The following is a 239,376-nucleotide window of genomic DNA, read 5'->3' on the forward strand; positions in this document are numbered from 1 at the left end:
TGGTAAAACGTCAACAGCAGGAGTAGCGGCAGTGGCAATGGCAGTGGCAGTGGCAGCAGCCACGGCGACAACGATACGACAACTTCAGGACGAATGCTGGGGAAAAACTTCTGCCGCCCATCCCACACCCACAACAGCAGCAACAGCAGCAGCAGCAAAAAAGAACACAACGAGCCGAGAAAACTCAATTAAACTTTTGTAATTACAGCTAAAACGGAAGAAGATATTTATCCAGTATAATTGCATTGAAGGCAAATGAAAGAAAAGGAAAGGAAAGGCGGAAAAACAGAAAAACACACACACACACACACCCACACACTTGGAGACCATACACCATAGACAAAGTGTGGGGGGGAGAGAAAAAAGAAAGACCAGAAACCAAAGCGAAAGCGAAAGAAACCAGAGAAAATAAATAAATAAAGGATGCCAGGAGACAAGAGACAGGAGACAGGAGAGAACAGAACGAAACAGAACGGAAAAGAAAAGAACAGAACAGAACAGAACAGATAGATGACGGTAATAGGGGGACAAGACAGGAGACAGGACAAACACTTAGATCATTCCATACCTCCCCATTGCAGACAGAGAACAGAGAGGACACTGTGGAGTGTCCCTCCACGAATGAGGGAAATCCTCAATCAATTGTTATGACAATTGGAGTTCAACTAGTGTGAGAGGAAGAGCAAGGACAAGGAGTCTGTCACAGAATTAGACATGAATGGTTACAGTCCATCAGCATGCGGATGGATGCGGTGTGTCTCAAGGTTACTACGAGTATCACTCCTCCATGTCCTTTCTGCCTTTACTACGGGTTGCGACTAAGAGTTTCTGTCAATTTTTTATGAGTTTACACAAGAAGAGGAGCATCGCTCTTCATCCACTTTTATTAGTTCAGGCATTCATTTGCAGCACTTATTATTCATTTGTATTCTTAACACAAATGAGTGGACAGTCATCGCCTTTATTCATCCCGTCCACTGTCTCAGCTGCTTCAGTGTTGCCATCGCTCCTTGAGCTTGACGACTCCTCCAGTCATTGTCCTCCAATCGTTCAAAGTGTGCGCTCAATTAATTCCCAAGAGTATACAGATATAAGTTGCTTATGCTCTGAACAGCAGATTCATTTCCATTCCATTCCGTTTAATTGCATTCATTTATTGTCCCTGTCTAACTAAAGCAATTAATTAGCTATGAAGGCATATAAAATAAAGATCAATTACAGATTTTCAATCCTTAAAATACAAACTTGTCTTCTCAAGACCAGTGGTCGGCAAGGTCCCATCTGATGTGCATAGGAAAGTGCGTAGTCCGTAGCCTTTTAGGTATGAAAAGGTCCTTCCATTTAAAAGTTTGACATATTATGGTCGAATCAGGCTTGAAAAAAAAATTGAATTAACAAATGAACATTTCCGTGTCATCATTTTCTACGATCCAAGACAAGAATACGTCGATCAACTTAGTGCAAGTTATGGTGATGAAGGAGCAGGCATTGTCACTGCGACAGAGGCTGTAGTGGTTCCTTCGCTGCAGAACAAATTTCGAGAGGATGGTATTGCAATAGTTATTGTTATATGATATACCATGAGAAGAGGCATCTTTGGGCATTAAAGGGACCAAGGTACATTCATCAGTTGGCCGTTCTCGTGAGGTGTTTTGACATTTGACATTTTCTTCCAAAATATTTGTTTCAAAGGAGTCGAAAAAGTACTTTGAAGATTGGTTTCAGACGACACAAACCGTAAAAGAAGACTCGCGTGCCGTCCTCTGATCACATGAGGAAATCGTATAAATTTCAACAAAACCCTTAACAATCCATTAACAAATTGCTTTTCTCTAACAAAACAAAGTCACGAATGAGTGGAAATACTTGGTTTTTCAAGTAGTTGTGACTAGTTTCCCCAAGGAAATGTAAGCAAAATTAGCTAGAAAGATCCATTGCGGTATTAAAGCCTTCATTGTGCCAATACGAATCCAGGTACTCTCTCCAGCAATGACACGGTTTACTTTGTTTTTGACTTCATTCAACTTCTATTTTCTTTCGGTGTTGGCCGCTGCTCTGAATGCTATTCAGAGCCCCATGCCTGCAGTCGGTTTGTCTGCTGATGAAAACATTAATTTGATGCAAATCGCGTCAACTGAACACAATCGAAGTGCTAATTGCGCTTCTTTCAATGCACAATCCGACACCGAGAGACCCACGAGCCTCCACCCTCCACCCTCGACCCTAGACCCAGGAGTCCGGAGTCCGATTCGAGTCCTCAATGAACGCTAACAAACAGCAGGCAGCAGCCAATCACCTCCCTAGCATCCTGACTATTATGATTCTGCTTCTGCTGCCCTCAACTCCGGGTCCTACTCTTTCTACCGACGATGATGATGACGATGATGAGGTGGCCAGGTCAGGTAAATGCAGTGCTCGCCCAGTCCAGTCCACTCCAGTCCAGTCCAGTCCAGCTCCGAGCTCGGGTCGGGTCGGGTTCGCTTCATTATGTATGCGCGACACAGACAATGGGCCACTGATGGACGTGCTGCAGTTGCATCAGGAGAAGGAGCAGTTCTGGGAAGAGGAGCAGCAGCAGTAGCCATCCCAGGGCCACCGCAAACACAGACGTTCCATTTCTATACCATCCCATGCACGAACCAGTGCTGCTTTTGTGGCTATACCCTTGCGGAGGATACAGCAGATTTTCCCTGTGGCTTAAAGTCTCCCACCTAATGAATCTTGACCGATCTACGTACGAGTATTCCGGATCAACATCGGCCGCTGAAATGTTATTTTGCCATCACTTATAGATATAACAGACTTCACTTACCGATCGTGCATATATAAATCGAACAACTATGAACAGAGAATTGTATTATACAGAACCCTGAAAGGTTTCGGTACCTAATGAGCCCAAACGATTCCAGATTTGGGCTCTGCAAGGGTATCTAGGGAAGCGGCCTCACAACATAGATGTTTTCTCCTTGTTGCTGTTGCTGTTGTTGTTGTTGTGACATTGACTGAATAAAATGTTTTGCAAATCTGAAACGTTTGTCCATGGCTCTGGAATGTGTGTTCGCCAATCGGTCCTCCGATTCTCTGTCCAGGTACTGCCACGGCACTGTTCACCGTGCCTCCTGGTCAGTTCCGTTGGGGCAACACCTTGCATGTACATGCATGTAGAGCGGAGTCAAATTGCCGAGCATGCGGTGAAAGTTTATCTATTTACCTGCCTGACCAGCTTGTTAAGTTTCCTCTTCAGCCGATGCCTGCAACTCTTCCCGCTCCACGCTACCCTCCTTCCGCTCTTCCTGCCTTTGAGTACTGGTATTTTCTTGTGTGTGTGTGCGAGTACGAGTACGAGTATGTGAGGCTGTTGTCCCAGCCACAAGTGACAGGAAGCGTTCCTAAGAGTGGTCCGGTCCGGAGCAAGCCGCAAAGCGAACGGCCTGCCACTTGGTAACCACTACCCCCGCTCGCAACCTCTTGCTGCGGTTCCTGTTCATCCCATCCGCATGTCGCAGCACTCCGCACTCCGCACCCCGCACACTGACAGTGGAAATGAAAGCGCCTGCAGTTGTTCATCTTCAAAAAGACGCCGCATTATGCCACTACTCCCCACCACTCTCGGCCTCGTCTACGTCCAGATCCACATCCACGCTTCAGGTTCCAGGCGGCAAATGGAAAACGGCATCATCAAAGTGCCATTGGCAAAGTTATCTGACCGCTTGTAATTTAATGTGGGCGTTACTATAAAAACTCGAACATTTTGTGTTCTCTATCGCCCATTCCGAGGCCCATTCTAGGTACAGTCATGCCGCTGTAGCATGCCCCATTCCCTTTCGCATTTCGCATCTCCGTGCCTCTACACAGATTGGATTTGTAAACGCAATTTTCGCTTACACAACATTATTTTAATGTCATTTTTCCATACGTACATATTGTGGGGTTCTTTGGGCTGGACCCAAATTGCATGTGCCTTCGGCATAAACTCTGCAACGAGTGCATTGGATATAAAGTATGTTTTTTGGCAGAGAAATCGCTGATGAAATCTTCAAAGGCGGTCGCTGATATAATCTTAGAAAATGAATCAAATAATTAAAAGGTTAATAATTGAACATAGGCTGGGATCTACTCGTAGCCGATTGGTCTTTAGCGATACCTCAGAGCGAGTACGTGTGCCAGTGCCGCAGCGAGTGCTAGTGCCACAGCGAGTGCCAGTGCCAGTGGTCACCGAAGAGCAAGCTGCGATCAGAGCCACCCTAGGCAGAGCCCATCATTTATATGCAACTTTTTTATACGTTCTTATATTATATATTTAAGTGCACGCATTAAGCCCTACACTGATACGCAGTTATGTTGTGGACCGTACAGCGCAGTCATTACGAGTATTATGAATACGCGGCTCTATTCAATTTTATAAGCCCGTTGCATATAAAACAAAACAATGCCACAGAGGACGTAGTCCAGAACCTTTCGGCCTAAGTGCAACCGCATCGCCAGCGGCGGACATCGGCAGCGACTTTTATCCATTCGCACTTTAATGGGGCAAGGGAAATGTTTTCATAAAAGCGGCCCCAAGCCTCGGCGACGACCCCGCAATTTATGAGGCAGTCATGTCAGTTGCCTGCTCATTAAATCCCTGTTCACTTGCATGGGGCCATCAAAGTCGATTACCTAGAAAATGCTCTGCCTTCTGCCTGCCACAATGCCAATCGATTACGTTGCATTAGCCGTCGGAGTCGCACGGAGAGCCTGGAGTTCAGAGTGCAAAGTCCAGGGACCAGAGGCCAGAGCCTCCGTGGCACTCGGTTGATTGTCAAATTACATTATCATCCTGGAGGAGCGTCTGTGTTTTGACAGCTGTTTTTGGTTATTGACATTCGCTTCTTGACAAAACACCCACACAAACACTCACAAAGCACCCATATGTCGAGTACTTAGTTCCGACCCAGACCTAGACATCCATCCACATCCCTGCCAGCCTCTACACTGAGAGAAAGAACACTTCTAAGTAAGGCAGAACTTTCCTCCATCGCGATGAAGTATAGTATCGTATAGCAAAGTATAGTTTCTAACATCGAACACATCGAAAGTCTGCATTCGTTTTTCCATATATACATACGTAATATGTATGTAATATTATGTAGTTCCTGTTTTCGCTCAGTGCACTATGCAACTCTGTCTGCGGCGGAGTGTCTCGGAGTGACCTCCTACTCCTCCGTTCCATTCCATTCCTCCGCCTTATCAAACGGGATGTTTAGGGCCAGCCAAATGGGCTGCGTTTTTATGGCACCAGTGTCAGGCATCAAAGTTAATTTGAGGCAAGAACAGGAACAGGGCCAGGGCCAGGAACAGGGCCAGGTTCAGGGCTTCAAGGTTTCCAAAGAGAACGAGAACTCTTGCTCCCGACTATTAGTGAAGCTTACAAAGTTCTCCGGCTCCTGGCGGCCCTAAAAGAGGCAAAGTTCCTTTAGAGGCTTCTGGCCAGGCAACGGCCACCCTCTGGAAAAGTTCGCCATTTGCCTGGACAACAAAATCAACTGCAAACGAGTACGAGTATGGGTAGGAGTATGTGACTACAAGAGCCAGTGCCACTACCTATGAGTACCAGAAGTTCAATAATAAAAATCACTTTTATTGCTCAATATATTCTAATTACGATCATTTCCACGTAAACGCAACAAAACTTGACTAATTTCAGGTGATTCTCATGGCAGACGCAGAGGCAGAGGCAAAGGCAAAGGACCACAAGGACTCACCCTTCCGCTGTTGTTAATTCATGAAGTGCTCGACACTGTGCTGCTCTTCGCGTTCTGATAAAGTGTAATTATTCCATGAATATCGAAAAAGTGTTCGCCCTGCGGTCCAAGAAGGAGGCAGACTTACTTACGTCTGCGTGGATGGCGTCTGAGAGGAAGAGGAGGACTTTGGAGGAGGAACTTTGGTTGTGGTATGTGATTTTATGGTAATTTGAGTATAATGAAAACTAATAGCAATTGATTGTACGACGTGTACGAATGCCACACAGCACACAGCTGATGACGCTTCTGTCAGCCAGCCCCACCAGTCCACCAGTCCACCAGGCACCAGTCCACCCCCAAGCCATACTCAAAGCCAAACCCAACCCCAAACCCTGGACATTGTCCCTCCATCTGGAGACAAATGGAATTTGCAGCTGACTGAGTAAACAACGGGTCTGACACTTGATAATGGATATATATTGTACACACTCCATTCCCGAGAAACCCCCATGCGTATGGCAGTGCTCCCCCTCTGTTTACTGAATTCGAGAACCCTTTGAGACCGCTCTTCCGCAAAACGGCCTGGAAATTTCTGGCGATTGCTTGAGGGACAAGAGAATGCTGACTCATTAACATGCAACCGATCATCGCGGATCGGGCCCGCTTTGTGGATGATATTTGGTGATCGTATCTCGAGAGAACAACACGCGTCCCGGCTGTATAGCCGAGAGCCGAATACAAGTCCAAGTCCAGCCTGAGTTTTAATCCATTGCGACTGCAAATCATCCCACATTTTTGTGGCCACTTGGACATTCCTTTGTGTTTGTTTGTGCCTAATTAAAAAGTGTTTGTGTACTTTATGTGCGTCTATGGCATGCAATATATCCCAGTGTGCAAAATTCAATCAAAATTGCAGGACAATCTAGCGAAGTTGGCCGCGCTTCGCGAACTCGTGTTTGTTCAACACAAGTTGACATCCCCATTCTCCAGAGGTGGACAGCGCTCAAGGTTCGTCAGCGAAAGCAGCTGTTGGAAGAAAGCGTCAGTTGAGAAAAGTCATAGTTGGTCTACAGGTGCTACAGTCGCTGCAACTGCCAAGAAAAGTATTTAAAGTATTTATTTAAACTTAAGAATATCACTTATAAAATATATCCGTTTTTGGAATATATGTTGTAGGAGCCACAAAAAAAATGGCAGGAGCTAGAGCCGCTTCGCAGAAGAATTGCGAAAGACGAAAGAGGGTGCAATTCCTGCTGCCGGAACCCCGGAAGAAGCCCACCCTCGGGCAAATGATCTTCGATCGCGAAAAGGGAACCTTCCTGGGCCGTACTCCAAAAACATGGGCCCAGTTTATGGTATTCTACGTGATCTTCTATGCTTTTCTGGCAAGCTTGTTCTGGATTTGCATCCAGGTCCTGCTTGACGGCATCAGCATGACGGAGCCCAAGTTGCAGCTGGAGAGGTCCCTAATAGGAGCCAATCCGGGGCTGACAGTGCGCCCGCAGCTCATTCACGTCGAGGGCCCCATGGTCATTGCGATTGATTCCAAGAACCCAAGCAATAACGACAACTGGATCGAGCTCATTGATGATTTCCTCAACGCGTATGACAACACCACTGTGGACCGTAAGAATTGCGAGTTCGGTGATATCCACAGACCCAGTGATGTGTGCTTGGTGGATATGGAGTCGTTTGAGGGCTGCTCAAAGGCAAATAGCTATGGCTACAAGACGAACGAGCCCTGCGTATTCATCAAGCTCAACAGGATCTTCGGCTGGAAGCCCGAAACGTACGATATGCCGCTCGAGGAGATGCCAGAAGATTTGCAAGCCCACATCAACGAAACGATCTACGAGGAGCGTAAGCAAATCTGGCTAAGCTGCAAGGCAAGTCTGGTTGAGGCTCTGGATCAGGGCCACAATAAGGATAACTTCGATAACATCAGCTACTCTCACGGCCGTGGATTCCCCGCCTACTACTATCCCTATCTGAACCAGCCGGGCTACTTGAGTCCCCTCATCCCCGTTCAGTTCAAGTCCCTGCCCCAGGGTCAGGTGCTGGACGTCGAATGCCGCGCTTGGGCCAAAAACATCATATACAAAGCCGCTCCTGGCGATCGCATGGGTTCGGTGGCCTTCCAGATAATTGTGAACTAACTGAACCATGTATATTATTCATGATATGCCCAACAAATAATAACTTTTACGCTCAAATTCTGAAAAAACTTAGGTAAAAATTGTTACCAAGAGCGAGTCGTGGCAATCTGTAGTCTGTATCTTGAATCTTTGAAATGTTTAAAGCAAAAACATCCAAAACCAAACATTTTGATTGAAAATTATATGCTGAAAATTGTGTTCGGTACGTTTGGTAATACATTAATGGAATGCAAGGGTTAGAGCATCAATGTATCTTAATAATATCCTATAAATAAATATCTAGTGTTTTGCACAGCTAAATGTACGTCTTAAGGTATTTTAACACCTTCCCCAATAGGTTTATTGAGCGTTGCAATAGTTGCATGTATTGCTGCATGCACTAGTAGGTACATGCCCCTAGTTGTACGAGTAATATGTACCATCCATCAACATAATTTGTAGATGTCTGAACTTTCGTTTTCCTTTTGGCAAACCCAAAGACACAAAACTGTAATAATTTGGTCGATGCCAGGTGCAGGACTCCAGTGATTTTCAGTTGCTTTGTGGGTTTGAAATCTATGCAGCATGCAAGCGGCTAGGGACAGGGCCAGTGCAGGCCAGGCAGCACCTTGATGCGTTCCCATAACTCGCGTGGCATCCAGCCGGCATTTGTTACATGCCACACGAACCGCACATGCAAGGATGCACAAGGATACCGATACCATACCCCGAACATCCCTCAGAGTATCCCACTGCAGAATATCCCACTTATAAGCGGATTGCACGCGACTATCCATTATGCTGTGGGCCATTATGCCCTGGACACGAATTTAAGCTTAAAGATTGCTGCTGCGATGAGACACGTAGAGAGGTACAGAGAGAGAGAGAGAGAGAGAGAGAGTGAGAGAGAGAGTGAGAGAGAGCTCTTAAAGCAGGACTAGACTGGAATAAAAGTTGCAAACATTTTTGCTTGATTAACTTTTGAGATGAATATCAATATACAATATAGAATATCCGAACAACATAACAATACTCGTCCCCACACACAGAACGGTGAGCAGGGTGGCAGGGGGGCAGGGGGGCAGGGAGGACAGGGCAGAGATACTCACATAAGTGTGGCAATATGGCCAAGGCATTTTCATTATTGTCTGGCCAACTGATTTATGCCATTCAATTCGCTTTCAGCAGACAAACCGCCGGAAAATGAAACCCATGAATCAGTAGTGTGGCCAATTCGGAATACAAATGCCATCGAGCACCAGCTGTTGACCCTCTCACTTTGCTTCTGGGCCATCCTCAGGCCCAGCTCCAGACCCAGCTACAGCTACAGTTACAGGCTACCACCTCATCTTTGCCTCACCCCCAGCTCCGCCGGCAGCAAAGTTAAACGATAAACTTTTCCCAGTTTGGCCTTGACTCCAAACTCAATCATTGTGCGGTGTTTGACCAGGGGCAGGGCTAGGGCAAAGTCACACCCAAAGTCACTGGCAGTCAAACGAGACGACCAGAAATAAGTCCGAAGGGGTGTCGAAAGAGTGTCAGGGAGTCTAACCAGTGCTAACCAGACTTCAGGTTTTAGATGGTACAGAGTTGCATCTGAAGGAGTCAGAGAGGGCCTTCGAATTTTCGATAGAGTTGTATAACTATTTGAAAATATCCAGACGGAGCTGAAAGAAGTCTAAGAAATTGTTTCTTAATCAGCGTCTTGAAATATCCTTCGAGAGTCATCTGTATATCTTACAAACGGAGTGCATTATCCTGTGCATCTTAACATTTGAAGATTATTATATGGTTATACGGCAGGCTGCAGTCGATTCAACAAATCACAGCCCTCAGTCGGCCTACACTTTCCAAACAAACATTTGTGCAACAAGTGTACCCTATGAGCCGATGACGGGGCGCCACCACTCGATAAATCCACGACGGAGCTCTCGCTGCGATAGAGCCCCTAAAGCGAGGCTAATCGCCAAGCCAGTAAATCGAATCAGTCGCTTACAGAGCTTCGTGGCAAACTGGTGATACGAGTACTTGTCAAGATAAGATCAGCTTTTCAATGGGCAACAATTCTGCTAAATCTGACTACCTCCTGTTCGGAGCCGATCTGGAGAACGTGACTGCTGGCGTGGCCATCTTTCGCCCTCCGCTCTTCGAGCGCGAACGCGTCCCCGAATGGTTCGCAGACATGGAGCAGTACTTCCAGACCTTCCATGTCACCACCGACGCGGCCAAGTGCGACATGCTCATCGATCAGTTGGACTGGGAGTTGCTGGACGTGATCGGCACAGACTCGTCCTGCTCGACCGCAGCCGAGGGCCAGCGCTACCAGGCCATCAAGAGCACTGTCCTCAACTACTGCGGCAGCGATGGTCAGGAGAGTCAAGAGTGGCAGCAGCTGACCCTGCAGAGCAACTGAGTGCGATCTGGATCTGGAGCTGAACAATGTGCCCTCCTCTTGCATTCACAATACAAGCATCCATCTCCCCCATTTGTTTCGTTCGAAAACTAAAATTATAAATTTCATAAATAAACTTTGATGGGCTTTAAAAGCGTTGGCGTTAGGAGGGGGGAAAGCTTTTGTTTTTTCCGAAAGAGAATATGGGGCGAGTCGACTGCTGGACTCCCTACCCAGATTCTACCCTTCTGCTAGATCATTCTTAGAGCGTAACCAAACTCTTTGGGATCACTTTTATGATTAACAGACAATCGCCAGATACAAATATAATTCACAATTTTGTTGTTTCAAGATGGCTCCCTGAGGATGTAACAACTTATCGGAGTCCATCAGTTCAATACATATATTCATTCTAATGGGAGCTTCTATGATCACAGCATTGACTTCTCTCTCTCTCTCTCTATTTCTCTTTGTATCTGTTATTTCCCCAAATAAATAGCTGATCGATGCAATGGAGCTTTCGGCTTTGGCATTCTCTCCCCCTTCGTGTGTAAGTATTCAGCATGGGGCAAGAAAACAAAACAATATAGGCACAAATATCAAGAAAATAATATGGAATACAGTACATGATGGCAAGCCCTGCATATAAAGAAAAAACATACACACACCCATACATATAATCGAATGTGCGAGTATGTTCTATTTGGAAGAGCAGCATCCACATCCACATCAACAGATATGAAGGCGTCGAAAACAAAAAATAACAGAAACGAGAGCCAAGTGCGTTCCGCTCTCTCGCTGTCTCTCCAAAGATATCTCTGTGCACGGATACAGACACAGACACAAATGCAGGTGCAGATACAGGCACAGATACAGATACAGATACAAATACAGGAACGGGGCTGAGATGGAGCTTTGGTATATCACTTTCAGATACGGATGCTGTGTGATCCCGTGCGAACGCAGCGGGCAAACGGAGCGGAAGAATTCACGTTGGCTTCTATTCTGTTCTATCTGGCAGATACTCGGCTCGGCTGAAAAGATATTCACTTCAAATCCTTCTATATTTTCCGCTTGTTCGCATTGTTCCACGTTGTCTCTTTTCGTGTGTTTCTTATACATATATCTATATATATATCCCGTTGATTTCGTTGTCTGCCTTCTCGTTCGTGGTCGATCCGCACGAAAGTATATATACACATTTGTTGTCGCGACTTCGCGACTTCGTGTGTGGTGTCCGTGGGGCAGTACAATAGCATAACAAACCGAATGCTGCAACGTGGCGTATACGTATTGCACTCAAGTGAAAGTGCGTGTCATGAAAGTGTACACAAAAGTGTAAGAAGGCTTCTTCAAGTAAAAGTGTGAGCGATCCCCAAGAGTGGAGATGGTATATGAAATGAAAAGATGTCCCAGTACCTGTCCACCTGGCTGGGGGCTGACTTTTGCATGGACAATATGACGTCACTTCTGGCATATATATATATATGTACATACATATATCCAAAGATATATATACATATATATATATATATGTATGGACATCTATATAGTAAAATCCAGAGATAGAGAAAGAACGAAATAAAGATGAAAAAAAAGAAAAGGAAAAAGAAAGAGAAAGAGACCGCACAATCATACAGTCAATTTTCGCTGTGTTTTTCGGGGCATTAAAACAAAAGCATTTCACTACGAAATATTTATTATTGTGTGTACCAATGCGGAATGTGTTTATAGAAGAGACCCCCAGTCCAGTGGTCCAGTGGTCCAGTATCCAATATAATGGGCGCAGCACCCGAAATCCGAAAAATTCACCATCCAATTTCCCATTTTCTACCAATGCCCCCTCCACCTCCCCTCTCCTTCACCGCTCCTCCTCACTCGACCCTTCCTCCCCATCGACACAATTGTTTCTTATTTACCAATTCACCTTATATTACTGTGTTTTTCTCTGTGTGTGTGTGTGTGTGCTTGTTGTTGTTCGAATAGCGGGACACGTGCTAAAAGTCCGGGCTCTCCTTTGGCGCCTCAAATCAATCAGTGATCAATCGGTGAACTTGAAATCGGGGGATCAAAACGCTTCATGTAAACTACGTGTCATTTCTGATGGCACACTCGGCAAGTACCCATGAACCAGCAGCAGTGGAAGCAACGAAAAAGCTGAAAAATGGATCTTCGGATCGGTTGGAAATCAGTTGATTAAGAAAAAAGACCACGTGAGTTGAGATATTTGTATTCGCATTCAAATTCCAACACTCCATCACACCAGGCACTGATCACAGACAAAAAAAAAAAGAACCTGAAAAAGAGCATGATCAGCATTTGAATGAAGATTTTTCTGAAAAAATCTATGATCCGTTCTTAATTGATGGGTTCGATTTCTCATTGATAATTTATGCTTTCCTACTCTCAAACTGTTTACGCATTTATGGGGAAGACTTCTGATGAATGATCAATTCAAGGCTTTTATATCTTTTCTGAATAAGCTAAAGTCAAGAACATATGTATGCATGTTCCTACAACAATTTTATACAATTTTAAATGTCTAAATATAAATAATACAATCTGCACTCCAATAGGAAGGAGCCTTCATCGATACATAAGTTGGGATTAGTTGAAGTAGAGTTCGAGTTTGAAGGTCATCTAACAATATCAAATAATATCTAATGTCTAATCAAAACCGATAATCAAAATCGATAAAAAGAGCAAGAATAAACTTAATCTTCTGGTCGAAAAATGGCATAAGTTTTCAATGTGTATCAATCATCCGTTGTTCAGAACAAACTTAAGCTGCAATCAAACACAAAAGATCTGGTTACGGCTTTGGAACTTAAGAACTGAGGCATCGTCGAACCTCAACCCCAAGACAAGGCCGGGCTCGCGGGTTTTTTTGCTTTTGTTTTTTGTAGGGGTTGGCTGTTCTTTTGGCACATCGTGTTGGTGTTTGGATCATATCCGGCAATCAATTGGCACGCAATCTCGCACAATTTGCCACTTAATTTCTATTTTTAATAACATTAACAACAACAATCGGGCATGGAAGGAGAAGCAATGCGAAGAGGCGGACGGGGACGGGGACGGGCACGAGGACGGGCCTGGGGCTGGGGCTGAGGCTGGGATAAGGGGGTAGTCGAAGCATTCACAGCAAATTTTTAAATGAATCAAGAACTTATTTTTGGTGGCGCGTCAAAGGCAATACCAGCAAGAGCCAAATTCATATTTTTAAACGTTTGCCAGTGGATTCCCTGCACAGCATTCAGCAATCAGCATTTTGTGTGTATTTACGAGAAAATGTAAAAACACTCGAACCGATAATGATTCTGTTATTGGACTCTACAATAAACTTCCCAGAAAAACCCACAGAAATATCGAATCAAATCCAAACAAAGGAAAAACCCCAGGAAAAGGGAAAAACATCAGGAAATTGACATCTATCCGTTTTGAAGGAAAGATAAAATGAGAGACATGGTCGTATTCCATTAGCTGTCATTTAATTCCAAGTATGCAGATTTAAATTAACGTTAGGCAAAAAATATTAAACGGCAAGAGAGCAGAGTAGGAAGAAAAAAAAACTTAGGAAAAACTAAGATTTCATTCGGTACTTTTAGAACTTCTATGAAAATTCTATCCTATTGTCGAAAATTCCACAAAAAAGCCAATTTTTTGTGAGAAAGTCACAAAAGATTAAAGATTAAACATCCATCAATTATCTGAACGTTTTCCGGGAAAGGAAATTAACACCCGCTTAGAAAAAGTTTAAGCCTGTGGCATTAAAATGTATTTTAAACCATTAAGCTTCCAAACCCGCCTTCAAAGGTTTTTTTTCACTTGCATCAGTATGAGACTGGACTCAATCGAATTTCAAATTATGAATCAAATTTAAACAAAACTTTGAGCAAAACTCGAAACTAGAGACCTCTTCAAGAGAAATCCCTCGCATCACATTCGCATTCCGCAAGCAACAATGAACTTAAAAAAAAAAGAGTTAATAAACAAAAAAAATTCAAGCGGGAAGAAAAAACCCAGAGGGTAATTTGAGCGGGTAATCACACATTGTGTGATTTTTACAAAATGAGAAGATAACTTTGATAGAGTGGAAAAACCCCATTTTTATACCCGGCACTCGAAGCGCCTAGGGATATATTTGTGGTGGATTTGGATGTGTGTAACACCCAGAAGGAAGCCTTTCCGACACCATAAAGTATATATATTCCAAATCAGCATCAATAGCCGAGTCGATATAGCTATGTCTATCTGTCTGTCCGTCCGTCCTTCTTGATGAATGCCTGGATCTCAGAGACTATAAAAGCACCATAAAAGATCATTATTATCCCCCTTCCACGCGCTTACTCATTTTCTCTCTCTCACACACAAACGCTCTTCCTCGTGCAGTGTGGCTCTATGGCCGAGGGAAGCGCGACATAACTGTTGGTGTTAGCGTAGGTAGAGAGAGAGGGACAGATATAACGGAATACAAAACAGTAGCGAAAAAATGGAAAGAAATCAAATAGTTTAAACTCGAATCAAATAATTTAATAGGTGGAGAGAGGATAAATGGTGTCCAAGAATTAACATGCGAACAAAACTAGGGGTTGTGGTTCCTAAGCGTAGAGCTCCGCCTTTGCCACAGCTCACTAAATTCCCGCTGTTTTAAATAAAAGTTCATCAAATGATAATCAAAATGAGTACATAACCATTACAAATCAGGATTCAAAAAATAAATAAAAATAACCTAGATTACGCATTTATCGCTTGAGTGTCTCCCCCATCCTATTTCTTTTACGTGTGCAAACGTGACACAATTCTCTTGAGGTTGGAGATCCAGATTGAGAAGGCGGAGAAAACTCGGGGGAATTTGGACATGAGATACTTGTACAAACAAATACAAATCAAACTTCTTAAATAAATTAATTCACAATACAATAAATAAGTTGAACAAAATATTCCCGACCAATCTTGCACGATGGCAAGGAACAGAATCGTCCTAGAAGATGACAGCGTCAGTATGGGGAAATTGCTCCTCTAAAATAGTTTTGGACGTGACTGCGTTTACCCAACCGTCAATTAGCCAGACATCCCCAAACCATCATGCTGCCTCCTTGCCACACCGTTGGTTTTAAGCCCTAACTTTTATAGCGTACTCTGACTTTCCCGCGATCAGTCGTTATACTGTCCCAATCAGCCAGTGGATCCATTAAAACTATTAAAAACGTTTCTCTAGTCATTTACAGTGCAAGTTTTGTTTACTTTGGACCATTGGCGCCTTTTCTGAAGCTAGTATCGGTACCTACTGACTGTGCCAGCTCCCTGCTAATATTGTATGCCATTTTGAACTGATTTTCGATGCTCAAGCGTCTTATGGATCTTTGGGCTGGTCTTCCTCTTACTTTCTGGAGAGGGGAGCAGGTCTTCACAGAATTGTTCAAAGAACACTTACTAATTCCTAGTTTGGTGCTTTTAAGACTTTAAATACGCACGAGCAGTTTAAAGTTAGTTAAAAAGAGTGTCCACATTTCACTGTCCGCTGCTGTATGTACGAGTATATAAATAGTTAGTTATATTCGATTGCTCCGCTTGAGCGGTAGCCATGCCGGCCCCAAGGCATGATCCAGTGCGCCGAATTCAACAAAATTTGTGCAAAATTGTATATTCTTTTGATATTCGATGTTGTTTTCGTGTTTTTGTTTCAGATATCCATCAACAAGGCTTTAAACTGGCAAAGATGCCAGCACAGAAACAGCAACGGCAGCAACAAGAACAAGATATAAAATACAGCTGACTGAAAAGAGAAGGCGAGCTGTTTGTTTAATATAAATATAGGAAAAACGCCTTGTACTCGCCATAAACCCGAACGAACATATAAGAGAGCACAAACCACACCTCCACCTCCACCTTCACCTGTACCTGTACGCCACAAAAAATCGGGAGCATTTCGAATGTGGATGTGGATGGGTATTGGAAGACCACAAGATGATGTTCACACGCGCCCAGGTGCGCAAGCAGAAGACAACCAACACGAGCAGCCAGCGACCACGCAGCTCTGGGGGATCCTCGCGACATCAGGGACTCCAAAATCATGAGGTGAGAAAAGTCAAGGCTCGAGGGACAAGTGTCTGCCATAGCAATTTACTAATGAGCCTTATTTCACTCAAACTAACTCCATATCTCTTCCCTTGTCTCCTCCTCAGACCCGCTTTAAGCTGAGCTCGACCAGCAGCAGTGGAGCCGGCAGTGGGATGAGTGGCAGCAGTGCCACAGGTGGGGCACGACGCGATCGGGACAGGGACAGAGATCACTATGGCAAGCAGCATTCCTTCGAGCTACCACGCCAGCACTCCAAGGAGGAGGGCTATCACCGTGACAGGGATCGGGACAGCGGCACCAGTGGCTGTGGCAGTGCTGGAGCCGGTGGCTGTGCCGTTGCCGCCGGCGGGGTCACAGGTGGTGCAGTCTACGTGGACAGACGGACGCGACCAAGGAGCATCACCAATCGGCGGGGAGCCATCAAGCATCAGAAGTGAGCTTCATTACGATCCCATAGATGCCCTATAAACCAACTCATTATTTTATATCTTTACAGAACCCATGATATCAATGGCCATCGATTCGTGGCAAAATTCTTTCGTCAGCCCACCTTTTGTGCATTCTGCAATCTGTTCCTTTGGGGCTTTGGCAAGCAGGGATATCAGTGCATCAGTGAGTGCCAGTCCGGCATTGTCCTTCGGCATATTAAGTAACTTCTCTCGTATCCGCAGTCTGCCAGACGGTCGTCCACAAGAAGTGCCATGAGAAGCTGTTGGGCAAGTGCTCTGGTTCCGTCTTCACCTCAGCCAGCACTATTGTAGGTCCACCCATGCCACAAGAATCCGCAGGCCTAATCAGAGCTCTCCTTCCTTCCACCATCTAGCTGCTCCGCGAACGCTTCAAGATCGATATGCCGCATCGGTTCAAGCCGCACACATTCATGTCGCCGACATTTTGCGATCACTGCGGTTCACTGATGGGCGGCTTCTTCATCCAGGGTCTCAAGTGCGAGGGTGAGTCCATACGAATGCCAACCGAATCCCCTCCAGATTCTCTGATTCTATGTACAAATTGTATACATATGTCGAGCATCTTATTTTATATAAATATTTACATTTTACTCAATCCTTTTGCGATTTATTGGTTGCTCGAGCTTTTACCGGGTGGCGCCATCTGTGCGAGAAGTATTCTTGGGAGCTTTCGCGGACATTCCATCGGTTAGTGCTTAAAGCATTCGCTGACTTTCACTGAAACGTAACGGTCAGAAAAGAAAGCTTTCGAATTACTGGGATTCAGTGGGTCGATAATGGGAAATACCTAACTACATTTGAGAACAACAGCTATGTCCTGTAAAGCTAATACGCTTATCTACATTGAAAAATACTAGGTAGAAAATCATCAAATCGGAAATAATTATCTGAATCGCTATGAAGATTTTCCTCGAATATAAATACATTTATAATATACTAGCTGTATCCTGCTACGGCGCACATTGTGCTTGTACCGTTAAGAAAAGAGGAACCTTTCAAATAAGTTTCATTCGCAAAATTGTGGGTATAGAATACTTTTTGCTTTGCCGAAACGGAAACACACAATTTTTCGTTTCCGCTCCCGCCATCTTCATTGTGATTTTCTTCCGTTCTCGCCTCTGTTCTTCCTTAGTGATATTGGAAAGCCGTATCCTCGATCCTTCTCTATTGCTGAACCCAGCTTAGTCTGTTTCCCTTTTTGATTAATAAGAACGAAAGGATGCGAGGCGTGTTCAATTGAACAATACAAATCATTCTTCATGCCTTTCTTCTTGCGCGTCGAATAATATCTTTCCTTCTTCACCCCGTGTTGTGCTCGAAGATTTATTCTGCTCCTGTGTTTGAGAAGCATAACCATCCTGGGGCAGAATTTTTTGATATGTCAAAATTTCAGCTCAATCGTTGCAGGACTTTCTGAATTCAACATTAAGAAATATATAAAAACCGATCTAAGCTTAGAATGGTATATTTATGCTCTTGACCACGAAAGCTATGTTTAAACCTTCAGTAAAACAAGGACCCTAATCGTTTATTCCAAAACTATTTGCAATATCAATTTGATATTATACTATGCACCGCTTTTCCTCAGCGCGGAAATCTTTATACACTCGTAAAAAATGTATTGCTCCAGAATAAGACGAGTATACTTGTATAATGTGTACAGATGTACATGGTATTTTCACATTTCGTTTATGGACTACCTTCGTTGGCAATTAATTAATGCGGCCCACTTTACGAGTGTATTTATAAATTGAATAAATTGTACTCCCGGGCACAAAACACCTTAAATGTGTCAGCGAATGTCTTCCTGTTGTGACCAATTCGAGCTGAAAGCCAAACCAATTTCGACAATTTTGAGAAGGGATGCTACAAACAATCAGCCTTGTTTATCGAGCAAACGGAAGCCGTTTGTATTTGGAATTGCAAGAAGGCAAGAGAGAGAGAGCCAAGAATATATCTATGAAAACAATTATTTTAGTGTGTGGCACGACGAGTAATATACACACATATTTATGCATGTACATATGTATGTATGCACATACATATATCAACCGAAATTAGCGCAATGTATAAATACTCGCACAATGTACGGATACGAGTAATTGCAACTTTTTCGCCGCTTTTTGTAGAGACTTTCACTTGCTGTGCGTGATCGAGGCGGAAATGATCGTAACGCCCAAAACCCAATTAATCTGAGAACGCTTTATATAGCAGATGAACGGACAGATAGGCGGACTGCATTAGAAATCAATTTATTGCGACTTTGCCAACACAGAGGAAGCCCAAAAAAGAAACATGGCGAAGCGAGCAGCACAGAAATAACAGTGACAGGAGGAATGCAAGAGCGAGAAACTACTCGTACCACAAAAAGACCGACAACTGGGATGCCCTGTAATTAACCATTATGCTTATGGAATGGAGTCTCGACTGGTCCCCTGCTCTGCTGCACCGAATGCCAGTTGGGAATCCGGAGCCCATCTACTGCAGAGCGACGACTCTGAGGCCTGGAACCGTCCTAGGCAGTCTGGGATGCCCTGGCCGCAGGGCTCTTCAACAACCGCTATGGCATCTAGTGCATGCCCCAGTGGCATACCCTGGCAAGCGATGCAAACAAATGTTCTTCAGAGTTCTGGGCACGGCGAGTGCAGCGTCCGACATGACAGGAATGCAGGCGCAAAAATATCCCATAAAAATATCCCCAAGCCAGCTCGCTGCCTCTTCCCACTTTTGCGACTATAAATCGCAAAGATTAAGTGCTGGGACGGCAACGGCAGCGGCAACAGCAACAGCAACAAACAGACAGAGCACTCGTAGAATAAATACTTGCGGTGCATGTTGCAGTTCTATTTCTAGTGGCTTGGCGCTTTCCCACTGTCACCCATGATGTACCGTCTCCCCATGTCGGCACTCGCGTCGCCCCACGACTGTGAGTGTATTTTGCGGAACCAAAAAGCGTCACCATTAGCCTCAGCATTGGTCGAACATCGCCGCCATCCTACGTGCGGCATTTCTGGCATTTGTCATACTTCGTAATCGTCTGATGTAAGGGTAGATCTATGCAACAGGCAACAACCCCATAAAGTACAGATATCCTGGCCTCATGGCCTATCCATCCATCTACTGCCGATCTTTTCATAAATACTCGTATCTTATTCTTTACTATTATCAATTACTTAGCCTAAAATATGAAATGATTAATAAACAATGGATACGTAAATAATTGCTAAATGCTGATTTCTGCATAAAACTTTCAAAATGATCAAACATATGTATGTAGAGCAGATAACCATAATCATTAGGGGGTATCTCATAGTCGGCGTACTCATCGTTCGAAATCGTTCTTACTTGTTTTCCGTTTTGGTCTATTTTGCTCTTGTTGGGGGATGGACAAATTTAGCAAAACATCTTCACAGCAGGTGCCATAAACAAGTAGATTGATGATCGGTTGATGATGTACTTGGATCGCTTAACGCCCATCAAAAAGGATGGTACTACTCGCGCACTAGGGGCATAATTTCTTGCCGGCCGTGAAAGTAGCTGGACAAAGATCTATGGTGGATTTCGTACTTCCTATTGTGCCGGCAACGTCCGACAGCTCCAATCATCAGTCAACACATTTAGTGGGGAGGATCAACGCGTTGAATACATATTTACATATGTTTTAGCTAATTATTCACACGATTTCTGACAGCTTCTCCCCCTTGGGGGCTTACTGCTCTGTTCTCCCACACTAAGATCTCTTTGGCGTCTCCCGCATTGAGCTCTCTGCGGCTCTCCTTACTCTCGCTCTCTCTCTCTCTCTCTCTCTCGTCTAGGAGGCTCTGTGCTCTTTCGCTTTTACTTTCGCTGTGCAAAAACTGGGAACAAAAATTTCTATCAAAACAAAACTCAAAAATAATTTTGATGTTTTTCGAAATTCGAAAATGCTCGCCTTCGTGTATAATTTATGGCTGTGTGTTTGTGCCGTTGAGGGGCATATTTCGAAATTGGCAGGCACACGGTCACTGGTGGTGTGTGATGTGTGGTGTGTGGTGTGTGGTGTGCGGTGTGCGGTGTGTGTGTGCGGGGAGAGCAGCAGAGATATAGCTGCCGAAGAAGACGATGATCTGGGCCTGTGCCTCTGCCTATGCCTCAACACCCATATAGACACACCACACACCTCAGATGATGCTGCTTCTGATGCTGCCTCTGTCTGTCATCATCGGCGAAGTTAGCCTCCGACAGAGTCTCTCTCACACACATACAACAGACCGCAGAGACATGGACTTCGAAATGGGATTGGGGTGTGAGTGTGCCCGTTTGTGCTGTGCTGTGCTGTGCTTCTGTGCTGCTGTGTGTTCGAGTGTGACCGTTTCTCTAAGTGTGTGTGTGGTGTGTGTGTGCGAGATCAGGAATCGACTCCGGCGAGGCGCTTCAAGATATTTTGCGATGCTCTTCACATTTCAGTAGTTTCCGTTAATGCGTTCGGCTCGTCGAGGTGGTGGTTAGGTGGTCCTCATCTCATCTTTTTTTCTGGTTGGTTCTGTGGGGATACCCTCTGCGGATATCCCCCCCGCTCGATCTCGTACGATCAGTGTGGTCCCAGTGCAGTGCAGTTCGGTGCGGTACGATAAAGGGGACTGTACGGGGATCGGTACGGTACGGTGCGGTACATCTTCCATCTAATCCATTCCGAAAATCGTGAGAAAGTTCTTGGAAACAACGTGTCCGCCGCGAACAATGGCAATAAAAAATACGAAAAAAAAATAAAAGACAAAAGATTAGAACGGAACCAAATTGAAAGAAATTTATGCGTGGACAGAAATCGCAGGAAAATCGCAGGCAGACGATTCGTGAGCGCTTACGTCATGCCGAGAAATTTATCTACTACATCGGAATATATACACACATTTATCTATTTCTATATGGCACATGCGGGGCAAAGCCAATAATATACATTAGATCAGGAAGAACATCACGAACAGATATTGAAATCGCCATTCGAATGCGTTGATTATTGAAGAATCTATCGATGCTAATGCTAATTCGAATTCGATTGCGTGTTCAATTTCCCTTGACCTTCAGCTATTTTGTGGTCAAATAGTTGCAATATAATTGATCTTTTATGGGTTTCCATTCGAGCCATTTCTGATTTTGAGCAGCACTTGCTGCAGCAATTTTGAATGCCAAATTCATTTAATTCAAATTTTCAATATTTAAGTTTAAAATTTACTCAACTTAAAGCCACTACTTCGTGTATTGCTGGACCTTTCAGCACCTGTGCGAATTTCCTCGTACATTCGAGTGGATCCATCCAATCCATCCAATAGCAAAGCACTTGCTGAATCACCTGCTGAACAATTACCATTTACAAGTTCAACTAAATGGTTAAGAATTGTCTTTGTTTTAGAATCATTTGACCATTTCGTTTCGGCTTGATTCGCTGGTTGGCTGGCTGGCTGGCTGTCTGCTCAATCACTGGGAATTAAATCTTTGGGCCAATTACGCTATAATTAATGTGCTGCCCCGCGGCAGCACTGATGGTGCTCGGTATTGCCAAATGCTGGCACATTATGACAGCAGTTTTGAAATTTCTAAAAATTGTATAATTAAACGACAAGAGCATCGAAAAAGACAAACAGAGAGACGGAAAGACAGACAGCACCAGCACTAGGGAGAGCCGAAAGACAGAAATATATACATATATAATTTAAGCAAGCGTTAACCTGTGAAAGAATCAACTGAAGTGCCCACGAATTTATGGGAGAATCGTTCTATTTCTAGATACAAATATCGTACGTGTATGCTCGTAATATTGCCCAAGCAAGTGTAAAATTCGACTAAATTGTGGCCAAAATAGCAATCAAATTGAGTTATTGACATAGCCCCAAGACAAATTGAGTTCTTTTTGGCTGAAACATGAATTAACAAGATCAATGGGCAATCGAATCGAATCGAAGCGAAACGAATCGGTTTATTTTAATAGCTACTCGGAGAAATAGGCAAACATTAACCATACAGTTCCACATGGTTTCACAGCTGTGTGTGGCTCTGTGGCAGACATAGTATTTAGAAGACTCCCAGAACAGTCCAAGGGACTCCCAGAGTTCTGAAACGCAATTTGCCATTTAGGAATAGATATCTTCAGTGTGGAAAACAATATTGAAAGAACAATTCGCACCCGATAAAAACGAAATATTCAAACAGCAGAAAAAACCACAGCGGAAAAGCCACGAAAATAAACCAAACAAAAGAAATCGGAGATCGGAGATAGTTTTTGAAGTTTTTCCTGTGTGTTAGATTGGTCTTTTTTGTTTAAATTGTTGTTTCGTTGCCTGCCGCAAGATGCCTCTGTACTCGGACTCCACCAACTACTACTACAGCGGCGGCAGCAGCCAGCTGTACTCCCCGTACTACAGCTCTGGACTGGGGCTGAGCGGCGTCGGATCGGGAGCCGGATCCAGTTACACGTCCAACTACAATCGCTCGTATCCGGCCAGCTATATGGTGCCGCTGTCGCCGTCATCACCGCGATCCCCCAGCAGCTATACGGGCGGCAGCAGCAGCGCCAGCTCCCTGCACAGCCTGGGATCGCGCTACCAACCGAAGCTGACGACGATCACGGAGAGCTCGGGACTGGTGGGACGGCATGCCGGCCACAGCAGCTTAATGCCCCTCACCAGGATACAGTCGCCCAAGTACGTGTCGAGCCCGAGCCCCTCACACAGCTATAGCCACAGCTCCGCCAACAGCAGCAGCAGTCGCTATATACCGCCACGTCCGATCGCCATCAACACGGCGGACATCGATGTAAGTTCGGCCCGGTATCGGAGACCTCTGGCCCCGAGCCGCAGCACTGAGAGGGAGGAAAGGGACAGGGGGAAGGAACCATCCAAGGATAAGGAAAAAGAGAGGGCCGAGCAGGTCAAGGTGCAGGTGCAGGTGGATCTGGCACAGAAGGAGGTGACTCCACCAGCGGCAGTGGAGGGCCAGGAGTCCGTCCCAGACAATAGACAGCCGCGTCGATCCACTATCAGACGCAATCGGGCCGTGGTTCGGCTCTCCACCATCCGTAGAAAGAGCAAGGACCGCACAGAAGCCCCAGCCGAAAAGAGTCTCGCGGCCAAGGAGGAACAGAGGACGGCACTTGCACTGGAGCACCAGTTTCGGGACTTGCCGCCGGCCACCGAGCCGAGTCTGAGTTGGCGTCAGAAGCTGGCCGAAGACCTGGCCGCCTTTCCCGCAGTCAGCAACAAGAAGTCGCCCGGGGAGCTTCTACGGGAGCGGTTCTTCATCCACGACGACAAGGAGCTGGCGGATCAGCAGCCTCAGTCAAGGGCCAGACAGCTACGGGTCGAGGAGGTGGCCCAGCCACTGCCACAGAGTGGCCGGGAGAGCCTGGCTCTGGAGGTGAAGACAAACACAAAGTTGACACAAGAGAGTGACAAAGAAAAGGAGGAGAGCGAACAGGAGGAGATGGAGGAGATGCATGAGACAATCCGTCGGCTGAGCCTTGTCCAGTGCCCGACCTTCCATGATATCTGCGAGGACATCTCCTCGGACAAGATCGATGACGATCTGAATGCCGGAGAACTGCGACGGCGCGCCTCCATCATCCAGGAGCAAGAGCAGGAAATACTCAACAAGCTGCAGAAGTCCAGCTCCGGCAGCTTCCAGTTGATTAATCTGGAGCGGCGATCGAGCCACGACAGCACCACGGCCGACGAGTCCTCCAGCGGACATCGGCGAAGCTCCAAGCAGCGCAAGAAGAGCAAGAAGCAGCGCCACAAGATCACGGCTATTGTTGAGGTGCAGAATGCACCGACCACGGTCCAGCTGGAGCACATGCCCAGTGTCCTGGAGCTGAACGAGGACACCGGCACGTTGATGCCGCTGCAGTCAAGCAGCTCCTTTTCCACCTCCACCTCCGCATCCAGCTCCACGCCCAGTCCCAGTCCTAAGCCCAAGTTCACGGTCAACGTGGAGGTGGAGGAGCATACCCAGATACACAAGATATTCAAGCTGCCCAAGAAAAAGACAGTACCCAAGTCGGCAGAGACCCAGCCAGCGCTGGAGGAGGAAGGTGCGCTGCCCGAGGGCTTCATGAAATCCGCTCCCAAGCCGGCAAAAACATCGCCACTGAAGAAACCGAAGTCCGCACCACCACAGGTGCAGTCGCAGGAGCCGCACCAGCCACAGCAGCACGTGAGTGTTGCTCAGATCTTCACCTTCAATGAGGCGGCAATTCAGCAGGCACAGCCGCCGGATACCAAAATAGAAGGTGTGGCCACGCCCAAGCCCATCCGGAAGGCCATACAGAAGTCGGAGAGCGGTGATGATTTCTGGTCGCAGATCGGATCACGGGAGACGCTCTACATGACCAATCGGAAGAAGGCGATTACAGAGCGGCAGGAGAAGGTCCAGGAAGAGAGTGGCGAAGTGGAAGAGCAGCTACAGTCAAGGACTACACCAACGACACCTAAGCTCAAGTCCGAACTTCTTATTGAGCTCAAGACAACAGGAGAGAATACAGCTTCTACAACAGCTGCTAAGACGACTACACCAACTTCACCAAAGATTACAGCAGCAACACCACAAATAGGCGGAGTCAAAACCACTCTGGCAAGAGCAAAAAGCCCACCAAAAGTTGCCCCAGCAACTGATTCAACAGGAGGAGAAAGACGATCAAGTGCAGAAACTAAAAAGACTTCACCAAAGACAACAACAATTACTACAACAACAGATCTAATCAAATTAACACCAGCATTGACAAAAGATTCGCCAACAACGGTTCTACCCAAATTGACAATCGTTGCAAAGCCTAGAGACTCACCAGTGGCTACACCAACAGCTACACCAACAAAAGATTTACCAACGAAAAAATCCGCAAGTGCTTCAACAACGATAGATGCAACAAAATCAAAACTAACAACTACGCCAAAAGCAGATTTAGCAATACAGAAATCAATAATAGATTACCCAACGAAAGATTCACCAACAAAAAAATCCACAGCAGCTACAACAACCCCACCCATAGATTCACCAAAAATTACTGCAACACCAACGGAAGACAAAAAATCAACACCAAAAACCACGAAGGCTTCACCAACGATTTCACCCAAAAATTCAACTACAACGACAACATCAAAGGTGAAATTACCAAAAACTACAACAGAAAAGATATTATCAACAGCTGTGTCAACAACCAAGACGCCAACAACACCAGAATCGCCAACACCAGCACCAACAACAGCAACACCAACATCAGAACCAACAACAACGACAAAAGCAACAGGAAAACCAACATCGCCAAAGACAAAGGTGCTGGCATCTGGCAACGCTGCACAGACGGGCATCCCAGTTGTCATGACAACGACAAATGCTGTGGCAAAATCTGCAACAGCAACAACAACAGCACCAGCGACGGGAGGGCCAAAAATAAATAGCGGGCAATCGGCCAAGTCACCTGAACAACAACAGGCAACAACAGCCGTCGCCGCCGTCGGCAGCGTCGTCTCAGTGCCAGTGGCAGTGCCTGCCACGAAATTAAATAAAACAACGCACAAGGAACAGAATCTGCAGCAGCAGCCACTGCAACAACCAGCAGAAGGAGCTGCCGCAACAACAACATTGAGGCCAACGGAAATCAAACCGAAATTTGCGGAAACTGTTGAGCCAACGGGCAAGTCAAAGGTCCCATCACCGAAAGCGACAAAGCCAAAAAGTGCCGGTAAAACAAATAATGCGGTAAAAAAGAAGGCAGCCACACCAACTACTGCAGCTGCAGCTGCAACAGCCACTGCAACTGCAACTGCAGCAGCAGTAACATCCACAGCAGCAGCAGCAGCAGCAGCAGCAGCAACATCAACAGCTGAGAGCAATGTGACCCCAATCAATGCCGATCAATTTATAACGCTGGCCCCCACAAAGGCGGCCAAAACATCGCCAGGGAAGCAGCAGCAGCAGCAACAACCACAGGCGAAATTGGTGGCCACAAATGCGTCATCGCTGGCGGCAGTCGCTGCAACGACAACGCCAACGCCAACACCTACAACAATTGCTCCTGCTGCCACTGCCACTGCCGCTGCAGCAACAGCAACAGCGATAACAATAGAGCGATCTGTGGCCAGTGTTGATGTTGCAGCCGCAGTCGCTGGGATCGGGATCGAGATCGGCATCGGCATCGACACCAACATCGGCGATGACCGAAGCGGCGACGGCAACGGCAACGCCAACAGCTGCGGCGAAGGCGTCGGCAATAATTTATCAAAGTTTGCAACAGTATCGAATTTGGCACAGTGTCTGCGAGACGTTGATGCCGAGCTCGAGGACTATATACCATCGTCTGCGGAGAATAGCGACGACGACAGTTCGGACGATTACTCCAGCGCGGCCGGTTGTGCGAATCTGAGCGCCAGCATGAAGAAGAAGCAGCGCAAGGAGAAGAAGAAGCAGAAGGCGAAAGGGGCCGCTGCAGCGCCGCCCCGTTTCGATCCCCACAAGAAGGTCAAAATCGATACGACCAACAAGTGCTATGTGAAGGAGGAGGCGCCCCGGTACCCACTGGTGGCCACGCCACGGCCCCTGTGGAAGCGCGAAAAGATCGTCTACTCCGACGAGAACACAGACGACGAGAGCAGCGAGGAGGGCAGCGAGGCCACCGCCGGCTCCCTCGACGAGGACAGTGATGACGAGAGCGAGGAGTGCAGCTCCTCCAGCAGCAGCGCCAGCTCCGTGGAGTCCGAAGCGGCGGCAACCAGCAAGAGAAGAACGGACGAGGCCGATGGAACGACACCGGCTGCCGCTGCTGGGGGCAGCAGCAGTACAGTCACCTCAGCGGCGACTCTGAGCGTGGGTGCGGCATCCACTTCGACATCCAGCTCGCCATCGATCATACGGATGAGCACGTGCAGCAATGATTCCGGCTTCGAGGGCGGCACAGCACCCTCCAGTCCCAAGAAAATGCTAGGTAAGGATCCTTGGTATCCCAGCCCCCATTTGGGGCTCCCTGTACGATCCGACCAGATCCCAGACGGAAAACACTTCTTTCAGACCTCGCCCCCGCCCCTGATGGTCACTTGAGTGCGGCACGTGTCGCCTTCGGGTCAGGGCGTACAAGTATTGAAAATGCCAGAAATTTGCTTTCATTTTCAAAATACTCGCACTCTCACGCACACATCGGAAAACGTATAGACAAACGATATAGATATCGTAGACTCGTATGTAGATAGAGACCTCAGGCATGCGGACTATGCCGTAGAAGAAGAAATACAGCAAAAACATATAAACAAGCCATTATATATAGATCTGAATGCGGCATTTCAGCATTATGCGATCTCTAGAAACCATTGTCCGAATGCTCTGATCGGCGGAGTACTCTCGTGTAGTGGCAGATCGCAGAACTTCCAGGAAAATAAATGTCACATGCCTGGGTTTTGGTGTGTTCTAGATGGGAACAATGGAAAGCGTTCAGTGAACCCAAACCTGTAGGAGGAACAAAAAAAAAGCAACAAATTTCCTGTTTTCTTTTTTGGTAGAAGTTTTTCGGTAGTATTGGATCTGCTATGCAAATTTTGAATGAACAAGGGGATATTTATGTGTGTTCCCGTTTATTTTTTGGAAATTATGAATTAACCATTGTTCTCTTCTACATATTTTCTGATATTTTGAAAAAAATGTATATTATTTTATAATGTGTTTTGATTCGAAGAAAGCGCTGTTCAAGCAGTTTAATCTGTATTTTCTTGTGGTTTGTCTTTCGTGAGATGTTTTACGACTTTTTTGTAAATTTTGCAAAGAAAGTACCACGTCAATAATTTTTTTTTTTGATTCTCGTATTGCCAGTATTTTCTTCTCGTTTCGAGAAATTCTTCGTCATTCAATTTCATAGTAATTCTTATGTTATACAGAATCTACCAAGGGTTTCCATTTGTTTTTTAGTTTTTCCAATTATTGAGTATAGTTCAGATTTGTATTGCCCTGTTCTCAAGATTTATCTGTTATTTCTGATGATTCTACTGCATAAACGTTTGTTATTTTTCTCCAGGTTTTCTAGGGTTATCTAGTTTTTCAACCATTTAAATCCGCATTGTATCATCTCTTATTGTATCTTATTTGTAAGTGTTTTCCAAAGTTTGCATTTTCTGAGATTTAAATACGATTCGCATGGACTTTGATTGCATTCAGTATTACATCTGCATTCTTGCCGCATCGTTTGTGAATAGCTTCTCAGACTTCCTCATCGAGACGAAAATTTTACCAAATTAGCCATAAATTCGGTTAATCGGAGGCAATTTATCTACGATGGAAAGATATTTGATCTTATCCGAGTGGATAACCAATCAACTTCCTATATGTTTCGATTGATTCTCCCTTTATGTAAGTTTTTGCAGAGAAATTCTTTGCCTTTGATTACTGTTCGGTTCAGTTCTGTTCTGTTCCGTGCTTGCGTTGCTTCGTTTCCTTGATGTTTGTGCGAGAATTTGCCAGAGATCGGATGCCAGAAGATCCCAGAGAAAGGGAGGTAGAAAGAATCGACAAGTTGGCATTTTACTTTTAGCCGAAAAACAACAAATGAAAACAAATTGTTTAGGTCATCGTTGTGTCTGCCTCTGCCTCTGTCTCTGTCTCTACCTCTTGTCTGCGTCTGCCCCTTGTCTGTCTCTGCCTCTGCCTTTGCTGTTTAACGAATGAAAGCGCTCTCTAGAATGATACAAAATCATATGTATATGTGGATGTGATTATGTATATAGTACACAAATCTCTCCAATCTGCTGACTTAACTATGAGCCCAATACAGTTATGAGCTAGAAAGGCAATTTAATTGTAGATTATATAAATAGTTCGTTCGCACTGCGTATACGTGCTGACTACTGGATGCCGCTACAGATATCACGTATACGCAGGGTGTGCAATGAATCCCCTAATAAGTGTGAAAAAACAAACACGATTTCCCAATCCACCCACAATCTCCAACACTAGCAATGGGGAATGGGGAATGGGGAATAGGGCATTCGGCGGATATGCGTTGGATCTCCTAAATGAGGAGGAGTACTACGCACAAGAACATTTCTCGAGACAAGAAAGCGTGCAGCCAATAAATCGCATTGAGTAAACCTCTCCACCTGCTCCCCAAATCAACAATTTAATAACCATTTGTATGCAATTAATTCCCAACACTCTCTCCTCGGATCCAATTCTATACTATGCGATGCGATGCCATGGGATGCGTGGGCATATACTATATACTATATACAACCCGATCCAAATCCGAAACGCACGCGAACCAGAATGTGACGTGAATTGCCACAAGAAATGCGAACGGCTCACGGCCAATTTATGCGGCGTCAATCAGAAACTCATCGTCGAGGCGCTCACCTACGTGAAGCGAGGTAAACGACGGTAAAATCACCTCAGCAAAGCACAGAACCCTGAAGGACATTGAATAACCAAAAAATAATATTCATAAATTTGTGGTTAACCTTTTTTTTTGATTTTGCCCAAACAGAGTTCAGCTGTGGAAATGTGTGGAAGATCTTTTCATCCAATGGGGGAGCATCATTTAAAAATATAGCTTAGGATTTCCATAAATCTTTAAGATGAGATTTGGATTGACACTGAAGAAAAATTTGTATAGCTTAAGAGAAAAGACAAAAGTCAAAAGTGAATTAGGCAATTAGGCAATACGGAAGAAAAAAAATCTATGAAACCATTAGAACAGTTGAATAAAACCGAGAGTAGAGAGGTCAAAAGAGAAGGATAGATTATAAAGTATGAGGGAAGAATGAAAACAGAGCTAAGATAGGTACAGATTTAAACCCTACTGAATGAAATTATCTAGTTCACACATTCCCACCGAATCGGTGGGCAAAATCAATCAATGTTAACCTCAGAGCCATAAAATTAAAGATCAAAACCTTGAATTCTCGTCTCGAACTCTCGATAAATTAGGCGCCCGCGAAACCCGTGACTCGCCCAGCACGCCGCCCAGCCTGAATCCAGCCTATAAGATCGAGGCCAGTGATGAACACGATGGTATGGTGATCCTTTTAGTATATTAACTACCTCACAATCGATACAATAGATAGTAAGATAAGTTCCACTCAAGTGACCATCAGAGATGACCCCCAAGCACTACATAATCTCTAACTTCTGTACTAATTTGTATCTTCAAGTGATTTTAACTAACTTTTACTTTACTTTTACTTTGATGCTGTTCTACTCTTTGCTATATCCGCTATTATCGCACAGAAACATCATATACATATTCACAATTCCAAAAATCCGGACGTTTCACTGCGCCAGCAACAGTAATACCTAGATTTAAGAATTATTCGGTAGATGATTTCCACTTTCTCGCCGTTCTCGGCAAGGGAAGTTTCGGCAAGGTAAGCAACGCATTTTACAATATCTATATGTACGATCTTTATTCAAGACATTCATCTATTTTCCATTGATTGGGATAGGTTCTGCTGGCTGAGCTGCGTGAAACCACATACTACTATGCCATCAAGTGTCTGAAAAAGGACGTCGTTCTGGAGGATGACGATGTGGACTCGACGCTGATCGAACGCAAAGTCTTGGCCCTGGGCACCAAGCATCCGTATCTGTGCCATCTGTTTTGCACCTTTCAAACGGAGGTAAGTTGTCCTTGATCGGGCTCACTCGCTTCCGGCGCGTATTCGCCTTCGCTGTAAATATTTGTTTTAACGGAGGTCTGTGTTGGGTCGTGGTCAGGGAAACATTATAAATATTTGGAGCGATACACAGAAGCAATAAATGCTGTATCTGTTCCGTAATTATAAGCTATTAAAAAAACAGAAAACGGTTGTGGATCCAGAGAATCCCTTTTCTTGGTCGTCCGGTTTGCTCCTTTGAAAACTAGAACCCGATCGGGGTCACCAGTTTGAAATGATCCTTAGAATAAGCCGTGCGATATGGTTACACACCCAAGTTATTTGGTTTGTCGTTATTCTATTAGGCATCCGTGTGGGGATCATCTGTTGTACACCATTCGATCGGAGATGCGCCCCCGTCGGGGTCACCGTCACCCAGTGCGCTCATAGGTAAACACATAACCGATAAATAGATATACCAATTGATCGAGTGGTTGTGCCGGCTATAATTAGCCAGAGAAAAGGTAAAACGTTCTATAATTACTGCCTCTGGGTGTGACCATCGATTGGGGCACACGACGTCGGTCGGACATGACAGAGTCAGTCAGCTCACCATGTAGATCAGGGTGCCTGTCCGTCCCAGCTGTGCGTTCAATAAGTTTCTGTTTTTGCTCTGCACTGCTCTGCTCTGCATCTGCATTTGCTTCTGCTTCTGCATCTTTCGTCTTGCATCGGCGTCTCTTGCATTGACACCGATTAGAAGGTATTTTAATTATTTATGACTTTGAGGATACATTCTATTGGGGGCCAGTGCGCACAATCTCTCTTTATCTGTATCTCTCATCTCTAATCTATTGATAAAAGTAATCATCCGATCCGATCCCATGCTTTTCAGAGCCATTTGTTCTTCGTGATGGAGTATCTGAATGGCGGTGATCTCATGTTCCACATACAGGAGAGTGGACGCTTCTCCGAGGAGCGAGCACGATTCTATGGCGCTGAAATAATCTCTGGCCTCAAATTCCTGCACAAAAAGGGCATAATCTACAGGTTAGCATCACATATCGTATATTGATTATGGCATTGCCAATTATTTCTCGTTCAGGGATCTCAAATTGGATAACGTTCTGCTGGACTACGAGGGGCATGTACGTATTGCCGATTTCGGCATGTGTAAGCTGCAGATCTACTTGGACAAGACGGCCGACAGTTTTTGCGGCACACCCGATTATATGGCGCCCGAAATTATTAAGGTAAAATATCCCCCATTCCTTATAGTATTTTTTCGATACGATTATTTCATATTCGTATTTATTCCTAAAATTCTATTGGTGCTTGTTTTGCGTACAGGGTGAAAAGTACAATCAGAATGTGGATTGGTGGTCGTTCGGGGTGCTGCTCTATGAAATGCTGATCGGCCAATCGCCATTCAGTGGCTGCGACGAGGACGAGCTCTTCTGGTCCATATGCAACGAAATTCCATGGTTCCCCGTCTACATATCCGCCGAGGCCACGGGCATACTCAAAGGGGTAAAGTATATTTATCTTCTTCGAGGACTTTCCAATCTAATTTCGTTGGCTTTTTCGCAGTTGCTGGAGAAGGATTTCGCGAAAAGGATTGGTTCACAGTACAGTCCAGCTGGTGATATAGCCGATCATATATTCTTTAGGCCCATTGACTGGAATCTGCTCGAGAAGCGGCAAATCGAGCCTCCCTTCAAGCCCCAAGTGGTAAGTGATCCCCATGTCTGGCTGAATGGATCAGGAATGCACTCGTATTTTTGGTAATCTCCATTTTCGCGCAGAAACATCCCCTGGATACGCAATACTTCGATCGAGTGTTCACCAGGGAGCGGGTTCGGCTCACACCCATCGACAAGGAGATACTGGCCTCCATGGATCAGAAGCAGTTCCATGGCTTCACCTACACGAATCCCCACATCACATTGGACTAGATCTAAGCCTATCCTGAAACCAACTACACCTGCACCTACACCTAAATCTAAAGCTAAATCAATATCTTAACTAATTCTTTAGAGCAACAGTATTTGTATATGTAAATATTCATTATGAAACCATATTGAAACCATCCATTTCGCTGGGGAGGAGAGCCGAGCCACGAAGGTAGAGGGAACTCGAGGATCGAGGATAGTTTTGAAGAGGGTCTAATTTTTAGATTAGTTCGAATGTGAGAGTGCACAATACATGGCTCTCTCGAGTATAACTCTAGTCAATACACCTAGCCATACACCTATTTCTAAGTCTATAAATTCTACTATAATTGTACAGATATCCTTCTCTCTATCATATACATACAACACACACAAACACGTTCACAAATACACGCATACTATATACATACATACATATATATATGGACAAGTTTTTTTTTTGGCAACTTTTTTGTTCTTAATTTTAGTGATACGCCAAAAAGCTCTACGTCTATGAGAAATAAAAATACAAATAAAAATCAAATGAAAAGCAAAAACAAACAACCAACAATGCCTCAATCAAATTCGATTGTGATCTGTGGGCTACCGTTAGCGGTACAGTGCGTTTCGTAGACATCAGACAGTTTGAAGTCTCAATCTCACTTACTGTTTGGTAATAATTCATTCTCAAAGTGCGGGTAGAATATCCTTAAGCAGTGGGACATTGAATCAAAGAGTCGGAATCGATCCCTAATGAATTTATTATTACCGTGTATTACTTATCGAAGAGATTATCGATTACTGTGAGAATACCTATGGACAAACGAGTATCTTAGTAGTAAATAGCTTCACTGCCGCCTTACAGTCCCGAACCGCAACACCGCCCCACCGCATACATGCACCCAAAACCCCTAATACTACAAATGCGAAGCAGTGAGAGTGGACCCAGTGGAATGATTAGTCAACTGGCAGAACCTGGTTCCAGTGAAAATTTAACAGCTTCACTCCCGCTTTTCCACCGGCGCTAATTTGCATAGAGATTTTACTTTTTACCGGTACCGGCATACGCTGGGGCGGACATGACATCGGTCTTTGTTTCAATGCTAATGAGCCGCAGAGATGTGTGCGTGTGTTTGGGCTTTGTTTAGGCCACCATTCCAGGCCGCAGCGAGAGTGGATGGGTCGTTTTTTAATGGGCACTTTAATGGCCTGCGAACCAGTTTGATGGCAGGCAGAAGGCAGCGGCAGCAAAGAATTATTCTTGTTAACTCTGGCATAAATCAGTTATAAGCCAACACATACGAGTGCGACATTTTATTAATTCTTTCTGTCCATGTGCTGTGTTGCTCATAGAAATGCGAGTAATACTAGAGGAAATAATAGAGGAAAGAGTCTCTGTTGTGCTCTGCTCTGGCTGCTCCTCTGCTGGCCGTCAAACAACAAGCCCCCAAACAATAAACGCCATAGCTCGCGGGCCAGTTATGTTTTTATTTTCAATTCAAAGTGTTGGCCAAGCTCATGTACAGTGGGTCGAAAGTGGGCTATAACTTAACCAGAAATATGTACAACAGCATGGTGCAGAAAATCCTCCACTTATAACATATGAAAGCAGGTGAATTTGGTTTGGTTTAGCTGCGAATTTAGGGTAATCGAAGTGTTTCAATTTAAGCCGATTTTCATTTACTTGCATTTTCACTATTTTTTAAAAATATATCTCTTGAAAGATACTAAATATCTGGTACGATTATTAATATAATGTAAATACCTGGCCCCACAGTGCGGCTGTGGCAAACGGTATTTTCTCTAATTAATTCGTTTTTATGAGCGCAGTGCACAGTGCGCCAGCTCCACTCAATCCGACTCGACTCGGCTCAGGTCGGCCTGGCTGCCCCGTCAGTCGGCGTGTCGCTGGTCAGTTGGTGCAACACGGGCCTAGAACGAGCTCCACTGGCTCTCCACAATCCCTGCCCTGATCCCCGATTAAATATCAGTGTTTTTTGGTTTTTTATTGTGCTGTTGTACTGTTGTACTGTGACTTTTGTGAGTGAACAAAATAGTTGGCAATCTAATCAGGGATTGCAGAACATGATCCATAACAAACAGACAAGGAATCTTCTACTCGTAACTGAAAAACGTTGAAAAATGCTAAGTGTCAGCGCTTTGAGCCTCGTCAGTCTTTTGGGTCTGGTCAGGGGCTACGGCTATGGCCCACCGCAGCAGCCGCTGCTGAGGAACATCATCAAGGTGCGGGCCAGCGGCTTCATGCCCTTCGAATCAGATTTCCTGCTGCCTCTGGGTATCCTGCGGCAGCTGCAGGCAACCGATCGCGCCTCGCGCTTCATCGGCCATCGGCCCAAGAGCAAGCCACAACCCAAGCCCAAAAAGCCACAGCAGGTGCGCCTGGAACGGGCTCATCCTAGGGGTGGCAAGACCCAGCATCCCGGCACCCAGATGTACAATCTCATCGACGATGATGGCGAGCTGCTGCTCAATCTGAGAGTCCACAACGAACAGCAGCAGGTCAACCCAACAGCCCAGGGCAACCTCCCAGGGAGTCATCAAGCTATCATTCCGGGGCACCACCAGCTGGAGGAGCCATCGCCCTACGACTCGCCCTGGCTGCCATCCAAGTGGCGGCCAACGACAGCCAGTAGCCTGCTCCTTGGAGTCACCTCATCCTCGCCACGACCGCTGCCCCTGCACCAGTATCTGCGAGGCAGCGGCAGCAGTGGGAATCGGCTCGAGCAGGACACGGCCAAGCGACGACGATATGACTGGCCCCACAAGTGAGGACCGGCTGAAGCCCCAGCTGAACCGAGCCGAATGCTCACCCAAATTTATTTATTCCATTTATAGATATGCATAACACACTGAATCACCCAAAACACACACTCGTACGAGCTTACACACAGATACAATACACAACAACAATAAACTGTAAGATACAAAATATACACATATAACAGCGATAAACCAATCCATGAACGGGTCGTTGAGCTACCGCTAATTTGGCTTTGATTATGGTAATTTTGGTCGATTGATAGTGTTGAAAGTGAAACTGAAGCTGAAACGAATCGAAAGTGCCAAGGGTATGAAGGCAATCGAACGAATTCCACCGTGAATGAAGAACATTCACATTCAATTTGCGAATGGAGAACTATCTGAAGCCACTTGTTCCACATATTCCAGAAAATTACTAGTTAATACATACATATATCGTTTTCTTTAAGTACAGAATGTCGCTCTGCTTCCATTCCGAGTGTCTCTAGTGGCCGTTAATATGTGTGCTCGGTGTGAGGACTCCTCTGAATATATTTTACTTAAAATCTACATTTTATACACATTACATATGTTAGCAGATCTGTTGACAGAGACTGATTTGATTGATCAAACATTATGCAATTATGTTAAAGTTTTCACTTTCAAGAAAATCATATACTATCCAGGTAAAAAAAAACCCATCAACCGGTAAATCGATGAATACTGAAGCTCTTTCTTTCTCTTTCCCTAGCATAATGTGTATAAACCATTTACATAAAAACTAGCAAACCATTTGCAACAATATTGTGAACTATTTCTGTTGCTCCGCACGATGTCGTTTGGAGGAATGGATTGAAAGTTTTAATGGTTTTCAGAAACAGGTTTCAGGTAGTTGCATTTTTCCTGATCCGCAATACATACCATCTGACTCATGCTTGAGTTTGAGCACATGCCAATAGGGACATTCTTCATCCATATTAAAAATCAGCACTTTCGGATGAGAATATACATATATATATTTATGTATGTGAGCTTATGATTTATACAACTTGTACAATATATTTTATATGTCGTTTGGTATCGCTGCTCTCAAAAGAAACGATTTCATAAAAATCGGTCGAACCGTTTGAGAGATTTCATCTGGTTCCATTTTTCCTTCTTTTCTATTCTAACACCAACACCAGCCGTTACATCTCGCTTCCCTCCGCTAGGGGCGCACACTGCAGTATGAAGCGTGCGTGTGGGAGAGAGAAAGAGATGATTAAGCCGTGATTGGCCACTGAAATTTAATTTGTTCCTTCTGGCTATAATATTGACCCGATCTGATTCAGATTCAGCAGTCTGGTAGATATGGTCATTGTGTGTGACTCTGGGTTTCTTGTTTTCTCGTATCTTCAAAATTGTAGCTGCCACAGATTTTCGTTCTTTGTGGAGTTGAAGGGGGCGTTGCAAAAGTTTGAAACAAACCTGATTCAGTGGAATATCTTGAGTCTAATCCAGATTTCTAACCAAATTTGGTTGCTCTAGCTCTTATAGTCTCTTAGAACTTGGCGTCAACCAACACGGACAGCCGGACTGTCAGACATGGCTATATCGATTCGTCTATTAATGCTGATCAAGAATATATATACTTTATGGTGTCGGAAACGCTTCCTTCTGGCCGTTACACATATCCACTTCCACCAAAAAGCTAATATACACCCATGCTTATTGAGCATCGGGTATAAAAACAAGATCAAAAATAAATTATGGCTGACGGAAAAGATATGTACACATAATCCTTAAAGCAAATTCTTTATACAAATTGTATCATTAGATATGGCCATAAGGTCTAATAGAAACTGCATATATATGGAAGGAGACCATCGATGGTTGTCATGGTGTGGGCAAGAACTCTGCAAAGAAATAATAAATAAATATGAGCATTAGGTATCTTTTTGTTGATTTCCAAAAATTACCTATTTGCAAGACGCAACCACCTTCATCTGACAGGGTAAACACATGCTCTGGGTAATTCCGATATCGATAGGAACCTCGCGGGAGTGTAAAACTGCTATAAAGGTGCTTCAAGCGCTTCAATCGTTTGCCACTTTATCGTTGACTTAATTCCCAACCCGAACGGATGCCAAATTCTGAATCATTATAATTTACAGATGATTTATTTTCTCCTTGTGGGAACGATTTACAACTAAAGTGAGAGGTACAATGGATATTCGTAGAACAGTGTAAAAAAATAACAAATGGGAAGAAAAAAATGTCTAAAACTACTTAACAAGGGAGGTGGAGGGGGGATGGGGGACTTCGGGATTAGTTCGGGATCAGTTCGGGGGCTATGACACAGGCCGAATCACAGAGAGGGCGCGCGGGGGAGAGATTTATTTCCAGCCACCGGATGGGGGCAGGTAGCCCGGCTGGGGAGCCGACAACACAGGTGGCAGGTACTCGTTGCTCAGAGGAGCCGCACCGTGTCCGTGCGAGTGTCCCTCTTCGTGGATCACCTGGATGGTCTTGATCTCCTCCTGACCGCCAGCGAAGCCGCCGTGGGAGTGTCCGTGATCGTGGCTGTGACCGCCCTCTTCGTGGATAACCTTAATGGTCTTCACCTCCTCGTGTCCGTGTCCATGTCCTCCGAATCCGTGGTCGTGTCCGCCGGAATAGCCACCGCCGCCGCCCAGAGCAAGACCCTCCTCATGGATCACCTTCACAGTCTTGATCTCCTGGTGTCCGCCGGAGTAGCCGCCGCCATGACCGCCGGAATAACCGCCGCCATGTCCGCCGGAGAAACCGCCGAGACCACCAGCCTCCTGGTGGATGACCTTAACAGTCTTCACCTCCTGGTGTCCGCCGGAGTAACCACCGCCGTGTCCGCCGGAGAAACCGCCGCCATGTCCGTGGGCGCCGCCCTCCTGGTGGATAACCTTGATGGTCTTGACCTCCTCGTGTCCGTGTCCATGTCCGCCGTATCCGTGGTCGAGTCCGCCGGCATAACCGCCGCCGCCGCCCAGAGCAATACCCTCTTCGTGGATGACCTTGACGGTCTTGATCTCCTGGTGTCCGCCGGAGTAGCCGCCACCGTGTCCGCCAGAATAGCCACCGCCGTGACCGCCAGAGAAACCGCCGCCGTGTCCGCCGCTCTCCTGGTGGATGACCTTGATGGTCTTCACCTCCTGGTGTCCGCCGGAGTAGCCGCCGCCGGAGTAGCCGCCGCCGGAATAGCCGCCGCCGTGTCCGCCGCCCTCCTGGTGGATGACCTTGATGGTCTTCACCTCCTGATGGCCACCACCGCCACCACCTCCGCCAACGCCATAACTGTAGCCTCCACCACCGCCGCCGCCACCGCCGGAGCCGCCGCCGATGAAGCCAGCCGAGCTGGTGGCGACCAAAGCAGCCAGGAGACACACGAAGATCTGCGAGTAGGAGAGGAGAGGAGAAACATGCTGAGATCACTCCTTGGATGGTGAGAACAGACTAGGGGACTCACCTTCATTGCTGGAAGTTTCTTGCTTGGGGGGACGAAAACTGTGGAACTTCACGAAGCCGAAGAAAGCGTTGAGTTAACTGATGACCAACTGCCTGCAGTCGGTGGCTTTTATACAGATCTCCGCTCGATCGCTCTCTGACCGCAGAGATCCAAGGGCTGGCAGAGCAGATGGTTACGAGACGATCACCCGACGATGCTCCATCTCCATCTTTGTCTTCGTCTCCGGCTTTCGCCTGCAGCATTCGGTGGCTCGTCTTGCTTTCGTCATCGACATGGGCATCCCCCACACCTGCCCCGTTCTCTTCGGGCTCCTCTGGAGCATATGGAGCATACGGATTAGAAGAAGTTGCGACAACAAACCAGTAACCAGTGGGAAATGCAAATGAGTTCAACCCAAAAGGCAAGCGCATTTCCATAATTAGGCCAAAACCAACGACTCTGTTTATTGATCCGCCAGGCATGAACGAATCGGCGTCGGGGCTCTTACCGACCTAATGATGGCCCCCGGCCCTGGGCCCGGCCCCCGCCAGGTATTGCAGTCTCGGACCGCGAACGAGTAGGAAAGGTCAGTGCGGGTCAGGTCAGACTTTCTCAATCCCTAAATGACGACGAGGGCGTCTCATGGAAGGTAGAGAGTTGTGGAAGCGATTCAAATTTCATACCAAATGATCATGATCAGAAGAAGCCACCAAAGTTTTCCTTTAGAACATCCATCTGAATGGCCACGTGATCTCAAGCTCATCGAGAGGAATACTACTCCGAAATAAATCACTAAATCCTGGTGCTTTAATCTCTTCATAGGCAATCTATACAAATCCTTAAGACCGGACGCATACTTTTAGACATACATATAATCGAGATGAATTTCCCAAAACATACGACACCTCTGAACTTCTTCGATCTTTTCAGTTACAATACGAATATTTTTAACCTTTCTTCTCAACTTTCTTGCCCCAAAAAGATACAGAACGAGGGGGAACGTTGTGAGTTGCTGCGGACACCGCAACTCTACGGTTATACCCGATACTAAGTCAGTATGGCTCTCCTCCGGCAGACGCCGCTAATATTTAACGACACGACAAAGAGTGCGTGCGAGAGAGACAGAAAATCAGTCTGAGCGTGACGTCGGGCGCTGCGTAGCCACTGCAAATTGATTTGTTCCTTTTGGCTAAAAAAATGGTCTGATCTGATCCAGATTCAGCAATCTAATAGATATGGTCATTATCTATGATTCTGCGTTTTTAGTTTTCTCAAATCTGCAATATTGTGGATGCAACAGATTTTCGTCCTTTGTGGGGGCGGATGGAGGTGGGGCGAAATTCTGAGATATACGTTTTATAGTGACATCTTAAAGGAGTGTGTGCACCAAATTTGGTTACTATAGCCTTAATAGTCTCTGAGATTTGTGGTTGCCTCAGATTTTCGTCCTTTGCGGGGGCGGAAGGGGGTGTGGCGAAATTTGGACAGGAAACGGTCAAGGTCCGATATCACAGGAGTGTGGATACCAAATTTGGTTGCTCTGGCTTTTATAGGTTCTGAGATCCTTGAACTCATATTTTGCAATTGGCAAAACCGACCATGAAACCTGTGTGTTAGAGTGAGACAGAGCGAGAAAGAGTGAAATTGTTTTCGTGATTCTGGCTGTAATAATTATACGATCTGGTTCAGATTTTGCACTCTAGAAGATATAGTCATCTTCTACGACATATCACAGAAGTCTGGATCCAAAACATCGTTGCTCTAGCTCTTATAGTCTTTGAGCATTAGGCGCTGAAGGGGACGGACAGACGGACAGACAGACAGACGGACGGACGGACAGACAGACAGGGCTCAATCGACTCGGCTATTGATGCTGATCAAGAATATATATACTTTATAGGGTCGGAAACGATTCCTTCTGGACGTTACACACATCCACTTTTACCACAAATCTAATATACCCCAATACTCATTTTGAGTATCGGGTATAAAAAGTGACTCCAAACATACATCAAAAGCTGTACTTGAGATCTCTTAAAAAGCTTTAAATTATTGAGTATTATTATTTGGTTCAGTAGAATTCCACCAGAAAAACCATAAAAAATTACAAAAAATATTCAAAAGCATAATACCATGAAGCTTAGAATGATCTTCTGCCTCTTCTGAATATGCGTAAAGGATATCTCCGAACAGAAGACCAACTCTTAAAACGAAATCCATGGCATGCAAACTTTTGCCACTTATTTCATATCAAAATTTATTTTTTATTTACCCGAAACTGAAAGAAAAAATAAATCCAATAAAAAACTAAACCAATATCTATGCAAATATGTTTGCAATAATTTTGCTTTAAATTTCGCATTCAAGTCAGCGGCTCTTCTCTCCCCATCTCGGTTTTTTGGATCACTTTGCCTCCTAAATGCTTTTTGATTGGCCAACTGAGGGAGTTGTGTAAAACAAAGCGCAAAACAAACAGCAACAGAAATCGAAACAGAAACAGAAGAGAAAGATGGTACAGAAGATGAAAAAGCCGTAAAATGGTTTGCCCGAAAGGGCGAACCCAAACCCAAACATAAGTCCCAGTCCGACCGAAGCAAAAGCCAAATTGAATCATTTAAATAATATTACGATACCAAATTGGCTCTGCATTCGGGCTATTAATCACATCTGACAGGGACAGCCCCCAAACAGATGTTGAAAACGAAACAAATCGTAGAAGAAAGGCCCCGTTTCATTGGGTCGAAGCCTTAAATACCTCTAAATAAATAATAGAGTAGCTAAATGTTATCATATTTTCATGAACATTAAGGTGGTTTATCTACATACATGGCAACATTTTGGCAGTCTATTTGCATAGTTACATAGGAGTTTCGTTGTTCTTTTATGGGAGAGATCTTCGCCAACTACAGGGTATAGTTCCCTAATTTCCCGTATCTGCTTTGGTCAGTGGAACCATTGGGTATTATTAGCCAATTATTAGTTAAAGTTTTCTTAAGAGGTTTGCTCACCTTGAGGTTTGAAAAACGTTTGACTGATTCGATTACCAAACTTATATCTATAAAAAATGCAATATTTGTATGCCCTTTACTCAGTCTTTTTTGGTTCGTATTTTTATAATGCACTTCTGTATCGAATTTCGTAATATGGTTGGAAATTGAGTAATGTTTCGTGCCTTGGAAATATTTGAATACACTCTTCAATTTGTTTTTAAAACTATTTACAGAATTTACAGAAACTCCGTTATGCAGCAGAATGAAAATACATGCTAAACCTTCTTAAAGCTGATTGATTTTCTATATAAAATGCTATCTTTTCATTCCCCATTAGGTGCGTGAACAAATGTAGAAATTCCATGCAATTTTACTGGAATTATATCAGAATATATTGCTGAAAACTTTCTAAACTAAAACGTTTTCTAAAATATGCCATCAACTTTCACTAGTCCGCTCCCGATCCCCAGCTCCAAAGCGAAAGAGATGGCAGACAGGAGCTAGAAGGAGACAGAGAGCAGAGCGTACGCGTGCAATACGTGGATGAGGCCATGAGGTAAAGAAGCGAAATAAAGAGACAGAGAGAGTGTGTTTGTTTCTTGGTTCATTATGAATTATCTTTATCAATTCGCCTTTCGTGTGAGTGTGTGTCCTCCCGCGGGATTCGCTCCCGAATACATTCATCTCTAAGAATAAGTTTAAATCGATAGTAACCGAACAAAAAAAATGCAAAAAAATATAGTATGATTCAATAATGGATAAACCGGCAAACGATGCGATCTTTCTGATCTTTCAGTGTCATTTCGGTTCGGTTCGGTGATTGGTTGCGGATGATGTGGGTGTTGCGGTGGCTGTAGTGTTGTTCGAGTTGTCAGCACTTTACATATTATAATTATACAAACATAATAATATTAACAACATTAGAATAATGCAAGGGATCGGAAAATACAGGGTGTATGGGATATGGGGTATGGGATCTGAGATGCGAGATGTGTGTGAGATGGAGCATTATAATTAACTAAAATTTAAATTTTACTGTGTAAAAAGTAAACCTTGTTCTGTTTTCTGGTGACAATAAATAAAAACATAGTATATCAATCTCGATGGAAACAAACAAAATAATAGTAATAATGTGAATCGAGTTATGGAGAGAAGTCCACGTGCGTGGTGGGGTGTATGTGTGTGGTGTGGTGTGTGTTAGCCTAGAGTACATAATTATAGTTGAATTATAGTTAATGTCGGATGGGGAAGGGGGGCTGTTGTAGGCAGATGTTGTAGGCAGCTCGCGTGGGCCGTGGGCCTGCAGCAGCGACCTACAAGGCAGCGATCACGCGATCGCACAGCTGTTCCGACTGCTGCTCGTCGGCGTCTTGCAGCGGTTCTTGCTCTTCGAGCTCTGCGTCAGCGAATTGTAGCACTGCGACGTGGTCAAAGCGTATGACTTGAGCGTGGACTTCACCGAGGGCGGCAGGGGCAGCGAATCGATCGCGTACACGCTCGTCCTTCGCACAATCGTCCGGCAGCACAGCTCCTGCAGCGAGAGCACTGTAGGCAGGAAAAGAACATCATTAGATATAAGGCATTTCATGTGGATACAAGCTCCTCTGGGCGCCAGTGCGTTTTTCATCTATCAGACAGTTGCAAACGTATGTACCGAAGCATAATTCTACCCACAAATATATTCCACCTCCCCCACAATTCCTACATTACTTCAGTCTTATAGCTTGTGCCTTCGAGGGACAATTAATCCATTGGCATTAACTCAATACCAGTCACTATTCGGACACCGAATATAAGCAGTGCAATAAACAAGTATGCATTTTCCAATCGTTAGCATTTTTCGAAGGCTCTGGTGATATCATATTTGATCACACAATAACTAGAATCTGCATAACATCTTAGAGTTTTAATAGGCTTCGACTCGCTCTGCAGCGTACCACAAATTGAAGAGCACAATTCACTTCTTTATAAGGAACTTCAACACAAGGAAAACATCAAAGTTCTGGATTAAAAAAATTAATTAACAATTAAATTAATGAGAAGGCGAAATAGAACGGTGTTCTGTGCGAGCGGCCAGCTTTTTGCAGCGGGTAGGAGCACTTTCTATAGAGCCCCAACTGTCAGCAAGCTACCTATAGTCAGGGTGCAGATATTGTAACAATGAAATGGTGAAATAGGTTCCTAAATTCTCTAAAGGCTTTACTTATTATCATCGATCAACAATGGAATTGGCTAGTTCAGTTCATAGAATAAATAATTCAATGACGGCTCTTTTCTAACATTTTCCTTGCAGCGACTTTTGGGAACTTTAAATTACATATTGCACCATTTATTACTCGCTCTCCAAAAGCACATTATAGATATGATCACTTTTTCTGGGATAATATATCACACTGATTATTGGCACGTTCTGAGATGGCTGATACGCATGTCTGCCTTTCGCTTTTAGTTTAAAAGACGCACTGCGAGCAGAAGAACGGAGTATGAGACTCAAGTTTACCCTTATTGCTCCGCCAAATGTGCTCCATGCCGTTGCGATGGAGCGCCATGCGGGCCAGCTCGCAGAAGGATTCGCGTATGTTGAAGTCGCAAAGCGGCGATATCTCAAAGCAGGACATGTTGTTGCGACTGGCATAGGTCTCGGCCTGTTTGGCGGCCACCTGCCGCTTGAACGCCAGATGTAGGCGATTTCCCACCAAAACCTTGGGTATGCCCGGAGCGTGCTGCCGGATCGGAAGAGAAGAGGGAGAATTATACATAGTCTCGAGTATTATTCGCAATCCAAAGTATTACTCACCTCGTCGACCTCTTTTAGCCAACGATCGATGCCATCGAAGCTCCATTTGTTGGTTATATCGTATACTAGTATAATACCTTGAGCGCCGCGCGAATACGACCGAATGATTGTACAGAATCGGCCCTGGCCGGAGGTGTCCCACAGCTGGAGCTTCACCCGCTTACCCTCCAATAGTATTGTGGTTGTCTTGTATGCTACCGTTTGGAGGATGTGAGAGGTGCAATCTGTAGGATTCGAATTGAGGATATTTTTGTGATTTTGGTCTCCAAGTGCCTCCGGTCTAAGTCTCTCTCTCTCTATTTGTCCTCTGGTCCACTCACCATTTCCGCTGCAGAAGGGACTTTCGGGGAATGGATCCTCCAGGTTCGAGAGTATCTCGTGCTTCCCCACATCGCTGTCACCCACCAGAAGAACTTTCAACAGATAGTCGTAGTCTTTTGTCATGGTTCCCATGTGGCTGAAACAGAACAGAATGGAACAGTGATTAAAGTTGAGCGACACTATCATCGGAGGGAGCCCCGATTAATTTTGACACAATTTCTAGATTATATACACCTTATAGGGCCGGTCACCTCCTCTGCCTTGCAAAAGAAAATGTAATTAATTTCTACAAACTGTTGGTCAATCCTTCAAGTTCTAGCTATTTTTTCTGTAACCGGGCTAACCGGTGTAAGCCACAAAAGTTTCGAGTGCAAGGTGCCAAAGTCGAACCGGCAATAGGCTATGATTATTTCTATAGCTGGTATTCGTAGGGTATCTGGAACTCCAAGAGCTAGAGGCCCAGAAAACTCCATGGCATTCATGGATGCGCAACGAAAGATGGTTTTTAACATGTACAATTCGAAACACACGAACCTCAAATTTGGCATATTGGTAAACATACCTATTATCTATCTGTATAACAAAAATAATTTCAATCGGATAAATATTACAGCGGCAATGGGTCAAAATTCATCCGAAAAGCGTATATCCCATAGTCGACATATGGCCTGTAGCCCTCTCTCATTCCTTCACGCGGTGTTGCTGTTGCTTTTGTGTTTGCCGTTCAATGACTCATCCATCTCACTCGCTCACACACAGCTAGGCGGGGCACCCACGGCGGCACGAGCGAGATGGAAGACAAGTGCCGCAGTGCAAATGCAAATCGAAAAAAAGTACGTATGTAAGCTAATTTATTATTTTGCATTTTTCGACGACACGCGCACTTGCTGTTATGTCGCACAGCTTAGTATTAGAGATTTTCAAGGGGTTAAGCTGCTGCGGAGATTTTGGTGGGTTAACCTGCTTCTGCGCTGCGGCGGGGGCGCCGGAGGGGTTTGGGTGTGTTTTTGTTTTGCAACAGAACGAAACGCACACACATACTCACACGCGCAAGCACAAAAACACTAACCTTTATTAACCATTTTGTTATGAATTATTTAATTATTTATTTTCTTTGACCGCGCCTGTAGTTGCATTTTTGCATTTTGTTTTTAAATTCACAAAAAAAATTCGCTTTGCTCATGAGGGGGTGTCTGTCGCAGTGTGGGTGTCGCTGTGCGTGCGTGTTTGTGTGATGCATGCCTTATTTTGATTGTTTTTCCTGCTGCTATTTGTTCCTATACTACACCAAGCTGCCCCAAAGATTTGTGGCTTCGTTTCGGGGTTCAATTAAGGTTTGTGGAGCCCGGTTTTGCATATAATCAGCTTTTTACCATTTAGAATGCACGCAATTTCATTTTTGGAATTTTAAATAGAGATGAGAGCGATATGCTTCGCCCTGTGGCCCCGTGCAGTGGTATTTTTGCGAATGTACTTTGCCAGGCAGCATGTAATCAACGTATAACTTTCAAAGCCATTAATGCAAGCCCTGTTTCCGCTTAATCGTTCGCTTTTTGTAGAGTTAGTCACTTTAATTGCATATTAATATATGCTTAAAGAAAAATGGTCTAAGATTTCCACAAATTGAATTGAATTAATTTTGCTACATGGCAACCCGGTGAGTATTATCGCATCTCTAATGGTCGCACTACACTTCAATTGGGTACAGTGTGACCAGCACTAAAAATCTTACGGGGGAAATCAGGTAGTGAGAGCGAAATGTATATATGCGCCAGTGTGAAATTTGTATTCAAGTTGGTGCCAAAGCAACAGCAAAGAGACCATAAATTCATACTCTGAAATATTTTGTATTTATTGTTGTGCTTGTTTTTGATATTATACCGGTATTGAAGTGTAGTGGAATATGACCTGAAGGAATTTGACGATAAGCTTATCGATACCATCGTCCCATCTCTAGGAAAGTTTCAAGGTGAGTTACATAGAGAGGGAAACGTTTTCGGGTGCTGCCATGTATGTTGCTAACAAATCCAATTTAATAATCAAATGAATGTTAGTGCAAATTTGTATTACTATAGTATATATGTATCTTGTTCCAATACATGCGAAAAATGGTTGGACTTGTTGCGTTGCTCAACACCCACACTGCTGCCGTCATTTACCAACACTCCCCATCCGCAATCAGCAGAGCAGTGTCGCAGCAGAGCAGCAGAAATTCGAAGCGCAGCCAAATATACACACACGAAATTATTGTAACGGCAACAGAGCAGCAGCCACAAAGCCGCAAAACGAATTTATTAAATGCACATTTATTTATAAACTTGTTAGTGCCAAGAAACGTGTTAATGCAACAGCAGATATATAGCAGTGCAGTCGCGTCGTCCTCGTCCTCCACCTCTGCTGCCGTTGGCTCTGCTGCTGCGGTCACCGTTGCCGCTGTTTTTGTTGCCCTCCATCTCCCCGCTCGACGGTGGTGCTAATGTGTTAATATTCTTCTTGTTTTTTGTTGCGGAAATTGTACTCGTGTGCTGTGCGTGTGAGTGTTTGCATATCTGTGTGATATGTGAAAGAAGAAAAGGTGAAACAAAAAGGCAAAGAGCATTCGTATGCAGGAATTGTCGTCATCGGTCGCCGTTACCATCAGCCGTCAGTCGCTGTCGCTGCTGTCTGTGTTCTCTGTCTGCGTCTCTGTCTGTGGCCGCTGCGTCGTACTGCTGCGTCCGGTTTAGATTCAATCAAGCGTCAAGAAATAAAGCACTCAAAACTCAAAAGCGCTGCCAACATTCTACCAATCCCGCATTGTCCCCTCCCCGCCGTTCACTCGCCTACCATTGTGTGCCGTTATTCTGTGTCGGCCGTGCCGTGTATGTGCGTGCGTGAGAGAGGGTCACACGGAGAGGCGACTACTGCAACGATCGACGCGAAAGAAAGGGGGGACCCACACGCACGGTGCGCGGAAAGTGCAGGCAAAAAGGCCATAAGAGCACGTGAGTGCGTGTGAGAGCAGGATACGCAGAAATCAGTGCTGCTGCATGAGAGCGGGACACCCAGAGAGAGGCGGTGCATCGCTTACGATCGGCGGGAGCCAGAGAGAAACTGCAGGGCTTGCGTGCGTGAGGCAACGGGTGCATTCAACTCCTCACGCACATATGCTGGCCCTAGCCAGACCCAGACAGCCGCCGCCGCCACCGCCACCGACAGCCAATCCCAGTCCGCGTCCAGCGTCCGCGTCCGCGTCCACGGCTCTGACAACAGCTCGAAATGCCTCTTCAGCTCCTCTGCTGAATCCCCAACGGAAACCGAATCTCGTTGAAGACGCCTCTGCACCATCCGCAACCGCAATGCTCGCCTCGACGTCAAACGGTGCCGCTGTCTCTGCCGGCGCCACCACCGCCGCCGCCAGCGCAATGGATGCCTGCGACGAGCGAACGCTGCTGCTGAGCGGGTCACCAAAGGAGGATGTCGCTGCTCTTGCTCCTTCTCCGCCCACAACGCTGCCACTTGTCCATACGACAACCACGACGTCGACACATCCGTCCCAGCAGCGCCACCAGCAGCGGCAGAACATTAACAACAACAATACAAGAAACGAGGCCAGCGCGAGCAGCGGCAGCAGTTGCGGCGCTAGCGCCAACGCCAGCAGCAACAACAACAACGAGAACAGCACGATATCTGCGGACGGCGACGCTGACGGTGACGTCGAAGCCGGCGCTGGCGCTGGCGATGATCTGTCCAGCGATCTCAGCGATAGATTTCCACGCCCACCCGCCACCGGCAACCCCAAGAAAGCCGGAAAACTGAGCAAGTTGGGAACCAAAAGCGTCGGCTTGAAACGGTGGGTTACACTCTACCGTGACCCTGACAATGTTTCCCCCTCGCTCTGCTCCTCTACTCCAATCTTTCCCTCTCTATCTCTGTCACTTCAGCGTTTCCTTCGGCTCCTCCAAGGGATCCATGGTGGAGACATTGGTCTTTGAGACGCCCACGCCGCTGTCGGAGCACGTGGAGGCGACCTTTGGCTTTGAGGCGGCGACCTCCGCGACAGATGGCGTTGCTGTGGCCGCGGGTCAGCTGCAGCAGGCGTCGCAGTCGCACCTTCCGCTAGCCGGACACGGTGACTATGCAAAACTAAATATGGACGACAGCGGCATTGAGGTTCAAGAAGAGTAAGTATCTGTCGTGTGGATATATGTACATACATAATTGCATAGTTCTGTAAACATCTGTGGAGGGTATCTGTAAAAGTATCTCAGAATCAACAGGAAGCACATAGCCTCTGGGTAGCTGTCTTTGGAGATTCATTCCTTCGGCATGAATAGGATAAATAGGCAGTGTCTTCATGGGAATATATATTTTAAATCAGATATAAGATGTGGAGGCTGTGGCATCCACAATTTTTGGTAGAATTATGTATCTAACATTCGACTGAAACTCCAACCCAACCCAACCCCCTCCCTCTCTCTCTCTCTCTCTCTCTTCCAATTAGATCCGTTTCCACTTAATCTGAGTTGGAGTACCTACAGTAGACATTCGGCGAATGAATCCCGCTACTGCTGCCGCTCCCCCTTCCTATTGTGTCTCATTGCATGGTTTTATGTGCCCTGAATTAGGGCCTACTTTTACCTCATTAAAAAATCCGTCTAATGACTTTTGGCAGCTTTCACTTTTGTTTCGCTCGGTTTTTTATGTGTACCCCACATTCTCTTCTTTTTTCGGTTTTTCGGGCCAATCCATAACTAAGCTGCTGCGGCAGATGGCTGATCCCCTCCTTAGCGGCCCTTTTTCCCATGCAAAAGAGCTGCCTTTTCACCCAGAAAGCATGCAATGAACTCTGTGCCACTCCCCCCCCCCCCACGCTTCTCTAGCCGCTTCCTGGCTTAAAACACACGAAAAATATTTTTTAAATCGATAATTACGCTGGGGGCTGGCAGTTCCGTTTAAAGAGACATGCACAAGCCATGCACACATGCAAACGTTAGACGCTGTGTGTACCGTTATCCCATTTCCACTCTCTCTCTCTCTCTCTCTCTCTCTCTCTCGCTGTCTGTCTGTGTTCTTATCATTTCAATTGGAAGATGGTTTTAGGTTTGTTTGGTATCCATCGTCCTTTTGCATGCCCTCTTGCATGTCGGGTGCATTGCAGGCAGTGCTTGTGGTATAGTGATTCTGAACAGAGATTTGTTTCTTATAGCTTGCAACTTTTCACAAAACCCCGAGTTCCATTCAAGGTGGTACTCGTATTATTTCAAGTGCATTCATATTGATTATATTTCAAAATTGCAATGCATATTAAAGGTTTTCCCTTAAACCTTCCCTTCCCTATTGATTCTATTGGTACCCTTTTTCGTGGTGTTCCTTTCGCATCGTGTTCCACCTCCACCTCTGCCGAAGCAAACTCCAATTGAAGTTTTTAATGCGCCGGCGCTGCAGCCGACGTCGTCGCGACATCGTTATCAGTTGTCGTCTTGGGGACTTGGGGCTGCGACTTGCTACTGGGATACCGTTAAGCTGCTCTGCGTCATCGCTTTATTACATAATGACTTGCTGTCTCCGTCTACCTTTCACCCTCTCTCTCTTTCTCTCGCTGCGTGTGCGTGTGGGGAGTGTGTGTGTGTGTGTGTGCATTTTAAAGCAATATAAATGTGGGTCAAACTTCGTTTGGTGGTTGTTGACCCACATCTTTTTTGGCTGCATTTGTGTATCTGTCTTCGGGTCTATGGGCGCGGCAGCCGGCACCCACCCCCTCAGCAATTTATCGTTCTCTTGTGTGGTGTTTAAAACCTCTCATCGCGCCATTTGAGCGGGTCTATCGATTGCTATCTTCATTCATAAAAGCGATAACTCACGCACTTATCGAAAGTACAATAAGTGGGGTCTACTACACGGATTTTTATTTTTTTTGGAAAATGTAATTTCTTTTGGTATTTTGGTAACCATTTTCTTTTCAAAATATAAAGCTGTTTAGTCAAACAGTTAGTTTTTTTTCTGGAATCAAGTCCGAAATAATTGTCGGAATACCACTTGCGTTTCTTGACGAATCAACGCAAATATGACAATCATTTTCGCTGTCTTTTCTTCCACTTTTGGTGAGATTAGGCCACACATTGGTGACCTTTTTGTTGAACGGACAACGGATTCCAGCGTATTCTCTGCGCACCCCACATGCTTCCGAATGTGTGCTTGTGCTTTGTAGAGAGCTTTAATTCGCCGGTCGAGTCGTCGAGTCGTTGAGTAGAGCGTGATGTCATCCAGCTATGAAGCTTAGAGAGCGGTCACCTGCTGTAGAACTTTCTTTCTTACAGTTAGTTAGCCACAGAGGACAGAGGAAGGGAATTAAAGAACTACTATAGTCGATACCCATTCCCAATCCCCCAAATAGAATTGGAACATTCTTGGGAATGACTACTGGTTTTGTTGTTGATATTTGATCTAAAAAGCTGTCGAAAAAGCGCTCTTAATATCTTGGGATGTGTGGATAGCGCGGAGAAAGGGAATCGCTAAAACTATCTCTTCCTAGCTGAATGGATTGCCCAGCTTGCTTAAACTAAAATCTATGACTGCAACACTGCCTGAATCCGATATACCCCTGCACACCCTTCACCCTACGTCGTGGAACATCAAGTACTCGTAGAATGGGTTTGTGCTGTCGGTCTTCGTATTATCGATTATGTGGTGAGGTGTTGCCCAAGGAGGAGGGAGGCTGCATCAACAGCTGGCCTCGGACTCGTACTATTCCCCGCCTCGCCTCGCCTCCCCTGACATGATTCTGTTTTGGGTCTGTCTTTCAAGTGAGCGATAGAAATTCGATCGCCCCATTGTGCTTGTACATGTACATGGCACCTATACCACATCTCTGTCGCTGGGGCCTTGCATCTATCTATAACCATTGTGAAAGTACATCTCGAACTGTCCGTCAATTGATTTTCCGGTACCCACGGACGACCGAGCCGGGCACACTCTTGACATGCATAGAGCGCCCATCATCGTCATCATCATCATCATCTGCGAGTACATACATATGTATGAATGTGCTCCTCCTCTCCTCCCATCATCAGAGCTTCCCACAGCCGAAGCAGAAGCCAAAGCAGAAGTAACGGCAATAGCCACCACATCGCCCATTGTCACTCTGTTGTAATGCCTAACGGTAATTGTGCCTCTGGTCAGCAGTGCGTTGCTGTGCTACTGCACTCTGCCTGCCCGCCTGCCTGCCTGCCTGCTGTTCTGCTGCTTCTTGCATTGTTTTTGCCGCTGCCAGCAGCATTACAGTGGGATGAAGTAGAAGAAGATCGCACATAATCCACAAATGCTACAGGTGCCTCTCCGTTTGCAGATCCTGCGATCGTCGTGTAAAACTTAATCTCTTGGTAAAACCAAAACACATGTGATTTCATTTTCGCATAATGCTCTGTCCGCCATCGATCTTCGATGCGAGCCATTATCAGTGGTATTGTAGTCATATGTACGAGTACTTATCAAGCTTTTTAACACTCAAAAATAATCTCAAATCACTTTAATGCCCAAAAATATAGGAAATCATAAATCAAGGGGAGTGAGGGTTTTAGGCGGTGAGTAGTAAGTGCTATAAATAGATGGATTGGGTCATGTGCGCCGTCATATTTAAATTGGTAGCGCTCTTTTGTACCACTGTGCCCGCAGCCCTATTACCTATTTACGTGAGGAGCATCTCTCTCTCTCTCTCTGTTTGCGTGCACATGTATGAGTGGTTGAGCGATCTACATAGTTTCGTGAACAATAGAATGTGGCGGAGGGGCCTCCGGGAGCCATAGACGTTCACCTACGCGGGACCCCAACTTTCAGCATCAGTCAGTGCCAGCCGACCCCACTGTGCGCCAGTTAGCCGCGGGGCAGCCCTCTACTGCTGCTGCCAGTGGCAGCCCTGTTAATCAACTGACAGTCCCCCCCCCCTATATGCATGTCCTCTTCTCCCTTTTTATCTATTTCCATCTATCAGCCAGCTTCCCCCTTCCCGCCCCCTTCACCCGCACCATACCTTTATGCGGTTACGTGTTTATGTTTTTCCTTTTCAGATTTTTTTTTATTTTGTATTCTTTTTTTTTATTATTTTCGGTTTGCTGCTGCTGTGTATAACAGCATGAGAGACGAAGAAGTAGAGCGAGAGAGAGAGCTTACTTACGCTAGCAGCAAGAGAGACAGCTGTGCTTGCTCTCTTTAACTGACTCACACTCCTCTCGTCTCTCTTCCATTACTTTGAGTGCGCAAAAAAAGTGATGTCATGTTTGTTGGCTTAACGACGTTGCCAGATGTGGCGCACACAGGTTTTGTTTGCTTATTATACCCTTTCAGAGGCTATGATGGTTTCAAACAAATGTTTGGAACGCTTCTACGTCTTCCACGTGGGTTAGGTCATGGTTCCGCAGTGTAACTTTGCATAGAGTCATATCTTTCCTACACGAAGAATACAAGTGAATGCATACACAGTATACATGAAGCAATAATAACATATTAATCGACGTCTTTGCAAGGGTATTAAAAGCTTCGGCACCCGAATCTATCCTTTTCTCTCTTGACTGTGTTTTTGTTTGTACTGTATTACACGAAATGTGCGTTGTTGTTGCTTTTGTTTGCTATTGCGCATCGTAGCTTACAACAAAACGACGCAAATGATTTCTGGTTTTCGCTTTTCCGGATGGGCTGCCTTTGTGATTCTGCCGCTAACACCACAGCAGCTGCCAAAAAAAGAGATTGCCGGCTGCCGTTTCGTGTTTGTTTTTGTTTGTCCGAAAACCAGAACTTTTTGCGCGCCGTTTTCGCGCCGATCCGCTTCCAGGCCAGCCAGGGAAATGCACGAATATTTTGGAAATGGAATGTTTTTCTTTTCTTAAAATAGAACGCATTAAATACTCGTATGTACATGACAGGCGGCTGAATGCTGGCACATTTAAAGTATGAATCTTTTGTTTATTTTTTGGGTGCCATGAAATGTACGGAAATCGTAACGTCCAGCCAGGCGGAGCTGAGTAGAGTTTTTGTGTGTCAGAAATGCAATGAGGAAATCCAATATATATTTTTGTTTTTACAGGTGTAAATCCGAATTAATAAAAGATTACTACGCGCTACCTTAAATCCAGCAACCAGGTGGCAACGCTGCTTGAACTTCAAATGAAATCAGAGAGAGAGAGCTAAATGCTGCGCTCTGCCTCCCACGAAGGTATATTTATATAAGGTGTGGCATTTCTACGGAGCTGCTCCATTAAGATAGTTCCATGTATAGTTGGTCGTGCAGAGCGTGAAAGAGTGTGGCAAATCACTCCACCTTTTATAAATATGCCTTGTCACCGTGCATGTTCGCTCCAAGGGCTGTCAGCTGGCAGGGCAGGCGTTCTGAGAGCGATTACAGGATTATTTTTCAAAATAGTGCGCGACCACCGTCGCGTGATATAAAGAAAACGTATCAAAAAAAAAATGTACTCTACAGAGTGCGACTGCCATACCTCACTGTCCATATAGCATGTGATAGGTCGCACTCCAATTCTCTCTCAGCACTCTGCCGCCTCTCTCTGTTGGTGTGCTGCTCGTTCGCGCTCCTGCAAACATTCATGCGCTCACGCTCGCGTCTATGTGTGAGTTTTTTGTATCTTTTACTTTTTAGCAGCAAGCATCGCCAAACAGGCAGGCATTCCGCTTAGTCGCAGACCAGCACCAGCAGCAAAGCAAAGCAAAGCAGCAGCCAACAACAAAACTCGTGTGCGGGAATCGTCTTCCTCTACGAACTGTTTTTTTTTTACGCCGTCGCGAGAGGAACATCACACGTACGTAAAACGCGCGTAGAATCTTGTGTCGTCCCGTGCTCGTGCCCTTTCCTACCCAGTTGGAGGAGCAGCTTGGAGCATCCCCTCACCTGTCAAGTGCGTGGAAATTGGTTTATAACAAATGCAAGATTTGACAGTTGGTGACAGTGCAAAAGAGGGAAACGAAGAACGAAAACGATAGAGGGCTGCCTTGCTATTTCTGCTTGAAAACCAATCGTGCGTGCCAAAGAGGGACACACACACATACACTCTCAAAACAGTTTGATTAAGGGGGGAGTGGGAGTGGAAGAGTTTCAGAGAGTGTTCGTTGAGGTAGAGTGCGAAGAGAGTCTCTGTATTGGGGGAGTGTGAAGAGAGTGTCGGGCCTGAGGTAGCGAGAGAGTGGCACACACGCAAGTGCAAGTGGTTGGTGGAATGGGTGGTTGTGGTGGTGGTATAAGCAGTAGCAGTATGCCGCAGTGTTGATTAAGTCCAAAACCAAAGAAACAATATCGAAAAGACAAAAGTAATTTAAACAGCAACAAAAATTGTACGATTCGAAAGTAATTCGTGCACAAACAGACACACAAACAAACGGACACAGTCGTACGTAGCGGCAGTATTTGTGTAATTGTTGGTTCCCCCTCCACACGACAGTGGGTTGGATGCGCAAAGTGAGTTCATCGCAAAAAATAATACACACAGAGAGAGGGAGATGTAGAGAGCGGAAGAACTATGCCGAGAGAGCGAGAGAGAGACAGAGAGAGAGCGACACCGCCCCGCACCCTGGGTCCCACTGCTAAACGCAATTAAAATACTCTGCCCGTTTGTCCCACTGTGCTAGTGTGTATGTTAAAACAGCGCCTTGTTTGTACATAAATTAGCTTTAGCCGCTGCGCCGTTTTGTTATTTATATATTATACAATACACAGTGTGCGAATGGGTGTGTGTGGTGTATATATTTTGAAATTATAAAATGAAATGCCATTCCCCTGCAACCCCCAATCCCGCCCAACAACAACAGCAACAACAAAAACAAAATCAAAGGAATAGGAGCTCCGAAGCTGTTGATACCCATTGTTCCTATGTGTTTGCCATAACACACATCAAATGAGAGCGGTTTCAGAACCATAAAAGCTTTCCGAACAAAAACCAGATTTTTAAATTTCGCTTAGTTATGGAAATATGTATATCTGGGGCTCTTGTTTTGGATTTTATTTAACTAATGCAAAGATTTTAATCCATGAAGGGGATTTTGGACCGACACATTCTAAAACAGAAACGTAATTTGGGTTGATCCTTTTAAAATCCGGAGACCTGGAATATGCACAATATGCACACTCTATAGAGCCTCTCTGTTTTTATTGGAAACATCTGATCAGAATCATTATGCCCCCCTCATGCCAAGGGGTATTTATGACCACAAATCATCCTCGCATTGCAGTTTCTGAGGAGAGGAATTCTCCTCTCCTGCTGTTTATTTCATTTTTGATTTCGATTTTCAAGTGCAAAAAGTAAACCAAAAATTGTTGGAATATTTCTTGCTGTTGTTGGGACACGTTTGCGCGGGTGGGGCTTGAGAGAAGAGAGTCGTATAATTTGTTAAATTAATTTTCACTCTCTTATTTAAGCTTTGGCCCGCTGTGACGTCGTTCTTCCTCTCTCTCTCTCTCTCTCTCTCTCTCTCTCTGTGTGTGTGTGTGTGTGTTTGTATGCCCAAAACTAATTGAAAAGCCGCTGCGCTGCCGGCGTCGCTGCTGCTGCGGTAGGAGTGGTGGGTGGGAGGGAGGCGCGCGTTGGCGGTTCATTTTTGTATGCGCTCATCATTGCTGCTGACGCGCGCCGTCTCTGCCGACGATGCTGCCCGCTGCCACTGCTTCCCTTTTGCTGGTCTTCTTCTCCAGCTTCTTCTTTGCTCCCTCTCACTTCTTCTTAATGGCAACAAGTTTTTATTTCTCTTTTAATTTCCCATTTTTTTTAGTTGTTCAATTTGTTCGGAGCACTCGAAAATGGAGTTTACGAGTTAGCGTTAAATCCGCTTGCCCCCTAGCCCCCACCGCCCTCCCTCCAGCCAACGGCCTCCCTTTTACTTCGATTCAACAACCTTTGCTCTTCTCAAAAGCCAAATACAAAAGTTACTTCTTTAGTACCCTATACTCTTGGATTAAGCAAGCATATGTGATGAGAGGAGATTGAGATTCAGGCATTAGATGAAAAATCTACTAGCTATAGCTACCAATCGGCTCATTCAGTCGGATTGATGAGATATTGAGACCAATAATTGAGTAAATAAAATACAAAGCACATTCAAAAAATTCAAGAATGGTTTCCAAACAAATTCTACAATTGGAAGATAGTCCAAAGAGTCTGCAAAGAATTATATGAAAGACTGTGTATAGCCCAGTTATGCGTTAGTTTCCCAACATCTTAAGAATATATATGTATGAACTTTCCACCTTTCCTTGTTCCTTGTTCAAATACTAGTACTACCTGTGTACATATGTATGCATGTATATAGCCCGTACCTACTGCAATTAGTATTGCTTGCTTATGGCGACATGCGGCAGCGACCATCTGCCTGGGTATAGTACTGCTTAGCTTAAAGGGTATCCCGTACGTCCACTGCTTGTTCTTGTTGTTCATTTGGGAAAACTTGTTTCTGCTTGTAACTGCTTGCTGGTGCTGTTACTGCTTGCTGGTGCTGGTTTGTGTGTTCTGTTCTTGTTCTTGTTCCAGTTGTAGAAGATAGTCGTCGCGACGCGTCGCTGCTTTTGTTGTTCCTCTTCGCATTCGCATATCAATTTCGGCACATGACGCAATCGTTCACATGTTCAATGGGTTGTTCGAACAACAGCAGCAACAAGAGCAGCCAGAACATTGAGTTATGAAGTGTACACCGTCTTTGAAATGCAAACAGATAAAACAACTAGAGAGAAGGGGTTGGGACCAGCGACACCTAGCTGGTAGAGGGTGGAGCGGGAGCTTTTGTGCCTTATTTGAGTTTTGATTCGACTCCAACCTCCGCCTCCATCTCCACCTCCACTTCCACTTGCTTCTGTCTTCATGTGTCATCGTTGTGTCTCTTTCGATAACTTTTGACAGGTTTCTTCTTCCCATAGAATATACGAAATACCACTATCATGTGTGCTTGTGTGTGTAGGTTAGGGTCAAAGTTCTTGAACAATAAACAGCCGCCACGAATGATGTACATAAGTATGTATGCATGAGATGGCAAGTGAATGTTCATGAGGGTATATCGTATGTATGATAGGGAAATGGCAAGGGGGGAGAGAGTGTGCCACAGCACCTTTTAGATACTATGTATATTTATACACCATGGGATGGAATGCTCATATTTTCTTGCTCCATTTCCATCCATATTCCCCATGCGATGGCTCTTTCATCGCCCTCATCCTCATCATAATATACAATGGGAATTTATATCTACCATGGGATACATTTGTGTCCACTCAAGAAAGCCGTTTCCCTACCATATTATCCACACAATTCAATGAAGCTCTTTCTAGAGAAGTTCTCCATCACTCCATCCAATCCACCCGATTCCCATTTCCATTTAAACAGCATACAATTCGTTTAGCAATACAAAACTGGCATCCATCGAATGTACATATCGATCGAGTGTATAGAGTGTATGGAGTGTGAGGTCATTAGCCATCAAACAGAGCCAGTTATCAGTGTCTTTTATGGAAGCAGCTCTACATACAACAAAATGTTGCATAAACGATTGATCAATCGATCCGGAATGTCAGATGTTGTCATGATTGAAATAGGGTGATTCTAGGGGGAAATACGTGTGGTAATCCAATATTAGATCCATTGATCCTTAAGGACCATTGGGTATCATATGTAATCAGTTAGGATCTTGTAGTTCTACAAATCTCCAGATATTTGAATTAAAATTAAACAAAAGAAAGCACTTCTCCTCGAACGCTCTGAATAATCCATGCACTTGAACAAATATACGATGCTGGGATCGGGGATCGCGGATCGTGGATCGTGGATGAGGCCAAGCAGAACGTGATAGAGACATAAAACGGGTTTCCAGTCCATTTTCCAAGACATATGTGTGTACATACTTCACGTCCATGGGCTTCATGGGTGGTCAATAGCCCCCGGTCCATATCGGGAAAGTGTCCCCGCCCCCCGTATCTGACGGGCTGTTTGGCTGTGGGGCTTTATGGGACCCGGGGCGGAGGCTTTCAATCAATTGAAACTGAATCAGATTCCAAAATTTGCTGAAAAACCAATTGGCAAATGACTTGATTTAATTGACATTGAGGTTGAGGCGCCGTGACGCACTTGCTCGACTATTTTAAGGTCACAAGCGACGATGCGTGATCTCTCCCGTGACCGCTCTCGCCGAATATAGAACCGCGTACATACGTACATATATCGTATAATGTATTGAAAGTGTAATTAGATTTTGGTCTCTTTTGTTTGCAGATCGGAGCGTTCAATTGTGCGCGTTTCCATATACCAAAGCAGTCAGCCGCAGCAGATCTGTCCACCGGCGGAGTATATCCTGGGGCCCTATTCAGACGGCCTGGATCTAACGATCGGTAGCTATACAATCGACCCAACCACAATGAGCACGACAGCGGCGACGATGCAGCAGCACCAGCAGATTGGCCTTGGGGCGGCCTATGATCGTCAGCAGAGGTGCGTCGGCAGTCAGAATCTATCCTAATGATCTATTGACTTATAATTTCATGTGTGTTTGCAGCACTGATTCTGGCTGGGACAATCCCTTTCGTCCTGGCGGCGATCTGTCCAGAGAGGCTGATGAAATTGTCAACATGATTCGCGGTTAGTCCTGAGCTCTTTCTCTCCCTCTCCCTCTCTCTCTCTCTCTCTCTCTCTTTGACTGTGAATTACTAAAGTGCCCTTGTTTATGCAGGTGGCAAGCCCATCACACCCACGGAGGATCGTACAATAGGGAATGGCAGCGCACAGCATGCCGATGACAACTGTAATGGCGGCACAGCAGTCGGAGAGAGCGTGACCAGAACCAATGTAAGTCTCGATCGGAGTCGGAGTCTCATGGCAGACACTTTCTAATACTCTCTCCCTCTCTTTTGATAATACAGCTCTCGCAGAATCAAGCAACAGCACAAAATGGTACAAATTCCCACGCCAGCAAGTCGGCGGCAGTGGGCAATGCAACTGCTGGCGGCGGCGGCGGACGTCCCGAGGGCCAGAGCAACAGCAGCACCAACGGCGTCACCGCCTTGGGCCAGGTGTCGAAGCAGGTGGTGCCGGGACCAACGTCGGCTAGTCATGTCGTCATCGATGAGAAGAAGAACAAGAAGAAGGGCTGCTGTGTTGTCCAATAATCATGGACATCGCTGGCATACGCCATGGACCGATGGGCCCGTGAGGTGGGGGAATTCGTAGGGGGGGGATAAAAGGGATAGATCGTGTTTTTTTGGATGTTAATGTTTTTTTCGATTTGAGTCCGAACCCGAGCCCGGGAGCTGATGTTGATGTTGATATTTTTCATGCCGCATAAATCGCTTTGCTTTGCTTTGCGAATACCGAAACGAAACAAAAATAAAATCAAACAAAACCAAACTAAGAAAAATAAAAGCAAAAGAAAAGAAAAGGAAACAAAACTCAAAGCTCTCTGAACAGACCAGCAGCAAATGCAAGAACGAGAGCATCAGCCGCAACAGAAACAACAAAAGCAAAACGAGAGCAAGGACAAGGAGCACAAGCAGAGCAGCAACGCTGGAACGAGAACAAAAAGGACAACGCCAAAGCGAGAGGAACAGGAAAAGGAGCAGCAGCAAGAGCAAGAGCTAAAGCAATAAAACAACGAGAAGAAAATGGTAGCATCAGAGGCAATAGAATAACGAGTGGCAAATGGACCAGCAGTAGCATCAGAAGCAATAGCACTAGAATAACGAGAGTGGGAAGAAGCGAGAACAACGACCACGAAAACAGCTGCACTCAGAGGCTGCCTTTACCCGTTGGGGACACTGGCACTGACACTCGCTGTCGCTGTCGCCTCACCTCACCTCGCCTCGCCTCGCCTCAATCCATAAGTAACTGCTGTCCCAAAATCCTGTATGCAGTCGCTGAACGCAGTCCTTAAACCTTTAAGCAGTCGCTGTCCTTAGAAAACCTTAAGCAGTCACTGTCCCCGCCGGACCCCCGAGGGACAGTCGCTTCAATCTTCAATTTGAAACGGAGTTACCGTAAACACGAATTGTAAATCTAAAATATATATAATTATACAACTTATATTTATATATATATACTTGTTAGTCTGGAGCCCGATGCTAAATGTTGATTGTAGCAAAGTTGTACACAAAAGAGTGGAAATGGACCTACAATTCAACGGATTTATCTATATATACATTTTTTCCTTGATTTTTTTTTTTTTTTTTTTTTTATTCGACGACCTACATATATGTGTATGCATATATGTATATCTAAAGAAATATATCTGTATATGTATACATGTATACATGGAATTTTTTTATAATTGTAAAATCTAGTGCGGCTTTTTAAACAAGATGACATTTAAAGAGTAAAAACCGAAGAAGAATCGAAGAAGATGAGGAGAAAAATAATAACAAAAAAGAGAACGTTTTGCTTGCATGCATAATGGGTAAAACAGAACAAAAACAAAAAAAAAACCATAAGAAAACGAGAAAAAAAGGAAAAAAAATCTAACATAAAGAATAATGTATTTATTTTTATTTATATAATGACGATGACGCTGATGACGATGATGTTTAGGAGGAGAGTAAATTAAATGTTATACCTTAAAACAAATATACACACACACACATGCATACACTTATACACACACACACACACGAACACAGTTATATACGAAAGCATAAATACATACATGCAATATTTATATACAGAATGAAATGTATGCCGCATAAAGCAGACGACAAGTGGAGCCCCCAACAGATGACAAGAACAAACACGAGGTCCCAATACTATACAGTTATTTTTTAACATCATATACATACATATACTATATACATACATGCATATGCCATGCAAGTGCCCCACCACCCACACACCGCACAGTGGGGCCCCATAAGTACTCGGAGCCGTAGCTTGTGTGGCCCACTGTGGCGGGCCCAGTGCGAGAGAAGCCACAGCTGATCAAAGACGCAACTACAGTTAGAAGAGCGGTGCTGTCGTCAGGAGAGGGAGAGAGATAGAGAGAGAGGAAGAGAGCAGAGGTGAGAGGTGAGAGGTGTGCGGGAACGCCGACGAGGGAGAAAGGAAGCCAGGAAGAGAACCACCGTTGTTCAGCTTAGTTGTAAACACAAAAAGAAATACTCAGTCCCTCAATCAGATCCCTCTCCGATCCGAACACCCATGCTTTTGCATCTATGTACATCCTCCCAGCCCAGTCCAGCCCAGCCCAGCCCACCCCACCCAGTCCCCCTCCCACAAACACAGTATTTTATCAAAAGAAAGCAAAATAACAAGCAGGTAACTAAAGCAAAGCGAGGTACAAGCAAGTCTATACAGGAGCAGCAACCAAATAGTAAACGAAAGTAAAGAGAACACCGATACGGACCGCCACACAAACAAATGTACTCTCCCTTACATCCACACAACCAAACACACACACACACACACACGCATACACACATGTACAGCCTAAGCATCAATGTGTGCTGCATTTGATAAAAGTAAATGAAATTAATAAATCATACAATACCAATACTATATTGTACTATATGTATATGGAAATAGCAATATTGTTTCAACCCAAGAGTAAAAATTACAAATTACAAATTACAAATCTGAAATGCTATGAAAGCGAGCAGCTGAGGAGGGAGCCGAGCCGCCACAACAGCAATAAAATCAATATTTAATATTGTAAATTTCCGATTCCAAATGAAAGCAAAACGTAAATGAAAACCAACAAAAATGTTAAGTTATTGTATAAAAACAAATCCTAAATAAAAAATGAACGCAAATACATGAAAAACTATCCTCACTATCGCCATGAAACCAGCCGTCAGGAAACCGTCAGGATTGCTTTGCGGTGTTATTCTGATATTTTCTGGTAATTGATTCCAACGGACTAGGGAGATATTACCCAGATATTCCTAAATAGAATGCTGTATTGAATGAGAATCTTCAGTTATCCGAAGTTTGTAATATGTTGTTTTTTTGTTTTATCTGGATCTCGATGCAAATTGGGAATATGTATGGTTATATACGCAATAAGCAATGGTAATTTCGCCCGACTCCATATTAAAATGGCAGCCTGAAAGTTTGCTTGGAGGTCGAATTCTAGAAGGGACTATGTGCTGATTGCCAGTCACCTGTCAGTCCGGCAAAGCCCTCTTTTGAGCGCCACTACCCCTCAATGATGGATCCATATGGACACACAAGACTTGGACTGGGGTACCGCTTATCAAGTATTAAATAACTTTCCAATTGATTGTTCCTTCTCTGTTACATGTTAAGCCATCCCCACAAGAATGCTCCAATCATCCACTGGTTGTTTTCGCTAAAACAGGCGCGTTCTTATAGCCTGAAAAGCAGACCAGATCCCTCAACTCGCAAACCGACTGCTCTGAGTTGCTGGAGAGATCTATGTTATGAGTAACCCTTGGGTTTAGTCAAAATCAAACGGAACTTCATTCGTTACAAATTCAGATATATTTGTATACCAATTATTCAGATTATTCGGAATGGAAAGACTCGCCATCATTGGATTGGCCACTGTGGTTACTGTCCCATTGATCTACGCTTTGAAGAAACACCTCCAGTCGTCCGAGCTGGCTCAGGAGGAGGAGGAGGAGGAGGAGGATCTGGATCTGGAGAATGTGGAGATGCCTGAGTATGAGGCCATGGAGCTGGCCCGTTTCATTTCGATTGTGTGCGCTGCACTGGTCGTGAAACGGCTGTATTCTCGTGAAATCTTTTATAAAATCATGATTATTTTCCTCGAGCGTATGCAGCCTTTGCAGTAATGCAAACTTCAATTCCGAGATGCCATTGATTCAATCCACCAATCAAAATGCAAGTCCTGCTTTTCACTTGCATGTTTCGATATATTTTTAAGTTGAAGTGGAAACAGGATTAACAAAATATTATTTACACGTTGCATTTTATTGGGGGGGGGGGGCACCAAATACTATAGGGGCAGTATTTCGTTAATGAAGATGAAGTACTTCTTGGGGCTTGATATCGGAATGTGGTGGAAAATGCCCAAACATCGCATGGGACCTGGTGGTAACATATAATTGATGTGCAGCTTTGGCCTGAACCAAAAGTCTGTGGCTCCTTTGACAGACAATATATAGTCTCCCATGCCTACTGATTGTTCAGTAATTCAGGAGGAGCTCAAATTCGTCGTCAGATCTCGTGAGGATGATCGCTCTTCAGTACCATCCGATCAAGCGAGAGCAAAGAGCTTCGGCTGTCATCGGATTGCCAGGTTAATTGCCGGGTCGGACCAGGGTCTCTCTGGTCTACGTCTGTGTCTAACTCTGCTGCTACAGAGAGCACCAACTATAATATAAAAGGCGGGTAGTACACGTAGTACCTCAATGTGGGGAATACTCGTACTTCACTGGGCCAGGGGCATGCCACTTTATTGTAGTTTGATACATGCTTATGTCAAAGCACTGGAACTTCAAATAAAATAGTCCCATTTGATTTTTGGTATCAGATATAAACCTGTCAGTATTTTTCCATTGGGATAATTCTAAAATTTTGGAAATTTTAAAAATTAAAGCTAAAATCTAAGGACTGAAAACGCGTCGAGAGAGGGGAATACGAATTAAGTTCGGGAGTCGATTTATCAAGTGAAATCAACGGGATCCCCCAGGAAAAATGCCTAAGGCCCGCCGAGTTCTCGTGAGCGGGACTCAAGAGCCCCAGAGAGCCAGGCGCTCTACCCCAATGAGCCAAACGACAGAAGAGCCCGTTGTCGTTGCCCCAGGGACAGTGAATAAACAGGAGCTGGCGGTCTTTGAGGTGGAGATGATCATAGACCAGCGCAGACGAGGCGGTCGCACAGAGTTTCTTCTCAAGTGGAAGCACTACTCCGAGGAGTTCAATTCCTGGGAGCCACGGTCCCATTTGATGTGTCCCAAGCTGGTGAAAGAATACTTCAAGAAGCCGCGCCAGATTGCCCGGCGATTGATCTACTACTAGGCCAGCTACCTACCAAGATCCTAGAGTCCATAAGCGATGACCAGAGCTGAGACAAACTACCACATATGTACCTTATATTTCTACACGGTCAACTACAGATACCATCGCTCGCATGGCAGACTCTAGATTCGTACACTTTACACTGCCTGCAAATATGCTACGTTGTTTGGAAAAGTTGCACACAATAAACGAGACGCCAGCGGATCTAATGGGATGGGGTAGGAAAAACGTCGCCTGACAGTTGCCTGCACAAGTTGGAGCAGAATCCTACCCCCCTTAATGGGCAGAAAATGCTTTAAAATGTTCCTTTTCGTTATTAAGGTATTCCCCTTTCTGAAAATTTCAGCTCCCGCTTGGACAAAGGCAAGGAATGCCTCTGCCACATTTTGTGTGGGCGATACGAGGCGAGAGACACAAAGCGGGTCGATAGCTTCGCCACACGCTCCACTGATTGATGAATGCTTTTAGCCCATGCGATCGGTCCATAGTTGATTGCAATTGTTTAAGGCTAACAAATCGCTTGCTGCTTCCGCATTGGCCAAATAAAAAATGACAAAAATAAAAACAGAATTCGCGGCAGGAGCACCTTTCACCCCATCGCCTCCGATCGATTCAATTAGCCAAAGCAAATCTGTAGATCTCCCAATCGCTGCTCGTTAATTAATCTCATGACGCAACTGAATAATTCAACGCGTAAGAACGCCACGATGACGCAGATCCAGAATGTAGTTTCGAGTGTATGTATCATTTTGGGTGACGAAAGAGCTGCCATCTGCCATTGCCATGTGTTTGTAACACATCCTTGAACAATCGACGTATCCATCCACTGCTCCACTGCGTCTGCCCCTTATTTCTTAACCCTTATGGAATAACAATCTTGAAAGGAATGGAATTGAAGGCGAAATAAGGAGGCCTCATCATTTCGACGGGTTTCTTCTTTGTTTGATGTGTGTGGGCTTATGAACGTACGTAGGATCCGCACAGGATGTTTTCAGTTTAAGTTGTAGCACCAGTAGGCTAGTACTCTCATTTCTGTGAAAATAAACGAAAAACGAGAGGCCTTTGGGTTCATTTGTGACAAATTCAAAAATTCATTTGCGCATTCCTATTGCTCAGAATGGATATGTTTGAAATCGTATGTGCTGCAATTATCTACGTCCTGATGAAGACAATGCTTCCAGCTGTTGTCGTACAGGAGGAAGAAGAAGATGAGGATGTGGGTGTTCCTGTTCCTGTTCCTGTGCCTCTGCCTGTGCCTGTGCGTGTGAATGTGCCTTTGGGTGTGGAGAATGAGCTCGGGAATCGGGCCAATCGGCTGCAACCTGAAGACTGGGATTATATGTTTAGCTTTGTATACGTTGCACTGATCGTCCATAACGTGCTGTGCACTGAAAAGTTTTACGAAATCATTTTTTCTTGGCTCGGACCGGCAGAGTATCAGTATTTGCGTTTCTGAGTGAGTTCTGACTTTGATGCGCTTTTTAGTAGTAAATCATTGAGCCTTAAATGTTTGTTGCAGCTTTGGTTTCAACAGCCTGGCTCACCGAGATCTGAAAGATGCTGCAGTCCTGTGTTATAGCCCTGTTGAATTGAGAGATGCCATCTAGCTACCAATTAAACGCTCAGAGCTGGTTTCCTCCACCCTGTATCGATATCTATTACAGTGGCAGAGGAAAACAGAGTTACACAAAGAATATTATTTGCTCTGGTCTTTTTATTAGAAGGGGGTGTAAGGCTATGCCACGTACAGTATCGTATGACAGGACTTTGTGGGGCACGAAGTTCCCCCCCAAAAAAGTCTACTTCAACGCACTGGGAGAATGGGAAACCAGAATCTGACTTCTTCTTCTGGTTTGTGGCCTCTCTCGATATTGATTCGAGCTAATTTATGAACTTGACTCGAAAAGACATTTATAGCAATTTATCTGGATTTGGTTTATGGGTTTCTGCCATCTGATTCAGTTCTCATTCGCATTCGCATTCGCAATCGGCTTCGGATTGGGGGGGATTGGTATAAAAAGATTAATTGGCAATCGCGGAGCTGTCAATTTTTAAATTGTTGCGCCTAAGTAAGCGGAAATGTCTCTGATCTCAGCCAGCTTGGATCCAAATAGAACTCGGATTTAGATTCGGGCTTGAGTCCGATGATGACGATGATGATGATGATGCTACCTATGGCACCCACTCAGTAATGGAGAAGGGGAACTGGATTTTGGCCATCTATCTAATGAAAGTCAGCCATCGTTAATGGTCAAACGTGTTTTCTTCTCATTGGACATATGGCCTGACGTCTACAGTGCCGCATAGAAGTCTCATGACCGCTTTTGTGATTGACGATTGATTCGGTGCTTATTTTTGTTAAAATTATTCCAATTTGGCAAGCTATAGGCTCTTTAAGTTTTTCCCTTTTCGCTTTTGTTTCCACTGTATCAGAGCTTCTATCATCAACTGCTCGCCAATTTTATCCTGAAGCCTAGGGAGTTTTCGGAATTCTAAGCTAAATTCGAAGTCTAAAAAATTATTATTTGCCATCAGTGTCCCGCCTTTAAGTTCCCACTTTAAGTAGACTTTTGACCGATTTACATCCAAGTAACTCTGTGGTTTCTAGATGAGTGATATTGTTGCAGATCTGTAAATCTAGAAAATATTTCATGTCGCAAATTCCCCCTTGGGGGAACGAGTTCTTTGTTTTCATTGTGTGGTGCATACACTTTTTGCTTTGACTGTTTTGCCATCCGTTCTCCAGCCTCGACGTTTCCCCCAGAGCTAATTTGCGAGTGCGATTCTCGTGCAGGTGCAAATTATGATGGGATCGAAACAACACAATCGATACCCAGAAAGGCAGGCATTCGGTTTTCGGGAGCCGAGGCATTTGATACCCTTGCACACCGGACGAATGATGAGAGACACGAGTAGGATATTGTAAATATTACAAAATTAATCAAATTACAAAATGTTGATCTATGATACAATATGTGTGCATAAATATATGATACAGTTATCCATATACCATAATCACTCTGTGACACCATGACAGTCATAGCACCCTCTTCTGCAAGGGTATATTTACATACATACTTTTACTAAACAGATATTAGATTAGGAGAGGAGTAGAAAGACATGAAGCGGTAAAAACCCTATCCCAGCCATCGCCAGTTACCTCTTACCGTGTGCTAGATGGATACGAAGATGGAGATCAAATCAGTATATAAAAACAACACAATCAATCGACAAAAATAAAACCAGTCGGTCGGTTGTGATTCGCGACACACGTCCACGACTATACTAATACCTCGTACTCAGTCGGAATAGATGCATAAAGATATATGTAAGCTTATAATTTATCTAGCTTATGTACTTTATACGTAATTGTACGTAAACGCCGCTCACTCCGCCAGGGGGCGCACGCTCTTCGAGGAAGAGTGTGAGCGCAGGGAACTCTTCAAATGGAAATCGTTTACTTCATTCTAGCTATAATAAAGATCCGATCATATCCAGATTCGGATAGTGCTTCCTTCAGGCTGTTACACAAATCTGATGTAGCCTAATATGCTCTTCGAGTGCAGGGTATACAAAAACGCTGCGCATGCGCCGCACGCGTCGCTGGACCACACAAAGCACACGCACACTGTCACACTCTTTAATCAAAGAATTAGTATTGGCGCATGTCTGTCTAACTGTACCCCGCAGAGACGCGCACGCGCTGCCACTCTCTCACGCCTCAACCTCATCCTCTCCCGGCGTCACAGTGTGCCAGTGCGAGAGACTCAGAGCCAAGGCAGAGTGACGGCAGTGAGACAGCAGTGGAGTCGCGCAGTCTGCGCCGTATGTAAGCAGAAGTGGAGCAAGTGTCTTCGATTTGTCTTTTGACTATCTTCTCGCTCCGCGAGGCGTCTTCGCCGACTTCTTCGGCTTCAGAGTCAGCGTTAGCGTCAGTGACATTGCCATTGCTGGCAGCAGAAGCGTAACGGAATTATTTGAATGATTCCCAATCCGATTGATCGGATCAGATCATCAATGTTTCATTCATACATACCATGTTTCGTTGGATGGGTAAAGGTGTCTGGCATGGGCATGGGGGATGGCTCATCTCTCGTATTATTGGCAGTAATGGTTTGTATTTTATCTAATTTCCCACATAAATAGCTCCAGTTCCCATGTCCACCTATTTCGACCAACAGTAGTTCTACGGATAGTACAGCGAATGTACCACCTTAATCGATACCTGTTTCTGTTCTCACTAAAAGTTAAGCTAATTTTTCTATAGAGTTTTCAATAACTCCGATTGATAGAATCATTTGTAATTCTATTGTTATATCTAGTCCATGGATACGTGAAGGGAATGTTGCCTTCTCCATGTTGCTGACTGACACAGTTCTCAGTCGTTGGTTGCCCTTGGCGCGGCTTAAGCTGGACCCCAGCTGGACGAAATCTGTTGAATTTTTAATTGTACTCGTATGTATATTCCATTGGCTATTTTTAGCTTTTCTACACACAAAATGCTAACAAGACAGAAAAAACCCGCTTAGCGTTGACCGGACTGATCGTTGCGGAAAACTCAGATAAATTATTAAATAAACAACTCGTAAACTCGAAACTCGAATGGGAATACTATGAATACGAATACGAATACGAATACGAATACGCACACGTATACGAATAGGATCTATTAATTTGATGGATCAACAGAGTTCTATTGACTTTTCTCGGCTCGGATCGGGATGTAGCATCGAAATCGGTGATTTATAACCCCCATAAAACTTTTAATGGAATTAGTGAGCCAGAGTTAATTGAACGACAGCCTTAAATGGTGGCAGCGACAATCGGGCCTCGTTTTTATGCGTTTTCTTCCTCCCAAGCCAGAACTCGAATTCTGGTTCGGCGGGACTTCGATTTGGGTTCTGGACCAGCATAGTTTAATGGCCCACAGTACACCCAGAGAAACTTAGATTTAAATACATATATATGCCATTAAATAAAATGCTCCGAGAGTGAGAATATCACAATACGAATTTATATGTATGTATTTCGTATTTAAATGAAATATTGTCAGTGTTTCAAATGGTTTCATGTTTATGTAGATTCAATATTGGCTGCATTCCGTTTACTATGAAATTTTCCTTTCAGTTTATCAGCACAGTGCCAGTGTTTGTAACTGTAGAACAGATGTTGAGTGTTGAGTAAGCATCTGGTTACTTTACTAAAAATCGTAGTACTTCATGTCGAAGTAGGCTGGTATTTTAATGCACTAGGAAACCTTTGGTTTTAGTCATACTAATCATCGGAGCTGTTTCGTTACAAATTGAAATATAGTTGTTTAGCAATTACTCTACACAATTATTCAAAATGAAAAGATTTGTGATCATTGGACTGGCCACAGCGGTTACTGTCCCATTGATTTATGCCTTGAAGAAACGCGAACGTCGGACTGAAGTGGTGCAGGCAGAGCAGGAGGAGGACGAGGAGGTGGCCCACGAGTGCGAGCAGGAGCCCCAACTGGTGGAGGAGGATGAGGATGAGCCGCGGATGGTGGAGTATGATCTGGTGGACGAAGAGGGTCACCCGCAACCTCAACGTGAAATCGGCGTTGGGGAAATAATTGTGGTTTTGTGCACTGGATTTTTCCTGTCGAAAATATTTTCGCGTGGCGTGTTCTATAAAATCCTGATGTCGAGGCTCAATCTTGTGCAGTAATGCACTTTCCTTCACCTGTGCTTAATCCTGTATCTCGTATTCTGTTTCCTGCTTCTTTCTTCTGTTCCTCCCTGAGTGAGTACTGTCTTTGTTTCGCTTTTTGACATTCACATTCATTAATAAATGTTTCTTTTAGCACAAGTATCCCCAAATTCTCTTAGCTGCCCGATCAAATCTGGAACATCGATGTAGTCAAAGAAAATTTGCCTAAAACTCGCCTTGACAGATGCATAGCCCTGGTTCCCCCTTCCATGTTTCGAGGTATATCTAAGTGGGAGTGGAAAACAGGGTTACCGCACAAAAATATCTTTCTAAAGAAAGACAGAGAACCCTTGAAACGAGCAGCTTGAATTGGACGAGATTCAATCCACGGAGACTTTAACCAAATACATCTGAAACACTTAAGGCAAATATTCTTCATTTCATTACTGAAACGCAGTGTATGCATACAAAATGTCAATAGATACGATATTACGATCGGGAACTTAAGACTCCACTGAGCCCAAAATAAAAACTACAATAAAAACTGGTCGTAGTTACTATACTTGAAGAAATTCAGCAGAATCTACAAAGATCAATAAAAAGAGTCGTAGGGATGGATCATCAGACACGATGGACAAAGACAATCGAATAGGGGGACAACAGGAAACCAGGGAACCGGGGAACCGACTGACAGAGAGGCAGAAAACTTTACGTTTTCGGGGTAAAAGCAAAACGTGTTTAGCTTTCTATTTAAACTATGCAAATTTGCATTGATTATTTATTTGTTGGCCATAACACAACACACAAAAAAAATAGAAAAAATGGAAAAAATATAAAATAAAACTGAAAAAAACTGAATAAAAACCCCTAAAAAAAGATTGTAGAAAAGAGCCATAAAAAGGAGCGTTTGCTCGATAGGCAGTGGTGCTGAGCTGGTGCTGGTGCTGGTGCTGGTGCTGGTGGCTCGGGGAAATATGCATAACCGGTCAAAGACCACAGAGAACCTGATCGCAACTCGATTTAGTTGGAACGCCCGTCCGGATTGTCTTGTCGCTTGGCTGGGATGGGACTCGGATTCGGATTTGGATTCGGATTCGATTCTCGACGCGAAGAATGAATATTTGGCAGTTGCCGAACTGTAGCTGTGCGAGTATTTCCTTAAGTTGGCCATAAAATATGATTTAGCCACTTATTATTTATGGCTTGGAACTGCTGTCGACAAAAGACAGCAGCAGCCACCCTAGCAGGTAACCAGATCTCTAATTCACATTCAGATTCGGAGCCCCCGTTGGACTCAGGGGTGGGCTGGGAACGGCAGCGGGGCACCACATGCAGCCATAACAGATCGCTTTTATGATTATTCCATTCAAATTCAATCATCGCCCTGGACATGCTCCAATAACGACAACCCGCACTCGCCAAATCCAGAATCGCTCTGTCACCTCCGCCACCTACAAGAAATCAAGATGCTCCGATAAGACAGAACGCTTGGGAGGGGAATGGGGCTCGTGCATGTGTCCCCATGCAAATGAGTCTCGGACGGATCGGACAGCAATACGGACAGCGTCAGAGCTGAACCTGTGAACCAGCTCCAAAGTGTGAGCATGGGAGTATAGTGTTCCCAGCGATCGATATCATATCAGATATGATTTAGTTCTAGAATCAATGGGATACACACTAAAATGTCTGTCTAGGGAAAAATCCGCGGTTAGCATTCCAAAAATCTTGACCGATTTCTTGTCAACGGAAAACCAAGGCTTCGGACTTATCCGATGTACTGCTTGCAGGATAATTTCTAGGAATAATCTATGTTATTCATGGATATACATATGAGATCTTTATAAGGCGGCCTCTCGTCTGGCATATTTTGATGATCAGAAGAGCCATTGCGCAGTTTGACGCTCAATGATCGTCTCCGCAGATGATTCTTAGTCATGCTGTTCAAATTTAGGGCCTGATTTCAGTGTTTTCTTCATGCCACAGCCGCAGCCATAGCTCTCGAGCTAACATGATTTTAGCATAATGGATCCCGCAGTGCCTCCCAAGGGCAGTTTATCGAATCGTTTCCAGTCGATTCCGCAGAAGAAGGAGAAGGGAGTCTTAACTGAATCAAACAGAACAGAACCGCACAGAGCAGAACAGAACAGAACAGAACAGAATAGAGTGTTTTGGTTTCTTGGAAATCTCGTTTCTGTTTCCTTATAATTGCTAATTTATTTATTTATTTTATACCTACTTTTTTCTGCTCTTTCTTTATTTTTTTGGAAAAATACACACGAAAACAAGAAGGGAAGGGTCGGACCGAAGATTTGAATACTCTCTGCCAGAGACAGATCAAAATATTCAAGTATTATGGCTTATTCCTATGACAGCCAATGATATATGATATATGTAGATATATGCGATATTAATTTGAACGATAAATTAGTCTCCAAATTGTGGGAATACTTACATCATTATCGTTAAGTACTGACTAGCGAACTAAGGGTTAGGATTAACAAGGGTACAGATCAGGTACAGAAACATCAACCAATTGGCTGTCAAAGCCAAAATACTCTCAAATCGCAGGTGGGAACGAATCTGAAAATCGGCAAAATTTCAAACGGACTGCGAAACGAGGGAACTGGGGGCTGCGTAACAAGTTGTTCGATCTGTTAATTTGCCAAAGATATACTCGTAAAACAACGCACAAAAATCGATAACAATAAAAATTAGGGGACAAAAACAAGACCAAATGAAACACTTTCTTTTCGCTATGCAAATCTCAAAATGAAGTAAAAATTGATGATAATTTATCCGGCGTATGCAGCGACACAAAGGCTTTTACCGGCGACGGGACTTTTAGGCAACAGCCGCAGCTGTTGGCAGATGATACCGATTGAACACGACTTTAACGATGATGTTGATGAGTCAGGGGCCACTGCCACTCCCCTGGGCGGACAGTGAGAGAACTCGTTTTGGGGCTAAGTGAGACATCATGTCTAATCACTCCACTCCACTCCAATATTTGTTTTGGGGCGTGTATGCAAGCGTGTTGCATGCAAATCCGATATCAAAGACATACTACATATAGCATGAATACAGATATTTTCCAAGGCAAAAGCCATCATCAACGGACGGACGGACAGACACTGCTGACAAGCTGTTGAAATGGCCAAAACGTTTTCATTAGCCAAGCAGATCAGCGCGTTACCAGAAGAAGAATCTCGCCACGGCACAGAGCCGGAGATCTCTGCTTCTACTTCTGCTTCTGCTGGTGGGGTTGGGGCTTTTGTGCTTTGACGCTCTAAGGCTTTTGGGGGTTTCGTCGCTTGTAGACGAAAAATGAATGCCGTGCGGCATTCGTTTAAGTTATTAAGCATAAAACTTAAATTAGAGGCACCATTAGCGATTATCATTAGAGCTGCGTGTCCGGTCCGGTTTGATTCCAATCCCATCCATTCGATTTCTGTCTAGTTCCATTTCTGTTCCACTCTCCATCGCTGTCCGATCCGAAGCCATCAGATTTTGATGCCAAGGACTCACTCCCTCTGAAGAACCCAAATGTACCCCCCACAACAACGAATGGCTATGGTTTTAAGAGACTTGAAAATTGGACATCAATTGGTATGGTATTACGGCCTATTCATAATTATCAATGAAACAGGAATCCACATACATGTATTTATGGCCAATACTGCAAGTACAACAACTAATATTCAGATGATTTAAGAACTTGAATGAATCCCCAGACAAAGGCCAAAAAGCCTCTCCAATGAACGTAGCATACTGGAATGAATTTGACCCTGTGGGTCGGTTGCAATGATTAGCGGTAGCCAAGACTTAGGAATTGGCATACTCGTAGAGAGACTGTCGATCCGATATGAGAGCCGCCGGATTGTAGAAGAGAACCGAAGTGTTGATAAATATGATAAGCCCGAAACGGAACGGCTAATTAAGCGAAGGCTGAACGAGATTTGAGACCATTACCATATGAGAATAGTGTCTCTTGGACGCTGATCGTAATCACAGTCACCATCTGATGATGATGATCCTCACGATCATCATCACGATGATAGATAAAATATGCTAAGTGTACACAAATCGCCCATCTTCGATCTCCGATCTCTTGCTCAGAATTAGAATCAGCATTGGAACGCTTTGGTTCATTCAACAGAGTTATCCGAAGTTTGGATCCGCAGGAGGGGGTCCACGGTCCACGGTTTACTGTTTACGGTCCAGTGTCCGCTGAAACTGGTACCTGGGCTAATCGTTAATCGTGAATCAACGCATATTTTATCAGTCTCCGTGCAGGTTCCACTCCACTCCACTTCACTCTGCTCCACCCTAACCCCTATCTCCGTTAGTATGTATGTGTCTTATATTGACTCGTATTCCATGCTTTATAAAAAATTAACGTAGATTTAAATTTACGCATATGTATACTCGTATTCGTACGGATTCGGGCAGATAGACGGCGATACTCACGCCAAAAAAAGAGGCGAAAAAAAGCCATCATTAAACGTGTATGCTAATTCGATGATGGCGGTTTTCTAATTTTGTTGTCCGAAACCAGATTTCCATGCGGGGTCCGTCGGAACTGTCCACGGTGATCGAGGCACACAAAAACCGCCCAACAACAACGATGGCCGGCCCTAAACAGTTACATCTTCAGGTCCGATTCATAGATGGATGGATGGATGGGTGATTAGCCCCCCAACCCCCCTGCCCGCCTGCCAGCCTAATCCCTCCCTCCCCCCGTCTCACTGACAGATGACAAACGACAAACGCAGACATCATTCTACGAGTGGCAGAGACAGGGCGACGCGTCGGCATCTGCCAAGCAGAATTGATAGCATTGACAGAAACGGAAAACAAGCAGCACAAAAAGTAGTGAGAGCGACAAAGCATTGATAAGAGAAGCATAAGAAACAGCAAGCAGTTTAGGATAGAAATTTCCCATTAAACAGTAGAAAAAGAAGTACTTGCAGAATTAGCATAACAGCAAGCAGTACTGGCAGCACTAGAAGCAGTGCAAGCTGCAGGCAGAAGAATGAACCAGTTGATTAAAGAAGGTAATCAATTAAACATCGCTATCAACATCATGCCACAGCAGACGCGTCGCAGAACAGAATCACATGCAGCATGAAGACGGCGTAGAAAGAATCACAAGAAGCACAAGAACAAAGCTCTGGCCAGCATCAACAACACAAGCAAAACATTCAAAGCAGAGGTAATTCAAGCAGCAGAAAAGCAGCGCGAGGCAGCACATTGTCCGGTTCGTCTTCGCTTGCTGCTTGCTGCTTCTGCTTCGCCACTGCTTCTTTTTCGTTTTCTCGTTCTCCGGCAAACCGCGCGCCGCTCACACGAGTATAAAAGGAAACGAGACGGTGCCATCGGTTGTATTTATTTGCTAGAATCTGTGCGCACCGGAACAGCTTACCAGCTGAAAGTGGAATTTCTCTCAAAGCCAGATCCGTTCAGCCTCCGTTATCCTCGTTTTGAATTTTTTGTTCTCAACCCGCTCAAAGAAACATGAAGAGCTTTGTAAGTGACCGACAAAAAAACAAGAAAATAAACAGAATCAGAAACAGAGACAAAATTAATATAAATAAGAGATGCTAAATCGAGACATTTTTTTATGGTGCCGCATGTGAAAAAAGGATGCAGTGAAAGTGTAAACGCAAAAGATTTATTGCATTGTCCTTCCAAATGGAACTCCATGAAAAATTATATATGTAATTGAGGGAAGACTGTGGTAACAGTATGGAAGGCAACAAGGATGAAAGCTTCCATCTGAATGGAATCTGATAGGTTCCACAGCTTGCAGTGCCAAGCTTACTGGTGGAAAGAAGGCTTTCCATTGCTTTCCATTAAGAGATCGATCTATCAACTTTGAGGTGCTACTGCTCTGTCCCCGTTTCAGCGGTCAGAAGAGGCGAAATCATCGAATGACAAATCTTGAAGCGACTAAAAACAGACATATAACCATTACTGCCTCGTCCCAAAACTAAATCAAATAAATCAAATAAACGTATTAGCTGGCGCTCTAGCAACAACAAGGAACCCCAAGAAACGCGCGAGACAATGCGACGACTACGACGTCAAGGCAAATAAAACAAAGCGGCCACAGCGCGACTGATGCGCGACTCCAGCGCTGGCAAAGCCGCCAGCAAAACGCTGGCAAAGCGCACGCCACTTTGATTAATTGGCCGCTAATGCTAAATGCAAAAGACTTCGTCTGAAATTAAAACATTAACTGCAAAAAGCGCCCAGCTATTTTGTCAGTGATTTATGCCGTGCGACTTGGACATGTGTTTAGATATATCTGTGGATAAATGGAGGGACTTGTCCCGATCGATTTCCTTTGACTAATTTCCGTTCCGTTTTCTGCTCTTCATTTTTCAGTTGTTGTTGTTGGCCTGCTTTGCGGCGCTGGCGGTGGCCGATGTGAAGCATCTGACGGACCGGAATCTGGATCTGTTTAAGTACGATCCCAGCGATATCTACACCCTGCCGGAGGACATTGACGACGACAAGCCGGCGGTGCACTTCAGCGGCGATGTGATGAAGGCCAAGACCGAGAAGCTGCAGAACTACAATTCCGGCAAGAAGTTCAAGTTGGAGTGAGTACAACGGCATCATTCGCATCGGTCTATCGCTGCAGCTGTACTAAGTCCGCGATGCCCTTTCCCCATTCCCTATTCCCTCCGCAGACTGAAGACGCAGAACGGCATTGAGGTGAGCAGCGTGGGAAAACTGAAGGACGACAAGACCTTTGTGGTCAGTGGGTCGTACTCCTTCACCGGCGCCGATGGCAAGCGCTACAAGACCCGCTACACGGCCGACGAGTTCGGCTACCATCCCATCACCGAACTGGATCTGGACATTCCCGAGTAAGTTTTGCACAACATGCCGGAGTTCCGAAGGAGATATCCTTATCGTGTGATCTTTGTGTGTGTCTGCAGGCCCCAGCCCCTGGTCGCAGCTGGCCAGAGGCCCGCCGTGGATGCCAGCAGTCTGTTGGGCAACAAGAACCGCTTCCAGTTCCTCCAGCAGAGCCTCAACCCTGAGCAGGCCGGTCCCCTGCGCGGCAGCGGCCAGAGCGGCGACGACTACAGCTACACGCCCCAGAAGGATGGGGCCAACGGCCCGCTCTTCAGCTCCCCCAACCTCGGTGGCCAGCAGACACAGTCCAGCGACTACTACGGCAATGCTAATGGAGCCTTCGGCAATGGCAATGGCAATGGATTCGGCAATGGATTTGGCAACGGAAATGGATTTGGAAATGGAAACGGCAATGGATTCGGCAACGTGAATGAGTATGGAAACGGCTATGATTACCAGGCACCCAAAGTGCCGTTGGTGACGCCATCGCGCCAGTACCTGCCCGTAGCATAGGTATCCACCCGAATCCCCCTCCCCAGTCCCAGTCCCAGTCCCGCTCCCCTGCGCCCCCGCTTACAGCTGCAAGTATTTAGGTTTAAGTGCAACTCCAACAGGAACCACACATCCAACAACAACAACCAGAGTAAAAAGATAGTGAAATTTTGTTTTTGTTTGTATCATTTTTTAGTGTTATATACAATGCACAATATTGTATGATATTATACCTCTATATATATATATTGATATATAGTATAATATGTATATCTACACCACACACGCACACACACAAGCACACAACAACACACACACACGCACACACGCACACACAAGCACACAAAAAACACAAACACAAACACACCAACCCCGACAAAAGACAAGAAACGAATCTATGTATATACACTGAGTGATATTAGTAGTAAATAAAATGGCTAAACTAACTCCGGAGTGTGTTCTATTCTTCTGCAAGGAGTATTACCAGGGGACGGTTGGTCCCCTCCCCAAAGGTCTCACCTGAGATACCGCCTCAAGAAATTGAAAATCTCAAAATTGAGAGAGTCTACTGACAGGATTTGGGAAATAAGTCCCACCAAAGTGCTGCTTAACTTCCATTAAAAGTCCAAACATACAGGGAGAGGTCATCCACATATAGTAATAATAAGAATAATACACTAGTAGTGCCAGGAGAATGGTGGCTGCAAAAGGTGCTCTGGTGCAGGTGCCTTTGGAGATAAATCCATCCATATTTTGGGATCGAAAATATATCAGTTGTATCCTTAAGGAAAGCCCGGATACATAAGTCCAGGACATAAGTCCTTTCAAAGAGCTATAAAGTACGATAGGACTGGTATAGACCAGAATATAATGGCCCACATTCCATCTACGACTCCATCACAGATGAATTATTTATAATCTTATATTATATTTCTTAATGCTGCTACGAAGCGGCTAACTCAGTCTAGTTTTCGCATGGAAGGAAGCGGAAGAGTGCAGAGGTCCTATCAATACGAGGCTTGGTGGCCCAAGAGCGACCGAATGCGCTCCCTGGCCTGCACAAAGGCAGCTATCACCTCGTCCAGCGTGCTATTCCTGTCCGTCTCGCTTTCCTCGCTGCTGTTCGGGCCCATGTCCATCTTCAGCTGTACCAGCATCTCCGGCTGGCCCTGCTGTAGCTTGCGAATGCGGAAAACCAGTGAGCCAGTGTTCCGCATGGCCTTTGCGGTGTCCAGACTGAGGCGCGTGTGGAGACTGGATTCGGGCTTGGAACGGCCCCTGAAGTAGGCCACAAAGTCGAAGTTCTGGCGTCCGCCAATGAAGTATCGGTTGAGGGTGTCCAGCCAGCTGCCCAGCGGACGGGTGCACTGCAGTCGCAGGCCTTCGCCGGAAGACGGTGGAAGCGGGTCCATCAGGGAGCAGGCGAAGTGGGCATAGCCCTCGCAGCGTTCGCGCTGCCATCCGTCGATGCTGATTACCTCGAAGTAGACGTGGAGCAGGTGGACGGGATCGAACTGCTCCTCGCAGAGCAGCGTCAGCTGCCAGCAGTGCGCCAGGTGGGCACAACGGGAGTCGCCCGCGCCCAGGCATGTGGCTGTGGCGCCGCGCAAAGGGAAGGGATTGCTGCCGGTCGCCATCGTCTCCACCATGGTGTGGGGAGGCGGCTGGATGAAGTAACGCACATGGATGTTGGGGTGCTCGAAGTGCTGGGCCTCATGTATCTCCAGCAGCAGCGAGACGCGGCGCATCCGCTTGGGCGGCATCTCGAAGTGGCTTAGGATACGTAGCTCCGTGGTGAGGGACCGCTGTCCCTGGAAGTAGTCCAGTAAGTCCTGCGAGCTGGCATTCGGAGGCACAGGAAACTCCTCATCTGACCCCACGCTCGTCTCCTCACTCTGCTGGTGCTCTGAGCTCCCTCCACTGAGCAGGCCCTCCATCCGCATGTTCCACTCCTCGCTGCCCACCGCCTCCAGCGGCGTGACGCTCTGGAAGCCGTAGCAGTAGAGCTGGCGGCAGTCGTCGACTCTGTCGATCACCACCTCGTAGTCCATGTCGTCAGCGCTGCAGGTGAAGTCCGGATAGACATAGACCAGCCCCAGCGCAGGCGAGTACCGGATGGTCACCAGCAGAGTGTCCTCCTGCAGGTCGGCAAAGACGTACATTACCTGGAAGCCGTCGGCGTGGAACTGGCGCGCCTCCTGTGGCAGGTGCTCCTCGCCGTCCGCTTCGATCAGCGTGTGGATGAGGCAGGTGCGGGCCGCGAAGTTCGGATCCTCTATGACCGACACCTGGGACATGGACGCCGAGGAGCTGCCCCCGTTGGGGAACCACGTCATCGTGTCCGACCCACTGCGACAGCGCTTCGATTTGTGTATCCTGCGGTGCACGTGCACCAATTCCTCTTTTGCCAGCTCCTGCTGCTCCTCCTCCAACAGCAGATGGTTCTGCTGCAGCTCTATGATGTCCTGGGCCCAGCGGTGGTAGCGGCGCTGCAGCTGCGTAGTGTAGGTGTCCGCATCCTGGCTGTAGGTCTCTAGCTCTGCACGACTGAAGTACTTTTGCTGCCAGGCAATCTGCAGGTTTGCCGTGCACCCGTTGCACAGCTCCTTGTTGAGGGCGTAGAAGGCCCGGCTGGCGTCGCTGATTTCGTTCCACATGTTCAGCTCCTGGGGCTGAGCGGCCTGGCTCTCCGTCTCAGTGTCCGCCTCCGCCTCCGCCTCCGCCTCTGACGGACGATCCTGCTCCAGCTCCGTCTCCGTCTCTGGCTGGAGCGTGAGGGCTCCCCGGGGATTGACCAATGTGCTGTAACTACGTTGGGAGCTCGAGCTCCAGCGCGTCGAGCCTCTGCCCAGATTGTAGTAGTTGTAGTAGATCTGCTTGCCGAAGCCCTCGCTGAAAATGGGATCGTCGCACATCGGCACAAAAATAAAGCAGTCGTCATAGAAATTCCGTTCGGTTACTACGGTGCTGGCGCTGGGCGTGCTGTAGATTCCAGCTCCGGCGTAGTCCAGCTTCGGGACTGGCAGCCACTCGCTCAGGTGCCGCAGCTTGATATCCAGCCGCAAGTCGGTGATTTTCCCACTGAGGCGGTAGATGCCCGTACGCTTAGTGTCTCTGCATTTTTCCGTCATCTCTCTTTTTCTGTTTTCTGCAGAACTGGACAATTTTCGATATTTTTTTGTTTTGTGTTCGAATTTCGCCGGTCGTTATGACAATACGTCGTTCATGAACGAACTTATCAACAAAGAACTATTCACTACAGTGAACGAACTAAGTTCATTTTTATCGGAAATTGTATTTCCCAATTTATATATTCCGTTTCGTATTTGCAGCTACCTAGGCCCCTCAGCACTGAAATATAATTTTGTCCGATAAATTAATCCATTTTCCATTCCATTGTTGATGGAATATGGATCGAACAAATAAGGTCAAAATGTCCACAAAGCTGAGTTCATATCGCTACATGGCAACTGCACAGGTATGAAATGATCTACATGATTTCTACATCGCTATAATAATACCGATACTATTGAAGAAAGCTGTGTGTAAAGTGTGTAAGCTGGAGAGGGAACATAATCGAACGAACTCATTAAGAACATTAATTCTTTAAATTACTCAACAAAGAAAACAGAAAGGTAGAGCTTCGCCACATGCCATCCAGTAATGAATATTATCTATAATAAAATAATTTAAATTCATACATCGATACCGCCAGGTATCGATAACTGCCGAAACTCATACTTGGAACGCAAAACTCATATTTGTGTACAAGCCCTGTAAACATTCATGGTAAATTAAGTATCGGGGTGGATTTTAGCTCTAATGCGTGCTATTTTACTCGTTTTACTCGTGCTCCAAACTTGTTTTACCTTGCCGGCAACATGTTTTCTAGCCACATGTGGCCGAGCAACATCTGAAAGCGGGTGTATTTGAAAGCACGGGCCTTGCCTCCCCCATTTCCCACCATTTTCAAAAAAGCCGCGGACAAGAAAACAACAGAAAAATAGTGTCGAATTTTTTCTGAAATCGGAAAGTCCGCTGATATATCCCTGATATATATATTGTCGAAAAAATATATATATTAATATTTGCCCTTGCGTGCTGGTCGTGCTCTCTCTTCCCGCGTTGTTTTGTCTTCTGCTTTCTGGAGCTTTGCGCGCGCGCAACCACGGATCGTCCGAGAGAACATTTCCCATCGAACAACAGCAATCATTAAATTGTAATAAATAATATATAATAAACTTAATCTGCTGCCGCGACAGTGAAAGTGCACTCTGCGGCACACTCGCTTCTTTTTTTTTTTGTCAATTTTGTTTTTGTTGAGTGACTTATTCCGTACGATTGTAAAATCAACCGTTTATTTGCAGCTTGCAGCGTGACACCAACGAGACACTTAATCAACTTTGACCAAAATGCAGCAAAAGGTTGAAGAGGTTAGTACCAGTCCCTCGTACACCGTATATCGTACACCGTACAGTGATAAATGCTAAGGAAGAACAGAACCCTCGCTGGGGCCAGAACCAGTACCAGTACAGTGGTAGCTGCTTGGCACCCACCCGTACAGTGATAAGTGATAGGGGTGACCCTGTGAAAAGTGTGAACGAAAACAAATGTATCGCAAAAGCTCTCCTCGTGGACACATTTGATCGAAGATTCTCCTCCATGGGGCCTGTTTCTGTTCCTCCCGTGATCGGGGATTCTCGTTCTTTTTTTTTTTACTAGAAAGAGCCTTCTATTTGGGTCTGTTTTCCTGGTTTCATTATGATCGGGATGATCCTTCCGTTTGTGTCTCTCGATCCTGTTTTCATGGGCTTTCCTTCTGTACCTCCTCCTCCCCTGTGCATTGAACTCTGGCGCACGCCGCCCCCGCATGCTGCCGACGTCGACGCTGAGGCTGAAGCTGAAGCTGAGGCTGAGGCTGCGCTGCTGCTGTTCTTGTGCTTCTGCCGTGACGTTCCACTCACTGATTCTCCACTATTTCAACCCACAAAAACAACAAGAACAACAACAGCAGCGTAAAGAAAGGGAAGAGGAAGAGGAGAAACAATAGCAGCACCAAAGAGAGAGACAGAGAGAAACAACAACGTCCTCATTGTACATCAAACGATTTTGTTTGGTTTTCCATTTACATGTTTTTGTTGTTCCTTCTCATCATCTTCTTCTGCTGCTTCTTTCTTTCTTTCTTTCTTTCTTTTTTCTTTTTTTTTTTTTGTACTTTTATGTTATTTGCTCTCCTTCTCCCACTCTGCAGTCTTCAACCACCCCCTCTCCACCCACGCGTGTACCATTGTTGGTTTTGTTTTTGTCTGTTTCTCTGTTGTTTTGTTGATGTTGTTGTTGTTGTCCTCGCTATTTGCACAGTTGCCATTTTCAGTGCCGCCGCGTAGCCCCCATCCCCATCCCCATCCCCACCAAACCTACGTGGAGTGTGGAGTGTTTTTTTGGGAGCCAGCAGCCCCATGGTGATCTTTTTTGTACGGAGTGCAATCGCCCAGTCATGGCCGCAGCAGTGAAATTTTCTTTTCTTTTCTATTGTTTTGTTTGCACCCCCCACCCCCCACCTCCCGACTCCAATCTCCCTCCTGCCTTTAAGAAGATCTAGCAAGAAGATCTGCTAAGAAGATTGGAGAAGCTGCGGACGACGGCGTTACCTCCCATCAAGCCAAAAAGTGTGCCAGAAATGTCAAGTTCGATAAACAATCTGTTTCAAAACGATTAGGAAAGACGATTAGGGAGACAGAGAGAGAGAGAGAGAGATAGGGAACCGAACTATTAGATACCCTAATTGATAGAATTTAATTTAAAAGATCAACAATCCACTATTATCCAAAATTTGTTGGTTTTTCTGACCAACCGGAAAACATCAATTTCCCAATAATAGATCTCCCAAGGAAGGTGTGCGATATAGGATGATCTTGGACTGCCAGAATATGTGAGGATAGAACGACAGGGACTCAGATAGGGACTACTTATAGTCTGTGCAGACTGTGCATATGGTGGAAGGGATGATAGGGAAAATGCACGGCGTCCAAAACCTTGTCTTATCAGGTGACAAGTGACAGCAGAATAACACGACAAGCGACCAAAAGACAAACAGCCAGACAGCCAGACAGCCCGACAGCAGCATAAATATAACAGCTGTTTTTACAGCTTAATCAACAGCATGGCCGAAGTGAGATGAGATGAGAACAGCGAGGAAAAAGAAAACAATTAAAAAATGAATTTTCGGTTTTGTTTCAAGAGAAGAAACACGGAACCACCGACATCCAAAAGAGCCAGCCACACGACAGTCAACATTCAACATTCAATGCCAGTTCCCAGTTGCAAGTAAAAGTCGAAAAACCTGTAGAGAACACACTCAGTGGCAGAGGCAGAGTCAGAGGCAGACAGAGTAGAGTGGGGCAGAGATGACTGTCCGTGACCCAAATAAATGGAAACGAACGAAAAATGCCTCAAGAATTGCAATGGACAGCGGTTCCAAGATGACGACAGACGATGGACGACGAACAATGGAGTGGAGCGGAGCGGAGTGGAGTGGATTGAGGGGGCAGGGGGCAGGGGGCAAAGGGGCAGACATGGTCAAGTGATTGAGACCGGCTGATGATTGGCCATGGCAGAAGATTGAGCTTGAGGATCTCCCCGATGCGATTCAGGCCAAGCTGAAGATCACTCCATGATGGGATCTCGTGGGTCAGCCAGCCAAACGGATGGATAGGTTAGGCCTCAGTTCCGTAAAGAGTAAAGGCCAGGGAAAGGGCCAGGCCTTGGTCCTGCTCAACTTTTTCCTCCGATTCGTTTCGTATTTAGAAAAACCCCCAACTAAAAATAAAAATAAGAAAAAACGCCGAAACCGAGACCGAGATCGTAATCGAAACCGAAACCGGTTAGAATTTGACGCATCATTTTGTTGCAGTTGTTTTTTAGTCTATTAAAATTTTGCTTTTTTCTGCATTGCGGACACAGCGGACACCGCGGACACCGCGGACACGCCGGACATGCGACGGGAGACGTCCGACAACGGCATTTTGTCGGACTTGTAGTAAAATGTTCACGTTTTGCTATTGAAAGTAAAATGGCCGGGACGGGCAAACCGGTACACAGAAAATGCAAATAAAATACACAAAAACCGACACCCAAGCGTTGATCCTGGAAGCCTGAAAGCCTGAAAGCCGCTTTGTCAAATGCCTAATGAATGGCTTTATTTAATGCACTTTTCAGTCAAACAAATGTACATAAATCCCACACCAAAAACCCGAAAATAATGACCATAATTATGGAGGAAAGGGTACAGAGTCTGTCTGACAGACAGACTGACAGACAGACGGACAGACAGACAGCTACCTGATCTTGTTAGAGCCCCAAAGCCAAGAGATACTTATGATAGAAGATATTTTGTGAAGAGAGAGGGCTGGTTCTCTTCCTCCCCCACCCACCGTCTGACTGTAATTACATGCATCCAAAAACCAAAGGAAAGGCAAAGAAAAGATGAATAAAAACCGTAGGGAGTGCTTCAGAGCGACTGAGAGACGGACACACACGCAAAGTACGCCAAAAATGAGAAAAAATAATAAAAGAAACACCATTGAAGATACTCTTAAAACAAACAAAAAACAAAGCTCGAAACTTGTCGTTCGACGATCGCCGCGGGCCTCGCAGAAGGTGGGGGTCAATGTCTGAGGGTCGGTGACTCCTGACCTCTGGCAAGCGCTCGAAAGAAAATAATTAACACAGTTACTGGTTACTGGTTGGAGCCACCAAAACTCTCCCTCCCCACCCCACGGAAAGCCCACCAGAAACCGAAAAAGATGAGATCTTTTGGGCCGTGAAACTGAAACTGGAGCAAGAAAGAAAGAAAAACCCTGTAAGAAGCGCTCCGAATGGAGGTTGTTCCTGGAAGCAGATGTGTGTGTGGGTTTCGTATGGAAATCTAACGTAGGGAATCCATCATTCGAGCGATTCATTTGTCTGCTCCAAAGTGGAGCTCCATTCGAATAGTCAAGTCAATCATCTTTCGCCCTGCAGAAGCCTCACAGTGAACCCTAACTTCCAAGTGTGACCTTTGACTCGAAGAAAACCTAATGGGATGGGCAATAATCTGCAATGAATGGGTGAACCCACGGATGAACACGGATCGGGTGAATTTACTCCGTTTACTCCCCTTTCGGACTTCGAAGTGGGATTCTGGGAACCACTTGGACTGTGTTTTCTTGTGGCTTTCTGGGAATTGCATCTCCTCCGTGCGTTATCTACGAAAACTCTTTTCGAAACTCTTTCCCCGGAGTGCAGCCCACGAGTGCGTACATGTATATGGGCGCTATGAGCGTGAACAATGGCAAATAAAACAAATATTATGCATCATAAATTTCACCGTCAACCGTCAACGAATCAAACAACAAACCGGTCCGTCCAAAAGTCACTCGGTCGATTCTGACAATGAACCCGAAAGGCAAAGACCCAGAGATGGAGATCGAGATCGAGATGGAGATGGAAGATGGAGATTGGAGAGACACCAAGAGATTCCGAGGTGTAAAAGCGAAATGCTCACAGAAAAAACAAAAAAAAAAAAAAGAAAAAGATTACGAAATCGTTTAAGCTCCACAAATCTGAATAATGATAATAATAAGACGACCATAAAGCATTTGTTTCGATTAGAAATTCAAATTCGACTTCAACTTCGACTGAAGTTTCGGGGTTTCGGGGTTTCCTATGAAAAGTGAATGGGGGGAACGGGGCGAGAGGAGGAACCGTTAGGATTTTGTGTCTGTGGCAAGCGATTAAGTGCCCCACAACAATGCAATGTTTTCCTTTAGTTTTTTGTTGTCTTTCTTTTATGTATTTTTGGTATTTTTTTGTATTTCTTGTATTTTTTGTATTTGAAAGTTATCTGAACTATATTTTATGCTGTAATCCCCGGTGCCTGAGCCAAAAACAACCGATGGCGATATGCCGATGGCGATGCCGATGCATTCGCCCCGTTTCTTAATTAATTGATCGGACGGTGGACGGTGGACGATGGACTACGGACGATGGACGACGGACGATGGATGGTGCGCGCGTTTACCGTTGGCTGGCTGATATAATTGCCGGCCCGGTCGCAACTCGCATTTTATAACTCACTCGGAGAGCGAGAAATAAAGAAATCAATTTGCCATAACCCAAAAAGCATGTCAATCAAAGTGAAAGAAGACAAGTCAAATCGAATCGAATGAAGTCAGGTCGTGGTGTCGTCGCAGGTGTCGATTATCTCATAGATACGAACACACGATGGATATACATATGTATGTAGATATTGACCCGCAATTAGTTGATCGTTTGATTAGAGACTCCGATCGCTGATTGTCTTGGGAAATTGATTTTCTGTGTGTGGATCGGAAAGTCTACTCGGAGATGATAGATTAGATGCCAGTTTCCTCCTATTCTTTTCTCATGGATCTGATGGATCTTCGCTTTGAAAGTTGTTTTCTCAAATCAACTTCATCTTTCATCCGATGCCGATCCCCGATCCGCTATCCGCGATCCGCGATCTTCGATTGCCGATCCCCAAAGACATCGATGAAGAACGTGCAAGAGAAATAATGAGATTTTACATTTTCTTTTTCTAGAAAGTTTCCCTTCTTCTTCTTCTTTTCTCGTTTATTGTTTTTATTGCTTTTTTTGCTTTTTTGTCTGGATTCAAATTCATATTTCCTGCGCAACGTCGCGTCGGAAGAGGCAACTTTGGGGGCATACGAAGTTGCAAGTTCATCATGGGAGCTGTCATGCATGCCACATGAAGATTTTCCTGGGTTTTCCAGGTTTTTCAATTAACTTTTCGACTGTTGCATGTCGGAGAGATCCGCAACATGTGTGAAAATGGAAAATGGGTAACAAGATCGCAGGGATCGCAACTGAAAATCAGGGAATGGAATGCCATTACTGGCAGATAAAGATGACAGCTTTATAGCATGCCAAAATATTTCATTGGAAAGGCCCTCCGCCGCGAAGGCCACCCCCGACTCAAAAGGTGATGGAAAATACATTCACACATACTCGTACAGACATTTGTCGAAATGTCGAAACTTTCCCCCATTCGGAGGCGGAGGCCCCATAAAGTGGGGGATGGAGCCCTGCATGAAACCTTTATGTAGTTCCCTCACTTTCCAATACTTTTCCATTGTCTGGCCCCCATTTGGATATTGATACTCGTGCTTCAACTCGTTCACTGTAGGCCGTACCCGTACCCGTACCCGTAGCCGGGGTTCGGCGGGTGGCGGGTGGTGGGTGACCTACCGCAACATTTGGAGGCGTCTCCGTCGCGTTTCTGCAGCGTTTCCATATCAGTGGCACTCGCTGAGCGATTTGCATGGCAACCTTAACCCATTGGCACATATGAGCATACCCGCACGCACCTCCCCCCATCGCACACTCCGCTCCACACTCCACTGCACTCTCTCTTTCAATTAGCCATGGCCGTGGATCCAGCCAAATCGCAGTCCCAAACCCGAGCACGAGTCTACTCGGAGCGGAGTGTACGCGAGTATCAATTAGCCGGAGCAGAAGAAGAGCAGGAGAGGCAGATGTGGAGGTGCCTGCTTTCGATTGCATGTCGGATTCCACTGCTCCTCCATCGGAGTGGAGTGGAACCCCTGCGGATGCATTTTGTTCGCTCGACTTGCAAGCATTTTGTGCTACTTTACATTTTCCCCGCACACCCTGCCCACACCCTCCCTCCTCCCTTCTCCCTTCTCCCACCTCCCTCTTACTCGTTCAACAAACAAATAACTCATTGAGGCCTTTTTCGCACAGCTCTTTGAGGCATCATTTTCTATTGGGTTTTGGCCACCAGGGCTGCCCTGCCGCACTGCAATGAATGAAATTTGAATGAAAGTGACAGCCCCAGCCCCAGCCCCAGCCCCAGCCCCAGCCCCAGCCCCACAGACAGTCTCAAAGAGGTGCCTAGGCGGTGGCTGTCTCCAAGTGTCAATGGCAGACGATGGCACCGCACCAGCCAATGCCAACGGGCAATGGAAATGGAAATGCGGCAAAAGCGTGTCGCAATTTTCATCATAATCAGCGTCATCATCAAACACCGACTAGACAATAGGTCTGGGGCTGTACTTTCTCCGATTCCAATTGAATTTTGGGCCCAAAGTGCCACCCGAGCTCGCCCCGTATGTGGCAGTGGAAGAGGCAGTGACCGTGAGAGTTGCCTGCGAATTGCAGCAAAGCACAGCACAGCACAGCACAGCCGCCACTTCTATCTGCCGCCCATGTATATAGTAAGTCAAGGTTCTATTGGCTTATTGCGGCTTATTGAATGATAACAGAACGATAACAGAATGAACCGGCATTATCAGCACGAAATTCTAGCGATAAGGTTCTTCCCCGCACACCCACCCACCCCCATACCGTTATTGCAGTCTCGTATATGTCCCCTATGCCAAACCAAATCGGTGGGACATATAACTCTCTGGTAATTCATCATCCGAATGCCAAGGCGGGTTGGCTCATTACCATAATTCTAGGGCTGGGCTCTCCCGATAAAGTCCATTAGCTGAAGAATGCGGCTTTTTATTTGGAAGTTGGAAGTGCAATAAGCGTACCTATAGTCGGTGCCAATATAAAATACACTCCCAAATGGCAAATGAAACGAATGGAAATAAACAAATAAAGCACGGGTGTTATTAGTGGAAATCAGGGACTTTATCTAATCGGAACACTGCTCCATTAGCAGGCAATGTCTTTCCAAGTAACACTCACAAAAAACAGTACCAGACGACAGATTTATTGGGTTTTAATTATAGGAATGATACGAGTATCGCTCATCGTTCATCGTCCATTCCATTCCATCTATGATGATGATGTCTTCATCCTGTTACATCAGTAGGCAATATGTACCTCTGCTGACATCAGTAATGGCCTGGAAATGTTTTCGGCCTTGTTCTCAGACGATGACTCAATTTCTGTTAACTGAACTTGAATGTTGGCCTGCTGTGTGTGTGTGTGTGGGGGTTCCTATATACTTGTATATCGATAACGGAATGATATCAGATAGCGCCTATCAGGAGCGTATACTCGATACGTTACTGGGTATGGGTGAGTGTATGGGTATGCGTGTGAGTACGGGGCATATAAACACTTACGAAGACACCTGCTAGTGGCGCCAGGCACTTGTAACAGGGTGTACCACTCTCTGACTCCCTTAACTGCCTCCATGGGGTGTTGCTGCAAGGGCTGGCATTGATATGGGTGGTGTCATTCTGCTGCTGGTACAAATGAAGACACCAGCAGGGGAATGTCGGCCCAAAGTCGGCGCAAAGGAAACCAGAAACCAGAAACCAGATAAGATTCGTCGCTGCCTCGAAAGTAATTGAAAACTAACAAAAATGCCCCTTTGCTAATTATAAACGCCTGGAGCACAGGGTGACTCATTCCGACCATCGACCATCGATCGCATCGACCGCATCGATACTCCGTCGCCTTTCGATATATTCGGTACTTTTTCGAGAAGTATTTATTACTTGATTCCGATTTGCATTCCCAGTCTGTGTGGCATAACAGGTGTCGCTGTCTACGAGTATGTATGGCATAGTCATTTCGTAGTATTTCTCAGTGTGCGATGAAGCCATTTCTCAGAGCACTTCCGCTGCCGCCTGCATTGGTACTCGTATACTGTGAGTGTGACAATGCATTGGGTGTTTAACGGTCCCCGCATTACCACTAAGTAGCTCCATCATCTGTCTCACCAACATAGTAGCATAAATAAGCCACCAGAGACAGTTGGCCCCCATCCGTTAGCCCCCATCCGCCATCCGCCATTCGCCCGTTCGCCCGTTCCGAGTGGAGCACAGAAGAAGAAAAAAGAGTCACCATTTGGCTTGGACTCCACCGCCGTCCACTGTCTGTCCCTCTCTCTCTCTCTCTCTGCATTTGCATTGGAAATTTATCTCTGACATGATTTGGCAATTGTCTCCATCTCAGTTCTCAGTTCTCAGTTCTCGGGTCTTGGTTTTAGTTTTGATTTTAGTTTTAGGCGCTCTCCATCTTAAAGTCTCTTAATCTAGTGCGAATCGTCAGGAAACAGCCTCCATTTTGTTCCTAAAGCGTGGGAAAGCACTCATCACATTTGTGATGCTTGTTATACATAGGTCTCTCGACAGTTGTTATACTTTTGTGTCCGAGCGTACACCCCATCCTAAGTAAATTAGCGTAAGATATGGCTTTCGTTTCGTTTGCTTTTGTTTCGCGTTTCGCGTTTCGCGTTTCTTGTTTCTTGTGCAAATTGTGTGCAGGTGTTGGCTGTTTAGCAATTTAATTTCGAGCATAAATTTTGAACTGTCATACTAGTGTTATACAAGTCTTATGCTGTAATAAAACTGTTATATCTGCATTGAAGGAAGTCAATGCATTGAATATTAACAAATTAAAATAACTGTTATACATCTGTTATATTATTGTATCTGTATTGTAAGTCAATGCAGTGAAAGCTAAAAGTTACCACTGTTATACTAGTGTTAGACAAGTTTGATAATGTTAAAACTGCAGTAAAAGTCAATTCATTAAAAATTAAAAGTTCAAACTGTTATACAACTAGTGTTATACAAGTTGTATATTGCTATAATACTGTTACATCTGCACTGAAAGTCCATTCACTCAGAATTAAAAATCGCACTGTTATACAACTGTTATAAGACTGTTATATAACTGTTATACCTACATTGAAAATCAAGGTTTTTCCATTGCACATGAAATGCATTACAATTTGTATTTTGTATTTGTTCTAATCTACTTTTGCTAATCAAGTAAACCTTATACGACTGTTATACATGTGGTAGTATCTTGTCATTGATATGGGGATCCGCAAGACCCGCACTTCTTATCATTATCAGTTCTTCAGAGCTCTCTTTAGAAATGCATACTGTTATATGACCGTTTTCCACCGGCTTCCCCCTTCGGCCCCCAGCAACGAATGACTTTCCACTCGACGCGCGACCCATGCCATGCCATGCCATGCCATGCCATGCGGGTGAAAGGCAGCCCCGGCTCCAGCCCCAGCCCCAGCCACACGATGAATTTCCATGGCACTTGGTCTTAATAAGTATGCACAACCTTTCACAAAAAGAAGAAAAAAACAGCAACAACAGGTGCGAGCACGTTATACTCGTTAATGTGGGGGATATGGGGATGGGAGATGGTGCGGGGGGGAAACATAGAAATAGCCCAACGACGATAATGATAATGATAATTTTTACGATCCATGCCAACTGACGGACAGCGACGGACAGCAGCGGACAAAATATGACGCTTATAAAGTGCAGTTAGCATGTCTTAAAGACGTCTAAACAGTTTACCGTTGGCTGACTGACTGACTGTCTGTCAGTCTGTCTGTCCAACCGTCTGGCAGTAGCTAAGCGGCCGCTAAATGTCATAAATGCGGACAATGGACGACGCATCGTAGCACCTCATGGACATGGACGGTGACCACAGCAGACTGCAGAGCAGAAGAGCAGAAGAGCACGGGATCCATTTACGATGATGGACAGCGGAGCATTTCATTCACAAAAATCACAAAGAAATGAAAATTAAGAAAATACCGCTGTCCGGCTGACTGGCTGACTGGCCGCCTGGCCGCCTGGCTTTCGGGCCATTCATTCAAGATCAGCTTAGCGGTGGGAGAGTGGGTGGGAGTGAATGGCTAACGGTTAGGCTGCTCTCGCGGGAAATTACCAAAACCGTTGGCCAGGCCCGGGATCGTAGGCCAGGGCTATTGTCACGTTCCAGGCGTGCCACCACCTTGTTGGCACTCTCCGGAAAGCCGAAAGCCGAAAGCATTAACTTAATGCCAGCTTTGGGGTGTGTCTGGTCGGTCGGTGAAATGGTTTCACTTTTAATCAATCACAAGTCAGAGTCGTAGTCGAAGCTAATGCCAGGCCATGTCGCGAGGATCTAGACAAGCGCCGGTTACCCGATTGATCTGTGGACCAGAGAGACCAGAGAGACCAAAGAGTCAACACCGATGCCACCGATGAAGAGCGGGCAAAAATTCGAACAAAGCAACTCAATTAACTGTGGCCCGTGTACCGCCAGAGTGTATCTTTAGAAACAAGATCTGAATCGAGTGTGCTTGTCGGTGTCCCCGTACCCCGTACCCCGTGGCCCGAACCCCTGCCGCCGCAGCGTTTCGCAAATATTTGCCATTGTTTCGTTCGCTCGTTCGCTCGTTGTACATATTTCAATCAGCCAGCGACAGAAAACAGAAAATATGAAACAGAGTTTCAATTACAACAGCAAACAAGAGGCAGAGGCCCCCAAAAACATGGCAATTACCAACAAAGAGATACATAGATACTCGCTCAGAAGAAGAAGTATCTGTATCTGTATCTGCTCTATACTAGTCTATATACTTGTGGTTGTGTGTGTGTGTCTGTGTGTATCTGTATCTTTTACGTGCTTCGTGTAGCGTGGCTTTGGTGCGCCTCAAGTTCAAAACCCAGCGCTCTGCGGCGCACGCAACTCGAACTGCAGCTGCAGATACAGATACATGTGTATCCATCAGATGCAGCGTGCGCAGTGCACTCGTAGGTTGTTCTCTTCTGTGGCGCCTCGCGCAGTGCATGTCAATGCCCCAGCTGTCACTCAAAGTTGCCTCAGAGGTTGGGCTGGTCGCAGATGACATAATGTGTGGCCAAGCAACCGACTTTGACTTCCACAGCCACAGCCACAGCCCCTGCGACTGCGACTGCGACTGCGGCTCTTCGGCTCTGACTCCATGTATAATGCGGTGCACGTTTTGTGGTCACATGGCCATCGGCAATCGGCATGCAGCGCTGCTCCACTCCACTCCACTCTCCTCTGCACAGCACTATTTCTGTGACATAATTTGTCTCTCGGCTCGCTCCGGTTCGGTTTTTGTCATTGTTTTTTTTAGCCATCTCCAAGTACCGAGTAGTGCGAATCGCATAGCGACTGCGACTGTGACTTGGAGTGGGACTGGGACTGGGACTGGGAGGAGAGTCGACTGGGTGACTGGGACAGTGGTGGCTCCACGGTGCACCACTTGAGTGACCAATACGATTACGAGTACGAGTACGAAGTGTGTGTTTCCTCGAGTGGGATTATGTCGCTTGAATGGCTTGAAATTGCACCTGTTATACAACTCTTGTGCTGTTTGTACAACTGTTATACACACCACCAATCGGTAGCACCCATTACGGTGCGGGTTTTATGGAGTGCTTCATTCTCCCACCTCCCCAAGGAAGATCAGAGGGTACCCCAAGATCTGTCCCCAAGTGTTTCTAATGAGGAAATCCTCCTACGAAAGAAGAAACTCAAATGCGTATGGAATTTATTTATTTCCCATGAAGACAAACAAACTTGGAAATGCCGGGATCTGGATATGGATCATTTTGGTTACAGAAATTCTAGCTTTGAGGCAACATTTTTACTGGTGGCGGGGATGGTGATTGCAGGTGCGTCGTGTGGCGGGGGACCTTGATGGGCGTCGTTAACTATTCACTTGAATCCGGATGCACAGCATGTATCTATGTATCCATCCTCTCATATTGGATGTTCTTGTGGTGCAGCTGCAGGCGCATAGCCTTGAAACCGTAGCGGGTCATCTTGCCCAGAAGTCTCTTTATTTTAATAAGAAAATCTTTGTTTGTAGACATTTTGTTTTGGAGTGAGTTCAATCCTAATGCCTGTTACGATTCTCTACACAATCTTGGGTGCTTTCCAATAGAATGATGACCCACTGCGATGACATACTCGTGATCTTCTGGGAGGGCTAGGGGCTCACCGCGGTGAATCATGCGTGCCAAATGGATGGCTACCACTCGTATCTCTCCCATTGAGTGGTGGACTCCCCCGTCATCGGGCACTTAATTTAATCACTGACTAACAAAACCAAATGACTACGACCCCCATCCCCGAGCCAATAAAAACCAAGACCGAGCCGAAAGCCAAAGTCAAAGCCAAATTAATGGCCAAACAATCGGCAATCAAGTTGTGGAAAGTAACGAGCTGAAATTGAAAAACAAACTGTAGTTCGAGCCCCTGATTTGGCCAGGTCACGCATCGCAGCCTTCCTTCTCTTGGCCCCCGAAAAACGAACTGAACGCCGGAGCCGCAAGGAAAATTCTCGCACTCTCCTAAGTGATCCAATCGATGTGTGCTGTGTGTGTGTGCTTTTTATCAGCTTTTAGCCCATATTCCTTTGGCCCCGTGCGTTATCGCGAATTCATTGTCAGTAAATGCCCTCCTCCTATACCTTCCGTCTCCGCCTCCGCCTTCGCCTCCGCCTCCCACTGACACTAGCCCCGTCCCGCCGATAGATAAGGTTCGAATTCAAAGGAAAAGCCACGCGAGCTAACAAATTGCGCACAATTTCATTTGGCCTAAATTCGCTCTCGCTCTCGCTCCGCCTACTCCCACAATTCCCTCACCATTTTCATATCCATTTCCACTTCCATTTCCCCATCTCTTTCATCATGTCTCTGTCTTTGGTCTTCGACCAATTTTCGTGGATTTTTCGCTAATGGAGCGCGCCCTGAGCGACCTGAACACGACGTGACTTTGGCCATAATTCTTTTGGCCAAGATTCGGCATGGCTTGGCATCTAATGACAGACATCGCCGTCCGTTAACGGTCCGCTCCGGTCCGGTCCGGCCCGGTCCATTCCTAATGGCAAATAGCAAATGGTAAATGGCAAGAGTATTGGTAATGCTAATGCTAATGCTAATGATATGGCGTCATAATTGACACATGCTTCAAGTGCATCCGCCTTAGATTTCTCCCAACGATTGTCTTCTCTTCACTTCTCTTCTCCTGTCTTGTCGTCTGCGGCTTTCTGGTGTTTCTGGTGTTTTTGGTGGTCTGCAGAGATCACGATTCTTGTACAAAAAACACAACAAAAACTAGGTCTATCAGATCGTGGCTCTGCTGCTGGCTCTGGGAAGCGGTAACGCTCAACGGCACAAAAGTTGAGCAAAAAAGGTAATGGCATTGGCCAAATACTTGTACTTGTACTTGCAGATAATTCCATTCTCGAGTTGTTCGAGCAAAAGTTCTAGAGCTATGGATGGCAGTGTCTGCAATGATCGAAATGGGGTTTCTTTTGATTACTTTTCAACATTCGAGTGTTTTTTGGAGGAGTATCTGCTGATCATATGATGGTTCAATGTAAAGAAGATATTTTTCACTTTCATATCATCGTGGAAGCCTGCGGAAGTATACCAGCGAATGCTACAATAGTATGTGTTATTTATCTCGAAGTATAACAGAAGTATAACTTGGAAGTTGAGTTCGTTTTTGGAAGAACTTTCCTGATGGTGGAACGTGGTATATGCGAGTGGAACCCCTTGGATTTCTGCAACGAAATGTTTACGTCTTTCTTTGAAGCCGAGAACCATGCCCCCAAAAAATGTATAACAGGACGAGTATGACAGTGAGGCCAGTCATGCCGATGACTTAACCTGCAGCTTAACACGATCATCTTCGGGTGGTATGTACTTTATTGTTGGATTCAAATTGAGGTGGTCCCTGCCTCTGTCCCTGCCCCTTGACGGATGACCCAAATGGCAATATTTTTTGGCAACGCCCCTCTTTTGCATATTCCCATTTATTCTGTTGCACGCTTCAGTTGCAACCGACACTGCCACTGCCACTGCAACTGCGGCGGTGGTCACTGAGGAAAACGCTTAACGAATTGGCCCAAATACGTGTGTTATACTACACGATCATCGGCGTGATCATCATCATGATGGGAGCTAGTGATGATCGTTATGCTAATGCTGATCGCTCGCCTGGAAACGACAGCAGCACAGCAGCGCAGCAGAGCAGCAGCAGCAGACACCCAAGCAGAGCAGAGCCGCAGCAGAGCACCAGCTTTGTATTTGGATCAGCTGCTAGAGGGAGATGGCTACATGTGCCTAGAGAGAGAGGGAATGGAAGAATGATCGGAGAGCGGGCGGTGAGGCAGAGGGAGCCCGAGTCACGGTCACGTTTCTTGTCACGTTCACCCATTGTTGTTGCTGTTCATTTCTTTCTTCATTCGTTTCTTTCGTTTCTTTCTTCATTTCATTCTGCTTCGCATTTCGTACCCATTAATTCTGTCCAAGAATGAAGGGGTATATATGCTGACTGAACCCTCTCAGACCTTCGATTGTGCTTCTTGTGGTTTCTGTTCTCAATATTTCCAGTTCCACTTCTGTTTAAGAAGATCATTGTTAGCCCCTGTTTCTCGACCACTTGCGAAATTCCAGACTAGTGCAGGAAGAACTCATTTTAACTGAACAAAATAATACATTTGAATGTTTCGAATGAATTTCAATCAAAAATGCCGAAATGCAGCGATTTTGTGTGGCCTAAAAACCCTCGAAACATTTGTAAATACCAAGATCTAAAATTCTAGAAAGTTTTCGTTTTATACAAATTAAAAATCCTAGATGTTCGGTAATTTAGCGTAAGATTGGAAATGGCTTAGAATAACTTGTTGAGTGCAACAGAGAGATGGGGAAAATGGATTTTTACATGTCATAGCATTCTTAGTACTCAATGTGTGAGAGAGAGTGGTCAAAACGGAGTGGAAAAACAGGGTATCGTTCCGTCTGGACACTCCGCAGTGGGTCTTTGGGTGTTGTTTTGTTGTTTTGATGCTCGTCGCTTCGTCTCTTCGTCTCTTCGTTTTGCCAATTTGCCTTCGGTGGACGAGTACTTCTGTTGTGGCTGTTGGCTGTTCTTTTGCTGCTGATCTTGTCAACAGGCAGCAGGCAACAATTTGTGGCCAGGGGTCCGTGCTCTCTGTGGTAGTAGCGTCTTGTCGCGCTTGTATCGCTCCCTGTGCCGTTGGCTGCCCTGCCCCACCTGCCGCTTGTTCATGCGGCCCATGGGAGGTTTGACCCCGGCGAATGTGGCATGTGGCATGTGGCAAGCACAGGCTCGGGCTCTGACTTCCACTTCCACTTTGACTTTGACTTCCATTTGCATTTGCATTTGCATTTGCATTTGCATTGGCATTTGCATTTCCAGTTGCGGTACATTTCGACCGGGAAACGGGAAACGGGAAAGCAGGCAGACGTCGCGATCGCGCGCCAAAAGTGACAGGCGGGCGAGGAGCAGCTGTCGAGCTGACTTTCGGCTGCCAGCTGCCACCGCCGATGGTGGCTCCCACTGGGGCTCGTGTTGTTGCTGTTGCGGCTAATGTTGCCGCTGTCATTGCACTTGGACGGCGGCAACAAGTAGCGGCGGCCGTGGCTGTGGCTGTGGCTGTGGCCAACACAAAACGGAAGTTTTGTACAAGTTTTTCGTTGCTTATTATTTGTTGTTGTTGTTTTTTTTTGTGTTTTTTTGGTGTGTGTTTTGTATACCCTTGCCTTGCCAGAGGTTAATATCATTTTACCAAAAAGCAACCACACGAGACTCTATGCACAAGGAATGCAAACATATACATACACTCGTATTATTCCAGAGATTAGGTTAGATCTGGCAGTTCTGAAAGAATCCAACTCCATTTGAGGAATATCAGGGTCGTGACCTTTAGAGCAGCTTCTGACCACAGCCTTGGGGCGCAGTCTGCAGTCCGAGAGAGTATTCAATGCTTCGGCGCTTCGGGGGCTTACAGTCGGACTTCCTTTCTGGTTTTCTCTGCTTTTATCTGTTTGCGGCAAGTGAAAACGACGTCGTTAAACGCACATTTCGATTCGATTCGGTGTTTTGTGCCGCTGCTTCTGCTGGCCCCGGCCTGCCCCAAACAATTGAGTGAAAATCTGCATCGAATCGATGGGCCACGGTGGATCGGGGCGCTGACACGGACAGTGACAATCACTGCGCCCTCGACTCGAACAGTGACTGCAGCGGTAGCAGTGACACAACAACAACAACAACAACAAAACGGAACAAAAGAGGCAACAATTGCTCATGGCGGGGCACTTGTCGCGGCACTTTCTAATGTGACGGCAACGGCAGCGACAGCGACAGCGACGACAACGCGGAAGCCACAGCGGCGGCAACAACTGGGCGACAACGCACCCACATGGAAGAAGTCAGAGACCTGGGAGACCCTAAGCGCCCTCAGAACGGCAGAGCCCGAACGCAGTGACCCGCAAGAGCAGAAAGCACTCCCCTCCCCCAAGCAAACCCCAGTAGAGACCCCCTGTAAGGGCTTGAATTAGGAGTCCGACTGCAGGGGAAGTATTTAGCCATCAAATGGATGCTGATTGCTGTGTGAAAGATGGCTCTTGGGCTGAAGAGGGGGTTGGATGCCGGGAAGTGCGAGTAGACATGGAAGTTTAAACGAGGCACAGGGAGAGGGAGGGAGCAGCTTCAATTGCATTTTCCCAGAAAAGAAAGGATCCTCCATCCCCACTCCGCACTCTGCACTCCGCAATCCGCACGGCACTGCCCCTTCGGTCAATTAGAGTGGCATTCAACAGAAAGCCATATCTCAAAGCACGAGATTACGCAGAGGTACTACAAGTGCGAGTATCTACAGACATTCCTGCTAATCAGAGCCATCAAATAATTATGACCTAATCGATTTGGTTGAACAGCAAATTCAAAGAATCTTGACAATTGTAGATCTCTCGATCTAAAGCCACAAACCTTTCATGGCCAACGATTTCTGGGATTGATTCCCACTGACAGACAGTAAAAATGGTTGATAGATTACAATTTCAATTGAGAGTTCGAGTAGATATTGCATTCGAGCTTCGGAATGTTATATTTTCCCAGTCATTTCCTTGAGGAAAACTTTCACTCGAAGAAAACGGCATTCCAATTGAGCGCCATTCGTGGGTGTTCACTGTACTCTTCTTAAGAGATTTATTCTTTGTTCTCGGAAAATGCATATTATCCAGAAATACTTGATGGGGTATTTCCATGCCGTGTGCCACATGCCACATGCCACATGCCACGAGTATTTGCCAAAAGAGATGTTTAACAAAATATACAATATACGAATGTTTTGTATTGTGTTGCAACAACAACAAACATCGTGTTAACTTGACAGCAAATGCGAAAATTTATGCAACAATGGAAGGCACATAAAAGCAGAAACAACAATTAACAAAAGCCAGCAACAAAAAGCCACACAAAATGGAAAAACAAGCCTGAAAGTGAGACTTTCAAACACTTTTACTCTCGATTTGTGTTTGGGTTTTGTTCGGGTTTTGGGTTTAGTATTTTGAAACTGAACGAACGAACCAACCAAGCGAGGAACCTCCCACTTAACCCAAGCCATCCATCTATCCACACATCCATCCATCCATCTATCCATCCATCCATCCATCCGTCCATCGAGCAATCCAACAGCAAACTCTGCTGTCGATGGCGATGTCACGCACAATAGTCGGTTGGCTTGGGTTACGCTCCGATCCACCCTATAGACCCCACCTCCCTCCACTCCCTGGCACTCCCTGGCACTCGACGCGTGTGGTCTGCGGATTGTGTAAGCATCATATCGGGGATTAGGCTCCTCCGATTTCCCTCAAAGAGTTGCAGCCCTCAGACACGATTTCGATTTCGATGCTGCGGATGCGGGTGCGGGTGCGTGTGTGACATCCACCGAAGCTTGCACCAAAGCGATCCGATCCGATCCGATCTAAACTGAACTGAATTGAACCGAAAGTGAATGGCGACAGAGAAACGCCTGCCCCCCGATCGGCACCCGTTTGCGGCATATTCGATTACACATCGCAACGAATCGAATCGGATCGAATCGATCCGTCACTCGCTTGGTTAACGGTTAATCCGTTCCGATGCGATCCGATCGGACGAACACTTCCTCCTGCCGGAGGTCGTCGCACATCTCGGGTTTCACCCATCCATGACGAACCCGTTGACTAAAGACTTTTTTCGTTTATTTTTTGTATTTTTGCTGCTTGCAGAAAATCGATCCCCTGACACGCATTCAGGAGGAGATCAAGGAAGTGGTGAGACGCGAGGAGGAGTACCGCCAGCTGGCCACGCTCTCCTCCACCGGGGGTGGTGCTGCCACCCCGCCACCCATTCAGGTGGACGAATTCGAGACGTACACGATTAATGGCAACGGCAACGACTTCGGTCAGGATCAGGAGCCGCAGGGGCAGGAGCAGCTGCTTGATCTGGGCGAGGATGAGGAGGAGCAGGACCAGGGCCGGGGTGTTCTGGTCACGGCCCAGCCGGCCTTGGCGGCGGTACAGACCACGGCCCTGCTGCTGCCCATCGACGAGCACTCGAACACACCCTCTCTGGCGTCCAGCGTCAACAGCACCAAGGAGGAGAGCCTCGACGGCCAGCACTCGGACGACTCCGGCATCTCGGCCTCCTCCCAGAGCAACAACAACAACAACAACAGCAACAATCTGGTGAAGCAGCTGCAGCCGCTGAAGCTGACGGTGGTGTCTCGCCAGGAGCAGCGCTACATCGGCCCCAACTGCTACAACCTGACCCCGGAGCCGCCGCAGCAGAAGCTGATGACCCGCACCATCTCCACGCCGCAGTTGAACGGAGTGCAGAAACGGCAGTTCGCCTTCAACGGCTCCACCAAGGGGGTGATGCAGCGCTTCATCGCCTCGCACGGCAAGGTGGGTCCCAGCAGCCCCATGAGCAGCCCCTCCTCCCCGCTGACCCTGACCAACGGCAGCAGTGGCAACCTGAACGGGAACGTGAACGGCAGCACTCAGACGACCCTCAAGCTGAACGCCCAGAACGCGCTGGCCTTCCTGGAGACGGGCGGCAACAACTCGCCGACGGTCACCCTGTCGCCGGCGGCCATTGAGCGGGACTCGGAGGGACGACCCCTGCGCCGCGGCTATGTGCCCGTGGAGCAGAAGATACAGCGCGAGCTGCAGGACCTCAAGTCGCGGGAGTCCGAGCTGAAGCGTCTGCGCAAGCTGAACAGGCAGAACACCCTCAGGGCCTCGCAGGACAAGCTGTGAGTAGCCACTGCCCACTCCTAAGGGACTGATCTTCAATCCAGACCAATCCAATTCATTCCGTTCCACAGAATATTCAGCACAGATGACGAGGCCGATGCGGAGGCGGATGACGATGAGGACTCCGAGGAGGAGCACTGCTATGGCCCGGGAAAACTTCGCAATGCCCAGTCCACGCAGGAGCTCGACAGAAACGGGTGAGTAGTGCGCCGTCCATCATGTGATCGAAATGAGTCTAATGGTGCTTCGTATTTCCTTTTTCCAGAAATGAGCAGGAGATTGTCCACAATTCACAAAGAATGACCTGCGGCTATGCCTACATAATGGCCAATGGAAGTGGCAATGGCAATGGCAATGGAAATGGAAGTGCCAGCTGTAATGGAGGCATGCGTCCGGCCATGTCGCTGGCCCAGCTCTGTGATCTGACGCCGGAGGAGGCCCCCTCGTCGCACCGCCTCATCGCCCAGTGGGAGAGCCTGATCAAAAAGAACGCCGAGGGCGGAGCGGCCATCGAGGCGGTCATCTAAGGAAGCCAACCACTCCACACACCACACACACCAACGATCTGGTGCAGAGCAGACCAAATTATTATTGTAGTGTCCACATAGCCACACATGGCACTCCTTCCCCCTTCCGACGATCGTCGGCTAATGCCCCCAATCGCACGTCAATGTCCTGCTGCTTGCTTAGCGCCCCCCGCCCCCATTATCAACGAATTAATTCTAAACGCCAACCAATTGAAATTGCGGCTGAAACTTCACATGAAGCCTGAAGCCTGTACTTAATGCGATTAATGTGTAATTTATACTGTGTACGTAATGTGAACTCTTCGAGAACCCTGTTGTATATAATTCTTCGTGTTTCCAGTGCGAGTGCGGTGGCAGCCGACTTGCTTATAATTTATTACAAACCAACTTTATATATACAATACTTTATATGAGTATGCATAAACAAACCATTAACGCGAGTATACATATACTATACGAAACCAATATGCGAAAACGATTAAATAAAATAAAATACAAAATTTATATATAAATAGCCTTTTGTACCGAGATCATGTCCTGATCATGGCAAAGATGAGACCCCCCCATCTCCGGTACAATTTGATAGCTTTTACGGCATAGTTTCTACCGCATACCTTCTATAGTTATTTTTTTCTTGGGGACTTTGTTACTCCTGTACTAAAATATAGAGATTTGTGAATCTTGTAGGAGCATTTTATGGCACTGGAGCTTGCCGTAATTGAATAATTAAATATTAAATGCATAATTTATTCTATGGATCTATGCAGATCATTTGTGACTGAATATTTCGTTTCCCAATGATGATTTCAACCAGGACGGACAAGAAACGTCAGAGCTATGCCATATAACTTAAATATAAAGCATATCCACCAATATCTAAGAACAAAAACCCTCAATTTGGTGGCGCTCAAAACCGAGATATTTGATTTTCAGATTCTGCTGATCAAATATATGATAACTCTGCAGATTCTGGTCCGATCTGGACATGTTGTACCTTTTCCTGATCGGTATACTATCCCCGATCGCTTGAAATCAGATTGACATCAGGGAAAGTAAGGATAATGCATTTTTAACGCAATTTCTTTATCATGGCACACATGGCAAAAAAGCAATTCCACGTTTATTAAAACATGGCATACTTTTGGGCATGGCATACTCATGCTTTCTGGAATGTAAAAATCACGTATAAATGCCAATGCGACCCCCAGCTATGACTCCAATAGGGATCAGCATCGAACTTCTGATTGATTAACATAAAATAACTCAATTTAAAAAAAAAATGTCGCAAAAAAGTCATGTGAAGCGCGGATTACGGAGGTTTTTTATACTGCCCCTTCCACTAAGCGTCTACATATGTGTAAAATATTTAAAAATAATGCAATAGAACTACCTTAAAAATTACCCAATCCTATAGAAAATTGCTTCATTTATCGAATAAATTTACTGGTCAATTAAAAGTCCCGATGGAAAGGCTCTTTAAACGGAAGTGAACTGAAAAATGGATCTGAAATTTACCCATTTTCGCCCATTCGTCTGATTTCATCTGTAATTTTTCTTTTTCTGTCCTTTTTCCTTTCTTTTCATCTCTTTGCGTAACCCAAAGGGAGTCCTGCCAACCGATTGGCGTCATGGGAACCTCCCGATCCTGGTAAATAGGTCCTTCTGCGAACAAGCCCTGTTTGCCCGACTCTGTAGTTACTATGGGACGGAATTATCCCCGCACGAATCTACAGTATTCATAAAATAGCAGATATACTCATGCTTTACGAGCACATCCTTTAGTAGGATTCAGCAAATTTCGTTCGCAGTCTCTGCAATGACTTAAAACATACTACGTTCGAGTGGTGTGCCTTCAGGTATGCACATTTTGCTTTTTTTGTGCTGAACAAAATGTTTAACGAATATTTTTCTCTTGAATCTGAAATTCAGTTTTTTCAGCGTAAGGCAAGAAAACGCACGTAACAGACAGAAGAAAGAGCAAAACACTAGCAAGCTCGAGTGTTGCTTTCTCATTCTCTCTACCAGAAAATCAAATGGAGAGTGAGCGCGAAAAAAAACAGAAATTTTACAATCTGGCCCGGTACTAATGAGAACATCTGCTTCTAACTGACCAAACGAAGCGAATACCGAATCCCACAGAATCGATTCGGCTGCCTGTTCGTATAGGACTCGGATTAAATTCATGTTCCAAAAGGACATTAAGCTGTACCGGAAAAGTGAGGCATTTTTGGGTGTTAACGCGATCAAGATACATGTAATATTGCATGAATAGTTGGCCGCTAAGAACAATTTTTCTCGTGAGATACATCGTAGTTTGATATTTCCCCCAAAAAAACAGAGGTGTGTTTCAGAAGAGTCGAAAGAGTGATTTGAAGGTTGGTTTCAGCGGATGCAAAAGGGTTTTTGGAAAGCAATAATTTTCAATGATATTTTGTTGGAAATATGTGTATATCTCTGTATATCTCGGCTGAATGGCAGTCGAAATGGACGTGGTATGTCTTTTCGTGATCGGACACCGACCTACTGTTGTTGTTGTGGCAACTTTTTTGGTTTTCAGAAAACTACCGACTGCCACAACTGTTGCCCCGAAATAATGTAGTTGTATCCTTTTTTTAGGAATATGAAAAATATATGACTCCTTTTTTTTTGGAAATTTTTATATTTATTTTTATTAAATACATTTTCTTTGTTTCATTTGTTGCTGTTGTTTTTGTTTTTGTTGTTGTTTTGGTTGGTTTTAGGGTTTCTGTTTGTTAAATTTGTTGCTGTTCATCGTGTTTAATTATGTGTTCGCTCTGCACTTTTTTGAATTAATCAGATATCAGATACTATTTGGGTGCCATAGATAGAAAGAGAGAGATAGTTAGAGTACAAGGTTACATTTATACACAACGGAAACGGAAACGAATGTTTGATCAACACTCATCGGAGAACAACGGATGTGTGCTGTGGGGTGCGGTGCTGTCTTCTGGGAACCTGTGGATCCCAGCATGGCAGATATCCGTTTCCCCCTGAGGTTCTACTATGGTTGGTGTTGGTTCGTTCTTTACTGCTACGGAAGCCTCAAATACATCGCTATGGTATAGTATGGGCAATGTGGTATGGTTTGGAATGGTATGCTATTGTTATAGGGTGCTGTTGCCTGTTCCCGATGCAACAGATGGATCTGTATACTCTGCTACTCGTACTATGTGAAGTTGAAATCTTATGCTTAAAGGTTGTATTGCAAATAAAATCGTACTGACTCGCATGCATACGCATGAGCCGTACTCTCAAGTGTTTTCTGGTGTGTATATGTATATGTATGTATGTATTTCTTGTATATTTACAAAAGCCGTTTACAAATTGACGCAGCTTTCTTAACCGACACGTACTATACACACGTTGGCCAGGTGCAAAGGAGTGCGGAAAATGGGGAAAACTATCGCCTCGCCTCGACTCGCCTTGCAAGCAGGAATGGGGAATGTGGTCTCGATATCGTACTCGTACTCGTTTGGAAAACTTAGAGCTAATCATAAACTAGTCACAAATTAGTCAAAAAGGTTTGTTAATGGTAAACGTATATTGCACTGCATCGGATTGCGTGGGATTAGAAATTAGGCAACAAACAATCAACATATCGAAATTAAGATACATCATAGGACTAGCGTAAGTAATACTTTGGCACACATATAGAAAACATATAGCTCTGGATAAGTGACTAAGTGACTGGAAATCAGTTGTTGCACAAATACTCGTACACGTATATACAATACAATATAATAATATACTCGTAATGCTCGGCGGTACAAAGGTGGTACAGAACATAAACTGCCAGAAACAATAATTAGTTAGATCCTGACACTGACACTGACACTGACACTGGGACAGACACTGGGGAGAGACCCTGGCACTGCCACTGGTACTGACACTGACACTTTGCTTCTCTTGGAACTGGAACCAAAAAACCATTGACTGCTCTTTAATATCGTGTATATATATAGAAATATAAATAGTAAGTATATATATCATTTGTTAGCTTTCATAATACATATGTATATATATAGTTTTGCCCTTCGTTCGCACCTGCACTTGCACTTGCACTTGCACTCCCCTCAATTAGAAACTAACACTTAAAACCGACTTTTCATATGCGTTGCTATATCCTTGCCCCGTCCATCTATCATCCATCATCCATAATCCATTATCCATCTCTCCACCTACATTCATTCATTCATCGATTCGATCCATCAACCGAAAGCGCTTTGAGCGTCATACTTCTGAGTACGAGAGAGTCCTCCTCTACTCTACCCTACCTCTGACCTACAGCTAAGACAAAAAAAAAATGACACAATGGCTCCTCCTTGCTAAAGTTACTCGTTACTCGTTACTCGTAGATATACATATTTAAGATTCGTTCTCGTTCTCGTTCCCGCTCTCGTCTCTGTTTTCCTTTTCCTCGTCGTAACATAAAATTAATCAACAAATTTTTATAGTTGCTTGCTGAAACTGGAAACTGTTCTTAGTTCTTAGTAATCGTGCCCTAAGCGATGATCCGTGCCCCATGCCACACGGAAATCGCAACCTAAATACAGCCAGAGGGGGCTCCGGCTCCTGCTCCTGCTCCTGCTCCTGATCCTCCAGTGGAGGCATGGGTGTGTAAGAAGTGTGTTTGGTGTGTGGGGTGTGTGCTACAGAAAGTTTCTTAAGTTGCTTAAGTATCGATCGATTTTTAGTACGATCTGTGTACGATCTACGATAAACCTCTAGCTAAACGTGAATTGCTCTCTTTTGGCTACTCCTTCTTTCAGGAGTAGTCCTATCCTATCCTACTGCTGCTGCTGTTGCTGCTGTCTGTGTAAACACATCTAAAAAAATGTTGTTCTCGTTCTTCTCTGTACCGTATCGTATCGTGTGTGTGTCCGCACTGTACTACATCTAGCAACGGTTGTCACGTGCTCTTTTATATCAATATCAATATATATGTATATATATACGTGAATATACTATATATGGTTGTATATATCATCATGTCATGCTTGTATATATGCCTTCTATATAAATATCGTTCTGTTTTTTTGTCATTTGCTGGTATTGTCTGAATGTGCTACGTACTTTAAACGCTAAACTACAATAGTTTGTGTTTGTGTGTCAGAGGGGGGTGTGGGAGGGGGTGGTGTTTCTTGCTGTTTCGTAGATCGTTTATCCGATATACAATGCAAAAACAACAAACAAAAAAAAAACATGGGAAGAAAAAGAATTGCAAGTTGCGTTTAAAACTATCGCATATCGCTTATCGCATATACGCATATAACTAGTGCATACGTATGTTTTATATCCTTTATATCCTCTATATGCTATTAATATGTAATTCTGTTTGGTTTCCTTCCGCGATGATCATCGCGATGACTGCTGCTCCTCCACTGGGACCACGAGGACCTCCCTTCTAGAGCAGCTGCGCAATGACCGGCTCGATCAGACACATGTGCTCGGCACCGCGCACTGGCAGCCGGTTGAGGCAGAAGTGACGGATCATGTCCGGCACTGTATCGAAGGGACGACTGAACTGGCCCAGGATGTACTGGCCCGTTTCGTTGCGCTGAATCCGCATATGCATGAAGCCCTTGGCTCCCCTGGTGGCACAAACGGAGATAGAGAACGATTAGCCTTTGCGGTCACAGTACTCATTGGGTCGTGGACCACACACACACTCACTTGAGAGAGAGGGAGTAATCCTGCTTGGTGGACTCGCAGTTCCGCACCAGAAAGGAGCCCTCCGACAGCGGACGGAGCGTCGTCTCCGCCTCGATGCGCGTAATGGCGCCGTGGTACCAACTGCAATGAAATGCCAAAATATTCACGCGATTAGGATCGAGATTCATTCGACTGATAGCAGTAGCATCTCTGTATCCCTTACCCCTGCCGCTCCAGTGGTATGCTGACATCAATCAGATCCACGGCCGTCACATAGCCCTGGCAGAGATTCATGTTCAGCTCCTTGGTGCTGTTGAGGCCCCGCAGGTCGAGGCTGCCGAACTGTTTGGTGGCCTGCCGCGGCTCGTTCAGATTCAGCGTAAGGTTCTGCCGGAACAGGGCTGTATCTGGGGGTACAAAGTGTGCAGTGTGAGAGTGAGTAGGAGAATGATATGCGATATCGATGGCTATATCCTACCCAGCTTGCTGGCCAACTTCTGATCCTCCCGCATCGAGTGGCTGGAGGAGGCCTGCGAGATGCCACTGGACTCGGTGCTGTGCATCAGCAGGTTGTTGATCTCCGCCTGGTTGGCGCGCAGGCGCCGCCGCAATTTGGGCATGTCGAAGGGCAGCTCGCCGAGGTCCACCGATGTGGCGCTGCCGGAGGTGCAGGCCGCCTCCTGCTGCAGCGTCTTGCGGCGCCGCAGCTTTGGCATGTCGAAGGGCAGGTCGCGCAGCTCCTGCGGTATGCCAACGTTGCCCGATCCTGATGCTGATGCAGATCCTCCGCCTCCACCGGCAGTAGTGCCCGTGCCCGAGCTGCCTGCTGCCGAGGATCCGCCGCCTGCTCCCTGGCTGGCGGGCTCTGCTCCAATGAGCTGCAGCTTGGGCAGCGTGAGGCGCTGCAGGGCCAGGGCCGGCGGCGGCTTGCCCTCCTCCCGCGAGTGGAGCGAGATGCCGCTGTCGGAGCCGAGCAGCTCGTCGGCCAGGTGCAGCAGCGCCTTGTTGGGCGCCGCTCCTCCTCCCCGCTGGTTGCGCTGCTGCTTGGACGAAAGCGGAGCGGAGGTGGCGCCGGCGCCGGCGGAGGTGGAGGTGGAGGTGCCCGCCACGAGGGCCTCGTGCTCCTCCTGGACTGGGGCCTGCGACGGGGTCTGGGACGGCTGCTGCGACTGTTCGGAGGCACTGGCCGAGGCCGGCTCCTGCGAGGACTTGTCCGAGATGGGACTGAGGATGTGCAGCTTGGAGTGCAGCAGCAGCGGCGCCGGCCGCAGCGGGTAGGCCACGCTGGAGCTGCAGCTGCCGCTCTCCGAGCTGTGAGAGCTGAGGGAGCTCGAGTGGCGCGACTCCGAGCTTGAGGTGCTCCGGTTGCCCTCGCTGGTACTCGAGCGCAGCGACTCCATGCTGCCCCCGCTGCTCGAGGTGGCTATGGACTCCGTGGAGCTGTAGTTGTGACCCTGGCCCTGCGCCTGGCCGTGGCCGTGGCCATGGCGGGTGCGACGTCCGGCCGATACGCCTGCGGCATGATGATGGTGGTGGTGGTGGTGCTGGCGTTGCTGCTGCGGGTGGGGCTGGGCGCTGCGCCGCAGTTCCAGGACTCGACCCGACTCCAGCACAAAGGAGCGCGGACGCCGGGCGGCAGCCGAGGCGGAAGCGGTGACGGACACTGAAGCGGAGGCCGAGGCCCCGGCCGAGGCGGAGTTCGAGTTGGTCGAGGGCGGATTGACGTAGGCGCTGTCGGTGAGGCTGTTGTCGTTACTGGAGGCGCACAGCTGCTGCTGCTGCGGCTGCTGGAGACGCATCCCCTGGAGGGGAAGGCGCAGGTCGCGCAGTCGCGGATGCGCCGGATTGGCGGCGGGCAGGTTGGGGGCGCTCTTGATGCTGTTCATGTAGCGCTCCTGCTTTCCGGGAAATTTCATAGGCAGTGGCGCCGTCGAGGGCGGGGAGGGCGTGTAGCCCCGCACCGGCAGCTGCTGCGTGCTGGAGGCACTGGCTCCACTCCCTACCGGGGCCGCCACCGCCACTGGGTCGCTGCTCTGGTTCTGATTCTGGTGATCCCGATCCTCGAGCTGCAGATTTCCCAGTTCCGCCTGCACCTGGTGCACCTGGACGTGGGCGTGGGCGTGGCCATGGCCATCGCTGTTCTGCTCCTGGAGGGCCTGGTTCTTGGAGTTCTTTGTTCGCTTGCACTCGAGGCGGCTCTTGGCCTTGGCGGCCGAGGCTGCAGCCGTAGCCGCCGCGACGGTCTCGCTGTTGCCGTTGCCGTTGCCGTTGCTCAGCTGGAGGAGCACCGAGTGGTTGGTGATGCGGTCCACCTCGTCCAGGTCGTCGTCCGACTTGGCTATCTTGCAGTCGAAGGCCGTCTCGTAGATCTGCCGCCTGCGGCTGGTCATTATGTCCGAGTCCGGGTCGTCCTCGTCGTCGTCGTCGTCGTCGTCGTCGTCGTCGTCGTCGTCGTCGTCCTCCTCCTCGCGCTCGTCGTCCCCGTAGAGATCGAGCGTGTTGACGGACTGCGCGGCTGAGTGTCCGCTGAGGCTCAGTGGCAGCTTCTCGGGACGGGCCAGTGGCAGCGGCAGGGGCAGCGGGATCGGGATTGGGATCGGGGCGCACTCGGCGCACTCGTGCACGCCATGCGGATGCACGTAGAAGATGCTGCGCGGCCGGAAGTACTCCTCGAGCTCCTCCTCCGGCTCATCGCTCAGTCCACCTCCAGCTCCTCCTCCGGCTCCGGCTGGGGGGGCGGCTACACAGGCTCCGCACACGGCTGCTGGTCCGAGCAGACGGTGCGGTGGCATCGGCGCCGAAGGCTCTGCTGGGTCGCGGGTCGCGGCTGTGGGATTCGGGGCGTTGGCGCTCGCAGGAGGCGGGGGACAGCACTTGAGCAATTCCCCCTCGCCGGCGTCGCAGTGTTGCAGCTGCAGCTGGAGCTCGCTCCCAGTGGATGGATCGGGATGGGACTGGGAGTGGTGGCGCGGCTGGACGTTGCAGGTCTTGCGGACTAGGGCCAGAGCCCGGGCATGCCACTCGCGCCGCTTGAGGCACTCGCTGCAGTCGGACTCCTCCGAGGTGCTGGTGCTGGGCGTCTCGCACCGGATGATGTGCACACCCTCCTCCGTGAAGCTGTAGCGCTTGGGCGTCGACTGGTCGCCGCCGGGTGCCTCCTCGGACTCCTCTTCCTCCTCGAGATGATCGTTGTCCTCTGTCCGCTCCTCTCCCTCTCGGACTCCCCCGACCTCCCTTTGCTCGTTGTTGTCGTTGTTGTCGTCGTTGTTGTCCTTGTTGTCGTTGTCCTGGTCGCTGTCTCCTACTCCTGCTGCTGCTGCTGCTGCTCCTGATGGCTGCGGCTCCTCTCCGTGCTCCTGCTGGGGCACATCCAAGCTGGAGCTCTTGCGGTAACCACCCAGGCACGGAAGCTCCGCTCTCAGCTGCGGCGGCTCGCTGGCCGTCGACTGGCGGCACTTCTGCTTGGCCTCCTTGTCCTTGTCCCTGTCCTTGTCCTTGTCGCGGCTCTTGAGAAGATCGGAGTAGTAGTAGGGCGAAGGCTGGCGCTTGCTGTACTCTGCTGCCGGGGCGACGGTCAGCTTTCGTGGACTCCGCTGCAGTTGGGGCGGCAGCGGGCGCACCAGATCGTCCGATATGGAGTCCGGCGAATTGAGAACCACCGCTCCAGGAGTTGTTCCCGGCGCTGCAGCCTGGGATGGAGCCTGCTGTGGCTGTGGCTGTTGCTGCTGTGGCTGATCGGCCTCCTCGTCTATGTCCGCCTCCTCGTCGGAGGACTTGGGCGCAGAGGAGTCTGCGGGGGGAGAAGAAAGGGAGAAAGTTAACACACTGCTGACATCGCTGACAGTTTCTAATTAAGTCGTGGAGCACTGCGGCATGGCGGCCCTGTGGCAACTGTGGGCTTGAGCCACGTCGTCGCTGCCGCAGTAGTCTATTTGGCGGTTGGTTAAACCCCGAAGCAGCCCCCATCCTTCTCCTAGTATCCTTCCATTCTAATGCAAAGTCCTGAATGACTCTTAGTCTGACTCTGGCCCCAGGAAAGAGCAGAGCAGAGCCTGCCATTTTCCATTTTCCGCTTGGCTAATCGAAGCTGCCTCTGCGGCAAAAGTGTCTGCATCGCAGGCGAGAAACTTGCACCGCATCTCGGGCTCGGGCTCGGGCTGAGGGTCCACTTAATTGCCATCCACTTAAGGTGGCACCTGCCTCCTGCCTCCTGCCTCCTGCCCCCAGCCTGTTGAGAGGCCAATGTCTATGCCTTGGCCTTCAGTGAAGGCCTGCTCGTGCTCCTACTCCAGCTGCTCCTTCACTTTTCCGCTTTTCCGCTCCTCAACTAGTTACGCGCCTAATGAACCTCGACAACTTTTCATTTGGTTGCAAGTATCTTGGAATACTCGCAAGTTATTCGAGGGAGGGGCAGACAGCTATTTTGTTCTTATAATTAAAAGAATGCCCCCCCCCCCGCCCCCATCAATTTGTCCCTTCTGCTGGTACGCAGCCTCGGGCCTCGTGCCTCGTGCCTCGTGGGGCACACTCACATTCACACTCACCCGAATCGTAGTGGCTGTTCCGTTTATCCTTCCGCTGGTGCTGCTGGTCGTTGTTGTTGTTGTATGTGGAATGCCGCTGCAGCTGCTGCAGATGCAGTTGGGCGCTGCGCGGCGTGGGCAATGTATGTTGCAACTGCTGCGGCTGCTGTTGCTGCTGCTGCTGCTGCTGCTGCTGTTGGTGGCGCTTGTGGCTCGGGGCCGTGCGGCGCTTGGCCTTCTTGTGGTACACCTTCTTGTGGTGGCCGTTGCCGCTCTGGTGGCGCGTGTCCTTCGGATCGGAGTAGCCTTCGATAAGCTTCACTGAGGCCTGCTTGATGTTGCTGTTGGGCAGCGGCGGATGTTGCAATGTTGCCCGCTGCTGTAGCTGCTGCTGCTGATGCTGCACCTGTTGTGCCCCAACTGGCAACGTGTTGTTGTTGTTGGTGGTGTTGTTGTGGAGGTGCTGCTGCTGCTGCTGCTGGTGCACCGAGTGGTTGCCGATGTGCGTGTTGTTGTTGTTGTTGTTCAGCTGCTGCTGCTGCTGGGTTGCTGCTGTTGCTGCAGATGCTGCCGCTGCCGTTGCCGTTGGCGGCTGCTGAATGGGCAAAGTGGCCGAGGGGACCGGGCAAAGCGGTGGCGGCGGTAGGGGCGGTGCTGCCGCTGCCGCTGCTGCAGGTTGCTGCGTCGCTTGTTGGGCTTCACCGAATGGCAGCTGTCGGAAATAAAAAGAAGATTGGGTTGCGGGCGGGGAGGCGCCATTAGCATTTGTTTGCAACTAATTTGATTTGCATTTCAATTTCCAATTTGTTGGCATTTAATTGAAGGGAATGGGGAGAAGGGACAAGCAAGAAGGGAAGAGGGAAAGACAAAGGCAAATGCAAATGGAAACTCGTTTGCAGCGATTGTATGTTTTCCCTTAGATGGTGCCTCAAAGGCCTTAAAATATAGAAACATACTCGTACACAGATGAATGGATCTGCAAGGCTATCTCCGATCTGCAACTAAACCAGAAAATGCGCACCGGATTTCACAACTGAGATACATATATGTTCATATAGTAGGCTGTGAAATCGAACAAAAGCATAAAACATTTTTGGTATGGAAAATATTTTGGGAAATATTCATTCGGTCCCCAGGCCTGGACTGGGGAGCATCAAAATTTCCAGTGTTCTGTTTTCTGTTCTGTTTAGTGAAAAAAATTAAATCAAACAAATTTTAAAAAAGTGAAAAATAATTTCCGGACTATTAAAAAAAAAAATAATCAAACAAAAATAAACTAAATTACACTAAAAATGATTCTCAAAATAAGTACGCGGAAAAAGCAAAAACTCAGCCGAGGCTCTTCAACGATTTTAATCTTTCGGTTTTCTCCTGCCTCCCCTGTAGGATAAAGGATCCGCTGATCCTTGTTTCTGTACAGGCCTGTTCCACAGATGGATGAAAGGAGAGGAAGATACCTCCAGGCACCCACACCCACACCACCACACCGCACGCACACATTCGCAATCGAACTCGAACTCGTCAACGCTTTTGCACAACTATACTATTGCAGGATGGAACCGGCCGAAGGCACAGGGGATGGCATCCTGGACAAGAGCTTCATTGGGCAGATAAACCAAGAAGCGAACTATAAGCAGCCTCTACCTTGGTGTGAGTCGGGACCTAATTAGGATTTGAATTGGATTGAATTAATCCTCTACTTTTCCATTTACAGATTGAAGGCTCTGCTGTCGATGCCATCGGCACAGGATCCGCTGATCCTTGTTTCTGTACAGGCCTCTTCCACAGATGGAAGATACCTCCAGGCACCCACACCCACACCACCACACCACCACACCGCACGCACACATTCGCAATCGAACCCGTCATCGCTTTTGCACAACTATACTATTGCAGGATGGAACCGGCCGAAGGCACAGGGGATGGCATCCTGGACAAGAGCTTCATTGGGCAGATAAACCAAGAAGCGAACTATAAGCAGCCTCTACCTTGGTGTGAGTCGGGACCTAATTAGGATTTGAATTGGATTGAATTAATCCTTCTCTACTTTTCCATTTACAGATTGAAGGCTCTGCTGTCGATGCCATCGGCACAGGATCCGCTGATCCTTGTTTCTGTACAGACCTGTTCCACAGATGGATGAAAGGAGAGGAAGATACCTCCAGGCACCCACACCCACACCCACACCACCACACCGCACGCACACATTCGCAATCGAACTCGAACTCGTCAACGCTTTTGCACAACTATACTATTGCAGGATGGAACCGGCCGAAGGCACAGGGGATGGCATCCTGGACAAGAGCTTCATTGGGCAGATAAACCAAGAAGCGAACTATAAGCAGCCTCTACCTTGGTGTGAGTCGGGACCTAATTAGGATTTGAATTGGATTGAATTAATCCTCTACTTTTCCATTTACAGATTGAAGGCTCTGCTGTCGATGCCATCGGCACAGGATCCGCTGATCCTTGTTTCTGTACAGGCCTCTTCCACAGATGGATGAAAGGAGAGGAAGATACCTCCAGACACCCACACCCACACCTCCACACCGCACGCACACATTCGCAATCGAACTCGAACTCGAACTCGTCGCTTTTGCACAACTATACTATTGCAGGATGGAACCGGCCGAAGGCACAGGGGATTGCATCCTGGACAAGAGCTTCATTGGGCAGATAAACCAAGAAGCGAACTATAAGCAGCCTCTACCTTGGTGTGAGTCGGGACCTAATTAGGATTTGAATTGGATTGAATTAATCCTTCTCTACTTTTCCATTTACAGATTGAAGGCTCTGCTGTCGATGGCATCGGCACTCGACACTGTGGGCTCTGGTCTCGGCTCTGAATATCGTGGATCACATTAAGAAACAGAACAACAAATCAACAGGGATTATTGCCAGCACAGAACACCAATCGACACATTTTATCGACTTTGTTTATAGCAAATGGTTAAGATCATTAAAAATTTGATTTAATTAACCATCCATCGATTGTTTTCTTTGATTGTGATTCGTGTGATTCTCCTTTGTGGCAGGGCACAAGAGCATTTGCCGCCTGCAGATTCCTCTGGAGGCTGGAAACTGGAAGCTCTGTGAAGGCCGTCGCCGCAGATCTCATTGCCTCCACGATTCCCTCCTGCATTCCTCTCGCTGCAAAAATCTCTGCAAATCACATTCCTTTCGGGAGCTAAACAAATTTCAATAAAATGAATTTCAAGTGGCAGACAGACAGACTTTTCCATGCCTGCTGCCTGCTGCTTTGATAAAAATTTCTCAGGGTTTACTGAGTTACAATATGATAAAAATCTAGATATGAGGGGCATTTCACTCAAACTCTGGAAGGCGATGGAAATTGCAATGCTATAATCGTATTCGTATTCCAATATTCCTCAGAGCTCGAAACATAATCTCATGTTTATCGTCTATCATGCGGTAGTGTTTTCTCATCTTTCAATTCATCTGAATTCGCTCATTTGTTCGATTGTGAGAAGTATTCCTCTGATGAACGAACCCATCCACTGGCCAGTGGGCCTTGCATTTCGGTTCGTTCCCCAAGAGTGCCATCCCATCCCCCTGCCTCTTTCCACATCAATCCCTTAGTAGTCTCAACATCCGTCGTTTGATTGTGTAGCTACTTGGGCAGTGGTTTCCTCGATCTTCTTCCTTTGCCGCATGCCTGACAAACTACAGAACTGACATTAGCAGGATCCTAATGTGTGCAAATTATGAGGCAGTCATAATCTCATCCTCATGCTCGCCCTGTGCGTTCGGATTCTGGTCATAATGTTAAAAATAAATTTCCGCTTACACGGTCATCCCACATCCTACATCCATATTCCTGTTGAGCGGAAATTGATGTTTGGCCACAGACGACACAGGCAGTGGCAGGAAGGCAGAAGGAGGAGTGGGAGCAGGAGGTCATTGTGCGCCAAAAACATTTTTAATTGAAACTCATAAATAAGGACCTCCTCTATTGAGGAGGACTCCGAGAGGCAGAAGGGGGAGGCACCAGAAGGGGCTGCTTGGATAACCATTTTTAATGAATTTGAACTTGAAACCGAATGCAATGCAGCAGATAGCTGCTGCTGCTGATGCTGCCTCCCTTTTGTTGCACAAAAGCTGGTTGCCACAGAAACCTCCGCTCCGCGCCGCGCCGCTCCGTGCAGTGCCGTGCAGTACCGTGTTCTCCGTCTCAAAGCGATGGGAAAGGCAAGGCAGATTGATAATGGCGGTTGCCTGTGCGCTAGCCAGTGGCAGGAGTAGGGGTTCGGGGTGGGGGCATGGGGCAGGCTGCCACTGGGGGACTTGTTAGGGTTCGTTGGTTCTTCGCTGGAGCTATTCTTGTGTTGTGTGTGCTTAACCCCCCCCACCCATGCACCCCTCCCCCATCCTCGTTTGAACGAGTGTTTTGCCGTTTAAATATTTGCCTTTGATTATCCACATACGATATAAGCAAACACATACTTCATTCACCATACATCCCATGTAGTCGTACCATTTATACATATCTGTGGATACATATATCCATAGATACTCGTACTCGTACTCGTATCTCCTCATGCACGATTGCCCGGCACCAATCAGTGTGGGGTGAGGGGCAACAGAGGGTAACAGAGTAACAGGGTGAAGGGGCAACAGGGGCAATAGGGTGTGCGGCAAATAATGAAAAACTGTTCGACTCTCTGTCTCTGGAATGTCGTCTGCTGAATTTTGTTGCCGCAGCAACGAGATTTTTATGCCAACTTTAATGAAAAAAATACAAAAACAAATACAAATACAACTACAAATAAATGAAAGGATGTATCCTTATGGAGATGTACGCGTGAGAAGGGGGGCCAGACAGACACAGACATAGAACAGCGAGAGAGAGCAGAGAGTTGATGAGATGAGCAAATGTCTGCCTAAAGACTAATGCTGATGTAGAACAACAGCACCTCCTCCTTGGACTCCTTTCACTCCTTCTAATCCTTCTGCTGCTACTGCTGTCTCCTGTGGGATGGATAGGATATCGCTCACTTCTGAAAATATACCTATAAATATACAATGCCACCTCCATCCTGTACCTGCACTAAGCATCAGCCTTGGATTTGGCAACTTTCCTAAACGAATTTAGGCCATAAAAGTGACAGTTCTCCGCCTTCCGTCATTCGAAAGTTGGCGCTTGCCTCAGTCACATCTAAGCGATCGCAATCCCTGTGTACTATCTGTGGACTACAGGGTATCATTGCAGAACAGACCCGTCAGCCCCAGCCCGCATTCTCCATCCTGCCTTCCAGCCAAACAAAGCGGCGTATGAGTGATATCTAAGCTGCGGCTCCTCCTCAGCCTCCCCTCTGCCTCTGGCGTTTCATTCGGAGTTTCAGAGAGAACGCGGGGTGGCGGTGGCAGAGGTCCTAAGTTATTGAAATATACAAAAACCATGCAACACGCACACACACACACATACACATACAAATAGAGGACACAGAGCCTTTGTGTGCGGCGGAGTTTTGCTCACTTTTCTTCCTACTTTCAGTTTTTATACCCGATACTCAAAATGAGTATTGGGGTATATTAGATTTATGGTAAAAGTGGATGTGTGTAACGTCCAGAAGGAATCGTTTCCGACCCCATAAAGTATATATATTCTTGATCAGCACCAATGCCGAGTCGATTGAGCCATGTCTGTCTGTCCGTATGTCCGTCCGTCCGTCTGTCCGTCTGATCGTCTGTCCGTCCCCTTCAGCGCCTAGTGCTCAAAGACTATAAGAGCTAGAGCAACGATGTTTTGGATCCAGACTTCTGTGATATGTCACTGCTACAAGAATAATTCAAAACTTTGCCCCGCCCACTTCCGCCACCACAAAGGGAGAAAATCTGTGGCATCCACAAGAGAAAACTAAAAACGCAGAATCGTAGAAGATGACTATATCTTCTAGAGTGCAAAATCTGAACCAGATCGTATAATTATTATAGCCAGAATCAAGAAAACAATTTCATTCTTTCTCGCTCTGTCTTTCTCTAACACACAGGTTTCATGGTCGGTTTCGCCAATTGCAAAATATGAGTTCAAGGATCTCAGAACCCATAAGAGCTAGAGCAACCAAATTTGGTATCCACACTCCTTTGATATCGGACCTTGACCGTTTTGTGTCAAAGTTTCGCCACACCCCCTTCCGCCCCCGCAAAGGACGAAAATCTGGGGCATCCACAAATCTCAGAGACTATTAGGGCTAGAGTAACCAAATTTGGTACACACACACCTTTAAGATGTCACTATAAAACGTATATCTTAAAATTTCGCCCCACCCCCTTCCGCCCCACAAAGAACGAAAATCTGTTGCATCCACAATATTGCAGATTCGAGAAAACTAAAAACGCAGAATCATAGATAATGACCATATCTATCAGATTGCTGAATTTGGATCAGATTGGATAATTTTTATAGCCGAAAAGAAAAAAAACAATTTTCAGTGGCTACGCAGCGCCCGACGTCACGCTCAGACTGATTTTCTGTCTCTCTCGCACGCACTCTTTGTCGTTTCGTTTAATATTAGCGCCGTCTGCCGGAGGAGAGCCATACTGACTTAGTATCGGGTATAACTGTAGAGTTGCGGTGTCCGCAGCAACTCACAACGTTCCCCCTCGTTTGTTATTTTTTGCTGAGTTATCGCTGAATATTACTCCATGGAGAGTAATACTAGCAGCAACAACAACTGTAAAAGGCAGCCCCCCCCCCCCCCCCCCCCCCCCCCTCAGTCCCCTCTCTCTCTCTCTCTGGAGACCCTTCCCCTCTGGCCAAGTAAACACTTCAGGAGACCCAGACTCAACAGCGTTCCACATATCGCAAAAATGTCGCGTCGCATCGCCCGCTTCTCGTTTTCCATTTATATGGGAGTTTTTTGCCAAAACGAAAAAATAGCAACAACAATGGCGCAGCCATGCACACACACGCACAGGCACACACACACATGCTAAGAGCGAAAGCCATTATGGCATCATCACATGGCTATGGACACGCGTCTCTCGTCGGCATGAGGAGGGGTATCCGTATGCCTCCCAAGCCTCCAAAGCCTCCCAAGCCTGCTGTTTACGCAAAACAAAAGTCAAAAGATAAAATTACATTAATTATTGTGCGGGGGAAAGAGAGAGAAACGCTAGAGATGGTATCGTGTATCCGAATTATCGCGACGCAGGATACCATACCAATGGAATATTGGCATTCCTAACAGAGACAATCCAACACGATTCTATCACGATTGATCCTTTACCCCTTTGGAGGTTGGCATGCAACGACTGCATCTTTCAAAAGGCGGTGCAACTACTGCCCCATCAAGTGGCCCGTGTGACAACAGCAGAAGGCTGAGCGCTTGAGACGAGAGTTCTCCCACACGATTGCATTTTTTGTAATCTTTAAAGAGTGGATCGGAATCAGTTCTTCGATAATCGGTATTTAATCTGTCAGATATCGTGCCCTTCAAACACACATCGTGCCATGTCGTGCCATGTCGTGCTGTGCCGTGTCGCCTCGTGACTCCACCTCTAATACTCATATGCATATGCACCCCAGTGCGAAAGAGAAAGCCTGAGAGTAGAGAGCCCTTCGGACAGAGACAGTGCGAAACTAACAGCGAGAGGGAGACGCTGGACCATTTGGACATCAGAGAGTACTCCTATTTCAGTAGAAAGAGGTAAGAGGTAAGAGGTAGGAGAGGCCAGGGGCAGGATTCCACCATGGAATCGAGAGGGCACTAGGGTTACTCGCAGAAACGGCAACAGTCGGGAGTATTTAACTAACCGCATTCTGTGGAGCCTTCAACAATTTCCAGCGATTAGCACTAATCTTTTATCGATTCGATTCGATTCGCTTCGCCAACTTCGATCTCCAACTGCGACAACTGAGACATGTTCATATAGTAGGCTGTGGAATCGAACAAAAGCATAGACAAAATTTGGTAGGGAAAATATTTTGGGAAATATTCATTCGGTCCCCAGGCCTGGACTGGGGATCATCAAAATTTCCAGTGTTCTGTTTTCTGTTCTGTTTAGTGAAAAAAATTAAATCAAACAAATTTTAAAAAAGTGAAAAATAATTTCCGGACTATTAAAAAAAAAAATAATCAAACAAAAATAAACTAAATTACACTAAAAATGATTCTCAAAATAAGTACGCGGAAAAAGCAAAAACTCAGCCGAGGCTCTTCAACGATTTTAATCTTTCGGTTTTCTCCTGCCTCCCCTGTAGGATACAGGATCCGCTGATCCTTGTTTCTGTACAGGCCTGTTCCACAGATGGATGAAAGGAGAGGAAGATACCTCCAGGCACCCACACCCACACCACCACACCGCACGCACACATTCGCAATCGAACTCGAACTCGTCAACGCTTTTGCACAACTATACTATTGCAGGATGGAACCGGCCGAAGGCACAGGGGATGGCATCCTGGACAAGAGCTTCATTGGGCAGATAAACCAAGAAGCGAACTATAAGCAGCCTCTACCTTGGTGTGAGTCGGGACCTAATTAGGATTTGAATTGGATTGAATTAATCCTCTACTTTTCCATTTACAGATTGAAGGCTCTGCTGTCGATGCCATCGGCACAGGATCCGCTGATCCTTGTTTCTGTACAGACCTGTTCCACAGATGGATGAAAGGAGAGGAAGATACCTCCAGGCACCCACACCCACACCCACACCACCACACCGCACGCACACATTCGCAATCGAACTCGAACTCGTCAACGCTTTTGCACAACTATACTATTGCAGGATGGAACCGGCCGAAGGCACAGGGGATGGCATCCTGGACAAGAGCTTCATTGGGCAGATAAACCAAGAAGCGAACTATAAGCAGCCTCTACCTTGGTGTGAGTCGGGACCTAATTAGGATTTGAATTGGATTGAATTAATCCTTCTCTACTTTTCCATTTACAGATTGAAGGCTCTGCTGTCGATGGCATCGGCACAGGATCCGCTGATCCGTGTTTCTGTACAGGCCTGTTCCACAGATGGATGAAAGGAGAGGAAGATACCTCCAGGCACCCACACCCACACCACCACACCGCACGCACACATTCGCAATCGAACCCGTCATCGCTTTTGCACAACTATACTATTGCAGGATGGAACCGGCCGAAGGCACAGGGGATGGCATCCTGGACAAGAGCTTCATTGGGCAGATAAACCAAGAAGCGAACTATAAGCAGCCTCTACCTTGGTGTGAGTCGGGACCTAATTAGGATTTGAATTGGATTGAATTAATCCTTCTCTACTTTTCCATTTACAGATTGAAGGCTCTGCTGTCGATGCCATCGGCACTCGACACTGTGGGCTCTGGTCTCGGCTCTGAATATCGTGGATCACATTAAGAAACAACAACAAATGAACAGGGATTATTGCCAGCACAGAACACCAATCGACACATTTTATCGACTTTGTTTATAGCAAATGGTTAAGATCATTAAAAATTTGATTTAATTAACCATCCATCGATTGTTTTCTTTGATTGTGATTCGTGTGATTCTCCTTTGTGGCAGGGCACAAGAGCATTTGCCGCCTGCAGATTCCTCTGGAGGCTGGAAACTGGAAGCTCTGTGAAGGCCGTCGCCGCAGATCTCATTGCCTCCACGATTCCCTCCTGCATTCCTCTCGCTGCAAAAATCTCTGCAAATCACATTCCTTTCGGGAGCTAAACAAATTTCAATAAAATGAATTTCAAGTGGCAGACAGACAGACTTTTCCATGCCTGCTGCCTGCTGCTTTGATAAAAATTTCTCAGGGTTTACTGAGTTACAATATGATAAAAATCTAGATATGAGGGGCATTTCACTCAAACTCTGGAAGGCGATGGAAATTGCAATGCTATAATCGTATTCGTATTCCAATATTCCTCAGAGCTCGAAACATAATCTCATGTTTATCGTCTATCATGCGGTAGTGTTTTCTCATCTTTCAATTCATCTGAATTCGCTCATTTGTTCGATTGTGAGAAGTATTCCTCTGATGAACGAACCCATCCACTGGCCAGTGGGCCTTGCATTTCGGTTCGTTCCCCAAGAGTGCCATCCCATCCCCCTGCCTCTTTCCACATCAATCCCTTAGTAGTCTCAACATCCGTCGTTTGATTGTGTAGCTACTTGGGCAGTGGTTTCCTCGATCTTCTTCCTTTGCCGCATGCCTGACAAACTACAGAACTGACATTAGCAGGATCCTAATGTGTGCAAATTATGAGGCAGTCATAATCTCATCCTCATGCTCGCCCTGTGCGTTCGGATTCTGGTCATAATGTTAAAAATAAATTTCCGCTTACACGGTCATCCCACATCCTACATCCATATTCCTGTTGAGCGGAAATTGATGTTTGGCCACAGACGACACAGGCAGTGGCAGGAAGGCAGAAGGAGGAGTGGGAGCAGGAGGTCATTGTGCGCCAAAAACATTTTTAATTGAAACTCATAAATAAGGACCTCCTCTATTGAGGAGGACTCCGAGAGGCAGAAGGGGGAGGCACCAGAAGGGGCTGCTTGGATAACCATTTTTAATGAATTTGAACTTGAAACCGAATGCAATGCAGCAGATAGCTGCTGCTGCTGATGCTGCCTCCCTTTTGTTGCACAAAAGCTGGTTGCCACAGAAACCTCCGCTCCGCGCCGCGCCGCTCCGTGCAGTGCCGTGCAGTACCGTGTTCTCCGTCTCAAAGCGATGGGAAAGGCAAGGCAGATTGATAATGGCGGTTGCCTGTGCGCTAGCCAGTGGCAGGAGTAGGGGTTCGGGGTGGGGGCATGGGGCAGGCTGCCACTGGGGGACTTGTTAGGGTTCGTTGGTTCTTCGCTGGAGCTATTCTTGTGTTGTGTGTGCTTAACCCCCCCCACCCATGCACCCCTCCCCCATCCTCGTTTGAACGAGTGTTTTGCCGTTTAAATATTTGCCTTTGATTATCCACATACGATATAAGCAAACACATACTTCATGCACCATACATCCCATGTAGTCGTACCATTTATACATATCTGTGGATACATATATCCATAGATACTCGTACTCGTACTCGTATCTCCTCATGCACGATTGCCCGGCACCAATCAGTGTGGGGTGAGGGGCAACAGAGGGTAACAGAGTAACAGGGTGAAGGGGCAACAGGGGCAATAGGGTGTGCGGCAAATAATGAAAAACTGTTCGACTCTCTGTCTCTGGAATGTCGTCTGCTGAATTTTGTTGCCGCAGCAACGAGATTTTTATGCCAACTTTAATGAAAAAAATACAAAAACAAATACAAATACAACTACAAATAAATGAAAGGAGGTATCCTTATGGAGATGTACGCGTGAGAAGGGGGGCCAGACAGACACAGACATAGAACAGCGAGAGAGAGCAGAGAGTTGATGAGATGAGCAAATGTCTGCCTAAAGACTAATGCTGATGTAGAACAACAGCACCTCCTCCTTGGACTCCTTTCACTCCTTCTAATCCTTCTGCTGCTACTGCTGTCTCCTGTGGGATGGATAGGATATCGCTCACTTCTGAAAATATACCTATAAATATACAATGCCACCTCCATCCTGTACCTGCACTAAGCATCAGCCTTGGATTTGGCAACTTTCCTAAACGAATTTAGGCCATAAAAGTGACAGTTCTCCGCCTTCCGTCATTCGAAAGTTGGCGCTTGCCTCAGTCACATCTAAGCGATCGCAATCCCTGTGTACTATCTGTGGACTACAGGGTATCATTGCAGAACAGACCCGTCAGCCCCAGCCCGCATTCTCCATCCTGCCTTCCAGCCAAACAAAGCGGCGTATGAGTGATATCTAAGCTGCGGCTCCTCCTCAGCCTCCCCTCTGCCTCTGGCGTTTCATTCGGAGTTTCAGAGAGAACGCGGGGTGGCGGTGGCAGAGGTCCTAAGTTATTGAAATATACAAAAACCATGCAACACGCACACACACACACATACACATACAAATAGAGGACACAGAGCCTTTGTGTGCGGCGGAGTTTTGCTCACTTTTCTTCCTACTTTCAGTTTTTATACCCGATACTCAAAATGAGTATTGGGGTATATTAGATTTATGGTAAAAGTGGATGTGTGTAACGTCCAGAAGGAATCGTTTCCGACCCCATAAAGTATATATATTCTTGATCAGCACCAATAGCCGAGTCGATTGAGCCATGTCTGTCTGTCCGTATGTCCGTCCGTCCGTCTGTCCGTCTGATCGTCTGTCCGTCCCCTTCAGCGCCTAGTGCTCAAAGACTATAAGAGCTAGAGCAACGATGTTTTGGATCCAGACTTCTGTGATATGTCACTGCTACAAGAATAATTCAAAACTTTGCCCCGCCCACTTCCGCCACCACAAAGGGAGAAAATCTGTGGCATCCACAAGAGAAAACTAAAAACGCAGAATCGTAGAAGATGACTATATCTTCTAGAGTGCAAAATCTGAACCAGATCGTATAATTATTATAGCCAGAATCAAGAAAACAATTTCATTCTTTCTCGCTCTGTCTTTCTCTAACACACAGGTTTCATGGTCGGTTTCGCCAATTGCAAAATATGAGTTCAAGGATCTCAGAACCCATAAGAGCTAGAGCAACCAAATTTGGTATCCACACTCCTTTGATATCGGACCTTGACCGTTTTGTGTCAAAGTTTCGCCACACCCCCTTCCGCCCCCGCAAAGGACGAAAATCTGGGGCATCCACAAATCTCAGAGACTATTAGGGCTAGAGTAACCAAATTTGGTACACACACACCTTTAAGATGTCACTATAAAACGTATATCTTAAAATTTCGCCCCACCCCCTTCCGCCCCACAAAGAACGAAAATCTGTTGCATCCACAATATTGCAGATTCGAGAAAACTAAAAACGCAGAATCATAGATAATGACCATATCTATCAGATTGCTGAATTTGGATCAGATTGGATAATTTTTATAGCCGAAAAGAAAAAAAAACAATTTTCAGTGGCTACGCAGCGCCCGACGTCACGCTCAGACTGATTTTCTGTCTCTCTCGCACGCACTCTTTGTCGTTTCGTTTAATATTAGCGCCGTCTGCCGGAGGAGAGCCATACTGACTTAGTATCGGGTATAACTGTAGAGTTGCGGTGTCCGCAGCAACTCACAACGTTCCCCCTCGTTTGTTATTTTTTGCTGAGTTATCGCTGAATATTACTCCATGGAGAGTAATACTAGCAGCAACAACAACTGTAAAAGGCAGCCCCCCCCCCCCCCCCCCCCCCCCCCCCTCAGTCCCCTCTCTCTCTCTCTCTGGAGACCCTTCCCCTCTGGCCAAGTAAACACTTCAGGAGACCCAGACTCAACAGCGTTCCACATATCGCAAAAATGTCGCGTCGCATCGCCCGCTTCTCGTTTTCCATTTATATGGGAGTTTTTTGCCAAAACGAAAAAATAGCAACAACAATGGCGCAGCCATGCACACACACGCACAGGCACACACACACATGCTAAGAGCGAAAGCCATTATGGCATCATCACATGGCTATGGACACGCGTCTCTCGTCGGCATGAGGAGGGGTATCCGTATGCCTCCCAAGCCTCCAAAGCCTCCCAAGCCTGCTGTTTACGCAAAACAAAAGTCAAAAGATAAAATTACATTAATTATTGTGCGGGGGAAAGAGAGAGAAACGCTAGAGATGGTATCGTGTATCCGAATTATCGCGACGCAGGATACCATACCAATGGAATATTGGCATTCCTAACAGAGACAATCCAACACGATTCTATCACGATTGATCCTTTACCCCTTTGGAGGTTGGCATGCAACGACTGCATCTTTCAAAAGGCGGTGCAACTACTGCCCCATCAAGTGGCCCGTGTGACAACAGCAGAAGGCTGAGCGCTTGAGACGAGAGTTCTCCCACACGATTGCATTTTTTGTAATCTTTAAAGAGTGGATCGGAATCAGTTCTTCGATAATCGGTATTTAATCTGTCAGATATCGTGCCCTTCAAACACACATCGTGCCATGTCGTGCCATGTCGTGCTGTGCCGTGTCGCCTCGTGACTCCACCTCTAATACTCATATGCATATGCACCCCAGTGCGAAAGAGAAAGCCTGAGAGTAGAGAGCCCTTCGGACAGAGACAGTGCGAAACTAACAGCGAGAGGGAGACGCTGGACCATTTGGACATCAGAGAGTACTCCTATTTCAGTAGAAAGAGGTAAGAGGTAAGAGGTAGGAGAGGCCAGGGGCAGGATTCCACCATGGAATCGAGAGGGCACTAGGGTTACTCGCAGAAACGGCAACAGTCGGGAGTATTTAACTAACCGCATTCTGTGGAGCCTTCAACAATTTCCAGCGATTAGCACTAATCTTTTATCGATTCGATTCGATTCGCTTCGCCAACTTCGATCTCCAACTGCGACAACTGAGACATGTTCATATAGTAGGCTGTGGAATCGAACAAAAGCATAGACAAAATTTGGTAGGGAAAATATTTTGGGAAATATTCATTCGGTCCCCAGGCCTGGACTGGGGAGCATCAAAATTTCCAGTGTTCTGTTTTCTGTTCTGTTTAGTGAAAAAAATTAAATCAAACAAATTTTAAAAAAGTGAAAAATAATTTCCGGACTATTAAAAAAAAAAATAATCAAACAAAAATAAACTAAATTACACTAAAAATGATTCTCAAAATAAGTACGCGGAAAAAGCAAAAACTCAGCCGAGGCTCTTCAACGATTTTAATCTTTCGGTTTTCTCCTGCCTCCCCTGTAGGATACAGGATCCGCTGATCCTTGTTTCTGTACAGGCCTGTTCCACAGATGGATGAAAGGAGAGGAAGATACCTCCAGGCACCCACACCCACACCACCACACCACCACACCGCACGCACACATTCGCAATCGAACTCGAACTCGAACTCGTCGCTTTTGCACAACTATACTATTGCAGGATGGAACCGGCCGAAGGCACAGGGGATTGCATCCTGGACAAGAGCTTCATTGGGCAGATAAACCAAGAAGCGAACTATAAGCAGCCTCTACCTTGGTGTGAGTCGGGACCCAATTAGGATTTGAATTGGATTGAATTAATCCTTCTCTACTTTTCCATTTACAGATTGAAGGCTCTGCTGTCGATGGCATCGGCACAGGATCCGCTGATCCTTGTTTCTGTACAGGCCTCTTCCACAGATGGATGAAAGGAGAGGAAGATACCTCCAGGCACCCACACCCACACCACCACACCACCACACCGCACGCACACATTCGCAATCGAACCCGTCATCGCTTTTGCACAACTATACTATTGCAGGATGGAACCGGCCGAAGGCACAGGGGATGGCATCCTGGACAAGAGCTTCATTGGGCAGATAAACCAAGAAGCGAACTATAAGCAGCCTCTACCTTGGTGTGAGTCGGGACCTAATTAGGATTTGAATTGGATTGAATTAATCCTTCTCTACTTTTCCATTTACAGATTGAAGGCTCTGCTGTCGATGGCATCGGCACAGGATCCGCTGATCCGTGTTTCTGTACAGGCCTGTTCCACAGATGGATGAAAGGAGAGGAAGATACCTCCAGGCACCCACACCCACACCCACACCACCACACCGCACGCACACATTCGCAATCGAACCCGTCATCGCTTTTGCACAACTATACTATTGCAGGATGGAACCGGCCGAAGGCACAGGGGATGGCATCCTGGACAAGAGCTTCATTGGGCAGATAAACCAAGAAGCGAACTATAAGCAGCCTCTACCTTGGTGTGAGTCGGGACCTAATTAGGATTTGAATTGGATTGAATTAATCCTTCTCTACTTTTCCATTTACAGATTGAAGGCTCTGCTGTCGATGCCATCGGCACTCGACACTGTGGGCTCTGGTCTCGGCTCTGAATATCGTGGATCACATTAAGAAACAACAACAAATGAACAGGGATTATTGCCAGCACAGAACACCAATCGACACATTTTATCGACTTTGTTTATAGCAAATGGTTAAGATCATTAAAAATTTGATTTAATTAACCATCCATCGATTGTTTTCTTTGATTGTGATTCGTGTGATTCTCCTTTGTGGCAGGGCACAAGAGCATTTGCCGCCTGCAGATTCCTCTGGAGGCTGGAAACTGGAAGCTCTGTGAAGGCCGTCGCCGCAGATCTCATTGCCTCCACGATTCCCTCCTGCATTCCTCTCGCTGCAAAAATCTCTGCAAATCACATTCCTTTCGGGAGCTAAACAAATTTCAATAAAATGAATTTCAAGTGGCAGACAGACAGACTTTTCCATGCCTGCTGCCTGCTGCCGCCTGCCTTCACTTTTTTATGTGCCTCATGCGGCGCTGCTTTCATTTTCATTTTCGTTTTTAGTGGCAATATGCAAAAGGAGAACAAAACACCAAATATTTTCATATGGGCCATAAAAAACACAAAACACACACAGACAAAAAGGAGAACCCAAAACGAATGAAATGGCGGCTTGGGTGCAGATTCTTTGGGGGGCAGCATCGTCGGGTATTTGATTTGTGGCACGGCCCGCATTTGCTGCAGCCTGAGGTTATCCCCTCCCTCTTTCCCTCCTTGCCACCTTCCCTCGCTGCTTCTCTTTCGTTTTCTCTCCTTCATTCTCTCTCCTAATGTTTTCCCATATCTGTGGCCATTTTTTATGGCCAGGCATCAGGTCCCGCCGCAGGGCTCCGCTCCGTTTGTTGGCTGTTTGCTGTTTGCTGTCGATGGCCGATGGTCTGTGTCTGTGTGTGTGTGTGTATGTGTGTTCCTCGTATTTCTGTTTCGCTCTTTTGTTTTTTGCAATATTTAGCCAATAGTCCGTGCATTGTTTGAGCAACGCTTTGTTTGTCCTGCCACTGGCACTGCTCCTGTCGTTGCGCGTAAGCCAGCCAAAGATGGAAGCCGTCAAGCATGGAAGCACGCCTGCACGACTGAAGGAATACCCTGGAGTGCAAGGACACTCGATTGGCATTGGGATATATAGCACATCATGTGTATATCTAGTGAAATGAAGCTCCCACACATATCGGTGGAGTGTCTAGGATAAATCTAAGCGGAAGGACAGGCATTTGATCTACATTACCAATGGCAATCTTAAGAATAACTTAATCTACGTGTACAACGATCCCAGGAGTCCCGGAGTTCTCTGGCGTAGTACTGGCAGTGGCGAAGGAGAGGGCGATGCCTTCTCATTAACGCATTTTCATTGCCGATACGCCTCCTTGATGAGCCTCCCTCCTGGATCTGTATCTGTATCTGAATATGGATCTGTCGCTGAATTGTGGACCGTGGATGGTGGATGCTGCTGGAGCGTGCAGTTTATCAATTAGCTGTCCAGAGCAGCAGTTAATTGCCATCCCATTCCACGGGCAACTGGTCGGTCCTCCCCACTTAATGATGAAGGTTGAAGGATGCGAATGGCATGAAGGTTGTGGCTGTGGCTGTGGCTGTGGCTGTGTGGATGGGACTGTTGTGCTGTGATGGTGGACTTACAAACTCCGTTTGCTGGGGACTGGGGACTATCCAGTGCTCGGGATTCGTTGGTATCGCCTCCGCCAGGCACGGATCGAAGCTGGACGGTCGTTTTTTAACAAAGTCTACGGGCAGGCTGTAATCATCACAGATGGCAATCTGCAAAAGATAAAAAAACGGAATAGATGCATGAGTCGGAGGAGTCAGTGGGAGGAAGAGAGAGGGAGGGGCTCGCATGAGTATGCTAAAAATAAATGTTACATAAAACGCATGCCTCACATTGAAGCATGAAGCATTGAGGGAAACAATAACCAGCGCCACAAATTGCACGACACGTGCAGCGCAACACAAGTGTGTGCCGTGCCCCATGCCCCTGCTGCATGCCCCCCTGCTACACTCCCCTGCCCCTGCCCCTGCCACGGCCACAGCCTCAGCAGTGTGCCACAGATGCAGAGTGCTTCAGAGTCTGCTTCTTGCGTCTTGAGTGTTGAGCCAGCGAATGTCTGCGTCATCAAAAGTGCACAACAATGGCTAAATTACAGTTACAATTAAAAATGGCGACGATGCCTTTTCCGCTCCTTGCGTCTCGCTTTTGTTAGGGCTTCCCCCCGCCCCTGCCACTGCCACTGCCCCTGCTCCATTCCCCTGCTGCTAACATCAGATGTAAATGTGGAATGGAAAGCCGCCGATGGATGGATGGCAAAGCAAAGGAATCCTCGAGTATTGCAATTATCGTTAAGTGGGAAAACAAAGGGGCACGGGAGATACAAGAGGGACGCACAGACGGGGACGGGGGGCCAGCAACTCCAGATGGCTTAAAGATTAAAGCCGCCAACGAATGCCCAACGGATTGGTCTCTACTTTCGAGCCACATTTTAGTTTCATTCACATTTCAGTGGGAAGAAGGCGCTCGTACAAGTACAGCTGCCATCGATGCAACGGCTAGAGATCGCTTTACAACACTGAAAATTGCTTCGATTGACAGCTGCAAAGCCTTGCAACGAATTTATTTGTGCATTTTTTGGCGTAATTTCACTTCGAGTTCGCGGAACTAAGAAGCATCGAAAGCAAGTACAGTTGCCACCCAAATGAATAGTCGCAGGTTGCGGGACTGCTGGCAGGAGCCCTGCCAAGTTGAGGGCATGGAAAATGTTAACTGAGTGAGAGCAAAACTAAGTTATGACTCATGCAGCTGGCACTTGGGTTACAGTCAAAGGCAAAGGCGCCTCAAGGTCACCGGGAAGCAGCAGCCGAGGCAGAAGCAACCACTCAGACGACAACCACTCGACAAATTCAATCAGAGCCCAAAGAGATATCCTCTATCTGGTGTAAATCCCAAATCCCAGGACCCAGAGGCAGACAGGCAGACAGGCAGGAGGCAGCAGCCAAGAGACACCTGCCACAGCCCCGCCTTGGCCGCCCTGTTAAATGTCAAGCTTCAGTTTCGAGTCGTACCTCGAAGTACAATTGCAGGCGATAAAGCTGACGACAATTGCGGCAATACCATTCCCATCCAGGAGCCGTGTGGCACGAACCGCAGCCAGGGTTTAGCCGCAGCCCACGCGCTACGGCAGTGGCGTCCCCGGGGACGTCGACACATCTGCGGTGGAATCGCTGGGCACAAGGGCCGAAGCACACCACGGAGGCCGCCTCCTCGCCGACATTAAAATCAATCCAGCAGCGACGACAGAACATGTTGCTAATAATTTCCACGGCTGTCTGCGTGGCTGCCTCTTGCCTCTTGCCGCGCACAGGACTTTGCGAACAGGACACTTAGGAAAATTACAAAAATCTTCCACCGAAAGAAACCGAAAGGAGTAAGACGCGGAGGCGTACTCAGGTGTTGGCATGCGAACGGCAAGCAGTGCACTGAGTGGAGAGCAGAGCCATCCGTTGGATGGGCGGATGGGCGGATGGGAGGATGAAGGACCTGTAACTAGGGCCAATTTCCAGTCCTTTCATTCGCTCTGGCCCCCGGGGGCCATCATTCGAAATAGAAAGGATAGAAAGGAGGCACGCTGTGACGCTGAGACCCACCCGATGGTAGGGTGCCGGTGCAATCCCTGGCTGAGGCACCACTATTAGGTGTGGAAATTCTTCTGGAGGATCGTCTTTTCCAAGGATTTCCAAGGAGAATGGTTTCAAAGGCAAGTTGCACGGCGGGTGGATGCACTGTGTGGCATGGATCCAAGGAGAAACACAGTTGGCAAGACACACCCCGTGGCACACTCTGTGGCATGCCACCAATCAAATGGTGTCATCTGAAATGTACCTACGCTTTCGGTGCCAGCTTTTGCAAGTGAAAGTTGGGTAATACATCGCCCCCTCCACTTCCCCATCCCCTTGATGACTCACTAAGCAGCCACTCAGGCAGCATGCCCCATTCGCCATGCCCCCTGCCCCAGACAGTAGTGATTGCCAAGAGTTGCCAAGAGTCTCATCTCCTTTTTGGCCAGGCATAAATGGGGGCGGCATCGCCTCATTGCCTCCGTCTGGTTGAGTAAATATCATAAATTTTAAAGGCGGCATTAATGTGCAGCCACACTCGTTGCTGCAGCCACAGAAAGCCACAGTGGCAGGTAGCCTTGAGGCAGGCACAGGCCCAGGCACAGGCCATCTACTGTTTCGGTGTCTCCTCCATGGCGCATAACCGCAGGCACTTTGGCACAGCGCCCGCCCTGAAACAAACTGTCTGCACCGACTTGGCTGCAACGTCGCCTCCGTGCCTTCGTTCCGTTCTGGCGCTGCCACATGTTGCCCTTGCAACCTCCTGTGCGGCTTTTGTGTGACACATTCTGGCCATTCGGGCAGGAAATGAAGCTGGTGGCTGCTGTCTGCTGGCTGCTGGCTGGTGGCTGGCATATTGCGGAGATTGCAGTTTCAGTGCCCGCACCCTCCCCCTGCCCCCCACGAACGGAGGAGATGGCAGGGCGTCTTTTGTCCGTCTTCGAGTCCTGGCAGGGCTTTGATTCTTGCTTATTAAAAGGTGGCCACAAAGCAGAGCAGAGAGGCGTCTAAGAATATAAGATAGAGGCGGCAGGACAGGTGCAGACAACCCATTCTGCACCAAGAGGCACTGCTTCCTTGAAGAGGCACCCGTCCATCCCGTGGTGCTTTTATTTCGAAGATCTATCTGCCAAAAGGCAATCCAATCGTTTCTCTCTCTCTCTGCGTGCAGCACTTTTGGGGCATCTGCTGGCCGCATCCGTAATCCATGGCATGGTATGGCATGGCCCTAATCCAGATGTTGGCTTCGCTAATTGGCAACAAATCCAGGCCGCCTTTGACCTTTGCCGTCGCCTACTCCTCCTCCTTATTCCGCCGGCTGTTTCGATGGACTGATTGAGTGATTGATTAATCGATTGGCTGCCCTCCGCCCTCCGCCCTCCTGCCCCCTGCCGTTCCGCTTTCGTTGCTCGTCCGGCGGCTCGATTGATTGATTAGTCGGTGGGTGGCTTGAGGCCACACGGGCTAAGGGCTAACAGGGCTAAGGGGGCTAAGGGGGCTAAGGGCCACTTTCAATTACCAATTACCAACAAGGCTGACGCACACCACTGCCACCCCACGCTGTCCATCCGCGTGGATCCCCCTTTTGTGGCCTTTAACGCCCAATTGATTTGTTTGGTTAATGCGTGGGACGATTACAGGTAAATTTCCACCTGCCGCCTGCCGCCTGCCGCCTGCCGCATGCCGCATGCCGCATGCCTGCTTCTTTGTGGAAATGTTTACACTCCACCGTGCCACTCCACAGTGGCCCTTTGCTTCGTGGCACTCTCTAACTACTCCCCCTACCCCCACCCAGCCACTAGCCCCTCCTCCACTTCTCTTTCTCTCGCTTTGGAAAACTTTTTAATAGCTCTTCGGGCGGCGGTATTTTTGCGGCATATGCGCTGGAAAGTATGCAAAATATTTGTAATTTTTTCTGCCCCAACGCAACCCTCGACTGCAACCGACAGAACCATTAAAAATGGCCGACACGGCCTCGTCAACGGTACATTTTGGAGCAGGCTGGAGGGAAGCGAAGCTGCTGGGCAGAGAGAGCCGGGGCAAAACGGTAAAAAGCAAAGTTTCAAGTGCTCCCCAGTGCTCCCCCTCCCCCTCAGCGTGGAGATGTTGAGGGAGGTCGCTGAAGGGTGTCATCGCCAAGGCAGGCAGCCCCCGTCGTCATGACTCCACAACGGACTGTCCTGAGAGGACCGGAAGGCATCAGCGGACATCAGCCAAGAGCGGACCGAGCCGGTGGCATATCCTTCCCTTGAGTTTCCTTTCCCCCCGTCTTCGGGGGTTGCACATAAATTTTAATTAAATATTTTGTTGGTATTTCTGTTTCTGTTGCCATTTTAAAGGCCTGACAAAAACAGAAGCCGGCAGGAGGCAGATGGGTGTGTGTTGCATACACCACTTCAAATGCTGTGCCACCTGACAGACACCAGACAGTGGGAGGGCAGTGCGCAGGGGGGTGGGGAACAGGGGGTCTATAAATTTCAATGTCGCAACACTCAAACCACTCGTCGATGGCTGCGATGCCTGCGATGCGTGCCAAACAGACAACATTTGACTTTGCCCCAAGAGTCAAGGGTGGCTGGCCAGGGGCAGGGGCAGAGACAGGACCAGGACCAGGAGAGCAGGAGGCTGGTGCCAGGAGGCAGTGACGGGGACAGCGACAACCCCGATGCGATGTGCCGCCACATAAATTGTTTGGCCAAAATGTAATGAAAATCACGCAAAAAACCAGCAACCGGCATAAAAACACACAACAGAAAATGTGAACCAAGGCCACGAATCGGGGAATACCCTGCCCTGCAATCGCTCCAATTATTCCTGGCGAGGATCCTTGAAATGTGAAAGAAATCCCTTCTCTTTCGTGGAAGGGACAAGGGGCTGCGACAAGGGGCTGCCTGTGCGCCTCAGAGCAAGAAGAGCCAGAAGGTGCTTCAGTCCCAGGATTGATCCTGGGAGCGCATGAATCCAGTCTGCACAGCCGGGTAGAAGAGTGCCACAATCGATCGGTCATCGAGGTGTGGGTGGAACCCCTGGCTTGGAGCGCAAGGATCTGCTGCTGACCCGTCCAGCTTTGAAGAAGATACTTGCACACCATACCGATATCATATATTAGCGAAGGGTAGATACAGATACAGATACAGATAGCCCTTCAGCGAAAGGGTAAGCCAGAGAGAACAGCGAAAGGTGAAAGGGCAAAGCAGAGAGAAGAACGAGAAGAAAACGAGCGGCAGCCGAATGGCAACCGTAAAATAAATAAATTCATTTGTGGCCGCCTTCGCCCGTCGCTGACCCAAGGCCGGTCGAGTTTTAAATACTACACATGTTGCCACCAAATGTTGTTGCCGCCACTCGCGTGGCACGGCACCCACTCTGTGTGGAACTCTGTGGCAAGCGAAGCCAACTTCCTGTTCCTGTTCGTGTTCCGTGTGTGTCCTTTCTGAACGGCTGCGAGTACGAGTCCCTTCCACTGGCACTTGCAACCTTCCACCCCTCCACCCCTCCACCCTTCCATCCTTCTTCTTCTGTTGCCACCACAGTTGAGCGAACATTGGAAATTGTTCTGCTTACGGGAGCAGAAGTTGAGCGGGTGGCTCAACGTCGAGGATTGAGGATTGAGGATTGAGGATGGCGGACTGCGGACTGTGGATTGGGGATTGTGTGGGGCGCTTTTATGGTGAGTGGAGGGGGGGGGGGGGGTGTAGTTTTGTGAACTTTGCAGAAATGCAGTGACCGGAAAGTTGTAATATCCAATCGCCACTTTATTTGCGAATATTTCGGACTCCGCTACCGCGCCTCACTTTCCTCCGCTCCCGCTCCCGCTCCCGCTCCCGCTCCGGTTTCCCCTTTGCTGTTGATTGGTTTGGTGGGTGGCTCGGTGGTTGTGGGCTGGTTGTAGTATATTTAAATGGCGATTACGTGGCAAGAGCCAAATGAATTGCCAACAAAGCAAAGTGGCAATAATTGAGACCCCAATGGCCATTTCATATCGGAAATTGCAGGCCCAGCCGCAGTCCTGGGTTGCCTGGCTCCCTGGCTCTCTGCCTCGGACTGTCGACTCGATTCAACCTCAAAATGCAATCAGACTTTCGCCCACATTCCACACTCCTACATCGACCGCGGTGAGCCGTAGGTCAGCAATCAATTGTGGTACGCTCGAGATTTGCTTGAAACTTCTTCGAATCTAATCGGTTCCCAGGTTTTGTGGGTTTTTGGCATAGATTCCCGCATCTGCAATTTCTTTGGAGTTGGTTCCCTCCATTTCGGAACGAATTGTAACTTCCGGAGAAACTTTTGGTGCCATTCTTCCATTCCACAGCACCCACTCACACGTTGTCCATTCCCTCGTTTCTTCTTTCTAGGGGGAAAAACCATTACTGGAAAGTGGAGTCATTGCAACGTACATCTGTATCTTTTGTATTCGCATCACTTTTTGAGGAAAATCGCCTGGCAGTTATCCGGGAAAATGGCATGACATGCAAAACCCCTACCATGGAGTGACACACCAAAAAGCGGTTCCATTTTGTCATGGCATGCGTGTACAAGCCCTGCGCCATGCCATGACACAAATGGTGGCACATCCTGTGGCGGCAGGGGAGGGTGGGGAAATCCGACATCCGTCCAGTGCAGGACCCCCGCAACTATGTCACCGAAAAGCCCCAGCCGCCACCACCGAGCGAATCAAGCAAATCAGCCAAGAAACCCAAGAAACCCAAGAAACTACCCAAGAAATGCCCACGTTCCGCACCCTCACTCTCTTCCTTGATGGCATTCCTTAGCATATGGGTCCAATTACGCAGCACATCCTGTATATCCTTCCTCTCCCATTCCATGGCACTGCCACTGGCGCTGGCGGCGCATCAACAAACACTTCACGCCTGACATTTGACAAGACGCTGCCGCTGCCGCTGCTGTGTCGTGCCCCAAGGGGGGGCACCAGAGTGCGAGACGAAAAGAAATCCAAATGCGAAAAAATGGCAATAATATTTTTATGGGCATAAATAATACAACAGTCAGAGGGGGGCCTCCCCCATCTCCCTCTCTCTCTTTTTGATGTTCGGTGGCGGGGTGAAAACTGTTTTTCACGCCATTTTCATGAGGGAGGGTACTTGCCCCTGCCACATGCCACTGCCACTGCCAGTGGCTGCTTGGGCTAACCGCACGCATTAAATGTTGGCAAAGTCGATTAAGCCTTGTCCGTCCGCTGTGTGGCAAGCAGCAGCGACAGCAAGGAGCAGCAAGGAGCAGAAAGGACAGAGAAAAGGACAGCTTGGCCAGCCAAGGACACAGACCAGGCCCCAGGCACCAGGCCCCAGGCCCCCCACCACCCGAAGAACAGTTAATGTCCTGTCTATGACTCAGCCACAGCTGTGGTGGCACAACGTCACCGTCTCATCCTCACTCCCACAGCCCACAGCCCCATGCCCAATGCCCACTCCTATCCTTGTCGTCCTCTGTCATTATTAGTCGAGAGAGAGCGACAGCGAGAGAGGGAGCGGAAAACAATTTCCAGCAATTTCCTTGCAAAAAAAGCAAAGGATTCAAATCCTTAAAATTACAATTTTGGAGCATCAGCAGTGGACCTTCTGGACGGATTCCTGGAAAGGAATAGCCCGAGATAGAGATCGCGGCTCAACAGAAGGATATGCATTGTACGTATGGTAAATGATAACTTTTGAAGGGGGCTTTCTTCAGTGCTTGCTCGCGTGTTTGCTAATGTGATATCTGAAGGATATGCTACAGAAACTCGAGAAAACTTGAGCAAACATAGCCAAAGCCCCATATCCTAGTCCCCATCGCCTCTCCCAGAAAGCTTACACTTTTCCGTAAACGACCCCGCCTCTTAGATGGATCAAAATTTTCCATTTAGGAAAATATTTGAGGAATTTAATTTATGGAATCTCCAGTCGCGAGCGACGGCTTGCCTCGGGGGCGGAGGCTGGGCCGGGGGTTAAACATCAAAAACCAACGCATAATGCTAAGCAAATACAACAATATTCCTGAGGATAACCATCCCTTATGGCCCGCGAATATCCCTCTGCATACGAGTATTCACGAAGCGAATCCATCCATCCACTCATCCACTTGCCGCAAGACAAACAAATAATCGCTCGGACGGACGGACTGACGGACTGGCTGTCGATGATGTTCGTTGTGGAAATGTGTAAGGAAAAGTGAGATGTTTGCAGTGCCGCTGATGGGTAGCACTGACAGGTGTCTCGGTCTGATGAGTGCCTCAGCCTCCTCAGCCTCCGCCTGAAATGCGTCGATAAAGCCCCATTCAGACAGGGGACAAAAGAGGCACAGGAGCCACTTGAAGGGGATTTCCCCCCGCAAGGCACGGGGCCAAAAGTCCAAAAAACCCGCAGCAAATGTTTTCATTTCGCTTTCGAGACGGTAACGGTAATTTGTCTGCCTGTTTGCATAGATATAAGTGTCTCCTTGTGTGTGTGTGTGTGTGTGTGAGTGTGTGGGAGTGTTCTGGAAGGGGGGGATATACAGCTCATTAAATACAAATCAGCTTAAGCAGCAGTCACGACGCCACAACGCCGTGCCCCAGCGCCATACCACACCCACAAACATACCCTGTACTCCAGAACTCGGAGATTCAGGATGGGGGACAGCTGTGCAACTCTGGCGCGAAAGAAAGCTTCATTCTACGTTCTACATGTCCATCGAAAAATCATTAAAATCTACACCCGAAAGAGAGAAGAGAGGAAATTGTTAAAAGAAAGTGTTTTCACTCCGAAAACTGGTGAGAATCTGGATTCATAGCAGCAATCAGCACTTTCGGATGAGCAGAAAAGTATACTCGTATATTTGGCTTATACTCAAATGCAAGACGAAGAAACAAAGTGGATGCAAATGCTCACCGTTTCCTGGTTACTTTAATTCATCTCGTGTCTTTTTTTATTGGGATTCAAGCAAGTGCGTCATGCTCACACGCACATTTTCGTTATCTTGTTGGATCCGTTTGTTTGTTCTTTCGGCTCTACTTTTCGCATGTTTCTTGCTTTACTGGTTGGAAGGCCCAAAGGCAATGACACACACAAATTTACCAAATTGTATTTCTTACGAATTAAAATCGGTATGCTAGTCCATCACGTTCTTTTTTATATATATCATCTACATATATTTATACTCCTAGTAAATATGGGCCGAATAAAAAGGGCTTTTTAACACATTTGTGTGTGCTTAAATCAAAGTTAATTCTATTTAATTTCACTCGGCTTGTACCTAAAAACCGAATGTTTTATTTAAATATGGTTTCAAAAGGTTCTTTTTACTATGCCACTTTTCCCCGAGTGTAAATTTCCCATGGATTGTATACGTTTTTGGAACAGATTCTGTATTTAGGAGATATTAAATTGTACTGGGTAATGGGTATCCCTATACTCGTAACAGCCACAGCACTCCCTGTGATAGCGAGAGTACACCCTCCTTTTCCTCCCCCGCCGCACCGACCTGCCGTACAGCAAACACAAGCTTGAATGCAATTAAAGAGGCACTCCTCCCGAACAACAAGAGTACTCTCGTAATCCTGTAGCTGCTGCTTGGGGGATACACATGGGACCGCAACGAAATTTCACTTAAGCCGCAGGTAAGACACGAAACGCTTATCAGACGGGCGGCAGACGGTAGACAGGCCAACGGGGCGGGGACAGGGGGGGACAGCTCAATTTGGGAGCGCGACCAAAGTCAATTTAAAAAGTAAACATAATATTGAAGCGCCACTCAATCCAGGAATCCAGGAATCCAGCAATCCCCCAATTTTCCATCAACCCTGCACTTAAGCCACACCATCATCATCATCATCATCATCAGGATGATGGTCGTCAACGTCCAGACACTAATTAGTAATCCTTGACACGAGTTTCTTTGTCATTAAATATGCTACATGCGGCACACCACACCACACCACACCACAACCATCCACAGCACTCATCCATCCGTCCATCCATCCACAGCCATCCTCCCAGCTGGCAGTATCTGGTTGGTATCTTTGTGCTTGTACGTATAATTTGTCCACAGGTATTACTTGCGATAAAATGGAATAACTTTGCTGTCTGCCGTCGTATCAGGTTTATGGCAGAATGGGAATGGGGAGTGGGCAATGTGGAATGGCGAATGGAGAGCGAAAGTCACCTAATCCCCACACAGCCCCACTCCCAGTCCTCAGCCCCACTCTTCTTTGCTCTTTTCTGGTCTCCAGAGTACAGAGCCTCAGCCAAATGAGTCATAATATCAACATCTAAGGAGGGCCATGGTCTAAGTCTAGGGCTACACTCTTGCATGAGCAGTCATCATCATGCGTGCATGAGAGACGGATAGATTGAGAGCTTGAGAGACGTGACTGTACTCTCGCAGATCAATAACGGAAAGAGGCTAAACCTAGAGGCCAGAGCTAAAGCCCTGGCTCTGGCTTCCCACAATCGCAGCTGGGGCTCTCGACACTCGGCACTCGGCTGGCAGCCATTTCCATAATCTCACAATTTGTAATTCATAGTAAATATGAAAATTTGATGCGAATTTGCAGCGATTTCTTCCAATCTCTATCTCTCACACACACACACTCTCTCGCAGACACCCAGGATATCCCAGACATCCAGGACACACTCGTATGAGGTGCCGGCAAATCCAGCGGCATAAATCAGATTTATATTTCTGCCTTATTTATGTATGCTGCACACTTTGTGAGCTGCAGGCGCACCATACAGTGGGACAAAAAGGTACCAACAGTGAAATAGTGGAAAACACCAAGAAAAAACCAGGAAAATACCAGGAAACTATTAAAAAATTAAATTTCAAAAATACTAGACAAGTATCCAATAGAAACAAATGAAAATAAAACCTCTAAGTACTGAATAGGTTAATAAATGCTGGAATAATGTTAAAAGAATTCCATAAAAATACCAAAAGCTGTGAATTTGTACATCCCAAAATAATACCAGAATAAACGTATGAAAAACTCCTCAACATGACCTAATTATGCTAGAAATAATCCCTAAAAAATACTACCTAATACGTAGGATACTCGTACCGACAGGAAATGACACACAAAAAGACGTGGAAAATACTGTACATAACCGAGAATTGCGCAGAAAAACCAAAAGGCATAATGGCGTCTTATGAAGGTGCTTTCTTTTCAGAGTACTCTCTTCGCATTCCACATTGCGATGCTCTTCCATGCTATGCTTCTCTGTAGATCACTGGATATCTATCGGAAAAAAATCATATCGAACGAATAATGATGGCAAAACGATAAACCAGGTTCTAATTGGGTTCTGTTTCTGCTGCAGCTGAGACTCCCCTCGTCCTTGCTCTCTTGTTCATCGTTCGTCGTTCGGTTTCTCGATTTAAAATTATGAGGCTTGCCCCACTATAAAAGACTGCCCCCAAGTCCTTAGGGGAAGTAAGAGCACAGGCAGGACTTTCGTTTCAATTCGATTCTTGGGCTCCTTCTTTCCCTCTGCCTCTGCCTCAGTCTTTGCCTCTGGCTGTGGCTTCTGCTTATTGAAATGCCATCGATGTCCATGCGGGAAGGTGGATGTGGCATGTGGCTTGTGGCTTGTGGCATGTGGCATGTGGGAAGTTGTCGCCGTTGCAACGGAAATGTAACCGCAAAAATTCAAAACGGCAGACGCAATTTGTTGCGCACATGTGGCGACGCAACGCGACGCATTTTCTGTGTGCGCCCGTGTGTTGGGGCAGACGCCGGTGCCAGTGCCGGTGACGATGACGCATAATGTGGCACATGTGGAACCTCTCTCTGGGGGACGGTGTCTGTATGTCTGTCAGCCGCCGCTCCCCTTTTTGTGTGAATATTTTATGAAACATAACACTGGGACGGACGGTAGAAAACTAGATTTTTCGACACCGTTACAAGTGCGAAACCAAAGAGGGAGTGAGAGAGTGAGAGAGGGGGAAGTGGGTAGTGGGTGGTGGGTGGAATAGATATATTAGCATAATTCGCCATTTGAACACGCTGCTGGCGCCCGCTGCCTGCTGGCTGCCTGCCTGGTCAATCGCCGGAGCAACCGCAGCTGCGTCATCTGTTGGCGTACGTGACAAATCAACGAAAATGACCAACGTGTCGAAGGATTGCAGGAGTGGAGTAGTGGAGGGGTGAAGTGGTGGGTTAACCGCAACACGGGTACACCATTTTGGCTGGCCAAAAAATACAGCTAGGCGCACTTTACATAACAAATACAGCGGGGTAGACGTGCAGGACACGAGAGGACGACAGGCAGGACCATGAACCCACGAAACAGAGGCATAAATAAGCAATTTACGCAAACTGTTGCCCGGCCGTCGTTTGGTGTTGTTAGGGGACGCAGGATGCAGGGCGCAGGACGCAGGACGCACCTCGCACTCATTACGCGCCATGTGGTCCATGTGGGGGGTGGGGGGGTTGGGGACGGAGCTATGAAAGGAATGGTGTGGGGACATCCTGTCCATAAAATGGCAGCAACTAGATTTCTATTCAGGAGGAAGGGAAGGAAGAGAATCTCGTAGAGCGGTGATCCTAAACAACACAACAAAAATCACACATATCCAGGCGGTTCCCGGTGCTATGAGTCCACAAGGATATGCCTGCCTTTGTCAGTGGGGCTTGCGGCTCCTTTGCAGATAGTTTGCTCCTCTTTTCAATGAAAGTCACTCCTCGTGTGGCAGTGCTGGTGGTGCGAGCGGGGGCATCCTTTGGTCTAAGAAACATCCTTGCAGCTATTTCTATAAACCGTTAGTCATGTCCTTCCTCCGTCGCCTGTTTTTCTGCTGTTTACTCGCCTCAACACTTGACACATGACAGGACAAGCAGAGGAGCAGCAGAGTGGCAAAAAGCCAAAACAAAAGAAGTTTCCAGCGGAAGGCGACTCACGTACCCGAAGGGAGATGATTGCATAAGACCGACGTCCAACCTCCGACCTCTAACCCCACCGAGCTCCGTTCCTGCTTTCCTTTCCACCGCACTCTACCTTTGCCGAAAAAGTTTTTTCATTTTGGCGTGAAAATTTGTAAACATCAGCAAATAAACGGAAACTTACGGAAGAAGGTGGCATGTGGCAGGTGGCCGGTGGCAGGAGGGCGGAGGGAGGAGGGAGGAGGGAGTGGGCAAAGGGCAGGTGGCAGGATAGAGGGTCCAAGTCCAAGTACAGTCCTCCCTTTTTTTGGCCAAACAACAAAAAAATCTACAACAAAAAGGGGTGAATATTTAATAGAGCTGGCCCCTGACTTTTCCATCCAGTGTTGTTTCCCCCTCGATTCTGTTTCCATTTTCATTTACCAAATGACAAATTGCGCTGGGCAACACGGCGGATGAGGAGGAGGAGGAGGACGACGGAGGACGGAGGGGGCAGGGGGCAGGGGGCAGGGCTGCCACAAAAGGTGTTTGACTTAACACTTGTTGTTGTTTCTGCTGTTGTTGTTACACATGTTCCAGTGTCGTACCATTCTTGTTCATTTCATTCCTTCATTCTTTCATATGAAGAAAGTTCTGAGGCAGAGCGGGACCGACCTTTCAACGCAATTTCCCTGGGATTACACTGGGGAAACATTAGCCAAAGATTTCCCATACCTCTTCCTGTTTCGTGGAGTAGAAGGAGTGGAGTGACTCCACTTTGGATTGTGGAGTGGGAGTGGTAGTGGGAGTGGGAATGGTAGTGGGAGAAATGTAATTGATATTGAAACAAAAAGGTAATGTCTAATGCTCCTGAAATGTTCGAGTATGCGTGTACTCGTACTCATATTATAATGTGCGGAACTCCAGAATATGCCATGAGATCTCATCTTTCAGTTTCAGTTTAAAGCTTAGAACCCATAAAGAAAGCTCTGTACCCCTGAGCTTCTAGAGATGCCATTCCAAAAGTTGAACCAACAAAGCAAATACATCGAGGTTTGGGTGAGAGGTGTGGAGACTTAAAGTGGATTCCTTGTTTGTTTTGCATCAGAACTCAATTTTAAACGCCGTTCTGGTCACACCACTCCGCCCATTCCACCCGATTCCTATCGAATCGAATTCAAGTGCCTAATCAATCGATTTACCCTCATTTCTTGGCACCTTTTTGGAGCACCACCTGTCAGGGATTTGTCGGCATAGTCATCGTCAGAGCTGGAGCTGGAGCTCGAGCTGGAGCTGAAAACATTTTAAAATTCCGTAAACGTTTCCGGCCGACACCCAACCCAACCTTTTCCCCTGCGCCTTGACTTTTCTTTTGTCATCCTGTTTACCCTGTTTATAAAACATAAACACTCGTCTGCGTGCGTGAACTTGTCAATTTTCATTTGGTTTATCGGTAGCGGGGATCAAGCTTTGCCCCATTCCACAACCCATCTAATTGGGGATCCAAAATGAATGACAGACACTCACAAACAGCAGTTTATTGTACAACACTAAAAACCACTGAGGGAACCCAACACTTGATGAGAGGTGTCGAACGGAAGCAAGGAAGGACGAAGGAGAGTCTGGTCTGGTCTGGACTGGTCTGGTCGGGTCTCCCCTTCCCCCTCTCCCTATCCCTCCCTATCAGTGAGCCGATAAGCTGGTTACTCAAGTCTAGGATCTACTGTCTCCTGTCGCCTTCTGACAAATGTCAGCGCAGCACGCGCCAAATGCATTTGTCAACACTGGCAGCGTGGGACATACACACATAGAATGGAATGGACCCCCGACATCTTCCTCCTGCCAACTGAGATTTGCAACAGCTGCAATCGACAAGTGGCACGATGAAGCGAGAAATGAGGAGAGGAGTGGAGTGGAGTGGAGCCAACACCCAAGGTTTCCTTTCGGTGGAGGCGAGTGCTGAGAGTTTTGCATTTGTCGCTGCTTTCAGCTTTCAGCCCGCAGGCAAGGGGCAAGGACAACGACCAAGTCTTACAGGACAGGACGACAACCATTAATCATTAGTACAAAAATACGGCTGCCTGTCTGTGGAGTAGCCAACAGCCACCATTCCAAGTCTGGGGGTGTGGGGCAGGCGTGAGTCAGGCCATCATCATCCACTGACTGGCTGCACTGAGAGAAAATACTCTCTCCCTAATCTCTAACGAAAAATCAACTCTAGATCGATACAGAGAATAAGGAGCATGGGATTTCATTATAACATGTCTCGTGGCATGTCCGGCTTGTCGCTTGTCGGACATTTTCAACGCCTAAACAATGCCCTTCCCATAAACACTACATTTACATAACATATATATATATGGATCATCCAATTTACATCAAAACTGTATCCGTTTTTGACAGTGTAGATAGTGTACCACGCGCCTTCCACAGAGTCCGAAGTGTGGGCCGTCGCTAAGCGGCTTGTGTCGTCGTTTCTTCGTCGTCTCTGATGCTTTCTTCTTTTGCTGGCCCTTTTCTTTTCTTGCCCCCCGTGCCCCGCCCCGCCCCACACCTTTCCGACACAACAACAATGGGGGTGCATCATTGTGTGAAGCCTAAAATGTTTTTTATCTCGTGTTCGACAGACGTCTGCCAGGTCCTGGAAAATTGCGGAAAATCACTTCATGAAACACCGACGACTGCTGGCACAGGTAGGAGGGAGTGGGGCTGTTGCTGTCCTCTTTTCAGATAATTTATTATTCATGTCCTTATATGCAAAAATTCTCGAGTGAAACCCACTCCCCCCCACACAATGCCACATCCGCACTGCCACACACTCGGATCTCGCATCCCGCATCTCGCATCCCGTGTCCCGTGTCCCGTACATTTTTCAGTGGAATTTTTGTGATTGTGAGGCGGGCGCTTATATAATTTGACAGTGGCTTGCATAAGTAATGCGACAGTTGCCTTCCCTTCTTCTTGGGGCAATTGTTGAACGAACATTAAATAAGCCTCAAATTGATGGCCATGCCATTTGTTAATATTACGACGATGTCTGACCAAAAGCCAAGAAAAAGGGCAGCATCCTTTGGCATGCTCTTTGATTACATTTTCCCCTCCTCATCCCATCCCCTACCCCCACCCCCACCCCCACCCCTTCCCCATCCCATTCTACTTCCTCGATTCGGTTCGGTTTTCCTTTTTTTATACCCGATACTCAAAATGAGTATTGGGGTATATTAGATTTGTGGTGAAAGTGGATGTGTGTAACGTCCAGAAGGAATCGTTTCCGACCCCATGAAGTATATATATTCTTGATCAGCATCAATAGCCGAGTCGATTGAGCCATGTCTGTCTGTCCGTCTGTCCGTCTGACGTCTGACGTCACGCTCAGACTGATTTTCTGTCTCTCTCGCACGCACTCTTTGTCGTTTCGTTTAATATTAGCGGCGTCTGCCGGAGGAGAGCCATACTGACTTAGTACCGGGTATAACTGTAGAGTTGCGGTGTCCGCAGCAACTCACAACGTTCCCCCTCGTTTTTTGCTGGAAACTCTATTTACGGGATTGGAACTGTCGCCCCCGCCTCCACCAGTCGCAGTCCCTGTCTATGATCCTGGCCCTGCCTCTGCCTGGACCTGAGAGATCCGACCCGGCAACGCCTCCCACTACCGGAAAAGTTTTCCCTTCCAATTCGTTTCGTTTCGTTCCATTATATTTTATTATACATATATATATATATTTTTTTTTTGGCTAAACTCATTTGCATATTTCCTTTTTTTTTTTTTTGGTTGTTTGGCGGCTCTTTTCATTAAGTTCGACTGTCAGGACGGAGAGACCTCGGGGCTCATTAAAAGGCTTAAAAGTTGACACTGCCTCCTGCCTCCTGGCACTGCCACTGCCACTAACACTGACCTTCCCCCGCTTTGAAGGCAAAACTGTTTCAAAATTAAAATATTTCATTTCAAGAGAGTGAGAAAAAGTCCTTCGGGAAAAATGTCTGAGAAATTTGTGCATGTATAAATACGAAAAAAGGACCGTGAGCTATTTTAGAGAACATGTTAAATGTACAACAAAACAAGGTTATTACAAAAAAGAACGTTTATCAAAATATAAATCATTTTAAATAATTTCGGAATATTGGAAAGTAATTGAAAGAAAGATTTTCAAAAGATAATGATAGCAAATATCGTTAGAGTATATTGGCATTTCCATTTTATTCCTATTTTCACAGTAATTAATATGAAATATTCAGTGTTATTTTTCCAAATTATATACATACATATGTACATATATATAACCTTTCTGTTTTTTGGCATTCTTTGCAAGATTTATCGTTGGAGCAATGAGTTTTAACACACCCATATTCTAGCGCTACATTTCATTTGTACGGCGCAGTACATCGGGCGCGGAAGGCCCATGGGTCCACCACACCCATATTTTGGAGCCGTCCTTCTGCCAAAGGTAGAACCTCTGCCTTTTCACTCGATTTGCTAAATAAATGTTCCCCTTTCTTCCTTCCCACCCTCGGAGCGTACTTAAACTGTTCGATTCCATCCTGTTTTCGGAGCGTCCTTAAGGCGCCGGCTTCCTTCCCACCCTCGGAGCGTACTTAAGCCTCCGCAACGATTTTTCTCCTCGGAGCGTACTTAAACCTCCGCAACGATCCTGCTCCTCGGGGCTTACTTGAACCTCCGCACCCATTCTTGGCCTCAGAGCGTACTTGGATCCCCACACCCACTCTTTTCCTCGGAGCGTACTTTAAACGCATCCAAACTTATTCTCGGAGCGTACTTAAGCCTCCGCATAATAATAATTAGATATTCCTATTATTATCCCTATATTATCAACAAGCTATAAGCCAAAATATGGCCAGGCGTTACGTTACCAAACCAGAAGTGGTTTTTGAGGTTGGGTTACAAAATTGAAAAACTCTGCGAGCTTGGCAGCACTATCTACATAACATTTCTCGTACCAATATATGAAATATTAAATGTTCATTTTCAAGTTAGTAAATATAAAATATATAGTAAAAATATACCGTTAGCCCAGATTGCGCAAATTTTCTGAGATTTGTTTTTAAGATATGTATGTAGTTCCAATATGTAAGAGAGACTTTGTGGAAGAATCTTCTATCTTAAATAAGATAATAATAAAAACTGTAAAAATACCAACCAAATTGTAATAGTTTTTTACATCAAAGTTAATGTCGGTTAATGTTAGGTAACTTTTAATAATTTAAGGAAATAATAAGAGGACAAAACATATGTAGAAACGGGTTTCTATTTACTTTTAATGTTTTTTGGCTTGGTGAACATTTTTGCAGAAATGCCCACATAGCAATAATTTATATAATTCACTAAAAATATTACTTTTATGTGTATTTGGGGTATTCACAATTACGTACACATGAACGTTCATACCCCTGCTGCTAATTGCTAATTGATTGCCACAGCAGATCATTTCAAAGAACCAAAGAACAGTCCCAAGAAGATCCAACGTCTCCTCCGAACTGTCTCCTCAAAACCGCAATTGCCTTACACAACACCAGGCCTCTCTCTTCTCTTCCTCTCTCTCCTGTTACACACACACACACATAGAAACGCGGACACGCACAACAAAACAGAAATAAAACAGTCGGCAAAAGGGAAACGCAATTCCCGCACAGGCTCCAGCTCCAGCTACAGCACGCGCTCCCAGCAAAGGTGTGGTTGCCGCAGAGTTGCCAGAGCAAATTAATGGACACAATGGGTCAACTATAAATTACACGCGCTCCAATTTGATGCAACAAAAACAATGGAGTGTGTCGTGTGGCCTGTGGAGAATGGAGAGGCGGCTGGCTAATATGCAAAGACAATTTAATTAAATGCGCAAATAACAAAACCAAAGCTGAAGAGAGGTTGCGGTAATAAGAGAGAGATAGATAGTTGGATAGAGAGAGCGGGAGCTAGAGCAAAAGGCGGGCCCATGCAATGGCACGTAGTCAGAAGTCAGAGCAGGTAGGCTACGGTGCAAGGGGACTGGGCGGTTGGGGTTGGGAGCTCAAGAGAGCTTCCCCAAAACGATGAGTCATGAAGGTCATGACGGCAGAGGCGCGCTGCCAGCGGCAAAAGTCGCTGGCAAAACGCGCCGCTTTGATTAGTCGTCGTAAAAACAAGCGTTTTCTGCGGCACGGCACTGGTTGTTGTTGTTGTTGCTGCTGCTGATGTGACAGGTTGACGACGCGACTGCCAGACAGTTTGGCGCTCTCTCTCGCTAAAAGAGAGTACTATGGCAAGGGGCATGCAGTGCGGGGTGAGGCTGCGACTCAAGGACTACGACCAGGATTTTGGCGTAAGCCAGCCTGCCTTACCTCACATTTTATATACCTTGCACAGTGCTATGACAGAGTGAGAGACAACGAGAAAGGGAGAGAGCTCTCTTGCTGGCACACAACGTTGGTCGGCAAGGAGAGACCAGGGGCAGATGAAAAATCAATTTCGCAATGTTACGACAATTTTGACTTGCGCACATGTTTTGTTTGTGTTTTTGTGTTCTCGTGCGTTTCGTGCTCTTGTCTCTTACTATTATTATTATTATTATTGTTCTTTCCCGTATTTTGTTGCGCCATAACGCACAAGCATTAGCCGCTAAAGGAAGCCTCATTATATTGCTAATCAATGGCCATTCGAGGGGCCGATTAGCGGCTAAATTAAGCATTTTTGACGCTCTTCTACACGCAATTTTTGTTATTGCAACTGTTAATTTGGATAACACTCACTCACCTCTCTCACTCTCTTGCTCACTGCTGAGCCGCTGATATGTGTGTTGTGTGCGGTTACGGTGCACACTGAGAGAAATCACCTGCTGTGCTCTGTCTTCCTCTTCGTTTCCTCTTGTTATTATTGTTGTTGGGGCGATTCCGCACTCACTCAATAACAACAACAAAAATGAATAGAAAAAATTAAAGAACTGAATGCTATTGAACTGCTCTTGGAACTGCTCTTCCCGTTCTTTTCGCGCGCTCTGACTTGTTCGTTCTGCTCGGGACTTGTGACGCACTGTTGTCCACTGTAGCACTGGTTGCCGTTACTGTTACTGTTACTGCTAGTTGGTTGCTTTTGATGTGCCGTCGACGACGAGACAGCGGCGCCCGCGTTGCGATTTGCGATGCGCTCGTTGCAAGGGCTGATGCTGAACTGTTCGCGAAACTGTGACGAGCTACTGCCACGTCGGCTCTGGCTCTGGCTCTGTGGAAGCAACGGCAGCGGCTGCCGCTTGTCGTGAGCAACCCCCAACGTAGACGCTTGGCACGTGCGGCGGCACCCACAACCCACAACAGAGCAGAGCAATGGATAGTGACGGCGAAAGTAGAAGAGCAGAGCGGAAATCACAACAGCAGAAACAGCGCTGCAACCCTGCGCCGGTCTCTGGCGGCTCGGCCGGCCTTCCGTCGGCGTCTGCGCGCAGAGCGCGGCAATAATGGATCAAACAGTCAGGTTGAGAAGTGTATGAACAGGTTGAGACAAATAAAGAAAAGCTATTATGAACAGGCAAAAGGCAAGAGCAACCTCGATATTTCCATTAGAAAATTTCTATATACAAATTCTGAAACTGAATTTTCCTCAAGCACATTTACATGTACGTTAATCCCAGCTGTGCGTTAACTAGCGCAGCGTACTGTAGGCAGAGAACGATAGCAATGGAGAGAGTAAGTGGAAGCCATCGCACAGCCGAAAAGAAGCGAGCCGAGCCGAGCCGAGCTGAGCTGAGGCGAAGAGCAACGAAACGGACGGAAACCTGCGAGCGCGACCAGAGAGCGCGAGCGAGAGGATAGCATACTTTAGTGCGCCTCGGCTCTGGCACTTGTGTAATATTAGCAATTAACTAACTGAAAATGGGGTTGATTCCTGAATGGCCAACACGGGGGGTCGCTGCTGTGGCAATGCGGGGGGTGGGAGGTTGTGGGCTCCGGTGGATGCTGCTCAGAAATCCGTTGAAATCTTATTACGCCGAACCATACCGGCCGGTGAAGTGCAGAATGCACCACGGTGCGGGTGGCAGTGCGGTTCGATTGGTTAATGACTCGAAAGCTTCTAGTCAACGCAAATTGGCCAAAAGCAAACGGCAAATGCAATCAGGCTAGCTCTCGATGACTGCCAGAGGAGGGGTGTACACGGGAAGGGGTGGTGGAAAATTCAGTTATAACTGCCACAAGAACACATTTGCATCACAGCTCCACCCAACGCTTATATCTTCTATCGCCCATCGCTGCCAAACAATTAGCACAAAGCTTTGGATACTTTCAGTGGAAATAATGGAAAAATCGGATCATACCACAAGAACCGTTATATTCCTGTCGGAATCTACCTGATCATAGCCCTATATGTCTCTATAGCTTCTGTGATAATTTCTTGAGCAACTATGTTAAGTAAATATAATGTTTAATCCTCACATAGAAAATATCTTAAAGGATATCCTTAACTGCCTTAACCCCCACCTGGATACTGCCTCCCCTTTTCTAGTCACAGACTGACATGCGTACGTTTCAATTATTTGGTGGCTTCTCACGCGAGATGCTCCAGTTCCACGGTTGCACCAATAAATCATTTGATTTGTACACTTGCCCCAAGGCATTGGTATTCGCACTGGTAGGGGTCAGGATGAGCGGTAAAGGCGTGGCAACACCAGGGGACCAGTTGTTGGACCTTTGGCGGGGTCGCACGTGATGTGCGTGCCTTCCGGTGCTAAATCAAGGCAAGCGCTTTCAAATTGTCTTATGTATGTATCTTTACCCTTCACAGGTCCAGGTCCACATCGAGGTCCAGCTGCCACCCAACTTTACCTTCCACCTCTCCACCTGTCCCTTCCCTGCCCCTGTCCCTTCCTTATCATCCCCCAACTCTCTTCTGACCTGCAGGAAGCAACTGTAGTTAATATTTATGGCGATTTAATCTTCTCACTTGAGCGCTGCTCAGTTAAGTTTGATAGAGACACCACCCCAACCCCACCCTGACCTAAAAGGGGGATCAAGCCAAAGGGAGAATCATCCTGTGTCCACAGCCACGAGTATCTGTCTCTCTCTAACTCAAAGCCTGACCCTTTTTTTCCTGGTGCCCAGCTAAGAGTTTGTTTTGCGTGTCCATTTAATTTCCGCCTGGAATTGCTTAATCAAACATAGCACTGGGGATAAACTCAACCTCATCCTCTCCCACCTAGCCCCCGTACACCCAAACCTCCAACGCCCCCCACCACCAACATATCCCATCCCACCATTCGCCATCTCTATTGAGGCCAACCCCATCCTTGAGTCTGGACAAATCGCTTGAGTTTCATATGGACAAGCGCCAAAGTTGGCTTAATGAGTAGTTTAGCTCATGTTCCCGCTGCCATCTACGGCCCATGCAGTGGGTTCCATCGGCGGGGTTTCCATGAGGGCGTTGGGATGAGGCCGCTAAGGGTTGGGGCAGTGGCTGGGGCATGTGTAGGTTAAGCAAACAGAAATGTGCATTAGTAACAAATTGTTATTGTTGCCAGGCTGAAGACGATAAGAGTAAAGTTAAAGTTACTTTGAATGGCAGAGCGAGTGGGAGTGGAAGGGATCGTAGTAGTTGGAGGGCCCAACCAGATGCTTACGAACTCAACTGAGGTCATTGGTCACTTAGCGATAGCTAAAAGAAGAGCTGAACCCTCCGTCAAGAGACATTCTATCTGATTCGATATCGGGAGAATTCCCACAAGCCGAAAAGCTGAGACTGAACCGCATTCTGTCCAACAATTAGCACAAATTTGTTCGAATCGATTCGTTTCGCCGACTTTGATCTCCAACTAAACCCGAAAATGCGTACCGGGCATAAAACCTGGGATACATGTAGTAGGCTGTGGAATCGAACAAAAGCATAGAAAAATTAAGGCATGGAAAACAATTTTGAAAATATTCATTCAGTCCCCAGGCCTCGAGTGAGGAGCATCCAAAATTTAAGTTTTTATTTCCGGAAAACAAAAATTCAGTAATTCAGTGTACAAAAAAAAAATTGGTTTCAAGTTAAAAATTTGTTTGTTACTTTTTGGACACACGAACTCAAAGAATGACTTTTGGGGAGGGAAGGCGGCTCTTCAAGTAAGGCGCGACTCATTTCAATAGCTAATTCGATTTGAATCCTTGTTACGTTTTCTAGATAAAGAAAGGCGATAGTGAAGGTACCGGGATATCCGAGCAAATACTCCCCCAGTTCGGATTCCCAGTGGCTTGCATCAATATTAATAATCACTATATTAAGCACTATATTAAGCACAGAGAAAGGGAAGGAAGGAAATGGAAGGATGGTGATCCTTCAGGTAACTTACGACTCATTTGAATTTCTAATTGGATATTAATCCTTCTGTTTTCTAGACGAAGGAAGGACATCGTGATGGTACCTGGAATATCCGATCAGTTATTCCCTTAGTTCGGATTCCCAGTGGCTTGCATCAATATTAATAATCACTATATTAAGCATTATATTAAGCACAGAGAAAGGGAAGGATGGTGATCCTTCAGGTAACATACGACTCATTTGAATTTCTAATTGGATATTAATCCTTCTGTTTTCTAGACGAAGGAAGGACATCGTGATGGTACCTGGAATATCCGATCAGTTATTCCCTCAGTTCGGATATACAGTGGCTCGCATCAATACCAAATAAAAATTATGCAACGAGATCAAAACCGAATAAATTAATCCACACACAGATTTGAATTTAGTACTTTTCCTGGTTTTTTGTTCTGGCTTGTGGGATGGGGGGACAGCTGCGAATGGCAATGGTTCACACATTGTGTGACACATGTCACCAGCCTACATATTATCTACAAATTAGGCAAATCCTAAGGGTTGGGGCAGTGGCTGGGGCATGTGTAGGTTAAGCAAACAGAAATGTGCATTAGCAAAAAAATTGTTAAAAGTAAAGTTAAAGTTACTTGGAAGTGGAAGTGGAATGGCAGAGGGAGTGGAGGTGGAGGGGATCATAGTAGTAGGAGGGCCCAACCAGATACTTACGAACTCAACTGAGGTCATTAGTCACTTAGCGATAGCTAAAAGAAGAGCTGAACCCTCCGTCAAGAGACATTCTATCTGATTCGATATCGGGAGAATTCCCACAAGCCGAAAAGCTGAGACTGAACCGCATTCTGTCCAACAATTAGCACAAATTTGTTCGAATCGATTCGTTTCGCCGACTTTGATCTCCAACTAAACCCGAAAATGCGTACCGGGCATAAAACCTGGGATACATGTAGTAGGCTGTGGAATCGAACAAAAGCATAGAAAAATTAAGGCATGGAAAACAATTTGGAAAATATTCATTCAGTCCCCAGGCCTCGAGTGAGGAGCATCCAAAATTTAAGTTTTTATTTCCGGAAAACAAAAATTCAGTAATTCAGTGTACAAAAAAAAAATTGGTTTCAAGTTAAAAATTTGTTTGTTACTTTTTGGACACACGAACTCAAAGAATGACTTTTGGGGAGGGAAGGCGGCTCTTCAAGTAAGGCGCGACTCATTTCAATAGCTAATTCGATTTGAATCCTTGTTACGTTTTCTAGATAAAGAAAGGCGATAGTGAAGGTACCGGGATATCCGAGCAAATACTCCCCCAGTTCGGATTCCCAGTGGCTTGCATCAATATTAATAATCACTATATTAAGCACTATATTAAGCACAGAGAAAGGGAAGGAAGGAAATGGAAGGATGGTGATCCTTCAGGTAACTTACGACTCATTTGAATTTCTAATTGGATATTAATCCTTCTGTTTTCTAGACGAAGGAAGGACATCGTGATGGTACCTGGAATATCCGATCAGTTATTCCCTTAGTTCGGATTCCCAGTGGCTTGCATCAATATTAATAATCACTATATTAAGCATTATATTAAGCACAGAGAAAGGGAAGGATGGTGATCCTTCAGGTAACATACGACTCATTTGAATTTCTAATTGGATATTAATCCTTCTGTTTTCTAGACGAAGGAAGGACATCGTGATGGTACCTGGAATATCCGATCAGTTATTCCCTCAGTTCGGATATACAGTGGCTCGCATCAATACCAAATAAAAATTATGCAACGAGATCAAAACCGAATAAATTAATCCACACACAGATTTGAATTTAGTACTTTTCCTGGTTTTTTGTTCTGGCTTGTGGGATGGGGGGACAGCTGCGAATGGCAATGGTTCACACATTGTGTGACACATGTCACCAGCCTACATATTATCTACAAATTAGGCAAATCCTAAGGGTTGGGGCAGTGGCTGGGGCATGTGTAGGTTAAGCAAACAGAAATGTGCATTAGCAAAAAAATTGTTAAAAGTAAAGTTAAAGTTACTTGGAAGTGGAAGTGGAATGGCAGAGGGAGTGGAGGTGGAGGGGATCATAGTAGTAGGAGGGCCCAACCAGATACTTACGAACTCAACTGAGGTCATTGGTCACTTAGCGATAGCTAAAAGAAGAGCTGAACCCTCCGTCAAGAGACATTCTATCTGATTCGATATCGGGAGAATTCCCACAAGCCGAAAAGCTGAGACTGAACCGCATTCTGTCCAACAATTAGCACAAATTTGTTCGAATCGATTCGTTTCGCCGACTTTGATCTCCAACTAAACCCGAAAATGCGTACCGGGCATAAAACCTGGGATACATGTAGTAGGCTGTGGAATCGAACAAAAGCATAGAAAAATTAAGGCATGGAAAACAATTTGGAAAATATTCATTCAGTCCCCAGGCCTCGAGTGAGGAGCATCCAAAATTTAAGTTTTTATTTCCGGAAAACAAAAATTCAGTAATTCAGTGTACAAAAAAAAATTGGTTTCAAGTTAAAAATTTGTTTGTTACTTTTTGGACACACGAACTCAATGAATGACTTTTGGGGAGGAAAGGCGGCTCTTCAAGTAAGGCGCGACTCATTTCAATAGCTAATTCGATTTGAATCCTTGTTACGTTTTCTAGATAAAGAAAGGCGATAGTGAAGGTACCGGGATATCCGAACAAATACTCCCCCAGTTCGGATTCCCAGTGGCTTGCATCAATATTAATAATCACTATATTAAGCACAGAGAAAGGGAAGGAAGGAAATGGAAGGATGGTGATCCTTCAGGTAACTTACGACTCATTTGAATTTCTAATTGGATATTAATCCTTCTGTTTTCTAGACGAAGGAAGGACATCGTGATGGTACCTGGAATATCCGATCAGTTATTCCCTTAGTTCGGATTCCCAGTGGCTTGCATCAATATTAATAATCACTATATTAAGCATTATATTAAGCACAGAGAAAGGGAAGGATGGTGATCCTTCAGGTAACATACGACTCATTTGAATTTCTAATTGGATATTAATCCTTCTGTTTTCTAGACGAAGGAAGGACATCGTGATGGTACCTGGAATATCCGATCAGTTATTCCCTCAGTTCGGATATACAGTGGCTCGCATCAATACCAAATAAAAAAAATTATGCAACGAGAACAAAACCGAATAAATTAATCCACACACAGATTTGAATTTAGTACTTTTTCCTGGTTTTTTGTTCTGGCTTGTGGGATGGGGGGACAGCTGCGAATGGCAATGGTTCACACATTGTGTGACACATGTCACCAGCCTACATATTATCTACAAATTAGGCAAATCCTAAGGGTTGGGGCAGTGGCTGGGGCATGTGTAGGTTAAGCAAACAGAAATGTGCATTAGCAAAAAAATTGTTAAAAGTAAAGTTAAAGTTACTTGGAAGTGGAAGTGGAATGGCAGAGGGAGTGGAGGTGGAGGGGATCATAGTAGTAGGAGGGCCCAACCAGATACTTACGAACTCAACTGAGGTCATTGGTCACTTAGCGATAGCTAAAAGAAGAGCTGAACCCTCCGTCAAGAGACATTCTATCTGATTCGATATCGGGAGAATTCCCACAAGCCGAAAAGCTGAGACTGAACCGCATTCTGTCCAACAATTAGCACAAATTTGTTCGAATCGATTCGTTTCGCCGACTTTGATCTCCAACTAAACCCGAAAATGCGTACCGGGCATAAAACCTGGGATACATGTAGTAGGCTGTGGAATCGAACAAAAGCATAGAAAAATTAAGGCATGGAAAACAATTTGGAAAATATTCATTCAGTCCCCAGGCCTCGAGTGAGGAGCATCCAAAATTTAAGTTTTTATTTCCGGAAAACAAAAATTCAGTAATTCAGTGTACAAAAAAAAAATTGGTTTCAAGTTAAAAATTTGTTTGTTACTTTTTGGACACACGAACTCAAAGAATGACTTTTGGGGAGGAAAGGCGGCTCTTCAAGTAAGGCGCGACTCATTTCAATAGCTAATTCGATTTGAATCCTTGTTACGTTTTCTAGATAAAGAAAGGCGATAGTGAAGGTACCGGGATATCCGAGCAAATACTCCCCCAGTTCGGATTCCCAGTGGCTTGCATCAATATTAATAATCACTATATTAAGCACTATATTAAGCACAGAGAAAGGGAAGGAAGGAAATGGAAGGATGGTGATCCTTCAGGTAACTTACGACTCATTTGAATTTCTAATTGGATATTAATCCTTCTGTTTTCTAGACGAAGGAAGGACATCGTGATGGTACCTGGAATATCCGATCAGTTATTCCCTTAGTTCGGATTCCCAGTGGCTTGCATCAATATTAATAATCACTATATTAAGCATTATATTAAGCACAGAGAAAGGGAAGGATGGTGATCCTTCAGGTAACATACGACTCATTTGAATTTCTAATTGGATATTAATCCTTCTGTTTTCTAGACAAAGGAAGGACATCGTGATGGTACCTGGAATATCCGATCAGTTATTCCCTCAGTTCGGATATACAGTGGCTCGCATCAATACCAAATAAAAATTATGCAACGAGATCAAAACCGAATAAATTAATCCACACACAGATTTGAATTTAGTACTTTTTCCTGGTTTTTTGTTCTGGCTTGTGGGATGGGGGGACAGCTGCGAATGGCAATGGTTCACACATTGTGTGACACATGTCACCAGCCTACATATTATCTACAAATTAGGCAAATCCTAAGGGTTGGGGCAGTGGCTGGGGCATGTGTAGGTTAAGCAAACAGAAATGTGCATTAGCAAAAAAATTGTTAAAAGTAAAGTTAAAGTTACTTGGAAGTGGAAGTGGAATGGCAGAGGGAGTGGAGGTGGAGGGGATCATAGTAGTAGGAGGGCCCAACCAGATACTTACGAACTCAACTGAGGTCATTGGTCACTTAGCGATAGCTAAAAGAAGAGCTGAACCCTCCGTCAAGAGACATTCTATCTGATTCGATATCGGGAGAATTCCCACAAGCCGAAAAGCTGAGACTGAACCGCATTCTGTCCAACAATTAGCACAAATTTGTTCGAATCGATTCGTTTCGCCGACTTTGATCTCCAACTAAACCCGAAAATGCGTTCCGGGCATAAAACCTGGGATACATGTAGTAGGCTGTGGAATCGAACAAAAGCATAGAAAAATTAAGGCATGGAAAACAATTTGGAAAATATTCATTCAGTCCCCAGGCCTCGAGTGAGGAGCATCCAAAATTTAAGTTTTTATTTCCGGAAAACAAAAATTCAGTAATTCAGTGTACAAAAAAAAAATTGGTTTCAAGTTAAAAATTTGTTTGTTACTTTTTGGACACACGAACTCAAAGAATGACTTTTGGGGAGGAAAGGCGGCTCTTCAAGTAAGGCGCGACTCATTTCAATAGCTAATTCGATTTGAATCCTTGTTACGTTTTCTAGATAAAGAAAGGCGATAGTGAAGGTACCGGGATATCCGAACAAATACTCCCCCAGTTCGGATTCCCAGTGGCTTGCATCAATATTAATAATCACTATATTAAGCACTATATTAAGCACAGAGAAAGGGAAGGAAGGAAATGGAAGGATGGTGATCCTTCAGGTAACTTACGACTCATTTGAATTTCTAATTGGATATTAATCCTTCTGTTTTCTAGACGAAGGAAGGACATCGTGATGGTACCTGGAATATCCGATCAGTTATTCCCTTAGTTCGGATTCCCAGTGGCTTGCATCAATATTAATAATCACTATATTAAGCATTATATTAAGCACAGAGAAAGGGAAGGATGGTGATCCTTCAGGTAACATACGACTCATTTGAATTTCTAATTGGATATTAATCCTTCTGTTTTCTAGACAAAGGAAGGACATCGTGATGGTACCTGGAATATCCGATCAGTTATTCCCTCAGTTCGGATATACAGTGGCTCGCATCAATACCAAATAAAAATTATGCAACGAGATCAAAACCGAATAAATTAATCCACACACAGATTTGAATTTAGTACTTTTTCCTGGTTTTTTGTTCTGGCTTGTGGGATGGGGGGACAGCTGCGAATGGCAATGGTTCACACATTGTGTGACACATGTCACCAGCCTACATATTATCTACAAATTAGGCAAATCCTAAGGGTTGGGGCAGTGGCTGGGGCATGTGTAGGTTAAGCAAACAGAAATGTGCATTAGCAAAAAAATTGTTAAAAGTAAAGTTAAAGTTACTTGGAAGTGGAAGTGGAATGGCAGAGGGAGTGGAGGTGGAGGGGATCATAGTAGTAGGAGGGCCCAACCAGATACTTACGAACTCAACTGAGGTCATTGGTCACTTAGCGATAGCTAAAAGAAGAGCTGAACCCTCCGTCAAGAGACATTCTATCTGATTCGATATCGGGAGAATTCCCACAAGCCGAAAAGCTGAGACTGAACCGCATTCTGTCCAACAATTAGCACAAATTTGTTCGAATCGATTCGTTTCGCCGACTTTGATCTCCAACTAAACCCGAAAATGCGTTCCGGGCATAAAACCTGGGATACATGTAGTAGGCTGTGGAATCGAACAAAAGCATAGAAAAATTAAGGCATGGAAAACAATTTGGAAAATATTCATTCAGTCCCCAGGCCTCGAGTGAGGAGCATCCAAAATTTAAGTTTTTATTTCCGGAAAACAAAAATTCAGTAATTCAGTGTACAAAAAAAAAATTGGTTTCAAGTTAAAAATTTGTTTGTTACTTTTTGGACACACGAACTCAAAGAATGACTTTTGGAGAGGGAAGGCGGCTCTTCAAGTAAGGCGCGACTCATTTCAATAGCTAATTCGATTTGAATCCTTGTTACGTTTTCTAGATAAAGAAAGGCGATAGTGAAGGTACCGGGATATCCGAACAAATACTCCCCCAGTTCGGATTCCCAGTGGCTTGCATCAATATTAATAATCACTATATTAAGCACTATATTAAGCACTATATTAAGCACAGAGAAAGGGAAGGAAGGAAATGGAAGGATGGTGATCCTTCAGGTAACTTACGACTCATTTGAATTTCTAATTGGATATTAATCCTTCTGTTTTCTAGACGAAGGAAGGACATCGTGATGGTACCTGGAATATCCGATCAGTTATTCCCTTAGTTCGGATTCCCAGTGGCTTGCATCAATATTAATAATCACTATATTAAGCATTATATTAAGCACAGAGAAAGGGAAGGATGGTGATCCTTCAGGTAACATACGACTCATTTGAATTTCTAATTGGATATTAATCCTTCTGTTTTCTAGACGAAGGAAGGACATCGTGATGGTACCTGGAATATCCGATCAGTTATTCCCTCAGTTCGGATATACAGTGGCTCGCATCAATACCAAATACAAATTATGCAACGAGATCAAAACCGAATAAATTAATCGACACACAGATTTGAATTTAGTACTTTGTAATATGTCACTATTGTAATTATAACACTGGCACACTGGTTATAAGAATAAATTCAATAAAGATATTCTAAAAACCGAAGTCAAACGGCACAGACGTGCCAGTGTTATAATTACAATAGTGACATATTACATGGCGACCGTGACAAGTGTCACGAACATGTAGATGTTCGGAAACAAAAATATGTTAAAATAAATCATATAAAAAAAAAAGCGGAGAGCGAGAGCGAGAGCGGCGAGAGCGGACAACAACAGCAGCACCACAGCAGGCACCACTGCAGTGCACTGGAAGCAGCAGTAACAAAAAAAACGAGGGGGAACGTTGTGAGTTGCTGCGGACACCGCAACTCTACAGTTATACCCGATACTAAGTCAGTATGGCTTTCCTCCGGCAGACGCCGCTAATATTAAACGACACGACAAAGAGTGCGTGCGAGAGAGACAGAAAATCAGTCTGAGCGTGACGTCGGGCGCTGCGTAGCCAATGCAAATTGATTTGTTCCTTTTGGCTACAAAAATTATCTGATCTGATCCAGATTCAGCAATCTGATAGATATGATCGTTATCTATGATTCTGCGTTTTTAGTTTTCTCAAATCTGCAATATTGTGGATGCAACAGATTTTCGTCCTTTGTGTGGGCGGAAGGGGGTGGGGCGAAATTTTGAGATATACGTTTTATAGTGAGATCTAACAGGAGTGCGAATACCAAATTTGGTTACTCTAGCCTTAATAGTCTCTGAGATTTATGAATATCCCCAGATCTGCATCCTTTGCGGGGGCGGAAGGGGGTGTGGCGAAATTTTGAAACAAACTCGTCTCGGTCCGATATATTAGGAGTGTGGATACCAAATTTGGTTGCACTAGCTTTTATAGTCTCTGAGATCTAGGCGCTAATGTTTTACTCTAAGCAAAGCCGCCTATGCTACGTGTGTGTTAGAGAGAGACAGGGCGAGAAAAAATGAAATTGTTTTCTTGATGCTGGCTATATTAATAATACGATCCAATTCAGATTCCGCAGTCTAAAAGATATCGTCATTCTCTACGATTCTGCGTTTTTGGTTTTCTCGTATCTTTAAAATTGTGGATGCCACAGATTTTCGCCCTTTGTGGGGGCGGAAGTGGGCGGGGCAAAGTTTTGAAATATTTTTGTAGCAGTGACATATCACAGAAGTCTGGATCCAAAACATCGTTGCTCTAGCTCTTATAGTCTTTGAGCATTAGGCGCTGAAGGGGACGGACAGACGGACAGACGGACAGACGGACAGACGGACGGACGGACAGACGGACAGACAGACATGGCTCAATCGACTCGGCTATTGATGCTGATCAAGAATATATATACTTTATGGGGTCGGAAACGATTCCTTCTGGACGTTACACACATACACTTTTACCACAAATCTAATATACCCCAATACTCATTTTGAGTATCGGGTATAAAAATTAACAACGAAATGGAGCGGAACTGAACGCAGTAAGTAGAGTGGTATGTGTGGCAAAAGAGGCGGCGTAGTAAAACGCCTGAGAGCCAGAAGGGCAACACTACTCAAACTGCTAAATAGCAACGATAATTTGCCGTGGAGCACATCTGTGAAATTACACACAGAGCTCGATCACATCAAATTGTTGCTAGCAGAAAAGAAAATGAAAGAGCCAATGCACACAACCACCTACACTGCAATACAAAATATCAGTAAAATATTAATCGTAACTCCACCACCCCAAACGACAGAAATAGCAAAGCCAAGGAAGACCTGCCCGAACGACTGCGAGGGACCTCTACACTCGCCGCATTGCGAGTACACCTGTGCAGCCTGCACCGGTGCCCCAACAGAGAAGCAGTAGCAGCCTGTGCAGCCAGCACCGGCCTCGTCTAGCGCAACAAGCTAGACCCGGAGCAGTGAACCGACAGCGCTTCCTAGAGCGCCCACCGCCAAACAAAATTTTTTTTTCTAAATGCCTGCGATGCATACAACTTAACTGTAAGATCTAAAATTGTAAAATTGAGCGGAATAACATCTGCCCAATTAGAGTGAGGCCTGTAAAGCCACACAAACACTAGGCAGAAAGAAATGTAAAAACTGAAAAAAATATATATATAAATTATAAATTAATTTCAACAATTAACAAAGAATTTATACAGTAGTATAAAAGAAAAAAAAGGAAATTTGTTTTTGTATATTATACATATGTCACGAACAAACAAAATAAGTAAATTTGAAGAAAATTTCGAAAATTTTTACACAATGGGTTTAGTAGATGTAAAATCGGTAGATTCGACAGCGAATGTAATAAACAAAGTCGAAGTCAATAACACCGACCTAAAGTTAATAACAATACTTATTGCTATTATTTTCATTATAATCATAGGACATCTATTATATAAATTGTATAAACTACATAATAGATGCATTAAGAAACGCTATCAAAGCCGGGCAGATGACCTGGACAAAATTTAAAACAAATTTATAATGGTAACCAAAATTGGCCAAAAATAAAAGAAAAAGTCCAAAACGAATCATGAATAAAAATATATCATTATTTGATTGAAAACCTATAAATGTTTTTGCACATTTTAATAATTATTTTAAAATGAAATGGAATGGCAAAATATTAATGCCGCATTAGTTAAAATAAAAGAAAATTTTGATAAATCATACAAGTGTCTAGCACAAAATAGGAATATTTCAAACGAAACTATAAGTAGACACGCGACAATATTAGTTGCATGTTTTAACCAAGCTCGTTCCCTGATACACGACAATAAAGAAAAGTTAAATACTCAGCATTGGTCGTATGTATCAAGATTTTTGAATAGATTAAAAACAAATTTAAATAGCATCAAATCAAAATATTCACTAGACATAACTATACCTTCGATTTTGAATACTCCAGTATTAGTCGAGGAAGACACAAACACAGACTTAGAGGGCGAATCTGAAATCGCAAGCGGTTCAGATACACATATAAAAGAAGAAGACCTAGGCGACCTTACGATACCAGCGGTAATCACACTAACCAATCTAGTTGATTCTGAATCAGAGTCTATTACTGAAGTAAAAACCCTAAAAATGGCCATGTCACAACTAGAATTTCTTAAGCTAGCCGCTTCACTCATACCTGAGTTTAGTGGAAAGCCTGAGAATCTACAAAGTTTCATTGATGCTCTTAGCTTAGTGGATTCACTTAAGGGAACACATGAAACTACAGCAGTCAACCTAATAAAAACTAAACTCAAAGGCCATATTCGAAACTTAATCAGCACTGAACAAACAATAGTGTCCATAATAGACAAACTAAAAAGCGGTATAAAAGGCGAATCAGCCAAAGCAATATCAGCTAAATTGTTCAATCTGCAGCAAAAGCAAAAGACGGCAAGTCAATATATTCAAGAAGTTGAACAGTTGACAAGGGCTTTGCAATCGGCACATATGGTTAACGGTGTATCGCAAGAATATGCCGAAGAATTGAGCCTACAAGTTGCTGTAAAATCAATCATAGGAAACAGCACAATTGACGAAGTTAGGTCTGTAATGAAATCACGAAATTTCAATACAATGAGTGAGATTACAACTGTGTTCGTCGATAGTTGCACAGACGCAGTAGGACACCCAAATACAGTCCTATATGCTGCACAACAGAGATATAACACTAACCGAGCGTATAACCGCGGAAACTACCGTGGAAACTACCAAAATAATAATTATGGCAACAATAGAGGTAGAGGCCAATATAGAGGAAACTATAGAGGCCGCGGTAACTCATACAGAGGCCATAACAATAATAATGGCAATAACAACAATGTGAGAATTGCCCAGAATGAATCGGGAAACTCACAACAGCCCTTAGGTACACAGCAATAGACAGTAAAAAGGTTCATTCGATTAATCTTAGTATAAATATATTCGTAACATTCACAAACGTAGCTACAGGCAAGAAATTAATATTTTTGATAGATACTGGTGCAGACATATCTCTGTTAAAAGACAATTCAGACACTTTTAATGACATAAACAAAAACAACAAAATAAATATTCAGGGAATCAATCAAGGATTAATTCAATCTAAAGGAATGACATCCTTAGAAATACAAACAACTAAATATATAATTCCACACAACTTCCATATTGTCGAATCAACTTTTTCTATACCGTGTGATGGAATTTTAGGAATAGATTTTATTAAAAAATTTAATTGTCAACTAGATTTCACACCTTCAAAAGATCTGCTCATAATAAGACCAGACAATCTAAACTACCCTATTTATGTTCCCATAAATTACAGCTCTGGTAACAATACAATAGTGTTACCAGCACGATCCGAAGTTGTCCGTAAAATTGAGTTAACTTCAAATGAAGATAGCATTTTTATTCCGAACCAGGAAATTCAACCTGGTATATATGCAGCAAACACAGTCGTAACAACTGCAAATGCATTCGTTCGTTTACTTAATACAACTAGTACCGACCAAATGATTAATATAAATAAGTTGAATTATGAACCATTAGCAAATTATGATATATCCGAAATAAATAATGAAACTAGAACGAACGATGTTATATCAAAGTTATCTAAAAATTTTCCAAAACTATTTAATAAACAATTAAAAGAACTTTGTTGTAACTACGCAGACATATTCGGACTTGATACCGAATCAATAACAACCAATAATTTTTACAAGCAGAAACTAAGATTAAAAGATAATGAACCTGTATATATAAAAAATTATAGAAATCCTCATAGTCAAAAAGACGAAATCCAAGCTCAAGTCGATAAACTAATCAAAGATAGAATAGTTGAACCGTCAGCCTCAGAATACAACAGTCCACTTTTACTAGTACCAAAGAAATCCATAGATAACAAAAAGAAAAAATGGCGATTAGTAGTTGACTATCGCCAAATTAATAAAAAATTACTATCCGATAAATTTCCACTTCCTAGGATCGATGATATCTTGGATCAACTAGGAAGAGCAAAATATTTCTCTTGTCTTGACTTAATGTCAGGATTCCATCAGATTGAGCTAGACGAAAACTCTAGAGATATAACATCCTTTTCAACGAGCAACGGCTCTTATCGCTTCACGCGATTACCATTTGGTTTGAAAATAGCTCCCAATTCATTCCAAAGAATGATGACTATCGCATTCTCTGGACTTGAACCATCACAAGCATTCCTCTATATGGATGACTTAATAGTAATCGGTTGTTCCGAAAAACACATGCTTAACAATTTAATTAGTGTTTTTGACATGTGTAGGAAACACAACTTGAAACTACATCCTGAAAAATGTTCATTTTTCATGCATGAAGTCACATTTTTGGGTCACAAATGCACAGATAAGGGAATCTTACCAGATGACAAAAAGTTTGACGTCATATTAAATTATCCAGTCCCACATGACTCTGATAGCGCTAGACGTTTTATAGCATTTTGTAATTACTACAGACGATTCATCAAAAATTTCGCCGATTATTCTAGGCATATAACAAGATTAAATAAAAAGAATGTTCCATTTGAATGGACTAATGAATGTCAAAATGCATTTGAATATCTTAAAGCTCAATTAATAAAGCCTACTCTGTTACAATATCCAGATTTTACGAAAGAATTTTGTATAATCACAGATGCTAGTAAGCAAGCCTGTGGTGCAGTGCTAACACAAGCCCACAACGGGACTCAACTCCCAATAGCTTACGCATCGAGAGCATTTACCAAAGGAGAAAGTAACAAAAGTACGACGGAACAAGAGTTAACAGCTATTTATTGGGCAATCACCAAATTTAGACCCTATGTCTACGGAACTCATTTCATAGTAAAAACAGACCATAGACCACTAACATTTTTGTTTTCAATGACAAACCCCAGTTCTAAATTAACGCGTATGAGACTTGAATTAGAGGAGTATAATTTTACTGTAGAGTACCTAAGAGGCAAAGATAATTTTGTAGCCGATGCGTTGTCACGGATAACAATATCTGAACTAAAAGACATACAAAATAAAGTCCTGAAAGTCACTACCAGGTATCAAAGTAGACAAAAATTCTGCGCAGAAAACAACAAAGTAGAGATGCCAAAGCAATCTACCGAAACAGCTTCTCAGCCCAACGTATACGAAGTCATTAATAATGATGAAGTACGTAAAGTAGTGACCTTGCATATAAAAGATATGCTATGTTTCTTTAAACATGGTAAGAAAATTATAGCAAGAATTGATATTGGAGATTTATATACTAATAATGGAAATATTGACTTAGGACAACTATTTCCAAGGCTAGAAAAAGAAGCCGGTATATTAAAAATCAGTCAATTGAAAATGGCACCGTGGGAAAATATCTTTGAAAAGGTTTCAATAGATAATTTCAAAATTATGGGCAATAAAATATTGAAAACATTGAGAGTAGCGCTACTCAACCCGGTGACCACATTAACAAATGTTAAAGAGAAAGAAGCTATATTGTCTACACTACATGATGATCCAGTACAAGGAGGTCACACAGGCATTGCAAAAACCTTGGCCAAGGTCAAAAGACATTATTACTGGAAAGGTATGACTCGCGATATAACAGAGCACATCCGGAAATGTCAGAAATGTCAAAAAGCAAAAACAACAACAAATATAAAGACCCCTTTAACAATTACAGAAACCCCGATGAAGGCTTTTGACAGAGTGATAGTGGATACAATTGGTCCACTACCCAAGTCAGAAAAAGGCAATGAATATGCAGTCACGCTCATATGTGACTTGACTAAATATCTAGTTGCTATACCTGTCGCAAATAAAAGTGCAGCAACTGTTGCAACGGCAATATTTGAATCATTTATTCTCAAGTACGGTCCAATGAAGACGTTCATTTCGGACATGGGAACGGAATATAAAAATTCAATTATAAACGATTTGTGGAAATATTTAAAAATAAAAAATATAACATCAACTGCACACCATTATCAAACTGTTGGAACAATAGAAAGGAGCCACAGAACATTTAACGAATACATACGATCCTATATATCAGTAAATAAAACTGATTGGGACGTATGGCTTCCATATTTTGTTTATTGTTTCAATACAACCCCCTCTATGGCAAATAATTATTGTCCATATGAGTTAGTATTTGGTAAGACTAATAATCTACCAAAATATTTTAATAGCATAAGTAATATAGAACCTATATATAACATATAAGACTACGCTAAAGAAAGTAGATATAGATTAGAAGTAGCATACAAAAGAGCAAGAAATATGCTCGAGTTAAATAAACAGAAAAATAAGGAATTATATGATTTAAAAACTAGGAACATAACGCTATCAATAGGAGATAAAGTTCTACTAAAAAACGAAGTAGGCCATAAGCTAGATCTTAAATACACAGGGCCCTATATAGTTGAAAAAATCGAAGATAATGATAATATAGTTATTTCCGGAAATAAGAATAAAAAACAAACAGTTCACAAAGATAGGTTAAAATTTTTTGAATTCATAACAGACACAAAATAAAATAAAATAAAATAAAAAAAAAGGAGAAAAAAAAAATTTTATTATACAAGATGTGCAAAAAGATATGTATACACAAAAAAAAAAAACATTAAATACATTACAAATACAAAAAATCCTCAAATCAAAATTTTTTTATATATATAAAATAAATTTAAGTAAAATAACTACATTTAATTACGTTATTTTTCAAAAGGAGGGAGATGTAGTATGTGCATATATTGAGTGTACACTGTACCCAATGGTTAACAATAAATGTATCAGCAACACATTGTTGCAGTACACAAACAAAACCACTTCAAGTGAGCGTGCAATATGATCGCCGCTTATGCGCTAAGCTAAGTCAGCATTCCCACGCTGACCACTTGAAGCATATATATATATACACATATGTACATACGGCTCTTGCCCTCTCGATTATGCTGATAAGACAAATATGTATGAACCCGCTCCGCTGTTGGCGTAACCGGCAGCGAAGCTATGCGGTCTGAGTTATAAGAATAAATTCAATAAAGATATTCTAAAAACCGAAGTCAAACGGCACAGACGTGCCAGTGTTATAATTACAATAGTGACATATTACAACTTTTTCCTGGTTTTTTGTTGTTCTGGCTTGTGGGATGGGGGGACAGCTGCGAATGGCAATGGTTCACACATTGTGTGACACATGTCACCAGCCTACCTATTATCTCCGATAAGTTATTTCTCGCTGAGTTTTTCTCACATAAATTGACAGTTGGATCAGGGTATGGAAACCTTTCCTTTCAATGTCAATGTCAATACAAGCTAGATTAGAAAAAAAATATGCCGAAAATAAAACCCCAAATATTACAAATTGAGTGCTTTTATTGAAATCAGCAAACAACAAATTAAAGCATCGTCAACATTGACATCCTGTCCTATCCACCCTTTCGCTATTTGAAATGATGTATGTATATGTAAATATTACGATGGGAAATTGCTTGTTTTAAAGAAATTTACTGTGAAACACAATGAAAACTTTGGAATGTACTTTCCGCGAGACAAAAAAAGTATGAGTACACCCAATAACCGCAATTTCACATACATATAAGCAGATCCACTCTTAAAAATTCCACATATATCCTGAAATATGCTAATGTGGCCGAATTTGAAAGTTTTCTTCCTGATCGCATAATCCCCTGTCGCAAGTCCTGACTGATGATGATGGCCGCGATGAGATGATGATGATTCGTTCGGCTGAGCATCCAGCCAAGTAGCAAATCGATGCGAAATGGGGAGCATCGAGCTCTAATTTAAATTAATGACACACAATAATTGGAAACGCCCTCTCTTAAAGGCTAAGGGGCATGTTCTTTCTGTTTCTTTTTCGCTTTCGCTTTCACTTTCTTTGCTTTATTTTCAATTAAACAAATAGCTGAATTTGACATTTTTCGGTTGTCTTTTGTGCAAGCGTACAAAGTTCAAAGGGAAAATCATAAACGGAAACAACGGTAGGTCGATGAGGAGAAGAGCCCGAGCTCGAGCCCGAGCCCGAACCTGATAAGAACGCCGACAGCAACAGTGTACAGCATCAGAACGGGGCAGGACAAGATAGGACATACCCCTTGGCCCACCCTTGGTGCTCGTTGGCTGCTCCTCCTCCTACTCCTGCTGCTCTACAAACCACCCAGCCCAGACCAACCCAACAGAACCCCCCGCTTGGAAGTCGATGACTACTTGAAGTTCTTATCGCGGCACAGGCATCGAAAGCAGCTGTGGGAACTGGAACTATGGAAGTGGAACAGTGGAAACTCCTGCTCCTGGCCTACGCAAATGTTTGCGTTCTCCATCAACATCATTCTCTCCCTTAACCGCTCCATCTCTGCATTCCGCTCTTTAAGGCGATTACTTAAATTTCAATAGGGAAAATGTGGAAATAATGAACACATTTCAGTTTCATACATGATTCTATTAGCCACAGATGAGTGCGTCTCAATGTGCGGCGGGTACTCCACAGTGCTGGTGATTCTCTCCGGTAGAATCGCTTCATCCAGCCATCCATCAATAAAGAATTTCTAAGAACAATTCTATCCCATTCCCATCAAAGGTACTTACATATATGTATCTTAAAGAGGTTTCGACTTCTTCTGCTCCTCATTCCGACCAGAAGATACTCTCCATGGAGTTGTGAGTGTGTCCATAGTCGTACCCCTGCTCGAATGCAATATACACTTGAGCCCAGCAGCGAGTGCAGCTAACAACTATTGAGCAGCTGTACCTGGGTACTGTCAGCCGTCACGCCCGTCAGTGTCAGATGCATTGCACGAGTAAATTACAAGTTCATTTGCGGCTGGCATTACATCCGCTTAGGCGCTTAAGCCGGTACTCGCAACACTCGCCACTTTGCCCCGCGCTTCTGCATAAATTATGTGAGCAACCGAAGAACAGCAACAGAAAGAGGAGGATGACAGGTGGATGCTGTGTACGCGTATCTGTAGATGAGGAACGAACTGAACTGAAGTGGGGTACAGAGGTACAGTCAGCGCTAATGAAACATAATGAGACGGCATTAGCGAGTGTCGTAGCTAACTGTGCATTATGCACTTTCAGGCGCCAGCGAAGCGTTCAATTTGGGGGGTCACATCTGAGGGCTGCATAGGGGAATGGCGCGGTTGGAGCTGAAGTTCGAGTTGGAGTCCATCCATCCGGTGGGGTATGACAGCAGAAAAACGAAGCAACTAATGATCGATCTAAGCCCGAAGCATCATTAGCATCGAAGCCTCACTTTTCACGCACGCTTTTATTTGATATGCTCATCATTTATTATTGATAATTAATGGAACTTTGGTCAGTTTTTGCTGCCTGCCTGTTGCCTGTTGCTTTTGCTGTTTATTATTAACTATTATTGAGCAGCGCCAGCGAGCAATAACAAATTCGATGCGATTATCATAATAATTGCGGATATACATACCAAGCAAAAGAATTGAGTTGAAAACGAGTAGAATTCAATTTGTACCATGGAAAATCCGGAGAATACATAACAAGCCATTGAGAACCAGTTTCGAGTTCTGTTTTTGGCTTCAACTGCACTCCGTCCGCAGGCGATGATGTTGCAAAAGTATTTTTAAACTTTAATCCCACCTGAATTGAACTGGGAACGGGTAATGGGGAACAGCCGGTGTACTCTGGGGATCGTAATGGGAAAGATGAGCTACGTACGCCCCAGAACCAGAACCGAAAGTAAAAGTTATCCATCTTGACGAGTATTTGCGAGTACATTCTGCGATCGATCTTAGACGCTGACCCCCAGAGGGTAATACACCCATTTATCTTCATCAGAATATTCAGAGTTCACAAATCCACAGCGGAATCCCTTGGATTGTGTGCTACTGTTTCTTTGGGGTTATCCATATCCACACCGACATCCACCACAGATCTTAATCGTCATCATCTGTTCATCAACATCAGCTCACCCCATCTTCGTTGATTGTCCAGCTCCAAAGTTGTTTTGATAGAATCCGAGAAGCGGCAACGTTTGTTGTAATGGCCCTCGAGTGTGAGGGCATTTTTGGGTAGCTCGAGAGCCACTCGATCCACTCGATCCACTCGATCCACGAACCGGAACTCCGCATAAGTGTGTTTTTCTACTCTTCGCTTTTTGGATTTCTGCTAATAATAGCAGACAGAAGCGTCTTTCCGAATTTCTAACAAAGGGGAATAGGCTGGAACCTTTTCCCCACACAAACACCCAAACACCCACATAAGCATCGATCAACGGATCTACAGATCTTAAGATCTATGCTTTTAGATTGGTTTTTAGGGCTTTAGGATGGTTAGGTCTTAAGCCCCTTCTCCGACTCCTGGAAGACTACGCCACTGACTGGCGGAGAGCCCCATGGCAGAGTGGCAGAATGGATGCCATCGTTGCCATTGCTATAATTAGTTTAGCCGCAGCATTTTGACCAAGTGCCAAGTGGCATGTACCGCACAGCGGGTTGCCCTCCAACCTCCAACGCAACCGCCCCGACCCGACCCGACCCATCAAAGGAGAGACACAACTCTTATAGCCACAAGACCCAAGAACAAGACACATTCCATGAAGGAGACGACACTCTGAGGAGAGGCAGAGAGAAAAAGCGAAGGGGCGAAAGAGCGAAAGAGGGGTGCAGCGAAGCGAGAAACTATTCCAAAAATTGTTCGTTGGTGCAGCGGCAGTCGCGTCTGCCTTTGGCTAATTAAACGCCCAAAAAACAAACACAAACCGGCAAAAAAGCGTCGAAGAAGTTGAACAAAAAACAATTAAAATTGAGCATAGCTCCAGTGGCTGTCCATGTGTATGTGTGTGAGTGTGTGTGTTAGCCGGGCCAATATCGTGGTCGAGACTATAAAGCCAAAACGCTTCGACAGAGCCAGCAACAGTCGCCGTTCAAGCGTTCCCCGCGCTCCATCTGTTCCATCTGCTGCTCTTCTGCCACTCCACTACGGCCATTATTTTTGGTGATCTTTTTTGTTGTTGTTCTTGTGCCTTTTTTTGTGTGTGTGTGTGATTCGAGTGCGTGCAGCATGTGGCGCTCTCTGCTGACCATTGCCAGCCTGCTCCTGGCCGCCCCAGCCTCCACTCTGGCCGGACGCCTCAGCCAGCGGTATCTGCCCAGCCCCCAGCCGCAGGCCTCGCAGCTCCACTACCACGGCGTCAGTGGACAAGGACATGCACGCCCTGCAGCCGTACACGGGGCCGGTGCCGGGGCCGGTGACGGGGCCGGTGCCGGGGCCGTTGCCCCCTCGGGCTATCAGCGCCAGCAGCAGCAGCAGCCGCAGATTCCCATCGTAAGGAGCGACTACCAGAGCGATGCCAATGGCAACTACAACTTTGGGTGCGTACCGTACCGTATCCCACGGGGAAATCTCTCCAAAACTCAGAACCCAAGCCACAGCCTTACGAAATTAGAGCCACGCCAAAACAACAACTACAGACAACCAGACCCATCCAAAGGCATATTCTGACAAAAAGTAGTTCCATTGCAAGCCATAGCGCAAAACCACATCTGAATCCCGTTCCCAAGCTCCCCAGCTTCAAGCCACCTCAGAACTAATCGAAATCGAAATCCAAATTCAATGACTCCTGCAATCTTCCCACAGCTTCGATACGGGCAATGGCATTCATCGCGATGAGACCGGAGAGTTCCGTGGCGGATGGCCCCATGGCTCGCTGGGAGTGCGCGGCTCCTACTCCTACACCGGGGACGATGGCCAGCAGTATACGGTGAACTACAAGGCGGACAAGAACGGATTCCATGCCGAGGGCGCCCATCTGCCCACATCGCCGTCAGTTCCCGCTGCTCACCGTCAGGCTCCCGCCGGTGGCCCAGCTGGGTGAGTTCTAGCCCTCGTTCCCGTTGGAAGTCCTTCAAACCCTTTTCTCCAATCTCCAGACGCGGTGCCGGCGGATCTTCGTATGGCGGCGCCTATAGGGGATCGGCCTCGTCGCATGTCCAGGCACCGAACACGCGGTATCTGCCGCCGGGCTATCGTCAGCGTAGACACTACTAAAGGCACTGACATCCGACACACGATCCTTCACCCGATCCCTTTTTATCCTGTACATTCCAAATAAATTGACAATAAATTCCCCCACACCCCACAAACACTCGATGCAATCTAGGATGCAGTCATTTGAGGTGGAAGTCCATCAACAAATTCTACAACAAGTTCGACTGAAGGACTTGTAATTATAGTACGAGTATGTCCCATAATCAATGCCCATGATGATCTGCGATTTTTCCACCGCCCACACCAGAACCCAGCAGCAACACAAACAGAAACAGAAACCGCCTTTGTATCTAATTTGGGGGAACAACTTCTTGGCCACGCCCCAGAGCGTTGGCAAAAGAGCACATGGGGGCCCGCCTTTTTGCTGTTCACCTTTTTTGGCCTTTGACTTTTGCCGAAATAAAAGAGGTTGCCAATACAAACACAAACACAGACGCAGACCCAGAACCAGACCCAGAGCCAGACCCAGACTGAGCAGAGACAGAGGGCCCCAAAGAGGGCTGATTAATATGCAGTTAAGGAGTTATACGAGTCGTAAAGTCTGCAATCAAAACAAGCTCAATCCCTGCCTCCTTGCCTCCTTTTCAGCCATCCAGCGGAGAAAACTCGAACTTTTTTTGGCCATTCAGGCGACAATGGCATTAATCATAAGTAAAGCCAACTTTTCCCATCGTCTGCGGCTCTGTCGCCTGTCGCCTGTCTCCTCCTCTTGGCTTCCATCTGTGAGGAGTCTCCTCCTTCTCCTCTTCAGCATGTCAGCAACTTCGCGGATTGCGCTAAAGAGCCAACAGACCCAACTGCCATCCCGATTTGGATTGAATGGTCCTTGCATATGGCATATTGTATTACAGAATAGGATCGAACAGATCCATCTGTTTTAAGAATCAATTAATACCAGCTGAAATATACATATTATTTTCGCTTGAAATTTGTTGGCTCTGTGTATGGATACTATATCCAGTGATTGTGGCTATATCTTTGTAAGAAGGGCATATTTAATTGCGAAGAAGTTCGGTTCGGTTCATTCATTTCTTGGCGAGAACGGGCTCTCTGTTCTGTAAGCTGCCGTCTGTAAGGAAGGGTACGGTTAGACCGCACAAAAAACCGAAAAAATGTCAACCGCTGAGCCTTTTCAAATGCAAATGTCCCATTCCTTTCCCTTTCCCTTTCCCATCTCTATCTCTGCTATCCCGTGCTCCCCCGTCTCCTCTTCCTGGGAAGCTCTTTTCTTCCATTGTCTCTGAACTTTCTTCTGCTGCGTTTTTTTTTTCGGGTTTGTTTTCGCTGATTTTCCCTCAGTCTTCTTCCTTCGGCTATTCTTGTGTCGCCTTCCTCTCAATCTCATTCACTTTTCTTCCTTTTTGTTTGCCTCTTTCTGGGGCGTTTAGCATTCGCATTCCGTTTTAGCATTAATTAAAATTACACAGAATCGCTTGGGGCAAACGACGGCGCGGAGATTGTGGTGCACGGAATGGGAACGGGAATGGGAATGGGAATGGGGCAGGATGTTCTCATAAATTAAAGGCGCTTATGAATTTTATAAATTATTTTCCATGTTGCGGCCTCGCTTGGGAAGATGAACAATGGCTCAAGGGGGGCACATATACAGCGTATGTATGTGTATGTGTGTGTGTGTGTCGTGTATGCCTGTCTGTCTGCGTTGCCAGCGCCTGAAAGTAGGCAGCGTTTATTGAATTTCATTAACGTGTGAACTGGGGACGCTTCGCCTACGCCTACGCCTCCGCCTCCGCCTCCGCTCCCAGGGATCCACTGCAATCATTTGCATGCATGTCTGTGCATGTTTAACTACATGTCGAGTGAACGGTTTCCCCCGTCCCTTGCCCTTTTCTTCCCCCCCTCGACACCTTCGATGAACTCACTTAATTTTATGCCAAAACAATGACACGCCATAAATTTAAACGGATTTGGCACTGCTCCGCCGGCGAACGGCAACGGCAACGGCAACCCTTAGCTAAGGGATGGCGCCGGGGGCGTTGTAGGTCAGAGCACCACGAGATTGCCGCGGTGGGTGTGCGAAGGCGGGGGGCGTAGCAGGGAGACTGACACTCTCGAGCGGCACAAGCTTGTGCCCATGTGCATCGAACTCCCCATCAAAATGGAGCATTTATGGAGTGAAAGAAGCACTGGGAACACCTGTCCTGCCCGTATAAACCCTAGGATCTCGAAGATATCAAATACATTTCTAGTGCTGTGATGTTTAAGCCGAACCTTTATCGGAAGTAAGGCTTCTTCTAGTCCCATACAGTCCCATTTCCTTTTGACTACATTGAATGAATAACAATTCAATAAGAGTCGGAATAAGGAAAACAATTTTTCAGCAGGACTTTTGATGACACTTTACTGACCCCAGATGATCCTCATTTGCCGTATCCGAGTAGTTTTTTTTTGAAGATCATCCTTAAAAAATATCTCTTTCATCTGGAGATCGGAGATCCTTCTCAAGCTCTTGCCCTACGAAAGATCATTCATATTCACATGGAATACATGGAGTACTCATACGGTGCATACCGTTAAAGCTTCCGGCACGGCACCAAGCTCGAACTTAAAGCTTGCTGGAGTTCGTGTGCGTTGTGTGTGCGAGTGAGTCCCTGGAGACTCGAGGAGGGTGGCCTGGCGCCACCTGCCGCTTGTCTCAGTCAATTTCAATGTTAATCCACCTGTGCGAGAGCAGGATGGATGTACATCTGTTTGTGTGAGCAAGAGAGAGAGTGAGTGAGTGTGTTTTGATATTGATATGGCAGTTGCACGCACAAGACGCCGCCACGCACTCTCCCAGTCTGCCCCCTCTATCATCCTCTTCCGCGAGTAACATTGAAGCCCTCCGTTACATTATTTAGCTTTAGCTAAAGCTCTCTCTCTCTCTCTCTCTCTCTCTCTCTCTCTCTCTCTCTCTCTCTCTCTCTCTCTCTCCCTCTTTTCCCTCTCTTAATGTCTTCATCCCTCCGGGCTCTGGCTTCTGTGTCCTGTGTCCTGTGTCCTGTGTGCTGGGTGAGTCATCGTCATTGGCAATGCGAGAACGTTGTAACCCGTCCCAACGGACATCATTTTCATTAAAATTTTAATAGTCCCTGCCCTCCTCAGTGAGTGTGTGTGCTCCTCCATCTTGTCCCCCCACCTGCTCCCCACTTGCTTCCTTCCGACAGTGAGTGCATAACACGTAATATTATAAATTTAAGAAGTTATGGGCGAAACTAAAGTGCTCTGGGCACTCTGTGGGGGGGAGGCGAGAACGGAAGGGTTTCCTTCCTTCGACTGGGGACTGGGGGCCACAACTTTGTTTTTAGTTGTTGCATAAGAAATGTGGGAAAAGTCGAGAATGTGGTTCATGCAATTGTCAGAGCAGAGGGCAGGAAGGGAGCTAAACTAATCAAAAGTTAATTGATTAGCAACGTTGTCGAAGAGCGCGATGGACAGGCAGAGAAACTCAGGACAAACAAATTGATTAGCAAAGAGAAATATAAATAGAAATAAAAGGAGAGTTGACAGTGAAGCTGAGAGGATTTTATGATCCAAAAAGAAAACATCAGATCAGCAAGAATAGAAGAGAAAAGCCACAAAGGTCTTCCCTATGCAGTTGACCATCTTAAGCTGCAATTGAACTCCATTTGAACGTTAATCCAATCCCGTTCAGCCACGACTGATAGAAGGAAGCTTAATGCTTCGATTTCGCGACTGTGACTTGAGGTGAAATCATTTTGAAATCGACTTTAAGTGATTCGAGTTAAAGAAGTTAATGTGATTCCCCTTGCATGCAGATTTATACGACACCCACACTCACAAACGATTCGTTTCAGAGCAAAATAAATCGAAGCGAAATGGAAAACAAGAATTTCCAATAAACTAATTTGCACAAAGCGCCAGGGAAACTTTTTCTGGCAGGGCAGACAGTTGACGGGAGACCTTATGGCTCCAGCGCCAGTTGGTCCCACTACAAAATCCTCGCCACTTGGTCCTCCCCCATCCGTCCATCCATGGTCCTCCTCGTCCTCCACCACTGAAGCAGTAGGAGTATGTTCGCGTATTTGTGTATGAATTTTAAGCAGCTGGAACAAATGCCAAGCCAATAAAAGGGATAAAATTGAAAAGCATCCGGGACACACGCACTTCAAAGGAGGAGGATACCTCACACCATCCCACATCCTACATCCTACATCCTTGTGTGTGTGTGTGTGTGGGTGTGTTGGCCACACTGGGACGTGTTAACGGCCAACGGTATTCACTGGCTGGCAATGTAATTGTAACTCCTCGCCACTCACAACCCGCCCCCTCCCCCTCCCTGTCCTTCTCCACCCTCCTTATTCCTACTGAAATATTCACCAGAAAATGCCCCGACAGTTTGGAGCATCTTGCGTGCGTATTTGGTATAATAAATTAGCATCGCGTCTCGTATTATTGACTGGATTTTGAATAATAACACACAAAGGACCTCCCGGAGTAGAGTCGGAGCGACGAGAATGCTGAACCGCTGAAGGTGCAGCCTCCGAGGCGAGGCACCCATCTAACTGTAACTGTAGCCCCAGCGACAAATGGAGAAATCGAGATGGAAAACCCAGGGAGCACCCAACTAAGAGTAATACCAGCAGGCCCCGGCACAAAGAAAGGGCCAACTGATACATTCCCCATAGAGTGGGTAGGGGGGGAGGGGCATATGGGGGCTCAGCACAATTGCGCACATAAATTTAGTGCGGCACACAATGCGGAAGGGAGACAAATGTATGCTACACTCAAGTCTTTTGCATTACGCGGTGGATTACTGCTTGGAATGGAATGGCCTGGCACGACGCTGAGCTGCTGAAAGTCGCACATTTAAGAACGATGGGAAAGAAGTCACTCTATGGCAACAATGGAAATGAAACATGGCAATCAATGCTGCTGCCATCTTGTATCAATTCTTCATGAGAAATGTAAGAGTGAGAGACTGATAGGACTCTGATCTCTGATCAAAATCAGGGATCTGCATCTCCAGCTGTCTATCGTGGAACTATCGCTCTCCGCGTAGCTTCATGTCTGATATCTCCAAAAATACAAAGTGAATGTGATGGTGGAAAGGATGCACCGGAAGGATGCTAGTGTTCTCTGTAATGGATGCCGATTAATATGTGGAAAATGAAACGTATCAAGCCCTCAATCACACACAACACATTTTCTTAGGCCCTTGATTTGATTCTTTGTATTATTATTTTATTATCAATCCACAAAACCCATCAGACTCCACTGCTTCTGGGATTGTTCATTTTGAAAGTTTCCCTTTCCTCTCTCCTTTATTATTCAGAATTGTTTATTTCTTGCGATTTGCCTCATGTGGAAGGGGACGCACACATGCACCATCCAACGTCTCCCTCCCTGGCCGTAAAATCCCATTTGAATGTATTACAAGCTGGAAATGTTGCACAGAAAGCGCCTGGAACGAATGTTGCCGCCATGAATTATTTAGAGCGCCAACTGGCTGGAGCGCTACGGCAGTGGCATTGAGCTACCACCCAATCTGCAGCTCCTTCTTCCTTCTCTCATGCGAGTGTTTGATTAAATTTGTAGGAGAGACCGTGGGTGGGCGGGTGGCTGGAGTTGGCACAAGTTTAGGGGCATCGGAAATTAACTCGTTTTATGGTGCCCCCTTTCATTGAAACTATTGCAAGACGGCAGGTAGGAGTGGCAGTGGCATGGGGGTTACCTCGAGCTACTTAATGCCACGTCCAAGGGGTCAAAAGAGAGACAGACGGGACAGCACGAGGCGCGGACGGAGTGGAGGCCAGGCCTTCATTTCTTGCAGATTGCTGACTGACAAGGCAATTCCACGTTATTGCCAACAATAATTCACACGCAACAAACGGCAGGCAGGCAGGCAGGCGACAGAGCAGGGTGCGGGGTAAGGCAGGGAGCATGGGGCTTCACAGGACACCAGAAGGGTGGCAATCAACAATTGTTGCATGAATAAAACGACAAGCGGACAGGACATTGGGGCTAATGATTGCCAGCGCACACAGATCACTGAGCAATCTCCGCCGGAGCAGCACCGGGGATGGGACGAGATGGGATGGGAGCATGTCGGCTCTAATGCTCAAAATTGTGCCATCAAAAATAATGCGTAGGCGGGTAATGTCCGCCCCGTACCCGTGTACCCCCATGGACCCCACAACAAGGAGCCACTCGTTCCCCGAAGATAACGCATTAGATGATGGAAATTATCCGGGACAATGAGAGGAGAGGCGAGAGATGGAGACGGCTGTCGACAGTCCATTGTGGCACGCAGGGAGACGGGAGGATGGGAAGAGAGTGGCAGTGGGTTCTCCGAAGCGGTTGACTTGAGAATGGGCCAAAGGTGAACAGTGACAAATGGAGGAGCAACAGAGAAGAGAGTAACGGACACGGACGGGACGGAATGGAACGGAACGGGACATGAATGAAGGGACCAAAATGGGCGAAAACTCTTGCGCACATCTTGAGAAATGGATACCCAAAAGATAAGACTTTAGGGGTTTGGGCATAAAAAATAATATATTACATCGAATCCATAAACATAGAGCCAATTTCAATTAATATTAGCCTTGGGAACTCGTATTTTCAATTAAAACCCGAGCAGAAGCAAAGAAATGGCTGCGATTAGTAGGAGGATTGGATTGATTTGTAACAGAGATGTACTGAAAGAAAGGAATCGATGTCGAAGATTGTTAAAGCATCAAATATTGAAGGGATCCAACAGAGTATATAGTACGTGGGGAAACTTTTTTACAAGAAAATAAAGATGGCCACTAAAGATTGATTCAGTATCAGAATTCCAGCCTCAAGAACATTGAAGTCTATCAATCATTGGAAAGAAATAAATAATCTATCCCACAGATTAGTATCTATAGATCGATACATTTCTGGACACTCTTTCAATGCGTACCTCTTAATCAAATCCTGGCAGAGTCCGAAAGCCCAAAACCCAATTAACATACAAACATTAAATTTATATTGAATCAATTCGCAATCTTTGAGGTCAATCTCATTTCAATAATTGCATTCGAGTCAAGAAAAGTAAACCGAACCGAGCCGGCAGCCACCGAAGGCAAAACCAATTCCCAAAACAAGAATCCAGAAATCCCACTTCCCCCCATTGCCCGTAAACCCTTGAATGATGTGATGGGACATGATGTGTGCCCTGCCCCCTGCCCTGCGTTATGAAAACAATTTTCAAGTTTTTATTAACATGGCAGTGGAGTGGGCTGAAGTTGGGTTGAACTACTTAAGCTGCCAGGGAAAATTTCAAGTGCCATTTGTCTTTGGCTCTCTGGTGCTGGTGCTGCTTCTGGCTTCCGCAGTTTTTGCATTATTTCTTGTTGCTGGCTTCATATTGGGGAAAATCCAATTGACAGCGACAGCCACAAGTGGCTGGGGGATTGGCGGCTTGGGAGTTTACAGATATACTCGTAGGAGATAGGAGTCTGGCATGCAGGTATTCAAGCTTCCCCGCATTATTAGTGAGAGTGCCCCACGTGAGCCTCGTGAGACACGTGAGCCACGGCGGCTCACGTGACACTTGTCACTGTGCGTCTTGGGGTACATAAATCAATGCTCTGTGGGTTGAGGTGGATGTGGTTTGCTTGGAGCTGCCACACCTGATAAATCCATCAAAATCCATTCCATCCGGAAGTCCCAGCAGTCAGAAATTGAATCGGGGAAATGGGACTGCCTCTTGCGAATGGGGATTGGTGAATGGGGAATCGAGGGATGTTGTGGGGGAAAAGCAAGAGGTCCGGAAACGAACAAAAAGAATTTTGCATACCCTGGCTGAGAGTCGTATGGTTTTAAACTAAAACTGCTCTGAATGTCCTTGAAGAATTGATTGAATATTTGCCTATTTGATCTGCCTAGATATGGCTGGGAATGCTGGAGGTCCCAATCTGCTTCATAAGATCTATTAGATATATTTGTAAAATATGTAGTGCCCGAATAAGAGATCGAAGGAGAGTCTGAGCCAAAAGAAATCTACCTTAACTTCTGTCAAGTTTCGGTGGTGTCCCAATGCTCTCGAAGAAACGACGACGAGACGAGCCTTTTTAGGGTATTTCTTGCTTCGAAATTGGAGTCCCCTGTCCCTCCCGAGCGAGTACTGCTTATTTATTTATCGAGCGAATTGTTGCAGGTGAGGCAAAGTTTGGATTCTGTTTCGGTTTCGGTTTGCTGTCCACGCAGCTTATCGAAACGGACAGCTGACAGTTGTACATGCTCGTCCGAAGTGGAGTGGAGTAGTTACAGGAGGACGAGGAGCAGGACACGGACATGGCTTACACCATGGGATACGCTATTGGATGATGATGAGCCAGCGAGACAGCGAGACAGCGATTTGAAGTGCTCTGCAGACAGCAGAAACCGCAGCGTACTTAGACGGCTGATAAATGGTTGCCTGTCACTTAGCCGCCCCTTGATGGAGTACTCCACCAAACACCCACCCACCCAGTCACCCAAACGTGCACAAACCGCACAACGGCAGCGGCAGACAAATCCGCCTTGAGGCGTGCTAAAAAATAAAACAAAATTGAAGTTTTGAAACGAGAAATCGCATTATCGGACCTGCAGCTGGACCGAAGTGGTGGCCTGGTCGCGGGACAACTCCTGAAAATGTCATGCATTTGTCATGTCCACTTGCTGGCTGTCGGTGGGTGAGTGTTACTCGTATATTTAATTGCCTTGAGGATGGTTTATTCAGGGACTAACTAAAACTAAACAATTTGCTGAGTAAACAGTTCAACATTAAAAAGGATCTTTTGAAATCCCACGAAACCTTCAGGTTTCATCTACGCACTGCTTGACTGGCTTTTGTCACGATGGAACACGAACCAAACGCACTGCTTGATTGATCCCTTGTTTCTGAAGAGAAAAGCGAACCAATCCTTCAGGTTTCAGCATTGCACTGCTTGGTCGATTGTTTGTTCAAAAGAGAAATGAACCATCTATGCACCTGCTTGATAGATTGCTCATAACGGCTAGAACTAACCATTTCAGTCATTGAACTGCTTATAACTGTTTTAGGTTTCCGGGGTGTCCTGCTTGTACCTGCTTGTACCCTTTTCTCTAAGGCAAATCGAACAAAATCTTCAACCAATCTTTAGCCAATAAACAGATATTAGTTCCTCGATCTCGCTGAAGCTGAAGCACTGAGCTGGTTGTGGCTAACATCCACATGTGGGAGACGTGCCAATGAGGCAGAGATCGGTTAAGTACTCAAGATTTGCCAGCGACAAAGGACAGTTCTTCTCATCTCATATTAAGTATTCCTCCTTCATTCCTTAGAGTAGCTCGCGCAACGGAGTAAGGAGTTTTACGACATATCCAATAATGCAGATCACGTAGCTGGAAACGCATTGTGATACAAGTTCTTGAAGTTATTCAAGGTCGGGCAGCGCCCAAATGACTGAATCACCCAACATCATCAGTTTGGTCAAAAACTATGGCTGATGTCCAGAAGGTACAGTTGCGACAGCCTGCAGACGTATCATGAGGCCATAGATGCCTACGATTTGGGCGTTTCCTGCTGCAACAATTCCTGCAGTTTCTGTGGCGTAACGATCTCCCGTTTCTCCAAAAAGTATTTCTTCAGTTCGGTGTCGTCGGTCACATTGTCGACATCGGCCGCATCGTGTCTGGCCACATCCATGACCATCAAATAATACTAGAATATTTTGTTTGTTTTGTAAAGCTTTCGTCTCTTAAGACCATGATCTGATCCCACATATAATGCAGTGTCTTTATGGCCTCACGGGCTCACAAAAAAGTCTTATCTAACGATAAAATTATTTTAAATTATAAATTTTACTGATAATATGTTTATTTGTACATTTTCCTTGGTTGATTTTTGATCTGCTATTTTTGTTGCTATTTTTTCCCACCACTAGGCCCCTATGAAAAAAAAAAAAAAAACTGCACCGCCAGCAAAACGCAAGGACTCATAACTCAGCCCAGCCTTTGTGTAAACCGGCCATGGAACACTACCTTTAATTTCTTAAAATTACCCAACGCCTGAACTCAATCTCCTTGAAATTAAAAAAACAGTCGATATACATCACTCAATCTTGAATATTCCTATTTTGCTCCTCAATTACAACACGTACTAACTTTAATCATGTTTAAATAGTAATTATTCCTCTTGCTAGACCCCGGGCCTGCCTAAGGTTCTATTTCAATTTAACTTTGTTATCGGCTGGGGCCCCCCGTGGAGCATTTTTGGCTTCCAAATCAAATTCGACGCTCAATTAAAATTCAATTTGTTGCGCGCCCTTAATTAGATTCTCTCACACCCCTGGCACTGGCACTGGCACTCAGTGATGGATGGATGCAGGAGGATACGGATAGGGATGGGGTCAAAGGGGGGATTGAACTTTCCTCCGAGGCAGCCATCTTTCAGACAGACAGCGCCACCTGAGACGAAGTCAGCCAGCGGACCCATGCCCCCACCCATTCGTATGCCACTCTGCAGAAAGTGGCAGCGCCACTAATTATTGTGCCCGACTCTGCTTTGGCTCTCTTTTTGGACACTTCAATTAGGTGTAATCTATGCGCATAAATTTCCAGCGCAGCGCAGCGGCACGATTGATGGCATGCAACATGTGGCGGTCGCCGTCGTCGTCGCCAGCCCTCAGGGCTAATTGTTTTCCACCATTCCCCACGCACCCCACAATTCCCCGGTTTCGTTATTCCACATTCCGTATTCCCTTTTTTCTTATTCAATATCCATCCGGTCAATGGCCGTCCTGTCGCAACAGTGCCAAAGGAGTATGTACGCTTTGCCACATACTGTACTCACCTGCTTCTGCAATGTGTTGGAGAGCTCCTGGAGGCACTCCTTGCGCTCGAAGCGCTCGAACTTGAAGCTGTTGGAGCGGTAGAGCTCGTTGTCCTCCCGCCTCCGGTTGCGGCACAGGCGGCGCGTGATGATGTTGCCACTCCCACTCAGCCGGGGTCTGTCAAAGGTAATTCAATTTTTACGGATTAGTCAAGTGTATATGGTAATTATTTCATCATTAGAGATTTTATCGATTCATTTCTGATTGGTTTTCAAGTCATAACAAGCTGAGGGTTCTTTAGAAGCTAAATATAGATATAGCTACATATATATGAACGATCGTTCAAAGCAGAATTCTTTCTAAAGAAAACTCTAATTAAAGATTAAGATCTAATTAAGATCACTGCATCGATGGAGAATCGATGGTCTGCAATGAATAGTATCAGATATTATCTGAATAAGGAGTTTACTATCAAGCAAATGTCTAAAATTCTCAGGGGAATTCCCACCCCGGGGAACGATGCTGAGATTTGGGTTATTGGACGAGATTTCATCGCCGTACTCTCTCTTGGTGTTCCATCGTTAGCCCTTCATTACCCATCAGAAAAATAAAAAAAAAACGAACTATCTAAGCCACCCAAATAGGACGAGTGGCAGCAGTGGGGCTGGGCTGCCCCAATCCCAGGCACAGCCACAGCAACAGCAATAGCAATAGCAATAGCCATATCATACCCGGAGCTCGTTAGCTGGCGCTTCATTAAAATTTCACACATTTGGGGGCCTGGTAAAGAAAACTTTGCTCCATTTACCTTATTGCCAGGCGGCGACGACGACTACAACGATGCGTCCGCCGGCTTAAAGCCACAGAAAAGTTGAAGGCAGAAAATTTAAAACGGAATGGAACGGCGACCCACTTTGCATTTGGGTTCATTCAACGCCCGCTTCGGGCTTCGGGCTCCGGGCACTTCAATGAAGACCAAGTGAACCCAATCCCAACTCTACCGCAAGGAAAACAAATGAAAAACTAGGGAAAGAGGGTACAGCGTAAGAGCGAGTGGTGGGCTAGGAGGAGGTGCAGTAGGAGTAGGTGTAGAAGTAGGAGTTGGAGTTGGAGTTGGAGTTCCCTCTGCGGCAAACAAAAGCACAAGCCACTGGAGCAGACTCAAGTGGCAGCCACTTGGTGGCATCCACTTGTAACTCCAGATGCCACTCACCCGCAGGGCTTGCAGTGCGTCATGTGCAGATCCCAGTTGAGGTGGAAGTTGAACATCCGCAGCTTGGCCACCGCTCGCTGCCGCAAAGAGATGTCCGGCTGGGCCACAGCCCCGGCCCCAACAGTGGCAACGGCAACGGATCCGCCTCCTACGGCAGCACCACATCCAGATCCAGATCCACCGGCCGCTGTCAGGGTGGGTGCTCGCTGGGGATTGGGATACATCATCACGGTACCGCTGGGCGCTGAGGTAGCGAAGAGGCGACGCGAAGAGCCAGACCCTCCACCGCCGGCGGCTCCGTGGCCATGGTGCCCGTGACGATAGTACTGGTGGTGGTCCTTCAGAGTGTAGAAGCCGCCGGAAGATCTGAAACGAAGACAAAACAAGATAGTATAAGATCTAAAGAGACTCCGAATCGTATAGTAAACCAATGTGAAAGGATCTAAGGGGAATAAAGTGGGAGCAATGCATACTATAAAGAAACATGGAGCGGTACATAAATTGATAGTTCAATAATTCGCAAAATGTGCCATAGTCGTGTATTAATAGAAAGAAACACAGAATCACAGAGCTGCTCGTACTCGTATACTCGTAGAAGCAGAGTTTCAGAGAAGATTGTAATCATTCAAATATAGGGAGAACATCAAACGAAGAGATCTGTGTGAGTCACTCGAATCCACTGAGCACCGCTCCTATATATCCCTTATATATTTGATCATGAATGAAAAGGTTCTGCATCCATTTTAGAAATCATATACCCCTAAGCTAGTCGTAAAATACAAGAGAAAACTTGTCTAAACATGAGGTGTTTATGAATGATTCTGAATGTAGTTTGATATTAGATTGAGATTATGGACTATCCTATTTAGGAAACAGAATGATGGAGGAACCTCTTCGAGTATACTCGTCAAGATCCCATCCCCGGTTTGGACACTTACGACATATTATCGCCGCTCGGATCGCCCACGCAACTGGTGACGGCTCCCATGCCACCGCCGCGTCGGGGCCGGCTCTTGCGCCTGCGTCGCCGACGCCGCTCCGAGGAGGCGGTCCGCGTCTGCAGGACATGCTGGCTGAGCGACTTGCTGGCGCCGCCGGATACCGGCAAGGTTTGGCCGCTGCTGGCCAAACGCCGCCCGGTGGCATTGCTGCCTCCTTTGGCAGTGACAGTTGCAGTCGTTGCCGCCGCACTAGCGGCAGATGCCGCCCCTCCGGACGTCGCTGCTGCCCCGGGCAATCCCTGAACGGCAACTACCAGCTGCCCATCGCCGAACCCACCCGCCGAGTTGATGGTATCGGTCGACTGTGGTGTGGCGGCATTGGCTCCACAGACGATGGCGACGGCGGCACCACCGCCACTACTGACGCTGCCAGCATTCGGCTGCTGTTGCTGGTTCTGGGATTTCGTGTTGCGCAGGCTGTGGTTGACTTTCCGCCACATGCGTTCCATGTTCTTTGTGTGAGTGTGGTTTTGGTGGTTCCTTGTGGTTCCTTCCTGGGGAGGGTTTTGGTTACCTTTTCCTATGCAATTTCAGCTACCTACGAGGATTGGGGATCTAGGGACCTCCTCCGGGTGCCGTTGCCTTCGCCTCTGGCACTCCTCCTTCAGTAGGGCGTATTTTTCGATGTCTTCTCAGTTTTTGGAGGCGATGGCAATGGTGTTGGTGCTGGTTGTGGGTTTCTTGGAATTCATTTGCGCTACCTGTCCTTTTCTCTAACAACATTCTCACTCACTCGCACTCGCATACACATTTACAAAAAAGCTACGTAGCAGGAACTATACATTGTTTATTAAATTTATTGTTGATTTTTTTGTTTTCTTATTTTTTTTCACGATTGTTGGTATAGCCTAATGTCGATCGTTGTTGAGTATATAACCATTTTATTTGTTGATGTTGTAGTTTGGATTTTCTTGTTGAATTTGATTTATATTTTATTCGTTGGTGTAATTGGTTTTGCGATTTTATTTGTTGGTGTAGTTTTAAAGTGGAGTGTTGTTGATTTGTTTTAGTTGTAGTTAAAATTTCGTTTTTTGTTGCAGTTTTAATTTCGTTATTAGTCGTTGGTGTAGTTTTAATATGGATTGTTGTTGAATTGTTGTTATCATAGTTGGTTTTTAGATTGTATATATAATTTTTATATCGATATTAGTTGTTGGTTTAGTTGCAATTTCGATTTTGGTGGTTTTTTAGTTTCCATTTCGATAGCTGTTGGTGATATTTTGTTTTTTTTTTTTTATTATTGTTGCAATTAAACAATAATTAAAACTTCGATCGAAGCTGAAGGTGTTTTTTTTTTCGATTTTAGATCCTGTTCTTTTTTCTCATCGAATTTCCGCTGTCATTTCGACTGCATTTTTCTTGTATTTGCTATTTCGATTGTTCTTCTTTCATTGTTATTTCAATTTCAGTTGTTATTGTTGTTGTCTATGGAATGGCGGAAGTAGAAAACAAAGAGCATGAATCGAGTTTAGTCTCCAAACTCTCTCTCTCTCTCTCTCTCTTTCTCTCTCCATCTTATACACTCTTTCTGTCTCTGTGGGTGTGTGGGGCCCGCCTAAAAACCTTTTTGTCATGAGCTTTTAGGTTAAGCACGCGATTCACTCATATTTTGTTGTCGTTTTTGTTGCTGCTATTCTCGTTGCACTTGTGAATGAATTGTGGAATTTTTTGTTGGTCCACTAAGCCTCTCACTCTCTCAATCTCAATCTCTATCTCTTCCTCTTTCTCTCTGCTCTCCATTAACGCAAACAAAACGGGGAGACTGAGAGAGGCACACACCAACACCCCACTCTCGCACACACCTTGCGGTGACGACCAGGAAATTGCGCACGATATTTGTGCAATTTTGCGTTAATAATAAGCAATATTACGAGCGCACTCCGTAACGAGTACAGTGGGTTGCCAGCACGTTGTCAGATGCTGCTGCTAGAGATGGTCCGCCCGGTCCAGCTGCTCCCGCTCTCGCTCCCGCTGGTTTTGCTCCTGCTTCCGCTGGTGTTAGCGCCCGGCTGGCTGGCTGTTGGCACGTTGAGTCAACATGATTTCTGTTCACCAACACACACGACAAAAAAAAACACACTTAGTTGTCCCACCCCACTGCACAGTGGAACGAAACGCAGTTCAAGCTACAGGAAGAGAATTCTATAGCCGTTAAGCATCACAGTGTAGTGAAACAAAGGAGAGTCAGGTGACCCATTCGTTTTTAGGAAACTTCGGATTCTTGAACGCCTTTAAAACTTCTTTAAGCTGTGCTTTTCCTTGTTAACAGAAAAAGATATTAAAAAAAACTTGGACCTTCTTGCCCGTCATCATTGCTTTCAGAAAACAACCGCCGCGTGAGTTTTACCACTGTGCATCCCAGAGCAACCATCGCAAAAAGAGAGACAGCAAGGGCGAGATAGAGATAGAGAACGAGAAAGAGAAAGAGAAAGAGAGAGCAAGAGCGCGCTCTCGTGCGCCAGCATTCGCTCTTCGGGACGTGCGTGGGCGCAAGGCAAGGCACGGCACGGCAGTGGCGCGACAGAGTATCGTATCCTGTCAGGCTCCTGTTCTGGAGCACCCGTGCGGTGCCTCGTGTTGCCGTGTCCTGTGTATAACACAAACACGTTGCTCTGCAAAGGAATTCCATGCCATCACTTGGGAGAGGGAGAGCGAGTCGATAACAGCTCACAGATGCTTTCTCTCTCGCTCGCTTAACTGTTTCGCAGCCTCAATGAAGGTTTTTGTTGCCTACATTTTGGGGCCATCACACACACACATACACTGTCAAAAACACACACACCGATAGTTTTTTGCATACTGGAAATGGGATAAACACTTGGAGTTTTGTTTAGTTTGGTTGATATTTTAGAGTCCAATACAATCAAAATTCACACTTTTATCACACAAATCCGCTACGCCACTTGGCCAGAGGAGCAGAGCTGAAGCCGCTGCCCGTTTATTGGCAACGCGCACGCACAAATAACAGAGTGGCTCTGGCGGCGTCAGGTTACAGCAAGCGGCTGCAGACAGATTCGCGGCACGGCACGGCAGGGCACAGCACGGTACGGTTCGCGGTTCACCAGCCGAAACCTGAGCAGCACCGAAAACGAGACCGAAAATAGCCGAAGCCCAAACAGAAGCTGAAGCCAAAGCCGAAGCCGAAGCCGGAGCCGGGGAGAAAGAACCCTCTGCAGGTCGTTAAAATGTAAACATTGGGAGCAATCAAAACGTTGCCGGGCCTTGCAGGAGAAGAGCAGCGCAGGGGTGTTGAATGAATATTGATGCATTTGTACAAATATCGATATTGTCCTGATAGATTAATCAACTTTCTTTAAGATTGTAAAATATGTAAATGTAAAATAGTCGTTTTATTTGTATAAATTCATAAATTTATTTACACACTTGAACACTACACGATAGTTACATGTATCGATTGTTCAATCGATAGCTTCCAATTGGCAACATTTTTGTTTGCCGTGTCCTTGCACGACTGCTTTAAATATTTCGGATCTCTCGGACCTGGAAACCATCTCCAACAAGGAGCTGCTGGCCAAGTGCCTGGAACATAGCCGTCCTGCCGTCGCGGTGACCGATAGAACCCGCGTTGGCGCGCAACCATTTTGGTCTTGTCCACAGAAAAATTCAAAACTGCTGCTGATATGAAACCCTAGCGGGGAATGTAAGACTCAAAACAGCAGGAAGGTCCAAGTCGCATTGCCACCATCAGTTTCCTATGGCCTGGACAACAGATCCGACACAATCACCGGCTCCTATGTGGGCTCCCAGGCGGAAGACGGTGAAGAAAATGTGATCCAACTCCATCCACCCTGCAGACGCCTTGTCTATCAAGCTATTTCTCTCTTCGCAGCAAATTTAGCAAAGTCTAGTGTCATCACAGCTTTAAGGAGCTCCCGAGTACAAATACAGATACGGGATCGAATTCAATCGCCTATTCTTTTATTTCCAAAACAATTTACAACATGATAAGCCTTGCCCCGTTTTTCGCGTTTGATTTTGGGTTCCGTTTTGGAATCGATAGTGTTTTATCCTCTGCTTGTTTTGAGATATTTCACTAGATTTGTAGATATTGTAGCTAAATACCTAAAAACCTTTTTGGTTATATGAAACCAAAAGAAGACGAAAAACTTGTGAATGAAGAAACAGTGGACATCTGTATATTGATCGAAATTTTATCTGCCAACGGAAATTCGCAGTTTGTTGTTTTTTATTTATTTGGGTGATGTACAATTCGAGGTGTAATTAGAAATAAATTTATTGAGCATATTAAAATATGCGAAAATAATCATAACACAAAAATTCTACATGATACATGATTTCTACATGGAATTTCCCCTGCGGCGAGGTGCGCCATCTGTGGCGAAATGGCAGTACTTTGTAATTTGAATTTCAGGCCAGTCAAACCGTCTATCGATATCGAAGCAGCAGTTATTGTGCGTTTCTAAAAAAAAAAACTTCCTAATGAGAACCATTGACGACGAATCCCCAGTGATTCGCCAGCCAACCCATAGATGCAAAGTAAACTTCGCGGCAACGTAGGTGTGGTCTTGGCGAGAGTCTGGATCCAACTCTGGCCCCTGGCGTTTCCGATTCAATCCGCAAAAATAGAAAAGAAAGATATGCTTGGTCTACGCTATGAGGTCTAATTTCTTAGGTGCTTCATTAAGCAAGACAGCAACAATTTGAACGCCATTGAAGACTCCTCTGAGTGCTGTCTGTTGTGCCAACTGGGACCCGCCCACACTTAAAAACTTAAAAGGAAGGAAATATCTTTGGTAGTTTTTTTTTCGATTTTGTATAGTATTTTTAATTGTTTTGCCTGTTATCATCATCGTCAGCCTGAGCCTCAGCTCAGCCGTTCATTCCGCCAGCCATATCCATATCCATATCCTCTTGCATTAGTCGTACCACATACATATATCGCTATATATATGTATATAGTCGTGTATATATGTATATGTATGTGTATGTATGTATAGTATAAAGATTGATACTCATGCTAATTCGAATCGCCTCGGTTTTCTTCGTTTCAAAAAATGTTGGGCTATTCAATACAATTACATACGGGACCTTTAGTTGACTTTAACATTTAGTTGACATCAAACACACAAATACATATATTTTATAGTTTTTTTTGTTATTTTTCTTTTGCCTTTTTTTCGTTCTTTTGTTGTTTTGTAATATGTATCGTACTTATATAGGCTGGATGCGTTATGCGATATCTGATCTATATTATATAGCACTACTGTATTACACACACACGCACAGGTTTGTAAACTTTTTCAATTTTTTTTGTCTTAGAGTTTTTTTATGTTATAAAGAAAGTTTCGATTAGTTTCCTTCTTAGACTTAGATTGCTAAAACGTTGGTATTGGCCTATTGTATGAATTATGTACTTTTTTATACTCTAGCAGAGGGTATTATTTTCTTTTGTTTTTGTTTTTGTTTTTTTTTTTTTTTTTTTATATATGTATGTACTCGAATGTATTTTTTTGTCAATTGCGAATGTGAGATTTGTTTCTTTTTGCGGCCGCTGTTCGTAGAGTGCGGATATTGGGGATCATATTGTTTGCCTACATATCAGTATGCATATCTCTTTTGCCTTCACTCGAAATGCCTCTCTCCCTTTCACAATAGGAGAGCGATAGGGCTGATATCCCCGTTTCTTAGTGCACTGCTCCCTGCTATCCTGTTTTTTCTATTCCTTCATGTTCTTGCTAGGCTATATCACAAAATGTGTTTTGTTTCTCTTTTCTTTCCTTTCTTTGATTCACTGGATTAAGGGAGGGGAAATGGTTTTGAAGAAAACTAGAGTGCCACTAGAGAAGGTTATACAGAGATTGGCAGCTACTACTTCATTGCCATTTTGGGGCTGAGCCCTACCCAAACGAGGCAGCCACCGATCTGCAGGTTTCCGCCTCGTTAGACGAGTAGCTAACGTTGGTACTCCCGAAAAAGTAGAGTTGATAGTCTCTTCCTCAGGATAGCTTTCATTTCTATGCTCCATCCACATACGTAACATATGTATGTATGTAGCCTTCAAGAGTTCCATACATGTTCCCGCCATATATATTTATTTCTGTTTGTACGAGTATATGCACACGTAAATTGTATATTCATGAATAACCCCCTGAAAATTTCCAGTACAGGGTGTCTATACAAGGTGAGGGAGCTTTCCAGAGACCGGCTCCTCATCTGGAATAAGTACACCTTTGTTACCTCCATTGCTGTGCGCTGTTCGCTATTCGCTAGTAAAAAACCGCTAGTCGTATGTACTAAGTAATGTACTAATGCGTGTAAATTAGTTTGGTTTGGACTTGCAAAAAAGTACAGTCATGATCGACTGCACAGTCCCACACAAAACGCAGGCCGTGTACACGGACTTGGACCTGATCAAAAAACACATTTCATTAAACCCTGTGTATCCAGTGTTTTTTTTTGTTTTGGGTTGAAATGTTACCCGATTTTGTTCGGGCTCGGTGTTTGGTCCTGTGCGTTTTCAGTTTTCGGCTCAGATATATAGAGCTACAAAAATTCGCTTAATCGATGATCGCTTGGCCAGCGCTAATACCCCAGTAAACTGCGAAATACTTCCCAAAGGGAGCACACACAATGCTGCCAGACTTCTTCTGGTTAGGCTGAGCGGAAGTCTGGCAACGACGCAACTGCAACTGCTGTGCATGCCCTCCATCCGATCCGACAAAAATATGGCTAAAATTTTACTGCTGCTCTTTTGTGTGATTGATTCTTCTGCGATCTGCGTTCTGCCTTCTGCGTTCTGCGTTCTACGGCATTCGCTTGGATTAAAAATTTGTTTAAAATTTTAGTTCTGGCTCTGGTTGTTTCTTCTCTGGTTTCAACATCAAATATATTTCTATATATTATTAAATATAGCATGTTTATATTTATATTCCGATTATGGGGTATGCATACGTATGTACAGTTCTCTATAGCAATAATAATAGTTGCTCTTTCTCGTTTCCATCGTTTCTTTTCTTCATTCTTCATTATTTTATGTGTTGATTTTTCTTTTCTCTTCATCATTTTAAATTAGTTAAGAAAACAAAAAAAAACGGTCATATATACCCTATATATGTATGTGTACAAATGTGTAAAAACAAAATTAAGTTAATATTAAAATAAAAAAAAAAAACTATAATATATATTTACTGGAGTTCGATCACCCGCGTGGGGTGTGAAGGTGTATACTAAATTAGGCAACGTCTAGTCAAATAAATTAAGTCGTTAGTACAAACTAAATGTAAACTTATGATTAAAATCGCTCTCGATCGAGCCTGCCTACATAACAAAATGTATCATTATCGTATAGTATTTATATGTAGATCTACGTGTATTCAAAAAAAGGAAAGTTATCGTCTAATATCTAGCAAGTGTATTTTTCTGTTTTACTGTTTCTATGATCTGTTTTCTAGGTGTATAAGTTGTAGGTTTTCTTTCTTGTTTTTAATAAGAAATGTTTCAATTTTTCTCTCGCTTCTCGGGGCCTTCCTCCTCTTCTGCTTCTCTGCTCCATTTCCTTCCTTCCTCCCATAAGTATGCTACAAAAATGTTTCATCTTATCGTTGGTTGTTGGTGTTTTTGTTGTTGTTTATGTTGTTGGTGTTGGTGTTCTCTTTTCACGTTTTAACGCTTCCGTTTCCGCTTCTGCTTGCGCTTTTGCTTTGATTCAATTTTTTGTTTTATTTTGTTTTTGTTTTTTTTTTTTTTGGGATCCCCCACCATATGGTGGGGCATGCCCCAGCAGTTCTTTGCTGCCTACAAAATTATTGTTGTTGATTGATCGGTCGGACGACCGATCTATCGGTCGGTCGGTCGTCTTCGACAGAGAGAGAGAGATAGCTTTTAACGCTGGCTGCTTCTCCTGCCGTTAACATTACCGCCGCCGCAGTCACCGGCTGCGGTTGCCACAAAAAAAATGTCGCCTCCTCTCCAGCCCTCCCCTCACATACCCACACAAACTGACTCCAGCGGGAGAGCGGCGTGTGCAATAGAGAGAGAGAGTTTTGGCGTGTGAGTGTGCGAGAGAGAGGTATACAGAGAAAGATATAGAGAGATCACACACACACAAACACAACTCTCTCAAAAGTGCTCCAAAGCTCTGCGCAGCTTTTTACAGTAAAACGGACATTAAGACTCGCGCTCCTTCTTCACCTTCACCTCCTCGCCCAGTATGGTGGTGATCTCGCCTTGCATGAACGCCCACGGTATGGTGGAGTTGGCTAGCGGACAGCGGTCGCCACTCGGACAGTACACCTCGTTGCCCAGTCCCTGGGGAAAAAGGAGAGGGAGAGAAAGTATCAGTAAAACGCTCTGCGGAGAGGGTCACAAATACTCACATTCTGCCGCTTAATGCTCTCGCGGCTGCAGGGGAAACAGAACTTGTGATGATTCACCGACGGACACTGGACAAAGTGCGTGTCCTCGAGCCGCTCCTGGCACAGGGTGCACTTGAGCGTGGCATTCTGGGCGGCCGCAGCCGCTGCCGCCGCTGCCGAATTTGATGCTGCACTGCCGCCCGGCGCCCCACTGATACCGGCACCACCAGCACCTCCGCCGCTGCCCATGCCTGGCGTGCCTTGACTGCCACTGCTCCCGGGGCCAGGGTTCACGGCTCCGCTGCCATTGCTGCCGGACGGACCGCCGCCGCCGCCGATGCCGGTGCCTCCATTACTGCCCCCGGCCGTGCTGCCGTCGCCGGCCCCCGCACCGGGTGGCATAGATGAGGGTCCGCCCCCGTTGCCAGGTGTGGCACTGCCACCGGACAGCTGGGAGTTGCTGGCGCCGCCCGGCACCCCCAAAGAGCCGGCTACTCCTCCGCTGCCACTGCCCAGTCCGCCGGATACGGCCGCCTGCCCGGCATTCGCACCACCCACCTCTGTGCTTGTGACGGTTGTGCTGGACACATGCCGGGAGCCCGACGATCGCCGACCCGACGAGGAGCCTGTATGACAATAAAAATGGAAAAGAGTTACAAATGGAAATGGATTATACATTGGGCTGCATTTTCGTTTTAGAGATGATAATCGTTCAACAAGAAACCCCGGAATTCCCAGTTCCAGCTTGTGGAAACATTTCAGTCATACGGATGGACAGACAGGAGAAGGAGTATATGGGAATATAGTCTCAGTCGTTTACTAATTGATACAACTTTCCAGAAACTTCGTGCTTTGGGATCTTTCAGGGATCAACCAGAAATTAATCTTTATAGTATTAAAGTTCATCTTTTTTCTAATTGGTTCGTATTATTTTCGTGTAATGCGGCTGCCCTCCTCGGTATTCCCTTTTTGATTTCACCCTAACAGGATCACTTAACATTCGATAGCATCATCATCATAGCCCAAAAAGCTTAACAGTGAACCACAACTAACCCGAACTATTCGGCGAGTGTACGCTACGTGGGGGCAGCGGTCCCGAGGGCGGGCTAGATCCATTGCGTCGACTGGCCGGGGACAGGTGCTCTGGAATGTATAGTGGATGGATGTTTGGATTAGTTAGATGTATGTATATTCCAGATAATTATAGATACAAACAAGGGTTTTCTTCTTTTCTTTTTCAGATGTACATAGATGCACAGGTGGAACACATTCGTAATTGTTTATTTATTTCCCCAGCATTCAAGTGCATTGTACAGTGGGGGCCTTGGCCCCTCTACGCTATAACGCTATGTAATTACATTGCATTCGCATTTGCATGTTCATGTGATGCCTGCCCACACCCACTGTGGTGGTCATGGGACAACAATGGGACACTCAGACTAGCGGACTAGCGGACTCGCGGACTAGCGGACTCGTTTATGATTTCGAATTTGTATTGTCATTAATGAATGAAATGAAATAATTGCAAGATATTTGAGGTCTTCTTTAAAAGTTTAGCTACATTTAAAATTTACTTTTATCGCACCTGAATTCAGTCGTCGAAGATTACATTGTTCGAATCGATCGTAGTAGTCGTAGGACCATGAATCGACCTCACCAGCAATCAGGTTCCACTATGGGCTTTCAATTGGTAACGAAATCAAAGCAAAAACGTTTGCAGGAATACCACTATCCATTTCTGTTAGTGTGTTCTTGCGTTCCGCAATGTAATTTTAGAACTTGGCACAACAAATGTTTCTACTCTATATATGAATGTAGGCATACATCAGTACATACAGACATACATATTTTTATATAACTTGGCAACGACAGCAGCAGAATCAGTAGCAACAACAAGTTTCATTCACCAGCAAGCCCCAAGCCCCAAGCCCCTAGCACCAAGCCCCTGGCCCCAAGACCCAAACCCCCATCCCCAACCCCATTCAATATATATATGACGTCACAATGGCCTCACACAATTGCGTGTCACTGTGTAGTGTTTTCATTCTGGTTCCACTGTGCAGTCACAGCTGGTCTTTTTGTGCGCGTGTGTGTGTGTCTGTTTTGTTTTGTTGTGTTGTTTGTTCTGCTTTCTGCTTTTGGCAGCTTCTTCTTCGTCTTTATATTCTGCCCATTCTTCTTTTGCTTCGTTTTTGCAAACGTCAACGTCAGTTCAGTTGGCAATGTGCCCAGACGACGCGCACGACATCAACGAAACGAAACGAAATGAAACGAAACAAGTTTTTCTGCTGCGGCGCTGCTGCTGCGCATACGTCACAATCATAAGGCAGAGACAGAGACAGAGGCAGAGGCAGTGTCAGCGATAGTGGCTGTTTGCATGCAACCAAGTGAGAGAGTGCGAGGGAGAGCGCGGCAAATTGCAGTTGCTGGTCCGAGCCGGTTTCTCCTTCTCGCTCGTTCGTCTTTCGGCTGCTTTTCGTTTTATTTTTTGCATGCATGCCATGCAATACTGTGTATGTATCCCAGTCACACGCACTCATACAGACCCATACCCTTTGCACAAAGTATGATGATTTTTGCCACATGTTTGTAGCGCATCATCATACATAAGTATATATGTTTGTATTTATATATACATAGCTACCATAGAAGCGATGGTTCAGCAAGGGTATCAAACGACGAGCCCCAAAGTTAGTCGTCTCTCAGTCTTTAGTCTTCTTCAAGTTTTGTTGTGACTGTGCTTTGGGTTTTCGTTTTTCGTTTTTCGTCACGTCATGACATGACGACGAAGCGTGCAAGTTTTAACAGGCCCCTGGCCTGCTGCTGCCACATCTCTGGTGCCTGCTTGTTGGCGGCGCTGTTAAGCTCTGCTCTAACCGCCTCTTTTCGTATGCCTTGCACGCGCACGCGTAGCCACAATTTACTTTTGCTGCTGCTGCTGCTGTTGCTTGATATTGAAAAAAAAAAGAAGGCAGAGATGGCAGCAGCGCTCTTTAATTTGTATGCCCAACGGGCACGAGCACATTGCTCAAATGTCGACGACGCTGTCAGTTGGAGCCGCCAGGCCGGCAGCCGCACAGTGGGCTGCATACGAAATGGCCAGCGAAATGGCCACTCGAGTGCGAGCATTGCGAGTGCTGTTATAATTATTTATTTGAAGAAATCAACGAAGAAACATAAAAAGCTGTTGCTCTATGGCTAAACTGCTTACGCGGCAGCGGCTGCTACATGGCTACAGCAATTGGCAGGGGAGAGACGTCGTCGACATGGCCAATTTCGGGGTGTCGCCCATTGTCGTCGTGCATGTTGTGTGGCCCCAACATATACGCACCAGCACATAGCAGATCGTGTGTGTGCGTTTGTGTGTATATTTATAGCATTTGTTTATATTTTGCATGCGAGAGAGTGAAAAGGCAACAACTGCAGCCATAAATGCCAGCGAGAGCAATGCAACGGAGCTTCCTATCTCGCTCAAATCCATCTCTTTCGCCCGCACGCACGCACGCAGCTACAAACTCCTTGCAAGGCAGAATGAAGAGAATGGAAGAGAAGAGAGCAGAGAAGAATAGCAGAACAGCACATGGCCCATTGAGAAGAAGAATGTGCAGACAGTGGAGTGCACGCCCGAGAGGGACAACATGCCTGCGCATGTTACATACAGTTTCGAGAATGAAGCCGGGCCGAGCGGCGGCACAGTGGGCCGCATCCAATTGGAACGCAATGTTTGGATAAAAAGCACGTTTCACTTTCGACCGCGTCTGGTTGTGTCTCATCTATTTCTAAAAGTGTTGATACCCCTCCAACATTTAGAATCCCAGTTGCCCCAAATCCCACACACTCCACACACCCCATTCCCATTCCCATGCCAATGCCTAGGTCTATGCATTTTTCATAGAACAAACAACAGACATTTTCGCGATCCCAGTTCTCCGTATCGAATATGATTTCTATTTATAGATTCGTTTTAGTTTTCTACTCGAACCGACACACACACACGCACACGCACACGCACACATTTTGCCTGCCTATGGAACCATATTCCCGCGATCGACAAATTCGCACTACACCCCAGCAGCCCCAGCAATGATTCACAATTTAAACTTGGACTACGGATTACGGATTACGGATTACAGATGCAGATACAGTTATGGGGGAGAATCGGGGCCACACATCATAAACAAAATTCAATATTTATACATATTCGTATGGGAATAAAAAGAAACCATATTGTGTATAATCTGTTAAGTATGTATTGTATGTAAAAGAAATAAACTATTTGCATTGTATGAATGAAGACACCTCATCATCACACATTCCCCCCGATCTCTGCCTTCCTTCCACCCCCACCTCAACCCCCAAGAGTTATTTTTCTGTGTTTTGATAGGAGATTCCTATGGGAGAATGAGAATATTGTTTATGAGTAGAATTTCCCGTAGAAATCACAATCCGTTTCATTTGTAGCTATACTTTATTCAATATTGGGATCGAACACCCGCATAAGCGCTACGGGAGTAGAAGGTTGTCCCAAGGATTATTTTTGAGTGGATTCATCGATTGGTTTGGTTTCCTCTCGCCTAGTACCAAACCCCTTCAACAGGCACAGTCTCAACCTTCAGTGGCTCCTCGAATCGATTTGAGAGCAAATATTTATGCAACGCAAAGGAATCATATACAGTAAAGACGGAGATCTAATGGAAAATAAACAAATGTCTCTCTCTCGCATAGGGTGTGATCAAAGACCAAAACCAACGACGACGAGAGGCGGAGAGGAGAGACACGACCCGGTACCGGGTTTCGCTATCAGTCAAAGTTGGCCATGGGTGATAAGATAGTAGAGGACGGAAAACAGAGGACGGGGACGTAGACGTAGACGTGGATTGGGAGAGTCCGGCCACTTCACGATAAGATACTACATAAAACAGCTGTGTGCATAGAACCGGGCCGAAAGCAAACGAAAGTGGAATGGAGTAGTGGAGTGTACACATATACCCTGTACTACTGGACTAATCCTTCGGTTTCCGTCGTTCAAAGGCAAGAGAAGTTCAACGGATCCAACAAAGAGATCGTAGAGATGGAGAATGACAGACACGACTTGAGTCTGCGGGAGAGACAGAAGCTCTACCATATAATCGTAACCATAAATCAATGGAAACAATATATTTTTACCATTATCAAATCGAAATTGTTGTTCGTTAGCCCGTTTCCGTATAATAGAATGCGGCTGCATAGCCTGGTAATGCTGACAAATCGGGGAAAATTCTATTGGGCCACTTATCGATCAATAATCGATTAGTTATCAACTCCAGTGATAGTATATCAGTATCGGTACGGTCCCCTGAGAGCACCGCATGCTCTTTAGAATATTTGCCTCTGGTTTCTGGTCGCATGTCATGGGGTTTAGGCCCCTTATCGAGCACAGTTTTTTTGGCTTATCTAGCCACATGGTCGACTCCCTGAGATATGATAAGATCCACATTCACATACATACGTACATATGTATTGCACGATAAGGTCGATGGCGCAATCTCATCTCCGATAAGCTACTTATCTAAAACAGCCCAAGTGCCACTCGGTTGACACTCTCCCCAGAGAGAATGGTACACATGCACAAACATACATATATAAAAATAAAAATGTACGAGTAGGTATAATAAAAAAATCATTGTCGCTTTCATTCACAGAAAGCCGATGCAAGGGCGCATGACTGCGGTGCCACTGTGCGGGGCCATCGGCAACAACAGTTGAAATAATGCATCTTATCAGCCGCAGCGGTGCTGCGACAGAGCAGCGGCAGAGTAGAGCGGAGCAGCGCAGCGCAGCGCAGCAGTACCGCCCCGTCAGGCTCAGGCTTGTTCACGTGTTTAACGGTTAACAGCGGCCGTGCACTCCACTCTGAGCTCTATCTAGCCATCTCTCTCTCTTGCGCTCGCCACTGTACAGACAGATTCTGGTGCTATTGAAAGAAGAGAGAAAGAACACATATGTACATACATCCAAATGTATATGTACATACATGCATACGCATTGCATGCCTGCCTAATTACGATTCCTCTCCCCCCATATACCCCCTCCCCCTACCCACCATACACACTGCCTTGCAGAGACAAATTCCTGGCGAACTCATTGGAATGGTCAGTCAGTACACACACAAACACACACACACACTGGACGCACTCGCACTCGCACTCGTTAGGATGGGATACATACACACACAAAGCACTGAATGAAGATGAAGTCGAACGAAGAAGCCCGAAACGAAAAGGAGGTAGAGCCCGTGGGCGGGTGGCGGAATGGAGGGAGCTTTGAAACGAGCGCGCGCACGTTGTACAAGTTTTTTCCTGTATGTACACCCGCGGAATTGTTTTGATATATTTTTAGTATACATGCATACATTTATACATACATATATACATATGTATACATAGCCGTATAGGGAATTTTGGTCATGAAACTCACAGACGCACTCACACATAGAAAGAAGTGTAACGTAAATACGTAATAAGCAAAAAAATTATATATACAAATACGAAAACCCAAGAAATGGCACACTGCTTGCTGCAAGACTTTTTTATGAATCGAGTAAAAATTCAAAAATATTATCGACAAACAATTTTGTACCGCTATGCGTAAGGATTTACAAATCTAAATGAATATCTAATCTTTTTTGTTACTTAAAATAATTTTTTTATTGTTCTCAATGCTTGGCCCCACTGTGCGTAGGGCAGATGACGACATCGGGCCTGGTGTTGTTGTTGTTGTCGTTTCTCTCTTTCTTCATCTTTCTCAGTTGTTGTTCTTCTACTAAGTGATCGCTGTCACTGCAGTATTCCCATCCCCCACCATCACCCCTCCCGAGTACCATAGTACGTATACCAACTAAAAAAAATTTATCTATACTCCGGTTATCGCACATAGCGTAAAAACAGCACAGAAACGCCGAACAAGACGAAGACGAAAACGAAGAGGAAGAAATGAAAACCAAAACAAGTTTAATGACGTTTTGCGCGCGCACTAAAAGGAAAAAAAAAACAAATATATACACATACATACATTTAATACACACGTACATATATACGGATACACAGAGAAGACAGCGAAACCAGCAGCCGAAACGGGTTTTCGGTCAGCAGCGGCAGCAAGTGAGAAGAGGAAGAAGCAGCAGTGACAGAGAAAGACCGATTGATGGGGATGAGGATGGTGATGGCGGGGCGGGGTGGTTAGAGGGGGGTCACACACAGTTACATGGGGCAACGTCAGCGTCGACGATTTTTGCACGTCTCTGTTTTTATTACATTCTGCGCGTAGCGTCGCGTCGACCGCCCTTTTGAGCGATTACGATTACGTACGTGCATGTGACAATGGCCGTGTATTAGTGTGTTAGCGCTGTAGCGGGAGCCGGACGAATACGAATACGAATACGTACGTGTCCGTGTACGTGTCCGTGTACGTGTACGTGTACATGAACGTGTGTGCATATTATGTAGTGCGCATGCCAATGGCAAGGGTTTGCAGCCCCTCGGCAGGCGAGGGTTGCATTTTTGCTTCTCTGCGGGTGTGTGTATTGGTGTATTGGATACATACACACATCTGTTGTTGTGGCCCAGAGCCTGGAAGAGCTGCTGCCTGCGCTTCCAACACACACACACACACACTCACACATACGCGCTGCAGCGGAGCCAGAGCCCTGATAAGACGTTAAACACACTGGATGGATTGATAAGAGGCCTGCCTGCCTGGGTACGTACCCCAGCGTTATCTTATCTCCCCGGACCTGGTTATCAGGCAAGTCCACTAGCAACGACACCGCTTACCGATTACCGCCTCACCGCTCACCCATGCCCATCCCCTTCCCATCGTACCGTTCCCCAGCAGCCAAGCCAACCCGCCACCGAAGCCCTGCCCTAAGCCTAGTTCCTCATCAAGTTCCATCCAGCGATAAGGAGCCCCCACCGATAAGCGATAAGCGCCCCTCTGCCTCCCACCACCTTACAGCAACAGAAATCACGCTTCAACATTCTGGCCTGTATTCATGCCTGCTTTATCGCCCTCTCCTCTTCCCCACAAAGACTGCATGCACACAAAGCGGCTCTCCGGCTCTCAGGCTCTCAAGCTCTCACGATCTATGCCGTAATGAGAGCACATTCATTCCTACTGGAATATGATTGTGTTTTTGTGGTACGCTACTCACCGCCTGCTTTGAAGGTCGAAGCATCGAAGCTGGGCGCCCGCACCGGCTGCTGCTTGTCCCGCAAATTGAGCTGCCGCTCCGGTACGTAGCTGACGGCGGCGGGCAGTGATTCGCCGCGTGTGAGGGGCGGCCGCACGCCGTTGGGATCGTCGAGGGCGCTTCTCTTGACGCCGGGTGGACCAGCCGCATCCGATGGGACCACGGCGTGGGGGCCATGCGGCTGTTGCTGATCGTCCACATCCTCGGAGGAGGGGCGCTTCAGATTGACGGAAAGGGCGGGTGGTAGCGTGGGTCCACTGCCGGCTCCACCGCCGGCCATGCCCCCGCCCCCACCGGACTGTTGCTGCTGTTGTTGTTGCTGTTGTTGCTGCTGCTGCTGTTGCTGCTGAGCCACGGAGGCGGCCCTCTGGGCCGAGTTGGGCGGCATATGGTGGGGCGTCATGTGGGAGATGCGAACGGGTCGAACGCCGCCGGCCCCGTCATGCGGCGACGCCTCCAACTTGACTGGATAGTCCATTAGGCTGGTGGTCTGCTGCGACGGAGGTCCGATCCGTGGCACGGGCATCTGGTAGGCGGCCGCGACGGCGGCATGATGATGGTGGGCCGCTGCCGCAGCGGCGGCGACTGCACCCAGTGCCGTGGAGCTGCCCAGCGAGAGGGGTCCACCGGGGGCGCCGGAGGGACCAGGTCCTACGGCACTGCTGCTTGGCGCTCCACGGTGCGATCCTGGCACCTGCTGGAGACCAGCTACTGCCTGCTGTTGTTGCTGCTGGAGGACGACCACTTCGCCGTTCTCGTGCGCCCGCTTGCTGCTCGGATGGAGGCGCTTCATCTGGCGGGCGGCGTCCAGCACCACCTCAATGCGGTCGGCGCCCTCATAGTTGACGCAGCCGCGGCACACCGCCTCCGTGAAGTCATTGATCATAGCCCAGGGCATGCGGGGCAGGTCACATAGGTAACAGTGCTGTCGTTTCGTTTGCAGCGACATTTTGCAATGATTTTGATTGAAGAGAGGAGGGAGGGGGTTGCGTTGCGTTGCGTTGCGGGGGCGATGCGATGGAACACTGGAAATCCGCCAATGGAATGCACACTGGGCTGTGCTGCTGCTGCCTCTGCTGCTTCTGCTTCTGCTGCTGCAGTTGCAGTCGACGACCCAAATTTACGCGCGCAAGTCGCCCTACTTTTGGCGTCGGCGTTGGCGTTGGCGTCGCTGCTGCTGTTGCTCCTCTCACTAACTGTTCTTCTTCTGGGGTTGTTCTGTTCTGTTCTATCCTCCTTCTTTTGGCTTCGTTTTCTTTTGTTTAGCGTTCTCTCAATTGGTTTCGATGCGAATGCGAATGTTTAAAAATTGACGTTGCAAAGATTCGGATTCGGATTTGAACTGGAACCGGCGACGCATTGCTCTTGGACACACGGGCGGCTGCTTGTTCATTTTATCCCCCTTTATCCCCAACGCACAAACACACACACACACACACACCGCTCACTCACTGGTTTCTTGTATGTTTTCGTGCTTTGCCTTTTGTTATTGATTTTCGCACACGCACACGTACATGGGCCAGGCCATCACACACACGGCCATTACTTTACAGTTGTTTTTCAGTAACTTTTTACGCTTTTTTTGTTTGTTTATATTGTTGTGTATTTTATTTAGAACCACACAGAAAAAATAATGGAAAAACAATTCTTTTGGGGGGACTTCGGTTGCGGGCTGCTCTCTTCTCTTGTCTCATTTTTTCATTTGATTTTTTCTATTGCGCTGCGGCACTAACACACACACACACATGAACGCGCGCGCGCATATACACCAACACAGTCGCGCACATGCAGATGTGTACGAACGCGTTTACGTTTTCTGTTTCTTGTTCGTTTCGTTGCGCTTGCATGCGGAGCAGGGCAGATAGAGAGGGAGAGAGAGAGAGAGAGAGAGAGAGATAGACACGTACAGCCGACGACGCCAAAAAACGTGGAGGAACCAATCGAACCAAATTCCGGAGAACGTACTCAACTTGACGCACTTATTAATTATTTTATTTATTTCTTTCCAACAAAAAATCAATTGCTAAAAAGAGCGTTATTTTCTGTTGTTGCGTTGTGCGCGGTAGGTATACATCGAATGTTGATATATACATTTGCTTGATATTTGTAGGTGATATTTTGTTTGGATATTTTTGTGGGGTATATCAATGAACATTTCTGAATTCATGCGACACTATTTTTTCCGTTGTTTCCTCGTCCGCGGCGGCACGTTCAGTCATGTTCGCGAGAGTTGGTCGGCAAAAAACAAACGTTTGCTTTTCTCAAATACAAGATACGAAATAAATACGTTAGTACGTTATCAACTTTTCAACTTATTTTATTTATTTTCTTGACGACGCGCTTGCTCACCAACCGCGCTTGTCGAGTGCTTACTTTGATTTTAGCCACTCTATATTTGTAATTTTGGGGCTGCAAGGCCGTTCTTGGAGCCTGGGATGACAAAATTCTATAATATCGTAGGGTACATTCCGTGCCCATGTTGTGGGACAATGTTGCTCGTTTTCTTGGCACATAAGTCTGGTCCATACAACCTGAATGTTGCCAGCAACATAAAACATAAGAAAAAAGGACAATTGTTGCGATTAAAAGTCCCCTTTGACCAACATACCATGGAAGGAAGCTTGTAAAATTTCCCCGTTAGGAAATTTCTGTGTAATAAGAGGGTATGGACAATAGGAAAAACCTCCCAGAAAAGGCAACGTATGCAAGGTAAAATACACCCTTCTGCCTTACATACCATGAGGACAGCATATTATTGATCAAACTCGGCGAGGTGTGGTTCGTACGAGCCTTGCAATTTCAATTGGCTGTTTTTGCCTGTTGTCCATACCTTTCCATAGTCTAGCAGTCGATCAACCGTGTTATGCTCTCCCGACTTATTTTTGCGTTGCAAGTATGAGCTCATACTGAAGTTCGAGCACCCAAATATACAGTCGAAATATACCGATAAAAACATTTATTTTATTAATAAAAAGTAAATAAAAAGACAATAAATCTTAAATGCTTAGGAAAAAGAATATATGGACAACAGTCACAACGGGACAGGCAAGCTATATAAAACGCATGCAAGGTTCTCCACACCCTTTTGCCCAACATACCGAGATTGTTGTGGAAATGTACAATATACAAAATATATATGGAGTATGGAAATTTCAATGCTCTATGTTACTTGCTCTAATTGCTACTTGCGTTACAAGGTATCCCAATCCTATGATATCCTGTTTTTCCAGGGTACAACTAGCAAGCTGCGAAGCTCTACCTCGTTCTCCTTATTCCCTGCAACATACATAACCGAAGGGAGATACTCTCTCGAATGTAAAAATAATCTCTCTCTCTCGCTCTTTTGTGTGAGGCAATGGTTTGAGCGTGATTTTGGTATGAGTGCCTTTTCCATACAAAACCACGGTCGAACTAAGCCAACGCAATTATAATCTAACTCTGACTTGTGCGTCTTTTCCCCACTCAATGGATGCGGATGGATTTAAGATTATTGAATAACCTATACCCTATACCTATACCCTTTTTGCTTTAGTTCAACTTCTGTTATCCTGCTTTCGAATTATCGCTGGCCGTTGGAAACGGTATTTTCAAAGGTATTTTGACGTCACAGTCGCTCTTCTTGGTCCTAGATGTGGATTGTATACATGTAATATGTACACATATACATACGTATGTACATAGTGTTGGTCTGACGGGGGAGGCGGTTGGATAAAACGTTGCGTACGTGCGAGCACGTCATAGGCAACAAAAAAAAAACAGTCTGAAAGTTTGCCTCGATATTAAGATACCCATTACTCAGTTTATGTATATACAAAAAAAAATGTATGAATGTAAATTTTAGCTCCAATGGGAACGAGAGACGAAACATTGATTTTCTTTATGTTATCTTCAAAACTATGGCATTCACAGTAATTTTTGGATCTATGTAGGTGTCAATGAAACCTCGGCTATTGATGGGGATCAAGGTAATATGAAAAGAGGAAGAATGTAATATGCCTTTTGTACTACAAAAGTACTAGGTATAAAAAGAGCTTGGCAGGGCTCCCAATGATGCACTCAATTCCAACAAAATAGCGAAGGGGCACGTTTCATGTTGGTGTTTTTTGTGGGTGTGCGTTCGTGTCATGGGATACATACAGGCAAAGTGTGTATACGTATATGTATGTGCTTTCATATTCTGTGTATGTATACATGGACAAAGCGAAAGGTGGACGATGGGGGGAGGCTGTTAAAGGGACACGCCACTCTTTGGTATCGATACACGAATGTAGACCTTGAATATGTCATTGCATGCATGCGCTGTCGTCTCTCTCTCTCTCTCTCCCTCGCAGCAAACAGCTGATTTAGCAGAACTTGGCACTGTTAATGAAATTAAAAGCAGAGCAGAACTTTTGGGAGCGTTGCGCCACGCTCTGTGCTGTATATGAGGATGATGGAGCCAGGAAAAAGGAAGTGAAGTTAAAATGTGTGTTTTCCTCCATTGCGCATGTTTACGAACTGCATTGATTTCCATTGTACAACGTTGGCAGCAGTGCCAATCTCTCTCTCTCTCTCTCTCTCTCTGCTTGTGTGTGTGTGTGTGTGTGTGTGTGTATGCATTGTCCTGGGCTGTTGGCCTGGCCTTTATCGATCCGTTTGAACCATGGTCTGGGACAAATTCCAGGATGGATACAACCTGCCGTGCTGTGTGGCATGTACATACATATACCACCCCACTCACATACATACATATGTATGTACAACCCGCCCATACCTATGTGTATGTATGCATGTACCTACGCAAGTGAATTTGCGTGGGTGTTCTGTGCGTGTGCGCGCTTCAAGAAGCTTCCTGGAAGAGTGCAATGCGTAACGCAGCCAGATACACACGACACGTCTCGACCTCGTAACGGTTATAACGACTTGGGTTGTGGGCGGATGCGTAGCTGCGTTTTTTTGATACCCTTTGCAGAGGGTATTCCAATTTCGAACGACCTATTTAATTCGAATTTTAAAACATTTGATGTTTCCGCTACGGTTTTTGTTTCGCTATAACAACACCCGGCCATTATATTTCGCTCTCCTCCGCCCGAAGGCGAACACTGCACGAGGAAGAGTGTGTGTGTGTGTGAGTAGGAGAGAGAGTCAGCGCGCGGAAGGGGGGCGTAGCTACGTAGGGAAAGACCCCTCGAGTGTGGTGGCCTACCAATCCCAGGGGTCCCGCACTCTGACCAGCAAACCTTAAATTTTACTACTAGCGAAAAAATCTCCAACAACTAATTTTAATGCATACAGGGATATTCCCATCAACTTTCTGTGGAATTGCAATCGTGACATATGTATTTTTATAATTTTTTCCGGAAATTAAACGTTGGGATCTGGTATCATAATCTTGGTAGTGCAAATCCAGGGAAACCTCTATTTAATGTGGTATAGATCTGATCTATTTTTTAAAGCAAAGCGAAAAAGAACAGTAAAGAAAATGTTTAATTAGTTAGTTAGTATTTAGTGTCTGATAGTGTTATAGTTAGTGTCTGATGACCGGGAACAAATGTATAAAATTACTATTTTTATAAAGTACTTACTAAACACAATAATAATTTAATTAAAGAAACGTTTTACTGGTTTAAGGGAGGTGCAAAAAATATTTATTTTTCTAAAGCCATAACTTTCTTGACCAAAAAAAGTTGTTGGAAAAGTGACACGCATTTCAAAGTAAATATTCGGATGCAATTGTCTCCAACATTTCCCTAAAATTTATAGCCTACTTCTTCCGGAAATAAAAAAGTCATGAACTTTAAACCAACTTTGCAGGGAAATAACGAGAGAAATGTAACTATTTCATACAGTTCCAGTAACAGCTGCACAATCTTAATTACAAATAATAAAAAACTATTTAAGAATTAGTATGAGCCAATATCGACTCAGATATCTATCTATATCTAATAGCAACAGAAAATAAAGCAGCATCTACTTTAGATTTGAGCCAAATAATTGATCATTTTGCGGAAAGTAAGGCAAGGAAACGGTTGTAAAAATAGGTTCTGATTTTCTTTAGTGTGCAATTAAGTATTTTAAATATTTACCGATACTATTAATCCATAAAGCTCACACAGAACCCATTAAATTATAAAGTATCTGACTTTAGCTAAACCACGGGGCATGGGCACGGCAAATGGATTTGTTCCTTCTGGCTATATTAATGATCCGATCTGGAAGGGTGCAATGCGTAACGCCAGACGCACATTACATGTAACGAGCTCGTAGCAGTGCATAACGGCTAGGCTGGGGTTCTAGGCGGATGCGTCTGCGCTGCGGGGGTCCTGTGTGATGAGTAACTGTTTTTTGTATACCCTTCGCGGTCGTACATCGAAATGTAACTAACTTTCTCTCCCTCTGCCTTTGCCCCTGTATCCCACTGGAGTCCAGGGTATCTCTTTGTCGAGGCGGCCCTAGTCTATGCTGGCACAGTGCTTACGTGTATATACATACGTGCATATGCACCATCTGTTTAGGCACCCACGCAATGGATAAATTATTCAACGATTATAAAGTGCGTTTCTGCATTTGCTTTTTTTTTATTAAGTTTACAATTTTTTCCTTTTTTTAATAACAGAAAAAAAAAATTTATTCGAATGAGGAGGGAATGCTGGAATGTTGTGGGGGTGGTGGAGGGTGCTGGCGTTGCATTTTCTTCCACAATTAAACATAATAATTATCAACTGCGTTTGTACATACATACATCCATATAATATATAAAAATATCCACAAATATTTTGTATTTTCATTAAATACTAGATAAAGTTTTTAGTCAAACATTGAGTGGCGCGAGTGTGCGTGTGTGTGTGCAGCAACTTTTATACTGTATAACACTTGTATGAAAGTTGCAGTGCACGCACTTGAGTGTTACATGGCAATACGAACGTTAGAAGGCATTCTGTTTAGTGTGTGCTACAACTGTTAGGCTGTATACCAATCGTATAACAGTTTTAGCACACACTTGCAATCACTTTAGTGTTCTATGTATGTCTGTATGGCAATTGAAACATTAGCGATCATTGTACTGTGATACTGTCATACCGTATACCAAAACACACACACACACACACAAGAGTGTTATATGGCAAGAAGCTATATATTAATTGCAAGCGTTTTATAATGTATAGTTCAAGTACAGTATAAAAGTTTCTTTATCTTTCTTCAACAGCATTAAGTAATATACATATGTTTCTTTGTGTGTTGCGTATGGGAGTGTGCTTATGTGGGTGTATAACAGTTAGCAATTTGCGTGTTTGTGTGTGTGTGCCTTAAGATCTAGAGATGCATTCTTTGAGCAAAAGTTTTCGCATATACATACATATGTATGCACAAACATATATACATACATATGTAGTACATAGAGTAAATATCGCATATAGTACACAATAGTAAGTTAAGTTAGACTTTTGTTTCTCAATAAAAAATGCTATTAGTTATTGTTCATGGAGAATCGATCGATAAATACTAAATTAGATTTAAGCACTAACATGGAATACAAGTACATACATATATGTACACACACATATACATATGTACATTCATATATCATATATAGTTTTATATGGAATTATCATATTGTATTACATATATATAAAAATACACATTTTAACCAAAATTTTCTAATAAAATTCATTTCCTTAATGTCTTTTTTCTTCTCTTTTGTGGGGTGGGTTTTCTTCTCTCCATAAATCCCGCTCGATCCCAGGATTCCATCATATTGTATCACTGGGCATGGCACAAGTTTACGTTTCTTCTCTTCTCCTCGCTAACCGGTTAAATCGTGTACAATGGTAATTGCTTAGCAGTTTATACTATACTTAGTAGATGAGTGGCTTTTGTTTCATGTTTCGTTCGGGGTTAGTCGGTTAGTAACAGTCGGGTCGGAGGAGCCTGTTACCGAATCTTAAATACTAGCATTAGTTGTTCTGTTTTTGGCGTTATATTCAATTCTAAATATAACATTATACAATTGATTTTATTACACGATAAATTTGTAAATATTGCAACATGAATTTGTTTCGCTTTTGCGCAGGCACTTAACCTTCGTTATGATTCGGATCCATAGTGGTAGAACAGTTGACGGTTTTGATTGAGCATAACTGTTAGACGCAATCCCCAGCTTCCTCTCTCGATCTTTTCGCTTTTCGCTTTTCGCTTTTCGCTGGTCGATACTTTTCTTCAATTTTGATGGTCGATTTTGTTTTTTGTTGGAATGTGTTGTTTGGTGTTCGTTCGTCTTGTGCGTATAACAGTTGCCTACTGTGTGTTATACTGTGTGTTGGACCATGTACATATGTGACTGTGTAAAACTCCGCCTTACTGTTTATAACAGCTTTCCGGAGTTTCATAGCTATAACAGTTTACCCCCTTCCTCTCCCAGTATAACAGCTGTATGACAGCTAGCAACGCGTATTGAAATGGTTGCGCACCGGCGGTGGCGGCGGTGCCCTCCTGCGTCTCTCTACGGCGGCGGCTCCTGCACCTGCCGCGCCGGCCGACCCGGACCGGCCATGACCATTGCTGACTGCCGCCAATGCGTGCGCTACACCTCCAGCGCCGGCACCGGCGCCTGTTGTCGCTGCCTCCTCGCGCATTTTTTGCTTCTGGTCGCTGAGCAGTGCCCCCAGACGATGCACCTTCTCCGGACTGAGGATATTCAGGCGGGTCGTCTTCGACGATTGCTGTTGCTGATGTGGCTGTTGATGGACGGGAACCACTGCAGAGAAGGAACAGAAAGATATGCAAAAGATTGAATAAGAGCTTGTTTCCAATAAGCGAACGGACAACGCAAATATACGTAAGCGCCGGAGATCGTATCAAAGCCGACGACTGCCGCATGCTCTCTCTTTCTGTTTTTTCCCCATCACTATCTCCACTTTGCTCGAACTAGTCATGAGAGGTGGAAAAATAATAGTTATAATGTTAATTCTTGCACTTCGTTTATGCTCTTTCCACCTAATGACCTATTTTATACGTCTCGCTCTCTTCTCACTAGAACAGTAGCCGTTACATCTCGCGTGTATCCCAAGAGTCTGAACAGAAAATGAGGTTGCTCTAGCCCCTGAGGACGGACAGACAGACATGGCTATATTGCCTCGGCTATTGTTGCTGATCAAGAACTAATATACTATATATACTAATATAAACGCTTCCTTCTGGGTGGTATCGAGAGAGAGAGAGAGAGAGACAGAAAGAGAAAGTTGCTCAATCTTCAATATCTGGTCATACCGTTGCTCAGGCGCTGGGCCGTGGCCGCCGTGTGCCTCTGGGCCAAATGCTTGCTGGGTGATCCAGGCCGGGGCCGAGTGGGCGACGCATTGCTATGGCTGGGGGGCGTCGTGTGTGGCGGCTGTGCATGCGAACGACTGAAGGGACCTTTGGGCGGCTTCGTCTTGTGGCTGCCCATAGGCAGGCGCTGGCTGCCGTTGGACCGTTGGGCCAGCAGGGGGACCATGGGGACCAGGGGGAGCGTCAGTTTGTGTTTCTTGGGCAGGCAATCCCGAGGAGCAGTGGCTGTTCCTGTTCCAGGACTGTTGCCACTGAAATTCGGAAGGATGAAAGCCGGAGATCTGGACGAAGCTTCAGCCGAGAGGCCGTGCACTTCGACGGCGCTACTGCTGTTAGTGGCCTTGCTCCGTTTGGGTGCCGTTGTTGGCGTCTGCTTGCTATGTCCGGTCGTGCTCGTGGCCAGATTTTCGAGAGATTCGGCTTGCTGGAGCTGCTGCTGTGTCGCTGGCGTTGGATTACGGCGCCCAAAGATGGGCGTCTGATTAATGCGCTGGGTGCGTGGCGGCGGCGGGGGACAGTTGCCGTTGAGGCCGGCGGCGGCCGCCTCATGCTCCAGCCTCTGGAACATCTTCAGGGCCACCGGCGGTGTCTTGAAAAAGTTGCGCACGGAGTTCTGCGATGAACTTTTATTGCGATGGCTCGCTTCCTCCAGGTGTTCGAACTTGCTGAGGCGCTGGTGCAGTCGCGTCCGCATATCATCGACGGCCATGAGAGGTCCAGACTCTGGGGCTGAGGCTTGTGGCGGGGGCACCGCAGTTTCTGACTCCTTGGGCGGGATCTCTGGCAGTGTGGGAGTGGGAGCATTCACCTCGTGGTAATTGAGACTCGTGTCGCAACTGGAGTCCACATCAGAGTAGTTGTTTAGGTCGCGCACGTCGTGCAACTGCAGCTCCGCGCCGGGACGCAGATCGACGAGGTAGCCCTTCTCCCCGAAGGGCCGGCACTTCTTCAGGGCCTGCTTGAGGACCCGCTCCGTCGAATGGGTCTCCGGGGTGACATTGCGCCGCTCCTCCTGGGCGCCCAGGAAGCGCTGCCGACGACGGGCACGCATGCTGTCCCGCAGCCGCTCGCCGCTTGGTGAGAAATCCTTTCCCAGATGCGGGGACTTGGGTATCTCCGGCGAACGGATCAACAGATTCTCTTTTTCCTTCTCCTGATTCGAGGGCGAAGAATCCTCTACGTCCGCATCGATGTCTGGAGTCTTGGCCGCCTTAGCGACCACATCGAGATTGTCCAGACTGCGCTGGGAGGTGGGCGACAGGGCATCCTCCGAGCTGAGGTAGTTCTCGTGAAAGTTCTCGATCTCGTGCAGCAGGCGGACGGGCGGCAGTCGCTCGGTGGTCAAATGGTGGCGCAGCTGCTCCAGCCACACGTGCAGAGTCTCGAAGCTGGGTCGCATGTCCGGATTGAGATCGCAGCAGACGAACGCCACCTTGATAAAGGCCTCCGGACAGCTAGAGCAGAACTTCTCGCGGAACTCCTGCTGATTGAGGCTGAAGTCTGAGTTCCTGGGCATGAAATCGGGATCCGCTTCCACGCGTCCAATGATCTGCAAAAGGACGATATTATCAAAAATAGAACAGAATGAAATAGAATAGAATAGTATTCTCTCCAAGGGGGACCTTCGGGATCTTCTTACCTCACAGAGCATTATGCCAAAGGAGAATACATCCACCTTCTCGTCGTACTTGAGGCCCTTCATCATCTCCGGGGCCATCCAATAGGGATTGCCCACCACCGTGTAGCGTTGCCTTCGCTGTCGGCTCTTGCTTCGCCTCAGAGTGCTGCTTGGCGACATGGCATCGCTGCCAGTTACAGCTCCTCCAGCAGTAGCAGCAGTAGTTACAGATGGGCCACCGTGTGGCAACCGCGGTGCATCCACGCTTCGGGCGAGACCAAAGTCGGCCACAATCACAGAACGATCCTCGCGCACCAGGCAGTTCATCGAGTTGAGGTCCCGGTGTATGATGTTCATCGAATGGAGGTAACTCATTCCGCAGGCAATGTCCCGTGCAAGGCAGACGCGCTGCGGCCAGCTGAGGGACTCGCTGGAGTCGTGTATGAGCTCCTTGAGGCACCCCCCGGCCACGTACTCGGTGACCATGTGCAGCTTCTTGTCCTTGTACAGTACGCCGATAAACTTGAGCACATGCTGGTGGTCCAGCAGCCGGAGCACGGCCACCTCCTTGATGAAGTTGCGCTGTGCCTCCTCGTCGGCGCGGTGCAGCTCCTTGAGGACCATCACTTCGCCGCTGAGGCGGTGTGTCACCTTGAACACCTTCCCGAAGAAACCCTCGCCCAGCTTCTCGCCTATGACCAGATCCGAGGCACGGAAAATGCGCTGCGGCTTCTGCACGACGCGGCAGCTCTGCGTGCGCGACAGGTCGTACAGCTGCGGATGGGCCGAGTGCTGTTGGGCCGTATGCTGGTCATCCAGCAGCTTGGACATGCTCGAGCAGCGCTCCTTATCCTTGAATTGCGTAATGTGTGCCGTTGCCGTTGCTGCTTCGGCCTCTGCTGCTGGCACTGCTGCTGGCGCGGCTGCTGCTGGTTTCGTTATCGTTGTCGAGGAAGTGGCATTTGTGGCCTGGCGCAGTTTCCTTGCCTTGGCGCTCTGCTCGGCCCCAGTCCCAGATGATTTGTAGAGACGCTCTCGCTCTCGCCCGCCCACCTCTACGCTGGAGGCCGATGTACTGAGCGGCAGGACCAGTGTGGAGGCGGAGCAGGCTCTCTGTATATCCGCCTGGCTGCAGGATCGGCACACCTGCACCGGATCATGCTCCACCGTGAGCTGGAGCATCTTTTCGTTGCTCCGGATCAGCTTGTCGATCTGCTCCACCGAAGAGTCGCTCACCGGCGTTCCATTCACCTCCAGGATGCGGTCCCCAATATGCAGATTCGTCAGATTCACATCGATCCTTGGGGATAAAGAGACGACAGGGGGGGTTAGAGGGGGGGTGATCGTATAGGGTGATGGGGGTGATGGGCATGGGCCTATAGATTTTACCTATAGATTGCACCGCAGCAATGATCCGCCACGGAGCTTAGCCACGCGAAGGCGTGCTCGCCCATGCGGCCGTAAAAATTACAAATTAAACTTTTTGTCGTCATGTCCAAGCATGTGTTAGATAGAGATGGACAGATGAAAGTTAGAAAGAGACAGAGACAGAGGAGCCACAGAACCAGATCAAGGATTAATAAAGGCGGATGGGCTAGGATTTACGAATGGAGTGAGGGAGAAACCTTACTCTGTAATCCGAACGGAGGGACAGCCATCGTCCAGGGACACGCCATCCACACGGAGTCCGGGCGTGGCATCCTTGGGTATCTCGACAAGGCGTATGGAATGCATCGGCTTGCCGGCTGTCGTTATCCGTGCCTTGGCATCCGCCGGCATCGGCTGGCACGATCTCTTCCCGTAACAGTGGCCGCAGTAGAGCTTCGATCGTTCCACCAGTGCATAGGACTCGCCCTCGCCGATAAAGGAGCCGCAGGCCGTACAGCAGAAGCACTCCGGATGGAATTTGTGCTCGCCAGCGACCATAACGGGTCCGGTTATCACTGCCGTGCACTGCTGGCAGGCATCCCCAAATCGCGCGTAGTAGTCCTCGCGACAGTATAGTAGACCCTCGCGCTCAAAGTACCAGTTGTGCAGGTGGCTGTCGCACACGGAACAGCGAAAGCAGTCGCAGTGCCACTGCTGCCCGAGGGCCATCACAATCGGTGCCTCATCCTGGTGGGGCAGCAGCTGGTCGTGACAGTGGCCGCACTGTGACATTGCTGATCCTCCTGCTCCTGCGCCTGCTTCGCGGGCTGATGCACCATTGCCCCCTCGGTGGCGCTGGTGCTGCTGCTGATGCATGGAATGTGGAATGTTATGTATCTTCTTGCGCCCGATTACGTTAGCACTGCAATAGAAAGAGACATACAGTGAGTGAAGGAGAGACACAATAAATTCTAGGTTTTTTTTCTTCGGGGTGGTGGGCAACATTGACCGTGAAAATTCATGAATGTGTATGTTGATGCAACATTTTACCGCATTTCAACATTTGCATATTTATGTATGTATGTGTTGGTACGCCTATACGAATGACTGCATTCTGCATTTAAAATGGCACAACACTTTACAGCTGTGTGCTGCCGCAAGGTAACTGTAGTTGTTGTGTGCATATTGCTATCTCGTTTTCGTCCCCAACTCGAGGAAAATGACGAATGCGCCTCTAAATACAAAATTGAAAAGCACAAACAACGAACGCACAGTGGTTGAAATACTGGTAATAGTGTCTCTGTGGAATCGAGTGTGTGCATAAATACATACATGTATATACTGGCATTGGTAGCCACTCGTAGTCAGTCACAGGTAATTAATGCCTAATCCAGATGAAAACTATTGTAGATTTGTAGATTACTGGTGGGGGTAACAGTAAATATTTAACTTCTTTGCTGCTCAATCCCGACACATGTATGTATACTTGGGCTTAGTAATTTATTTCACACATCACTTGATTGATTAATATAAGGGCAGCCACTTGATCGCTCGAATTAGTATATTTTTGTGTGTGTGTGTTTTGTGTGCAGGCCAATTGGAAAAGCCATGCATTCCACTGTGCAAAGTCATTACCACACATACACATGCACGTGTACAGGTGCTGCACACAAGTGATAGAAAATGTGTGTGGGGGAACGGGAACAACACAATAGCACAGCGAACTTAGCCATGGAACAATACTAATGCTTCATCTTCTTTTTTTGTTGTTGTTTTAAACAACTTTTGCTAGCATGAGCGTCTATTGTTTCTAATAATATATACAGTCTCACACACACACCTTACATAATTGTTCGTATGTATTGGTTCTGCTGTGTATTTACGCACATTTCACATTTGTTGGTATTCTTCGTTTAGTTGATTGCCTCGGCTTTGATTTGAATCCTGGAATCCAGTTAACATTGTAGGTTTGCTGCCGCGCGCGTTGGTGGGGGAGTTTGAGGGCTTGGGCTATAATTTATAATAATATAATCGACACAAACAAGAAAAACAAAAAAACAAACCAAAAATGAAACTAGTGATGACAGATAGAGATGGTACACTGCTCAAACTCAGTACACAAGTCCCGATATATTTCTAATGGGCTGTTTACACTAGGGATATATCATGCGTTTTTGCGTCTTGTCGGAGACGCAGTTTTTTTTTTCATGGCATACGCATAGGGATGGCCAAAAGAACCGTCTTTTTCGACGGCAGGTGCGTATATTTGAAATATTCGATTCCTCTTGCATTTTCTTCCCATATGCAGCACCCAGTAAAAAATTATATTTCGACGCGTTAAAGTTATTGCTGAGGGAAAAGGTTCAATTATATATATAATCCTTAAAACAGATAGTGTCATTAGTGATTAGTCATTTTAGTGAAGCCGTTAGGCCGTAACGACACTGCTTGATATATGGAAGAAGAACATCGAAAGTTCTCATGGCTCTACAGCTGAAAATAATATATAAATATGAGCATCAATTATCTTTCATAATATTTATATATTCGAAATTTGGTTCCTTCCCTGGTCATCAAACAAATCAATCAGCTATTCTCCAGACGCACAACCTTCATCTGCCAATTTAAATGCCTATTTACGTCATGACGTTCGATATTGATATCGATGGGAAACGCACGGTTGTGAGAAGACGCTATAGAGTAACGAAATATTTTTAATGTCACGAGTTTCATCAGTGATGTAAGTAATTTTTAAAGGTACATTAAAGAACTAAGGGTATAGAAACATTAATACGCTGTTTTTTTTTTTTTTAATTTTCGCTCGAAAGTCGTACTCATGTGTCCATCACGTGTCATCATTTATTCAAATAGATTGTCTTTAAATCCTTTTCACTTTCAAACAATTTCTATTTGGCGCGCACATCTCGTATCCAGTCAATAGTATCGATAACCGAACCTGTATCGGGTAAGGACCTCCTTTAACCGGTTGACAACAATGAGTCTCATTACATACTTTTAAATTATTTACTTTTAATTTATTTACTGACATTTGGTGATGATGAACCTGCATTTCCCAATCATTGACCAGGTGAACCCACCGGGAAATGTACGTGTTTTTCATATTCTGGAGCTGCAACACATCCGGACTTTCTGTCGCGGCCGCTTCCTGCCATAATTAATTAATAAATAATAATAAATTAAATACATGAGAAATCTACATTTAGAATTTTGAATGCCGCCAATTGGTGAACAGACGCACCGAATACTACCTAAAGTGGAAGGTCCACCCACAGAGATTTCGAAAATCTTAGCTGGAAGCAGTAGATGGCAAGACTAGCCGAAGGCCTGTTGTACGAGTGGCATCGCAGATGGGATGATGGTGACTACCCAGGTTGGGTGACGCACCGCTTCATCCCGAACGCAGGCTTCGTCTACTAAGGAATCAAACACAACGCCACGGAGTTCAAGAAATCGGTCCACCTGGGCAGCAAGTGGAAAAGATTTGGTTGCGGAGGTTTAAGTGCGCTTCGAGGAGAAGATTTGGTTGCCGAGATGTAAGTGCGCTCCGAGAGGCGAGGGTGGCGGAAGATGAGGTACACTTCGAAAGGGAAGTAAGGATGGCGGGAGCTGTTGGTGGTTACTGCCTATGCTTACCACTCCACTGGCCGGAGCCGAACTGATGGTGACCGCTCTGGCGGCGCCCGTTTTACCGTTGGCAAAATTCAATTTGTATGGGCCAGACTCATGTGCCGAGAAAACACCCGCAATTTTGGCAACATTCTGCACACCCTAGGGAATAGGATACTATATAATTGCGGAAATTTTTGTCATTTCAGGCTTTAATAAATGCAGAAACTAGTCAGCCTCTGTTTAAAAGGTATGCAGTTACTCGTCTTCTTGCAGAGACCAAGAATAGGTATCGGGATTGAGGTATATATACGATATATATAAGAAGCATATGCATGAATAGGTCAAAAACCTTTCCATCCAAGAAAAAGTCATTATTAGTTACTTTCTAAAGCAGCTTGGAAAACAGAAATAGGGTATACAAATGACCCATACTCATAACAGATTTGATACCTGTTGACCAGCAATAATGAGGTAACATTCCATACACACTTACGTTTCATGCCGTTCTTTGACTTTATTTGTTTAAACCTTGTTTTGGAAAAAATTCAATAAAAGCAAGGACTAAAAACTAACCAATCTTGTACAATTTAACTTGAACAATTCGTCATTATATTTACGGTATATTTTGAAAATGAGACGGTATATTTTGGTATATTTCTGAGGGCCAGTCACACTGCTCAAGGTACGATCTGAATCGCTATCGATGCACAGGTGGTATTATTTTGTTTGTTGCATCTATAAGTGAAGCGAGAGACGAACCGAGGCCACCAGATGCTACGCTTACTCGTATCCAACTGCAGCCGCCGCAGTGACCCGCTCAGGTAAATGGCGTCACCCGCCATGACTGCAATAGAGTAGAGCGCCTGTCCAAAGGTTGCCTCGTGCGTGCTCGAGCCAGCCCCTTATGTCATCATAATCAGCTTTTATCTTTCGCTATTATTGATTATTGTTTACAGTCGATGCCACCTGCTGCCACACCTGCCACTGCCACTACCACTGTCCCGGCGGGAGCTGAGCACCCGCCTCCAGAATGCCACACGCCTCCTGCGACAGCAAATCAGAAAGGACGTCCGGCCAACGCCTCCTCCGAGCACAACTAACGTCAGCCGCCTGCTACAGACCACACGCGCCCTTCTATTTGGCGGTAGCAGCCTTGCCCTGGGCCTAGGGGCACGCAGCTGGTGGGGGGCAGGGCGGTTGTCCGTACACTGCGAGGGCAGCCGCCTGGCGGGAATGATGCAGCACACCCTGACGTCGGAGGAGGAAGAGGACCACAAGTTTGACTGGCAGCGCCTCTGGTCGTACCTGGAGCCACATCTGTGGGAGCTGATCGGCGCAATAGTCGTGAGTAGTGTAGTGCTCCAGTTCCAGGTGTGCCCAACGTTGTTCACTCCAATTATATTCCCATGTCCAGGCAGCCCTCATAGTGGCCTTTATCAACATACGCATACCTAATATCCTGGGCGATCTGGTGAACACGCTGGCTCGCTATGGCAACACCTATGTGATGGACCCCATCCACAACTCGTTTGTGCGGGACGTGAGCAAGCCGGCGACCAATTTGCTCAGCTTGTACATGCTCCAGTCGGGGTTCACGTTTGTGTACATCTACCTGTTGAGCCGTGTGGGGGAGCAGGTGGCGGCCAGGATGCGCCAGGATCTGTTCAAGCAGATCGTGCTGCAGGATATTGCCTTCTTTGACGAGAACCGCACGGGGGAGCTGGTCAATCGGCTCACCGCCGACGTGCAGGACTTCAAGACCTCCTTCAAGCAATTCATTGCCCAGGGACTCCGCAGCTCAGCCCAGCTGATCGGCGGCAGCATCTCCCTGTTCCTCATCTCGCCCCACATGGCCGCCATCGCCCTGGCCAGCGTCCCATGCGTGGTCATGTTCATGTCCTATCTGGGCCGCCAGCTGCGCTCCCTCAGTAAGAGCTCACAGGCCCAGGCGGAGCGGGCAACAGGCGTCTGCGAGGAGGCCCTCTCCAACATTCGGACGGTCCGCTCCAGTGCTTGCGAGTACAGCGAAATGCAGCTCTTCGAGGCGGAGACGAACAAGGCCGCCCGCCTCGCGCAGGAGCTGGGCTATGGAATTGCCGTCTTCCAAGGCCTAACCAACTTCTTCCTGAACACCCTAGTGCTGTCCACCCTGTTCATGGGCGGCCACCTGATGTCCACCGAGAGCCTCACGCCCGGTGCCCTGATGGCCTTCCTCGTGGCCTCACAGGGCGTCCAGCGATCCCTGTCGCAGGGATCCATACTCCTGGGCACCATGATCCGCGGCATGACCGCCGGCAGCCGGGTGTTCGAGTTCCTCTCGCTGGAGCCGGAGGTGGACCTGCTGCGTGGCTATGTCATACCCCAGGAGCGACTCCATGGAGAGATACGGTTCGAGAACGTCTCCTTTGCCTACCCCATGAGGCCAGACCATGTGAGTATCTGTCCCATCCAATTATATATACAATTCAGTTAAAACCCAAAATGAATTAATTCTTTAACTCTCCATCAGATTGTACTCAAGGACTTCACATTGACGCTGCGCCCCGGCCAGACGGTGGCCCTGGTGGGGGCCAGTGGATCGGGCAAATCAACGATAGCCGCTCTGGTAGAGCGCTTCTACGAGCCGACCTCCGGCAACATCAAGCTGGACGGGTACAAGCTGTCGGACATATCGCCCTACTGGCTGCGGGCCAACGTTCTGGGGTTCATCGAACAGCAGCCAATACTGTTTGGTACCTCTATCCTCGAGAATATCCGCTACGGGAAGCCGGAGTCCGGCGAGCAGGATGTCTTCGAGGCGTCCAAGCTGTCGCAATCGCATGACTTTGTGACGGCTCTGCCGGACGGCTATAGCACGCATGTGGGCGAGCGCGGAACCCAGCTGAGCGGTGGACAGCGGCAACGCATCGCCATTGCCCGGGCCCTGCTCAAGAATCCGCGAGTCCTTATACTGGATGAGGCGACGAGTGCTTTGGACGCCACCAGCGAGGCGGAAGTGCAGAAGGCCCTCGACACGGCCGTGCAGAACCGCACCACTCTGGTGATAGCCCACCGTCTTTCCACCATCAGGAATGCGGATCTAATTGTGGTCCTCGACCAGGGACACATTGTGGAGGTGAGTCCAACGACATTATCAATAGCTGGATACCCCTTTTGATACCCTCTCCTCTCCTCACAGTCGGGCAGGCATGGCGAGCTGATGGCCAAACGGGGCCTCTACTACGCACTGGTGCGCCAGCAGGAGCGACGCGACATCCAAGACCAGCAGGAGCAGCATGCCGTGGAGGAGCCTGCTGCCACAAAGCAGGCGGAGGAAGAGGGAAGGCCGAGCACGGCCAAAGGCTGAACTGAACGACAAGAAAATGATTCCCCGTACATTTAATTTATGAAATTGTTAATGTTTTTTAATTCCAATTGACCAACAAAAACCCTGGCACGAGACGCTTACGATAAGTTTACAATAAAAAAAACGCTGAAGACAGTATTGTTTTTGTTACCAAAAAAAACACAAGGTTTTTCATATATTCGTCGATTATTAAGGTTTAATTAATCATTAAAATATTTAATGTTTTTCAAAAATAGTTTCGGAAAACAGTTAACGGAATGTGTGCCCTTTGAGTGTCACCAGTGAGACCGCGGATTTATCGTTAAAATATACCGTCCGACCTTCAAAAATATACCGTAAATATACTGACGAATTCAAGTTCTATTTTACATATTCCTCGATTTTTATATTCCGTGGAATATTACTAGCTAGATAGAACATTTAGCCATGCCCGACACGGCCACGCAAGAGGAGACCGAGAGCAGCAGCGATGACGGAAAGCCCCGGAAGCTGGGCGAGGATGAAAGCGACGAGCTCGAGGAAAATTTCGGCTACAACGCGTACTCGCGCTGGTTGAGGGTCCGGAAAGTGGTCCCGCCAGAATCCGGCGTTGAGAACGTCGGCTCCACCTCAGCCGGCAGCATCTCCCCGATAGCCGCGGCGCAATCACCCCGCAAACGATCCCCGGTCTTGGAGGAGATCGGCGAGGGGGGCAAGGTGCTGGCTTCGAGGAGGGAGAGGACCCCCCGGTACCCGAGGACGAAATAGTGGGAGAGAACCCGCAGGCGCCGAGCTTGTAGGCCCAGGGGCTACCAGATCAACAGTCGGCCGACAAGGAAAACAGCGACACTTACCCAGCCGACCTGGACTCCTTGGAAGAGGTAAACGACGTCTTCATGGACCTGGCGCAAGGCGACGTGGGCGAATTATTGGTACCCTTCCGAGAGGTGCCTGAACTGCACGATGTCAAGTAGAAGCAGGTCTGGCCAATCGCAACAGAGGGGTGGCGCGTCGATACCGCGGATCGTCGCATACCCACCAGCCTGCTCGAGAGAATTCGGGCTCGAGAGCTCGCAATGAGGGAACCAGGATCCCGAACCAAGACGCTGGAGACCCCCGAAGGCCAGCAATTTCGGGTCACCCACAGCCGAAAGGGCGTCAGCATTTCGTCGCGTCCTCCCCAGCAGTAAAAAGGGAATGTAGGACGCGGGCTATCCCCTTCACAAAACAACAGCAGATCAAGAAGTTGTCCAACGTTAAGTTTCATAGTTTATGTTTTTCTTCTTTTTCCCAGGAGGGACGGCTCGAAGGGCCCTGATTTTGTTATAATAATCCGTAGGAAGCTTGGCCCTTGTTAGCTCTAAGTCCTGTACAGAAACCCCCATTATAATAATCCATAGACTTACGGAAAGAACCCAACGGCGAGCTTTCATTTAAATTAATAGGGAGGTAGCACCGGAACGAGATTCCGCGGACACAACGAGGAGCATCACCAAGCAAACCAACGTTCTCGTGAATGAACCACCACGCTACACGGAGGGGAAACAGAAGCGGAGAGAGCCAAGGAGCTCTCCCACACCCGCGAAGGGGAAACAAAGCAAGAGCAAGAGCCACGCAGAGAGCTGAGCAACAGAAAGCGAGAACGGAAGCCACAAAGATAGGCGAGCGACTTAAAGCCAGCAGCTGAGACTACAGGAGAGACAGCAGCAGAAAAAGAGAACGAGCCGAACGCCCAGCAGAGCGTGCCAATAATCGTTTAAAGTCGCTTAGATGAGTTTATTTGTTATTTAGGAAAGGTTAAATTTGGCGCTATGGCCGGGGTATGCTCACCGCGCCGGTGTTCACAGAAATTTGTTTGATCTCTGGATGGGTGAGGTGGACCCATGGGCTTTGACTACAAGCTAGTGTTGCATTGCTCATGAGTGAGTGAACAAAAAAGATTTGTTCACTTCGGCATGAGGAGGGGTATCCGTATGCCTCCCAAGCCTCCAAAGCCTCCCAAGCCTGCTGTTTACGCAAAACAAAAGTCAAAAGATAAAATTACATTAATTATTGTGCGGGGGAAAGAGAGAGAAACGCTAGAGATGGTATCGTGTATCCGAATTATCGCGACGCAGGATACCATACCAATGGAATATTGGCATTCCTAACAGAGACAATCCAACACGATTCTATCATTCTTTACCCCTTTGGAGGTTGGCATGCAACGACTGCATCTTTCAAAAGGCGGTGCAACTACTGCCCCATCAAGTGGCCCGTGTGACAACAGCAGAAGGCTGAGCGCTTGAGACGAGAGTTCTCCCACACGATTGCATTTTTTGTAATCTTTAAAGAGTGGATCGGAATCAGTTCTTCGATAATCGGTATTTAATCTGTCAGATATCGTGCCCTTCAAACACACATCGTGCCATGTCGTGCCATGTCGTGCTGTGCCGTGTCGCCTCGTGACTCCACCTCTAATACTCATATGCATATGCACCCCAGTGCGAAAGAGAAAGCCTGAGAGTAGAGAGCCCTTCGGACAGAGACAGTGCGAAACTAACAGCGAGAGGGAGACGCTGGACCATTTGGACATCAGAGAGTACTCCTATTTCAGTAGAAAGAGGTAAGAGGTAAGAGGTAGGAGAGGCCAGGGGCAGGATTCCACCATGGAATCGAGAGGGCACTAGGGTTACTCGCAGAAACGGCAACAGTCGGGAGTATTTAACTAACCGCATTCTGTGGAGCCTTCAACAATTTCCAGCGATTAGCACTAATCTTTTATCGATTCGATTCGATTCGCTTCGCCAACTTCGATCTCCAACTGCGACAACTGAGACATGTTCATATAGTAGGCTGTGGAATCGAACAAAAGCATAGACAAAATTTGGTAGGGAAAATATTTTGGGAAATATTCATTCGGTCCCCAGGCCTGGACTGGGGAGCATCAAAATTTCCAGTGTTCTGTTTTCTGTTCTGTTTAGTGAAAAAAATTAAATCAAACAAATTTTAAAAAAGTGAAAAATAATTTCCGGACTATTAAAAAAAAAAATAATCAAACAAAAATAAACTAAATTACACTAAAAATGATTCTCAAAATAAGTACGCGGAAAAAGCAAAAACTCAGCCGAGGCTCTTCAACGATTTTAATCTTTCGGTTTTCTCCTGCCTCCCCTGTAGGATACAGGATCCGCTGATCCTTGTTTCTGTACAGGCCTGTTCCACAGATGGATGAAAGGAGAGGAAGATACCTCCAGGCACCCACACCCACACCACCACACCGCACGCACACATTCGCAATCGAACTCGAACTCGTCAACGCTTTTGCACAACTATACTATTGCAGGATGGAACCGGCCGAAGGCACAGGGGATGGCATCCTGGACAAGAGCTTCATTGGGCAGATAAACCAAGAAGCGAACTATAAGCAGCCTCTACCTTGGTGTGAGTCGGGACCTAATTAGGATTTGAATTGGATTGAATTAATCCTCTACTTTTCCATTTACAGATTGAAGGCTCTGCTGTCGATGCCATCGGCACAGGATCCGCTGATCCTTGTTTCTGTACAGGCCTCTTCCACAGATGGATGAAAGGAGAGGAAGATACCTCCAGGCACCCACACCCACACCACCACACCGCACGCACACATTCGCAATCGAACTCGAACTCGAACTCGTCGCTTTTGCACAACTATACTATTGCAGGATGGAACCGGCCGAAGGCACAGGGGATTGCATCCTGGACAAGAGCTTCATTGGGCAGATAAACCAAGAAGCGAACTATAAGCAGCCTCTACCTTGGTGTGAGTCGGGACCTAATTAGGATTTGAATTGGATTGAATTAATCCTCTACTTTTCCATTTACAGATTGAAGGCTCTGCTGTCGATGGCATCGGCACTCGACACTGTGGGCTCTGGTCTCGGCTCTGAATATCGTGGATCACATTAAGAAACAACAACAAATCAACAGGGATTATTGCCAGCACAGAACACCAATCGACACATTTTATCGACTTTGTTTATAGCAAATGGTTAAGATCATTAAAAATTTGATTTAATTAACCATCCATCGATTGTTTTCTTTGATTGTGATTCGTGTGATTCTCCTTTGTGGCAGGGCACAAGAGCATTTGCCGCCTGCAGATTCCTCTGGAAGCTCAGCAAATCACATTCCTTTCGGGAGCTAAACAAATTTCAATAAAATGAATTTCAAGTGGCAGACAGACAGACTTTTCCATGCCTGCTGCCTGCTGCTTTGATAAAAATTTCTCAGGGTTTACTGAGTTACAATATGATAAAATTCTAGATATGAGGGGCATTTCACTCAAACTCTGGAAGGCGATGGAAATTGCAATGCTATAATCGTATTCGTATTCCAATATTCCTCAGAGTTCGAAACATAATCTCATGTTTATCGTCTATCATGCGGTAGTGTTTTCTCATCTTTCAATTCATCTGAATTCGCTCATTTGTTCGATTGTGAGAAGTATTCCTCTGATGAACGAACCCATCCACTGGCCAGTGGGCCTTGCATTTCGGTTCGTTCCCCAAGAGTGCCATCCCATCCCCCTGCCTCTTTCCACATCAATCCCTTAGTAGTCTCAACATCCGTCGTTTGATTGTGTAGCTACTTGGGCAGTGGTTTGCCTGACAAACTACAGAACTGACATTAGCAGGATCCTAATGTGTGCAAATTATGAGGCAGTCATAATCTCATCCTCATGCTCGCCCTGTGCGTTCGGATTCTGGTCATAATGTTAAAAATAAATTTCCGCTTACACGGTCATCCCACATCCTACATCCATATTCCTGTTGAGCGGAAATTGATGTTTGGCCACAGACGACACAGGCAGTGGCAGGAAGGCAGAAGGAGGAGTGGGAGCAGGAGGTCATTGTGCGCCAAAAACATTTTTAATTGAAACTCATAAATAAGGACCTCCTCTATTGAGGAGGACTCCGAGAGGCAGAAGGGGGAGGCACCAGAAGGGGCTGCTTGGATAACCATTTTTAATGAATTTGAACTTGAAACCGAATGCAATGCAGCAGATAGCTGCTGCTGCTGATGCTGCCTCCCTTTTGTTGCACAAAAGCTGGTTGCCACAGAAACCTCCGCTCCGCGCCGCGCCGCTCCGTGCAGTGCCGTGCAGTACCGTGTTCTCCGTCTCAAAGCGATGGGAAAGGCAAGGCAGATTGATAATGGCGGTTGCCTGTGCGCTAGCCAGTGGCAGGAGTAGGGGTTCGGGGTGGGGGCATGGGGCAGGCTGCCACTGGGGGACTTGTTAGGTTAGGTTAGGTTGAGGCGGCTGCCGGGCTCGCTCGGAGCCCGTCACACTTAGGCCGGTTTCGGCCCGTTGTGATACCGCATAGGATCATTTCCTTCCTGCGTTGTGAGACTTCCTGTCAGCAATTATCCCATCCAGATGCTCTCACAAAGTTCGCTATCCTTCTGGGACATAGTTTGGACATCTCTGAGATGTCGTGTAGAAAGGCTGAGCCCAGGTGTTGTAGCCTTCTTCTGCTGAGAGCCGGGCAGGAGCAGAACAGATGTTCCACTGTCTCCTCCTCTTCCTCGTCTCTACAGCTGCGACAAAAATCGTTATGTGGGGCCCCCAGCCTGTTAGCGTGGGTGCCTATTAGCCAGTGTCCCGTGAGGGAACGAGTGACTACGCTGCACCTTTTCCTGCTTAACTTGAGGAGCTCGGAGGTGCGCTTCATGTCCATGGTCGGCCATGTTTGCCGAGTTGTGCGACATCGTGGCACTGTTTGCCACATATCGTTTTTTAGTCGCTTGTATTGCTCCCTTATGATGAGCTTACAGGTGGCCATTGGCATACAGATATCCTCCTTGTCTTGGAGAAGGGGGATTGTAGTGCCAGATCTGGCCAGCTCGTCCGCTATACAGTTGCCCTCGATGTCCCGGTGGCCCGGGACCCAAATTAGGCTAATAGCAAATTGCTGAGCCATCTCGTGTAGAGATTTGCGGCAGTCTGCCACGGTGGCCGAGTTCGAGGAAATCGCGCTTAGCGATTTGATCGCAGCTTGGCTGTCGCTATAAATGTTTAGCTTGGTTGCCGTGACGGCAGCCGCTTGTAGGCAGTCTAGTGCCTCCCTGATTGCTATGACTTCCGCTTGAAAGACACTGCAATGATCTGGGAGTCTGAAGGAATGCCTTATGTTTAGCTGTTCAGAGTAGATTCCCCCTCCGACTCTGTCGTCCAGCTTTGATCCATCTGTGAAGATGCTTATGGCCCCTTCAGGGCCTGGGAGTCCCTCGAGCCATTCGTCTCTATGAGGGATGATTGTGTCGAAGGGAGTGTCTGTATACTCTCTTGGAACTTGGTAGTCTGTTTTTGAGGGGACAGTACTGCTATTTAATATGGCTGAGTGACCTATGCACTGTGTCACCCATTGATCTGAGTCTCTTAGACGTATTGCTGCTGCTTCTGCCCGTTCCTTTCCTGCGAGTTCAAGGCTCTGTAGGCATAGGATGGCATTTAGCGCATCATTTGGGGTGGTGCGGAGAGCTCCGCTGATGCATAGGGCGGCAGTCCGCTGGACTTTGCCCAGTTGCTTGGTGATCGCCCTTTTTGATAGGGCTGGCCACCACACCGTAACTCCGTAGAGTAGTATTGGTCTAACTATAGCTTGATATATCCATTGGACTATGCTTGGGATCATACCCCATCTTAGCCCAATAGCTTTTTTGCATGTATAGAGTGCAGTCATTGCCTTTTTCACTCTGTCTTTGACATTCAGGTTCCAGTTAAGCTTCTTGTCAATTACCAACCCTAAGTAACTGGCACTGTCGCTAAAGGAGAGCCTGCATCCTTGTAGTATTGGAGGGTTGAGGGGCGGGACCTTGTATTTATTTGTGAATAACACGAGTTCCGTTTTTGAGGGATTTACTCCCAGACCGCGCGATTTCGTCCAGTCCGACAGTTGCGCTAGCTTTGTGGACATTAAGTCGCACAGTGTTTGGGGGTATTTCCCCGAGAAAATAATCGCAACGTCATCCGCATAGGCCACGACTTTGCAGCCCCCCCCCTCCAGGTCCCATAGAATCTTGTTGACTGCTATGTTCCACAGAAGAGGAGACAGGACACCACCTTGCGGGGTGCCTCTGTTGACATACCTTGACTGGGCGGACGATCCCATCGATGATGTCACCGTCCTGCATGTGAGCAATTGATCAATGAGCATCACCAAGTGACGGTCCACCCCCAGGTCAGTCAGGGCTTCTGTAATGGCACCCGGTACAACGTTGTTGAAAGCTCCCTCAATGTCGAGAAATGCTATGAGTGAGTACTCTTTGTGATGCAGAGATTTCTCTACCGCAGAGATCACTTCATGAAGAGCCGTTTCCGTGGATTTTCCTTTCCGGTAGGCATGCTGTGCGTCTGACAGCAACTGAGGGTGTATAGTTGTCCTCAGTTGCAGCCCGACGAGTCTCTCAAAGGTTTTGAGGAGGAAGGACGATAGGCTGATTGGTCTAAAGTCTTTTGCAGCTGAGTGCGAGGCTTTCCCAGCTTTGGGAATGAAGACTATCTTTGCCTTAAGCCATGTTCGCGGCATTGTACCCACAGCCAGTATCTTCCTGAAGATACCTTGTAGCCAGTTTATGGCCGTATCCCCGGCCTTCTGAAGTTGGGCCGGGATTACCTGGTCTGGGCCTGGCGATTTGAACGGGTTGAAGCTGTTTATTGCCCAGCTTATGTTACGTTTTGTGAGGATGTGATCCATCGAGGTTACCGGTCCCTCTCCTGGAAGATGTGCCGTCTCGATGGTTGTGCACCCTGGAAAATGTGTGTCTAGTAGAATGTGCAGGGACTCCTCACTGGAGTTAGTCCACGTGCCGTCATTCCTTTTAAGATACCCCACCGAGGGGTTAGTTTTTGAGAGAATCTTGCGAAGCCTTGCGGCCTCTGATGTTTCCTCAATTTCCGAGCAAAATTTTTGCCAAGAGGCCCTTTTTGCTTTCCTTGTTTCCTTTTTATATAGTGACAGACTGATTTTATAGTCTGCCCAGTGGCTCTCCTCGTTCGCGCTTTTGGCCCTGTTGAAAAGGGTCCTGCAGCTTTTACGTAGGATGTCTATTTGCTTTGACCACCAGGGGGGTTTCTTTTTCCCCCTAGGTTTGCTAGAGGGGCATGCTGCCGCGAAGGCTTTGTTGCATGCCTCTGTGAACCTGTTCACTAGGCGATCTAGGTCGTCGTTTGTGTCAGGGCATGATGGTGCTTTGGAGGGGAGTAAGTCCTCCAGGGCTGAGCTATATTTTTCCCAGTTGGCTTTCCTGGGATTAATATAGTCCTTAGGTTTCGGACACTCGAGGGATAGTGTGGTCTCGATGTATCTGTGGTCAGAGAAGGAGTGGTCAACAAGGACTTGCCAACTCTTGACTATGTCTAACAGGTTGGAAGACACTAGGGTGATGTCAATAACCTCCTGTCGATTTTTAATTATAAAAGTGGGGTCGTTGCCCCGATTACAAATAAATAGATTTGAGTTAAGGATGAAGCTGAAAAGTGACTCACCCCTTGCATTTGTGTTCGAGCTCCCCCATTGAGTGTGGTGAGCGTTGGCATCGCAACCTATTAATAGGTCTATGTCCGACCTCTCGCTGTCGCTGGCTAGTTTGCGAACAAGGTCGTTGGGGGGATCGTTTCCCTCATGGGCCATGTAGGACGACATCAGCCTTAGATGTGTCCCTTCCAGCTCTAGGCTTACCGCCGTGTTGTCGCTATCGCTATAATTATGGAGCAGAAAGATATTAAGGTGCTTTCTGGCGAGAATGCAGGTGCGAGTTTTACCTTCATGTTGAGCTACAATTATCTTGTACTCCTTCGACCCTAATCCACAAACCTTGTCTCCCACTATCCAAGGTTCCTGGATCAGGGCTACGTCTGCTCCGCTCTCTTCGAGGCGGAGTATAAGAGCAGCGGATGCTGCTTTACAGTGGTGGAGATTGATCTGAAGGAGCCTCAGGGACATCCTTAGTGTTCTCCACCACTGTAATGTCGGCATCTGGATCGTCCTCGACTTCCTCGTGGCAACACATCGCCTCGAAGTCGCATCTCAGCGTGCCATCTGTGGAGTAGCCCTCTGGGTCTATCTCTGTGTGATCGTCTGGTGCTTCGATCTCCGAGGCAGCGTCCTGCTCGACTGGCTTGTCGACAGGACGTGCCTCGGCCGCCGCATCCGACTTGTAGACCTTTATGGTCACAGAGCTGAACCCAAAATTGAGCTCGCCTTTGGCAGCCTCAATCGGGGCCAGCGACTCTTTGTTGAGGACGACCACCGCCTGGTTTGTGGGGCCCTGTGTCGCCTCAACTTTGACCACCTTCCAATCCGCTGTTGGGAGGTGGGGGTTGCATCTTTGCAGCATTTTTAGGATGCGCTCCGGCTCCTTCATGGAGGCGGGCACCCAGACTCTCGCCCTTGGTCTACTGGGCACTTCGCTCCAGTCTACAGCGACGAGCTTCGCCCCTGGGTAGACTTCCCCGACTTGCGCTACCGCTGCTTTGTACAGCTGTACGGAGCGCTCATCTTCACAGGCTACGATTTTTATGCAGCCCTGGTACCAGCCCATGTCTCTGCAGACGGGGGGGGGTCCAGGCTGCTTTTCCAGCAGCTCGAAGCAGCGGTCGGCCAGTGCCGCTTCCACCCACTTCCACTGGTTCCGAGGGATCCGGGAGTCCACGCTGCCTTTGTCCAGGACGCCAATCAGCGTCCTTTCTCTGGCAATCTGCGCGAACGATGCGTTAGGCAGCACTCTGGAGCGCTTCGGTGTCGGCCCCGGAGTCTCCTGCGAGCGCTGCCTTTTTTGCTGAGGGGCTTCCTTCTTCGGTGCTTCCTTGCCAAAGTTCGGCAGCACCTTCGAGGCCCACTCGACCTTCACCACCCACCCCGACACCGGGATGGGACCCCTTTGGGCTCTCCCTAGCATCTTCCGCCGCGCAGGTTTTCCCTGCTGATTTGCGGGTCGGGCCAGGCCTTTGGGCCGCTGCCTTCCCCTGTTTGGGATTGCTCCCTGTTGGCATTTGGGGAGTGCCAGACTCATTTTGTTTGTTTTTCAATTCTTCCATTCTTATTCCCACGAGCTGCAGAGAAGGGGTACGGTCCGTCCGGGCAGAGATCCACGTTGCCCGGATAAGGCATACTTAGAACAGGGGGCTGCCAAGTCCCTGAGCTCTCCGTTAACGACTGGGCTAGTTTTATATACCGGGCCCCCAGCCAGGCTGACTCTCGGCACGGGTCGAATAACACTCTTAGTCCGGCCCGGTGTGAGCTGAATGTGGGGGGTTGGGATGTGGGTAGGTAGTGTGTAGGGATAGGGGAGTGTGTGAGCTACTTATAAGAGGCGGCACCACAAGCGCATCGTCAGTGTTGCTACTTCGCGAACACCCGCTGGCTGTCCGGGGCTGCTTATTTTCGGTACTCTCCCTAGGGATGTCCGATTATTCGCAGCTGACCTACCTATATGACCTGTATATAGGTAGGTCGTTCGCTATCCGCAACCTGCGACCCGTCCGGTGGCCTCAGCTAGGCCCCCTTTGAGCCACCTCACGAGCTCATCAGACCAGAGGGGGACTTGTTAGGGTTCGTTGGTTCTTCGCTGGAGCTATTCTTGTGTTGTGTGTGCTTAACCCCCCCCCACCCATGCACCCCTCCCCCATCCTCGTTTGAACGAGTGTTTTGCCGTTTAAATATTTGCCTTTGATTATCCACATACGATATAAGCAAACACATACTTCATGCACCATACATCCCATGTAGTCGTACCATTTATACATATCTGTGGATACATATATCCATAGATACTCGTACTCGTACTCGTATCTCCTCATGCACGATTGCCCGGCACCAATCAGTGTGGGGTGAGGGGCAACAGAGGGTAACAGAGTAACAGGGTGAAGGGGCAACAGGGGCAATAGGGTGTGCGGCAAATAATGAAAAACTGTTCGACTCTCTGTCTCTGGAATGTCGTCTGCTGAATTTTGTTGCCGCAGCAACGAGATTTTTATGCCAACTTTAATGAAAAAAATACAAAAACAAATACAAATACAAATAAATGAAAGGAGGTATCCTTATGGAGATGTACGCGTGAGAAGGGGGGCCAGACAGACACAGACATAGAACAGCGAGAGAGAGCAGAGAGTTGATGAGATGAGCAAATGTCTGCCTAAAGACTAATGCTGATGTAGAACAACAGCACCTCCTCCTTGGACTCCTTTCACTCCTTCTAATCCTTCTGCTGCTACTGCTGTCTCCTGTGGGATTGATAGGATATCGCTCAGTTCTGAAAATATACCTATAAATATACAATGCCACCTCCATCCTGTACCTGCACTAAGCATCAGCCTTGGATTTGGCAACTTTCCTAAACGAATTTAGGCCATAAAAGTGACAGTTCTCCGCCTTCCGTCATTCGAAAGTTGGCGCTTGCCTCAGTCACATCTAAGCGATCGCAATCCCTGTGTACTATCTGTGGCCTACAGGGTATCATTGCAGAACAGACCCGTCAGCCCCAGCCCGCATTCTCCATCCTGCCTTCCAGCCAGACAAAGCGGCGTATGAGTGATATCTAAGCTGCGGCTCCTCCTCAGCCTCCCCTCTGCCTCTGGCGTTTCATTCGGAGTTTCAGAGAGAACGCGGGGTGGCGGTGGCAGAGGTCCTAAGTTATTGAAATATACAAAAACCATGCAACACGCACACACACACACATACACATACAAATAGAGGACACAGAGCCTTTGTGTGCGGCGGAGTTTTGCTCACTTTTCTTCCTACTTTCAGTTTTTATACCCGATACTCAAAATGAGTATTGGGGTATATTAGATTTATGGTAAAAGTGGATGTGTGTAACGTCCAGAAGGAATCGTTTCCGACCCCATAAAGTATATATATTCTTGATCAGCACCAATAGCCGAGTCGATTGAGCCATGTCTGTCTGTCCGTCTATCCGTCCGTCTGTCCGTCCCCATTCAGCGCCTAGTGCTCAAAGACTATAAGAGCTAAAGCAACGATGTTTTGGATCCAGACTTCTGTGATATGTCATTGCTACAAGAATAATTCAAAACTTTGCCCCGCCCACTTCCGCCCCCACAAAGGGAGAAAATCTGTGGCATCCACAATTTCAACGATACGAGAAAACTAAAAACGCAGAATCGTAGAAGATGACTATATCTTCTAGAGTGCAAAATCTGAACCAGATCGTATAATTATTATAGCCAGAATCAAGAAAACAATTTCATTCTTTCTCGCTCTGTCTTTCTCTAACACACAGGTTTCATGGTCGGTTTCGCCAATTGCAAAATATGAGTTCAAGGATCTCAGAGCCCATAAGAGCTAGAGCAACCAAATTTGGTATCCACACTCCTTTGATATCGGACCTTGACCGTTTTGTGTCCAAATTTCGCCACACCCCCTTCCGCCCCCGCAAAGAACGAAAATCTGGGGCATCCACAATATTGCACATTCGAGAAAACTAAAAACGCAGAATCATAGATAACGACCATATCTATCAGATTGTTGAATCTGGATCAGATCGAATTATTTTTGTAGCCAAAAGCAAGAAATCTATTTGCACTGGCTACGCACGCTCAAACTGATTTTCCGTCTCTCTCGCACGCACTCTTTGTCGTGTCGTTTAATATTCGCGGCGTCTGCCGGAGGAGAGCCATACTGACTTAGTATCGGGTATAACTGTAGAGTTGCGGTGTCCGCAGCAACTCACAACGTTCCCCCTCGTTCTTTATTACAAAGGAAAATAACATAGAAGATGAAGAGTAGTTTCTTCTGCAATGAAGTCAAATAAATTGTGTGCTCATTTTTTTATGAAATGATCATCAAACCCAAAATTGAGTATACGTGTATGCCCTCTGATTGATTGTTAACAAAAACGTAACAAACACCCAAGCTATTGGTCAGACGGTTAAGTGTTGCACTGCAGCCAGCTTAAATGTCCGCGCTATAGTCTGCGATCAGGCAGCAGTAAGCACGGCGGCTCTTGAGAAAATAGACCGTGAAAGATTGATCAGTCCGCCAGTCCCTCAGTTCGTGTGCGATTACGTACATCTATTCAAGAGTGTTAGAAATAACTTCTTGAAACGACATAATTACACCAGTCGGAAAACCGACATGGAAAGTTATCGAAAAGTTTTATGAAGTCGATTCATTAAACTCTTTTCGTTTGGCACCTAAGCTAACAGAAAAGCACATCGATCCGAAACGATTTGATTACATGAAAACCAATTTGGCGGTCAACATATTTTCAAATACCAAGTGATTCAATCAAAATTCCCTGGAAGAGTATTTCGACGATTAAAAGCGAAACAATTGGCTGGCAATATGATAGCCCAAGGAGGATCCCAGTCCCATACTCCTCTCCATCTGCAAGCCGAACTCCCCCAAAGTCAGTGCCAAGAGCCCAGGGACAAGGTGTGATATGATATGAAATATATATATATATATGATATATATTACAAAGGAAAACAAGATGGAAGATGAAGAGTAGTTTCATCTGCAATGAAGTCAAATAAATTGTGTGCTCATTTTTTTATGAAATACGTGTATGCCCTCGGGTGACCGAGCTATTGGTTACATACACCTGGGAGATACGATTTTCGATAAGAAAAATACGCCTTCCTAGCAACTGGAATGCTTTAATTCCTGGTTCGATGGCTGGTCTGTGATTACATCTATTTTTTTAACTCAATTGATTGTTAACAAAAACGTAACAAACACCCAAGCTATTGGTCAGACGGTTAAGTGTTGCACTGCAGCCAGCTTAAATGTCCGCGCTATAGTCTGCGATCAGGCAGCAGTAAGCACGGCGGCTCTTGAGAAAATAGACCGTGAAAGATTGATCAGTCCGCCAGTCCCTCAGTTCGTGTGCGATTACGTACATCTATTTAAGAGTGTTAGAAATAACTTCTTGAAACGACATAATTACACCAGTCGGAAAACTGACATGGAAAGTTATCGAAAAGTTTTATGAAGTCGATTCATTAAACTCTTTTCGTTTGGCACCTAGGCTAACAGAAAAGCACATCGATCCGAAACGATTTGATTACATGAAAACCAATTTGGCGGTCAACATATTTTCAAATACCAAGTGATTCAATCAAAATTCCCTGGAAGAGTATTTCGACGATTAAAAGCGAAACAATTGGCTGGCAATATGATAGCCCAAGGAGGATCCCAGTCCCATACTCCTCTCCATCTGCAAGCCGAACTCCCCCAAAGTCAGTGCCAAGAGCCCAGGGACAAGGTGTGATATGATATGAAATATATATATATATATGATATATATTACAAAGGAAAACAAGATGGAAGATGAAGAGTAGTTTCATCTGCAATGAAGTCAAATAAATTGTGTGCTCATTTTTTTATGAAATACGTGTATGCCCTCGGGTGACCGAGCTATTGGTTACATACACCTGGGAGATACGATTTTCGATAAGAAAAATACGCCTTCCTAGCAACTGGAATGCTTTAATTCCTGGTTCGATGGCTGGTCTGTGATTACATCTATTTTTGTAACTCAATTGATTGTTAAAAAAAACGTAACAAACACCCAAGCTATTGGTCAGACGGTTAAGTGTTGCACTGCAGCCAGCTTAAATGTCCGCGCTATAGTCTGCGATCAGGCAGCAGTAAGCACGGCGGCTCTTGAGAAAATAGACCGTGAAAGATTGATCAGTCCGCCAGTCCCTCAGTTCGTGTGCGATTACGTACATCTATTCAAGAGTGTTAGAAATAACTTCTTGAAACGACATAATTACACCAGTCGGAAAACTGACATGGAAAGTTATCGAAAAGTTTTATGAAGTCGATTCATTAAACTCTTTTCGTTTGGCACCTAAGCTAACAGAAAAGCACATCGATCCGAAACGATTTGATTACATGAAAACCAATTTGGCGGTCAACATATTTTCAAATACCAAGTGATTCAATCAAAATTCCCTGGAAGAGTATTTCGACGATTAAAAGCGAAACAATTGGCTGACAATATGATAGCCCAAGGAGGATCCCAGTCCCATACTCCTCTCCATCTGCAAGCCGAACTCCCCCAAAGTCAGTGCCAAGAGCCCAGGGACAAGGTGTGATATGATATGAAATATATATATATATATGATATATATTACAAAGGAAAACAAGATGGAAGATGAAGAGTAGTTTCATCTGCAATGAAGTCAAATAAATTGTGTGCTCATTTTTTTATGAAATACGTGTATGCCCTCGGGTGACCGAGCTATTGGTTACATACACCTGGGAGATACGATTTTCGATAAGAAAAATACGCCTTCCTAGCAACTGGAATGCTTTAATTCCTGGTTCGATGGCTGGTCTGTGATTACATCTATTTTTGTAACTCAATTGATTGTTAACAAAAACGTAACAAACACCCAAGCTATTGGTCAGACGGTTAAGTGTTGCACTGCAGCCAGCTTAAATGTCCGCGCTATAGTCTGCGATCAGGCAGCAGTAAGCACGGCGGCTCTTGAGAAAATAGACCGTGAAAGATTGATCAGTCCGCCAGTCCCTCAGTTCGTGTGCGATTACGTACATCTATTCAAGAGTGTTAGAAATAACTTCTTGAAACGACATAATTACACCAGTCGGAAAACTGACATGGAAAGTTATCGAAAAGTTTTATGAAGTCGATTCATTAAACTCTTTTCGTTTGGCACCTAAGCTAACAGAAAAGCACATCGATCCGAAACGATTTGATTACATGAAAACCAATTTGGCGGTCAACATATTTTCAAATACCAAGTGATTCAATCAAAATTCCCTGGAAGAGTATTTCGACGATTAAAAGCGAAACAATTGGCTGGCAATATGATAGCCCAAGGAGGATCCCAGTCCCATACTCCTCTCCATCTGCAAGCCGAACTCCCCCAAAGTCAGTGCCAAGAGCCCAGGGACAAGGTGTGATATGATATGAAATATATATATATATATGATATATATTACAAAGGAAAACAAGATGGAAGATGAAGAGTAGTTTCATCTGCAATGAAGTCAAATAAATTGTGTGCTCATTTTTTTATGAAATACGTGTATGCCCTCGGGTGACCGAGCTATTGGTTACATACACCTGGGAGATACGATTTTCGATAAGAAAAATACGCCTTCCTAGCAACTGGAATGCTTTAATTCCTGGTTCGATGGCTGGTCTGTGATTACATCTATTTTTGTAACTCAATTGATTGTTAAAAAAAACGTAACAAACACCCAAGCTATTGGTCAGACGGTTAAGTGTTGCACTGCAGCCAGCTTAAATGTCCGCGCTATAGTCTGCGATCAGGCAGCAGTAAGCACGGCGGCTCTTGAGAAAATAGACCGTGAAAGATTGATCAG

General features: G+C 46.1%; 15 protein-coding genes and 7 long non-coding RNA genes across 35 annotated transcripts; 16 read left to right on the top strand and 6 right to left on the bottom strand.

Moving 5' to 3' along the window:
• The first annotated feature begins 6,398 nt into the window (after window positions 1-6,398).
• On the top strand, window positions 6,399-8,032 carry LOC6597036 (sodium/potassium-transporting ATPase subunit beta-1). Of its 2 annotated transcripts, none has more exons than XM_002022092.2 (2): window positions 6,399-6,838; window positions 6,903-8,032. In XM_002022092.2, the coding sequence occupies exon 2, from the start codon at window positions 6,917-6,919 to the stop codon at window positions 7,880-7,882; it is 966 nt and encodes a 321-aa protein (XP_002022128.1). In that variant the 5' UTR covers window positions 6,399-6,838; window positions 6,903-6,916; the 3' UTR covers window positions 7,883-8,032. The 2 variants fall into 2 exon arrangements, with proteins under 2 accessions (XP_002022128.1, XP_026845713.1); XM_026989912.1 differs by having other exon boundaries at window positions 6,399-6,829.
• Window positions 8,033-12,243: 4,211 nt separating this feature from the next.
• Window positions 12,244-33,890, top strand: LOC6597034 (putative protein kinase C delta type homolog). Its single transcript, XM_026989911.1, has 15 exons — window positions 12,244-12,466; window positions 15,941-16,331; window positions 16,439-16,767; window positions 16,831-16,946; window positions 17,006-17,091; window positions 17,158-17,287; window positions 30,073-30,174; window positions 30,734-30,817; window positions 31,034-31,170; window positions 31,249-31,422; window positions 32,294-32,448; window positions 32,504-32,651; window positions 32,749-32,928; window positions 32,989-33,129; window positions 33,204-33,890. The coding sequence occupies exons 2-15, from the start codon at window positions 16,221-16,223 to the stop codon at window positions 33,351-33,353; spliced, it is 2,043 nt and encodes a 680-aa protein (XP_026845712.1). The 5' UTR covers window positions 12,244-12,466; window positions 15,941-16,220; the 3' UTR covers window positions 33,354-33,890.
• Window positions 33,891-35,471: 1,581 nt separating this feature from the next.
• Window positions 35,472-36,119, top strand: LOC6597033. Its single transcript, XM_026989644.1, has one exon. The coding sequence runs from the start codon at window positions 35,472-35,474 to the stop codon at window positions 36,117-36,119; it is 648 nt and encodes a 215-aa protein (XP_026845445.1).
• Window positions 36,120-38,229: 2,110 nt separating this feature from the next.
• Window positions 38,230-39,850, bottom strand: LOC6597032 (glycine-rich protein DOT1). The gene is made up of 4 exons (XM_026989645.1): window positions 39,747-39,850; window positions 39,571-39,616; window positions 39,427-39,496; window positions 38,230-39,381 (listed from the first exon to the last, which is right to left on the bottom strand). Exons 1-4 carry the CDS (start codon window positions 39,848-39,850, stop codon window positions 38,465-38,467), a joined length of 1,137 nt encoding a protein of 378 aa, XP_026845446.1. The 3' UTR covers window positions 38,230-38,464.
• Window positions 39,851-43,126: 3,276 nt separating this feature from the next.
• Window positions 43,127-47,210, bottom strand: LOC6597031 (ras-related protein Rab-40C). The gene is made up of 5 exons (XM_002022087.2): window positions 47,031-47,210; window positions 45,657-45,793; window positions 45,337-45,560; window positions 45,040-45,262; window positions 43,127-44,084 (listed from the first exon to the last, which is right to left on the bottom strand). The coding sequence occupies exons 2-5, from the start codon at window positions 45,787-45,789 to the stop codon at window positions 43,867-43,869; spliced, it is 798 nt and encodes a 265-aa protein (XP_002022123.1). The 5' UTR covers window positions 45,790-45,793; window positions 47,031-47,210; the 3' UTR covers window positions 43,127-43,866.
• Window positions 47,211-47,854: 644 nt separating this feature from the next.
• LOC6597029 lies at window positions 47,855-61,009 on the top strand. Of its 3 annotated transcripts, XM_026989597.1 has the most exons (6): window positions 47,855-49,489; window positions 49,581-49,820; window positions 59,889-60,104; window positions 60,169-60,251; window positions 60,343-60,458; window positions 60,533-61,009. In XM_026989597.1, exons 1-6 carry the CDS (start codon window positions 48,687-48,689, stop codon window positions 60,776-60,778), a joined length of 1,704 nt encoding a protein of 567 aa, XP_026845398.1. In that variant the 5' UTR covers window positions 47,855-48,686; the 3' UTR covers window positions 60,779-61,009. The 3 variants fall into 3 exon arrangements, with proteins under 3 accessions (XP_026845398.1, XP_002022121.2, XP_026845399.1); XM_002022085.2 differs by lacking the exons at window positions 47,855-49,489; window positions 49,581-49,820 and adding an exon at window positions 55,346-55,445; XM_026989598.1 differs by lacking the exons at window positions 47,855-49,489; window positions 49,581-49,820 and adding an exon at window positions 55,468-55,541.
• Window positions 61,010-70,943: 9,934 nt separating this feature from the next.
• On the top strand, window positions 70,944-71,803 carry LOC6597025. The gene is made up of 2 exons (XM_002022081.2): window positions 70,944-71,366; window positions 71,428-71,803. Exon 1 carries the CDS (start codon window positions 70,944-70,946, stop codon window positions 71,289-71,291), a length of 348 nt encoding a protein of 115 aa, XP_002022117.1. The 3' UTR covers window positions 71,292-71,366; window positions 71,428-71,803.
• A 4,880-nt stretch (window positions 71,804-76,683) lies between these two features.
• Window positions 76,684-78,859, top strand: LOC6597024 (cell wall protein IFF6). The gene is made up of 4 exons (XM_002022080.2): window positions 76,684-76,799; window positions 77,661-77,878; window positions 77,969-78,148; window positions 78,221-78,859. The coding sequence occupies exons 1-4, from the start codon at window positions 76,788-76,790 to the stop codon at window positions 78,651-78,653; spliced, it is 843 nt and encodes a 280-aa protein (XP_002022116.1). The 5' UTR covers window positions 76,684-76,787; the 3' UTR covers window positions 78,654-78,859.
• A 722-nt stretch (window positions 78,860-79,581) lies between these two features.
• Window positions 79,582-81,763, bottom strand: LOC6597023 (Meckel syndrome type 1 protein). Its single transcript, XM_002022079.2, has one exon. The coding sequence runs from the start codon at window positions 81,761-81,763 to the stop codon at window positions 79,640-79,642; it is 2,124 nt and encodes a 707-aa protein (XP_002022115.2). The 3' UTR covers window positions 79,582-79,639.
• An 891-nt stretch (window positions 81,764-82,654) lies between these two features.
• On the top strand, window positions 82,655-103,275 carry LOC6596934 (ras guanine nucleotide exchange factor Y). The gene is made up of 5 exons (XM_026989839.1): window positions 82,655-82,851; window positions 83,000-83,065; window positions 101,495-102,522; window positions 102,595-102,720; window positions 102,789-103,275. The coding sequence occupies exons 2-5, from the start codon at window positions 83,045-83,047 to the stop codon at window positions 103,048-103,050; spliced, it is 1,437 nt and encodes a 478-aa protein (XP_026845640.1). The 5' UTR covers window positions 82,655-82,851; window positions 83,000-83,044; the 3' UTR covers window positions 103,051-103,275.
• Window positions 103,276-108,393: 5,118 nt separating this feature from the next.
• Window positions 108,394-187,974, bottom strand: LOC6596933. 2 transcript variants are annotated; one of them, XM_026989450.1, is made up of 9 exons: window positions 187,161-187,974; window positions 186,223-186,588; window positions 185,030-185,186; window positions 130,686-130,823; window positions 113,268-113,958; window positions 109,202-112,513; window positions 108,947-109,130; window positions 108,745-108,864; window positions 108,394-108,662 (listed from the first exon to the last, which is right to left on the bottom strand). In XM_026989450.1, exons 1-9 carry the CDS (start codon window positions 187,670-187,672, stop codon window positions 108,476-108,478), a joined length of 5,667 nt encoding a protein of 1,888 aa, XP_026845251.1. In that variant the 5' UTR covers window positions 187,673-187,974; the 3' UTR covers window positions 108,394-108,475. The 2 variants fall into 2 exon arrangements, with proteins under 2 accessions (XP_026845251.1, XP_026845252.1); XM_026989451.1 differs by lacking the exons at window positions 185,030-185,186; window positions 186,223-186,588; window positions 187,161-187,974 and adding an exon at window positions 153,102-153,145.
• LOC113565966 lies at window positions 114,459-116,063 on the top strand. The gene is made up of 6 exons (XR_003408850.1): window positions 114,459-114,554; window positions 114,633-114,896; window positions 114,961-115,240; window positions 115,308-115,604; window positions 115,669-115,962; window positions 116,030-116,063. It is a non-coding gene; the product is annotated as an uncharacterized LOC113565966 (long non-coding RNA).
• On the top strand, window positions 121,297-122,714 carry LOC113565968. The gene is made up of 5 exons (XR_003408852.1): window positions 121,297-121,392; window positions 121,471-121,734; window positions 121,799-122,095; window positions 122,163-122,447; window positions 122,515-122,714. It is a non-coding gene; the product is annotated as an uncharacterized LOC113565968 (long non-coding RNA).
• On the top strand, window positions 127,784-129,217 carry LOC113565967. The gene is made up of 5 exons (XR_003408851.1): window positions 127,784-127,879; window positions 127,958-128,232; window positions 128,300-128,592; window positions 128,660-128,950; window positions 129,018-129,217. It is a non-coding gene; the product is annotated as an uncharacterized LOC113565967 (long non-coding RNA).
• Window positions 153,445-154,211, top strand: LOC113565970. Its single transcript, XR_003408860.1, has 4 exons — window positions 153,445-153,585; window positions 153,644-153,803; window positions 153,859-154,005; window positions 154,061-154,211. It is a non-coding gene; the product is annotated as an uncharacterized LOC113565970 (long non-coding RNA).
• On the top strand, window positions 154,844-155,611 carry LOC113565971. The gene is made up of 4 exons (XR_003408861.1): window positions 154,844-154,985; window positions 155,044-155,203; window positions 155,259-155,405; window positions 155,461-155,611. It is a non-coding gene; the product is annotated as an uncharacterized LOC113565971 (long non-coding RNA).
• On the top strand, window positions 157,633-161,205 carry LOC113565969. Of its 7 annotated transcripts, none has more exons than XR_003408854.1 (6): window positions 157,633-157,776; window positions 157,841-157,994; window positions 158,050-158,196; window positions 159,451-159,597; window positions 160,864-161,010; window positions 161,066-161,205. It is a non-coding gene; the product is annotated as an uncharacterized LOC113565969 (long non-coding RNA). The 7 variants fall into 7 exon arrangements; XR_003408853.1 differs by having other exon boundaries at window positions 157,634-157,776; window positions 157,835-157,994; XR_003408856.1 differs by lacking the exons at window positions 160,864-161,010; window positions 161,066-161,205 and adding an exon at window positions 159,653-159,803 and having other exon boundaries at window positions 157,634-157,776; window positions 157,835-157,994.
• Window positions 173,225-174,225, top strand: LOC6604029 (pupal cuticle protein 20). The gene is made up of 3 exons (XM_026989452.1): window positions 173,225-173,549; window positions 173,815-174,048; window positions 174,108-174,225. Exons 1-3 carry the CDS (start codon window positions 173,239-173,241, stop codon window positions 174,223-174,225), a joined length of 663 nt encoding a protein of 220 aa, XP_026845253.1. The 5' UTR covers window positions 173,225-173,238.
• Window positions 187,975-194,357: 6,383 nt separating the features above from the next.
• LOC6597021 (interferon regulatory factor 2-binding protein-like A) lies at window positions 194,358-204,735 on the bottom strand. Its single transcript, XM_026989648.1, has 5 exons — window positions 204,142-204,735; window positions 203,748-204,090; window positions 196,613-196,702; window positions 195,581-196,185; window positions 194,358-195,512 (listed from the first exon to the last, which is right to left on the bottom strand). The coding sequence occupies exons 1-5, from the start codon at window positions 204,733-204,735 to the stop codon at window positions 195,372-195,374; spliced, it is 1,773 nt and encodes a 590-aa protein (XP_026845449.1). The 3' UTR covers window positions 194,358-195,371.
• A 7,025-nt stretch (window positions 204,736-211,760) lies between these two features.
• LOC6597020 (LIM domain kinase 1) lies at window positions 211,761-218,125 on the bottom strand. 4 transcript variants are annotated; one of them, XM_026989939.1, is made up of 6 exons: window positions 217,966-218,125; window positions 216,954-217,000; window positions 216,341-216,913; window positions 214,732-216,010; window positions 213,033-214,641; window positions 211,761-212,520 (listed from the first exon to the last, which is right to left on the bottom strand). In XM_026989939.1, the coding sequence occupies exons 3-6, from the start codon at window positions 216,868-216,870 to the stop codon at window positions 212,204-212,206; spliced, it is 3,735 nt and encodes a 1,244-aa protein (XP_026845740.1). In that variant the 5' UTR covers window positions 216,871-216,913; window positions 216,954-217,000; window positions 217,966-218,125; the 3' UTR covers window positions 211,761-212,203. The 4 variants fall into 4 exon arrangements, with proteins under 4 accessions (XP_026845740.1, XP_026845737.1, XP_026845739.1 ...); XM_026989936.1 differs by having other exon boundaries at window positions 216,341-217,000; XM_026989938.1 differs by lacking the exon at window positions 217,966-218,125 and adding an exon at window positions 217,919-217,936 and having other exon boundaries at window positions 216,341-217,000.
• Window positions 218,126-220,396: 2,271 nt separating this feature from the next.
• Window positions 220,397-223,192, top strand: LOC6596931 (ATP-binding cassette sub-family B member 8, mitochondrial). Its single transcript, XM_026989940.1, has 5 exons — window positions 220,397-220,529; window positions 220,665-221,052; window positions 221,123-222,139; window positions 222,218-222,823; window positions 222,887-223,192. Exons 1-5 carry the CDS (start codon window positions 220,480-220,482, stop codon window positions 223,052-223,054), a joined length of 2,229 nt encoding a protein of 742 aa, XP_026845741.1. The 5' UTR covers window positions 220,397-220,479; the 3' UTR covers window positions 223,055-223,192.
• Window positions 223,193-226,018: 2,826 nt separating this feature from the next.
• Window positions 226,019-227,033, top strand: LOC113566016. Its single transcript, XR_003408886.1, has 4 exons — window positions 226,019-226,114; window positions 226,193-226,456; window positions 226,521-226,814; window positions 226,879-227,033. It is a non-coding gene; the product is annotated as an uncharacterized LOC113566016 (long non-coding RNA).
• Window positions 227,034-239,376: the final 12,343 nt, after the last annotated feature.

Source organism: Drosophila persimilis, unplaced genomic scaffold, assembly GCF_003286085.1.
Source record: "Drosophila persimilis strain 14011-0111.01,24,50 unplaced genomic scaffold, DperRS2 tig00000431-arrow-pilon, whole genome shotgun sequence".
NCBI lineage: Eukaryota > Metazoa > Arthropoda > Insecta > Diptera > Drosophilidae > Drosophila > Drosophila persimilis.

Bases quoted from the DNA above. Each gene is read 5' to 3' on its own strand.
- LOC6597029 (XM_026989597.1), top strand. From the start codon at position 48,687: ATGAGAGCGGGACACCCAGAGAGAGGCGGTGCATCGCTTACGATCGGC. The intron at 60,252-60,342 runs GTTAGTCCTGAG...TTGTTTATGCAG, and splicing joins AATTGTCAACATGATTCGCG to GTGGCAAGCCCATCACACCC. The intron at 60,459-60,532 runs GTAAGTCTCGAT...TTGATAATACAG, and splicing joins AGAGCGTGACCAGAACCAAT to CTCTCGCAGAATCAAGCAAC.
- LOC6596934 (XM_026989839.1), top strand. From the start codon at position 83,045: ATGCAGCAAAAGGTTGAAGAG. The intron at 83,066-101,494 runs GTTAGTACCAGT...TGCTGCTTGCAG, and splicing joins TGCAGCAAAAGGTTGAAGAG to AAAATCGATCCCCTGACACG. The intron at 102,721-102,788 runs GTGAGTAGTGCG...TCCTTTTTCCAG, and splicing joins CAGGAGCTCGACAGAAACGG to AAATGAGCAGGAGATTGTCC.
- LOC6597034 (XM_026989911.1), top strand. From the start codon at position 16,221: ATGATGTTCACACGCGCCCAGGTGCGCAAGCAGAAGACAACCAACACG. The intron at 17,288-30,072 runs GTGAGTCCATAC...CACGCGAACCAG, and splicing joins CCAGGGTCTCAAGTGCGAGG to AATGTGACGTGAATTGCCAC. The intron at 33,130-33,203 runs GTAAGTGATCCC...ATTTTCGCGCAG, and splicing joins CTCCCTTCAAGCCCCAAGTG to AAACATCCCCTGGATACGCA.
- LOC6597021 (XM_026989648.1), bottom strand. From the start codon at position 204,735: ATGTCGCTGCAAACGAAACGACAGCACTGTTACCTATGTGACCTGCCC. The intron at 196,703-203,747 runs GTGAGTAGCGTA...TATACATTCCAG, and splicing joins TTCGACCTTCAAAGCAGGCG to AGCACCTGTCCCCGGCCAGT. The intron at 195,513-195,580 runs GTGAGTATTTGT...CTTTTTCCCCAG, and splicing joins AGAGCATTAAGCGGCAGAAT to GGACTGGGCAACGAGGTGTA.
- LOC6597032 (XM_026989645.1), bottom strand. From the start codon at position 39,850: ATGCCCATGTCGATGACGAAAGCAAGACGAGCCACCGAATGCTGCAGG. The intron at 39,617-39,746 runs GTAACCATCTGC...GGCTTCGTGAAG, and splicing joins CATCGTCGGGTGATCGTCTC to TTCCACAGTTTTCGTCCCCC. The intron at 39,382-39,426 runs GTGGCGGCGGCG...GCGTTGGCGGAG, and splicing joins CATCGGCGGCGGCTCCGGCG to GTGGTGGCGGTGGTGGCCAT.
- LOC6597024 (XM_002022080.2), top strand. The intron at 77,879-77,968 runs GTGAGTACAACG...TTCCCTCCGCAG, and splicing joins GGCAAGAAGTTCAAGTTGGA to ACTGAAGACGCAGAACGGCA. The intron at 78,149-78,220 runs GTAAGTTTTGCA...GTGTGTCTGCAG, and splicing joins CTGGATCTGGACATTCCCGA to GCCCCAGCCCCTGGTCGCAG.
- LOC6597025 (XM_002022081.2), top strand. From the start codon at position 70,944: ATGAAAAGATTTGTGATCATTGGACTGGCCACAGCGGTTACTGTCCCA.
- LOC6597031 (XM_002022087.2), bottom strand. From the start codon at position 45,789: ATGGGAACCATGACAAAAGACTACGACTATCTGTTGAAAGTTCTTCTG. The intron at 45,263-45,336 runs GTGAGTAATACT...CCGATCCGGCAG, and splicing joins GGCTAAAAGAGGTCGACGAG to CACGCTCCGGGCATACCCAA. The intron at 44,085-45,039 runs GTAAACTTGAGT...TCCTGCCTACAG, and splicing joins CATTTGGCGGAGCAATAAGG to TGCTCTCGCTGCAGGAGCTG.
- LOC6597020 (XM_026989936.1), bottom strand. From the start codon at position 216,954: ATGCATCAGCAGCAGCACCAGCGCCACCGAGGGGGCAATGGTGCATCA. The intron at 216,011-216,340 runs GTAAGGTTTCTC...TTTATCCCCAAG, and splicing joins CCCTCCGTTCGGATTACAGA to GATCGATGTGAATCTGACGA. The intron at 212,521-213,032 runs GTATGACCAGAT...CCTTCTCTGCAG, and splicing joins GGCCCAGCGCCTGAGCAACG to TGGTTCCCGTCCATCAACAG.
- LOC6597023 (XM_002022079.2), bottom strand. From the start codon at position 81,763: ATGACGGAAAAATGCAGAGACACTAAGCGTACGGGCATCTACCGCCTC.
- LOC6604029 (XM_026989452.1), top strand. From the start codon at position 173,239: ATGTGGCGCTCTCTGCTGACCATTGCCAGCCTGCTCCTGGCCGCCCCA. The intron at 173,550-173,814 runs GTGCGTACCGTA...ATCTTCCCACAG, and splicing joins AATGGCAACTACAACTTTGG to CTTCGATACGGGCAATGGCA. The intron at 174,049-174,107 runs GTGAGTTCTAGC...TCCAATCTCCAG, and splicing joins CCCGCCGGTGGCCCAGCTGG to ACGCGGTGCCGGCGGATCTT.
- LOC6596931 (XM_026989940.1), top strand. From the start codon at position 220,480: ATGCTACGCTTACTCGTATCCAACTGCAGCCGCCGCAGTGACCCGCTC. The intron at 220,530-220,664 runs GTAAATGGCGTC...TATTGTTTACAG, and splicing joins CGCCGCAGTGACCCGCTCAG to TCGATGCCACCTGCTGCCAC. The intron at 221,053-221,122 runs GTGAGTAGTGTA...TCCCATGTCCAG, and splicing joins AGCTGATCGGCGCAATAGTC to GCAGCCCTCATAGTGGCCTT.
- LOC6597033 (XM_026989644.1), top strand. From the start codon at position 35,472: ATGCTAAGTGTCAGCGCTTTGAGCCTCGTCAGTCTTTTGGGTCTGGTC.
- LOC6597036 (XM_026989912.1), top strand. From the start codon at position 6,586: ATGTGCGTCTATGGCATGCAATATATCCCAGTGTGCAAAATTCAATCA. The intron at 6,830-6,902 runs GTATTTAAAGTA...TATATGTTGTAG, and splicing joins CGCTGCAACTGCCAAGAAAA to GAGCCACAAAAAAAATGGCA.
- LOC6596933 (XM_026989450.1), bottom strand. From the start codon at position 187,672: ATGGAACGCATGTGGCGGAAAGTCAACCACAGCCTGCGCAACACGAAA. The intron at 113,959-130,685 runs GTAAGTCCACCA...TATTTCCGACAG, and splicing joins GTCCCCAGCAAACGGAGTTT to CTGCCATTCGGTGAAGCCCA. The intron at 112,514-113,267 runs GTGAGTGTGAAT...CTCCCCCCGCAG, and splicing joins GAACAGCCACTACGATTCGG to ACTCCTCTGCGCCCAAGTCC.